The sequence below is a fragment of the Homarus americanus genome, unplaced genomic scaffold (assembly GCF_018991925.1).
Source record: "Homarus americanus isolate GMGI-L3 unplaced genomic scaffold, GMGI_Hamer_2.0 scaffold13284, whole genome shotgun sequence".
In the NCBI taxonomy this organism is placed as follows: Eukaryota; Metazoa; Arthropoda; class Malacostraca; order Decapoda; family Nephropidae; genus Homarus; species Homarus americanus.
The window spans coordinates 227501-432500 of NW_024750842.1; the positions used below are offsets into that span (position 1 = coordinate 227501).

Here is a 205000-nt window from a genome sequence, read left to right on the forward strand (position 1 = left end):
ACCTGTATAATCGTGCTAATTACAGGTGAGAACTCATAAATACCTCTAATAACAGACATTGATCCTAAAATAATAACAACAGGTAATTAAACAATATTATTTATTCTCCGATAAATTCCTTTACCTGAAGATTTTTATTTATTTATTATTTATTTTTTTATTAATTAACTTTCAATAAGAGTTACCTGTAGCGAGTTAATCTCTTTACCTTGTTTAAAATTAATGTTGGTATTGAATTTAACTTAAGGAACATAGTTTCACATGTTAGGAATTTTTTAATGGAGTACAGGTGAGTAGACTTGAGTAGGCTGACAGACAGACAGGCACACACACACACACACACACACACACACACACACACACACACACACACACACACACACACACACACGAAAGACTAATATATTAACTAAAAAATAATAATCTCTCTATTACATTAAAAACCATTGAAATAAACTTACAGATTAAAATAAATTAAGAGAATAAACTACCCAATCACGTCCCAGTATTTTCCCCCCCAGCCAATACCCGGAACAACGTGGGTTTTTTTCGCTGTATATTTCATTTAATAATTATTATTGGTCGTTTAGTATTACTGGTTATTAAGATGTAATTAGGATGAGTTTGGCTTCACTTATAGTTTATCAGGAGTTGTGATCTGTGTTTTTGTGTCTCTCTCTCTCTAGTGTTATTATTATGTTGTTGTTGTTTAAGTTGTTGTTGTTGTTATTAAGTATTATTTTATTATTAAGGTTAAGTATTATTATTATTATTATTATTATTATTATTATTATTATTATTATTATTATTATTATTATTATTATTATTTCATTTACTCAATATATCAACAACGAATTACCGGAGATAAAAGTATAAGTCAAGTTTAATTCATGAAGTCTTCAAATATATTTTACAAAGTTAGTGAATAAAACGATTTACCTCACTGTGAAGGTACTCTGCCTCCTTCACTCGTGCGTTTACAGGGGCTCGTCAGGTCGTGGCAGCGCTGTGTTTGTTTATATTCAACAGAAGTAAATCGCATTGGTAAACACACTATGGAATCAAATTAAAACAATATTAAAACAAATATCTCAATGTAATGATCTGTGGAATGTTTATATAACGAGCCCCTGTAAACGCAGTAGTGAAGGGGACTGTACCTGAGCTTCTGTTGACATAATGTATTGAGGAGTAATTGTCAGATGCTGTACAGGTAGTTAACGGGTATATGTCACTGGATCTTGTTAATGACCTGAGTTGATTGTTGAGTTAAAACATATTTACAGAATAATAAAAGTTGTTATTTTCTTGTCGTCTGTTTTTAATCTTTATTTGAGAGATAGTTACTTTATTTAGGTTAGGTCACGTTAGGTTAGGTTAGGTTAGGTTAGATATACCATAGAGAACTATACAACACAGGTTTATACACATAAAATATACTAAAATACATATATATACAACTATACATATACTCAATAGGTATAAATACATAAAAATAATACACTAAAATACAGGTTATAGATGAAGTTAAAAGCGTTCATATATTACTACCTGCATATGACACCTGGTTAATGATACGGACAGGTGTGTTAATGAGGTAATCCGGGCCATGCGTCAGGTGTTCGATATAACAGATGTTTATGATATTGGCGGCTACAGGTAACTACTAATTATATACCTGTTAATATTCATGAGGTTAATTAGGTGATCTGATTGTTTCTTTATTTCTTTCTTTTTCTTTATTTCTTTCTTCTTTCATTGCCTAAAAGAAATAGTAGTTGTATCTTAACCCCTTGAGTACAATACGTTAACCCCTTGAGTACAATATGTTAACCCCTTGAGTACAATACGTTAACCCCCTTGAGTACGATGCTTTAACCCGTTGAACACGAGGACTTAACCCCTTGATTACGATATGTTAGCTCGTTGAGTACGTTCGCTTAACCCCTTGAGTACGACGATATAACCCGTCGAATGGTACTCAAAGGAGACTCATTAATCTTGCTGGACTTGTATGTAAATCTGACCAGTACCGAAATCTGTACCTGTAATCTGACCCAGTGGAGATTTCTGTACCTGTAATCAGACTAGTGGAGATTTCTGTACCCACACTGTATACCCAAATCTGTACCTGTAACGGATGGAAATTAACTTACTGTACCTGTATTTGTGTTATGTATTTTCTGAATATATTTAAAGCATTTTTTTTAGGATACAATTACCGTCATCACCTGAGTATCACTGTAATTACCTGAGTATCACTGTAATTACCTGAGTATCACTGTAATTACCTGAGTATCACTGTAATTACCTGAGTATCACTGTAATTACCTGAGTATCACTGTAATTACCTGAGTATCACTGAAATCACCTGAGTATCACTGAAATCACTTGAGTATCACTTTAATTACCTGATTATCACTGTAATTACCTGATTATCACTGTAATTACATGAGTATAACTGTAATTACCTAAGTATCACTGTACCTGTAATTTATGGCTCAATCTGTACTTAATTCTGATCTTTGCTGGAGGTATTCTGTATTTTATTATTTATTTTTATTTTCGTTATTCCTAGTTTTATTCTGCTATTTTTCCTTCTCCCTCATTCTTTATTTTGTTAATTGTTGTTATATCTCTCTCTCTCTCTCTCTCTCTCTCTCTCTCTCGTGGGCTGTCGTCACCTCTCACAGACAGGTTGATATATGATCTGTTTGTCTGTCAATCTTTCAAAAAATCTGTCTATATGTTGAACCAGTTGTATATTGACGGTAAACTGGTGTTGTTGTTGTAGTACTCTTATCTTGGCGCCCTATCATACACTAGGGGGTAGGGGGGGAGGATAGGGTGTCAGAGGATAAGGTGGTAGGAATAGGGTAGGAGGATAGGGTAGGAGGATAGGATAGACTGGGATAGACCCCTCGCATATCCCTGAACCACTACCGAACACAAATACTCATTCACCGCGTCGTAGGAGAGGTCTACACACCTGTCGTACACACCTGTTAATTATCTTGTAACACCTGCCCCAACACTAACCCCCCCCCCACCCTTCCCTCCATGACCTTACCGTCACCGTCTGTCTATATAGTTACTGTCTCGTTCTGTCTACAACTACAGTGGTACCTAACTACAATGGTACCTAACTACAGAGGTACAATTGTTTCACGGTATTGGTAATAACTGACAAACACATCAAACCTCTACATGACTCTATTGCTTTTTACAAACATGTGAGAGAGAGAGTGGGTGGGATCAGATGCTAAAGGAACAGTATTTATCATGGCCATTATCGTCCATAACTGACTTAACTTATCACTCCTATACACGACGCTGCGAAAAGATATCTGGGGGTGGGGAGGGGGGTTGTGGAGGGGGTGGGGGGATGAGGAGGGGGGGGTTGTGGAGGGGGTGGGGTGATGAAGAGGGGGGGGGGGAGGGACGATAGCATATTAAACCAGCAAACAAATTATGCCCCAGTGTTGTTGTTGTGACGTGGGATTCGTTCGTACCCTGAATCCGGATTGATAGAGGATTCATACGGGTGAATCTGCCTCCTTGACTGACGAACGTACTGTGTGTGTTACCTGATTGGCTGACTGAAGCTCCAATATAAACACAGACTCTCCAAAGGTAAATTATTCTCGTAATTAGAGATAAATTAAAAACAAAATCACTTAAGATACGATTTAATGGTGGATTCTCAAAGGTAATGGAGTATATTTTGTGCCTCTAAACAGAAGAAATAAATATAATAGGTTTTTATAAATTATTTGAACCATTTTAAAGATTATTGGAAGTTCGAGAAATAAAAGAAAAATCATTATACTGTCGATAGAATTTTATTATTATTATTATTATTATTATTATTAGTAGTAGTAGTAGTAGTAGTAGTAGTGGTAGTAGTGGGATTATTATTATTATTATTATTATTAGTAGTAGTAGTAGTAGTAGGATTATTATTATTATTATTATTATTATTATTATTATTATTATTATTATTATTATTATTATTATTATTATTATTATTATTATTATTAGTAGTAGTAGTAGTAGTAGTAGTAGTAGTAGTAGTAGTAGTAGGATTATTATTATTATATTATTATTACTATTATTAGTATTATTATTATTATTATTATTATTATTATTATTAGTAGTAGTAGTAGTAGTAGTAGTAGTAGTAGTGGGATTATTATTATTATTATTATTATTATTACTATTATTATTATTATTATTATTATTATTATTATTATTATTATTATTATTATTATTATTATTATTATTATTATTATTATTATTATTATTATTATTATTATTATTATTATTATTCCGAACATCACCTGAATCACACCACCACATCATTAAATATCATAACTACTACACCATTGTTAAGGTCACGTGTCTAATGACCTTGTTTCTCTCTCTTCCTCAGGTTGGTGTCGTGCCTAGTACAGGTAACATGCAGGTAACCTCTTGATGTGGCGAGAGAGGAGGGAAGGACAGGTAGATGAAGACAGAAACAGACAGGTGTATGGTTAGACAGGTAGACTGATACAGGAGGATAGACAGATATACAAGTACAGTGGTAATTATGAAGGTGGAGAAGAAAGGTGAAGGTATGTGTGGGAGAGGGAGAGAAGAAAGAGAGGAATACAGAGAAGAGTAACAGCGAGAGAAGGAAGGGGGATAGAGAGGAGACAAAGAGAGAGGGATAGAGAATGAGACTGAGAGAGACAGAGATAAAGGAGAGAGAGAGAGAGAGAGAGAGAGAGAGACGGGGTAGTTACTCAGGTGGCCGCAGCGAGGCGCCACCTGCTGGATAATTGTTGCCACATACCTCAAGTGCCCGACCTGCCTCTCTCTCTCTCTCTCTCTCTCTCTCTCTCTCGTGTGTGTGTGTGTAATTTATTCCTTTTGTTATCAGCCTTCATCAGGCAAGAAGTATGTATACAGATAAGCGGAAGATACACACACACATGTACACATTCACCAACATTCACTCATTCACATATTCATACACACATACACATATATCAACATTCACACATACACATTTATCAACATACACACATACATATACACATTCACCAACATATACACATACAGATTTACTAACATACACACGTATACACAGTTACACATGGACGTACGTAGTGTGTGTACGTGAGTCAGATGCAGGACAGGTGAGCACAGGTGAGATAATTGGCAGGTGAAACGCCATGTTAAACTACCTTAGAATTTACTTGTTTATTGATTGTGTGTTTGTTTGTTTGAGTTGTGTGGGAATGTTGTTGTTGTAGTATATTTTGTTTATTGCTGCTGTTGTTATTATTGTTGTTGTTATTGTTTATACTTATTGTTGTTATTATTGTTGTTATTATTATTGTTATTTTATTATTATTATTATTATTATTATTATTATTATTATTTATCAGTTCATTTTTTTGTACGTTTATAAACCCGTTCATGAAGGGATAAAACACACACACACACACACACACACACACACACACACACACACACAGGATGAACCAATATTAAATCCTGTTAAAGGTAATGAATTATGTGTTACCTGGGCGGTGAATCATCACTCCTCTGGCACCTCACCTGGTATGTCGAGTATTCCTCTCTCTCTCTCTCTCTCTCTCTCTCTCTCTCATAACCAAGTATTTTCTATGCCATTGTGAGGTGTCATCTGCCAGGGTAGACAGTGCCATACCAAAAGGATCTCGTGTCATACCAAAGGGACCTCGTGTCATACCAAAGGGACCTCGTGTCATACCAAATGATCTCGTGTCATGCCAAAGGACCTCGTGTCATACAAGGACCTCGTGTCATACCAAAGGACCTCGTGTCATACCAAAGGCTCGTGTCATACCAAAAGGACCTCGTGTCATACCAAGGGATCTCGTGTCATACCAAAAGGGACCTCGTGTCATACCAAAAGGGACCTCGTGTCATACCAAAGGGACCTCGTGTCACACCAAAGGACCTCGTGTCATACCAAAGGACCTCGTGTCATACCAAAGACTTCGTGTCATACAAAGGACCTCGTGTCATACCAAGGACCTCATATGCATACAAGGACCTCGTGTCATACCAAGGGACCTCGTGTCATACCAAAGGGCCTCGTGTCATACCAAAAGGACCTCGTGTCATACCAAAGGGACCTCGTGTCATACCAAAGGACCTCGTGTCATACCAAAAGGACCTCGTGTCATACCAAAAGGACCTCGTGTCATACCAAAAGGAACCTCGTGTCATACCAAAAGACCTCGTGTCATACCAAGGACCTCGTTATACCAAAGGATCTCGTGTCATACAAGGACCTCGTGTCATACCAAAGGATCTCGTGTCATACCAAGGGACCTCGTGTCATACCAAGGATCTCGTGTCATACCAAGGATCTCGTGTCATACAAGGACCTCGTGTCATACCAAGGACCTCGTGTCATACCAAAGGCGTGTCATACCAAAGGACCTCGTGTCATACCAAAGGACCTCGTGTCATACCCAAAGGACCTCGTGTCATACCAAAGGGACCTCGTGTCATACCAAAGGGACCTCGTAGTCATACAAGGACCTCGTGTCATACCAGGACCTCGTGTCATACCAAAGGACCTCGTGTCATACCAAGGACCTCGTGTCATACCAAGGACTCGTGTCATACCAAGGACCTCGTGTCATACCAAAGGGACCTCGTGTCATACCAAGGGATCTCGTGTCATACCAAGGACCTCGTGTCATACCAAAGGACCTCGTGTCATACAAAGGACCTCGTGTCATACCAAAGGACCTCGTGTCATACCAAAGGACCTCGTGTCATACCAAAGGGACCTCGTGTCATACCAAAGGACCTCGTGTATACCAAAGGACCTCGTGTCATACCAGGGACTCGTGTCATACCAAAGGGACCTCGTGTCATACCAAGGGACCTCGTGTCATACCAAAGGACCTCGTTCATTACCAAAGGACCTCGTGTCATACCAAAGGACTCGTGTCATACCAAGGACCTCGTGTCATACCAAGGACCTCGTGTCATACCAAAGGGCCTCGTGTCATGGTCTGTCATAAGTGGCCTATTGTTTGTACGTGTGCTTGGGTACCGTACCGTCAGTACCACATAGGCTAATGGTACCTCAGTAAGTACCGTAGAGGCTAATGGTACCTCGTATTTCATTTGTACATCAGATCAGTGGCACCTCCATTTGAGTACCACAGCTAGCTTGAGTGCCACATCTAGCTAATGGTACCCTTATTTAGGTACCACACTAGACTTGTATTACCACCGGGTGATACCATACCAACGAGAGTACCAAGGGGGGGAGGAGGAGGAAGAGGAAGAGATATTGAATGAAGAGGAGGTCGGGGCTAGGGGCTGGTCGGGGGCTAGGCCGGGTGGGACTAGGGTTGGCAGCCATTAAGACACTCGTAATGAACTCAGTGTCTTGTGTGATGGATGATGGTGACCCGCCTGCCCGCCCCGTCCGCCTCACGCCGCCCGTCCGCCTCCGCCGCCCCGTCCTTGCGCCCGCCTCGCCCGCCACGCCTCTCACTTACTGTCCCACCCCGTCACACTTACTGCCCCGCCCCTTATTTCCCCTGCCCTTCTTACTGCCCCGCCCTGGCGCTTACTGACCCACCCCGCCTGCCCCGTCCCGCTTACTGCCCCGCCCTTTTATTGCCCCGCCCTCTTACTGCCCTGCCTTTCACCGCCCTGCCACCCTTACTTCCTGCCTCTTACTGCCCCGCCCTCTTACTGCCCTGCCTTGCCCCGCCCTCTTACTGCCCCTCCCCGCTTACTGCCCCGCCCTTTTATTGCCCCGTCGCTTACTGCCCTGCCTTGCCCCCACCCTGCCCCCCTTATTGCCCCGCCACTCTTACTGCCCCGCCCGCTTACTGCCCCGCCCACCACCTTTACTTCCCTCTGTCTATCTTGCCTCGTCACCCTTCTTCATCTTCCCTTTCTCTCTCTGTCATTCTCTTTTATTTCCTTCTCTTTTGTTTCATTCTCTTATATTCTCTCTCTCCCTCTTTTATCACAACTTCCCGTCACTTTTCTATTCATTTACTCTCAATTGTTCGCTGTTCAAGACTACAGTTCCGCCCCCAGTCTCTCTCTCTCTCTCTCTCTCTCTCTCTCTCTCTCTCTCTCTCTCTCTCCTCTCTCCCTCTCCTCTCCCTCTCCCATTCACCCACCATCTGTCCCACACATTCCATGAACCCCTTAACGGACTTTTCCCAGAAGTCTCCCGTCCCATTATCCTCTATCTTTTGTGTACCTCTTTCTCTTCCTCCTTCCTTCTTCCTCTTCCCTCTTCCTTCTTCCTTCTTCCTCTTCTTTGTTCCTCTTTCTTGTTCCTCTTCCTTCTTCCTCTTCCTCTGCTTTCTTTTCTTCTTTCTCTTGTTCCCCTTCCTTCTCGTTCTTCCTCCTCCTCTTCCTCCTCTCTTCTCCCCTCCTCCTCCCTCACCTGGACCCTCATGACAGGTGAACATCCAAGTGAGATAGATAGAGAGGACTAATGGACTGGTTAGGTTAGGGGTGGGTGACAAGACCTAGGTGACAGTGAGGGAAAGTGAGAAGAAGGGGTGAGGAGAGAAAGGGAAGGTGAGGGAAAATAGGGAGTTTATTAACACACACACACACACACACACACACACACACACACACACACGCACGCCCACACACACACACACACATGCACCACACACACACACACGCACACACACACACACACACACACACACACACACACACACACACACACACACACACACACACACACACACACACACACACACACACACACACACACACACACACCACAGGCTCTAAATTGTGTCCATCATTGATTTATCTATCCATCTGTACCGTGGGTCCGTCCGTCTGTGCGTCCGTCCGTCGAGCGACAGACGTATCCTCATCATTGGTGGACACGGGGGGTGGCTGAGAGGTGCATACATAATGTGAGCCGTATATAGTGGGGGGTAATGGATGCTATCAGTCTACCAGGAGTATGATGGAGGTGTGTGTGTGTGTGTGTGTGCGTGCGTGTGTGTGTGTGTGTGTGTGTGTGGTGTGCGTGCGTGTGTGTGTGCGTGTGGTGATGGTTGCTGTCTTTCTCTTCCTCCTCCTCCTCCTCCTTCTCTTCTCCTTCCACCCGCCCACCGCCACCACCCACAGCCGCCCACCTCATGACTAGCGGGTTTCCTTTGGTACAGGACCTCAATACAGACAGAGGAGGTGAGGTGTAAAGTCTCCACCTCACTGACTTACCTCCAGGTGATGTTATTGTCTGCAGGGGGGTGAGGGGGGTATGAGGGAAGGGTAGAGAGAGGGAGGGAGGAAGGAGACGTTTAAGGGAAGGGGAGAATGTGTGATGGCAAGAGAGAGAGAGAGGGGGGGATGAGATGAGGGGCACTTAGAAGAAGCTAATTTAATAAGTTGCTATAAAAGTTCCTCCAACTCATTACCGGGAAATTGTCTCTCAGGTGAACAATGTCGTCACCTGGCTCAATGAAGGTAATTACACCTGGACTGGTAGAGTCTCTGTCGGCAGGTAACTCAACAATTGGGGTTTATAGGTCATCATTTGTCTCTCTCTCTCTCTCTCTCTCTCTCTCTCTCTCTCTCTCTCTCTCTCTCTCTCTCTCTCCTCTTCTCTTTGTCTATCTATCTATCTATCTATCTATCTAATCTATCTACCTATCTATCTCATAAACCTTCTTAATTACACTTGTCACACCTGAACACACCTGTCAGCTCACTCCCCTCCACTTTACCTGTAACCTGCGTTGATTAGATACCTATGTGTGTGTGTGTGTAAGGTCAAGAGTCTTTGAGGAGGAGGTAGGAAGGTCGTCCTCGAAGGGGGTGCTCTCCTTGACTCTCGACTCCTCTGTTAAAATCGAAGTTCCAGATCTGATCTAACAAGTTTTATTGAGACGTGAATTTGCTGGTCCTGTGTTGGTGAACTATAGACAGACAGACAGACAGAAAGAGAGGTGGTGAGGGCGTGCCTGGTGAGGGGTGCCTGGTGAGGGCGTGCCTAGTGAGGGCGTGCCTGGTGAGGGCGTGCCTGGTGAGGGCGTGCCTGTAGTGTTGACATTTTACGATGTTCACTTTTATTGCCGTAAACTCAATAAATAATCCACAATGTTTGTGAATGTTATGTATAGTTCTGTATGTTTGTATTTTCTTGACCTAGATGAATACCTCTCTTTGTTATTTTACGTTATTTTACGTTATTTTCTGTTATTTTCTGTTATTTTACGTTATTTTATGTTATTTCCGTTATTCATGTTATTCCCATGTTAATCCTCGTTATCTCACACCACCTTCGTCCACCCCTACAGGTTCGCGTGTCAGTGCAGGACAAGAATGATTCCCCTCCCTCCTTCGGCGAGTCTCCTCGGTTCACGGTCTCGGAGGACATGCTAGCTGGCCGACAGATAGCCGTCCTTCGTGCCTCGGATCCAGACACTATAGGCACCCTGACCTACTCCCTGGTGGACGGGGATGACAATAAATTCACCCTGGATGCTGCCTCTGGTCACCTCAGCCTACAGGACACGTTAGACAGAGAGACGAAGAGTGAATACCAGCTGACAGTGAGAGCTGACGATGGGGAGCAGCATACTGATACTACCTTGTATATTGAGGTGAGTCTTTGGGCGTGTCTCTCTCTCTCTCTCTCTCTCTCTCTCTCTCTCTCTCACACACACCAGGTAGAGCGAGGTGAGCCACACACACCCTCCATCAGTAATCACTATGTCTTTATATGTATGTGGTCGCGGCCTTTTAAACTCCCCCTCCCCCATAACCTCCCCCTCTCCCCCATTCCTCCCTCTCCCCTCCCCTCCCCTCCCCCACAGCCAGATCACTTACCGCTTTTATACAAACTTTATCCACAAGTATGAAGGTTTAGTTTTTGGGTGTTGGTTAAAGTTAGTTATTTATACAGAGTCAAGGTGTAGCCACAAACTTCAGGTAAATGTGAATTGATTATGAGGCTTACAGGTATACAAGTACAGGTATACAGGTACAGTGTTGTGTAGGCATTTACGGTAGGATTTTATTTAGACAATAAATTATAGAGGCGCCATAATTGGTGCCTCTCTCTCTCTCTCTCTCTCTCTCTCTCTCTCTCTCTCTCTCTCTCTCTAACCTATCGTAATGGTGGGCCGTGATAAGCCTTATGGTACCTCAACGCCAGGGCCAGCGATCAACAGCGCCTGGCGTACCCTTAGTGACAACGTCTTGGCTCTCCTATCACAGATGTGTTTAATTAGATGGACACCTGTATTTCACTACTTACTCGTGTAATTAACCATACACACCTGTAATTAACCATACACACCTGCATTTAACTACTCACACCTGTGATTAGCTACTCACACCTGTAATTAACCACACCTGTAATTTGCTACTCACACCTGTAATTAACCACACACACACACCTGTAATTAACCACACACACACACCTATAATTAACCACACCTGTGATTAGCCACACATACCTGTAATTAACCACACACCTGTAATTAACCACACACATGTAATTAACTACACACCTTGGATTAGCTAAGTACCAGTAATTAACTATACTATACACGCAATTAACCACACACCTGTAATTAACTAAAAAACTAATAATTAACTACACACCTGTAATTTGTCCACTTAAATATAATCATAAACACAATCAATAATTAACCTGTGATTGCTATTTAATTCCTACTTAATTAAGCCACCCATAACACCTGTCCTATGTAAGCTACACTAGTAATTAACCTCACCTGTAATTAATTATCTAGACTAGTAATTAACCTTAACTGTAATTAATTCTCTATATACATCTGTTAATATATAATCACCTGGTACTTATTCATACACTTGTTAATTATTTACCCACACATGTAATTAACCTCCGTTCACCTGTAATTATATAACCACCTGTTTAATTACCCCGCCATACACCTGTAATTATATAGACACAGTTGTTATTGTATCATCCAATCGTAATTAACCGCATACCTGTTATTACCTCTACACCTGTAATTAAGACTTGAAACACACCTGAAGAATTGTAATTTTACATACATACATACATACATACATACATACATACATACATACATACATACATACATACATACATACATACATACATACATACATATCCCCCGGCTAGGATGTTGCTTGGACGGAGGTGCCAGTTATGATAGGATGGCTAGTAAGGATAGGACGGTTAGGTAGAATAGGATGGCTAGTTAAAATAGGATGGCTAGTTAGGATAGGATGTTAGGCCTGGGATGAAGGAGAGGAGGATGGGGGGGAGGGGAGGGGGTGGCTGAGAGGTGGAAGGGGCGGCTAGGATTGGGGGTGGGGAGGGCAGCAGGCTAGGGAGAGAAGGGGTTGTCTAGGCTAGTAGTGCGTGAAGATGGGTGGCGGGGGTGGTGGGGAGGGGCGGCAGGGATCAGTTCACCATATACAAGAGATAGTTTGGTCATTAAGACTTTTGTTGACAAGAAGATAAATGGAGGCAGATGGGAGGATAAGTGGAGGCCCTCACATATAGGTGGGGGTGAGGTGAGGGTGGAAGGGGCGTGGGGTGAAGGGAGGGTAGTGGTGGTGAGTGAGTGATGAGTGAGTGAGGACATTGTAGATTCATCAATAGGACCAACTCACAGCTTCCCGATATGTCCCAGATGCTGACAGTGATCGATGGAGAGAGAGAGAGAGAGAGGAGAGAGAGAGGACAGGTGTGGATTAGGTGTACTGTACTCTACCTTCACACACACACACACACCACACACACACACCTCAAAGTCAGAAAATTATGAAAGGTGTGGACAGAGTTACCTCTCCTTCCCTCCCCCTCCTCCTCACCCCTCACCGCCCCCCCTCGACCCCCCTCACCGCCCCCCCCCTCAGCCCCCTCACCCCCCTTAAGCAGTTAAAGTACCATGCAGATGAATGATCATTATACGACACAACCTACAATTAGACTTTTGTTTCGTTTAGTCTGATAGGAATGGATGATGGAGAATGGATGATGGATGGGAATGGATGATGGATGGGAATGGATGATGGATGGGAATGGATGATGGATGGGAATGGATGATGGATGGGAATGGATGGTGGATGGGGATGGATGGTTGGATGGGAATGGATGATGGATGGGAATGGATGGTGGATGGGAATGGATGATGGATGGGATGGATGATGGATGGGAATGGATGATGGATGGAATGGATGGTGGATGGGGATGGATGGTGGATGGGAATGGATGGTGGATGGGGATGGATGGTTGGATGGAATGGATGGTGGATGGGAATGGATGATGGATGGGAATGGATGATGGATGGGGATGGATGATGGATGGGAATGGATGGTGGATGGGGATGGATGGTTGGATGGCTTTGACCTACTCCGTCGTTGATGATGGAGTTGTTCAGGGTGTATTGATGTAAATTGATGAGTTGAAATGATGGTTGATGACCGTGGGGTGGGGGCGAGGAGGGGCGTGGGGGGGCGTGAGGGCGGGACGTGGGGGGGCGCGTGAGGGAGGGACGTGGGAGGGCTTCATAAGGCTGTCAAGTAATTGGGGATTTTTGTTTTCATTTAGTGAGGTAAATGTCTGGCGATGGCTAGTGTGTCGTATCTACTACTACTACTACTACTACTACTACTACTACTACTACTACTACTACTACTACTACTACTACTACTACTACTACTACTACTACTACTACTACTACTACTACTACTACTACACTTATTGAGGTATATAGATGGAGCTAGAATGATGGTACGGTACACCTGTGAACACCTGATTCATTTACCGATGAGGGGGAGAGAGGGAGGGGGAGAGAGAGGGAGGGTGGGGAAGAGGAGGGAGGAACGGTCATTATTCATCTGTTGGTCGAAATAAATCACTACCGATACAATTACCTGTCATCAAGATTATTATCAGGAACATTATCTACCTGTGGGTGATTAGCATATGTAATTGAGTGGTTATCATGTTACAGTACAGGTGTTATTCTGTAATGACCCGAGCGCATATATCATTGAGAGAGAGAGAGTTGCATTGGTATACCTGACAGGTTAATTTATCGAGTGGTTAGGTCGACGCTATGCAGGTGGGGGCAATTACCATACACCTTTACCTTTTGACAGACAGACAGACAGACAGACAGGGGATTGTTAGTGTGAGGAAATATATATATATACTGTTGTTGTTGTTGGTGCTGATGGGAAACTGTATTGGGTATTTGACAGGTTAATTGGTGATTACCATATTTACCTCCCTCCCTCCCCCTCCTCCTTCCCTCCTCCTTCCCTCCTTCTCTCTCCCTCCTTCCTCACTCCTCCCTCCTTCCCTCTCTCCCCCTCCTCACTCCTTCCCTCACTCCCTCCCTCCTTCCCTCCTCCTTCCCTCTCTCTCCCTCCTTCCCTTCTCCCCTCACTCATCCCTCCTTCCTCCTCCTCCTCCCTCCCTCCTTCCCTCCTCTCTCTCTCCCTCCCTCTCCCTCCTTCTCCCTCCCTCCTTCCTCCCCCACAATGACAGATACCCCCCACACCAACCAATTCCCTCCCTCATCCACCTCCCCAATTATGTCCCCCCCCTCATCCACCCCCCCCTCCACTCCACCAGCCAGCATATCCATTTTCAGACTGGGGCGTTATCCTCTTTGGTTATCGGTATTAGATGTGAGCCAACCAACATTTAGTTACTTGTTCATCATCCTGGTTAATGGTACGTCTCGGGAATACCCCTTCTTACTGCTCCTCCCCCCTCCCCTCCCCCTCCCCAGGTTGTGAGGACATGTGGCGCCGTTCCTGTTGTTACTGTTCCCTCTGTTGTTACTGTTGCTGTTGTTGCTTCGTGGTCATTTGTGCCTTCTGTTGATTGTGTCTTTATTATTGTGTGAGTTATTGTCAGTCACCTTTCGTCTATCTGTCTCTCTCTGTCTCTCCTTTTATCCACCTTCTCCCCTCTCCCCCCCCCTCATTATGCCTCCCGTCACCCCCTCCACCCTCTGTTGCCATATTAACTTCTGTTTGTTTACTGATGTTGACATAATTATTATATATTCTTACCTACTCATTGCCACTCTCTCTTCCTTGCTCAAGTCGTCCTTCCCTACTCGTTGCCACTCTCTCTTCCTTGCTCAGTCGTCCTTCCTACTCGTTGCCACTCTGTCTTCCTTGCTCAAGTCGTCCTTCTCGTTGCCCTCTCTCTTCCTTGCTCAAGTCGTCCTTCTACTCGTTGCCACTCTGTCTTCCTTGCTCAAGTCGTCCTTCCTACTCGTTGCCACTCTCTCTTCCTTGCTCAAGTCGTCCTTCCTACTCGTTGCTACTCTGTCTTCCTTGCTCAAGTCGTCCTTCCCTACTCGTTGCCACTCTCTCTTCCTTGCTCAAGTCGTCCTTCCTACTCGTTGCCCTCTCTCTTCCTTGCTCAAGTCGTCCTTCCTACTCGTTGCCACTCTGTCTTCCCTTGCTCAAGTCGTCCTTCCTACTCGTTGCCCCTCTCTTCCTTGCTCAAGTCGTCCTTACCTACTCGTTGCCACTCTGTCTTCCTTGCTCAAGTCGTCCTTCCTACTCGTTGCCACTCTCTCTTCCTTGCTCAAGTCGTCCTTCCACTCGTTGCTACTCTGTCTTCCTTGCCAGTCGTCCTTCCTACTCGTTCCCTCTCTCCTTGCTCAAGTCGTCCTTCCACTCTTGCCTCTCCTCCTTGCTCAAGTCGTCCTTCTACTCGTTGCCACTCTCTCTTCCTTGCTCAAGTCGTCCTTCCTACTCGTTGCCTCTCTCTTCCTTGCTCAAGTCGTCCTTCTACTGTTGCCCTCTCTCTTCCAGTCGTCCTTCCTCTGTGCCACCTCTCTTCCTTGCTCAAGTCGTCCTTCCTACTCGTTGCCACTCTCTCTTCCTTGCTCAAGTCGTCCTTCCTACTCGTTGCCCTCTGTCTTCCTTGCTCAAGTCGTCCTTCCTACTCGTTGCCCTCTGTCTTCCTTGCTCAAGTCGTCCTTACCTACTCGTTGCCCACTCTGTCTTCCTTGCTCAAGTCGTCCTTCCTCTCGTTGCCACTCTTCTTCCTTGCTCAGTCGTCCTTACCTACTGTTGCCACTCTGTCTTCCTTGCTCAAGTCGTTCTACCTACTCGTTGCCACTCTGTCTTCCTTGCTCAAGTCGTCCTTCCTACTCGTTGCCACTCTCTCTTCCTTGCTCAAGTCGTCCTTACCTACCGTTGCCCTCTCTCTTCCTTGCTCAAGTCGTCCTTCCTACTCGTTGCCACTCTGTCTTCCTTGCTCAAGTCGTCCTTCCTACTCGTTGCCACTCTGTCTTCCTTGCTCAAGTCGTCCTTCCTACTCGTTGCCACTCTGCCACGCTGATGATTGGTCGCTACAAGTTGCCATAGAGAGATAAACAGTGAGACTATTTCTGATTGGGTGAGAATTACCTGAAGAGTTGGTTGCCATTTTAGGTAAATAACAGGTCCTTGAGAGTTGCCATTGCAGGTAAATAGTGAAACCTTTATGAAAAATAATGTTGCCATGATAGCTAAAATACCACTAGTCCTTGTAGAATTTGTTGCCATGTTAAATGAAATCCTTGCGGGTTGGTTGCCACGATAGATAAAAATTGCCCAAAACAATTTATGATCGGCCGGTGCCTCGAGTTGTCCACAGTCCCAGGTAACCAATTAAGGTGTTCTATGATTGGTCACTGGGAGTTGATGTTAATAATGCCAAGGTGTTTGTTCAGTCGTCGAGGTTAGGTTAGGTTTTTTTTGAAGGTGAAGTCCAGGGTGGAGGCGGTGGGTGGAGGTCCTGGGTGGAGGCGGGTTCTTACTGTGTTGGGAGTCGACCTGTACAATCAGACTTACCTGTGCAACAAGACTCACCCTCGCAATAAGATTTACCTGCGCAATAAGACTCACCTGTGCAACCTAACCTAACCTGTGCAATAAGACTCACCTTGCAATAAGACTCACCTGTACAATAAGACCCACCTGTACAATAAGGTTCACCTGTACAATAAGACTCACCTGTACAATAAGACTCACCTGTACAATAAGACTCACCTGTACAATAAGACTTACCTGCAATAAGACTTACCTGTACAATAAGACTCACCTGTACAATAAGACTCACCTGTACAATAAGACTTACCTGTACAATAAGACTTACCTGTACAATAAGACTCACCTGTACAATAAGACTCACCTGTACAATAAGACTCACCTGTACAATAAGACTCACCTGTACAATAGGTTCACCTCAATAAGACTCACCTGTACAATAAGACTCACCTGTACAATAAGGTTCACCTGTACAATAAGACTCCACCTGTACAATAAGACTCACCTGTACAATAAGACTCACCTGTACAATAAGACTCACCTGTACAATAAGACTCACCTGTACAATAAGACTCACCTGTACAATAAGACTCACCTGTACAATATGACTCACCTGTACAATAAGGATTACCCTCTCTATGCTACCTAAATTTAAAAAAAATTATTGTATTATATATTTTTGTTGTATATTTTTAACTAAACTAAGTACTGTACTGTATATCAATGGGGGGGGTGAGTGGTAATGAGACTCTATTGGTTGGTGGGGATTTGAACCATGGGGGTGTGGTGATTAATTATCTTCCTGGGTTAAAGTGTTAGGGTTTGGTTAATCTGTTGGTTGAATCATTTACTAAAGGTGATTTGAATTAATGTTATGTATTCCTTCTGGACGGATACCAACGACAATCCTCCGGTGTTCCACGAGCCAGCTTACTCCTTCGACATCCCGGAGGACGCTGACAGAGGTTCCCAGGTAAGATCACCACCTTCAGCCCCTTCTGCAGGAGGTTTATTTTTAGTTACCTTTACCTGTAGTGAACCTAACTATAGTCTTACCTCTCTCTCCTCTCTCTCTCTCTCTCTCTCTCTCTCTCAGCGCCTCCTGTCTCTCCCATCAGGTCGACCTCAACCCCTTCTAAACGTCTCCCCAACTCTATATTATTTTATTTACAGGAATTTCAAACTCTGATGAGGTCTGATGATTGCATAAATGTTTACTATTATTATGCTCGGTGTAAGGTCAGGTCATTAGTGTTTTATGTGTGGTTCAGCCTTAGCGACGGTCACCATTACTACCACATTGTTGAAGTTGGTGATAAATTTACATAAGTTGGTTGTGTTTGTGATCCTCGTAAGTGATGTCTCTCTCTCCTCTCTCTCTCTCTCTCTCTCTCTCTCTCTCTCTCTCTCTCTCTCTCTCTCTCTCATAACACATGAAGTAGGACGGAGGGAGGAGGAGGAGGTGGTAACGTGTGTGTGTGTGTAGCATATGTGTGTGTGTGTGTGTGTGTGTGTGTGTATGTGTGTGTGTGTGTGTGTGTGTGTGTGTGTGTGTGTGTGTGTGTGTGTGTGTGTCTGTGTGTGGCAGTGTGTGTGTGTGTGTGTGTGTGTGTGTGTGTGTGTGTGTGTGTGTGTGGCAGTGTGTGTGTGTGTGTGTGTGTGGTATGTGTGTGTGTGTGTGTGTGTGTCCCCCCTCCCCCGCCCCCAGAGCCCCGGCGAGATGTGGATCAGTCGTGTGGATACTTTAGTGGGTAAGAAAGAGCAGATGTTTGTGTCAGAGAACTCGTGTTTGTCATTAGTCCCTGTCTCAGCCGCTGGCACACGGTGATGGGTTATCGTCTCTCCCTCTTCCTCCTCCTCCTCCTCCTCCTCCTCCCCTCCTCCTCCTCCTCCTCCTCCTCCTCCTCACCTCAAACCTTTGGAGTGATGGTCCAGGAAAACTGTCTTGGTGATTGACTGTACAGGAAGAGGCATTACAGGTGTGTGTGTTGGCAGGTGTCCAGAGGCCTCACCTGTTGTCCACACGGTGTCCTACATTCATTAACGTCTTGCACATGTGTGTATGTGTCACACCTGGCTGAGTAAGACTTGTTGAGAGAGAGAGAGAGAGGTTCTTTACTCGGGCAGGAAACACATCCAAGACGTATCGGTGCCTAACCTAACCTAACCACCATCACTACCACTACTATTACCACTAACACACATACACACACACACACACACACACACACACACACACACACCACACACACACACACACACACACACACACACACACACACACATACCTATAATCACTTTATTATTATACACTACAATAATTTTTCCTTCATATCCACCATTTGTATAACTCATTATAATTCTACATATGTTAATATAATTTCATCCTGTAAATTATAGTAAAATTACATTGTCAATAATTACTCTGATATAATTTTTCTTCTGATTGTTATATATCACAATTATATTCCCAGACTTATTCTATAATTCTTCACATTTTACTTAATTTCCTCATGTCTGTAATTTAGTGTTCCTGCTCCTGCTATAATCACCATATACCAACCACTGTGTCATTCTGCTTCACATATTGCAACAAGTGTATAATTATTTTGGGGCAACATTATGCAACTTTTCACTTTATATAATGTTGCAATATAATGGGTACTTGTTGCATGGCTGGAATATGCAACATAGTTTTATTCTTGATATATATAACTGCAACATTGGCATTCTTTCTCGTTCCTGTTCACCATCTTATTGCAATATTGGTCAGTGTTTTTGTTTTGCATTGCTTGTCATCTGTTGCAACACCCGGATATATTAACTCTTGCTTGCATGTTTTCTGTTGCAATATTTCCTTATTTTTTTCGCTTACGTTTGTTGTCACTGTATCAATTGCACTGTTGACCTCCTGTTCTCTTTTATATCTTGGTAATTTTATGCAATATTGATTCTTTTGCTTCATATCTTATGCAATATTGATTCTCTTGCTTTATATCTTATGCAACATTGATTCTTTTCCATTTCTGCAATCTATTTCCAACATCATTATTCTATTTCCATCTCTAATCTATTTCCAGCCACATTTATACATTTCCTGAACCTTTTCCCGACTGGCGATAATTTCTGTGATATAACTCGACCGTCTAGGAATTAATTTCTCTGAGGGGATGCATTTAAATTTTCTCCATGCAAGCTTTTTGAAATGTGTTGCAGGGGAGATGTGTTGGGAGGGATGTGTAGGTGTATTTCTGTACTGCAGGTGTGTGTATGAGAGAGAGAGAGAGAGAGAGAGAGGTGGTGTCTGAGTTATGAACGAACAACAACAAAGGGTACATACAGATATATTGAGTGGTTAGTACCGCAGTATAAGGAACGAACGAATCAGTGTACCGTACCATCAGGATGTGTGGGAAGCTTTGACTCTGAGGTACAGTACAGGTCCTAGCCGAGGGGTGATTGATGACCACTAGACTAATTATTGAACCTTCACGCTAATGTTCAACCCTTTATGTTTCTTATTGGTACACACACAGGTATACACACAGGTACACACACAGGTACACACACACACACAGAACTAACCAAATATCATCGCTAACAAGCATCACCTCATTAATTAATCATCTTATTACTACACCTTTACCATACAGGTGTGAGACAGGTAAAGCGAATCACACCACTGAGGGTCGTTGACGCTAATTGAAAAAGCACAATTACTGGCTATTATAATGTAGGGTCAATGGTAACGACGTGTACTGTATGATAACGTGACGATGGTGTGTGTGTGTGTGTGTGTGTGTGTGTGTGTGTGGTCAAGGCCAGGTAATGGTGTTTGGTGGTCCTGTTGGCTGGGGTCTTAAGGGCCATTATAGGATGTTTAGACCTATGGTGGCCCTACATCTCGTCTGGAATGTAAGGGCCATTTTGAGGCATGATGGCCATGGCCCTACATACCTAGACCAGAAGTAGGGTGATATTGGTCCAGACGGGTGTTTTGGTGGCCCTTTAGTGGGTCCCTGAGCCATCGTGAGGGCCCGGCGTGGCGTGGCGTGGCGGGCACATAACTGGCCGCCTCGGTGCCGGCCAGGAATTCATTTCTTCCGTAACCAAGTTTATGACCAATTAGATGCCTCGACGGCCTGACCCGTGCTGCCTGGCGTGGGCGACGGACGGTGGCGTGACGGTGGCCGTGTGTGTTAGTGGTACATCACAGCAGACGTGTGGGCGGCGGCGTGTTTGGTGGTACATCACAGCAGACGTGGGCGGTGGGCGTGTGTGTAGTGGTACATCACAGCAGACGTGTGGGCGGCGGGCGGTGTGGTGGTACATCACAGCAGACGTGGGCGGTGGGCGTGTGTGTTAGTGGTACATCACAGCAGACGTGTGGGCGGTGGGCGTGTTTGTTTGAAGAGTGAGGCTGGCAAGGTGTGCAGGTGAGCAGGGACTGTGAAGCAATTACCACACTACACCAACCCCACGCCCAACAACCCTCACGCCCACCACCTCACGCCCACCAAGCTATGTGGATTAATGTACATTGTATATATTATCTTTTATATCTGTATACTCTATACTGTATATCTCGTCTTGATAGATCACAGTACATTATGATGTATATTCTATCTATCTATCTATCTATCTATCTATCTATCTATCTATCTATCTATCTATCTATCTATATGTACCAATATTAATCATCTCTTAATTATTACTATTTAATTTATTATTTGTATTCATCCATCACCATAATCATCACACCTGTTGTCTTAATTATCCCTCACCTGTGTGTTCTCTCTCCTTCTGCAGGTGGGCCAGGTGTCTGCTTGGGACGCTGACGAAGGCACCAACGGGCAGGTCTCGTACACCGTCATCTCGGACTGGGGGAACGATGTGTTCTCCCTCAACCCCCAGACGGGCGAACCTCAAGGCTGGATTACGAGCAGGTAAGCTAGGCGAGCGGGGGTTACCTGTGTTAGGGACAGAATTTGTGGGATAAGGGATAGTTAAGAGGGAAAGATATTTTGGGTGATATTAGAAGGATGGCCCATTCACTTACCCACCCTCACACCCACCTCTTCCCCACCTCCACCCACTTCCTCAATACACCTAACACACACCACCCCATCCACCTTCCCTAACCACACCCTCCACCCACTAACCCCCCACACCCCTCCACCCACACCCACCCACCCACACTCCCACACACAGCACACGGGGTCCCCAGGACCACACAGGTTTCTTACATACTTCCTGAAAAGGTAGAAGAGTCCTGTACACCTGAGATTAACTTCACCTGGAAGAGAGAGAGAAAGATAAAAAGGTGTTTGCGGTCCTAGGCACAGTGGAGACCAGCCATTGCACTGTATCTCTAGTGGAAGAGGAGGAGACATTAGAGAGACGTTTTGGGAGGAGATATCCGGGTATTGTATCCAACCTAGAGTATATGTCTAGTAGAAGAGGAGACATAGCTTTCTAGTCTTCATTCACTGGAAATACAGACATATCCCTCCCTCTTGAAGTGTACAGTATGTCTGGTAGAATTGACTCATGATCCTTGAAATCTTCCTCTTGTGAAATATCGATCTCCTGGAGGTATCATTGTATAACACGTTCAAACACCTCATCTTAAATGCTGTGTAAATCTTGCAATAAAAAATAATGAAAAAAAAATAATAATATAACTGTTTTCTGTGAGTTATTTATCCATTAGAAAACGACTTGTGGTTACCCTCGTGTTTGTTGAGGGGAGGGGGACTGCTAAAATTAAAACTTCCTCCTGTAAATGTTTGTCTGTTAAAATCTGACTAAAATCACATTCTTAAACCAGCCATCTCCCCGTCCTAGTTAAGAGGTGTGTGTGTGTGTGTGTGTGTTAAGATTGGAGGTGGTGCCAGTAATTTTCTTAGGAACACCACCACGCCGCCTCCCTGTACCGTGTCTTACTGTGTTTTAGGTCGAATCATGTCACCTTTTTTTTTTTTTGTCAAGATATTCTGATGTGTAGTTGTTGATGGTGTATTTATTTGTTGTTGTTGTTTAAGTAGTTGTAGTTGTTCTTGTGGTTTATTGTTCTTTGTAGTGATTTGTGTTATGTAGAGGTGTGTGTGTGTGTGTGTGTGTGTGTGTGTGTGTGTGTGTGTGTGTGTCGGGGAGGGTTGTCGTGCATTGCTCATCTATTCCGGTCGTAGAAGTGTGTCATGAAGGTTGATGTGTGGGGTGGGGGGTGGGGGGGTGAGGGGCTGGGGGTATCATGTGTAAGGAGGGTTGTGGGGAGGAAGATCTTGTGTGTGTGTGTGTGTGTACTACTCATCAGTGCTACACCTGCTTAACGCTTACCACACCTGCTCTACCTGTTCCACACCTGTCACACCACTAACCATACCCCCTCCTCACCACTCCCCCCTCACCCACCCCCACACACACAACAGGCTAGGCCACTCACCTCACCTTACCTACCACCTCATCCCACCTCGACTCACACCTACCACCTCATCCCACCTCGACTCATTCTCCCACCCACCACCACGGTCAAGAGCGAGGCCGCCCACCTAGCGGAGAGTCTCGTGGCACCGTGACCTCGCTTGACCTCATCTTGCTGTTGATTGGTGTTGTTGTTGATTATTCTTGTTTTTATTTTTATTTGTTTATTTAATTTGATTTGATCTTTAATTTTTGTTTTACTTTTTATTTAATTAATTTTGTTTATTCTTTTATTTATTTTTATTTGTTGTTAATTTAATTTTGTTTATTCTTGTCATTATTACTTTTGTTTGTTTGTTTGTTTAGTCTCTTGTATATGTTTCCTCTCTCATTGTAGGTGGTAATAAAAGTAGTTGTTGTGGTAGTATTGACGTTATTATTATTATAGTAACAGTAGGATCATCGTTAACACAGGAGATCACTTCTTAACAGTGTATTGAAGTCTCCCATCAGTGACCTGACCTGACCTGACCTGACCTGACCTAACCTAACGCGGTCGTAGCAGAAGGTATGGCGGCGACAAGGGAACAATTGACACGGGTTCGAATCCAGAGTTACCTGTAGAGTGTCCATAGGTGGTTAGTTTACCTGGGAGAGAGAGAGAGAGAGAGATTAATAATAATAAAAGGACTTTATATGTTAGTCTCTCTCTCTCTCTCTCTCTCTCTCTCTCTCTCACATGACTGAGAGCCTCTTATTGCCATCATAACACTATTTAAGCTCCGCCCTCCGCCCTGACTGACAGCCGCCCGATAAAACTAATGACGCAGTTAAGCTCCGCCCTCTGTAATGACTGTCTGCCCAGTGATAACGCTAATGACGCTGCTAGGCCCCGCCCTCCTTAGGCAGGCTGACATGAGTGACGTCACTAAGCTCCGCCCTGTAGTTGAATGAGTAACATCATTAAGCTCCGCCCCTCCTCTTGATAAAATAGATGACGTCATTAAGCTCCTCCCCTCCTCTTGATAACATATGATAGTCATTAAGTTCCGCCTTCCTTTTGATAGTGTGACGTCATTAAGCTCCGCCCCACTCGCGAGAGGACACCAGTGACGTCAATAAGCTCCGCCCATCTTAACGGATGAACGTAAATGACGTCACAGCTGTTCAAAAATCATCAATAGGTGTGTGTGTGTGTGTGTGTGTGTGTGTGACAGCTTTAACCAGAAACTACCAGACAAATACCCTCCCCCTCACCCTCCCCCACTCCCCCTTCCCCCCTCCCCGTCCCTCCTCCCCCCTCCCGTCCCTCCCCCTCCTCCCCTCTTCCCTCCACTTTAATAGGGCAAGTCGTACCTAGAAGGAGGGTCGTAGTGGTACCTAAGACCGCGGTGGTGGTGGTTGACGCTGCGCACATACCATTGGAGTGAACTGCGCCGCCGACATCATTGGACGGGTCTGCGCAGGGGATGGTGGCTTTGTTGTTGTTGTTCTCTTAATACTCCTCCACCTCCTCCTTGGGCTGCGCTTGAACTATCTATCGGGACAATACCTGCGCTGGTGGTGGTCGGATCTGCGCAGTGTATACACATAAGAAAAAATCCCAAGACTTTCCCTAACCAAAACTAACCAAACCTACCCTAACTCACCCTAACCTAACCTAACCAAACCTAATCTAGCCTAACCTAACCTAGCCTACCCTAACCTAACCTAACCAAACCTAATCTAGCCTAACCTAACTCAATCTAGCCTACCCTAACCTAATCTAGCCTCTACCCTAACCTAATCTAGCCTACCCTAACCTAACCTAACCTAACCTAACCTAATCTAGCTTACCCTAACCTAATCTAGCCTACCCTAACCTAATCTAGCCTACCCTACCCTAACCTACCCTAACCAAACCTAATCTAGCCTAACCTAACCTAATCTAGCCTCACCCTAACCTAATCTAGCCTACCCAACCTAATCTAGCCTACCCAACCCAGCCTACCCTAACCCAACCCAACCTAACCTAACCTAATCTAGCCTTACCCTAACCTACCCTAACCAAACCTAATCTAGCCTAACCCAACCTAATCTAGCCTACTCCTAACCCAATCTAGCCTACCCCAACCCAATCTAGCCTACCCTAACCCAACCTAACCCAATCCAACCTAATCTAGCCTACCCTAACCCATCTAGCCTACCCTAACCCAATCTAGCCTACCCTACCCTAACTCATCCCTAACCAAACCTAATCTAGCCTAACCTAACCTAATCTAGCCTACCCTAACCTAATCTAGCCTACCCTAACCTAATCTAGCCTACCCTAACCCAGCTTACCCCTACCCTAACCTAACCTAACCTAACCTAATCTAGCCTACCCTAACCTAATCTAGCCTACCCTAACCTAATCTAGCCTACCCTAACCTAACCTAACCTAACCTAACCTAATCTAGCCTACCCCTAACCCAATCTAGCTCAACCCTAACCTAATCTAGCTCACCTAAACCTAGCCTCACCCTACCCTAACCTAACCTAACCTAACCTAATTCCACCTACCTAACCTAACCTAACCTACCCTAACCAAAACTCCAACCCAACCAAACCAAATTAGCCAGCATCACTCACCCCCGCGTCGCGTTCTCTAGTAATTACTCACTCATTGACCGTACTGTGACCGTCCACTACCCCACTATTGAGACCGTCCCTACGTATTAAGGGGACGGTCCCTATCCATTATTAGGGGTTGCTCGCTGGCATCTGTGTATCGGCTTCTAAAAATATTCTTGGGGTTATGTTCGATAAAGGGGACGGTGGTCACGTGTTATTGGGACCGTCTCGAGGGGTTATCGGGACGGTTTCTGTTTGTTATTGGGACGGTGTGGTGGTGTTGTTACGGCATCTTGGAAATGGTTCGTAACTGTTGTTAGATTGTGGAGTGAGATCTGTTGATGGTGTAGTGGTGATGGTGTAGTGTGGAGGTAGGTGGTGGTAGTGGTGGTGGTGGTGGTGAGGTGGTGGTGGTGAGGTAGGTGTAGTAGTGAAGCAAGAGGTATGCTATGTGTTAACAGAGGCTCCACTAGAACCTCGGCTGTCTAGTAGGTCCCAGAAGAGGCTATTGAGGTCCACATGAAGGCCACTAATAAGGGCCTTTGTGTCCAGGTGAGGGCCAGCGTGACGGATCCTGGCGCCCCAAGAGTGGTTGTGTGGGGCCCTGGCCAAGGCTGGCTACCCAGCAGAGGACCCAGCAGTACGTTACGGCTTTGGTGAGGGTCTGGTGTATCACCAGAGGGCCCCAACAGGCCCTGGGTGGCCAGATGAGCGGCTCAGCAGACCCTGGATGGCCAACAGTGGGCCCCAGAAAACCCTCTCAGGCCAACAGAGGGCCTAATAGACCCTGGGTGGTCAACAGAGGGCCCCAACGGATCTTGGGTGGCCAAGAGAGGGCCGTGGGTGCCCAGTAGCCCGTCACTCCATCAACATGGGTAGCGGCGACCCTCACGAAATAGGTCTGGAGTAGCCTTTGTTTATACTGTTTCTGGTAGGTGCCACCAGGGCTGCCAGACCCATAGTAACCCCACCAGGAAACACACGGGACATCAACCCTTCCGCCCCCTGTAATTAAGTGTTGTTACGGTGCAGCGATGAGTAGCGGGATCCGCCCTGGGTGTCGACGATGACGCAACAAGTTAGTGGAGATGAGGGGCAGAGTTACCACGCACTCACGAGGGACGCCACACTCTCGCCTCACACACTCACATTCCCTCGTTACTCACAGCTCACAACCTGAGGACCTACTTAAAGATTACCAGTTTTTGGGGGGTCATTGATGAATCTGACCAGCAGAGTGTAGTCCACCTGGTGAACTTCTGCAGCGTCTGAGGGGGACCTGAGGACAGTAGGTCTTGGTACTACTCAGGACACGGGATGAGGGACCTTCTGGGCTGCAATGGACGGCAGTAGAGCCCAGCACCTCCACTTTACCCCTCCCAAATCCACCTGTGAATCCATCATTTGACGACCGCCTTTCGACAGCCAGAGATATGCCTCGTGGACGTGTAGATGTAAGGAGTCAAAAGTCACCCTAACGAGTAGAGGGATTAAGGCTGGTGTTTGAGTGAGCGTTCGTTAGTAAGACAGTCCAGGTGGGTGTTGATAGAGGGGGAGGAGGCGGCTCACATACACCAGGGGAAAGCACCATGTGGCAAGTCATCACCTGGATTGTTACAGATTTATAACACTTGCAGTTTCGCTCACTGGCAACACAGGGTCAGCTCAACACCCCGGCCTGTGTGTGAGGCAGTGAACACGAAGCGGTGTCGTCGAGGTTCGCTGGGGTGTTGAGGCGCCGCGGCCTCTCACTCTCCTGAACACACGCCTCTGAGACTGAACGATGCCGCCGCCGTCATGACCTTGAAGACGTGAACACCAACCTGCCTGCCTGCCTCATGCCGCGCCGACCAGAACAGCTCCTCCTCCTCCTCCTTCCTCCTTCCTCCTCCTCCTCCTCCTCAAGCTTGTCTGGTACTGTTGCTGCCACAACAACATTACCGCCACTACCAGTACCACCACCACTTCTGTCATCTCCACTACCACCAACATTACCACCACTTGTCTTCCCCGCTGCCACCACTGTGACAACACCATCCATATCGCCGTTCGTCCCTACTGCCACCTTACACAATAGTCAATATTACCACCACTAACACCACCACCACTACACGCCCTCCTACACGCCCACACGCCCTCCTGCACTCTTTCCTCTCGCTCACCCTCACCGCCACCTGTCACCTTCCTCCTTCTCCTCCTCATAATTATCATCCCTTTCCTCCCCCCTCCTCCTCCTCCTCCTTTTTTCTTTATCGTCGTGTTTACTTATGTACTTCAACGTGTCTTTATAATCATATTCATAACAACCTCACTGGTACACACACACACACGGGGGGACCATCATGAATGTCCACACAGGTATAAAAAGTATTAAGGGCGACGATGGCGCAGAAGGAGACTCCTGAAGTGTGTTTGTGAGGGACCATACAGGCCTGGCTATGGGGCCCTCTGTCTACACCCATGTTTGGCGGGGGAGAATGAAGAGGAGTGAAGGACACGAAGGAGGAAGGAGGAGGAAGTGGGACACGAAGGAGGAAGGTAAGGGGAGGGGTCATTTACCTATCCATTCCAGAACTGAGAAATTAGTTAAGAAGCTTCAACAAGATGTTTCACTTCATTAAGGAGACCTGGCAGAATGGTGGCAGGCTCTGGTGGTGGTGGCAGGCTCTGGTGGTGGTGGTGGTAGGCTCTGGTGGTGGCAGACCCTGGCGGTGGAAGGCTCTGGTGGTAGTGGTGGCAGACCCTCGGCAGGTGGGTCTTGGTGAACCATCATGGGAGGTGAGAGTGTCTGCCGGTGTGTCCATTTGTCTGCTTCACCCTCCAAGCCTTAACTTCTGGAGGAGGACAACTCACGCCATCCTCCACCTGGTAGCTGTAACCTCTGAGTCCTTCTCTACTGACGGAGGCGGCGGGTGGTGGTGGTGGTAGTAGTGGTGCTGGTAATGGTTGTTGATGGTGATAATGTTGGTTGGTGGTAATGGTGGTAGTGGTAGTTGCGGTTCCTCCTCCTTCACCGTGTTGTGCTCTTCATCGCCGTCAGGGTGTAGGAGGAGGAGGAGAATCAATCATCAGCAGGTGTGTATGTCTGTCTGTCTGTGTGTCATGTCGCCTCTTCTCCAGTTAATGATTGCGGTCGAGAATAGTCCAGGTAGTAATGTTTGTTTGTTTGTTTGTTTGTGTATGGTAAGCACGGCGGGCCCATCCCTCACCTCTCACTCGTCCCTCACCTCTCTCTCTCACCACCACTACATTATCAACTCTCTCTCTCTCTCTCTCTCTCTCTCTCTCTCCTCTCTCATCTCGTGACCCCCCACCACCAGAGTCATCTTAACATGATGACCTCTGATGAACATGATAGCTGAGGCGTGATGCTTCCATATAACCTAACCTATCCCCATTAACAGCCCACAGTCTCGTTATTCGCACATTTGTTGAGGAAGGGGGAGGAGGAAGAATGAGGGTAGATGGGGAATTATATTCCCTAGATCATCCATCTTTTAGGAATTTCTTTTCTTCTGCCGATATGTCGGAGCCCCGGCTGTGTGGCCCGGCTCCGACACCTGCCTCACCGCCACCACACCACCACCACCACCATCATCCACCCCCACCATCTCACCACCATCTCACCACCACCACCACCACCATCATCATCACCATCATCACCACCACCACCATCCCACCACCACCACCACCATCATCACTACCACCATCCACCACCACCACCACCACCATCATCACTACCATCATCTCCACCACCACCACCATCCACCACCATCATCACCACGTCCATCCTCCACCACCACCATCTACCATCACCCATCATCAGCACTACCACCACCACCACCACCACCACCACCACCATCACCACCATCTCCCACCACCACCACCACCACCACCACCATCCTCTCCTCTCCTCCTCACTCCTCCCTCTTCTTTCTCTCTCCTCCTTCCCTCTTCCTCTCTCTACCCCTCCTCCCCCCTCTATCCATCACCATTGTGTGTATATAAATCAGTTGACAGTAGAATAATTCCTACTTATTTACTCTAATACATGTTAGTCTTCGGTGTTGGGGTCATGTAGGTATGTTAGGTTCACTTCAGTTAGGTTAGGTTAGGTTAGGTTAGGGTGTTTAATCATCAGGTGAAATACACTAGGTGGGGTTTGTTACAGGTGTACCCAAAATTTACATTAAAATTTCCTTTCATCTTTCCCCCTTCACACACACACACACACACACACACACACATGACTGTACCTGTGTCATATTTGCATACATAATTTACAGCAAGTTGGTAATTCTCATTGTGTGCTGCTAGTCCACTTGTCAGAGCTATTTTACCCCTCCCTCTACACACCTTTCTTTCTTTCTTTCTTTCTTTTTCTTTCTCTCTTTCATTCTTTCTCCTCTAAACACCTTCCCTCCCTCCCTACCTCCTTCCTGTGAGTCATTAGTAGAAGCCAGGTAATTAATATCGTCCACCCTCTCTCTCTCTCTCTCTCTCTCTCTCTGGGTCATGGATGTTAGTGTGGGTGTTTCCAGTCCAGTGTTTGTTTGGTTCTGTACATAGGTTAGGTTAGGTTAGCTACGAGGTGTGAAATGTGTGTGTGTGGTAGAGGGATCTATCTTCCTGCAGGAGTGAGATGCCCCTTGGGTAGTGCGTCACATTGGTCTTCTGAAGGTGGTGGTGGTGACGGAGGTAGTAGAATGAAGGCATGACACACACACACACAGTTGTCACAGCATCCCTTATATGTGAGTGCCGATAGTCAGCCGTCCCGTTTAATTATGATGACTGGCTCAGTGACGCGTACACGGCACTAAATTGATGTGAGTGACAGCTTACAGCCCTCACGGACCCTGGGGATAAATGAGTGGCTGTTGGCTCTCTTAATATTGACGAATGAGAGGAGGAGGAGGAGAGGAGGAGGAGGAAGGAGAGGAGGAGGAGGAAGGGAGGAGGAAGGGTTGGTGGAGAGGAGAGTGGAGAAGAGAGATGATTGAGAGGAGGAGGAGAGGAGAGGAAAATAAAGAATAGTATGGATAGGTGTGTGTTGGGGGGAGGGTTTTTGCTCAATAATAATAATAATAATAATAATAATAATAATAATAATAATAATAATAATAATAATAATAATAATAATAATGTTATAGAAAATGTTAACAGTAATAATATGTAGTAGTAGTAGTAGTAGTAGTAGTAGTAGTAGTAGTAGTGGCAGTAGAAAAATTTGGCTAATGATCATAATAAGTTGACTCAAACAGGTGTTACCTATCCCACAGGTGCAGCACTACATCCTGGTGGTTCAAGCGCAGGACACGGGGCGCCCTTCACTCTCCTCCACCGTCACCGTCTACTTCAACGTCCAGGACCTCAACGACAACGCCCCCATCTTCGACCCCATGAGTTACTCCGACGAGGTACTGGAGAACATCACCGTTGGCTCCTCTGTACTCTCTGTCTCGGCCACTGATCAAGATTCTGGTAAGTTTGAGAATTGTTTTGTTTACCTGGGTGCTAACATCTCATTGGTCACTTGAGGTGTGACGTTAGGAGTATTAAGATGTTATTGGTTGGATGATGTGTGACGTAGGAAGTGTTAAGACGTTATTGGTTAGTTGAGATGTGACGTAGGGAATGGTCAGATGTTATTGGTTGGTTGATATGTGACGTAGGAAGTGTTAAGACGTTATTGGTTAGTTGAGATGTGACGTAGGGAATGCTCAGATGTTATTGGTTGGTTGATATGTGACGTAGGAAGTGTTAAGACGTTATTGGTTAGTTGAGATGTGACGTAGGGAATGCTCAAATGTTATTGGTTGGTTGATATGTGACATAGGGTGTTTGTTGATATGTTATTGGTTAGTTGAGATGTGACATAGAGAGAGTTGAGACGTCATTGGCTAGTTATGGGATTATTGTTTTTAACTTTACTGGGTAAGTTAATTTAGCATCATTAACATAGAGAATATTATCCCCAGGTGTAGTTGAGTTAATCTTACCTGTGTACGAGTGAACGTATGTAGTTAATGGGACAGGTATGAGTGTAGTTTGCAGGCTGTATTTTTACACACACACACACACACACACACACACACACACACACACACACACACACACACACACACACACACACACACACACACACACACACACAGTAATATGAATTTACCAAAGATACAAAGATTTTAGGGTGAGAGGTCCTATGAGGTGAATGCCCCCCACCCCACTCCTCCTCCTCCACCCCCTCACCTTTACCACCCCCATCCCCCTCCCCCACTCATTGCCAGCGTTAAGAAATATAATGTTGGTGGGGGAGGGGATGATTGCGGAGTGTGGAGGTAAGATGTGTGTGTGTGTGTTGATAAATGACTGGGTGTACTTGTTTCCATCGAAGTGACCTAGAGTGGGAGGTGGGGTGGGGTGGTGGTGGGGTGGGGTAGTGGTGGGGGTGAGGGTGAGTGGTGGGGGTGGGGGTAGTGGTGGGGTGAGGAGTGGTGGGGGTGAGGTAGTGGTGGGGTGGGGTGGTGGTGGGGTGGGGGGTGAGTGGTGGGGTGGGGGTGGTGGTGGGGTGGGGGTGGTGGGTGGGGATGGGGTGGAGGTGGGGGTTGGGGGTGGTGGTGGGGTTGGGGTGGTGGTGGGGTGGGGGGTGGTGGTGGGGGTGGGGATGGTGGTGGGGTGGGGGTGGTGGTGGGGTGGGGTTGGTGGTGGGGTGGGGTTGGTGGTGGGGTGGGGGTGGTGGTGGGGTGGGGTGGTGGTGGGGTGGGGGTGGTGGTGGGGTGGGGGTGGTGGTTGGGGGTGGGGTTGGTGGTGGGGTGGGGTAGTGGTGGGGGTGAGGGGTAGTGGTGGGGTGAGGGTAGTGGTGGAGGTGAGGGGTGGTGGGTGGGGATGAGGGGTGGAGGTGGGGGTGGGGGTAGTGGTGGGGTGTGAGGGGGTAGTGGTGGGGTGGGGGTGGTGGTGGGGTGAGGGGTAGTGGTGGGGGTGGGGTAGTGGTGGGGTGGGAGGGTGGTGGTGGGGTGAGGTAGTGGTGGGGGTGAGGTGGTGGTGGGGTGTGGAGGTAGTGGTGGGGGTGAGAGAGGTGGTGGAGGTGGGGTGGTGGTGGGGGGTGGGGGGTAGTGGTGGGGGGTGAGGGGTAGTGGTGGGGGGAGTGTGGTGGCGTGGAGTGGGTGGTGGGGTGGGGTGGGGGTGGTGGTGGGGGTGGGGTGGTGGTGGGTTGAGGTTGGAGTTGAGGTGGTGGTGGAGTGGAGGTGGTGGTGGGGTGGGGGTGGTGGTGGGTTGGGGGTGAGTGGTTGGAGTGGGGTGGTGGTGGGGTGAGGGTGGTGGGTTGGGGTAGTGGTGGGGTTGGGGGTGGTGGTGGAGGTGGAGGTGTGGTGGTGGGGGTGGGGTGGTGGTGGGGGTGGGGGGTAGTGTGGTGGGGTGGGGGGTTGGAGTGGTGGGGTGGGGGGTTGGTGGTGGGGGTGGGGATGGTGGTGGGTTGGGGTGGTGGGTGGGGTTGGGGTGGTGGTGGGGTTGGGGGGTGGTGGTGGGGTGGGGGTGGTGGTGGGGGTTGGGGTGGTGGTGGGGTTGGGGGTGAGTGGGGTGGAGGTGGAGGGTGGTGGGGTGGGGTTGGGGGTGAGGTGGTTGGGGTGGGGGAGTGGTGGGGGTGAGGGGTAGTGGTGGGGGGTGAGGGAGGTGGTTGGTGAGGGTAGTGGTTGGTGAGGGTGGTGAATGAGGCAGAAGGTTGGTGAGGAGAAGGAGGTGGAAGAGGAGGAGGAAGAAGAGTGGCGTTAAGGAGTTGTTGAGCAGAACAACCCAGCTAGCTAGTCCTCCCTCCTCCTTCCTCCTCTCTTCCTCCTCCCTCTTTCTTCTCCTCCTCCTCCTCCCCCTTCTACTTCTTCCACACATTCTCCTCCACCACACACACACTATCATCAAGCCTCCCATTGTCATCTGTCGTCTGTGTCGTGATGTGTAATTCTTTCTTTCTTTCTTTCTTTCTTTTTCTTTTACGTCTTCAGTGGCAGGTTTCCCGTAATTCTCCCCCCCCCCCCCCCCCCCCCCTCCTCTCTCTCTCTCTCCGCCATGAATTGGTTCTACAGGTACAGGTGTCAGCCAGTACAGGTAGACACAGGTACAGGTGTCAGCCAGTACAGGTAGACACAGGTACAGGTGTCAGCCAGTACAGGTAGACACAGGTACAGGTGTCAGCCAGTACAGGTAGACACAGGTACAGGTGTCAGCCAGTACAGGTAGACACAGGTACAGGTGTCAGCCAGTACAGGTAGACACAGGTACAGGTGTCAGCCAGTACAGGTGAACACAGGTACAGGTGTCAGCCAGTACAGGTAGACACAGGTACAGGTGTCAGCCAGTACAGGTAGAACCAGAGTACAGGTATAAGGGTACTGAAGAGCTGTGCTTAGGATTACAGCGACCCCAGGCTGCTGTAGGTAGGGGGGTGGGGAGGAGAGTGGCAGTGGTGTAGGGTGGGAGGAATATTGGGAGTGTGGGTGGGGAGGAGGTGTGAGAGGGGCGACTAATACCCTTCCCCCTACCAGCCCACCCTCCCCCACCAGCCCCACCTCCCCACCGCCCACCTCCCCCTACCAGCCCACCCTCCCCCTACCAGCCCACCCTCCCCCTACCAGCCACCCTCCCTACCAGCCCACCCTCCCCTACCAGCCCCTCCCCTACCCCTCCCCTGCCCCTCCCCCTACCAGCCCCCCCTCCCCTACCAGCCCCCTCCCCTACCAGCCCCTCTCCCCAGCCCCCTCTCCCCTACCAGCCTCCTCCCCCACTTGTTTATAATTTCCATGTAAGTTGGTATAATCCAATGTGTGTTTATATACTGTAATAATAATAAATGATCTTGTTATACCTTGTTTGTGTCGACTGGTTTATGGTTGTTATGAGTATTAATCAATAAATCAAGGTGTTGTCTGAGGGTAGGGGTACACGGCCCACCTATTATGTTGTTGTTGTTGTTGTTTTTTGTTGTTGTTGTTGTTATCTGTTGTTGTTATTTACTCATATAACAGTTTTCTAAGAGGTTCTAGATTATTAATTAATTTTTGAAGATGAAACATTAATGGTGATTTATGAAGGGGTGATTCTTACCATGGGGATATTAATTACTGGCATAGAAATAAATGACGGATTGTTATCTTAGGAATGTTAATGACTACAGGTGAACTACAGGTGAGGTGTGACGTAATTTGGGTCTTTTTTACAGGTGCGAACGGCCGCCTGGTGTACAGCATCTCAGGCGGGGACGAGAAGGGTCAGTTTAGCATCAGTGAGAATGGCACTATCTTCACCAAGGCGCCCCTAGACCGGGAAGACCAGAGCTTCTACAATCTGGTGGTAAGGGCCTCTGACATGGCCCTACCTGACCACACCCGCCTCTCCTCTACCGTGCAGGTAAGGTGGCCCTCCTTCTGCAGGTGTGCTCCCCCCCCCCCCCTCTCTCTCTCCTATGCCTCCTCCTCCTCCTCCTCCTCCTCTCCCAAGTTTCTCCCCCTACATTCTTTCCCTCCTCAGGTCCTCCTCTCCCACCACCACACCACACCATTACCCCCCCCTCCCACACCACCACACCACACCTCCTCTTCCCTCCCCACACTCACAACCATGTACCTTCCGCCATACTCACAACACCCCCACCCCCCCCTCGTGAGGACTTTCCCCATTGACTCACACCTGTCGCACATTTCTTAAGTCAACAAACGTGGGGAAATGTGACATTCTCTCTCACTTGTGTGTGTGAGAGACGTGTACAGTAGCTCACATTACTCGTCAGCTATCGTCATCATCATCATCATCATCATCGTCATCATCATCATCATCGTCATCATCATCATCATCATCGTCTCTGATTTGTTTCTGTTCACGTAATTCTTGTTTTTATTATATGGTTCACGTGAAGATTAGACACCCTAATTTTATATCACCTGTTGACTTAATAAACGCCCTAATGTCATATAATTCATTAGTGAAGTAATTATGGTACAGGTAGACACGGAATACAGGTATATATGATTACAGGTGCGAAGATTTCAAATTTAGTTGTAGTTTATTAGTTAAGAGACAAAGGTGTTGTGTGTGAGCAGGACCCGGGGGACGGGCAGGAGTCATATGAGCCCCTTGCCTTGACCACAGACTCCTCCTGTACCCGGGGATAGAGAGGAATTTTAGTATTACGCAAGAATTCTATGCGTTTTGGCTAATATAAAAAAACCTATTCTTGTTTCATTTCCCGGAGGACAGACAGACAGACATAGAGAGTCGTTCTTTATCTCCCGCTTAACCGCTATTTATCGTTATTAATGTAATACCGACGACCTCAACATCAACACGTATGCTCGGTTAGTCCACTAGAGCGACACTGACTACAACAAAACACTGTGAAATTCTGATCCTGGGTTAATAGTGTTCCAGTGATGATCAAATGTCCGACGATGAGACCTTATGGTGGGGCCAGGACGGAGTTGCCACCCCGCTCATACCTAAGGCTTCTTTTCCTGGGCTCACAACATGGGCCCGACGTCCTTAACGACCCGGCTCCCCGTGCCCCTGTCGGCAGTGGACGGGGGCCAATTATACCGCGATGTACAAGGGTGCAATGAGTAAAGGAAAAAAATATGAAGTCAGAGTGCATTCTTCCCGTGGGTTTAGTGTAAGTTTCCATTTGTTTTCGAAGGTCGGTCCCTTTATCCGGTTGGTTCGGTTAATGGAGACTTTACGGGTGTCCTTAAAAAACGACCGTTGTGATTATATTTTTAATTATACTCAAATGAATCTTAAAAGTATACGAGTAAAAAAACGACATTAATAAAAAATTCAAACCATCTCGAATACACGATACAAGTACCAGTACTCTTTTCTAATGCATTTGCATGGACTATAAAGTATTATTAAAAACCAGATTAATTTAAATTTTTTCATACCACTACACTTGAACAGACAATTCTACGATTATCATTAAAAAAAGACTTGATTAATTTTTTTTAGAAGCACTCGAATGGACGACCTCTGCACCGCGACGTTGCCTTTCCCGCCAAAAAAAATATTGACCCATTCCCGAGTCACAACTGTTCCAAACATTTTTACACTTGACTTATATGGAAGCACAAGTTAATTATTCAATTTACTGGTGATAAAGATTTAATTAAGAGAAAAGATATATGATTGGACGAATATATCCCAATCCTAGTCTTGACGGAACCCTAAATCCTAATCAAATCAAATCCTTAATGATGGTAGAATAGCTTTGAGGTTTATTAGGATTGGAAGTATAAGCGATGTGTTGTGTTGTATTTCCCAGGAGGATGGAGGGAAGTCCCGGGGAGGCGACGACCATCCTGGGGGAAAAAAATATTACCACTGAGTGTGTGTTGCCTCAGTACGATAATTACCTAGCGCCCCTCAGTCACGTTGCTAGTGATGCTGGCTAGTGCTAGTGCTAGTGTGTCCTTACTAGCAGCGTATGGGTTTAATTTCATGGTCTTGCTAGTAATTGTGTAATGAATATACTAGCATAGGGGTCGTAGTGTAGTTGTGGTTTTAGTAGTGATGGTATTTGTAGTGTTAGTGGTGATGGTAGTTGTAGTGGTGGTAGTGGTAGTTGTAGTGGTGGTAGTGGTAGTAGTTATGGCAGTAATGGTAGTAGTGGTAGTAGTTATGACAGTAATGGTAGTAGTTATGACAGTAATGGTAGTAATGGAAAGGCTACCGGGTTATTTAAGTGTTGCCAAATAATACCATGTTTTACACCGCCTCGTCAACCATGTTTATTATATGACGTAACCCTGTCCACTCCCCACCCCTACCCCAACCCCTCCCCAACCCCAACCCCACCCTACCCCGCCCCACCCCATCCCACAACTCCCAATCCCACCCCAACCCCAACCCCGTCCCAACCTACCCCATCCCCAATCCCCACCCCAACCCCGTCCCGTCCCTGGCCCCTACCCCACCCCACCCCAACCCAACCCCAACTTCAACCCCACCCCACCCCAACCCCACCCTCCCCGTCCCGTCCCCAACCCCCACCCCAACCCCACCAACCCCACCCCACCCCATCCCGCCCCAACCAACCCCAACCCACCCCAACCCCGTCCCAACCCCACCCCACCCCAACCCCAACCCCCACCCCAACCCTGCCCCGTCCCGTCCCCATCCCCAACCCAACCCCGTCCCCAACCCCACACCCCGTCCCAACCCCAACCCCGTCCCCAACCCCCAACCCCAACCCCACCCCTCCCCACCCCGTCCCCAACCCCAACCCCAACCCCACCCCGTCCCCGTCCCAACCCCAGCCCTAACCCCAACCCCATCCCAACCCCCGTCCCCATCCCCTACCCCAACATCCCCAACCCCATCCCCAACCCCACCCCAATCCCGCCCGCCCTACCCTACCCCAATCCCCCCCTCCCTTCCCTACCCTACCTCACCCTATCCCTACCCCACCCTACCCCTACCTAACAGCATCTATAGCCCACTACGATGAACGGGAGAGCATCGAGGTGAACGTGGTCGTCAAACCGACTATTTGAACTACGGCAGGAACGAGAGAGAAGAGAGAGAGAGAGAGAGAACGCCACATAGCCACAGGCATTGAACGAGAGACTGATGCCAAACACGACAACACTGACAGAACGAACGAAGGGTTGTGGAACGCCTGTCGGTGAACTACAACACCAATAACAGTTGTAACGACCGAACGATGTCATTTTGAGCTGTTGACACCTACCCCCCCTCCCCCCTCTCTCTCAACCCCCGTGTGCCTCTCCTCCCTGTGTTTAATGTATGTTAGGTGCCGCCTCTAACACACGGCGTGGGGAGATGATCTGTTGTACATGGGTATAGTTGGTACCCATTACTATAAGTGGGGGTATGGGGGGAGGGAGGGGTGGGGAGGGAGGGAGGAGGGGAGGGTGTAACCAATATCCTCCATTTCCTCCTTCCTCCCTCTATCTTCCTCCTCCCTCACCCCTTCCTATCTCTCTCTCCATCACAACATCATATCACCATGACACCATAACAGCACCTTATCACCATAGCATCTTACCACCACCACCACTATACCAGCACCACACACCACCATACCAGCACCATACCACCGTACCAGCACCATACCACCATACCAGCACCACACCACCATACCAGCACCACCACCATACCATCACCATACCAGCACCACACCACCATACCAGCACCATACCACCATACCATCACCATACCAGCACCACACCACCATACCATCACCATACCAGCACCACACCAGCACCATACCAGCACCATACCAGCACCATACCAGCACCATACCACCATACCATCACCATACCAGCACCATACCACCATACCATCACCATACCAGCACCACACCAGCACCATACCAGCACCATACCAGCACCATACCACCATACCATCACCATACCAGCACCACAGCACTCATACACATCCATACCAGCAACCATCACATTACCATAGTGTTGAAGGGTCGTGTTAACAGAGGACTGGCAAGACTGTACCGACCTCACACTGTTGAGTGATGGCCTGACAGGACTCTCTCTTCCCCACACCACTTACCCCCTCTCACCTCTTATGTCCGCTCGATGGGGGGAAAGGAAGCAGGGGGGGGAGGGAGGAGGGAGGGGAAGGAGGCAGAGGGGAGGGGAAGGAAGCAGAGGGAGGAAGGAGGCAGAGGGGAGGGTGAAGGAGAGGATGATTTCGTTTTCTATAACCCGAGGGAGGAGGAAGGTGGGAGGGGAGGAGGTTAAATCCATTGTTTTGATTTATTGATGCAAATTGGGAGACGAGTTGATGTCGTTTCTACTACACTACTGACTCCAACACTACCACCAACACTACCACCAACACTACCAACACTACCTCCAACACTGCCTCCAACACTACCTCCAACACTGCCTCCAACACTCCAACACTACCTCCAACACTACCTCCGACACTGCTCCAACACTGCCTCCAACACTGCTCCAACACTACCTCCAACACTACCACCAGCATACCCAACAACACTACCTCCAACACTACCACCAGCACTACCTCCAACACAACCTCCAACACTGCCCAACACTACCACCAACCCTACCTCCAACACTACCCCAACACTACCACCAGCACTACTTCCAACAACACCACCTCCAACACTACCACAACACTACTCCAACACACACTCCAACACTACCTCCAACACCACCACACCACCACAGCCTCCACCACCAGGGTCTATAAATTATATGTTTGTCTAACTATAAAAGCAACAAGATGGGGGAGGGGAGGAGGGAGTGTTGAGGACACCTCTCTACCTCCCACCCACACTCTCTCTCTCTCTCTCCACCTTCATTCTCCGTGCTCTCCTCCTCCTCCTCTCCTCCCTGTCTTCACGCCTCGCCCTCCTCCGTTGTTTTCCGTCTCTTTACTTTATTCACCAACGTTTGCTTCTTCTCTGCCCACCATCTCCTTGTTTTGCTTTCTTCCTCTTGTTTATTTACATCTGTCTCTGCTCCTTATGTGTTGGGGGGTGTGGGAGGGGAGGAGGAGGGAGGAGGTAGTAGGGTGGGGTACACCCCCGTTAGTCCACAGGTCTGGGGCCTAAAGAGACTACCCTGTCATTGTTCTACTACCACTACTACTACCACCAAACTACTACTACTACCACCACCACCACCACCACCACCACCACCACACCACTCACCACTCACCACCTCCTACACCTGTGTTTCACCTGGCCTCAACACCTGGCGATTTATGGCGACCTTCACTACAAGTATGGGGAGACGAATCCCTTAATTACCGTCTGGGAACCCAATTTGTATTTGTTGTGCCTTGTCGCTGGAGTGGGGTGGTGTTGGTAGGTTGGGGTTGGGGTGGGCCCGTCTCCTACCCTTCCTTCCCCATTTTTCTTTGGTTGTTCCTCATGATTTATGGGGGTTCTTGGCGAGTATGGGGTAGCGAGGAGTCCCCCTAATTGTTAAGCAGTGACATGACTCCAGTATGTTTGTTATGGTTGTCGCTGACTGACGGACGCCCCTCGCTGCTGGCTATTAAGTTTAAGGTCGCTGGACGCGTTCGCTCTGTTTATCTCGTCAGCTGATCGATGACGTCATGAACCCCTCCTCCCTCTCTCGCTGATTGGATCAAGCCATCTCCTGCGTCACGGACCTTGCACACCGAGAGGATCAAGCGAACTCCTTATATCAATATTTGCAACACTGTGAGGCTCCGCGGACATTATTTTCTTACGAATTCGTAGAAGTTTTTCATTGGGGTGAGAAGTGACTTGTGGACAGGTAGAAAAAAAAAAAAAGGAGAGAGAGAGAGAGAGAGACCTGCAACCCCGACTCTTTTAAAACTGCCTAAATCTGTCCTGCCCAGAGCCTGTTAAACCCCCCGTACAGGTCGTCGGCAGGTTGATGGGGTGGGCGAGGGTCACTGTGGCCATAAGCGCCCAATAATGTACACACACACACGCACACACACACACACACGTCCACACACACACACACACACACACACACACACACACACACACACACTCTCTCTTACCTGTTGGAATATTTTCTGTCTGAATTGTGTGTGTGTGTGTGTGTGTGTGTGTGTGTGTGATTTTTTGTTTACATATTTTCGTGGTTTTGCAGAAGGTAACGTTAGCAGGCATGGGGTTAAGTTGGAAGTTTGGTCGGGGGCTTGTCGGAAGGAAGGGGAGGCCTGGTCGGAGGGGAGGGCCTGGTCGGAGGGGAGGGCCTGGTCGAAGGGAGGGCCTGGTCTGAGGGGAGGGCCTGGTCTGAGGGGAGGGCCTGGTCAGTGGGGTGAATGTTCGAGGCTGGGTTTTATGAGTCAGGTTGCGCGATAAGGATATTGCTTGTGTGTGTGAATGATGGTTAATGTGTGGATAATGATACGGCTGTACGGGAGCCTATGGTAAAGGAACTTAATATGGTTCGGGGACGCCAGGGAGAGGTGGCGTCCTTGTTGGTGTGGCGAGATTAACCTAACCTAACCTAATCTAACCTAACCTAACCTCGCCTCGCCAGTAGAAGAGTGTTACCTGTGTGTGGTGACGTGAGGCCCAGCAGGTGGTGAAGGTGAATTAGTGTGTTATGACTGATGGTTCTAAGAGAAAGTGTTATTGTTTAAGTTACACAGTTGATTATTTGTTGTTTGTGGTTGTTATACGTTTAATTGTTGTTGTTTGTGGTAGTAGTGGTAGTAAGTTACACAAGAAAGTAATTGTTGTTGTTTGTGGTAGAAGGAACTAACTGTTGTGTTGTCTTCCAGGTGACCATCATCCTGCGGGACGTGAACGACATGGCGCCGGAGTTCGTGACGCCCAACGAGACTGTGGTGGAGGAGAACACTCCCGTCAACACGGTGGTGATGGCGGTGAAGGCCGTGGACCGGGACGAGGGCAGGAACTCCTACATAGAGTACTCCCTCGCCCCGGTCCCCGGTAACAGGTTCGCTCTGGGCCCTGTTGACGGTCTCCTCAGGATCGCGGCGCCCCTGGACCGGGAGGACCGGGCCAACTACTCGCTGGTGGTGACGGCCAGGGACCGCGGCAACCCACCCAACGCCCACACCCTCACCATCAGCCTCCGCATCGCCGACGAGAACGACAACTCCCCCATCTTCGACCCCAAACAGTACTCGGCCAGCGTGCCAGAGAACGCCTCCATCGGCCTGTCGGTGCTGCAGGTGTCGGCCACGGACGCCGACGAGGGCCTCAACGGCCGAGTCCGCTACACCATCGTCGCCGGGGACAAGAACCGCGACTTCTCCATCAGGAGACACCGGCGTGATCCGAGTGGCCAAGAACCTAAACTACGAGCGTCGTAACCACTATCTCCTGACGGTGCAGGCGGAAGACTCGGGCGCCGACGTGCGCTACGACTCCGCCACCGTCACCATCTCCATCATGGACATCAACGACAACGCCCTGTGTTCCTCGACTCGCCCTACCTCGTCTACGTCATGGAGAACATGGCTGCCCTGCCCGCCCCCATCGCCACCGTCACCGCCTTCGACGCCGACAACCCTCCCTACAACCGCGTCAACTACCTGGTGAAGGAGGGAGACAAGTCGGTGTTCTCCGTCAACGCCACCTCAGGACAGATCAGCTCTGAGGGCGCTGGACCGTGAGGAACGCAGCCACTACACCCTCACCGTCGTCGCCATGGACACTGGTGAGTACTGAGTTCCTCTCACCAGGGGGCAGCCATCTTCCCTCACCCTGCCTGTGACTGGTGACGTCAGAGGGCAGCTTGTCCTAGTATTAAGTCCAATATTTACATCACTAAGAATCTAATTGGTTCTCCTTAACTACACTAACAAGGCTGATATAACTATTTTGTCTCAGTGCCTGCCACATGGTCACACTGTGGTCCGCGTGTCATCCAGGCGAGACCTATTGTAGAGGCCTGTACATAATATTCACTTAACCTGTACCGCCTGTAGTGTGTGTGTGTGTGTGTGTGTGTGTGTGTGTGTGTGCCACTAGCATCATCACCTACACAACCAACCACCATCCGTAACCACCACCACCACCACCGTCCCTAACCACCCCACCACTACCACCATCCCTAACCACCACCACTACCACCATCCCTAACCACCACCACTACCACCATCCCTAACCACCACCACCACCACCATCCCTAACCACCACCACTACCACACCTTCATCACCTTCCTTCCACACCAACAAGTCATTAATTCCCTCCTCCTCCCTCCCTCCACACTTAATATTGACTGTGGTTCATATAATTTACCTCAGAACAACCAATTAGAAAAGCTTGGAGATTAATACCACTGTTCCCTCATAAAACTGTGCAGTACCTCAGGGTCTCTCTCTCCCAACCATGACCTACCACACATCCACTTTCTTTCTTCTTGTTCTTCTTCTCCGTCTTCCTCCTCTCTTCTCTCTCCTCCAATCTTCGTCTTCTTTACTTTTTATCACCATTACAGCTCCATCTTTTTCAACAGCTTTTCCTTGTTTAACTTCCCGTGTGACAGTAAAGGTTCCCCGCTACTGAGGAAGGCACTGCTGGGGGTGGCGTCCTTGTCGGAGTTATTATTAATGAAGTCTTGTAAAATTCGTCTTACGTCAAGATTAGACCTCCAGTTTATATAACTTTTAAGACTAACCCAACCAGCCAACCTAAGCCAACTCTAACCCAACCCAACTCAGCCAACCCAACCCAACTTAAGCCAGCCCAACCCAACCCAACCAACCAAGCCCAACCCAACCCAAGCCAACCCACAACCCAAGCTAACCCAAGCCAACCTAACCCAATCTAACCTGCCAACCCAACCTAACCTGCCAGCTCAACCCAACCTCTCCAGCCCAACTTAACCGCCAACCCAACCCAACCCAAGTTAACCCAAGCCAATCAACTCCAACCCACCCAAGCCAACCCAACCCAACCCAACCCAGCCCAACCTAACCCAGCACCCAACCCAACCCAACCCAGCCCAACCTTCTCCAACCCAACCTAACCTAACCCAACCCAACTCAGGTATAGTTAGAGTGTTTAATCATCAGGTGAAATAATCTAAGGCTAATCTTCAGGTGATCCCAAAATATACATCCATACGACATTTGTAGTGATCTGTAGTGACCTGACTGATATAAACTTTCCTCTGGTGTGGATTAATGTTGTAGAACACCTGTTATTTGTTCTTGTTCATTTATATAACATTGAGGGGCCACAGACGCGGACGGACAGGTAGGAGAGGTCAGGGGAGGGTGAGGTAGGAGAGGCAGGTAGAGAGGTGGTAGGAGGGTGAGGTAGGGGAGGTCAGGTAGGAGGGTGAGGTAGGAGGAGGCTGTCAGGGAGAGGTCAGGTAGGAGGGTGAGGTAGGGAGAGGTCAGGTAGGAGGGTGAGGTAGGAGAGGTCAGGTAGGAGGGGTGAGGTGGGAGGGTGAGGTAGGAGGGGCTGTAGGGGAGGTGAGGGGTGAGAGGTGAGGTAGGGAGGGAGGAGGTGGGAGGTCAGGTAGGAGGGGTGGGAGGTGGAGAGGCTGTGTAGGAGGGTGAGGGAGGAGAGGTGAGGTAGGAGGGTGAGGTAGGAGAGGTGAGGTAGGGAGAGGTCAGGGGAGGGGTGGGAGGGAGAGGTAGTAGGGAGGGTGAGGTAGGGAGAGGTCAGGTAGGGAGGTGGGGAGGTAGGGAGAGGAGGTAGGGGAGGGTGAGGTAGGGAGAGGTGGGAGGTAGGAGAGGTAGGGAGGGTGAGGGGAGAGGTTGGGTAGGAGGGTGGGAGGTAGGAGAGGTCAGGTAGGGAGGGGTGAGGTAGGAGAGGTTATGTAGGGAGGGGTGAGGTAGGAGAGGTGAGGTAGGAGGGTGAGGTAGGAGGGGTGAGGTAGGAGAGGTGGGGTAGGGAGGTGAGGTAGAGAGAGGTAGGGTGGGGAGGGTGAGGTAGGGAGAGGTCAGGTAGAGGGTGAGGAGGAGGTGAGGTAGGAGAGGTCAGGTAGGGAGGTGAGGTAGGGAGAGGTCAGGGTGGTGAGGGTGAGGTAGGAGAGGTCAGGTAGGAGGGGTGAGGTAGAGAGGTGGGAGGTAGGAGGGTGAGGTGGAGAGGAGGGAGAGGTGAGGTAGGAGAGGCCAGGAGTCCAGCATCTCACCCTAACCACTGCTATGAGGAACACACCAGACTAGCCCCTCCCCCCACCCCCCCCCCCTCACTCCCCCCTCCCCTCACCTCTCCAAAGAACCGGTTCTGAACCACTTCTTCACGCTGTTCGAACGGGTGATTATAGTGATGGGTCTGAACGAATCGGTTTCAGAGCGATATTCGAACCATACGTGAAGCAGTGAACTGCATGTGAAGCAGGAACCATACGTGAAGCAGTGAACTGTACGTGAAGCAGTGAACCATACGTGAAGCAGTGAACCATACGTAAAGCAGTGAACCATACGAAGCAGTGAACCATACGTGAAGCAGTGAACTATACGTAAAGCAGTGAACCATACGTGAAGCAGTGAACCATACATAAAGCAGTGAACCATACGAAGCAGTGAACCATACGTAAAGCAGTGAACCATACGTGAAGCAATGAACCATACGTGCAGTGATATCGTGAAACCATTGAACCCATACGAGTATCAAATGGTTCCAGCTTTTTTTTTCCATAATTTGTGTTTTTTATTATCGTCCTGAGGCAAGATAAGCGGTCGCCTCTAGTTGTCTGTTTGTTTATATGTGTGTGTGTGTGTGTGTGCTTTTACCTGTGTCTTTGTTATCTGTCTGTTTGTTCATATGGCACATACTATCCACCTCCTTTAAAGGGTGCCAAGTGCCAAGGTCGAGTGGCACTGCTCTGTATGTATAGCGCTCTTAAGACACGTTGACCCAAGGGTGAGGTTAGGTTAGGTTAGGTTCACAATGACGTCACACCTCTTCCGACCAATCATAGCCTGGCTGACGTGCTCTCTCTAGCCACACGTGTCTTGGATTCTCAAAGTTTCATAATTTTTTTTTGTTCCTAAATCGAGACAATTATCGTAGTTCTTCATTTACTGATTGGTCGTCCGCCATCTTTGTTTACTGATTGGTCGTCCGCCATCTTTGTTTACTGATTGGTCGTCCGCCATATTTGTTTACTGATTGGTCGTCCGCCATATTTGTTTACTGATTGGTCGTCCGCCATATTTGTTTACTGATTGGTCGTCCGCCATCTTTGTTTACTGATTGGTCGTCCGCCATATTTGTTACTGATTGTCGTCCATCTTTGTTTACTGATTGGTCGTCCGACATCTTGGAGAATGGGGTGGGTGGCAATTCCCTCCCTCCACCCTCTCCCTTCCTCCCCACTACACCTCCTCCCCACTACACCTCCCTCCCCACTACCCCTTCCCCCTAACCCCTTCTCCCCCTCCCCCAACCCCGTTATGGGTGTTGGTGTCCACTTAGTGATTTATGGGGGAGGAAGGGGTGATGAGGAGAAGGGGTGGTGAGAGGGAGTGAGGGGTGGCGTGATGTCCTGGGTAGAGAAGGAGGAGGGGAGGCTGAATTACAGTACTGGGTCTTCATAACCCCTGCCCTCCATCTCTGTTGATATATACCTGCTGAGTCTCCTGTTCCACACCTGCTGGCCCCCCCACCCCACCTGCTGGCCCCCACCCCACACCTGCTGGCCCCCACCCCACACCTGCTAAGTGATGGTGGTGTGGTCCGTGGAGGGGGTGAGAACCTTGACCCTCACCTGTTAATCTTGACCGTGAACCTTACCTGTCAGTGACCCACCTCACCACATCTCACCTGGCATCACGCATGACCTCTCTCCTGACCTCCTCCTCCTGACCCCTACCTCCTCCTGACCTCCCTCCACTCCTTACCCCTCTCCTCCTGACCTCCTCCTCCTGACCTCCAGTGATTCATGACCCTATCTCCAACCATATATGACCTCCAAGAACATCAAGTTGACCTCCTTTTAAATATATTGACCTTCAAGAGTGACCTCAGGTGGTAGTGTGTGTGAACCTGAGACTATGGGAGGCTGGGAGAGAGTCTTCAGCCTTGAGTGCCGGGCGCCTCCCTCCTCCAGGATCTGATAGGATCATGTTGCAGAGAGAGAGAGAGAGAGAGAGAGAGAGAGAGAGAGAAGTGTGAGGTACTGGAGAGTAGAGGGTATCATCCTTCCTCCTTCCTTCCTACTGTGCTCTTCACTCCATCCCTCCTTCCCTTCCTTCCGTCGTCACTCTCCTCCTCCCTCCTTCCCTCCATCCCACCCTCCCAATACAGTTGTATTTCTCGCTTCACTGATGACCACCAGATAGAGCGTCCTCTCCACCCCACCGGAACTTTACCGCAGGATTCTTGTGGCCGAAGGATCCTTGGGGGCGGTCCCTGGGGTCGAGTTGTCCTCCTCCCACAGTACAGGACAGGACAGGTTGTAAGGGTCGTCCAGTAAACGGGATAAAGGAGCTTAATTATCCTGACTATAAAACCTGTTTGGATAATTTTTCATTCATAGTAGTGGTGGTGGTGGTGTGTGGTGAGGAAAGGAGAGAGAAGGAGGAGGAGGAGAGAGAAGGAGGAGGAGGAGAAGGAGGAGGAGGAGGAGGGGGTGAGGGTGAGGGCGTGGCTAGGTACAGTCCATGGAGGAGTAGGTAGGTGGCAAGGTAAGTCCTCTCTCTCTCTCTACCCACCGTCCGTCTGTCTGTCACACCTGTCAACAACTTAACCTAATCCTGTTGACCCTATTGCTTTTGGCTATTGGTCCGGCAAAAATAAATAAAAATAAAATAACATTACAGAATACCTTCATTACACCTTTATCCTTTAAGATAATTCAAACTCTTCAGATTTATTTAATTTTTTTACTTGATGGGAAGATTTATTGGTTTATGTATTTCTTGTAGTTTTAGTCGTCTGGATTATGTATTATATCGGGGTCTATTTTGTAGTTATGGTCACAGGGGCTAAATTTCAGCCCCATGAAAGGACATCTTGTTGATATTTCGTTCCTATCGGGTTAAATTGGTTCTTGCCGACGCCCTACTCAGGTTACTTGATATGTCAATCCGAGGGGAGGGGAGGAGGGGAGGGAGAGGGTGATGGTAGGAGATAGTGGTGGTGGGGGGAGAATAGTTGTGGGTTGATTGGGGAGGAGAGGGAAGAGGAGGAGGAGGGAAGGAGGAGAGGGGAGGGACTACCACTCACAGCTGAAGTTACGAATCGACGAGAAGAGGAAAGAAGATTAGGAAGCCGGACTAGAGTTACCTCCTCCTCCTCCAGTGATCAGGTTACAGCAGTCACCCCGCAGTTCCTCTCCTTGCCAGATCGCTTCACGTTAATTCCTTAGAGCACCTCCGGTCTATTCCCCCCCTCCTCCTTCTCCTCCTCCTTCTCCTCCTTCGTCGTCGTCTTCTGTCCTCCTGGGAACCCTGTGATTATCCAGGCTCTTCCTTCCTTCCTTCCTTCTTTCTTCCTTCCTTCCTTCTTCTTCCTTCCTTCTTCCTTCCTTCTTCCTTCCTTCCTTCCTTCCTTCCTTCTCTCTTCTTCTTCCCCGTCGCTGAGTGACTACCACTATTACTACCACTACTACCATCATTACTACCACCATCACTACTACTACCAGGGAGGGATGGTGGAGTGGTGGCGAGTGATTTCAATGCCGTGTGTGTGGTTATCCCAGGCTTGTCTAGGTGAGGTAGCTGGGATGGTTCTTCTTCCCTACTCCTCCTCCTTTCCTTCCTACCCACCTCCTCTCCTCCTCACCCACCTCCTACCTCCCTCCTCTCCTCCCACCCTCCTCCCTTCCTCCTACCCTCCTCCTCTCCTCCTCACTCCTCCTCCCTCTCCTCCTACTCCTCCTCCTCCTCCCACCCATCTCCTCCTCACCTCCTCCTCTCCTCCTACCCACCTCCTCTCCCCACCCACCTCCTCCCACCCACCTCCTCCTCCTACCCACCTCTCCTCCTCCTCCTCGGCTCCAGCATCTTGAGTGGCATTTTTCTGTTACAACATGTGATTCAAAGTGGCCGTGATGTGCCCCACCTGGAGGATAATTGATCTGTCACTTACCTGGTGAGGCTGTCTGACCCCTGCCCGGCCTCGTGCCCTACCTGCCATGGCCCTATACCCACCATAGTGCCCCCACACCTACCATGGGCCCCCAGACACACACCATGGGCCCCAGACACTAGTAGGATAAGGACTCTGCCAGCTCTGCCCTGCCCCAGGAACAACACAGTGTCAGCAGGCACAGCACAACGGGGTGCAGGTCAGTACAGGTCAGGGGACAGCGTCAGGGGTACAGTGTCAGGCAGCGTCAGCGGGGTACATCACGGTACAGTGTCCGGGCAGCGTACACACAGTCAGGGGTACATGTCAGGGTACAGTGTCAGCGGGGTACAGTGTCAGCGGGGTACAGTGTCAGGGTACAGCGTCAGGGTACAGCGTCAGCGGGACGTCAGAGGGGAATCAGAGGTACAGCGTCAGCGGGTACAGGTCAGCGGGTACAGCGTCAGCGGGTACAGGTCAGCGGGTACAGCCACACCACAGGGTACAGGTCGGGGTACAGCGTCAGGGTACAGCGTCAGCGGGGCAGCGTCAGGACACAAGGGTACAACGTCAGGGGTACAGTGTCGGACAGTGGGGTACAGCGTCAGGGGTACAGTGCAGGGGACAGGCAGCGGGGAGGCAGTGAAATAATTTGGGACTAAAGCCCTCACCACCCTCCCCTTCCTCTCCCCTTCACCATCCCTTCCCCTCACCACACTCCTCTCCCTCATCCCCTTTCCCTTCACTACCTCCTTCCATTCACCACCCTTCCCCTGACTCTCCTGAATACCCCCTGACCACCTCTTTCCTCCTCCTCTCCCCTCACCCCCCTGGTGCCGGATCTCTCGTTCATGTCAAGAACATACTAAGTATTGGGCTCAAGTCACCTGTTGTCTCCTTAAATGTTTAATTAGGTGTGTGTGTGTGTGTGTGTGTGTGTGTGTGTGTGTGTGTGTGTGTGTGTGTGTGTGTGTGTGTGATCACACCCCACCAACACCCCCTCCCACTCCTTCCCACTCACTTCCTTCCCTTAACGACCCACCCCAACTAGTCGTCCCTGTCGTCTTTGATCCCCCTGTGTAGGTCATCGTTCCCAACCACGACCAACCCCACTATTAACCCACCACGACCAACCCACCACATTAACCCACCACGACCAACCCCACTACATTAACCCACCACGACCAACCCCACCACATTAACCCACCACGACCAACCCTACCACATTAACCCACCACGACCAACCCACACATTAGCCCACCACAACCACCATGAACCCACCACGACCAACTCACCACATTAGCCCACCACGACCAACCCCACCACATGAACCCACCACGACCAACTCACCACATTAGCCCACCACGACCAACCCCACCACATGAACCCACGACCAACTCACCACATTAGCCCACCACGACCAACCCCACCACATGAACCCACCACGACCAACCCCACCTAAAAGCGAGGAGTGCCCCCCTCCTTCCTCCTCCCCCACCCTCCGTACTTAAGCAGCGCCATTATGTTCAATTATAAATTCCTTGTTATGCCTGAACAAGACCAGACTGCAACCGCCTGAAAATTAATGTCCACAACAGAATTCCGAGTCACATGTGGTGAGGTGTAAATGACGCCGAGTTGTTGCCACTGAGGGAGGGAGGTAGGGAAGAGGGGGAGGGAGGAAGAGGTGATAGAGGGAAGGAAGGAGGAGAGGTGAAGGGGATTAAGTAAGGGGGAGGGTATTACTGGCAGTGACAGACAGGGAGGGCGGAGGTGGAGGTCAACATGAGGGAGGGAGAGGTAGCAGTGGCAGTGACGGGAGGATTGAGGAATAGGGAGACGTGGGAGAGGGAGGAATGAGGGAGGTTAAATAAAGGGAAGAAGATGGGAGAAGGTGAGGGTTAGGGAGAGGAGGAGGGAGGAGGTTGTCTCACATGGAGGCCCTGAGGACGGTCGTTGGTCTAGTACTGGCGGGGACCCACGCTAGAGCTGACCCAACCTCCTCCTCCTCCTCCTGCTCCCTCCTCCTCCTCCTCCTCCTCCTCCTCCTCCTCCTCCTCCTCCCTGTGCTACTCTCAGAGGCTCAACAATTACAACAAAATAACAAATTTGTATTACACTGAGTTGTTATTTTACCTGCGTCAGTCAGCCCCATACCTGTCTTTACTGACTTGACTGACTGACTGAGGGATTATTTTTAAGTCTATGTAGGTGTGGTGGACAGGTGTGGTGGTAAACAGGTGGTGGACAGGTGAAGGACAAGTGTGGAGGACACAAGTGGTGGTGGACAGGTGTGGTTGAACGGGGTGGAGGACAGGTGTGGTGATGGACAGGTAGGATGGACAAGTGTGGTGATGGACAGGTGTGGTGGATGGACAGGTGTGGTGATGGACAGGTGTAGTCGTTCTGCTGTGAACCTCCAAATAGAATAAGTCAGCCCGCCCATAACACAGTGGGCAGCCCTCTGTATACCTGCATACACTACCACTACCACCACCCACACCCCACGTCACTACCACCTACTCCACCACCCACTACCACCACCCACTACCACCCACGTCACTACCACCTACTCCCCACCCACTACCACCCACTACCACCCACCCCTACCACCCACGTCCACCACCTACTCCCACCCCTACCACCCACACTACCACCACCCACGTCACTACCACCTACTCCACCACACTCCCACCACCTACTCCCCACCACCGCCCCTCCACCCACCACCGCCCACTCCACCCACCACCGCCCACTCCACCCACCACCGCCCACCCACAGGAATGAGATTAATCACTAACTCAACATAACTTTAATTAACTTATTGTACATAACTCTGACGAGTCTTTGGTTAGGTTAGGTTAGGTTAGGTTAGGTTAGGTTAGGTTGGGTTGGTTTGGGGGGAGGATGAAGGTCAAGTGAATGTTTGTTCATATCTTGGTTGTGTCAGCATTTGTCTTCAGAATATTAGACAGACAGACAGCTAATTATCTGTCTATCTGTCTACATTTACCTCCCTCTACCCCCTTTTTGTTTCCTTCCCACCGTCCTTCCTTGTTATCCTCCCTCCTTCCCTCACTCCTTCTCTACATGTGAGAGGTCGTACTGTGACTGGTGGCCTGGGCTGAGTGAGGAGCATTGGAATCTACTAATTATGACGCCTGTTGTGGATCACACGACGCCGCCATTAACCGCCCCCATGTTGACCCGGCCACCACGACGGGCCTATGTTACCCACTACCACCACCACCACAGAGGCGTATGTTACCGCATTACCACGAACACTAATGTTACTGCACTACTACCACCACCACCACAGAGGTCCTATGTTACCGCACTACCACGAGCATAAACACGTATGTTACCGCACTACCACCGCCACTACAGAGGTTCTATGTTACCGCACTACCACGAGCATAAACACGTATGTTACCGCACTACCACGGCCACAAAGGCGCATGTTGCTGCATTACCACAGGCGTTATGTTACCAACCAACCTCGACCGACTATGTTACCCACACTCCCACTTATCCTCAGGTAACGCATGAAGCTCTGAGAACTCACCTTTGTGTAGTAGCTTAATTAAGACAGGTAAATGCGTTCTCCAGGTATGAGTCCAGCAGGGCGGCTCATCACACACACACACACACACACCGCCGCTTCCAGGTGTGTAGAGAGGAGGGGAAGGGGACACAGGAGCAACCAGGTGAAGAAAGTGTTTCATCAAAGGTCCTCCTCCTCCTCCTCCTCCTCCTCCTCTCTTCCTCCCTCCTCCTGGCGGCGCACCATCCTACCAACAGTACACACCGTGACGTTATCCATCTGTGAGGCGGCGTGACAGTGTAGACGACCCCCCACCTCTCCTTCCCTTCCCTACCTTCCTCACCCTCTCCCTCCCTCCATACGAGTCGTCTTGGGTGGGTAAGACCGAGCCTCGTCCGACCGACCGACCGACCGACCGACCGATAACGCCCGTCCTCCCGCCCACCTACTCGGCCTACCGCTTCTCGAAACCCTCCTCTCTCCTCCTCCTTTCTTCCTCCTCCTCCCCTCCTCTTCCTCCTCCTTATTACACGTGTTAGGTCAGGGAAGTCATGTTAGTGGAGGAGGAAGAAAGGATAAATAGGACTCCAGGAGGTGACAGGAGTGCAGGACCACACTAGCCTGCTGGGGAAGGGGGGTAGTGAAACCGAAGTCACAGCCAGAGGGAGAAGGTGGGCAGGATCGAACACCGCCTGACGCTCCCTCGCCTAATGAACCGATTGTGATGCCTTCTCTCTCTCTCTCTCTCTCTCTCTCTTGGTGGTGTTGATGAAGAGAGAGAGGAAGGAGGAGGAGGAAGAAGGAGGAGGACGAAATGAGGAGGAGAAGAAGGAAGAGGAGGAGGAGACGAAGAATGAGAGGAGGAGACGAAGAATGGAGGAGGAGGAGGAGAAGAAGGAAGAGGAGGAGGAGACGAAGAATGAGGAGGAGGGAGGAGAAAAGGAAGAGAAGGAGGAGACGAAGGAGGAGGAGGAGAAGGAAGGAAGATAAATGAGTAATATTCACCTTGTCGAGAGCTGAGCCTTACCTGGCCTTGTACCTTGTTCATCCATACCTCCTCCTACCTCCTCCTCCTCCATCACCTTCTCCTTTAGTTCTCCTCCTTCTTCTACTCCTCCTCCTCCTTCTTCGTCTCCTCCTCCTCTTCTTCTTCCTCTTCTTCATTTTCTTCCTCTTCTTCTTCCTCTTCTATATCTCCTCCTATACTCTTCTTCTTCTCCTCTTTATCTCCTCCTCTTCTTCCTCCCTCCTACTCCACCTTTTCCCCCACTCTCCCCTCCCCCCACTCCCCACCCCCACCTCTCCCTCCCCCCCACCCCCCTCCCCCCCTCCCCCCTCCACCCCACCCCCCACTCTCCCTCCCCTCCCCACCCCCACTCCCCCACCCCCCCTCCCCTCCCCTCCCCCACCCCTCCCCTCACTCCCCCACCCCCCCACTCCCCCCCTCCCCACCCCCACTCCCCCACTCCCCCACCCCCCCTCCCCTCCCCACCCCCTCCACCCCCCAGACCATCTTAACCACTCTTTATTATAACCACTTGTGCATCTGTGATAGTTTATAATGGTTGCAGGTCGTGCGTCTACCGGTCGGGTCTCCTCCATGTAACAATTAGGGATGAATTCCATGATCTGCGGGACTAGCCGGTTAATTGTATATAATCACCGGTTATTGGAGTGAGATGTGTGTGTGTGTGTGTGTGTGTGTGTGTGTTATTGATGATGAAGTCACCCAGGGGCCCGTCTGTTGGTTTAAGCCCTTATCTCTCTCTCTCTCTCTCTCTCTCTCTCTCTCTCTCTCTCTCTCTGTCTAGCCTAACCTAACCCAGGGTGTCAATCTTCAGGTGATCTCTTAAGTTAGTCATCGTCAAGGTGTTGTACCTGAGTCTTTACATACCTGGTGCCTTGATTAACCTCCCACTGTTGCCACCTCGTGAGTTTTATTTTTTTTTTGTATTTTTTAGATGAGGAAATTGAAATTGAGATTCTATATTACTAAAAAAATAATAATAATAATAAAAGTTGTATTCATATTAATATTTCATACTTAATTGTTTGTAAATATAAAGATAATGTTTAGGGTTTATAAATAAGTATTGGTTTATATGAAGAAAGTATATATTTGGTTTAAGATATATGAATATTTTATAAACCCGCTGAATTGGGAGGGGAGGAGAGATCAGGATATGTTTACGTTGTGGTATGTCACTCTCTTGCCCTCTCATAAGACCTCAGTAGCTTAATGGTAGTGGGTTATGTGTCATCGTCCGTGTCAACAACGCCAGACTAAGCAATCACCATCGCCTGACGTTTCTCTCTCCTCCCATACCCCCTCCTCTCCTCACCTCCCTCTCCCCCTCTCCTCTGCCTCAGGTGTAAATGTTAAGTCTTGAGGTCATATCCAGGTATATAATGAGGTCAATGGGGAGCTTTATTACTGTCTTGTTGTACAGGTAAACGAACAGACAGACAGGTAGACGGACTGGCGGACGGACATACAGGTAGATTGACGGATGGATAAATAAATATGTAGACAGATGGATACTCATAGTGGTGTGGTTAAACTAGTGGTTCATGGTGGTGGTGGTGGCCAACACAGGTGTGCTACGGGTGGGGGTAATAACTACAGGTGATGATTACGTTTACGTCTTTTTCGTTACCTGTAATGATGGTCTACCAAACCTAACTAACCCCATCCACACACACACACACACACACACACACACACACACACACACACACACACACACACACACACACACACACACACACACACTCGACGTTTTATTAATTTTACGAACTTGAATCTGTGGGACGATTGTTGGTTACAGGCAGCCTGTGTGGAGAGCAGAAGGAGGGAGGTGGGTGTAAGAGGAACAGAACTACTCCTCCCGTACTCCAAACAACCAGCAGGTGGAACTTGCAGCAACAAACACTCAAACACCTCTCTCTCTCTCTCTCTCTCTCTCTCTCTCCTCCTCCTCCTCCTCCTCCTCCTCCTCCTCCTCCTCCTCCTCCTCCTCCTCCTCCTCCTCCTCCTCCTCCTCCTCCCCTACCATGTGAGTCTTCTTTGCCAACTTAACCATCTCCACCCCCTCTCCTCCTCCACACCCCTCCCCTCACCCCCTCCTCCCCCCTCCCCCCCCCATAGGTAAGACTCTCTCAGCAAAATGATCTCAGTAAGAAGCGTGTAATCTGGTTGTCTTATAAATAGCCTCAAGATACCCACCCCCTCCTCTAGTCACCCCTCCCCTCCTCCCATCCCTCTAGTGACCCCCCTCCTCCCCTCCGACCCCCTCACACACAAATATATAAGACTTCTCACTCGATATACCTTTAATGCTTATTATTCTCAGAGTTTTATTAATTCCTAGTTCACTGAGGTACCTGGCGAGTCTTATAGAGTTACCTGGTGAGTCTTATAGAGGTACCTGGTGAGTCTTATAGAGGTACCTGGCGAGTCTTATAGAGGTACCTGAGGTCTTATAGAGTACCTGAAATCTTATAGAGGTACCTGGCGAGTCTTATAGAGGTACCTGTGAGTCTTATAGAGGTCCTGGTGAGTCTTATAAGGTACTCATGAGTCTTATAGAGGTACCTGGGAGTCTTAAGGACCGGCAGGAGGTACCTGGCGAGTCTTATAGGAGGTACCTGGCGAGTCTTATAGAGGTACCTGACAAGGCATGGCTAGAGGTACCTGCGAGCTATAAGCTGCAGTCTTATAGAGGTACCTGGCGAGTCTTATAGAGGTACCTGGCGAGTCTTATAGAGGTACCTGGCGAGTCTTATAGAGGTACCTGGCGAGTCTTATAGGTACCAGAGTCTTATAACCAGGTATTTTATTAGTCCAGGTGGGCACTCACGATGGGGGAGGGGGGAGGAGGGGAGGAGGGGGGAAGATATTCATAATAATACAAAGAGTAAAAATGGAAGATGTTATTTTCTTTGTTTTTGTTTCTTTCTTGTCCCCACCCTATACCACCTACCTTCCTTCACGCACACACCACACACACACACACACACACACACACGTAGCTGTCTACCTGGTAGCTTTTAATTAATGATCTGTGAACGTGTGGTGTGTGTCCCAACCACTCTCATTCACCACCTGTAAGCCTACCTCGTCTTCCCCCTCCTCTTCCCCTCCTCTTCCCCTACCCCTTCTCTACATCCCCGCCTGGCCTATTTAGAGCGGAAATATGACTAATTGGCACACACAAACACACACACACACACAACACACCCCTCCTCCCCCTCCTCCTACCCCCTCCTCCTACCCCCTTCCTGCCCCCTCCTCCCCCTCCACACCTCACCTCCTCCTCCTCCACCTCCCTTTACCTAATTACTCATTATTGTCAATTACTCAGCCTTATACCTGCTGCTGCTTCTTCTAATGACGTGCCAGGGTAATTAGTCCACCCTCCTCCCCGAACTACGCCATTAGACACACTGCCTATACGTCATTAATTAGTCTCTTAATTTACTACTGTTTGTGTTTACCGAGTTAATGATGCGCTAATGACCAGGTGTCATCCTTACTCTTAATTAGCCATGGTCGCAGGTGACAGATGAAGGTGTGAGTCCAATCCCCCTTCCCCCACCCCCAGTCATTGTACCCTAACCTAACCTAACCGAACACCTTCTTAATTAACCCAACTTAACCTAACCAATATGTGCGCGGTACTTAATACGTGCGCAGTGTTCCCCACCATGCTGCGCCGTTACCCCGCATCCTGGGAGAGACATTGATTTTGATTTTTTATTTTGCCGCTTGCAGCGGCTACTTTATTGTGCACCCCACACTCATCCTGTGAGCGGTAGCGCAAAAGGATTACAGAGTAGGGTTTACAAAGGGTCATAATAATTAACCCCGGTTGTCAGGATATTATGGCACTGAATGTTACACAGTATTTCATTTACATTATTTGTTTAGTTCTATACATAAAGGGTAACTTATTCACAAATGCGTGAGAACAGGCGTGTGAGGCAGTATGTCTGGCCTCACACTTTGTTATTCACATTACGAGACAGTGACGGTGAAGGGTGGCAACGTGTGTGACCATTGGGCGCCTTGTACCATCGTGTTAAGGGGGGTCACGAAGAGGTCACACGAGGGGTGGGGTCCGAAGAGGTCACACGAGGGGGTGGGTCACGAAGAGGTCACACGAGGGGGTGGGTCACGAAGAGGTCACACGAGGGGTGGGGTCATTTCCCCTCACAACAACACGTAAACAAAACTTTACGCTGTTGTATATAACACTCTCTGATGCACGACTCAATGGTGGGGGTGGGGGTGGTGGTGGTGGTGGGGGTGGTGGGTGGTGGTAGTGGTGGTGGTGGTGGTGGGTGGTGGTGGGTGGGGGTGGGGTGGGGTGGGTGGGGGTGGTGGTGGTGGTGGTGGGGTGGGGTGGTGGTGGGGTGGTGGTGGTGGGGTGGGGGTGGGGTGGGGTGGGGGTGGGGGTGGGTGGTGGTAGTGGTGGTGGTGGGTGGGGTGTGGTGGTGGTGTGGGGTGGGGGTGGGGTGGGGTGGGGTGGTGGGTGGTGTGGTGGTGGTGGTGGTGGGGGGGTGGTGGTGGTGGGGGGTGGTGGTGGTGGTGGGGTGGTGGGTGGTGGTGGGTGGGGGTGGGGGGTGGGGGGTGGGTGGTGGTGGGTGGTGGTGGTGGTGGTGGTGGTTGTGGTGGTGGTGGGTAGTGGTGGTGGTGGTCAGCCTTATCTAACCTAACCTGCTAAGAAGAATGGAGAAGGAGGAAATGAAGAAGAAGGAAGATGGTAGAGGAAAGTAGGAGGAGGAAGGAGGGAGGGAAAAGAAGGAAGGGGGTAAGGAAGAAGGGAAGAGGAAAGAATGAATAAGGAAGAAGGAGCAAGAGGGAGGGAAGGAGGAGGGGGAAAGAAGGAAGATGGAAGAGTAGTAGGAGGAGGAGGGCCAGCGTGACAGTCTTGACCAAATAGAAAGTTGTGTGAGGAACGTAATTAATGCAGAGAGAAGCATGTGTTGACTCTCTCTCTCTCTCTCTCTCTCTCTCTCTCTCTCTCTCTCGTGCTGTTGTCGCTAATAATGCTGTTAATCACTTCTTCTTCGAGGTAGAGGTAGAGGTAGAGGAGGTGAGGGGTGTAGAGCATGGAGAGAGGGGAGGGGGGGCGTAGGGGGGGGGTTGGGCGGGGCCGTTGTGAGCTGAGTCCCCCTCCCCCCCTCCCCCAAACATAACAACATCCATGACTGCTAACTACTTGACCCCTCCCCCCCCTCACCCCCCTCTCTGCCACTAACCACTTTCACCACCGCTCCTCCACGCTTCACTAATTTACCTCACCTCTTAACCTACTCCTCCTCCTCATTGGCCAACTTCCGGTAATGATGTAGTTCAGTCGTTAATGAGACCTTGTTGAGAACTTGTTAGATGTTAATAATAAAAATAACAACAATAAAAGAAATGTTTGTTTATTGTGATTTTTCTGGTGTTTGTGTTGTATTAATTATCGTGTATAGGGGAGAGGTGAAGCAGCGTTCGAACCGTTATGTGAGGCTTCGTTGTTCAGCCACGAAGCTTCTCGTTATGTAACCATTTATGACTCGTCTTAACCCACTAAAAAGGCTTCAATTATGGTTGGCTTCAGACTTTTTTATCTCTAAATGAAGCCTCGTTAAGAGATAGGTTAAGTGAGATAATTTAGAGGCGTGATGTGTGAGAGAGAGAGAGAGAGAGAGAGAGAGAGAGAGAGAGAGAGAGAGAGAGAGAGAGAGAGCCACACCCACATCAAATACCTGTGTACCCCCCTACCCCCCCCCCACCCCCGCACCCCATTACTCCCTCAAGTGGCAAATGTTAAGTAAAAGTGAAATTGAGAGAACGTGAGAGAGAGAGAGAGGGAGATCAAATGACTGAGAGAGAAAGAGATTGTAAGAGAGAAAGTGAGTGAGTGAGAGACAGAGTGAGAAAGTGAGCCATTGTGACAGAGAGAGAGAGAGAGAGAGAGAGTGAGAGTGTATCAACGTCATCTCATTATATCACCATTTATACTCATTATACACCATCATTATTCCTTCATTATCATCATCACTATTATCCCTCATCATTACATCATTATCCGAGGGAGAGTTTGGTGACCACAGTGACGTCACAAGTGAAATGATATCAGTGACATCAGGTGTTTGGGGCGAGTTAAGAAATTGGAAGGTTTTTCTGAGCTTTGGAATTGATAGTGAATGTTACTCTCTCTCTCTCTCTCACCATGGTTAAGAAGTCATGAGGTAATCACCATTTTGTTATCAGTATTACGAGGAGTTTTGTGTCACCCCGTCGAGGCTGGTCTTATAGAGGAGCTCTGTGTCGACAGTAGTTTGGGGCCTTTGTCGACAGTCATTATGTGTTTGTCGACAGTACTCAGTATTTATTTGTCGACAGTAGTAATTATATGCTTGTCGACAATAACTATAAGCGTTTGTCGACAGTAGTAATTATGTTTGTCGACAATAACCAATACAAAATAAAATCACCGACAACTAACACCCTCACCTTCTGCTACTTCTTCAGGCACCCCACGACTCACAGGGACGGGCACCATCTCCGTATTGGTGCAGGATGAGAACGACCACGCCCCCAGGTTTGACAAGGACCAATACGAAGCCGCCGTGAGTGAGTCAGTAGATCCCGACACTCAGGTAATCGCTGTGGCCGCTACTGACAGAGACGCAGGTGCTAACGCTAAGATCAGGTAAGTTAATTGGGAGACCTTCTGCAGGATGATGCTCTTGACGCAGGCCAGGGACACGACTACCACAATTCAAGGACACGACTACCACAATTACTCACACGACTACCACATAGTATATACTGACACGATAACCACAATTCAGGGACACGTCTACCACAATTCAAGGACACGACTACCACAATTCAGGGACACGTCTACCACAATTCAGGGACACGACTACCACAATTCAGGGACACGACTACCACAATTCAGGGACACGACTACCACAATTCAGGGACATGACTACCACAATTCAGGGCCCCAATTCTCAAAGACTCACCTGTTAACTATGGCAACAATCTACGAACCTCTTAATTACAGGTAGATGACAACACTATTTGGTCATCTAACTTAAGAGACTTATCAAATAAGACTTACCTTACCTGTACTTATTACTTAAATGATCAAGTCCACTTTACCTGTACTTATTACTTAAATGCTCAAATTTAATAGTTTCTAAGTAAGTTTTAGTTCATATTAAATTATATTATTTACCTGCGAGAACACACCTGTATCCCCTAATGTTAAACACCGCCCTCACCCTCTACAGGTATTCTCTGGTGGAAGGCGCAGCAGGAGTGTTCGTGGTGGAGGAGTGGACTGGCATCATCAGGACAGTAGCCAAGCTGGACCGTGAGAGTGTGGGACAGTACTTGTTGGTACTGGGGGCCCAAGACTCTTCCCTCACAGAACCCCGGTCAGCAACCACACAGGTAAGTCATGTCACTTTCCTCGGTACAGGTTAGTCACATCACCTTCCTCAGCACAGTTTGCAATGTTTATTTTCCTCTCGGTCCCTGGCATGGATGAGGCTGCAAACAATTGGGTTATTTTCCTGTACACTTTACAAGAGTTGCCATTCACAAGTAAACAACGAATTTTTTCCTTAGTGGCCTGGGTAAGTTAGTGTTTACATACACCTCACAGTTTTACTAAGTTTTCTCCACACTTTGCGAGAGTTACTGTACACTTGTAAACATTGTATGTGCCTTTGTACTTTGTAAGAGTTAGTATTTACACACCAAACAGTTTGTTAAGTTTTCTCCACACTTTACGAGAGTTGTAATGAGTAAAAGAGAGGCTGTACAGTTTGTATATTTTTGTTTAAGCTTCGTTTATATATATTGCAAGAGTCAGTCAGTGTACAGTTTCAGTATTTGTATTCACACTTTACGAGACTTATAGCCAGATTTCTCTCAGTTCGGCTAAATTTGTTTCTGAATAATAATTGATTTGTTTATACACATTTACCAGGCGTTTGATTAATGATTATATCATAGATATGTGTGTAAGTATGTGCTGATAACCACATATGAAACATAAACATGGATCACGCGCACTTACAGTGATTTATTTGCATGTATGTATATATGTATGTATGTTACAAGAGAAGTGTTTTTCCTTGACTGTGTTGTAACGTGTCGTGTCGTGTCGTGCAGGTGAGGGTGACGGTGCTGGACGAGAACGACAACGCTCCGACCTTCTCCCAGGGGCAGTACCTCATCCACGTCCCTGACCCTATGGCGCCAGGTGAGGCCCTTACTGTACCCGTGTTACTAACCTTTCTTTACTCCCCTCACCTGTATTTTCTTCCTTTACTTCCTTCCCTCTTTCTCTCACATTTTCTTACTCACTCTTGCTCATCTCTCCTTCATCATTTATCCTTTACTCATTCTTCTTCCTCTAAGTACTCATCCTCGTGGTCCCCGACTCTTCGACTCGCACCTCTCCTTCATTCACTCACCTACTTGACCCTCTTTCTTCCTCACTCTCCCTCTCTACCCCCTCTCCCTCCCTCTCCTCCTTCACCCTCTCTCCCTTGTATGTGGCAGATAATGGTGGCTTGTTATCGTTATGAGTCATGGTCAGCCATTTATTATTTATTCTCGTGTGTTGACTTACATTAGTACTGTACAGTGTTGGGTCTTGAGCGAGTGGCGGTGACTTACTGAGCCTCTTGTGTGTCTCATTCCAGGTAACTTCGTGTTTGGGGGCGAGGCTCTTGACCCTGACGAAGGTGTGAACGGGAGGGTCACCTACTACCTCTCTGGCAACGACGCCGACAAGTTTTATATGAACCAGGAGACGGGAGTGATCAAGGCGTCGACAGCCCTGGCGGGGGAGGGAGAATACCAGCTGGAGGTCCTGGCCACTGACTCAGGCGACACGCCCCTCTCCACCACAGCCAGACTCCAGGTCTACCTCCAACCCGACAACCTCTTTCCTGTCTTCGAGCCTCTAGAGAAGACATTCAGCTTCAGCGAGGCAGCGCGGGGAGACCTTGTCACCACTCTGACGGCCACGTCCCCCAAGGCCGGACCATCAGGCACCGTGCGCTTCAGCATCGCCGGCGGGAACGTGGGTCAGGCGTTCACAGTGGACGACAAGACGGGGGAACTGAGGATCTCTCAGTACGGCCTTGACTATGAGACGGCATCACGGTACGAGGTGTGGGTCGCTGCTGAAGACACTGACGACCCTCCCCTCACCTCCGTCACCCAACTGGTGGTCAACGTCACCGACTACAACGACAACGCCCCCGTGTTCTCTCAGGCCATATACAACGCCAGCATCCTGGAGGCCCAGAACCCACCTCAGCTGGTGGCCACCGTCAGTGCCACCGACAGAGACTCTGACACCAACGCTCAGGTCATCTACCAGCTGAGACGAGACTCACCGGCAGCTGAGGCCTTCACATTGGACGCTGAGACGGGCCAGATCTATACCAAGATCCAGCTGGACCGGGAGGAGGTGGAGGTGTACACGTTGACGGTGGAGGCGGTGGACAAGGGCACGCCGGCACAGACGGGCACAGCCATGGTCGTGGTCACAGTGCAGGACAAGAACGATAACCCGCCGCGCTTCACGCGGCTGTTCAGCGTCAACGTGACAGAGAACGCGGAGGTGGGAACATTTGTTATCCAGGTGACGTCAAGTGATCGAGACATCGGAGAGAACGCCAATGCCACCTACAGCTTCACTGAGAATCCTGGCGGTAAATTCTACATTGACTCCGTGAGTGGTAACGTGACCGTGGCCAGAGCCATCGACCGCGAGCTGAACGACGAGTACCTCCTGAAGGTGTCCGCCGTTGACGGGTCGTGGCGGGCCGAGACTCCCCTCACCATCACCGTCCAGGACGAGAACGACAACGCCCCAGAGTTCGAGCAGAGTTACTACGTCTTCAACTTCCCAGAGCTACAGCGCAGCGTGGCCTTCGTGGGTCAGGTGACAGCAACAGACCGGGACAAACAAGGACCAAACAGTGTTATATCTTATTCCCTCAAGTTTCCATCAGACTTCTTCAGTGTTGACCCAGCAAGTGGAGAGATCTTGTCTAAACAAGCGCTCCAGTACAAGCACACGCTCAAGGGGCCATCACCTGAGAACCAATACCACCTGGCTGTTGTGGCCACCGACAACGGGAAGCCGCCCATGTCCTCTGAGAGCTCGGTGGTGATCAACGTGGTGGACGCCAACAACAACCCGCCCAGGTTCTCGGAAGACAGCTACTTTACCCCCGTCCCTGAGAGCTCCACCATAGGTCAGTCTATCATCCAGTTAAAGGCCATTGATGATCGGGACTTCGGCATCAACGCCGAGATCGAGTACCAGAAGGTGGGCGGTAATGGTACTGACTTCTTCGTGCTGGAGCAGAAGACGGGCTGGATCACCGTCGCCCGTCAGCTGAAGGGAAGAATAGACGCACACTTCGTCCTGTTGGTGCGCGCCCTAGACCGTGGCGTCCCTCCACTGCAGGATGAAGTCCTCGTCACCCTGGCGGTCACTGGTGAGAACAAACACGCGCCAGAGTTCACAGCTCTCAGCTACCAGGTCATAGTGCCCGAGAATGAGCCGCTGGGGTCAGACATCGTCAAGCTCACTGCCAAGGACAACGACAAAGGCCCCAACGGATTTGTTCGGTACTCCATCACGAGTGGTAACGAGGCTGGCAAGTTTGCCATCAACGAAAAAACAGGAGCAGTGACCATCATGCACCCGCTGGACTACGACGCCGTCAAGGTGTACAAACTGAACATCACGGCCCACGACGGTGCGTTTGTTCCTCTACAGTCAACAGCCATATTCACTGTCATCCTCATTGACATTAATGACAACCCTCCCAGGTTCAGTCAGCAGCAGTATGACGCTTACATCGCGGAGAACGCCAACGCTGGTACAACAGTGTTCAGGTTAAATGCGACGGATATTGACTCTCCTCGTAACGCGGCCATCCAGTACACGCTGGTGGGCGGCGACGGGAAGGAGTTCTTCGCTGTTGACCCAGACACGGGCGTGGTCACCTCCAAGACGGTGTTTGACTACGAGAAGAAGAGTCGCTACGTCCTGGACATCAGGGCTGCCAATAACGCTGACTCCTCACAGTGGGGCTCCACAGCGTTGGTGGTACACGTCACAGGACGCAATGAGTTCTTCCCTCGCTTCATCCAGTCTGTCTTCCAGTTCACAGTGTCGGAGTCTGCACAGATCGGCACGTCTGTGGGCGCCATCCAAGCCACTGACGAGGATAAGGGAGAAGACGGCATGGTGTACTACCTCCTGGTCGGCGCCAGCAACGACCGAGGGTTCCTCATCCAGCCCACGACGGGCGTCATCACAGTAGCTCGTAGCCTCGACCGTGAAAGCCAGAACAGAGTCGTCCTCACGGTGATGGCCAAGAACGCCGGCAGCATCCGTGGTAACGACACTGACGAAGCGCAGATAACTATCTCCATCCAAGACGGGAACGACCCTCCCGTGTTCTCTCAGCCGCTGTACGAGACGAGACTCTCTGAGGGCGCTCTGGTGGGCACCCTCGTCCTGACCGTCGCTGCTGTTGACTCAGACGTTCAGCCACAAAACAACCAGTTCACTTACTCCATCATCGGCGGCAACCTGGGCCAGGTGTTCAAGGTGGACCCCCAGAGCGGCGTCATAGAGACAACAGCTCAGCTAGACCGTGAGACCATCCAGGTGTACAACCTGACGGTGGGCGCCATAGACAACGGGTCGCCACCCCAAACCGGGACCACCCTCGTGCGGGTCATACTGGTCGATGTTAACGACAATGGACCTCAGTTTGACCCGCCTGATATCGTAGGGTACGTGCCAGAGAACGAGCCAGCGATGACGTCAGTGATGACCCTGAGTGCCACAGACCCCGACCTGGCACCCAACACCCAGCCCTTCACCTACTACATCGTGGGCGGTGAACATCGCGAGTTCTTCACCGTGGACCAGGCGACGGGGGAGGTCAAGACCACCCGCAGTATCGACCGGGAGACAACACCTGAACTCACCTTCCGTATAGAGGTTGAAGACAGCGGTAAGCCCAAGATGAAGTCCGAGTACCCCGTCTCGATCATCGTCCTGGACAAGAACGACTCACCCTCAACACCAAGGACGGTGACGGTGAAGGTGCAGACGTTCCAGGGAGTGTTCCCGGGAGGCAAGGTGGCGGACGTTCACCCCAACGATGCTGACACCGCTGGCCAGTACTCCTGCCAGATCCTCACCCAAGACGCCGCCATCTTTTCCATCCCTAACGCCTGTAACCTGCACGCCGCCAGAGTCCCGCGGGACCGGACCTACACCCTCAGCGTCTCGGGGAATGACGGCAAACATCCAGACGTCACTTCTAAGGTCACCCTCGAGTTCGAGTCTTTCGACAACGCCACCCTGGATAACAGCCTCACCCTGCGGCTCCTCAACGTCACGGCCGAGCGGTTCCTTCGCCTGTATTACACACCTTTCATAGACACCTTGTTGCCGATGTTCGCGGGCGGACAGGTGCGCATCTACTCCATGCTGGACGTCGACTCTCACACTGACCTGACCCTGACTGTGGCTGGCTCTGGCACTAACTCTTTCCTCCGACCAGCCGAGGTGACTCGTAAACTGGCAGCCGAAGAGCCGAGTCTGACTCAGTCCCTTCAGGGCCTGCAGCTCATAGTTGACTATAACCCCTGCAGTGACACACCTTGTAAGAATGGCGGAGAATGTTCACACGGCATCCATGCTTATGGTGACACGGAGATCACCGACTCCCCGAGCTTCATCTTCACCTCACCTCTCATCCGCCATGACGTGTCGTGCAGGTGTCGCCAGGGCTTTACGGGGCCCAGGTGTGAGCTGCGTCAGGACCCCTGTTCACCCAACCCCTGCCAGTTTGGTGGCACGTGCGCCAGGAAAGGTTTCCACTTCATGTGCACGTGTCCGCCCACCCGCCAGGGGCTGCAGTGTGAGTTTGATAAGACCAACGCCTGTGATGACAACCCGTGCCGTAATGGCGGGTCGTGTCAGACGACGCTGGAGGGAGGGTTCTTCTGCCTGTGTCGCCCCGGCTACCGCGGCAACCAGTGTGAGTTAGCTAGTGAGTCGTGCCGCCCCAACCCTTGCCTCAACGGCGGCACCTGCGTCTCCCTCAAGCCCGGTTATAGCTGCTCCTGCAGGATCAACTTCTACGGAACCCACTGTGAGAAGTCTACCTTCAGCTTCAGTGAGTTGTCGTACATGACCTTCCCAACCCTCGACTCCACCACCAACGACATCTCCATCACCTTCTCCACCAACAAGCCAGATGCGCTCCTCGTGTACAACTACGGCCTACAGACGGGCGGGCGCTCAGACTTCGTGGCCATCGAGCTGAGGGGCGGACAACCTCGCTTTAGTTTCGGCGGGGCGCGGACGGCCATCTCCAGGATCCAGGTGGGGCGTGACGTGGCGGACGGCAAGTGGTACAAGCTGACGGCGACACGTAACGGCCGCGTCATCTCCCTCAGCGTGGCCACCTGCACCCACAACGGCGAGACCTGTGGCGAGTGTCGTCCTGGCGACTCCTCCTGTTACAGCGACGACACAGGTCCTACTGGGTGAGTACACGACCCTAGACAGTTACCTCCAGCACTGACTGTTTTATTTAATGCCCCATAACCAACAGTAATATTCGCTTAATATTAAATCTTCTTGGTGTTTGGTTAATAAAACTAGACTTTCATTATGCGTTAAGAACCATAGTGTGGTGTAGCTCCTGTATGAGTGTTAATGGTGTTGTAGTGTAGCTCCTGTATGAGTGTTGTTCTCCCCGGCAGGACCCTCAACTTCAACAACGAGCCACTGTACCTGGGCGGAGTGATGACGGTGGACCCCCTGCAGGAGCGGCCCGGCCAGGTCCTCGCTGACGACTTCATCGGCTGTATCCAGACCGCCTCCATCAACGGCAGACCTCTCAACCTCTCTGGCCCCATACAGGTAACTGACTGTTGGCACGACAGGTAACTGTTGGCACTACAGGTAACTGTTGGCACTACAGGTAACTGTTGGCACGACAGGTAACTGTTGGCACTACAGGTAACTGTTGGCACGACAGGTAACTGTTGGCACTACAGGTAACTGTTGGCACGACAGGTAACTGTTGGCACTACAGGTAACTGGTTGGCACTAACTGTTGGCGTTGGCAATTACAGGTAACTGTTGGCACGACAGGTAACTGCTGGCACTACAGGTAACTGTTGGCACGACAGTTGGCACCACAGTAACTGCTAAATCGTTGTGCTGGCACGACAGGTAACTGTTGGCACTACAGGTAACTGTTGGTACTACATAACTGTTGGCACGACGGTAACTGTTGGCACTACAGGTAACTGTTGGCACGACAGGTAACTGTTGGCACGACAGGTAACTGTTGGCACTACAGGTAACTGTTGGCACTACAGGTAACTGTTGGCACTACAGATCGCTACATCTCGTTATCTTTCGTAAATTATTACTTACTGTAGAGTACAGTAGGCTGTGTTGTAATGTTTGTGCTGTGCTGTGTGTGCTGTGCTGTGCTGTGCTGTAATGTGCTGTACTGTACTGTACTGCACTGTACTGCACTGCACTGTGCTGTACTGTGCTGTACTGTACTGTGTTGTACTGTGTTGTACTGTGGTGTGCTGTACTGTGCTGTACTGTGTTGTACTGTGTTGTACTGTGCTGTGCTGTACTGTGCTGTGCTGTACTGTACTGTGTTGTACCGTACTGCACTGTGCTGTTCTGTACTGTGCTGTACTGTACTGCACTGCACTGTGCTGTGCTGTACTGTGTTGTACTGCACTGTGCTGTACTGTTCTGTGCTGTACTGTACTGTGCTGTACTGTACTGTGTTGCACTGTGCTGTGCTGTACTGCACTGCACTGTGCTGTACTGTGCTGTACTGCACTGCACTGTGCTGTACTGTACTGTACTGTACTGTACTGCACTACACTCTGCTGTACTGTGTTGTACTGTGCTGTACTGCTTTGTACTGTGCTGTACTGTGCTGTACTGCACTCCACTGCACTGTGCTCTGCTGTACTGTGCTGTACTGCACTGTGCTGTACTGTGCTATACTGTGCTGTACTGTGCTACACTGCACTGTACTGTACTGTGCTGTACTGTGTTGTACTGTACTGTGTTGTACTGTATTGTGTTGTACTGTGTTGTACTGTATTGTGTTGTACTGTGTTGTACTGTGCTGTGCTGTACTGTGCTGTACTGCACTGTGTTGTACTGTGTTGTACTGTGCTGTGCTGTACTGTACTGTGTTGTACTGTGCTGTGCTGTACTGTACTGTGCTGTACTGCACTGTGCTGTACTGTGCTGTACTGTACTGTACTGTGCTGCACTGTACTGTACTGTGCTGTACTGTGCTGTGCTGTACTGTACTGTGCTCTGCTGTACTGTGCTGTACTGTGCTGTGCTGTGCTGTACTGTACTGTGCTGTACTGTACTCTACTGTACTGTGCTGTATTGTACTGTAATGTACTGTATTGCACTGATAGTTAAGGTCAGGTAATAGTTTAGTGGCCAAACTTTTTAGTTTATTTGTGACTTTTATTTATTGAATAATCCCCCCCCCCCAGGCCCGAGGTATATCTGACACGTGTGAGCGGGTGGCTGACGTGTGTGTTGGTAACCCGTGTGGTGAGGGTGCCACCTGCCTGGACCGCTGGTCGACACACATGTGCCGCTGTGCCAACGGACTGGTGGCTCCTGACTGTGAGGCTTCCCTACGCCCCGCCTCCTTCACCCGCGGCGCCTACGTCGAGTTCCTCATCACGGAGCAACACCGGCGACGTCAGCTGTTGCCGCGCCTCTACCAGCAACACTCCAGGTGGTCACGGGAGATCAACGTCCACCACAGCCGCGCCCGACACCCACGCCAGGTTCCTCCGCCTCCTCCCAAGAGCCTCTCCTTCAGTTTCCGGACGCGGATGGAGAACGGCCTCTTGCTGCACTCCGCCACCAACAATGACTACACTCTGGTGGAGATTCGTGGCGGGTTCCTACAGTACACGTCCAAACTGGGTGCCAACCAGCCCATCAACATGACCATCCCTGACGTGACTGTCAACGAGGGAGACTGGCACAACCTGACGCTGTTGGCGGAACAGTCGGCCCTCAGACTCATACTGGACGGGAACATGGTCGGGGACGAGCTGGACCTGCCCTTCATCCATGACTTCCTCGACGCCTACCTCACCTCCCTCACGCTGGGCTCTGCGCCTCGCTTCTCCGGCCAGCTGCCCTACACCCTCACAGGTAGGTCGTCAACCTTACCTTCAGTCATAAGGTGTTTCCCTCGTAGAGAAGAGGGTCAGATCAGATCAGGTCAGGTCATATGAGACTAGATCTCCTCTGGTTATCCCATTATTCATAGAAGTTGGGTCAGGTTATCTATCAATTAAAAGCTTCATAAGCTTACATCAAAGCTTCAGTAGTCATGAGCCTCGTGATGCATCCCTTCTTAAGAGTCAGGGCAGGGCAGGGCAAGTCGTGTCCTCCTCCTCACGACATAGTGACAGTCCAATCCCATAATTAAGAATGATTTAAGTCAAGTCAGTCATTTACCTGTAAAGGCAGGTCATCCATCACCCAGGTAGGTCAAGGTTAATTAACTAAATGGAGACGGGACAATTTGACCGATATTCAACCTCAGGTGTATGTTGTTGTTGTTGTTGTTGTTATCATCGTCGTGTTGTTAGTGAAGGCTGGTGTATTAATGTCAGGTCACAACACTAAGACTTGTATCATAACCTCAACTTAATTAGAGATGAGATGATCCTGTGTGGGGGGGGGGTGGGAGTAGGTAGAGGGGCGCCCCTATCTGACACCCCCACCACCAGGCTCCCCACACCCCCACCAGGCTCCAAATGTGTCACGCTGGCCCACTCAGTTATACACCCCGCCGATGAAATAGATAACTGCAGTCCTTGAGGAGAGTGAAGGAAGAAACGCCAGTTGTATGGGGCCATTAAATGAGATGATCGCGTGTGTTGGGGGTTAATAGCTCCCCCCTCCACCATCCCTACCTTACCCCGACCCCCCCCCCACTTCTACCCTTACTTCCCTACCCCCTTCCACCCCTACATCCCTCCCTCCCCCCCTCTACCCTACCCTACCCTCACCTTCCACCCCTAACACCTCCCTTCACCACCTCCACCCACCCCTGGCCGTTCCTTTAAGTTTAATAGACGTTAGAAAACTTAGCAAATCAGTCAGTCAGTCAGTACCTCACGCCTCATATGACTAACACACACTCACCAATTACCTCACCTTGACTGTATTATGAGGACTAAACATAAATACAAAACAGTGAGTATTAATTAATTACCTAAAAACATGAAGAAAATAAATATCCTAAAAGAACGACTTGATTTATCATATTAGTTGTGTTGATGATCGAGGATAAATAAACACAGGTGAGGTGAAGGAGGAGGGGGGTTAGGGAGGGAGGAGGGGTTGGAGGAGAGGAGAGGGGGAGAGTGTTTACCCATGGGGCCAACCACACAAGAAATACTTCACCATTTGTGGTCATTCTGTTCGCTCGGTGGGTTAGGTGATAATTAACGATAGGGGCAGGGAGGAGAAGGAGCAGGTATAGGAGGGGGCAGGAAGGGGAGAGGAGGAGCAGGTATAGGAGGGGGCAGGAAGAGGAGACGAAGGAGGGAGGGAAGTCATTAATGGGGGTCGTTAATATATTGACAGAAGGTGATATTTACTACTGTGGTTTAGGGAGGAATTAGGTAATTAAGGGCGATGGGGCAGGCGACGTATGTAGCTCCCTTAAGTGTAATTACTCCCTTAAATTTAAATATAATCTCCCTTTAAATGTAACCACCTCATTGGGTTTGATACTAACTGTAAATTATATTAAGTTACAATTACGTTAAGTGACATTTAAAGGAGTCACACACACACACACACACACACACACACACACACACACACACACACACACTACTGTAATTCTGTGGTGTGGTGTGGGGTGGTGGGGTGTAGTGTGGTGGTGTGGTGTGGTGGTGTGGTGTAGTCTGGTGGTGTGGTGTAGTGTGGTGGTGTGGTGTGGTATAAGTTAGTGCTGCCTCAGACCTCACCTTGATGTCTCCTAACCCACCACTACCTTCCTCTCCCCAATCCTCACCCTACCCACACCCCCACGTCAAACCCACATACCCACACATACTTCATATTATAGATCCACATACCCACGTACTATAACAGGGGAAGGAGAGTGAGTGATGGAGGGAGGGAGGGTCGTCCCAATCTGAGGTATGATGGCTGACGAATCATAGACGCTGGTAGAATAAAACCTTCTTCTTCTTCTTCTTCTTCTTCTTCTTTTTTCTTCTTCTTCTTCTTCTTATTCTTCTTCTTCTTCTTCTCCTCAAAGGTCTCGAGGCTAAACTCTTTCCCTCAGTTTGTGATGTGGGCAGTATTGTTGTGGGCGGTGGGCGGTGGTAAGGGATGAGGAACCAAACAGAAGTCCAGGGAAGTTGTGTATACCTCTCTCACACACACACACACACACACACTCCTCACACTCACACACACTCACACACTCACACACACACACACACACACACACACACACACACACACACACACACACACACACTCACACACACTCACACACACTCACACACACACCTCTTGATCCACTGCCTATCGTCTCTATCAACCCTCCATTCACTGCCTGCCTATCGCTCCCATCAAGCTCATCATCTCATACATTATACATCATAACGGAGACAAGACAGGCTACCCTCGCTCTTCCCCCCCCCTCCCCTCCCCTCTCCTCTCCTCCCCCCTCCCCCCTCCCTCCCTCTTGTGGACTGTTGAGGACCCTCGTCTCTTCGCTCGACAAGGAATGACCATTAGGAGATGTGAAAGGGGCGTGGGAGCAGGGGGGATGAGGAGGAGGGATGAGCAAAGGGGGGGGGAGGGAATACAGCCTTCTCTTCTCTTCTCTTGTTCTTTTATTGCTTTTGTTCTTTTTGTTTTTCCTCTTCATCTTCCACCACCTTCTTCTTCTTCTTCTTCTTCTTCTTGGGTGGTGATTTAGTTTGAATTAATATTATACCCAAACTGAATTTGTCTTGGTGTTCAATACTGTGTATCTTTGTGACATAGAATAACATGAGAAAATACTTGAGTTACTCCTCCAGAACGATAGAGAACGACTAGAGAATGGGATATAGAGAAATGTTGAGGTTAACTTTTATAATTTGCAAAAAATATTAAGAAATTTTTAAATATTGATGTTATTTTGATATGTTAATTAATCTGAAATGTTTTATGGATAATATAATGCTTATTAATCCAAGTGAAATCGTTTTGCAGATTTAAATCGCTGTAACTCTTTAGAAAATAAATAAAGACACGAATATATTATATCTCATGAACTTAATTATACTAATCATGTAAATTACTTAGTAAATAATGAACTACAAGATGGAATGAAGAGTAATGAGGCGAGGGGCAAGAGGGTGAGAGAGAAGAGGGCAATGAAGGGAGAGAACTTTTGAGAGAAGTAAGTGGGGAGGGGGAGGAGGGAAGGAGGAGGAGGGAAGAATTGGAGGGAGGGAGGAAAGAGGAGGAGGGAGAGGAGGGGGAGGTGTGAGGTTAGGGAGGGAGGAGAGGAGGGAAGGGGGAAGAGGGGAGGGGAGAGGAAGGGGTGGGGAGGGAAGAAGAGGGGAGGGGAGAGGAAGAACTAAGAACAAGTTACAGAATAAAGCTTCAGGAATACATTAACATGGCGATAGTCTGATCTTCCTCCTCCTCCTCCTCTAAACAACGCCAGCACGAACGATCAGTAACGCCAGTACACGAGCCATTTTTTATTAGCGTTTCATGGTTCGCTTGTACTGTGATTTGCACTGACGACACCTCTCTCTCTCTCTCTCTCTCTCTCTCTCTCTCTCTCTCTCTCTCTCTTAATTATGGTAATCATATTCATCTAACGTCAGCTATAACTTGCAACAAATGTCTTTATCTATACTATTCATTAACCTGCAGAAATGTAGAGTATACAGGTAGTTGCCGCCACCACCCTAACCTGTTCTCGGCAGCAAATGTAGTCTAGAGATGCTGATGTTGTGGTAATGAGGGCGGCCAGGGAAGAACCAGGTTGGAAAAGTATCACGGACAACACTACGGACTTATGCTCTTTTATTATGATGCCTTTGAAAATGTCTCTTTGTTTATTTATGTTCAATGGGTCATTTTAATGATTGTTTACAGGTGAAGTTGAGGAGGTTGGTTGTAAATATTCTTTATAGTTGTGTTTCCGGAAGAGGAGGAGGAGGAGGTAGATGAGGAGAAGGAGGAGGTAGATGAGGAGAAGGAGGTAGAGGAGGGAGTGACTGTGTTAGCGGGTAGGTCTTGTGGCGTCCCCCCGCTGTCATTAACTCTCGTCTTGGCTGTCTTGTGTCATGTCACCAAGATTTATGTGGCTGGTTTATCTGGCTGCTGTTTTTACCTCTCCCTCTCCTCGGTTGATGCATGAGAGCTTGTGTGTGTGTGTGTGTGTGTGTGTGTGTGTGTGTGTGTGTTATGATCCACAGTTCAGTAATTAAGACAGAGTTAAGCTAATCCACTTTCTCTCCGGCAGGGTTCGTGGGGTGTATGTCCACCTTCAGTGTGGACGGGGAGGTGCAGCCACTCAACTCGACGGGGTCGCTGCTGGAGGCTGTCGCTCGCGGGGTGGCGCTCGTCACAGACTGCACAGCGGCAGACCTGGGTACAGCCACCTCCACAGACCCTCTGTCCATCGGCATCACCCTCGTCATCGTCTTCTTCGTACTCCTCCTCGTCGCCATCCTGGTGTCCTTCATCGTCTACCGAGTCAGGCGCCAGCGACGAGAGAGAGGCGGTGTGCACGTCAAGCAGAACGGGTCTGCTCTCCTCGCCAACACCTCCTCTGATTCCGGGAGGTCACCGCAGGACTCCGGCTACGTGGAGAGTGCGGAGATGACGGACGACGTTCTCCGCTCACACCTCTCTCAGGAGCTGGCGACGAAGAAGTACAAGGAGCGTGATCACGAGCGGCCTCAGAGACCTGATATAATCGAGCGGGAGGTGATGAACAAGTCGCCGGGTGTCCCCCTCAGGGTGGACGAGTCACAGCTGCAGGAGCGGGACACCATGGCTGGCCTGGGCCACATACCCGACTCAGAGGCCCCTGAACACTACGACCTGGAGAACGCCTCGTCCATCGCGCCCTCCGACATCGACATAGTGTACCACTATAAGGGTTACAGAGACGGCAATGTGCGGAAGTATAAGACAAACCCTCACGTGCCGGGCTACCACAAGCACAACCACCGCCACTCCCCGCACAACTTCCCCAACACACCGCACCGCGAGAGTCCCCGCAACCTGATGCGGCAGAGTCCTAACCCTGTGGCGCCGCGGGAGTCGCCCTCTGTACTCAAGATGCAGTCTACACCTCTTGCTCGCCTCTCCCCCTCCTCAGAACTGTCGCAGCAGACGCCGCGTATTCTCACATTGCAGGACATTAGCGGCAAACCCCTGCAGACAGCTCTCCTTGCCACCTCACAAGGGCCAGGTGTGAAGGACGTCATGTCCACTAGTGAGAGATCACTCAATTCACCTGTGTCACACCTGTCTCAGTCGTCTGGGTCTATGCACGCATCGTCACAGTCGACGAAGAAGAAGAAACACGACAGCAGCGTGAGTCTGGGCCTCACGCCGGAGGAGATCGAGCGTCTCAACACGAGGCCGCGCAACTCCTCGCTGGTGTCTACGTTAGACGCTGTGTCTTCCTCCAGTGAGGACAACCAACGCAAAGACAAACTGGCAGAACTCATCGAGACCAACACAGAGCTGCTGGAGCCTCCAGACTCCTCCACCGACGAGTCAGGCAATGATTCCTTCACTTGTTCAGAGTTTGAGTACGAGAACAATTACGAGAAGGTTACCCGCGACTTTGGTCCTGGCAACATGATCTTCAGCAAGTTAGCGGAGGTAGACAACGAGAACGAGCACGACAACGAGTCTGCCAAGAATTACGACGGCTTTGATTCTTTTCGAGGCTCGCTCAGCACACTGGTGGCGTCAGACGACGACCTGAGCAACATGAGCTCCTACAAGCCACCCAACGGCTCCACGTTCGGCTGGGACTATCTGCTCAACTGGGGTCCCAATTTCGAGAGCCTAGTGGGCGTGTTCAAGGACATAGCCGAACTACCGGACAACACCACCAACGGGCGGGTGAGCGCTCGGGGCACACCCAAACCCAACGAGGAGTACGTATAGCGGCGATCACAGCTGAGCGAGGAAGATATATAGCAGCCGCCAAAGCCTATAACTTATAAGGAGTTAAGAAGCCCGACACAACCCTCACGAGTCCGCGTACCCCACCATGGTCCCTCTGGCGCCCCTGAAGGAGATGACGTCACTGAAGACGATGTTGTCCCTGATGGAGGCGACGACACCCCTGCAGGCGAGGACGTCCTTCAACGAGAGACTAGACGTGGGGGGCGAGGCGGATTAGGGCTGAAGTGGTAGACGGGGCCCTCCCATCAGTGAGGACACGAGACTCCTGGAGGAGGAGGAGGAGCACCTCGGTACCTCATCAAATGGAGGAGGAGGAGGAGGAGGAAGACCTCGTCACATGGAGGAGGAGGAGGAGGACCACGTCACTGTGCCCATTATATCTCGTGAAGGTGTTACTCAAACTACGCTTCTAGTTGTACACAAAAGTGCGACTCGACACAGTGTCACGAACACTGCCAGCGAGGACGCTCCATATTTTTTAATTAACGAATTTTCTATTTTCTGCCCGGGCCATTTATGAGAGAGACATTGACGGCAGTTGGCATGTGCGAGGACAGTGACCTCTGTTGACGAAGCCAATAAATCAGTCGGAAAACAATCAGTGCAAGTTGAGTGGTCAAATGGTAGTATCACAACACAATGTTCATTTTCATCTTTTTTTTTTCTTCAGTAAGCATCACGTCTCAAGCGGCCAAATGCGTTAACAAGGTGCCTATATGTGACCTACTATCAACCTGATACTCCAGTTCACGTTGCCAAAACTTTGTTGATTGTTCGCGTAATAATAGATGAGAGTTTCTGGTTCCGAGTTGCCAAATGTAGGAGTGCCCTGTGCTCTTTGATTCATAGGAAATATTGTGAATTCTCAGAGGCCAAACTTATGTATTTAAATGTTTCTTGTTTTAAGTTTTTTTTCCTCTATATTACTGCTGCTATGCATTTAAAACAAATTTCGTATAGGTCTTACAATTGTCGTGTAAAAACTCGAAATGGCCAAATCTTTTTATCCCTCAACAAAGCTGAACTAAGGTGCCTTTTAATTGCCATAATCAAAGAATGGGATCCGTGAGAGTCTTCCAGTGCCAGAGTGTTGATGATGATGATGTCAGCGGGGCGGACGATACTATGCACCAGAAATGTTCACTACAACCTTGTCCCAGATGTTTTGTACTCATCATGTAACTATTTATAAAACACTAGTTGTTAAGTCTTGCTGATAATGTATTCCGTTCAAAGTGATGTAGATTACGATTTTTAAAAGGTTTGTACAACTGAAGATGTTAAAGAGATGGATCTGGTTGGTTGACTGAAGCTCCAATAAGAATAATGTTTAAATGTAACATAAAAAAAAAAACACTAAGACTTTACCTTAACTAAATACTTTCACTTAATATCAGTTAAAAGACTAAATTCATGTACAATCTTTTAGAAATTTTACGTGAAATCTGTCGCCCAACATTTATCACGTGAACGCTATTTACTAAATCTAGTCTTGGTGCAAATTTAATGATATATATAAACGATTTTCTTATATTTTAGCTTTACTTAATCATAAAGGTAAGTTCTTACATCTTCAGTTATGTGGACTATCCATCGTTCGTGTGAGCCTTAACTATCTCCTCAACTATTTACTCCAAGTTCACTTTGTTATTATCGCCCGTCATCGCCTGTGTTCGTGTGTGTGTCTGTGACTCTGACTTGGTCTACCTCTCGAGCGGATCCCGGGGGTTTTGCAGTTAATTAAATGGACTTATATATTTTCTTTTTTTTTTCTTTGAGGGATTATCTTACATTATAATGTCCTGATTTGTTAAAAGGTATAATAGAATTAATTTTGGATTGGCTGAATGCTGTTAGTAACATTCTAATTTGATTAAAAAAAATAGATAATTTGTTATGAAAATCAATTGTCTACCTAAATTCCAAAACAATGTTGTTCTTGTGATATAAGCAAGAAAACTTACCCCTAAAGTGATTATTATTATTTGTTTTGTTTTCATTTTTCATGTTAAGAATATGTCGAGTAAATATAACTCAAAGCCTAAAAATACTAGAACTATCTGCAACGGACCCAATTTTGTACTATACTAGGGTTAATACTATGGCTCTTGTACATTATCAACTCCTTGTATATATATTTGACTATTTGTACAGTTGCATTCTTAAGTAAGTCAAAGCCACGTTATGTGTGCCAAATTGTTTGTTGTTGTTTTTGATCAGTATGAATGGAGCGAGAGATACTGCTGTTGTACCCTGCCACCTTGTGATTTATGTATAAAGTGATATTGTAATAAACATTTGTAATGCGAGTCTTATTGTTTTGACTCCTTGTGTAGGTAAAGGAAGGATTAAACTCTACGCTCCCTCCTTTATCTTATCTACGTAGAAAAAGAAGCATTATCAAGTGTTTTGGTCTTCAAGAGAGGTATATTTGCTACAAGTCTCAGCGCGATGTATAAAGAAAACTATCTGCTTACGGGGTATAATTTTAATGTAATATAGTCTTGTAAAATAAATTCAAAAGCTTACATACCCAAGACGCCATTTTCTTGATGATTAAATGAACAAATTACACCAAGTTGATTACAAGTTAATATTATTATTGCGGCTAAATATATTCATTATATATGTAAATAGTAATATAGTAGGATTTGTTACTTGATTTCATTATAATTTTGTAATATTCTTTGTATATTGGAAAAAATAATTTTCCAATGTACGAGAAGAGTTTAGGACGGGTGAGTGTCGGGGCTGCACTGGTCCCGGCGCTCTCTACTATATCCCTGTAATTATTGACAAAATGCAGTCAACTTTGTATTTAAATTACATATGTAACAGTGGTGAATTATCCCCCCATTTTTTTATATAATTAAAGAACATTTTATAGTTACTATTGTGCCAGCAACTACAAACTACATTAAGGACAATTGGAAGTTCCATTCAATAATAATAACTGACAGTGTTGATATCTGTCTAGCAACAACATGGAGAGCCTCGTCACCGAAGAACAAAAAGGTAATTATGATTTATCGTAACAGTAGCTGCCAGTACACTTGGTATTGTTGCATTTGTCAGTAGTTGTTATTTTCCTCTCTTCTGGATTTATTGAAATGGACAGGAAATAAATCACGGGTAATTGTTAAGGTCTGTATAGTGACGTCATCTTGGTAGAATTATATAACAAACTCTTACGAATGAATAGTTTTAATGATAAAGGTACAAGAGACGAACTTAAAACACGTTCAACTTCCACAAATTCTTAAATATTTACGTCTTTATAATAAAAAAAAATAATATTCACGAGACTTTGCTTATTTTGAATGTAAATTGACATTTGTTTTTATTCACTAGAACATGAAAAGTCCATAAAGGAATTTGTTTTGTCAATTACCGTTTGATAAAGACGTTGTGAAGTTTAACTTAAATCTTGTCATAACTTAATATGGGGTACGCTACCTTCCCTTTCCATTAGTTCACAACCTGTTCTGGCTTAAGTCTTGTGTACATACATCTTGGAGGTGTCGTTAGTCTTTGTAACGTTAGATACAACCTGTCATCCGAGACAGCTAACAAGAGCCGTCCAATACTGGGTTCTTTAACATCATCCATGCACAAATGACAAGCTTATCTTATTCTCGGCGTCAGTCAGAGCTTTGTGGTGACTGTCCCAGGCTACTGCACACGGTAAACAACCTATGTATCCAAGTTAATGTAAGGTTTCCCTCCTGGACGTGCACAGGAAGTGGGTACGATGTGCGGTCACACGTCATTCCAAGCAGATGTCATAATCTGGAGTGCCCCGCGACCCTGCTTTCGATAAATTCGATAATATAGGTATATAGTTTTTGTTTTGTTTTACGTAACTGTTGGTGTTGAACGTTTTACCAAATATTGACAGCAGCCAAGATGAAAAAAGAAAACCAATCCTTCAGCGTCAACAGCTGATGGTGGAATGAGCCGAGCTGTGGACCGTGAAATTAATTCCCGAAATGTCCATCTGTTTACAGGCGCCACAATAAAAAGCTGTAAACAATAGTACGCCATTTGCTCCCGTAACTCCCAATACAAAGAAGTCCATTAAAATCTCCGAGAAGTCGTATAATCAAATTATGTGTGTGTGTGTGTGTGTGTCAAGGAATGACTGTTGTCATTATCAGGCAGGGATTGAACAAAGACAGGCACACCCTATGGCAGGCTGTACACGCTCCGTCGAGGCCTGGTCAACATACCTTAGGACAACACGAAGTCACATGACCTGCTCGGGTTCACCAGATTTATGACCACGACCTCAATTTCCGCCAACCACACATTGGGGGAGATAGATGTGAGCTGGCATCCGTTCTCTCCGCGATGCAACTGTGTGGAATGCGCTTACCCACAGCAGCAGTGACAGCAGCCGACAGTGACCAGGGCCTTAGGACAGACATGCCAGCCATCCGTCATATTGTGGTGTAGCCCACAACCCCGAGGACTCGACACCATCAATGTACCAGCGCATCTAACACCCAGAGCACTCGGCTTACCACATAGTACAGCTTAGCACAGTTCTTAATACACCCAGCACACCACATGGTGAAGCTTCGCATACATTTGTCAACACGATCAACATAATACAAGTTACAACCATGGTCAGGACAGCGCAGTACTCGGTCAGTACAGCTTAACACACTCTACGGGTGATCACACAAAACCCAGTGCAACTTAACACACAACACCCAGTACTGTACATCTCAGCGCCTCCTACACAAAGGAAGTGTCAAGCACTGATAATTATCTACAAGAAAACGCGAGGAAAAACATTTCAAGAAGTCTTCTGAAATGTTTGATGTTTTTTTTTCCCATCTTGTGAGAGCAGTTACGCCCCTGGTTAAACCATGATGCGCTAGTAAGCACATCACAGTATTGTATTAATTTTTTCGTTAAATACGTTGTCAAGATTATCAGTGACTGCCATTTTGCTACGCCATGCCAAAAATACCATTACGTTAGTCGTTTCTTCACCACAAAATAAATCTTGGCAAAATTACATTACTTGGCGATATGATTATTTGCGCTAGGCTACGTTATTTCCCCTTGGTGCGGTGCATGTGTACTTCTTATGGATCAAATATCAATTACTCGCTAAAGTAAGCATTACGAGAGCATGCTGGTATATGAAATATTGCTGCATTGCCAATTTTCCTTATGATGAAATTATATATTGGCGAGACGGGCCATTGAAATAATTTCCAAACCAGTTTGTGGCAATCCATCACACCACCATTAATCTGCCGCCCGCCGTGCAACAACAAAAACAAGGTGCGGCTACTGGGTACACGTGAATGTGGTCGGCGAACACCAGTCATTACACGGAGGCCTCTGATACCTTAATTATTATAACTTATTCCCTTAATTTTTGATTATGCAAAACAAACACAACTGTCGTCATTTTGAAAGCGATACTGAAACATTGGGGAAACCAACAGTTAGTTATAAAGTATACATGTAAGGTATTTTGCCAAGCTTAATTTATTATATTAGATTTTCGTGTGGATAGGCTATCAGCTGCACAGATTGACCGGAGAGCTTAATCACGTGACGGTGAAATTATTTCCAATAGTCTCATAACATAGTGATCCAAGGCAGCATTTGGTGAATACTTCTTTTTGAAAGTATTTCAGAATCTTTCAGGGGGAAAAGAAGATAAACAATAAGCAAAAAATAAAACATCGCTAGCACCCTCCCCCCCCCCATGACAGACTATTCACAAAGTCTAAGCCAGAGCCAGTTCCGAACACCACTTGGGCAACAACGGCAGACCTTACCACAAACCTGTTGCGACCAGATTCTCAAAGACATTTAGGATGAATCTTTCTCGTAGCTAAAGATGCGAAAATTCTCCCTACTGGCTGAATTAACCTAAAGAAAATGGCGTCCAGAAATAGCATAAAACAACCGTAACTCGATACGTTCAGTTAGTGGACAAAATTAAAGCACATTAACTAACTTTTGTGGGGGGTCTTCTTGTGCCATGTTAGTGTTTTCTTGAATAATCAGATACGAGCAATGTCCATTGTATGAATCTCTTATAGTCTGGACCCCGACCTATAAAGATAGTGACCCAACACTACGTGGGAGCTGGTCACAACAAAATCTCACCAGGTATATATTTCTGCTGGACAAAATACCAAAATGTCCATAGATAGTTAGATTCTCACTGGACAAAATCTCATGGGTTTCCTATTCCCAAACTAAATGGGTCTCCTATTAGCGAACTGAAGTAAAGGCCACGATGAAAAGTCACATTTTCTTTATCTGTCCATAATATTGCAGTAGTGCTCTTGCTTCTCCTTATGGTAACATGGGTTTAATCCCCGCCCGGGTCGGTTGTGGTGTGGAAGGTGTCATCCAACCGAACGTGGCAAGGTTTTGTCTGGGTAATTTAGTTTCCTCTAGAGACCAGTTAAGTTTTAGTGATAGAGCTGTTCAGTTGTATAAGTTATCAATCAATAAACGAAAGATTAATCATATGAATATAAGTTTGATAGTTAAATATACAACCGGTGTACCTTTAACTCACCGGCCACAGAATTCCAAGATTATTAAAGTTACCCATGAAATATAATTGTATATTGGTTTTCTGTGGATAGATTCTCTGGGTAACTATTATGTTTACTTATTTTGTATGCTAGATTATGATTAGTTCAAATCTTAAGTTCTCTTTCTGGTGCTATGTTCAGAATTCTCATGTAAATATTGTAATTAATTGAGGAAACGTTGCTTAGCTCATAGAGAGAGAGATTTACCTGCGATACAAAAAACTACGCTTCAACCACTGTACCGCCAACACCCACAGTACAGTCCATGTAAAGTTACAGTTACATGATGATAATAATTACTACATAATAATGACTTAGAGTAATAATGATGATAATATTAACAATAAATATAATGGATTTTATTGCTGAATTACAATTACTGTATATATCGGCGAACAGCTTAGTGATTCTTGTCTGTGAGTGCAAGTACTGACCTTCCTCATGAGTGTGTGTGGATCGTTTGTTAGTGTGTGTGTGGATCGTTTGTTAGTGTGTGTGTGGATCGTTTGTTAGTGTGTGTGTGGATCGTTTGTTAGTGCGTGTGTCTATAATTTTCTGTCACCTGTTGTTGTGTTTGTGTACTGACTATTAACACCTGTCACTTGCTAAGGAACAACCAGCCACACCTACATAATTAATCCATTCTATTAACTGTGTACCCAATATTGCAGAGAGGTTAACTGACACCCGCGCGAGGCTTTTAACGACCTGGTGCGATTGGGGAGGAGTAGCACCATCGATCGTTCATAAGTGTGGTTCATGAATGCCTCCAGCGGGACAATGAGAAGCATCCACTACCACCTCGTGTCAGGGGGGCATAGAACCATAGCCTGGCACACCTTGGGGTCGACACCATTACCGGTCTTACCCGCCTGCAGTACACACACGGACACATTACTTCAGGTGAGTTGAGTTTTGTCCTTATTCACAAATTTATTTATTATATTTCTGCATTACAAGAAGGAATATATTAGAACTTACAAATGCACTGTCCTTTTTTTTTTTTGGCTGAAACAATTTACATATCAAACTGTGTAGTGGAAAAGTTAAATGAAGTGATAAGAAGATATCTCACCGTAACTCCTAAAGTAATGCTTGAGCTCATATCACCATTTTTACTAACTTGCAGTGGGTCATAAATGATTGAAAACCATTAAATTTTAACTCTAGAATTTGATGTTTTGCACGATTTTCAAGGAACTAGTCCAGAGTGCTGTTGGTTTGTTTGACTACTGCTGGGCACATTGAGACGTACTGTATCTTGCTATTTGGTAATAATCTGAGAATACCAAAACGAATAATAAACGTTGCATGCCAGATCACCAATTATATTATCAGCCAGTGATTTACGGTACAGGAGGGACACAAACTTCCTTACAAAATAGGGTTCCGATGCATGGTGAATGTATGGATCCAGGAGTTATTTAATTTTATTTTATTTATGTTTTTTTAATTACATGGTATTTTTTATGTTTATGTCGGACCTAAACTGGGGATTGGTTTCTGGGTCAAATATCATTATTATTACACATAATTCTTGTTTTCGTTTCTTAAATATGATGACATTTTGGAGGTCTCTAGGGAGTATGGGTTAGTCTTATGTATTATCGATCCTATTATAGATTAATAGGCACTACTCGTAAGAGGAGGGCGTTGTGTACACTTTGAGTAAGTGCTTCTATACTGCACAAGGGTAGAAGTATATATTATTCACACAGTACCATTGTAACCGTCAACAGCGTACACACACCACACCCCCAGCCACACTACCCACACACACCACTCACTCTCCACACCTACCACACTCCCTACCCTCAATACACACTCACCACACACTCTCAATACACACTCACCACACCCTCAATACACACTCATCACACCCTCAATACACACTCACCACACCCTAAATACACACTCACCAGACCCTTAATACACACTCACCACACTCTCAATCACCTCATCACACCCTCAATACACACTCATCACACACAACACACACTCTCACACATCACACCCTCAATACACCATCACATCAACACACTCACACCCTCAATACACACTCATCACACCCTCAATCTCATCACACCCTCAATACCACTCATCACACCCTCAATACACACTCATCACACCCTCAATACACACTCATCACACCCTCAATACACACTCATCACACCCTCAATACACACTCACCACATTCCTCACACACACACACACACTCTCTCAGCGCCGGTCTTTGTTGACTTTCACTCTGTAACCAGCCTAACCTAGCTTGACCCCACCTACCTTAACCATCCTCACCGAACCTGACCCCACCTACCTTAACCATCCTCACCGAACCTGACCCCACCTACCTTAACCATCCTCACCGAACCTGACCCCACCTACCTTAACCATCCTCACTGAACCTGACCTATCCTGACCCCACCTACCTTAACCAACTTCACCTCACCTAACCTATATTAACATGTAGTAATAACAGATGAGCTTGTTGGTCAGGCCACACCTAGACTGGCCTTTCTCCTTACTGTCTTCATTACATAGTATTGTATGACCTGACCTAACTTAACCTATCCTAACTTGTCACAGCAGCAGATTAGTTAGTGTGGTACAGCAGTTGACAGGTACCGACTACCCTTCTTTCCTCTTGCTGGATTTCTCATCTGTTTAATGCATTCATCACAGCCCAGACAAACATAAACTTAACATGGTGGTCACTACAATCTTATACAATCTCCTTTTATCACTCTTATATATGTTATCATTCCACCATTATGTTGCAGGGCCCTTTGTCCAGCCACACTCAGTAGGCCATCCTGTATTTTGGCCCAACATCTTGATACATAATCCCTCTCACTCTCACTGGATGTTTTCAATCTTCTCATGTTAGCATAAAATATTTCTCTTACATCCTGTTCCTCCAACTTCCACTTCTCTCCACATTTTCTTCAAGTCTCTGCACCTTTTAAAACAACATGTCACACACAAGCCATCTCTCTGCTGCAAGACACATTATTTCCCTGTTGTGTTCTTTACATCCCCATTAAACTTCCTCGTTGATTACCTAACAGGAAAGTAATCAATCTGTGTTTTTGTTCCACCGGACTTATACGTACTCGGCCTAATCACCCTCTTCTTAAATAACATACTGTACTGCATACAACCATGTTCATTCCATCCCTGAATTCAAGTACCTTAGTTCTTTCTCCTTTCAAATTTCCCGAGCTGTGGACTTTTCCACCGTGCACACCTTCACAGCCCTCCTCAGTATGTACCCCGACACACTGATGGTACCTCGACACTGGGATAGAATTAAATTTAGTTCCACCTAAGAAAAATATCATGTAAACATAAACTATATCAGTAGTAGTTTTATTAGATTTATTGTTTTATGTGGATGAAAATATATGAACAAATAAAACACATAGAAAGTATAAAAGATTTATTTTGTTTAGTATAAATAGTTAATATATCTTTATGTATTTAATTTTCTTCTACCTGAATAAATACATTTTACACCAAGGCATAAACATATATCTTTCTCTCTTCTTATTACAGTACAGTATACTTCATCTACACTCCACCAACTACCCTGTAAAATAATCATTTCTTATTTCACCTAAACTTAAGACAACATCCTTAACAAACATCATGTATTCTTGTAATATCTAGCCTTTAGGTACATATTAGACTGGCAGACCACTAACAAGGTCAAGCTGCTGACTCCCTCACTACAATACCAATAACCTGACTCACTCACTACCTGTATGGGTTTAAAGGCTGATATACTGTAATTATTTTCCTCTAGAATGTTATACTCTAATATACAGTACTTGTTTATAAATTAATCATAAATAGCCTTCTGATATGGACCAGTAAAAGTATTTGTGTACAGTAGTCATATTATTTCACATTAATAAGCATGTACGGTACAATATTTTAAATACTTTACTTTTGGACTTGAAACATCCATAGTTCATTTGTGTAGAATCCAAAACAAGTTTGCTGATTTGGGAATCTATCAAATCGAACCAGTATGTACGGTATCGGTAAATCACATGAGAAACTGTTTCCCCGAATTTGATCATCATTTTAAATATTTGTTGTGTTACATACAGTACAGTGTATGGTCAAGTTTATGGTATAAACAGCAACTACATACTGTATGGTACTGTACTGTACCTCTGACAATGATCTAGCAAAAAGGCAGTCTGTTAAACACAAGGAAGACAGGACAAGCTGTTAAGATGAAGACAGATTAACACTCAAGTGTAATAGCTCAGCACTTTTGTGAGAGATTGAGTTCTATATAGTATAACATTAGGTACTAGTACTTGCAAGATTATTATTATTTAATTGTTTTAATTTTATTGTCTTATTATTGATAATTTTATTTAATTCATATAACACATGTACAGTACAGTACAGTACAGTACAATACAGTACAGTACAGTACAGTACAGTACAGTACATAGCATCGACATATTATATACCTTCACTTATATGAGAGTACCGTGTACAGTATTTAGGGTGTGGGGCCCTTTTGTTAGCATCAGTGTAAATGGCACTTAATGTTAAACTGTCCTGCTTCATTCTACTTAATAGTAATTTTTAAAAAAACTTGTATTTTCTTAAAAAATAGTTTTCATTAGAACTGTAGGGATGGTGTTGGGCCACGGTCCAGGTGGGTGTACTATGTCTTCAGTAAGTAAGGAGACAGTTGTACAGTCATTCACTTCCCCGACTGTAAGGATAGGTCGTGGTACTGTACCCTTTACAGCTGGATGGACCGGGATAGTCCTGGCAATAAACCAACAACCCTCAGGCCAGGAGGTGAACACTGTTTACACTCACCACCATATATAAATATTTGATAAATTCTCTATGATAATACAATACTTGTTTAAATTCTAAATGAACAATGTACAATTTTAGACAAATTTCCAACAGTGTGAGATTGTAAATTATAACATTAGTGTTTGTATCTTTAAGAGTAACAGTAACCAAGAATCTATTATGAGCTACATCAACAAAGTCTGGTGAGAGAAACTTGTTTCATCCATGACTCAGTCAGTCACTCATTAGTAGAGCTCTAACACTCATGTAAGGCATCTTCCAAAACACCTCCAAAATTATAACAATACCAGTATGATATTATCACAACACTATACAATACATGACTACAGTACAGTATATCATGTACACAAACTTTTAGCTCCCAGTAAAGAATTGCATAGAAAGTACCAATGTTTGCAGACCCAAAGTAAGGCCATTCAGTTCCTTAAAAATACATTATTATCACAGTACCAAAGGTGCATATGTTTACTGATACAATACACCAAAATCATTTCATCATATTACAAATACTGTGTTTATGATCACTGACTTTGGTCACTTGCTTCTCAAAGTGTTAGAAGAAAAAAAATACCCACCATTCATATCTGACACCTATAATATCTCTCTTCTTTTAACTTAGATACATAATTAGTTAGCTGTGTACAGGTCCATTACAGTACAGGTTGTCTATTAGAAAACAATTAATTCAATGTACCATACCTACCATACACATAAAAGTGAAAAGCAAGGGATGGTCATAATACACACAAGAATCAGTTGCACTCAGCCTACCTCAACGCAGCTCTCACCAAACCTTATGTATAACACGACACACTTCATCTTCGGTCCATATATAGTACTATAGTGTATCAAGCATAAGGAACACATTAATTACAACACCATCATATTATAGTGAAGGTCTTACTGTACTCCATACGAAGGTACAGTATAAACACAAAAGGCTTTCATTTGATTAATTTGTTACCTGTTTGTAGTTACAGTATTTACGATAACCTGCACAGTCTGGGTTTTTTTTTTATTTAACGCTACATTATTTTTCTCATAACTATAATTATTTTTATTAATATGTAATGTTATACAAATGCATGTTCTTGTTCACAATTTAAAGCAGTTGTCTGTTTGTGTTGAGCTAAAGTTATTTTCACGCACTGGTAATGTTTTCTTCCCGATCTCATTTTTCATTTGACCAACTCGGGTGATAATCAATGGGTACAAACACACCCAAGCCAAGAAATCATTCTAACTTTAAATGAAAATACTAATGTGATCAAGATGGCGGATCTAATGAGGCCAAAGTTGTCCGCCTTCAACCGGTAACATTCCTTTCTTCTTCATATTGATTGGTCGTTGATTTGGTTTCTAGTTTTTGTAGACCCTTTGTTTCCTTTACTTCATCAGCTCTTTCCTCTAATCCAACACACTCCTCCATTAAATGTGTATTGTCTTCAAAGAGGAAGTTTGTACGGTGACCCACAGCCCTATAGTATATCATTAATAACCCCCAAACACAAGGATCTTTTGATATAATAGCTCCCCGCACACAGGCTACAGTGTATATAAATAGGTACACACACAAGTAAGGCAAAGGATAACTTGTAAAATTTGATCTGTAATTAAATTCAAAATAAAGTCTACACACTCCCAGAACAAACAGACAGAAAAATATGGTGAGGACAAACCATGAGAGATGCTTCCAAATATCCTTCTGCTTGAGATGACTAAGGGTTACCACATACTGTTTAGAGCGATAAAGACCCCATCGCATTAAAGCTGGGTTGAATTTGTAAGGGTGGCTGGGGGTTTGGTGCTTAGTTGGTGAGGTGGCGTTGGGCTGTGTCTCGTCGTCCTCCGCTTCTATGAAGCTGACTAATTTAGATTTCTCCATGGCCAATTATTGACTGCTACCAGATTTCTGAGGAGTAAAATTATTATATAGTTATTGTACTATACTGTACAGTACTCCAAAAACAAATACGCTTTAGGGATATGGATAACGTGTCACTTATTCTCTAATACTACTGTAGTGTATGCATACATAATCATTTTTGTAGGTGATACTCTGAAGGTTTAGTTAACAAATACCTGTATTTACAGTTATCCAGTCATCTACTACTTTGTTCATAAACTGTTCAAATTTAAATAAAGTATACAGTACTGTATTGTCCTGCTAAATTAATATTACAGTACTGTACCATAATCTTCTAACAGCAACCAACCTATAGTTTCTGGTACAGCTCCTATAGTACAGTCACACCCACCATGGTGTTGTACAGCCCAAGGGCCACCAAGGTGTGAATTTGTTTAATGGGTAGAAGCTGTCATCAACCACACCCTAATTTGAGATGTTTGATCCAGTGTCAAGAATAATTCCAGAAGATCGGACAACTCACCATTACCCCAGAACACGATCAACAAATCACTTAACATCCAGGTTCCTAATTACTGTTAGGCAAACATAGGCAAAAATCGTAAGTTAGTTCTCAGCTAAACTAACCTAACCAAACCTAAGTTAGGTTAGATTTGATTTGGTTAAGTTAGCTGGAAAAATTAACATGCAATCTATAAAAATGTGCAGAGGTATAATGCAAAAGTTCTCCATATTCTTGGCTAATATTCTGAAATACCTGTACCTGTACCTGTACCCGTACCTGGTTAAAAAAAAACTAAATTACCTGCCGGTGACGGTTTACAACCCTAAACCGTATGGCAGTGTTTGTGGAATAATTACCTTATAAGTGAGGACACTCACCATATTAGGTTAGGTTAGGTTCTTTTAATTGTTTTTAATTCCACATTTTTCGTCTTCTTTGAAGCCCTGTCCTTTTGGTGTAGGAGGGTAGGACGGGTTATAACTCAATAATTATACATCTTCCCAAACTTTCGTTATCACCTCTGTATTCAGCACGAGAAACCGCTCTCGTAAAGTTAGGTTTAAAATATTCAATGGTCTGCTGTTTTGTTGAATACCTTTTGCACTATTGGGTTTATTATCATCAAATACAAGGATTAAGTATACTGTATATTGCCAGTGTTACACGACAGGATAAACACTGAGGTAGGGTGTTCCACAGTGTTAGTCTGGGGTATAAATGTTGGTAACAGTGGAGGTGTAGTACAATGAAATTTCAAGACCTATGTACTGTACCTGTATTGTCACTGTACACTACATACCTGCACTATGTATTGCATATTACAGGTAGCTTCAGTATTTGTATACCTGTCAATGGTGGACCGATGTCAGCTTGCATGAGTATCTGATAAATATCTTTCTAATATTTAACTTCTATGGGATATGTAGCCACAAACATCAAAATAATTTCAAGAAACATTTAACCCGCAGTAATTAGGATAAAAAATGCCATTGGTGTAATACTACAATGAATTAGTTAGTGGTTCTGTGTGACATTACCAGTTCTTGAGTCTCCAGGTACTGTAGACAACTCACCTGTGTACTGTCCCTGCCCACTGACCCAATGTGAAGGTGAACAAATTTTTCCCAGTATCTTGCCAGGTTTCTCCAGGACAAGTTTCCTCCTGTAATATTAACACTGGACCTATGCACACTAAGCACGATGGCTGGATTAAATAAGTTACCTGCTGCTGCTTCTTCCTTCCACCGTCAAATAGGCAAATTAGATTATAAATAATCTCCCAGATACCTGATAAGTTTTGCTATTGTCGTTGTAAACAAATAAGTAAGCTCAAACACCACCTGTTGCAACACTGGAATTTTTGCAAGTAACATAACATACTTCAGTACTGTCGACCCTAGTACTGGTAGATAGGTAATAATAAATTAAAATGACAAACAGGTTTATATTGGTTCATCAGTACACAGACTGCAGGTATACAAAGGTAATCCCACAATTAACGAAAAAGAAGTTTATTAATCTAGGATGACCCAAAAAAGACGGGTTTTTTTTTTTTATTTATGGCGAATTTAAGTAATCGGTCAGATAACCACAAATCTGAAAAATTTAGAGAAATGGTTGATTCTGTAATGGTACAAAACGAGTCTACAGTTTGTGAAGTCTGATTCAACACATCACAGAGAACAGACTATATACAGGGCACACTAAACAAAAAATAATAAATAGCTTTTCAGTCTATTAGTCCAGTTAGTACACCTGTCACAACTGTACATTAATACTCGCACACAATTAGCTACCAATTTCATTCTCATTCATCCTCTGACCTTCCCTTTCCCCCTGACAATTCTATATACAGTAAAATTTTGCCTCCTAAATTGAATCTAAATGAATGTGAGATTTTTTTTTACCCGATAACTTGATATGTTAAGAGATGATGTTTGTACCATAGTATTTGTGTCATTGAATATGTTGTTGTGTCTTTTTCAGCATGTCAGTACAGGGTCAGAAGTCAACGGAGGGTCGGGTCTGGTCCACTCAACACCACAGGATCCACCCTAGTGCTGACACCATACTCCACCATAACCAGGGGTAAGTCACCACCATCACCACACACCACTAAATCACCACAATAACCAGATAAGTCAAGATCCCGTCTACCAACTATATGTGTATAATTAATCCAAGTACAATAGTTTATCATCAAGCTTTATTATATTAGTTTGTGCATAGAATAACAAAGCCACGTAGTATTGTTGCTGTCACAGTTAAGTTTAGTTGAATAAAATAGTTGGGTGGGCTGTCATATATTCTGGTCTCGTTAGTGAGTAATGTATAGAGCTGTCTGGCGCAGCTAATAGTATAATTTTATAATTCAGTATCTTTTACATATGGTGTAATTCGTCAAAAAAAATCAGAAATGGGTTTTTATCGAGTTTAGTATAGTATACCTTGAAAGTTCTACCGTTTTCTCTTAACTCTGAGGGGTGACAGAAACATTTGGGTTATATTTCTTTACTTTATCATCTTTATCACTAACCGACGTGTTAGCCTCTTGGGCGATTGGTCAAGTCTCTGTTACACACTGTTGGCAAGAACTGGGCACGCACTGGCTGTATGTGGGTGGGTTATATTTGCTACTTTTAGGCCCAAAATGCATAAAAGTAATATAACTTAGTAAGCACAGCCTAAAGTAACAACTTATAACCCATCCACATAAAGTCTGAAGTCAGAACATGTCCAGTACTTGCCAACAGTGTACTGAAGCTATGTTGAAGGAAAGTGACTTAAGAATACTTCATACGCTAACTTACTTACTCGTTAAGGAAGTACATTAATAAAAGTTACTCGTGAGGACCTTTGTGTTATGTTGTGTTTGTGTACAGTGCCTTTTAACCACACCTTTATTGACCACCGAACAGTGTGTGTCACGGGAGGCTGACTCGAGGGGTAGGTACAACAGCCAGGCTCACCATTGCCTCTCACTGTTCACTCTCACCTGCCGACTTCACACTATTGTGGACAGGTGAACAGATCAACTGAACCAGGGAGTTAGGTCCTCTCGTTCAAGCAGTGGCGATAACGTCCCGTATCGTAAAATATAATGCCAATACGAGCAACCACTATCGCCTGGCCTTGCCCTCCCTCCTCCCTGCAGCGATAGGCGTATAGTAGTTACACCAGACGAACGTTCGCCAGCTTTCTGTTGCGGTAGATAGTGGTAGGCTGTTCACCTTGTGTAGGCTAAAGAATTACCACAGTCAGCAGCAGGTTAGGTTAGGTTAGGCCAGGTTAGGTTAAGTTAGATTGTCAAACACGTCACACGGGGCAGATCGCACGGGTGACAGAGACACGAGACGGAACGGAACGAAGCAGGTATCGAAGCGTTCAACTCTAACGGCATGATGTAAGTGTCCTTGGTAGCATGAAGCATGGACTAATTTATCTAATGAGCTTTTCCTCCCGGCGGTAACACGAGGAGAGAGTCTCTGTGTATTGTTGGTGGAGCCGTTCATTCACCTGTGTTGCTCTTGTGAAGTGGCGAAGTATGTGTTTTGGCGCCATGAATCAACGAACTCTTTCCGAATCGTTGCATTTTCTTTGAACCGAAGCCTTTTTTTGTTTGGTTTATTTCTTGGGTGTATAGATTGAAAGAATGGGGTGGGGTTTTTTTTCTATTCCTTCAAGTTAATGAATGACTCGTTCACAAATTCAATCAACCACTGAACGCATTACTGAAACATTCACTTTAGGTTAGGTTTAAGGTTAGGTTAGGTTAGGTTTAAGGTTAGGTTAGGTCTTAAGATGAAATAAGATGGGGCTAATCATCACAGGATCCAAAACACACCTACACACACACACACACACACACCTACACACACACACACACACACACACCTACACACACACACACACCTACACACACACACACACACACACACACACCTACACACACACACACACACACACACACACACCTACACACACCACACACACACACACCTACACACACACACACACCTACACACACACACACACACACACACACCTACACACACACACACACACCTACACACACACACACACACACACACAGGTATACGCGTTACTTGCACTTAATATCCACTACACAAGACGGTCACTCGCCAGCCTTTTCCTGTCATCGTAAAGCTGTCTTGGTGCTATAGGTCACTGGCCGGGAGTAGGTTCAATAGTGTGCTTTTTGTTTGGTTGTGGCGCGAATGTTTGACCCATGTCGACTGTAAGGTGAGGGTAAGGAGGGAGGGAGAGAGAGTTGACTACACACAGAGAGAGAGATAAACAAAAGACTAGAGACCACAGACGCGTGACACACTACTGACCCCCCACTCCCCAGCCCCCCCCTGCCCTCACTGCACCCCACCCAACCCCATCCCGCCACACAATACCAACCGCTGTCCTTTGGTGTTCCAGTGTGTGTGTGTGTGTGTCGCCCCTCACAATGGCCCCCCTCCCCCCTGTGTCGTAAGTCATGAGTCTCACCTCTAGACAATTGATCTTCGTTTAGTCGTGTGTTTGAACGTTAAGGTGGGCGGCTGGTACGCCATCTTGTCTCCTCACAGCTTATCGCCTCTTATGTTGAGTCTCTGTGGGGTAACATAGTAACATTAGTGCCCGGGGTAACATAGTAACATTAGTGCCCGGGGTAACATAGTAACATTAGTGTCCGGGGTAATAGAGTAACATTAGTGCCCGGGGTAACATAGTAACATTAGTGTCCGGGGTAATAGAGTAACATGCTTTAACTTGTCTCTGTACTCAAGATCCCTAATACCCGGGATTAGTCTTGTCATTCTCCTCTGAATTCTTTCCAGAACTGAACTGCGTAATCCAAGTGAGGTCTCACAAGCGCAAGATGTAGTTTTAGGATGACCTCGCTAGTCTTGTAACTAACACTCCTCTGTATGAACCCAAGTACTTTATTAGCCTTGTTACGAGCAAATACACATTGTTTACTTGGCTTAAGATTCTTACTTATCATTACTCCTAAATATTTCTGGCAGTCGAATTTCTCTATACTATACCAGATGTACAATGATGTTATATGGAGGAGGAAGGAAGCAAGGAGGGAATGAGGGAGGGAAAATGTCCATGAGAGAGGAGAAGGAGGGAAGGAAGAGATGTGAGGGAGGGAGTGTTGACCGGAGTGAAGGAAGGACGAAGGGTATGGGGGCGGGGGTGAGGGTAGAAGGATAGGGAGGTGGTGAGGGGGGAGGAAACTAACGGAGAGGGTGAAGTGAGGCGTGGTGGTGAGAGAGACCAGGGGGGGGTCACGCCTTGGTGAGATGGAGTGTGTGTGGGAACCCTGTTTTACCAGGATCATATAGAGGAAGCACTCTCTCTCTCTCTCTCTCTCTCTCTCTCTCTCAGTGAAATAATGGGAGTTCAAGTAGTGGTGGTGGTGGGGTCAGGGAGACACGTGTGAACCTTGTACTTCCGGCAGGTGAGGACGTGGGTTTAGGTGGGGTGGTTGGAGGTCATCTAAGGTCACGGGGTCAGATGGGTCGGATGGTCAGTGAGTGGAAGGGTCAGTCCAGGTGGAGGTGAGTCACGGTACACCTGGGCGTCATTACCTGGAGGTCATTACCGGGGGTCATTACCTGTGTGTGTGTCAATTCAGTCAGTTTAGATACGTCCTCACATCACCAATTTCGAGGGAAAGTTGACATATGAACCTTTGAGAATCCGAAACCGCTGTAATGACACCTTTAACGCCAGGTGCCACTCAAGACTACTAAATCCAGCGCCAGCACGAGCAATCATCTGTGCCTGGCGTTCCCGTCCACTACACATTGTCACATTTTCAGAAGCAAGACCTGTTGAATGTTCTATAGTACGGAGAGAGAGAGAGAGAGAGAGAGAGAGAGAGAGAGAGAGAGAGAGGAAATACTTTAAAGTGAGCGTTCTTGACTGAGCTGTAAAGTACGTCATAAGTGCATCAAGGTGTTGGGAACAATAGTGTACCGTAATTACAGGTGAGTAAGGTTAATATTTCCCCCCAGGTAGTGATGATGACAGGTGTTTCTTAATGACCCCAAGCAGCCTTTGACTCACCTGTCCTTGCCACCTGTGTCGAAGGGTTCAATAACTACTAAGGTCATTAACCATCCAACAAGAATAGTAATTAAGATCTTCCATTCATTGGTTGTTAGGGAAAGGCCATTAAGCTATTTGGTCATAGGTTGAGGATTTCTACTGGTACCGGAAATAACCTCATGAGTGACAGCCATATTGTGGTATTGCTTATCACTCACCCACCACACCACCACACCTCTACACCTCCTCCACACCACCACCACACCTCCACCACATTTCCACACCTCCCCAAGGAACACGAAACTACTCAACAAAATCTGGCAAAATCCGTCAACTGGCCAGATTTCATGTTCTTCCCGATTTAATGACTGAGTATAAATCATTGTCAGTATTATCTTGTCATTGTTTGATAATCTGGAATGGTGTGTGTGATATTTGTGTAATTATTGTAATGTTATGCTCAACTGGTTCGTCTTTTACATTGTAGTCTAAGATTCACCTGTATGTAAAATATATTCTCAGGTGTTATTATTATTATTATTATTATTATTATTAGTAGTAGTAGTAGTAGTAGTAGTAGTAGTAGTAGTATTGTTGTTATTATTATTATTATTATTATTATTATCATTATTATTACACCTCAGAGGTCAATATGTCACAACAGTAGCGATTTTACAGGTGTTTGTTGACGTTGATAAAACATGACAACCACAGGATATCCGTCTCCATGCGGATTTCCAGTGACGTCATGACCTGCCTTATGATGACCGATGGGACGAACAAACAGTCATCAGTTTCCAGGCAATAACGATGACTATTATTTTATTTGGTTGTTTTTTTTTATAATAAATTAATTAATAAAACTGTTAAATAATGTTAAGATTTAATTGGCTTAACATCTCATAGTGCTTCGATACAGCTTCACCCACCAGCTCATGAACCGAAATGATTTACTCGAAATTGCTCGTTGCTTCGCTCTGTAGGTTGTCGTTTGGGTGATTGGTGAGGCGAGGAAGACATCAGCTCACTGGAATTGACGATAAATTAACGAGGAATACTTTACGAGGAATACTTCGGTTCCCTCCAGTGACTAGGATATTTGGAGGACGTAGTGATGAGGATATATGCTACTCCAGGAGGATAGGTGGACCACAGTCTTGGATATTATTGTCAGGGCAGTAAGATGGTTGTGAGTATAAATAATTGTACTGTGTGTGTGTGTGTGTGTTATCATCTGGAATAATTTGATGTGTGTAAGAAGCTGTTAAGAACTTCCTGGTATAAGTGAAATAAGAAGTAATGGTAGTTTGAGTTAGTAATGACCCTTAGTAACTTGGCTTGGTATATAAGCTGACTAACCAAACAAAACTAACCAACCAAACTAACCTAACCTAACTAGTGTGTAAGGTAGAGAATGTTTTAGTTAGGAAACATGACATTTAAGATACCAAGAACCTCACCCAGTAACATTTCTCAATCAATTAGGTTAACTTACGTAATGTGTGTGACCACTGTTGGACTCCGTGAGGTGGTGTTGTAGAGTCATGACCAAGGCAGTTTAACAAGTGTAATTACAAACGTACCCAATTCGTTGTGACGTAACTACCAGTCACCAGGTAGTTGTGTAACTCGTGTTGTTATTTACGTGTTGTAGCGTTTATCTGTTCTAACCTAACCTTTCCTTCTTCCCTCCTTCTCTTCATCTCTCCTCCCTCCCTCCCTTCTTCCCTTCCTCCCTCCCTCCTCCTGGGTGGGTGAGGGACGTAATTTCAAGAGATATATGTAACTCCTTTACCTGCCTCCCGGATGTGGCTCACGGTCACGCTGTACACCTGCCTCACCCCTTACCTGCCTCACCCCTTACCTGCCTCACCCCTCACCTGCCTCACCCCTCCACTAGCACCACCAACAGCATCACAACAAGCACCATATTTAGTAACAGCACCGGGAACTAGCAGCACTAACACCTCGAAGCACTTATCACGGGCAGGAGATGCTGTATATACCTCCTTGTACTACCATTAACGACAGGAGCAGGAGCTTATAAAACCCATCCTCCTTGCCCCCCTCCCCTTCCTTCTCCCTCCCTCCCTTCTCCCCTCCCCTTCCTTCTCCCCTCCCCCCTTCTCCCCTCCCCCCCCTTCCTTCTCCCCTCCCCCCCTCTTCCAAATCACCCCCAGGATCGTCTTCATCTCACGGGAGTCTTTGAGAAAATGATTAACCGTGATGCCTCGACCCCTCGACCCCTCACTCGACCCGTCTCTTGCTTCATCTTCCCATATACTCACACTTCCTTGTTCATCCATCTGTCTATCCCACATTCTTCACCCATCCACTCACCTATCACACCCTTGTTCATCCACTCAACCAACTACTAAAATCATCCACCTGCAGGACAGACTCTCATCATCTTTTTTCTCTCTCTTCCTTTCTCATTATTTCTCATTCTGTTTCTCTTTCACACAAACTCTCTCTCTCTCTGTCTCTCTCTCTCTCTCTCTCTATCTCTCTCTCTCTCTCTCTGACTTAATGCTACATAATAATAATAATAATAATAATAATAATAATAATAATAATAATAATAATAATAATAATAATAATAATAATAATAATGGTTGCCCCTCGTATAACGAGGATGGTCGGCCCTAGGGCCACCTAGGCGTGAATTTGTTTAAGGCGTAGAAGCTGTCGCCAACACCACAACCACACCCTGAGTTAACGAGCTGCATGACCCAGTGTTTAAGGTGTAGAAGCTGTCACCAACACAACAATCACACCCTTAGTTAACGAGCTGCAGGACCCAGTGTCAAGGAATAGTCCGAGAAGACCGGACAACTCGCTAACTGCACTGGCTATCCATTACCCCGGATCACGATCCCAATTACTGCCTAGGGATCGAACCCGTGCTGACCATTACATAATATTACACTACAGTCGGACTTGGTGGAGTTAATGGTTCAGTGTCACGTCATTGTTTCCTTCACGCGTCACCTGTTACTACACTCACTGTTATTGTCACTCCTTACGTGTGTTGAGTAGCGACAGGTGTGTGTACTTGAGTTACCTGACCTTGATTGCCTACCTGTTCTTACCTTCTAGAGACACAGGTATTACGGCTTCATTTCTTATAGTTTGTTGGGGGTTTTTTTATTATAAGTTGTTAATGTCTAACCCAACCAACCCAACCCAACCTAACCCAAGGAGTAGGTGTAACGTGGGGATGAGAGACCCTTAGGTGAAGACTGGTGTAATTATGACGTGTAGCTTCCTGGCTCCTTGTGTGCGTACAGGTACTCTAACCACTAGGTCCACCATCCTGTCTGTTAGTGCTGGACCTCTCTCTCTCTCGCCTCACCCTAGGGAACGCCGTGTAAGTCGCCTTCAGGAGAGAGAGTTTAGTTATGAGTGAGCGTGTGTGGTTGTGGGGCGTTCTACGAGGGTCCTGTGGGGGTGGTGGTGGGGGGCGTGGAGTGGGTTGAGGGTGGAGTGGGTTGAGGGTGGAGTAAGCGTGGGGTGGAGTGGGTTGAGGGTGGAGTAAGCGTGGGGTGGAGTGGGTTGAGGGTGGAGTAAGCGTGGGGTGGAGTGGGTTGAGGGTGGAGTAAGCGTGGGGTGGAGTGGGTTGAGGATGGAGGAAGCGTGGGCGTGGGGTGGAGTGGGTTGGAGGTTAGGTTAGGTTAGTGTATAAATAACCTTCACTACGGTACAAAGATGGCTGCTTAAACCCTCAGGTAAATACTTTGTTATTGTTTTTGTACGGCTGTTGGGCAGGTGTGAGAGCGTAAATGACTTTCACCTGAGATACATTACTGTGGCCGGGTTCTTTGATGTGTCTTACGATAATATTTTACCTTAATTTATTTTGTTGACTGTTTTTATTTATTGTATTTTCTCTTTATTTGTTTAATTTTCTCTTTAATTGTCTTATTTTCACTTTATTTGTCTTATTTTCACTTTATCTTATTTTCACTTTATCTTATCCTTATTTCATTTTATATAGTTTATTTATTTGTTGACGTATTTACTTGTTTTTCTTGTGTGCTTATACAATAATTTACTAATTTGGTGATGGATGAGTGGAATGGATGGATGATGGATTGTGGATGACAGTGTAAGTAGAGGAGACCGGGATGGATGAGTGAGGTATTTTCATTACTTTTCGTTGACCTGGTTTAAATACTTCCCTACTGGACCTGGTTTAAATACTTTCCCTACTTTCCTTCACCTGGTTAAATACTTCCTACTTTCCTTCACCTGGTTTAAGCCACTTCCCTACTCCTTCACCTGGTTTAAATACTTCCCTACTTTCCTTCACCTGGTTTAAATAATTCCCCACTTTTCGTTGTCTGGTTTAAATACTTCCCTACTTTCCTTCACCTGGTTTAAATACTTTCCCTACTTTCCTTCACCTGGTTAAATTATTCTCATACTCCACCTTGATGGACTGATAATAATAATAATAATTTACTGTGAGAATATCGTCACCTAACCTAAAGTGACATTAACTTTGTGCTCCATAAGATACAAGACGTTACCCCTTCCACACCCCTATCTTCCCCCCCTCGTCACCCCTTCCACACCCCCATCTTCCCCCCTCGTCACACCTTCACCAATCAGTAAGGTAGGTAGATGGTTTTAAGGTGTGACAGTATGATATAAAGTGCGTGGGAAGAGAGTGTGTGTGTGTGTGTGTGTGTAATAATAATAATAATAATAATTAACGGTTTTATTGAAAGAAGCTTGGCAGCCAGAAGGCTGATATACAGTTACATATTTGCAGGGGAATGGGTTACAATTACAAATAATATACAAGTGACATAAATTGACACAAAATAAGACATATAGTAGCAGATGGGGATCAGCTCAGAAATACAGTTCATTTCAACATAGTGACAGTGTAGGGGAGCAGTGTTTACAAGGAGTGAATACACTGATTTATTACATGTGTGTGTGTGTGTGTGTGTGTGTGTGTGTGTGTGTGTGTTTACCTGATGATAATGTCTCGCTGTTGAGTTTATTATTATTAGTAGTAGTAGCAGCAGTAGTAGTAGTAGTAGTAGTAGTAGTAGTAGTAGTAGTAGTAGTAGTAGTAGTAGTAGTAGTAGTAGTAGTAGTAGTAGTAGTAGCGCATTTACCAGTATCCTTGTGTGTGTGTGTCTCTGTAGTCACTTCATAAATGTATTCACCTTAGTGACCTCTTGGAGCTGCTGTGTGGTGGGAGGTCAGAGGTCAAGGTGACAGCTTTGAGGACGGAACGAATTACCTAAAGACAATATATTGTATACTTGACCTTATAGCTACTGTGTTTAGAGGTCAAAGGTCAAGGTGATATATTTAGATAAATTTGACCCTATACTTGGAGCATAAGTTGGGAACGGAGAGAGTGTGTTGGGGGGGGGGTGACTCTTGGGAACGGAGAGAGTGTGTTGGGGGGTGACTCTTGTATCCTGGGACCCTTAAAGTTTATTTACTGTGTTAAGTTATCCGGATGTTCGTGTTCGCCTTTACTGACATAACTGGTGGATGAAAGTTTATCTCACGTTAGGGACGTTTTCTGGAGAGTAACTTAATTGTTATTCTTCTGGATGTAAATAATAATGTCATAGTTTTTATAATTATTACTTTTTTATTGTTTTGTTGTGGCATTTTGTAATGTACCTTATTAATTGTGATTAATTTTGAGTATTGAAACCAAAACACTTGACCTAACCTAACCTAACCTAACCTAACCTAACCTAACCTTAACCTAACTGGTAACCCTTGAAGAGCTTGTGGGTGTTGCCAGGGTGCAGGGATACTCATATACACAACGCCTCTGTGTAGACCTTGTTGGTCTTTGGTAATACTGGTACATATCACGTTCACCACTGGGTAGTTACTGATCTGATGTGACCCCAGTTAAAGGGAGAGTTAAGTTAATAGCACCACACACACACATACAGTATAACAGAACACACAACTTGACCCCCAAAGCTCAGTCACTTAGATGAATCACGGCTGAGTCATGCCACACAAGGGGTGACACACACACACACACACACACCAGGGGACGACCACACCATTACTGTATGTGACATTCTTCATATACATATATATATATATATATGTATGTATGTATGTGTGTGTGTGTGTGTGTGTGTGTGTGTGTGTTAATGTGTGACTCTTAATAGACGTGTGTGTAAGGTGTGGCCAGGTGTAGGCTTGACTCAGGCACATCTTACTACAGGAAATTCTCTAGTGTCATCAACATCATCATCTGTCTGAGTCACCATTGCGTCTCTTCCTGTCAGTTCAATATATCGAACATACGAGACACTGTCTCTCGGACATGGATACACTTCCCACCGTAAGTAACTCACCCTATGGATCACCTGACAAAGACTCACGTGTGACCTGAGGTGCTGCTGGACTGTCTCCTATAGGAGAGACTGCTAGCTGGAGACGCGGCCATGAGAGGAAGATGTCGTCACTAATCTGGGTGTGTGTGGAGGGTAGCTTCTTGAGTAACACGGTCATGTCGCCGGGTTACACACAAGAACACAAGAAAATAAGGAGTCTGCAATAGGCCGGTTGGTCTGTACATGGCAGCTCCTGTCGAGAGTTACTACCACTCTCTATCATTCATGAATCTATCTAGCCTCCTTTTGAAACTTTCCAGAGTTCCAGCACTTACTGCAAAATTGCTAAGCTTGTTCCACTCGTCCACCACCCTACTTGTGAACTAGTTTCTTCCTATCTCCCTCCTAAACCTAAACTTATCCAACTTAAATCCGTTGCTCCGAGTCCTATCCTGCTCGGATATTAAAAGAACTTTATCTATATCCCCTTTATTGATTCCTTTCACCCACTTAAATACTTCTATCATATCTCCCCGCACTCTTCGTCTTTCTAGGGAATGCAAGTTTAGTTTCTTTAACCTATCCTGATATGGAAGGTTTCTAAGTCCCGGAATCATTTTTGTCATTCTTCGCTGCACCGACTAATCGCGTGGTGGTGAGAACTCTGGGTCAATGAGACTGACCTCTCTTGGGTCAGGTGTGGACAGCTTGTCCAGGTGCAGCTTCTTGAGTAACACGGTTATATAGCCGGGTTAACTCAGGTACCTTGTGGCCGTGACCTCTCCTGGGTCAGGTGGGTTACCATGAGGGCCTCTACTGGTCAGGTGGGTTACCATGAGGGCCTCTCCTGGGTCAGGTGGGTTACCATGAGGGCCTCTCCTGGGTCAGGTGGGTCACCATGAGGGCCTCTACTTACTGTTATACGTGTTGTACTTCTCTGAGCTGTGGTCTGATAAACAATCATTACAGAACCATCATCAAGGGGACAGGTATAGGGCCAGTGACCTTGTGGTGAAGGAGAGGCACAAGTCCTGTAGGATGGTGGGATAGGGGAGGCGGAGGTGGGGATAGAGGAAGGTAGATTGGGTTGGGGTCAAGTGATGGATATAAGAGGGGGGGGAGGGGGGGGTACACTGTGTGTTTGTGTACAACTGTAGCCCATAAACAAGCCTTATGTTACAAGGTTGGCAAATTACTCCCCAGTGCATTATATACAGAGGCTTATACATACACCTTAATATACACACATAGGTACACACACACACACACAAGTACACATAGCAGTTATCTCTTGCATACATAACTCACTACCGTGTATAAACTCTCACTGCGTGTATTAGCTGGAGACATAATTGAAGGTCTTTTAAAGTCTAGTAAACAACTCGAGTAAACAATGTGTATCACTTGTTGTTAACTAATGGTAGTTCAAGTACAGAGACCTTCTACAAGTGAGGTGGTTTAGGTTATGTAATGAGGTGATTAGAGTAAACAAGGCGTCTGGCTGTACTCCCTGGGGGGGGGGGGAGTTCAGTAGCTAGGGAAAGACACTGAGAGGTTCCTCTGTTCATGGTGTTTACTCTCTGTTGCTTACACTTAAAAACTAAAAAAACCCGGTGACGCAGTTAACTAGCAGTGACCTTGAACGATGTACCCAATTATGGTTAAGTCATTATGGTGTTGATATTACGGTCGTTATGTATAAACCATCTCAACAACATGTAAACATTGTAAAGACGTAATAATTAATGAGAGAGAGCTATCCCTTCCTGTTGACTTCTGACGACGCTAGGACACATATATAGGTAGATTAGGTTAGGATAGGGTAGGTTAGGTTAGGTTAGGGTTGGGTAGGTTAGATTAGGTAGCAAGTATCCTTTAGCGGGGGTAAGGTAGTTATATAAGTGGAAGAGAACGGGAAGGAAAATACCAGCTTCTAATTGGTGGGTAATACCGTGGAACTCGATCTAACACTGATGTCATTGGTCTTTCAGTGCCACGCAAGACAGATGTGTGTGTGTGTGTGTGTGTGAGTGACTAGGGTGTGTGTGTGTGTGTGTACTCCGCCAGACCATAGTGACAGACCTCCTTGTCCATGCGTTCAAGTCGAAATAAACAAATAGGAAAAATATGTAAATTAAATAATAGTTTTATTAAATCTGAAAAAAATAGAATCGAACGAAAAACAATTTTTGAAAACACATGAATTAAACTATTGTGTGATTTAGAACTTTTGATATGGTTAGGTTAGGTTAGGTTATGAATTAGAACTTTTAAGCTAATAAGTGAAGTCTTAATATAACCTGAAAATATTTTACTGGTTTCTTAGAATATACTTATGCTTTGTTAAAATATCCCCACACATACACCTGAGATGCAATACACCAGCTGTTTATGTCCTAATTAGCTCTCGTGTTTACCTGGTCGAGTTATTAGTGTACCATCATTGGGAGCACACATTAGTAGTTATCTTGATTCTTAAACAATTGTCTTTATTGTTAAATTATATAAAGTATTAAAATTCTTTCATAAACATCCTGCTGACCAACAAATTGTATAACTTGGTTTACGTAAAAGAGAAATACATTATTGCCATCTATATCCGGGTTATACAATATTTACAAAAATAAATCGATTAGGACCCAAAAATTGATCCTAGGGTACGCCGTATGTATAAGTTTTTTCTCTAAATTAAGAGAAATACCTTGGATATATTTTAAAGTCATTGGTGAGTTTATACGTTGAAGTGAGACATAGTTACTGAGTAAATAAAAGGCTACCTGGCAATCTTCTCAGTCAGTGGACGACCCCTTCTCAGGACCCTCGGAGCAGAGCAGTCAGTACAGTGGTGTCAGTGGTAAGAGGAGGTGAAGCATCTTTTAAACTCTGCTGACGTGAGTGGACAGCCCAATCTTCCTCGTCGTATTGGTGGTGGTCTGTCTGTTTCTCTCTCTGTATTTATGTGAACCTGATATACGTGTTCGTTTAGTGAAGTAAAATCGGCGTATCTTAATTAATTACATATACTTTTTACGTGTTGTTATGGAGAGATCTTGTAGAAGTGATGTGTATCCATAAGAAAATAAGAATGGAGGAAACTACAGCAGCCATACTGGGCAGTCCCGTTTACACCCAACCCCTATCGCTCATATATCCACCCAACCTATGTTTGAAGCTATCCAGAGTGTTCGAGTTAATGATGATGTTTGGTAACTTGTTCCATTCATCCACTACTCTGTTTCTAAACCAGTGTTTACCTATCTCGCGCCTAAATCTAAATTTGTCTAATTTAAAACCATTATTACGAGTTCGCTCCTGGTTGGATAGTTTGAGTACCTTTGTAATGTCCCCTTTGTTTAGCCCTGACTTCCACTTATACACCTCTATCAGGTCGCCCCTCGCTCTACGTCTCTCGAGGGAGTGCAAATTAAGATGCTTTAACCTGTCTCTATACTCAAGGTTCCTATTGCCCGGGATTAGTCGTGTCATTCTCCTCTTGAATTCTTTGTAGGGGTTCTATATCCATTCTGTTTTGAGGCGATAATATTTTGTTATCGATGTGACGTAATTTGCAGGATAACAGTGACGTAATTAGTTAATTTTACAACTTGGAGCACATGCCACGTTGTTGTTGTTGTAGTGTAAACAAAGTAGTAATAACGTCTGCCATTCATCCTGTGTTAAGTGTTCCTATAATGACACGATGACATTAACTTTGTACATCTTCAAATATTTGTGTGTGTAGGGGGGTAAATGCGTGTAAATTTGAGTGAGTGCATATAAATTTGAGTGTGCGTGTAAATATGAATGTGAGTGCGTGTAAATTTGAGTGTCAGTGCGTGCGAATTTCAGTATCAGAGTATTGTCCCTTTATCTGAGGGTTGGCGACCACAGTCCTCCACTCTAAATGTTCTCAGGCTGTTTTGACCAATCCTCTAAGATTTTGTATCTCTGGGGACCCATTGTTTAATTTCATTCACCCATCCTAGTCTCTACGTTCCCCTGGCCCTCGTACCCTCAACTTTATCCAATATTATATGTTATTATCCCTTTCATCCCTAATTATATAACCAAAGTATCTAATTTTTCTTTCCCTGTATATTTTAAGTATTTTCCTTAAAGTTTTAGCTGATCTTAGTATTTATTTTCCTGCCAGTGGAATTATTTTAAGCATTTTCCTACACCGCCACCAGCAGACATCTGAGCCCCTTTCTCGTGTCTGCTGGAAGTGGCTTTAATCAATGTATTTAAAGTCTAATAAATACAAAGTAAGAATAATAAAAAGTATCATAATTTGGTATAATCATGAGAACATTATCACACATTTAGTAAGAACAAGTGAACTGGTCTTGGCGTTACTCAACCAACACAAGGAAAGTTTTGATTCAGAAATGGGAACGAGAGAGAGGCCGGGTCTTAAGCTTCGCCCCCGTGTAATGAAAAAAAATAGGAGAAGTTTAGTATTATTTCTTAGGTGAGAAAATGGGAACGATGGAACGGGTCAGTGAAGAAGTGTGTCAGGTAAGGTGGTCGTCGAGAGGTGTGGAAGTGGGAAATACACTGGACGCTCTTTATTAGGGACGAAGGTTCGATCCCCCCCCTGTGGTGATACTCGAGTCACGGGAATGGGTCTCTGAATTAACCTAACTTAATCTACTCTAACCTAACCTTACTTAATCTAACACAACCTACGTAAACCTAACCTAACCCAAGACTCTGACCCACACAAAGAACCTACATCACCTTAACCCATTCCAAGTAAGACTCAAAACACAGGTATGATACAAGTTTAACCTCGAGTTGTAAGCGAGATAACGAGTCTGGATTACGGTACAGTCTCAGCTCAGTTTGGATGACATGTTAGTTCTCGATAGCTGGAGAAAGTGAGCCAGTTCAGGTATTTGTTCTCGTGTCTTCGTCTGCAGTAATGAAGAATGATTGAAATTCCTTGATGTAAGAGCTCGTGTGTGTGTGTGATGATAAGTGGTATTCCTGGAGTAGTAAGTGGGTTTTTAGAACTATTACTGTCATTAGTGTTCTGTTTTAGTATTATTGTTATTGCCTTCTCGGATACTTGTGAAAAATTCGAATTTAGAATGATCGTAACTCGGGATTTAGAATGATCATAACTCGGGATTTAGAATGATCGTAACTCGAGATTTAGAATGATCGTAACTCGAGATTTAGAATGATCGTAACTCGGGATTTAGAATGATCGTAACTCGGGATTTAGAATGATCGTAACTCGGGATTTAGAATGATCATAACTCGGGATTTAGAATGATCGTAACTCGGGATTTAGAATGATCATAACTCGGGATTTAGAATGATCATAACTCGGAATTTAGAATGATCATAACTCGGGATTTAGAATGATCATAACTCGGGATTTAGAATGATCATAACTCGGGATTTAGAATGATCATAACTCGGGATTTAGAATGATCATAACTCGGGATTTAGAATGATCATAACTCGGAATTTAGAATGATCATAACTCGGAATTTAGAATGATCATAACTCGGGATTTAGAATGATCGTAACTCGGGATTTAGAACGATCTTAACTTAACACGAATACAACCCGACGATACAGTAAATTGATACACAAAATAAAATGTCTAACTCTGGTGATTCTCGTGCTGTGTTTTGATGCAATATAGATTTGAACGTGAGGTAGAGTATCGGGTGTTGTGCCCTGGTCGTGGGGGAGAGTCACTTGAAGATGCTGCCCTCGATGAGAAGATGTCAGGACCTCGCCAAGTGACCAGTGAGGCAGAACGGGTGGGTGTTGATTTATCGGGTGTTAGTGAAGAAGTCTTGTTGAATCGGGTGTGTGGGTGGTGGTGGTGGGTGGTGATGTGTGTGTGGTACAATAGTGGTAGCAGGGAGGGATGTGTGGTGTTAGTGGTAGATAAAGATGTGAGGTAATGATGGTTTTGTCAGGTGTAGAGGTACTTGTGTTTGTCTGCGTGTCTCTTGTCAGGTGTCATACAGTGGCAGTGTCATACGAGTTATAATCCTGATGGTGCCAAGTAGAAAAAAACGTGTACAGGTGTCAAATAGAACATGTATAGGTGTCAAGTGTCCTTCGTAGTGTCAAGTGGGAGGACGACCTTGGGCTCAGCATGGAAGGGACTAGAGGTGTGAAGGCCTGTCTTGTCATGGTCTAACCTTCCTCACGACAACAGTTAAGTTAACACCAAGCAGACCAAACACCTGTACTTACCCTGCTGTTAAGTTTATTAAGGCAGTTAAGTCAACACCAAGCAGACCAAACACCTGTACTTACCCTGCTGTTAAGTGTATTAAGGCAGTTAAGTCAACACCAAGCAGACCAAACACCTGTACTTACCCTGCTGTTAAGTGTATTAAGGCAGTTAAGTCAACACCAAGCAGACCAAACACCTGTACTTACCCTGCTGTTAAGTTTATTAAGGCAGTTAAGTCACCACCAAGCAGACCAAACACCTGTACTTACCCTGCTGTTAAGTGTATTAAACCTCCCGTGTGTTTTATGACGCTTGTGTCTCGTTTTTTTATGTGTTAACTTGAAAAAGGTAAGACTGAGGTGGTAATGCTTCTAGTTTCGTCGTTCGTATGTGTGTGGATGACTCGATGTGGATGACTGTCTGTGTAGATAACTGTCGGTGTTGATGACTGATTTTGTGGATGATTGTCGATGAGGATGACTATCTGTAGTGTTTTTCTGTGTGTGTGTGTGACGAGAGAGAGAGAGAGAGAGAGGTGTGGCAGATAAGATGTTATTACCTACATACAAGAGATCAGGGTCACTTTACATCAATTATCATGACTAGAAACCGTAAAGTAACTCGTAACACAGGTAAACAATTTATCATTACTACCTGTTGGTATCATTAATTCGTGGTGGTTGTGGTAGTAGTAATGGTTGTTGTGGTTGTGTGACAATCTTGCAGTAGTTGTTTTAGTGAGGCAGTAAGGTCAATGCGAGTCAATCAAAAGTCAGTGTGAGTCAGTCAAAAGTCAGTGTAAGTCAGGTCAATGTGAGTCAGTCAAATGTCAGCGTGAGTCAGTCAGAGGCGATTTCCACATCGCCATTCAGGGGAAAAACTATGACATTATCAAATACTTCAGGTTCTTTATTGTGTGTAAGTATATATGTATGTAAGTATATATGTATGTATGTATGTATGTAAAGTATGTATACATCACCATTATTATTATAATTAGTAGTATTGTTATTATTGTTGTGACTTATTATTATTATTGTTATCATTCAAATATTACACAAACAATTAACAAAAGTCTAAAATTAAACAATAACACAACAGCTGTGACGATAAACAAAAGAGCAGTAGTATAGAAGTGGTGGTCAGCTTGTGTTACGGTATTCCCTGTGTGTGTGATGTCTTAATACTCACACACACACACACACACACACCAGAAAGAATATATGTGTGTGTGTGTGTGTGTTGTCATTATACTCACACACATGGAGGTTGGAGAGCGAGTTTTTCCCTGGAGGGTGACTACTGGAGGGTCAAGGTTGAGTGTTGATGACATACACGACACTGAACCGATTCTCTTGTCTTGTTTATCATCTGGCACTGGTCCCGTCTAACACTCTCACTAATGGTCAATGTATTCGACTTCTGTGGGGTTGACTTAGTGGGTTTTTTTACGATTTTGACGATTTTTTTTGGTTTGGCGATTTTTATTTAAGTTTGGCGATATTTACTGAAAGTTTGGCGATATTTTCTCCAAATTTCTGGGAGTCGTGACGTCATGTATCTGTTTCTGGGAGTCGTGACGTCATGTATCTGTTCCTGGGAGTCGTGACGTCATGTATCTGTTCCTGGGAGTCGTGACGTCATGTATCTGTTCCTGGGAGTAGTGACGTCATGTATCTCTCTCTCAGGTAGTAGATTATTACCACAGAGGCGTCGGAATCTCTCTCTCTCACACACACCTGTCTGAATCATCGTGTGTGTGTGAGTAACTAATTGGCCAGGAAATCCGACTCTTTTTAAGTTCACCTGTGGTATAAAATTGTGGTTGAAAGTCAATGATTTTCTCTCTCTCTCTCTCTCTCTCTCTCTCTCTCTCTCTCTCTCTCTCTCACGATCCTTAAAATAATAATCAGTGAAACAAAAACTGTGTTCAAGTTTTTATCTCCAGGATGTTGTGAACGTTATGTGATAAGACCTATTATTATCATCGATCGTCTCTTCTCCTGGGAAAAAAATAACTCCCGGTACTATATGTTTTTCCTAGGAGGTTCAGAGGACGTATAACAAGACGCACTATACTCGGTCCTTCCCTCTCCTAGGAATAAAAAGGGGTATTGGAATTTTTTTCTAGGAGGCTCAAGAGTATTTGTGATATGGATTTATTTTAGGTCGTCTTTTCACCTAGTATTAAAAGGCTTAGGTTAGGTTAGGTTAGGGTTAGGTTGGTTTAGGTTAGGTTAAGGTTAGGTTATAGTAACACCTGTGACAGTGCTGAGAGACGCCACAGACTGTCAGCCACCAGACCGTGACATCATTAAGGGATAAATGTTGCTTAAAGTTGGTTTAAATTGGCGGCGTTCATGACCCAACAATGGCGTCGTCGGTCTAATTACAGGTAACGTCTCTCACCTGAACCTTATCAAGGCCAACTGCTGCCGTGTTTATTTGTCCTGTCGTGACGTGAGGGTGTGTGAGGGTGTGTTGAGTGTGTGTGAGGGTGTGTTGAGGGTGTGTATGTGTGATGTAAGTCAAGGGAACGATCGTGTATGAACAGAATACATAATATTCATACATATACATACACACTACTCATCATTCCGCAGAGTATTCACCCCTCCTCCCTCACCCCTCCTCCCTCACCCCCTCCTCCCTCACCCCTCCTCCCTCACCCCCTCCTCCCTCACCCCTCCTCCCTCACCTCCTCACCTCCTCCCTCACCCCCCCTCTCCCTCACCTCCTCCCTCCCTCCCCCACCCTCCTCCCACCCCTCCTCCCCCTCTCCTCACCCCCTCCTCCTCCCCTCCTCCCTCACCTCCTCCTCCCTCCACCCCCCTCCCTCACCCCTCCTCCCTCACCCCTCCTCCCTCCTCCTCCTCACCCCTCCTCCCTCACCTCCTCACTCCTCCCCTCCTCCCTCACCCTCTCCTCTCCTCCTCACCCCTCCTCCTCACCTCACCTCACCCCTCACCTCCTCCTCCCCACCTCCTCCCTCACCCCTCACCCCCTCCTCCCTCACCCCCTCCTCCCTCACCCCTTCCTAGCCCTGACCTGGAAGTAAACGTGTAGTGGGCGTACCAGTCAGGTCAAAGCCTCTTGTGGGCGTGGCTCTCCAACACACAATACCCCTTAACCTAACCTAACCCAAATGACCCCAGGTACTTACCTTAACACCTTTACCTTAATTAACTGCACCAGGTCAGCCAATCACACACAGGACCCCAAGAGACGTTAGATTAAGGTGTGTTTTGAAGATTAATTAACGTAAGAGAGGAAGGTTTTGTAGTAGGGAATGAAGAGTGTGGGTACAGTGGATACAGCTTCTCTTGTTCTGTAGTTTATTGATCAAGAGTGTGGGTACAGTTATCTTGTTTTGCACTAGTGGTGAAAAAGAAGTTGGATACAGTTAGCTAGCCTAAATTTCTCGACCCCGTTACTAAATATTAGATCTTGACAAGGGCATCTGGCCTACTGTTTACCGACCCCGTTTTAAGAAAGTTCACCAGGACTGGAGGCAGAACGAAGGCTGACCTCTCCAGTGTATACCCCACCTTGTTTTTATATCAATGTCTTAATTAATCTCTAAGACAACTTGCGGTGAGGTTAATGAGACACTTTGAAGAGGAGAGACTTAAGTGTACCTTTATACAGTGGACATAGATACATACTACAGGTTGTCAGAAGCTTAATAAGTTTTGAAAGTCCCGACGCTTAGATATGCACCTTGGTATGTCAACTCGGGTAAACTGTCAAGCATATGTAAATTACTCTCTCTCTCTCTCTCTCTCTCTCTCTCTCTCTCTCTCTCTCTCTCTCCCAAACACGTGCACACAAAAGCTGTCATAAATATCACCTCAGTTGTTGCCGGGTTCATAGCACCAGGGGGCGAGTGAGTGAACAAGTCATCACCCACCACAGTCAAGGATACAGCCGCCGTGTCAACAAAAGACTAACAAAATAACAAAGGAGGAATTGATTTTCAGAGGATTTTTTTTGTTCTCCTTTGTGCGTGTTTGTGGGCGTGTTGATGGACGTGTTTACATTTATTTATTTATTATCAAGGACTCAACACACGATAGCTACAGTGTTGTGGTGGTGAGGTTATTCAGTCCACACACACACACACTGTCCCTCAGATCACCACACCCTGGGGCCCCTCACAGCATACCGGGAGAAAGTTTTCCTTCAGTAAATGTTGAGTAAGAGAGTTCAAGTGAGGGAGGGGGTGAGGGGTCGACGGAGGAGGGAAGGAAAGGTGTATGGGGGAGGGGGGGAACCAATGAGATTGACTCACTGACGCTTGAAACTGACTCACTGTGGTTACTTAGACTTTGTGGTTCTGACCCCAGACCCATTGGAATCCTAAAGCCTCATTGGACTCTAAATTCACTCTTGACTTAAGAAAGATTAATTAACTACAGCACACACAGGTAAGAGGGACAGGCAAGCCTCCACTGCGTGATCAAGGTTATCTGGTCTGGCACACACATACACACACACACACACACACACACACACACACACACACACACACGCGGGGGTGGGTGTCTTGGTGTGACGAGAGGGTAACTTCATGTGGGTGGGGTGGAGGTGGTTAAGGGTGGGTCGAGGGTCAGGAAGGACAGTGGGTTTAGTGGTCAAAGAGGCTAGTGAGGGTGAGAAAGGGGTAGGTTGATGGTAGGATGATAACGAGGGTGAAAGAGGATGATACAGGATGTTCTTTAAGGGGTGAGGCTGGAAGGATGATGAGGGGAGGGAGGTAGGGTGGAGAGGAGAGGGTGAATTAAGGGTATGGATGATTGAGGGAGACTAGACAGGGTGAGGGAGGAAGGGGGTGGGGTCGCCAGGAGGGTGATACGTCCCCCCACCACCACTCTCAGTATTACTCCACTAACGTGTAACTCAATCCATACCCTAACCAAACATCCAGTCTTACGTCCGTCTATACAAAAAAAAAAACACTATTTCCAGTTGAGTAATTTAAGCCGTTCATGACTGACTGACTTGACTGACCCGCTTCTGACGGAGGAATATCATGTCGTTCGTGGGCCTCCGTCAGGTGGATCTTACACACACACACACACACACACGGGTTTGTCTTGTTCGTGAGCTATTGTGTGGATCCAAGTCTTGACCCCACCCCGGCATATTTCTTCTTCGGATTATCCACCAGACAGACAGACGCAGACAGAAGGGTATACAGACAGACGCAGACAGAAGGGCATACAGACAGACGCAGACAGACAGACGCAGACAGAAATCAGCTGACGATATTGGTGTCCTCTTTGTTTACCTGTACGTATCTGGCGAGCCAATCATCGCCCGCCTGTGACGTCACTGATAGGCTGAGATGATTGTGATTGGTCAGTTTTTTTATCTCACTTTTCACACGTACTTAAAAGTTTGGCTATTTTTTTTTCATGGATGAGTCGTAATTTTTATTTATTTTTATTTTTTTTTCTGTCCTAGCTGTGTGTGTGTGTGTGTGTGTGTGTGTGTGTGTGTGTGTGTGAGGACAGGGAGGGACACCTTACACTCCCTAAATGGTTCAAGGATGTCGGGATGAATCTTGCCCCCCAGCAGCCACCTTCAGGGACACCCACACTGGCTCTTATCCTCTCACTGTGTTGACGACTTTGTGGATATTACAATAAGGTCGTCAAGCGCTGCCCTTATTTTATTATCCTACCTAACCTAACCCACTTCCCTTCCATCTTGCCCGCCTTCCTATCCTCTCCCTCTTCATTCCTTCTTCCTTCCCTCTTTACCCCTCCCTCTTTCCTTCCTTTCCCCTCCCACCCCCCTCCCTAGAGTTGGCCAAGTTCTTATATAAAGCAGACAGGCAGAGGGGAGAGTTATGCAATGTTTACTCTCCAGAACAGAGCCACACACACTAGAAACTTTCACATTGGCACGGTCAATATATATATATGTACCTCTGTGTCATGGTGTTTGCCTGCCTTCCTGCCTGCTACATCTGCCTGCCACGATGCTCTTTAACTTGTTCATTAGTTGTCTCTTACACCTTGATCTGTAACCTGTACACCTTGACCTGTAACCTGTACACCTTGACCTGTAACCTGTACACCTTGATCTGTAACCTGTACACCTCGACCTGTAACCTGTACACCTTGACCTGTAACCTGTACACCTTGATCTGTAACCTGTACACCTCGACCTGTAACCTACACACCTACACCTGTAACCCACACACATTTAGCTCTGTATTCATTAGTATTTTACCAAGAATAAAAACGCATGTTACAGTGACACGGATAAATAGATTAGCTGGATGATCTTTACTTGGATGTGGATAGTGGAGATGGATGCTGCTTAATCCGTCCTCAACGTGGCTATAGGTATACCCGTTTTGTATCGATGTGGGTGTGGTGGATTCCTAACGTACATCCTGTTGACTGCGTGTCGATACTTTTTTTGGCGTGAGTTATACCAGAGTTACAGCTCGTTAACTATTCACTAACCTCTCATTCTCTCCTCGTTACAGAATGGATAACATGTCATTCGGGACGGACGGGTCTGATCCCCTGGGGGTTAATGGCACCGCCAATGGTTTATCGTCTGACGGGAAGCGGAAGGCGCCTCAAGACCCCGATAAGGTGAGTGTGTCACCTCTGTTTATTGGTCACGGCATTCCTTCCTGTGTGTGTTTCTATAGTGGTGTAGTTTGAGGTGCTGTATATAGTCCTCTGATATGTTTGTGTTCTGTGGTGTTAGGTCAAGACATATATACAGTACAGGTATATTACGGTGTATTTAAGACATTACACTAACAACTGTCTGTATGTGTGTCTGTGTACAGGTGATAGCGGTCTTGGGGTCAGGGGACTACGGGCGAGCCATCTCTCGTCGGATGGTCAACTCTGGCGTGACTGTGTACATTGGCTCCAGGGATCCCAACAGGAGCAAGATTAAGTGAGTATAAGTAATATTACCTCTTGTGTACCTGTGACCCGTCTCTCTCTCTCTCTCTCTCTCTCTCTCTCTCTCTCCCCCAATTTAAGGAAGCACCAACCACTCACCTGATTGACAACAACAGGAGTGAATGTCACCATCACTCCTCGACAGGTAAGCTAGGCAGGTGAGTGTGTGTTTTGTGTCAGGTGAGAGGGAATTTTGTTACCTGTTCTTTATAAACTTCACCTGATTTACTTTCTTTCTTTCTTTCAGCTTGTAATACCAATTTATTCTCTCTCTCTCTCTCTCTCTCTCTCTCTCTCTCTCTCTCTCTCTCTCTCTCTCTCTCTCTACAAGGTGTGTGTTTCAGGTACAGGGACCTTAATTAAAATGAGATAAGGAAAGGTGAGGCTGTAACTTCTATCAGGTGTCTACATTATGTTGTTCAAGCCCACTAACCCACCCTTCAACCCACCCACTCCTCATCCTGCCCACTAACCCACTCTTCACCTCACCCACCCACCCACCTACCCACTGTATACTTCTCCTTTCCCACCGCCTATCACCTGAGATCTGGAATGTGTCTGGGTGGGTTACCAGTGAGGCTTATAGGAGGTTTGTTATTGGTTAGCCCACCGTATCTGCCCACCCCCCTTGCCCACCGTACCTTTGCCCGCCGTCCTCTGAAGCACCATAGATAACGGTTTCCACTGTTAACTGTTTGGAGATAGAAACGTACGTGTGTGTGTGTGTGTGTGTGTGTGTGTACAGCCACCCGCACACGGTTCCTGTTTGGGTCAGTTTAGTATAGCCCTCAGTGTCACCGCCAGGTAGGTCAGGTCAGGTCAGTGTAGTCTGCCAGTTTCTTGTGGTCATTTGTGTTCCTGGGTCAACTCTGTGGGGGATGCTTGAGAAGAGAATGACTGTCTAGAATTTTTAGATATTTGTAATGATTGTCTGTATGTCTGTCGGGAGTGTAATAGCTGTCTCTTCTGTCTGTCTGAGTAATGTAATATGTCACTGTCATTGGATATAGACAGACTTAACAGAGGCCACACGAAATGAGTGGATCAGTGAGTTAGGTCATACGGTAACGTGTGTGTGTGTGTACAGTGTGTGTGTGTGTGTGTGTGTGTGTGTGTGTGTGTGTGTGTGTGTGTTTGTCTTGTTGGATATGTGTGTGTGTGTGCGTACAGTGTGTGTCTGTCTGTCTGTCTGTAAGTAACATGACAGACTGACTCATTGACAGTGACTCGCCGCTTCACAAGTCATTACCCAGGATGTGATGTGAACCTTTTTTTCTTGTCAGTCTGTATCAGTCTTTCTGTTAGGTATTTGACGCTCGTGTAAGTGTTGACCAAATCTTCCTCTGTGTGTAAGGTTTAAGAGTGAGAGTGTGTGTCGTTAACGCTGTGCTGTTGTTAGTTGATGGTGTGTGGTAGGGGGGTGTGGTAGGGGAGGTGTTGTGGGGGGTGTGGTAGGGAGGTGTTGTGGGGGGAACAGTGGGGAGGTGGTGTTGTGGGGAGGTGTTGTGGTGTTGGTGGGGGTGGTATGGTGGGGAGGTGTGTGTGTGGGGGGGGGTGTGGTGGGGAGGTGTTGTGGGGAGGGTGTGGTAGGGGAGGTGTTGTGGGGGGGGGTGTGGGGAGGTGTTGTGGGGGGGTGTGGTGGGAGGTGTTGTGGGGGGGGGTGTGGTAGGGGAAGGTGTTGTGGGGGTGTGGTAGGGGGGTGTTGTGGGGTAGTGTTGTGGGGGGGGTATGGTAGGAGGTGTTGTGGGGTGTGGGGGGAGGGTGTGGGGGTGTGGTGGGGGGTGTTGTGGGGGGGTGTGGTGGGGAAGGTGTTGTGGGGGGGTGTGGTAGGGGAGGTGTTGTGGGGGGTGTGGTGGGGAAGGTGTTGTGGGGGGTGTGGTAGGTGTAAGGAAGGTGTTGTGGGGGTGTGTAGGGGAGGTGTTGTGGGGGGTGTGTGGTAGGGAGGTGTTGTGGGGGGGGTGTTTGTGAAATAGGGGTGGGGGGTGGTGGCATGGCCAGAAGGTGTATCTTTCATCACCAGCAGGAGATGAGCCGCCCATAAAGGCCTCCTCCGTATTGTGTTGGAATAATGGTGGTGGTGGGGATGGTGAAGAATGTGGTGACGCTGGTCTGGAGGACAAGGTGGGGTGTGGGGGGGGCAGGGCTGGAATACCTTTTCTTTAAGGTGGCTCTAAACCGAACTTAGAATAACCCGTGTTAAGAGTTTCGAAAGCCTGTCACGGTATGACTGTCCAGGCAGCCTCCGTCTCACCCACCCACGTCTTCAATGGTCCTCTGATACCGCGTACCTCGCCTCCCTGAATGACCGATTGTCCGCCTTTCCGTGGGTCTCTCTGTCTTCGCTCTAGTTAGACAGATAAAACGATACTGTATTAATAGACTGATTCACTGGAGGTGGGAACAGGTAGACGAATTACCAGGTACACAAACGATCATTCAGACAGGTGATATTCTTTACTTAGGTCACACAGGTAGAAAATACGCCACCCCAAATATTCGATTACTTTTTGAACGATTTCTTTAAGCTGAGGCGGTGTATAAAGTATGTTTGATCTGTAACCCACTGTCATAATCTGTTCAGTCAAGCGGTCCTACAGTGGATTGGCCAATTTGAGTGTGAACTGGTGGAAGCGGCCAATACTCACGGTAATTGACCACCGACCACAAATGTCGTCGCGTTTATTGCATGGTAGGGAGTAGGTGAGGGTTTGGTGGTGGTAAGTGTGTGGTGAGATGGTGGTAGAAGGCGAACTTGGGTGAATTAACCAAAATCCTCAACAAAACTCACGCCATCAACCACACAAAGGCTCTCAACCTCAATCCATCAACCACACAACCTTAATCAATCCATCAACCACACAACCTTAATCCATCAACCACACAACCATAAACAATCCATCAACCACACAACCCGGAAGATAAGGTGAATCGTGGAAACCCGGAACTAATATATATTAAACTTGCCACCCTTCCCTAACCTTCCCTCCCGTGAAGCATTTAAAGCACATCAACTCTGGGAAAACCTGTAGTAGTGGATCCCAGTGACTGACACACACCTGGCACACCTGACACGCTTGACACATATTACACACCTGCCATATCTGACACGCTTGACACATATTACACACATCTGATAAACCTGACTCATATTACACACCTGATATACCTGACTCATATTACACACCTGATATACCTGACATATCTGACACCTGATATACCTGGCACGTCTGATATACCTGACACACCTGACACGCTGGTCTTGGTAGGAACCAGGGGGCCGCTTAACATGATTTGGTCAGATTCCACTCGTATACGGGTCATGACACGCTCTGATTGGTTCGTACACTCAATGACGTCAGTATGAGGTGGGTCTTGTCCACTATGACGTTGATTAGTGTGTCGTGTTAGGTACCTGTGTGACCCAACCTAAACCTAACAGCTTAGTCTTCACCTCGTTCACATAGTCAACTACACTGTACCACCATAACCACAGCCATGCCATACATTTAGATTTAGGCGTGAAATAGGTAAACACTGGTTTGGAAACAAGAGTAGTGGATGAATGGAACAAGTTACCAAATATCATCATTAACTCGAATACGCTGAATAGCTTCAAACATAGGTTGGATGCTTATATGAGCAATAGGGGTTGGGTGTAAACGGGACTGTCCAGTATGGGCCAATAGGCCCGCTGCAGTTTCCTCCATTCTTATGTTCTTATCACAGCCACACCATCACAGCCACACCACCACAACCACACTACAACCACACTATCACCATCATACCACCACAACCACACTATCACCATCATACCATCATACCACAACCACACCACCAGGAACTAGGTGAACCACACACACTATTATGTTAAGAGAATTTCACTACTATAAAACTGACCCAGTCCGTGTACCTCACCTGGCCGTCACTGAGGCAGGTATACAGGTGTGCGGGCCTCATTAGGTTAGATTAAATACTGGAGTAGATTTTTGTTTATCTTTTGTTTCTTTGTTGTTGTTGTGGTTACTTGTTTTTGTGACACACACACACACACACACACACACACACACACACACACACACATGCATACATACTGTACCTGTACTATTACTAGCACAGGTGAGGTGGTCGTGTCTCCCCCCTACACAGGTATCCCCCCACCTGTACCTCACCATGCTACCTTTGGCACCACTTGTATAAAACCAGTCACAGGTATCGCTTAAACCAGGAACTGTGTGTCTGTCTGTCAGCACAAAAAACCTAACCTAACCTACCATTGCATTTCGTTCGATTTAATTTATTCTGTTCTGTGTATCGAGCACCTCAACACCTCTCGTAGTTGTTCAGTAACTGGGGGTAGTATACTGGGTCAAGAGGTAGAGGGTCATTCAGTTCTAAGAGAGGTCAAAGGTCAGGTAGGTCAAGGTCATTGAGAGAAATTACTTCAGAGGTCAAGATCAGGGTAGGATAGGGTCAGGGGTCAAAGCCAGAGAGGCGAAGGTCAAGGTGGTAGCAATATTCTTTGTTTACATCCGTGTTATGTAATGGTTGGTGAGTCAGGTCTGTGGTCCGTCAATACCGAGGTTGTATAATCGAGAACCCTTGACAATACGCTCAATTATACGCCCTCTAGCCTGTTGTTATAGAGGCTAAGAATATGTCAACACGCCTCTACATACCTCTATAATGATGATTGCACCGTCAGGAAGTATTATAGGTGTTGTGGGTAGAGTGTCGTAAGCCGGGGGGAGGGGCATCTTAAGTTGGGTTTGGGGAACTGTCTTGTGCTGTTGCCCAACTTGGTGGCTTTGTTGTTGAGGCGGTCGATTGGATGATGATGATGAACTCGTGGCATAGGTGACAGATGGTGAGAAGTGGCGGTGTGTGGTGACGGATGGTGTGTGTGTGGTGACGGAGGGAAAACTTGAGAGCAGTGAGTGTGAGGAACCGGTGTGAGGGATGACTTGTGAGGGAGGGAGAGAGCAGCTGCGTCAGGAGTGAGGGGGGGAAAGCAACGGTGGTTTCAAGGCAGATATCAACAGTAACTAAAACGAGGCAGCGGCAATTTATCCAGAAGGAGGACACTGGGGAGCAACAGACGGGGTAGCTTCCACCTTCCAACTCATCCACCTCCACCTGTCACGCTCCACCGGGCTAATGAACCTCACCTGGCGAATCATAGTTCATTATACCGTATGACCACTACATAACCCCGTGTGTGTGTGTGTGTGTGTGTGTGTGTGTGTGCGTGTGTGTGTGTGTGTGCGTGCGTGCGTGCGTGTGTGTGTGTGTATGGTCCCCATACGTTCAGTTAGTGATTTCCTATACAGTCACTTACTGTTTACCTGTTCCGTTGATTAAGAAATAGTACAGGTGTAGTTACAGGTACAGGTAAAATACAGGTACGTAGGTGGAGGTATGGATGGGGGTGTGGATGGGGGCATCGATCGACCTTGGAAATTCCTCTGGGCCCACAGTCAACCAGTCGACCTTCCCTACACTCCATCGATCGACACACAACTCTCTGATCCTTTGTCGTATGCTATAAGATTGGAGGTGGTGTGGGGGGGCTTATCTACACACACACACACACACACACACACACACACACACACACACACACACACACACTTATTCTAGACCAATTAGTAGGGCTCAGAAACACTAGTTACCCCTCGGCCCTATGAATATAAGTCCCGTTTTCGGAGATGTCAGATAATTCCTTCTACCTCACTTTGGCATCCGTATGTTTGTCTGTCTCACTCTTATCAGGTGTACGGTCTGTCCATCAGGTGCACGGTCTGCCCATCAGGTGTACGGTCTGCCCATCAGGTGTACGGTCTGTCCATCAGGTGTACGGTCTGTCCATCAGGTGTACGGTCTGTCCATCAGGTGTACGGTCTGTCCATCAGGTGTACGGTCTGCCCATCAGGTGTACGGTCTGTCCATCAGGTGTACGGTCTGTCCATCAGGTGTACGGTCTGTCCATCAGGTGTACGGTCTGCCCATCAGGTGTACGGTCTGTCCATCAGGTGTACGGTCTGTCCATCAGGTGTACGGTCTGTCCATCAGGTGTACGGTCTGTCCATCAGGTGTACGGTCTGTCCATCAGGTGTACGGTCTGCCCATCAGGTGTACGGTCTGTCCATCAGGTGTACGGTCTGTCCATCAGGTGTACGGTCACAAGGTATTGGTTGTTAGATGGTAGTCTAAGGTCAAGGTGGCAGCAGGTAGTGTCAGCAGCGAGCAGGCAGTGTTCTTGATAAACAACCCCGCCCCTTGCATCGATTTGTTCCGTATGACCATTGACCTTTTCTGTCTCTGTCTGTATAGCTAGCGTCGAGAACACCATCCAGAATTCATGTTTCTTTATGGGTAAATGTCAAGCCTCATCATGGGTGAAACGGCAACAAGAACTAGTCCAGAATAACCGGACCCCGTTACTGTTCTTCTGAAGGAGGCGAGGCTGGGGGTGGGGAGGGGGGACTCTGGTGGAGGTTAAGTTTTGCTTCATCATCTGGAGGAGGAAGGGAAGCGGAGCGGTCATTCAGTGTGTGAGGGTAGAGAAGGAGGGAGAGAGAGAGAGAGAAGGAAGATATACTGGAGAATCACGAAAGGAGAAGAGAAGAAGTAGGAAGAAGAGGAGGAGGAAGAAGAGGAGTAGGAGGAAGACGAGGAGGAGGAAGAAGAGGAGGAGGAAGAAGATGGGCTCAAGAAACCGTAAAAGTGAAAGACGGAGGAAATTGCAGTTGTTTGTTTTTGGTTGAGAACACAAGGAGAAAGTTTAGAAGAGGAGAGAAAGGGGAGAAGGGAAAGTAAGGAGAAAGGGGGAGAGTACTGAGAGGCAAGTAGGGAGGTGTGGGGAGAGAGGTTGAGAGGAGGAGGAAAGTGGGGAGAGACAGGAGGGGGAGTTTATGCTGAGTTGGAGGTAGGGAGGGGAGGAGTGGGGAGGGGGTGTTTGTGGGTCAGTTCAAAGGGAAAGAGATGAAGTTAGTGATGTAGCGGAGGGTGGGGTGAGGGGTGATTGGAGGTCGTGGGAGATAGGGGAGGGAAGGAGGGTATAACGTGCTGGAGGGGAGGGAAGGAAGGGGGGGAGGGGAGGGAAGTATGTTGGATTGGTGGGGAGTAAGGGAGGTTAAAACAGGTTGGGGAAAGATGTCAGTGGGAAGGAGAGGGGAGAGGAGGGGGGGGAGGTAAGGAGGTCGTTGCCTGTGCCCCAGTAAGGTGAGTGAGGGAGGGAGGGAGGGGTCTACATACCCAATAGGCGTGCAAGTCACCGTTCACCACGACCACCACCCCGCTATCGTCATCATCATCTCTTCCATCTCCCGTCTTAGCCTCAGTTCAGTCAGTCAGGCATAGCCCTCCCTCGATCAGTCAGTCATTCAGGTTCCTTCAGCTTGTCATGGTAACTGGACTGAAATATTCACCAGTCGGCCCATATGGTCAACACTCAGTCGACCAAAAACCTTAACCTGCATTTTTCACTTGACGGAAATCCCCTCCTTAACCTAACCTAACCTACACCCCCCATCTCCCTCACCCACCTCCCTCACCCACACACCTCACCCACCTCCCTCACCCACACACCTCACCCACCTCCCTCACCCACCTTCATGGAACCGAACCGTATCATTGTCTGTTATACGCTATTGATGATAACTGTAACGGGGATGGTGGTGACGAGACCTATACATGGACAGCGTTACCCCGATCACCACCGTCACCACACATGATCTGGACGCCTGTAACGCCGATTTAAGCACCGTTTGCTATATGTGTAACGTAACACTTAATAACAGGAACCGGATGGTACTGTTTGGTAGTGACTAACGCTGACTGTCTGTTACGAGTGATGTCATTGTCCAATTCACCATTGTTGTTGTCATTGTCATCATCACCACTACTACCACCATCAACCACCATCACCCCCCATACCATCACCCCCAACCACCCCACATATGCCATCACGGCCCCCACACACACAAAGGTAGTCTCAGGAACCTTTCAACGCGTGACAAAGGTCGGTGTCTTGTCATGGTGAGGTGTTGAATGGTTGTCTCCTTGGGTCCCATACACACAGGTGAGGTCAATTAACGCTCACACCTGGTCAATTAACTTGCACACCTGGGTAATTAACTCGTCCTTAACTCATCTCTCGTCCATCATAAAAAAGAGCGATGTGGGTGGTTGTTTGACACAGAGAGAGAGAGAGAGAGAGAGAGAGAGAGAGAGAGAGAGAGAATGACGAAGAACAATTATTATTATCATGATAAGTTAAAGCGTCACCACAATTGAAATAACATGACGGTGTTGTTTGGCTGATGAACAGGTGTTGAAGGCTGAGGAGGTGTTCAACCGTGATACATTTTGTTCAGTTAAGTTCACCCCCGTCCGTCCGTCTTCCGTCAACACGATCACTAGACCAAACTGTAATAGAACTGAGTGAATCATAGTAATTCAGTATTTTATTATGATGTTAGATATTCTCGATGATGATTAACTAAAGATAATGACATAATTAAGAATGTTAATAGTGAGTTTCAGTAATGATAAGGTGTTTCAGCGTCAGTAAAAGGTTAAAGATGGCTTTTTTAAGACATTGTAAGATCTCAAATGTCAGTATGTCTTGTGGTGGCATAAGATGACGGTGAAGTTGGGTAATAAATTGATGCAATACTTGTGAATTTTATATCATCCATAAGAGGTTGAAATTCAGATGGAATCTCTCTCTCTCTCTCTCCCTCTCTCTCTCTCTCTCTCTCTCTCTCTCTCCCAAGGTGTACAAGGAACACCCACCTGACCCCCCCCCCCACCTGTCCTGGGAGGTCAGAGGTGACCACATGTGCTGGTGGTGGATCCTTGGTGCCCCTGACTGACTTAACCCTGACACGTGTGGAGGAGGAAGAAGGGGGTGAGGAGGAGGAGGAGGAGGAGGAGGTGGAAGGTGAAGGAAGAGGGAGAGATGCAGGAAGGAGGACAGGAAGAACGACAGGGAGGAGGAGGAAGACTATTAGAAGGAAATCACACACTGTCACATCTGTCACATCCGTCACATTAAGACAGTATACCACAAGCTGTCCACACATCTCATGCCAAGGTCCCCCCCAGGTGAAGATTGTCACGTACAGGTGTGTGTCTCTCACGGCGGCAGGTAATAATATACAGTTGACCCAGAGCCGCCCGATCTTAAACTGTATTACACTCAAGGCTATACTGTACTACGTTCTGTAATGTGGATATATATGATTCTCTCTGACACACACACACACACACACATATCCTCCGTTTCCCACAACATTTACGCATTCCCACACCTCTCCTTACGCCCTTACGCCAGGGTAATTTTTTCTACGCATTATACTCTCCAGATTACGCCACTATCCTCGCTGTCTCTCTCACCTCACTCTCCTTCTCTGCGCCATTCTCACAGTCTCGCGAATCGTAGAGGTCATCACCAGGGGTCACGACAAGTGTGGTAATAGACAGGTGAGGTCATGACTCACCTGTGCTGCCTCGGCCTTCACCTGGAGACGTATCCTCTTCAAGGTCTTGTTTGAGTAGTTCCCTCTTATTGTTTTCCCCCACCTTAACAACTTCCTCCTCCTCCTCTTCCTTCACCCTTCCACACTCCCCACAATTCTTTCTCCCAACTCTTCCTTCTTCTCTCAATCCTCCTTCTGTCTTCTTCCTCCTCCCTAACACTCCCGTCATCCACCCCCCTCGTCCTCCTCCCACCCCTCGTCCTCCTCCCACCCCCTCGTCCTCCCCCCCCCTCGTCCTCCTCCCACCCCTCGTCCTCCTCCCCTCGTCCTCCTCCCCCTCGTCCACCCCTCGTCCTCCTCCCACCCCCCTCGTCCTCCTCCTCCCTCCCCCACCCCCCCCTCGTCCTCCTCCCACCCCTCGTCCTCCTCCCACCCCTCGTCCTCCCCCCCCTCGTCCCACCCCCCCTCGTCCTCCTCCCCCACCCCCTCGTCCTCCTCCCCCCCTCGTCCTCCTCCCACCCCCTCGTCCTCCTCCCACCCCTCGTCCTCCTCCCACCCCTCGTCCTCCTCCCACCCCCCTCGTCCTCCCTCGTCCTCCTCCACCCCCGTCCTCGTCCCTCCCTCCTCCCACCCCCTCGTCCTCCTCCCCCCCGTCCTCCTCCCACCCCTCGTCCTCCTCCCACCCCCTCCTCCTCCCACCCCTCCCACCCCCTCGTCCTCTCCCACCCCTCATCCTCCTCCCCACCCCCTCGTCCTCCCTCCCACCCCCTCGTCCTCCTCCCACCCCCCGTCCTCCCTCCTCCCACCCCCTCGTCCTCCTCCCACCCCCTCGTCCTCCTCCCACCCCTCGTCCTCCTCCCACCCCCTCGTCCTCCCTCCTCCCCTCCCTCCCCCCCCTCGTCCTCCTCCCACCCCTCGTCCTCCTCCCTCCCCACCCCTCGTCCTCCTCCACCCCCCTCGTCCTCCTCCCACCCCCCTCGTCCTCCTCCCACCCCTCGTCCCTCCCACCCCTCGTCCTCCTCCCACCCCTCGTCCTCCTCCCCACCCCCTCCTCCTCCCACCCCTCGTCCTCCTCCCACCCCTCGTCCTCCTCCCACCCCCCTCGTCCCTCCTCCCACCCCTCGTCCTCCTCCCCCCTCGTCCTCCTCCCACCCCCTCGTCGTCCTCCTCCCACCCCTCGTCCTCCCCCCCCCCCTCTCCCTCCTCCCACCCCCTCGTCCTCCTCTCCCCCCTCGTCCTCCTCCCACCCCCTCGTCCTCCTCCCACCCCCCTCGTCCTCTCTCCTCCCACCCCCTCGTCCTCCTCGTCCTCCTCCCACCCCCTCGTCCTCCTCCCACCCCTCGTCCTCCTCCCCACCCCTCGTCCCTCCTCCCCCCTCGTCCTCCTCCACCCCTCGTCCTCCTCCCACCCCCTCGTCCTCCTCTCCCCCCTCGTCCTCCTCCCACCCCCCTCGTCCTCCTCCCACCCCGTCCTCCTCTCACCCCTCGTCACCCCTCCCACCACCTCCTCCTAACACTCAAACAACCAGGTAGCCGGAAGTCCATCGTTGAGAGTCTCATGGTGTAATTTGGGAAGATAATTGAAAGGGGCATCTCTGGTCCATGGTTCACATCCGGGAGTCAGGGTAACACTCGTCTCTCTCTCTCTCTCTCTCTCTCTCTCTGAGATCTGGACAGGTGTGTGTGTGTTGACATAATCTTCATTCGCCCACTGAGCGTAAGTAGGGGAGGATCCAGGATCCAAGAAGTTGTGGGTGGGGGAACCTGGCGAGCGCAGCGAGCCCATCCAGCAGGGGGGCAATATCATGGGCATTTTAGGCCACTTTGAAGCTGTTAACACTTGATAATAGGAGATATTCTGAAATCAATGGTAAATACTTTTTACTGCACAAAAACACCTGAGTACAATACTTTATTAAAGAAAAAGTATTGGAATTTTCTGGTGAAAAGGGGGGGGGGGTGTCTGTACCCCCTGGATCCGCCCTTGGTAAGACACTTGAAAACTGTTTTACTGCTTGTGTCTTAAATTCTGTATTACGTTGTGTTTCAAACCTAACCTAACCTTGTTTTTCTTCTTTTTAGGAATCTGGTGAGGCAGACGGGGGCGGTGCTGGCGGCGCAGGAGGTGGCTCTAGCGGCAGCCAAGATGGTGGTGGTGGCGGTGGGACGTGATCACTACGACTACCTCCCCATCACTAACCTACGAGGGAAGATCCTTATTGACGTCTCCAACAACACCGAGAGGCGTAGGGGTCCACAGTAAGTACACACACACACACACACACAAAATCATGTTTTATTGATGTAATGTAAATGGATATGCTTTGTTAGTTGAAAATACAAGGTGAGAGAGATAGTTATGGTGTGTGTATTTGCTCTAGTATCTCTGTCGTGTCTTTACAGTTACCGGAGCAATGCAGAGTACCTACAGGGGCTGGTGCCGGAGGCCAAGGTGGTGAAGGGCTTCAACGTGCTCTCTGCTTATGCTCTCGAGAACGGCGGCCTTCAGGGGAGCAAGGAAGTAAGTCCTCGGCCGTGTGTGATGACGTGACTCTACTCTTTATAATACTGTACAATATTTACTTAGTGACAGTAGAGAAGTTTGTCATCATTGTACTGTATTCAGGTTGGCTACTTTTGATAAGACTGGTTTCAATACCTTTGTCATTATACAGTACAGGTATTATATTATGTTTTTATGTATTATAGTAATAAGGTTCATTTATAATAAGACTTAATGTAATATAACTTTCATCATCATAATATTTGCCTGTCATAAAAAGACTTTGAAACATTATTATACGACTGTTCATTGTTGGAAAAGTTATTTGAGCAACCCCCCAAAAAACCAAGCCGAATATATGAAATGTGGACAGATGACTAATGAAGCATTATTTATGACAGGTATTCCTGGCCAGTGACCACATAGATGCCAAGGCCAAGGTATCAGACTTAGTTCGGATGATGGGATTCCACCCTGTAGACTGGGGGAGCCTCCAAGCGTCCCGTGACATAGAGGACGTCCCCTTGCACCTCATGCCGTCCTGGAAGCGTCCCGTTGCTGTCGTGTTTGGAGTCTTCCTCTTCTTGTGGCTGCTGGCTCTCTTCTCGTAAGGCATATTTGTTTATAAAGGAAAACCACTTAAACTATATGAAAGACTTCAGATTAACAATAGTCATTTGAATTTATATATAACTACATTGAAATCTCTTTTAACAGACTATATATAGAGGGGAAAGTTTTTTATATCAAAGGTCCTTTACACGTGAACTCCCCTCCATCTAACGGAACATATGGAGATTGAAAACCATTATACAAAGGTTTCACTGTATAATTAAAACTACGTCGTCAGCAGGGCCGGATTTACCAATAGGCCAAGTAGGCCATTGGCCTAGGGCCCACCGGTATCTGGGGGCCCACTGAAACTAATTTGTTGCGCAGCAGGCCAGCGTATAACCTTGTTTCAAGTGTACACCGAGTATTTCATTATATATATTCACAACCATAAGTAATAATGAATAAGTAATAATGCAGATATAAAATTTTGGTTAACAGATCCTTAATCAGCATGTTCAGGAGTACCTATACTGAGATTTTGAACAAAATCTATTTTTTTGGTCGAAAATGACACAAATTGTAAGTCTTATGCCTTACAGGATTTTCGGCCAAAAAATAAATTTTGTTCAAAATCTCAGTATAGGTACTCCTGAACATGCTGATTAAGGATCTGTTAACCAAAATTTGATATCTGCATTATTACTTATTCAGATGACTTACAATTTTTGTCATTTTCGTTGTATGGCAATATGAAATATGATGATCTCAAAGCCCAACTGGAATTGGTTGTCAGTACCTATTCCAGTGACCTGGAAGCATCTGTTCTAGATGAGTTTTTGCAATTTAAAGACATTTTGTCTTCTGAATCTGACAGGTCAGTGACAAACATCTCCACTTTGCTGAGGTCTTAAGACAACTGCCTTTCCAAACATTAGTATCTTGGTAAGAATTTTCCTTACCATCCCCATTACAAATTGTGAAGGAGAGAGGTCTTTCTCTACTCTATCTAGGGTGAAAAATCACCTGAGGTCTACCATGGGACAAACCAGATTAAACTCACTTTCATTATTATGCATTGAATCTGGCCTCCTACAATCCCTTGACACAAACAGTATCATTGACACATTTTCCATGAAAAAAGTAGGAAGAATTTATTTTGAAATTCACAGTTTGCTGTACTTCATGTGCTTACAAAATTGTTTATGCTTCAAGTTAATTGTATTTCTGTCATTATTCCCATATATAAGATGTACATGATATAGAACTAATTTGATTAAAAGTAATGATGTGTCACATTGTGTTGAAATTCTTATTTCTTACATTATAATATTATGATATTATGTAATATTTGATGACATTTGGCCATTGCAAAATAAGTACAGTAAAATTTATATATATATACATACTGTATATATATATATATATATATATATATATATATATATGTATATATATATATATATATACTGTACATACATACATACATACAGTATATTGATTATTGAAACATGCAAACATTTCTATAAATTTGGGGGGCCACTGATGAGTTTGGCCTGGGGCCCACAAGTAGGTAAATCCGGCCCTGGTCGTCAGTAACACACAAATACTTTCCAGGTTCCAGATCTGTCCCAACATCGCTTCTGGTGAGTGGACTGAAAAATGGAGCCACATTGCCATGAAGAACTTCAACAGAGTTCTTGCCATCACTGCTATCTGGATCCTCTCCTTCTGCTACATCCCAGGTTGTTCTTCCTCTAGTTTATGATTAATATAGTAGTTCTTTTTGGATCATCTTAGTCATTATATCACCCACAACATTTGATGAGAAGTTGAATAATATAGTTTTATAAGTGGAATAACTAATAAAAATTAATGAATATATTGTGACCATTGAAGAATCTAAAAGGACTGTAGTCTTGTACATCATTATTAACATGCGTGTGGTGATGCAGGTCTGATAGCGTCTTACATCCAACTGTGGAGAGGAACCAAGTACAGCAGGTTCCCCAAGTGGCTGGATGACTGGCTCAAGATGAGGAAGCAACTGGGACTCCTGATGCTGGGACTTGCAAGCTTACATGTTAGTTTTCTGTTTCTTGTTTGATTTTGTAATGCAACTCTAGTCATGTATCCAGCATTATTTGTGTTTGTTATTTAAAAAGCACTCTTCCTCTAATACCTTACTGTGGGGTAGATTAAAGAAATGAAAGCCCCAGAAAAAGAAGAACATAATAATATTAATCAGTAACTTTGTCATTCAGATTTATAATTGAATAAGCATATTTATAAATTATTCGGGTATATATAGTTCAGTACTGTATGAATGTAGACAAAGTTTGGGAACCACTGTGAGTAGAAGAACCCCCCCACACCTTCATATCTTTAACTAGCAAACAAAGAAGTCAAAATTAACTCTTTAAACTCTCACCTAGATCCTTCATACTAATTCAATGTCCAGAGTAAATTGAGTTTTCTGGTTTAGTTATGCTATCTCAGCCACATACAGATTGACCTAAGTACTGTACACACCTCCTAACTATTCTCTTAGTATCATGTGTTACCTGTGGACCTCATTAATTAATTGTCATAACCAGTTCACCTTTGTCTCGTCTCTCATACTTCCTCCTTTAACGTGACCAGCCAATCAAAACCCAGATTAAAAGTTAGGGGGGCTACCACTCTTAATTAGATACAGTATGATAGAAATATATTAATTACAGTTCATAATTCTTCTTAAACTGTACCAGGCCTGCATCTCTGTGGCGTACGTGACCCCTCAGACGACATCCTGGGTGTACGAGGATCCCGTTAAGGTTCAAGCACAGGTGATAGTGGATGAGAATACCACCACTACCGACACCATCACTATCTACAACGATGAATTCAACTGGCGAGGAGAGCTTTTCCTCACTATGGGTATGTAAACAACAGCACTTATGAATGTTGAAGGATATATGTTTGAGAATGTATTACGGCATTGAAGAGTGTGCAGTACAGTATTGAGATTTAGAAAGATATATTTGGGGAATTTCAGATAGTTAAGTGATGGATCATATATAGCTGTGTGGTTAAAGAAATCATTATAGATGTTGTTTGTATAGTAATGGCACGGTTAATCTATTAATCTAATCCATCCTAACATAAACCAACTTAATTTAACCTTAGTCACACCGCACCACCCATACTCTCAGTCACACCGCCCATGCTCTCAGTCACACCGCCCATGCTCTCAGTCACACCACCCATGCTCTCAGTCACACCGCCCATGCTGTCAGTCACACCACCCATGCTCTCAGTCACACCACCCGGCTCTCAGTCACACCACCCATGCTCTCAGTCACACCACCCATGTCAGAGTAGTTAGTATATTATGAATGGTTCCCACATAAATATAGTCGAGAGCCTTTGACTGTGATTACTATACAAATTACCAATCTTTATAAGTCGTCTGTTTCCCACCGTAAAGTGAGGCTGATTTACCATCCTTCAACCACCCGTGTAAATATCTCTAAGTAACTATGATTTTAATGTTGAATATTCAGCAACTACCAGACCAAACAAGGTAATAATAATAATAATAATAATAATAATAATAATAATAATAATAATAATAGAATAATAATAATAATAATTAAAAAAGTATATCAACTACATCATGGAAGCAACTTTCATCAGTGTTTCGACAATGTGTACTGGAACAAAACTCCATGGATAGCACACTGTTTAAAAAATATATAACCTGCATTTCCTTCCATTTGAACATTTGTCTTTATATTATAGTTACGTGATATTTTTTCCGTGTGTGTGTGTGTGTGTGTGTCTCGTCGTGCATTTATTTTTTTAATTTCCGCAGGAGCCATTGCCATGTGTCTGACGATTGTACTGGGGATATCGTCTCTACCTTCCGTCACTGCTACATTATCCTGGCGGGAGTTTACCTTCATACAGAGTAAACTTGGCTGGGTAGCGTTGATTTGTGCCGCCGCTCACGACATCTTCCTAGCCTGGCAGTTTATGTTCCTCTACTGGGGATGTTTCAGAACACTCCCTATTGGCCCACAGGTAAGGTTGCAAATTGAGTAGAAATTTATACCGGTATGTGTGAACAATAACAGTACTGTATGTAAGGCGTATTTAATTAGATAAGAATTTACCGTAAGTTTTAACTATAAATATGGACTGGAATAGTTTTCTAATAATCAATCTTATAATACATCTTGCACCAGTAACGTACAGTCGGGCACAAAAGTTCGCTCCCCATCATGAAACCGAGTCGCGGGAATGAGTCTCCAAACTGACTTACCCTGACTGTTTCATCTCATTTGGGGTCGAACTTTTGACCCGACTGTACACATGTTGAAGTAAAATGTAGTTAAGTGAGAAAAATTACATTTTTTTTATTTTATTATTGTCTTGTATTTCAGTATGCCCTGTACCCTCCATTCATCGCTGTCATCATGAAAATACCCTTACTGCTCCCACCTGTTGACAATTACCTGCAGAAAATCAGAAAGGGATATGAACGTGGTAGTCAGTATGAAGTGAGGAAGTCTGAAGTAGCTTAGAGTATGTCTTAAACAGTACAGTACCACCATGCTCATACTTACCTTGGCCTACAGTGATCACTCTACCTTGTAAAGAACTGTGATGTGTGTCTCAGCTTTGTGTAGGTAGGACTTAAGAAGGCAAGGAAAAGTATTTGTAGTTTAAGGACACAATAATTTTAAAAGAGTTTTTAATATGAGCTTCTGTTGGTTGAAAGTAACAGGTACTTAACTACAAACTATGTGAAGAATTATTTTTATCTTGTTTTTAGAGATATTGATGAACCATGACCTATTTTATCTCTTCCGCTTATGATATTCTTCTGTGTTTGACTTAGACCGTTGCCATAGGGCTTTTGTGTTGTATACAGAACGTTTACATATATCAATCAGTTGGAGTACCATCCTTATATCTGAGGGTTGACGACCACAGTCCTCTACTCTAAATGTTCTTGGGCTGTTTTGACCAATCCTCTTAAGATTTTGTATCTCTGGGGACCCATTTTTTTTATTTCATTCACCCATCCCAGTCTCAGTCTTCCCCTGGCCCTCCACCCTAGTCTCTACCTTCCCCTGGCCCTCCACCCCAGTCTCTACCTTCCCCTGGCCCTCCACCCCAGTCTCTACCTTCCCCTGGCCCTCCACCCCAGTCTCTGCCTCCCCCTGGCCCTCCACCCCAGTCTCTACCTCCCCCTGGCCCTCCACCCCAGTCTCTGCCTCCCCCTGGCCCTCCTACCCTCAACTTTGCCCATTAATATTTATTATCTCTTGATCCCTTTCTTTTTTCTGTACATTTCAAGTATTTCTCTTGAAGTTTTTGCTAATTTTAGTATTTCTTCATTTATTATCTTGTCAGTGTAGCTTACTTTTTGGAATTCCCCTTTAACACCACATTTCAAAGGCCTCCAACCTCTGTCTGGTGTCTGCTGAAAGTGTCCACACTTCTGACTCATACATCAGTCCTTGCCATATAAAGCCTTTCAGCAGCCCTTTTTCTCAAATTGAAATTAATACATTAACACCAAAATTGATTACATTTGCTATGTTGTCTTCATAGGATCATACATACAGTATTACAATGTCCCATAGGAAATTATTTTTGTAGATAGAAGTTGTGAAACTGCATTTTAATATTATGATGAATTACAACATCTTTAATGGTGTTAAATTTTACAAGTGGTGTTTGATACAGGTAATGTTTTATAATCTGGACCAGCTTGGGTTTTATCCCCATTTTGTGTTTACGTTATTTAACTTTTCATTGACGAGATCAGTTACATAATATGTTTCTGTATAATCTGTGCTTGGTTAGTTAGCCTGACACAATTATTTGGGGCACAATTTTATTCACTACATGTATTATTAGTTTAACAGAAAATTGCCTATGCAAACAATTTACAAGATTTAGTCCTAAAATTTCATATAAACAGTTATCGTACTTTATAATTTTAATCTGCAAAAGTTTGTCATATTGTAAGCTGTTATATTTACTGTAAACTGAGTCCACATATTGATACAGTATATTTACTTGTTATTAAAGTACTGTACAGTAGATCAGTAGGGTTATGTTTCACGATTTTATAAAAATGGATATTATTACTAGCCTACCTAACACCCACTGATATTCTGATTGCTGTACAGTACCTGTACATTCATATCTAATCTTTTAGAATTTTTAATTTCACTGAAATATGTTTGCTATACAGTACATATCTTTATTTTCAATGTTTGGCCATTTTGCAAGCAGACAAGCATGTTGGTAATTTTGAAAAATAACTTGCAAACAGGCCACAGACCCCATTTATTCGCTGATGGGATACTGAACTATCTCGTTCAGCAGTTTAATCACAGGTCATGATGTGACCACACATCACTGGATCGGCCAATCCCGAGGCACTGGCAGTGTGACCCCCGAGGGTAGGCATATGTGCCTGAGCTGACAAAGACAGTTCTCCCGTCCCATCATTACTATCAGTGCCTGTGGTGTGTTGACTGGACCAACTATGGATGAAAGAAAGAAGTTTTATTTGACGCTGGCTGAAGCAGAGTGGACAAAGTTTGTTGCCGAGGGAGGAATATGAACAAATCACTTAAGTGAACATGACATTTTGAAATGGCTTTACACTTGAAATCAGTTCACCTCATACATGTGTGGAGAAATTCCTCTCCATTACAGATATACCAGTAGGGAAGGAGGTAAGTCTGCATGAAGTTGCCATTACAGACTCCATGGGGCACTAAGAGGACTTTGTTAAGTGTAACTGCTGTAAGTTGTGTCAAAGCAACGGCTGTGTTACAATAATAAGACCAGATATAAGTACAGCTCCACCAACAAGTCTGAGTAATAACAGCAGATAATTTTTTATTGTTTTATGTATTGAAGAAACTTAACTCTAAGTTCTTCACCCTTCAATTAAACACTGTATATTCCTTTTATTTGCCTTTTATCACCGGAAATAAATAACCATATTGAATGAATATTGTGGTCTTTTTGCAAATTAACCTGTAAGAATAGGAGTTATTTTGCAAAATGGCCCAATTTTCTTGAAAGCAGTCTTCATTAAGCAACAAGCACAGTACTACCACATTGGAAACACTGCTTTTTGTCTGATCAGCAGAGTTAAGCAACGTTGGTTCTGCTGGGTGAAATGCTGTAAGCAGTCTACAGTAGACATACGTGAGAGCCAACACCACCATTGACTTCCTGAGCTAATTGAGATATTTGGGAAGAGACGGTTCTAGGAAACAGCTGGATCTAGTCATAATAAACCTTTAGTGTGAACATGTTACTGTACTCTGGTGATATTCACTCTTCAGCAGTCCTGTGATATACTGTGCATCAATGGCCTATTAAAACCTTTTTGTAAAGAACAGCAAGGACTCATCCAGTCACTTCAAACTGGAAAGGCTGTTGTCCTGGGATGTTTCAGCTAATTATTCGAAAAGTCTTCCTTTGTAAAATTTACCATGGAGCATAAAGAGGTTGGAGGCCTTTGAAATGTGGCGAATGTTAAAAATAAGTTACATAGACTGGAAAACAAATGAAAAAGTACTAAGGTTATCAAAGACTTCAGGAGAAATACTTGAAATTTACGAGAAAAGAAAAATGAGATACTTTGGTCATATAATTGGGGATGAGAGGATGATAACAAATATTAATTGGTAAAGTTGAGGTAGGAGGGAAGGCAGAGACTGGGATGAATGAATGAAAGATAAACGGTGTCCCCAAAGAGATGCAAGATCTTGTAGAATTGGTAAAATGAGCCTGAAAACGTTTAGAGAGGAGGCTTGTGGTCGCCAACCCTAGCCAGTGATTGTCGAAAGTGCATAAGAGACGTGACAGACTGCCCAAGCAGCTAACGGGCCGATCAGTGGTGACGATAAAAGTAAAAGATAAGGGGACGGTACAGAACTGGTTGATTGGCAGATTAGGATTTAATTCACCATTTATCAGTTTACTAGCCGTTCAGGCCGTTTGTCACTACTTTTATTAATTACTTAATGAACTTTATTGTCCAGTGTTATTGCAAGAGGAAACCTGTAATTGGTAGTGTCACACTGGATAACACCTTCCTACATGTGTCTCGTGCTGTAACTCGAACACAGGAGACAATAGAGAGATGCTTACTTTACCACTGTACCACCAACACCCATTAACATTGCTGACACGAGTATCGCCACAATAGACCATGTTGTTCATCGTAGTTTCTAGACTAAATAAGTCTTTACTTTTATGTTCATTATTTTGTCACTTGGTCGAGTCATTTATTTGATCAGATTTAATTTGAATTTGTTTATTTTTGTACATACTGATATATTTGTTTGTTAATATATTCTGTAATTAAAACTACTGCATGTATTTCAATATACCCCATAGTAATGAGGTGATGACTGGTGGGATCTATTCCTTGGACCTGTTATACAAAGAAAAGTTAAATTTGTGATTTTGTTAAACCCTAAGAGGCCAAGAGTCGTAACAAACATAGAAAACGGGAAATTTGCATCACAGAAAATGGGAAATATCTACTTTCCGGGAAAGTTGGTTATCATATCTACTTTCCCGAAAAGTAGATTATCTACTTTTCAGGAAAGTAGATTATCGACTTTTCAGGGAAGGAGAATATCGACTTTTTGTGAAAAATTACCTAATTTTCCAAAGTAGATTATCATAGAAAACGGGAAATTTGTATCACAGAAAATGGGAAATATCTACTTTCCGGGAAAGTTGGTTATCATATCTACTTTCCCGAAAAGTAGATTATCTACTTTTCAGGAAAGTAGATTATCGACTTTTCGGGGAAGGAGAATATCGACTTTTTGTGAAAAATTACCTAATTTTCCGAAGTAGATTATCATAGAAAACGGGAAATTTGTATCACAGAAAATGGGAAATATCTACTTTCCGGGAAAGTTGGTTATCATATCTACTTTCCCGAAAAGTAGATTATCTACTTTTCAGGAAAGTAGATTATCGACTTTTCGGGGAAGTAGATTATCGACTTTTTGTGAAAAATTACCTAATTTTCCAAAGTAGATTATCATAGAAAACGGGAAATTTGTATCACAGAAAATGGGAAATATCTACTTTCCGGGAAAGTTGGTTATCATATCTACTTTCCCGAAAAGTAGATTATCTACTTTTCAGGAAAGTAGATTATCGACTTTTCGGGGAAGGAGAATATCGACTTTTTGTGAAAAATTACCTAATTTTCCAAAGTAGATTATCATAGAAAACGGGAAATTTTGTATCACAGAAAATGGGAAATATCTACTTTCCAGGAAAGTTGGTTATCATATCTACTTTCCCGAAAAGTAGATTATCTACTTTTCAGGAAAGTAGATTATCGACTTTTCGGGGAAGTAGATTATCGACTTTTTGTGAAAAATTACCTAATTTTCCAAAGTAGATTATCATAGAAAACGGGAAATTTGTATCACAGAAAATGGGAAATATCTACTTTCCGGGAAAGTTGGTTATCATATCTACTTTCCCGAAAAGTAGATTATCTACTTTTCAGGAAAGTAGATTATCGACTTTTCGGGGAAGTAGATTATCGACTTTTTGTGAAAAATTACCTAATTTTCCAAAGAAAGTCTACTTTCCGAAAGTAATATTTACTTTCAGAAAGTAGATTATCGACTTTTCGGAAAGTAGATTATCGACTTTCTGAAAAATCACTATTTTCCAAAGTAGATTATCATAGAAAACGGGAAATTTTTATCACAGAAAATGGAAATATTCCTTTCCGAAAGTTGGTTATCATATCTACTTTCCGAAAAGTAGATTATCTACTTTTGAGAAAGTAGATTATCGACTTTTCGGGGAAGGAGAATATCGATTTTTGTGAATTACTTACTTTTCGAAAATGTTTTGAACACAGAAAATGGAAATATCTACTTTCCGGAAAGGGTTATCATATCTATTTCCCGAGATTATCTACTTTCAGGAAAGTAGATTATCGACTTTTCGAAGGAGAATATCGACTTTTGTGAAAAAATTACCTAATTTTCCGTAGATTATCATAGAAAACGGAAATTTGATCACAGAAATGGGAAATATCTACTTTCCGGGAAAGTTGTTATCATATCTACTTTTCCTGAAAAGTAGATAACTACTTTTCTGAGTAGATAATCTACTTTTCGGAAAGTAGATATGATAACCAACTTTCCCGGTGAGATATTTCCCATTTTCTGTGATACAAATTTCCTGTTTTATGATAATTCATTTCGGAAAATTAGGAATATTTTCCAAAAGTCGATAATCTACTTCCCGGAAAGTCGATAATCTACTTTCCTGAAGTAGATATCTACTTTTCGGGAAAGTAGATATGATAACCAACTTTCCCGGAAAGTAGATATTTCCCATTTTCGTGATACAAATTTCTGTTTTCTATGATAATCTACTTCGGGAAATTAGGAAATATTTTCCAAAAAGTCGATAATCTACTTCCCGAATAGTCGATAATCTACTTTCCTGAAAAGTAGATAATCTACTCGGGAAAGTAGATATGATAACCAACTTTCCCGGAAAGTAGATATTTCCATTTTCTGTGATACAAATTCCCGTTTCTATGATAATCTACTTCGGGAAATTAGGAAATATTTTCCAAAGTCGATAATCTACTTCCCGAAAGTCGATAATTCTTTCCTGAAAGTAGATAATCTACTTTTCGAAAGTAGATATGATAACCAACTTTCCCGGAAAGTAGATATTTCCCATTTTCTGTGATACAAATTTCTGTTTTCTATGATAATCTACTTCGGAAAATTAGGAAATATTTTCCAAAAAGTCGATAATCTACTTTCCTGAAAAGTAGATCATCTACTTTTCGGGAAAGTAGATATGATAACCAACTTTCCCGGAAAGTAGATATTTCCCATTATCTGTGATACAAATTTCCGTTTTCTATGATAATCTACTGGAAAATTAGAAATATTTTCCAAAAGTCGATAATCTACTTCCTCGAAAAGTCGATAATCTACTTTCCTAAAGTAGATAATTCATTTTCGGAAAGTAGATATGATAACCAACTTTCCGGAAAGTAGATATTTCCCATTTTCTGTGATACAAATTTCCTGTTTTCGATAATCTATTTCGGAAAATTGAAATATTTTCAAAGTCGATAATCTACTCTCGAAAGTCGATAATCTACTTTCCTGAAAGTAGATAATCTACTTTTCGGGAAAGTAGATATGATAACCAACTTTCCCGGAAAGTAGATATTTCCCATTTTCTGTGATACAAATTTCCCGTTTTCTATGATAATCTACTTCGGAAAATTAGGAAATATTTTCCAAAAAGTCGATAATCTACTTTACATACTATACTGGTCAGACTCACCGGTCTATAGTTGTTCTGGAGTGACTTCTCGAAGATAGGACTCACATAAGCCATGCTGATTAAGGATCTGTTGACCAAAATTTGATATCTGCATTATTAGGCTACTTGTTCAAATGGCTGGCTTTTAGAAAATTGTATCAATATTAGTTTGTTGAACAAGTAATTCCAGATATCAAATTTTGATAAATTAGAGTTTATATTGAATAAAATCTATTTTTGGCCGAAAAATGACAAAGTGTCTTTACCCCTTACAGATTTTTGTCAAAAATAGATTTTGTTCAAAATCAGTATAGGTACTCTTGAACATGCTGATAGGATCTGTTAACCAAAATTTGATATCGCATTATTACTTATTCAAATGACTTACAATTTTGTCATTTTCGTTGTATGGCAATATGAAATATGATGATCTCAGCCCAACTGGAATTGGTTGTCAGTACTTATTCCAGTGACCTGGAAGCATCTGTTCTAGATGAGTTTTTGCAATTTAAAGATTTGTCTTCTGAATCTGACAGGTCAGTGACAAACATCTCCACTTTGCTGAGGTCTTAAGACAACTGCCTTTCCAAACATTAGTATCTTGGTAAGAATTTTCCTTACCATCCCCATTACAAATGTGAAGGAGAGAGGTCTTTTCATCATCTAGGTGAAAAATCACCTGAGGTCTACCATGGGACAAACCAGATTAAACTCACTTTCATTATTATGCATTGAATCTGGCCTCCTACAATCTTGACACAAACAGTATCATTGACACATTTTCCATGAAAAAAGTAGAAGAATTTATTTTGAAATTCACAGTTTGTTGTACTTCATGTGCTTACAAAATTGTTTATGCTTCAGTTAATTGTATTTCTGTCATTATTCCCATATATAAGATGTACATGATATAGAACTAATTTGATTAAAGGTAATGATGTGTCACATTGTGTTGAAATTTTATTTTACGTTATATTGTGATATTATAATATTTGATGACATTTGGCCACAAAATATTACAATAATATTAATATATATATATATATATATATATATATATATATATATATATATATATATATATATATATATATATATATATATATATATATATATATATATATATATATATATATATTGGTTATTGAAACATGCAAACATTTCTATAAATTTGGGGGCCCACTGATGAGTTTGGCCTGGGGCCCACAAGAAGGTAAATGCTCCTGGTGGTACCACATCTAGTGTGTGATATGTAACATGTTCTACCACATCTAGTGTGTGGTGCTTAATATGTGCTACCACAGGTAGTGTGTGGTATTTGACAGGTGCTACCACATGTAGTGTGTGGCATTTAACATGTTCTACCACATTTAGTGTGTGGTATTTAACAGGTGCTACCACATGTAGTGTGTGGTATTTAACATGTTCTACCACATTTAGTGTGTGGTATTTAACAGGTGCTACCACATGTAGTGTGTGGCATTTAACATGTTCTACCACATTTAGTGTGTGGTATTTAACAGGTGCTACCACAGGTAGTGTGTATTTAACATGTTCTACCACATTTAGTGTGTGGTATTTAACAGGTGCTACCACATGTAGTGTGTGTATTTAACATGTTCTACCACATTTAGTGTGTGGTATTTAACATGCTACCACATGTAGTGTGTGCATTTAACATGTTCTACCACATTTAGTGTGTGGTATTTAACAGGTGCTACCCACAGGTAGTGGTGCATTTAACATGTTCTACCACATTTAGTGTGGTATTTAACAACAGGTGCTACCACAGGTAGTGTGGCATTTAACATGTTCTACCACATTTATGTGTGTGGTATTTAACAGGTGCTACCACAGGTAGTGTGTACATTTAACATGTTCTACCACATTTAGTGTGTGGTATTTAACAGGTGCTACCACATGTAGTGTGTGGCATTTAACATGTTCTACCACATTTAGTGTGTGGTATTTAACAGGTGCTACCACAGGTAGTGTGTGGCATTTAACATGTTCTACCACATTTAGTGTGTGGTATTTAACAGGTGCTACCACAGGTAGTGTGTGATTAACATGTTCTACCACACCTAGTGTGTGGTATTTAACAGGTGCTACCACAGGTAGTGTGTGGTATTTAACAGGTGGTACCACAGGTAGTGTGTGGTATTTAACAGGTGGTACCACAGGTAGTGTGTGGTATTTAACAGGTGGTACCACAGGTAGTGTGTGGTATTTAACAGGTGGTACCACAGGTAGTGTGGTATTTAACAGGTGGTACCACAGGTAGTGTGTGGTATTTAACAGGTGCTATCGTACCATTTGTTTTTGATCTTTCATAAAAAGTTATGGACAAAATTTTAAATGCCAATTAAAATTCATTGCTTTTAATTTGGTAAACTTGACAGGTACGAATGACACCAACATGCTTTTAACTTGATTTTCCCCCCTATTTTTTAAATTTTTTCTGTTAATATTTTTTAATACGGAATTCAGTGTTGTGACGTGTTGCTATGGATTCTCTGGAAAGTCACTTTATCATTTACGGTCAGCTTATTAAAACTGTCTCGTGAATTAATATAAGTTAGATATGCACTAACTATCTGTATCAATGGGACCCAGCCGTAGTGTTATCCTCTTTTAAACCCATTGAATCGACAACAAACTACCAGCTTGTTTAGTCACAGAGCACTAAGGCTTTAAGTCATTTATGTTCGACAACTGAAAATTCAGAATAAAATGATGAGCCATACTTGAAAAGGACAATAATAGACAGGTCGTAAAATTCAGATCCCATTCTCGTCGTATACTGACGACTCAGAGGTGATAACGCTATCGGTCGCCCTCCACTCACCGTGAAAGACGATAAAAGATTTAGAAGAATTGGTTGGAGAAAATGAGTTCCAGGTTAGGGTCCCCACTCATCTTTCTCAGCCAAGATTCTCTGGATTTAACCCCAGGAAATATAAATCTCCCCCAAAATCCAATTATGATGAGAAGTCTGACGGAGGGGGTGAGTGTGAGACGCCGCCTGGTGACGGGATATATACTTAATCTCACCTTTTATTAAAATTAAATGTACAGTACTTGTTTCTCAACCAATGTGTACGTTCCGTTGTTTAATGTTAGTAAATGGATTAGGTTATTGGATAGTGGTTATATGATTTGTTGTTGAGAATAAATAGTAATTTCTAGTGAGTAGTATATCATACTGTACTGTGTTGGAATGTATGCCTGTGATTCTTGTGTATATTGTTTTATTATGACCAGTACAGTTCCTTCTGAATGCAGTAATAGACATATTCTCAGCTACTATCAATGAAAGAAATGTGATGAATTAACAGGTACAAGATGTTAAATATCTTGTAACTGTTAATTAATAAAAAAACAAAAACAATTTCATTGATAGTAGCTGAGAATGTCTGTTACTGCGGTACGAATGGATGGCGACGTGTGTGTGTGTACGTACCTTGTTGCTGGGCACCCTTCTTGATACTAGAAATCTTGAGGCTCATAATTATGATGACTTCAACTTAACCGAAAGTATCCACAATGCTTTCACACAGAGGCCCATCAAGGAACATTATTTCCAGCTTCGTTAAGAGCAGATTTTTTTTATGAACATAATTATGATAATAAAAACGAGATACAATTATCGTACATGTGGTGGAAGGTCCAGTTAGGAAATACCATGGTTGGCAAAAATATTGCACTGTGGTCACTCAATTAACGAACACAATTGGTTCCACAGTCAATTGTTAACTGAAAATTTCGTTAACTGAATCTATTATTTCAATGGGATATTGGGTAATTGGTTCCAACTCACAGAAAAAGTAGACATACAAAGTACAGTACGTACTGTATACTGGTAATAGAATTAACAAAACATTAAATATAAACTAAATACAGTACTGTACTGTACAATTTACTGTACAATAATAAATAAAAAACAATAGAATACTGTATTTTACCTTACTTTAAGGTGTGTATGTCATATTCCCGGCAGCTTTGTTTACATATCAAACAGCTGATTGTAGAGGCAGTCGATGATGACAGGCCATATTCTTTAAAGTGCATTGGTTCTAATGCCTTCTTCTTGTTTCATAATAATTTCTGCACTGTATATTATCAAAATGTTAACTATATTTCAGAATTACCAATAATTTTAACATAAAAAATGCAAAAATATTCAAGAGACCAACTTTCTTGATATTTACTCCACTGGAAACAAATGTAAACACAGAACTGATTACTGTACAGTATTGGCGGACTAGCCGATCAGCTGATGCACACAACAAAGCGTGTTTCCCGTAAGGCTGTCGTTAATCGAAGTTTTGTTCGTTAATGAAACTGAAAATCCTTATGGGAGCTAATTCGTTACCGAAATTTCGTTAATTGAGCCATTCGTTAATCAAGGGACCACTGCATTTATTGCAAGACCCAATTCCTGCGACCACACCCTTACCGTCTTTTAAGGCGGAATCCTACCTTCTTCTAGTGTGGAATCCTACAGTCTTCTGGGGTGGAATCCTTCTGCCTTATGGGGTAGAATCCTAACGTCTTCTGGGCAGGATCCTACCGCCTTATGGAGCGGAATCCTCCTGTCATCTGGGGCGGAATCCTACCGCGTTATGGGATGAAATCCTATCGTTCTCTAGGGCGGAATCCTACCGTCTTCCTGGGCAGAATCCTACCGTCTTCCGGGGGGAATCCTATTGTCTTCCGGGGGGAATCCCATTGTCTTCTGGGGCGAAATCCTACCGTCTTCTGGGGAGGAATCCTATCTTACTTCTAGGGCGGAATCCTAACGCCTTCTGGGGTGGTATCCTACGGTGGAATCCTACCCTGTTTCGGGGCAGAAACCTATCGTCTTATGGGTGAGATCTTACGTCTGCTGGGGCGGAATCCTACAGACTTCTTGGGCAGAATCCTTTAGTCTTTTGGGGCGGAATTCTACCGTATTCTGGGGCGGAATCCTATAATTTTCTAAGACGGAATCCTACTGTCTTCTGGGACGGAATTCTATCATCTTCTGGGGCAGAATCCTACGTCTTCTGAGGAGGAATCCTACCGTCTTCTAGGGCAGAATCCTACCGTATTCTTGGGCGTAATCCTACTGTCTTCTGGGCGAAATCCTACCGTTTTCTGGGGAGGAATCCTACCGTCTTCTCGGGCAGAATCCTACCGTATCCTGGGGCAGAATCCTATCGTTTTCTGGAGCGGAAACCTATCGTCTTCTGGGGCAGAATCCTATTGTTTTCTAGGGCAGAATCCTACCGCCTCATGTGTGTCAGGTGACCAAGGTGTTAGTCTTGGGTGTGTCAGGTGACCAAGGTGTTAGTCTTGGGTGTCAAGTGACCAAGGTTAGTCAGGCGTTGCAGTGCTTGTGCTAGTCTCTCCATGCATCGCCTCATATATATATACAGAATATATTAAAGATAAATATGGTTAATTAATACACAATTATATGAATTTAGTAGCAGCAATTTATTCTAGATAATAATTTCCAATAAACAATGAGTATAACAAGATAGACTGTCTATCTTAGTATTAATATGACACAATATGGAACTGATATTAACTTTAAATCTGGTGAAGGTAATGAACACCGAGAAAAATAATTTACATAATAAGTTGTTATTCAGAAATCCATTTGCCTAAAACTCAAAATCTATGAAGAACCATTGATGGATTACTCCTGTTGAAGATGTTGAAATACAATTAATAAGACAAAAAACAAAGAACACATACAAACAATAATGCCAGTATAGTTCTCATAGGTCTTCAGTTTATGTCATCTGAGATTAAGGCAAGAAATATTTAACATACCATACTAAATTTTTTATGAATGTCTTAACAAAACCATTCTCTTAGAAATCAAGAAATAATAAACAGTTGTGATACACAGCTGAATATTTCAATAATAATAATAGCCAACCCAACTCATTTATAAATTACATTACATTAGGCAACAAAACACACATTAAAACCTCTTATAAGGGATATATGAAGGTATATCAACAATATTTTATAAAAAAATGTCTTCAAAACTATAAAAATTAAACCAAATCTTAACTAACTAGTGTACCGTACCTGACAAAAGATATACCTCTAACAATAACTCCTGGCCTAAACACGTGTACCGTACCGCACTCTTTTACCAGACTTAAAAATACGCGAAGACGTTTAAAAACATTAGTAGAGAGGCTCTGACGCAGAGGCACCTAACTCATCCCTCACGCTGTTCTCAGATCAAATGTAACTTATGCTTAACTAGTTGGAAAATTAAATTGATACCATAAACCTGAAATATGTTATTGATACAAAACTCTCTCTCTGCCAACAGATAAATACACGTATTGTAATATGCACGTCTGGATGAGAAGTCATATTAATATATCTGATAAGATTCTGCTTATAATACAAAAATGTGTCAATGTATTTTACAAATAAAAAAAAGATTATTATACTAAATGTGCTGTTACCTAATTTTTGCTTGCTCTGATGGCCTGTCTCTGCTGCTTGTTGGCCACAGCCTGTCATAAGAGAGAAATATGTGAGTATCACTCCTTTAAAACTCCTAAATCCATAAAAATCACAAGTAAAGAAAATCTTGGTAATTAATGAAGAGAAATATGCCCACAAAATTTTTTTTCCAAGTTGAACAGAGACCACAAACTTTGGTAAATATATAATGTGCTGATGTCTCAATTTATTTAGGATATGAAGTTGTTATACTACATTACATTTTGATCTGCAGAGATCAGAAAAAGATACAGTAATATCTCCATGAGTCAGAATCCCTTGATCCGGAACTCTCCAATAACTGGAATTGAAATTTTCTCGGGAAATCATTCCCAAAGCCGGAATTTTCCGGGAAATTCCAGCTATGGGAACGTTTTTCCGAGGGGCACATTTTACGGAAAATTTTTCCGTTACCCGAAAAATTCCGGGAACGAGGGATTTTTTTCCAGTTTTGAGAAAGTCGTCTCGTTTCTGGAAATCTCATTCCCAGGCACCAATTGTTCCGGCTAATGGAGATATCACTGAACTTGGAGCAATAAATGCTCCCCCATTCCAAGGTGTGGGCATAAAAATATTAAAGTTTGAAAGTTTTCATATTTAAAACTTGGGAACACTTTAAAAAGTTACCATTCAGGACTCGATACCTAAAACACAATCCTAACAAATACAGGGACCCCCAAGTTCGCAGATTTTTTCTTCTTGGTTCTCGGTTATTCGCGGATAACACCCTGGATGTACCCAAGAATGTCTGTGGGTAGTTTTAAAGTTGCCGGCATTTTTGCGGCTGGGACAGGGAGCCATTCGTTCTAGAGACAGTGATTTCCTTTACCTGTATTGTAAATGTGTGTGTGTGTAGACACACACACAAAACACATAAAATAAATAATAATGGGAAAATACTCTCAGAAATCATCAGAAAATTTATTAAAAATGTGACAGTCTACCCTCAAGTCCGTTCTCCATTACAGTACTTTATTAATAGAGCACGGACTAGAGGGTAGAATGTCACAATTTTATTAAATTTGTTTCCGATTATTTGTGAGAGGATTTATCAATTACTGTATTATTTATTTGTGTCTACACACACACACACACACACACAATACTACAGGTAAAAGAAGTAATTGTCCTAAGGTTAAACACATAAAGGGAATATATATTTCTTTGTACACAAGTAAAAATGTAACCCCCCACCCAGTCCGCAAATGGTATTCGCAGAAATTTTGAGAACCTAACCCCCGCGAATTTTGGGTGCCCCCTCATATCAACACACTTTTATCTATACACAGTAGTGGCGTAATAAACACAAGCCATCTGAAGGTGATATACTCCCCTAACTGTGGTTGGAGAGATGTCAAAGGGCCATAGATAGCTATGCCACACATTATAGAATCTGGGCTGGCTTCTTGGTATACAAACTCTCAATTAAAATTAAAACATATGACTACAGACAACATATACACTGCTATAATCCCCACTGGGCCAGAGAGAAAAATAAACACATATTAACAATAAGTAAACACTGCTCCTGCAACCTACCTGGAAACCAGACTTAATGGGAGCGACAGAACATCGAGAATTACACTGTTCGCACTGTAGGAAGTAGAGGCGGGCATCTTTCTGGAGGATAGTGTCAGGAGATCGACATGTGTGGCAAGTGACATACTCCTTGATGTATCTGTGAGAACAATACATGTTTACACCAGAAAATAAATTTGAAAATAACCTGAGAATTAAATAAACTTAATATAGCAGTCTCTGTATAAAACTCTATAAGCCTGGAGGTGAGTAATAATAAAAAATAATAAATAAAAATATTGTCCATGCAATAAGATGAAAGTATTTGCAAGTGCGTAAAATGGTCAGTATTTCATGGATAACAGAATTCCTTTCAAGAGATAAACTTGTGAGGGTTGACCAATGTATATTGCAATACAGTACAGTACTCAACAGCATAAAGCTTTCAGAACAAAAACAACCTAACTCAAACTCATAGCTCCTTATGATCTTCTAAAACAGAGAAAACTGTTTACAAGACACTAGGTACATTAAGGTTCCTACACACAAGCTGATAAGTTTTTCATCTTACCTCCTAAGCACATTTTCTATTTGTTTTTGCTGGAATCTTCCCTTGATGATCAATTGATTACTACCTGTAATACAAGAGTAATATTATGTAGTGAACTATACTATCCTGAGAGCTAGATAATAAAGTGAATGCTTAATAAAAATATAATAAAATAATCTGTTAACTTTTTCACAACTACAAACAGTGAGGAAGATAGACACAGGGTTTTATATCATCTTGTTATATCAACCAATTCCTCTGTATGATCTTGAAAGCAACCCGTCACATTACAACACCGACAAGAGTTACTGTAGTCCAGCGTTAACATCTAACTGCCACAAGAATGAGTACTATTTCTGGCATGCTATAGAATATAACTGAACACAAAAGCCACCAATCAAAACAAACTACTGTATTCCACACCACTAAGCAATGAGCTCACCATCAATACTTCCTGATGTACCCAACTCGGCCAGAAGAAACTGCAATACGTGTTTGGGCATTCTGTGAAGAAGCCGACATATCTCTGCAAAGTTGGCAAAAGCGGTTTTCTTTGACCCAATCCTGACAACCTGGGGAGAAAATTTCAATCAGAGAAAAGACAAAACTTATCAAACTTGAACCATTTTAGAGTCATTACAGTGAACTATCTTTTAATTTAAGTAGGAAACAAAAAAGACAAAGAAGTGTAAAACAATCAGACAAAATACTAAAGAGGTTGGTGGATCGCGTTAGGTTGACTGTAGAATAAGTAATTCACACCTCACTATAGTCTGACCACCCCTAACCTAACCACAAAACAACGACTCTATTACATACCTGAGGTGGTTTCATGACAAACTTCTTCTTTTCGCCGGTGGCCATCTCGGGGTTCTTTTCACGAAGCTGGTTAAATGCACGTTCCAACAACTCATCGTAGGTGTAATCACGTTCGCTGCCCACCCATCCATCTCCAGACTCTGAGAGATAAAAGAGGTGGTCCTGTATAGTGACAGCACTGTACAAAGAGTTCTCAAAAACTGAAAGACCCAAAGAGGATTGTTAAGGAACTCAGGATCCATGATTTATAAATACGGTAAATCATAGTAAAGTACAACAGGACAAAATACAGTGCTTCCTGATTGATGACATGTTTATAGTTGTGCCCAGATATGAAGTACAGTACCCTGAAGAAGAGAATCACTTGGTGTTCGGATCTCTAAATCAAGGATGCAAACAAACATTGGCAATACCATTTTTCACTACAGCATTTAGGACTCTTCCCCCACCCCTCGTGTATGGATTTCTAAGATATGATAAGTTAATCTAACACTACATATATCAAGACTTAAAAAGTTTTCAAACTAAACCCTAAAAGAACATAAAATAAATGAATTATTCACACTATTAACCTTAACTGTACTTAGGCCTTTTTGAGGAAAGTCGAATAAATTGTAACAATTAGATGGTGATGTTTCCCATTTTCAATTTCAGGAGTTGTTGTGAATTACAGTACATGTGTTTGGGACCTCAGACATAATGACAGTATCAATGTTGGTCCCTATGTTAGACATCAGTGCAAAATCCACCTCTGTGAATAATATACAGTAAACTCTCTGTTATCTGGTACAGTACTTGTGATATTGGCTAGAAATACTGACAAAAATCCTAATTCCCCTTACAATAAATCACTTAGAAAATTGGTAGGGTTCCAAACTTAAGGAGCACCAAGTGAGTAGTCCTCCAGAGCTCCCGGTGTGCTTCCTACGACAGCTTACCCACAGTGTCCCATATTTCCCCCCCTGAATCTCAATAATACTTCACTCCCTCAAACTAAAGGAGAGTGCCAGTGTGTCATGCTGCTACACAAACCTGACATATGGAAGCAGTTGGACAATGGCTCTCTTTTAATGCTGTTTAAGTTTGGAATAATATTTTTTACAGCAATATCTATTGTTTTCTGCATTAGAGCTACAGGCATTATAAAAATTATTCTCTTAAAAAAGCAAATTCCTCGAATGGACAAGACAAGAGAGTGTCTACTGTATATACGACATAAATTATCCCCCACGTTCACACACAAAAGACAAGGAAGAGAATAAATTTCATCAAACCTTAATAGATATCAAAAAATTTTAGTGTTAAAAAAAAAAAGCACATTACAATCCTCTAAGGCCTTGCAGGTTACAAAATGAGCCAAGGATATCTAGTGAGGTCTTAAAAAAAAAAATTATTTACTAGACAGCTGAAGGAAGGCAAGGCAGATTTCATTTATCCTTGTGGTGAACAGGTGAGACGTAGATATCAAGGTGCCGGACACGCTCAACACTTACCCCTTATTTCCTCGCACACAACTGACTCCTCTGAGAGCATGTGTGTAAGATACCACTATTAATTGAAGACATTAAATCATTAGACAATAAAATAATGAATTACTATCTATAAATACAACATGAGACTGCAGAGGACATATTTCAAGCACAGATATAAGTGTATGTCAAGAAGAAATCAAAAGCATCTGGTGAATTTAGATCCAACTCTGCAATACAACAAATAAATAGCAAATAACATTAAAAAAAATCATAGTATGACATGAAGTTGAGCATCTAAACTAGCATATAACTTGGTCATACTTGCTACTAGATGCTAACATGCTATAATAAGGCATATCCTCTGGTAGTAAAAATTTTGTACAAATCCACCTACAGTACTCTTATAAAAAATGGATTTTTGGGGGATTCTTAAATATTCTAGCTGAAAATGTCATAATTTCCATGACATGACAGCCCATGCATAGGCTTCTTAAAACAATTGGTTATCACATACAGTACAGTATATCCCATTTTCAATTGTAGTTCCAATTTTATCATTACCCTCTTCATGAAATTTTTCCTGCAAATAATTATTCACAAATATTATTTACCACATCTTCAGAATATCACAAACTGTTAAATAGTGTGAATACAGAGTACAGTAGTGCTTAAGGGTGTGTTTGCTGCACCTAAACACCATACTTAAAGCTACTACAACCTGACCTCAATTACATACTGAATGTGAAAGTGCAATCCATGGCCTGCTGACCTGTTAGGGGCAGTACAGATGCAGCTTACTGATTACAGAGCTTTCAGTATATAAGGAGGCAGTGTAGCCAACACTACACTTAACAGCCTTCATTTTTCAACTGTAACACTAAGTACCCATCTACAGCTGGTGGAGCCCTGAGCACAAACCCATGACGCTTGGTACAGGAGGCATGTATTGTATCAAGTCATCCAATGCACCCTTATAACAAGGTCAAAATCCTTGGTTCATTTACAGTTTAGAAGTAATGCATTGTTTTCATATATATATATATATATATATATATATATATATATATATATATATATATATATATATATATATATATATATATATATATATATATATATATATATATATATATATATATATATATATATATATATATATATATATATATATATATATATATATATATATATATATATATATATATATATATATATATATCAAGTGATGTTAGGAACTGTCAAACCATCCATCACACAATCAAAACTTTAACGCAAAAAAGTGTCAACAAAGCAAAGGCCAAGATATTATAACACACAAACATCAGCCCGAGGGATCTGTCAGCATAGTTACTAAACTTAATCTTAACTTGGAATAAAAACAGGAATTAGTCAATAACAAAGAAGCAGCATCAAAATTAACTCCTCAGGAGAAAGGTACAAGAGCCAAAGTGTCCTGGTAATTAAGAGAACACTGACGAGGGTACAGTGGTTGGTGTTGGTCTGGTGGATACGTGAGACAGGTGGAAACCATATGAACTAAGCTGTCAACTCCCGGTCTGTGTCCAGGATTGACAGAGTAAATGACCAGGAGTTGACAGCTGTGAAAAAAATTTGTCTGAGTGCAGTGGTACAGAAGAGGAATGTAAACAAAACCAATGAGAATGTAAAATGCAAACAGAATTATAAAACTATTTGTATACTGTATCAGGAAGGTGAAAACAGGGTAGCAGGAGCAAACAGTGGCAGAATGTGTGTGTGCATTATTACGGAGGACGTGTAAAAATAAGTACACACTCTTGTAACAGGATGTCAAGAGAATGAAATACACAGAGAGGGAGTTCTTGAATCTTAACCGCTGTGAAAAGTTGCAGACCCACTCGACCTCAACTGTGGAACACTTACAGTACTTCCACCAACTTATAATATTTTTCTCCCACCTTCAATCTTTGGCATAAATTGGTGCCTCTACACACCTAACCATAACTCTACATTCACTTAAAAATATTTCACATTCAATGATATAAATTTCATGGAGAATAAATGACTTGGAGTCTCCTTAGGATGGGTTAAGTGGAGGAAACACGGTCATATGAACCTCCTCATTCATCCAAAACCTTCACAGCTTCTCATTTCCCACTCCAAGTTGCCACATCACTTTATACTGTACTGTACTCACTTCTCAACTCTCTCTCCCACATACTGGTATTAAAAGCCTCTACTGTTGGGCAGATTCTCCTTCAATCTCTTAAATACATTCTTCACACTTGACGCCACTTCTTGTACAGTCAGTAAAATAAGTATCAACCACTTCAACTGACGCCGGTAACCAAAGATAAACGTTTACAGTTTTCACGAGATGTTTCATTTCGTTACGCACGGCAAGGTGGTCAACACTTTTTTTATTGACTATATTTAACAATACAACCATCATCCTCACTAGACACATTTAACTTTTCCATACTTTATACAACCAAACGAGGCAGGTAGTATTCAAAACGGTCCAATCAACTAGAATTTAGATGTAATGTAGTTAGTTGTAATTATTCACATAGTAATACTGTAATATGAAACAGCAGCTCAAAAAAGATAATAATGCTGGGTGTTAAAATGTGAGCTATCTGGCATGACAGGATGAAACCAACACTATGCAGGTCTGTGTACAGTATAATGGCTAGTACAGTAAGAGCAGCTACAGAATACTTTAATAACAGCAGACGGGCCTCAATCTCAACAAGTAAGTACTGTACCGTTCAGTCATGCAAGCGACCCTATTTTAGCACGAGAAAATGTTCTGAACTACCTGCTATTTGTACGACTAATGAACCCACCTGTATGACCAGTCAAATATATGTAATTAATATCAAGGCCCAATAAGCGATAGTGAATACTGTAACAATTAATTCACACTTTTGAATATTTCCCAGATGGTAAAATGTTTTGGGTTATCAAATATTAAACACAAGGACCTACACAATCCCCTGCAGCATAATACTCTGAACTGTACAGCTCTGGCTACACTAACTAACTGGTCAATAATGTGTCACATATCCATAACCTCACAGTATAAGAACAAATAATAGAAAGTTTCAACAATACCAATAAAATGGAAAAAATACACAAATATCCTACAACTACTAGAAGTGTACATTACACAACTAGCAACATCAATGAGGTAACTGCATATTATCAGGCATACTGTATACATATGGTAAGTGATAAACAAGTTCATAACCTAACAGAGAAGTACCTTTAAGTTATGTGAAAGGAACACCGATCTGTGTTTGCTTATTTAATATGTAATGTGAATTTGCGGTGCAAGAAATTCCACTCACTACAAACAGTTCCAAGCTAGAGCAGTTCAAGTATTGACACAAGTTACTGTACTGCAAATAACAATAATGAAAACAGAGTACAAGTGCTGTTATGTATGACAAACAGGTTATGAAGAATTCAATTTTAACTGGCCCGGGCTTTTAACGAGTCACCCATCAGTTTCACATCTGGAAACACAGTTGTTACACTCAATACTCATTAATATCTTGCCAAGTGCCCTGTACTGAAACCTTTCAAAATTGAGAAGAAAGAAAAAATAAAAATACTGTATATACAAAACAATAAGATTGAATTGAACGCATCCCGTTTTTGCCTGACTGTGTATACTTTATGGGGTAGACTGAAGAGTTTACCAATCAGGAGACCAGTTAATATGATAGAAGTAATGCTCAGGTAAGAATAACAGGCCAGGTAAAACGAGCAGAGGAAGATTTAGCACATTAAAACTCTATTTCCTCTGTACGCTACAAATATCTCTACATACTGTGTTCTTCCATTGATCAAGAGCACAACACAGTATTCTAACGTTGCCTTCTGTTTCAATATACTGTACCATCCCACAATACATTTTCTTCTCAAATCCAATCCAATTCTTCCATTCAGAAACTTGACACTGTACAGTACATGTAAACTTTCTTCTGGTATCTTTATATAATCATTCATACACTATTCTATTCACCAAAAGACAAACAAAAAATATTAATATTTAGTATATTTGAGCAACTGTTTCAATATACTGTATAGTAATTAATTAAGTATATTTGAAATGTGAAAAAAATATAAAATAAATTAAAAAAAAATATGAAAGCCATCAAATTGGCCTTCCACGTCAGTGCAAGATGGGTGACCAAAAGCAGATACTGGAGCTAGAGGCATCCCGACACAGAATTCTATGGAGCTGCTAAAGGTGCATCATCAGGATACACGGGTGTTGGCCAAATTTCTTACTAAAGGACGATAACATGGATCGGTGAATGTTGATCCATTATCAGTGTGAAAAAATGATAAATGGAGGACTCATCATGAAATTCACTTTTATAACTGAGACTGGATTGGGCAAACTGTGTATTACTGTTACTAAATCTGTAGCTGGGACTAATCCAAGGAACTGTTATACCTGCCCGTGAAATGAAAGCCCTTAAAATGAGGGTCGTAGAAACAGGAGTTACCTTGTAAAGAAGAAGCCCAAATGTGAACTTCATGTCACTTCCTGGTTGTAACCCAAGACACCTGGATCAACCCTCAGTGCCTTCTCTTTACCCTCGGCAGCAAGGCCTTATTATACAATACACTAAGCACTGCACTCACGACCTATGATAGTTAGGAGGCCTACAATATTGTTAAACACAAAAGTGATATAGTAATAAAACTGACATAAAGGCAGTGGGCCAAGAGAGTACTGTACTGGGCTTATGAATCATGTTCAAATATATATTATTTTTATGTAGTGAAAACCAATAGTCAGCAAAGTGTGGAGAAAGGAACCCCAGTCCAGTCTTAGTAATAAAAGGGAATTTCAGAATAAAATGTCCATTTATAACTTCATGACTGTACTGGGCATCTCAAAGGTAAGAAGCCAGCAAGATACAGTAGCATGAAATGTTCCAATCAATAAAGTAAAATGCTACCCTTACATATTTCCCAAAGCCACACAGTCAGATTGTCTTGTATCCTCACCTACGTAAGACTAATGAGTCCGCCCATAGCTAGGCCCATCTTAGCAGTAGAAATGTAATGGGGACACCCCTCAGAAAGGATAATGGTACGTCTCTTTCGGGTTGTATATCCCAGATGCTCCACAATTCGGTCTTTTATTCAAAATCAACTAGTTTTTGTTGAAGACACCCTGTACCTTAATAGACGAGCCAGGTGCCAAGACAGAACAGTGCGTGTGGTGGGAACCATCCCCGTGTTTTCGGTTTAAGAAGGAAATATATACGTTGGTGTGAAAGAGGAGTCTCGGTTTTTGACAAGACTGCTGTTATAATGTACAATACTATCTGGTCTTCTACTTAGGTGGCAAATTATGTTTCTCAGATCTCTTCTAACAGTCTGGTCTTAGGGAGAAAGTGTAACTATTCTTTGGATTAGTCCCAGCCACTAATATCTCTGAGTTCCTCGGGTACTAAACCCACACACTTGTTACGCGTAGCAGTAATACACAGGTTGCCGTTTACAGTCGTGAGGTTATAAACAGATAGCAGCCCCACTGGCCTCCACCTTCCCTGCAACTTTCATGCAATATCGTCTGCTGGCAAGGTGATGCCTTATTCTTCTGGAATATACAGGGAGTGACTTGACTTAAAGAGTGAAACAGAAAAAAAAGACCATCACAAAGGTCCAAGCTTCTGATACAGTAAGGGATGTAATCAGTAAAATTTATGGTAAATCTGATACAAAGGATGCCACTGAACCAGAAGAATGCACCTTTGCCATTACATAGGCTGCTGTACATGCTTGTCTGTGGCTTTTAATTAGTTCCTCACCCTCAATATTTACCAGGCCCGGCTCCCGACTTGTATCGGTTTCCAGATCTGAAAGAACATCTTCATGGGACGAGATTGAGGGTTACTTAGGCACTATGACAACTTACAGGTAGCTAGAAGTCCAAGCTTGAGACTTCTCTGAAGGCCATCAGGCACTGTAGGGCCAAGGGTAACCAGCTTAAAGGAAGACTATGTTAAATATTAACATAATCACTGACAAAAACCACAACTTTTTATCATTAGTTTCTCATAAAATTACACACTAACACCTATATTAATTTTTATACAATAAAATCCCTTTTAACTTTAAATTAAAAATTTTTATTTTGGAAATATATCAGTTTGCTTAAGGAATCAGAGTTCAATGCAAGGATCATGCAATGACTTCTAAATAGACTGAAGCATCAACAAGAATTTCATTCATTTTCACCTCAAGTGAGAATGATCTTGGACGAGTTAAAAAGAGAGATTCCTTTAAATGACGTCTGAAGTGAAGACGAAACATTCACCCATTTCTTTTATAACAAGAAAGGCTTCCAGCCTTTCAAATTCTCCCCCAAAAATTAACAAGGGAAGCAGGGACTTGATGCATAGTTTGTTATAAGAATACTGCACTACATACCAAACAATGTGTATGTATGTATTATCTACTGAGCTTTAAAACCCATTGTGTAATATATTTTGTTACCTTTACTACACTGAAAAATTCCTTAACATTAAAGAATAATCCTCAAGGTATAAATCTTACTTTACATTAGGACACTAAATCAATTTCCCAGTCTTCAACCAACTCCAGTGGTGGCTTAATTTGGGTGCAAAACAAAATTCTCATAATATACCATTTGCACCTAAACTTTTCAGCTGCAATGTGATCTGAGCACGAGGGAGAGGAGGAGGAGGGTGGGGACAGTAGCAGCGTATACATCAGTTACATGGAATGACAGAAAAAAAAAAAGAAGTGATTCCCATTGTTCAAGAGAGAAAAGTTATAGAACCTCTTGTGCTGCCTGAATTACTAGGTGGCAGGAGCAAGGAGGGACATGTAGGGGGATCATCTTGGGTTAATGTCTGGTATGTACAGTATCCTTAGCTGGTGTTACTGTTTACTCAAACCCTCAAATTAACACCATCTATGTCTCTTCAGTCATTAATGAACAGTAATAGTAGTATATAACGAGGGGACCAACATGCCGGGTGAAGGTTAGGTTCAGGCTGAAAAAATAAGAGAAATGAGATGTAGAGTCTGAAGGATTAGATATGGAAGCATTTAAGGAACACCGTCAAAAGCCTGCTATAGGAGGTTGGGGGAGGTGGAGGCATCTCTTTATCCTCCCCATTAATATTTCTTGGTGGTTTTATAGCAAGTAAGTCGCCTTGACCATCAGCAACCATTACGACTAATAATTTTCTTCTCTACGACAGTGTCCCCATACTGAAAAGTGCTGCAACACATATAAGGGATACTGAACTGAATATTTAGCATAAAACAAAAAGAACGAACAATTAAAACAGACTTGACAACAGTTTTCAATTCCAGAGTATCCGTGTAGTTCCCCCAATACACAAAATGAGTTACTCCTCCAAATTAATCACTAACTGGTTATACGGTACACTATCATCTTCGTTGTCAATATGTTTGGGTGTATATCAATGCAAGTTATTATGTACAGATTTTTTTTATATGATACACAATTTTCTTTAACCGTACACCTTCAGAATGTAATAACGATAATTTTCTTTAAACTATATGTGGTGTAAATTGTAATCCTTCTTGGTGTTAACTGCAATCTCCTTCAACCCTCAGTATTATCAGTCCAAGTTCATCATCTAATACCTGCCAGGTCCTTCATCTACTGATACATCAATAGTCAATGTCCTGCCAAAATTCAAACGATATTTCTCCATCTATCAGCACCGAAGCTTCTGTTGCTTAATAAATATCTGGTAGTGTGACAATTCGAGCCACAATACCAAACCTCTTCGTACCTAAAGCGCTGGACTATGGTACTGTTCGTTCTCAATAATGTGCGACAACTACCTCCTCCCTCTCCTCTCTTTCATGTTTTTTTTACTCCTTGTTACTCCTAATAAAGAACTCTTCCTCCGTGCATTTTTTCTTTCCTTCATATTCAAACAGCGACACAGTCAGTCAATATGTTCCTATACTGTACCCCCCCCCCCCCACATACAGCACTACCACACAACCAAATGTTCTTGCATGGACACTTTGCCAAATATTCATACTAAGAATCACTGCCCAAAATCCATACTAAGAAACACTGCCAAATATTCACACTATGATACAGTACTGTCAAATTTTCCTGCACAGACACCTGGCAAATGTCCTTTCATTAAAACAGTCAAATATTATCACTATGTTGTATCATACTTCATTCTTTACCTCAGTCTAGTATAAATGCTCCCCATAACATCAGACACAGCTCTCTACACTCCTCGTTATTCTCTCGTAAGTAAGATATGAGTTAATAACAAACACTCTTACTATCCTTTAAATCTTAAATTTAAAGAAATGACACAAAAAGGCACTGCACCAAACTTCCTTAGTAATAATTCTTGCTCCTCAAAGCAAAGAATTAAAAGTACCGTACTCTAAACTAGTCGGTGCGATGAAGAAAATATATCGTGAAACCTCCACATAACGGACGTCTCTCCATATAATCCATTAGATGGGGGGGTCTCACATCTAACGGAACCTCGATATAACGGGACTTTTATCTCTGTATGGTTCGTTACACGGAGGTTTCATATTTAACGGACCCTCGATATAACGGGACTTTCCTCTCCATAAAGTCTGTTATTTAGAGGTTTCACTGTAAAACTTAGAACAGGTTCGTACATTAAACTACTGTATGGGCATCCCCAGGTTACGGAAATTCACTCTTACGGATTTTGTAAATTATGACCAATAAATCCGGGATACGGACAAAAAATTCGCCCTTACAGAAATTGGGTAAATTTTTTAATTACATTTATTTTGTATGGATTTCATGGTGGTTGGTACAATACTGTATAGGGTGAGGCAGGAGCCAGTAGTGCCCCTCCGTCTCCCTCCCAGTAACTCTGATTGCACCCCCTTACCTTACCACCTCACCTAACGTACCACTCAACATAGTTTGTGTTAAATTCAAGTGTTTTGTATATTTATTATCATATTATATCATAAGATAATCAATGTATGTGTTAACAAAATTATTTTCATTCATAAACGTGCTTGTATTACGTCTTTTTGCCAAAAATATTTCCTTGGGAACGCATCTCCAATTACTGTATATAATGAACGTCAATGGGAAAATTGGTTTTGCGTTACTGACAAATTTTCAAGGACAAATACCTTCAGTAACCCGGGGGATGCCTGTACAGTAGATATTGTTACCCTACAGTTCCATCAAAATAATGCCAGAATGCAGCACTGAAGCTTTGAGAAATTGGCGTGCAACCTGGTCTATTACTTGGGTCATCAGTCTACTCAAGAACAAGGTCAACGGCATGTGAAGCAGCAATGATTTGTATGACAAGTATTACTTGAAGCAATGAAATGGTTAGGTGCAGATGAAATGGATTTAGCATTTGTGTTCATTTGCAAACTAAATTAAGCAGGTACCCAAAATTAATCAAATACAGTATAAAAAAATATAGTGTTATGCACAGGTGCCCATCAACTTAGGTTTACTTAAGCATCAAGAGAATATTTTCCAAGCTAAAACTACAAAAAATATCAAGATACTGTACTGTATACAGACAACCAAACTGATGAGTACACAGTTCACCAAAATATTCCTACATGCTCTGAGCTCCTACTAATCTTCAGCATAAATGAGTACAGTACTAGGAAAGGAAGGACTGCAAAATGCAATAATAATCATACTGAAATAACTAGACCAACTCAGGAATCAAAAGATAGGTGAGTCACTGAGTGTTGACAGTAGACACCATTCATGACAAAGTGCCAGATGACCTCCACACCAAAGTAGTTAAAAAAATAGATTAAAAAATAGTTAGAGAAACCACATGCATTACGTCTTAAGAGAAACGCACACGAGACACCGATGAACAATTGGCATCACAGAAGATTTAAGATTTTCACAATGAATCACAAAGACTCGCTGCTCCATAACCCTTACACAAAAATCTTAAGTGCTAATGAAAATGACACTTGGTACAAAGATGCTCTTACTTAGAATACCTTAAACAAAACAAAACTCAAAAGAATAGACCAAATAACTGATACTAACACAACACAATATATATAATTCAATTACATGAGACTGAGTACAAAATAGGAATGGGTGAATACAAACCTGGTGTACTGTAGGTCATGCATCAACAAGCTGTGTCTGGTGCATGACTATTACTACATTAACAGATAATACAAGTGAATATTAATTTGTTGCATGCAGAAAATGTAAGATATTTTAGCCTTTAACATATTTTCAAAAACAAGCTGAAGGATTCCATCTCTTCAACACTCATTCACTCTGACAAGTCCTTCCCATTTTAACACAAGGTGCGTGGGATCACACCTCGGCAACTCATAGTTGGCGAGTAATTAGCATTGAAAATAATAATTTAAATTTTCCAAGCACCATTACAACCACTAATTACCCCCAATAATATCATGGACTGTAGATTAGGAATCAGCATGCTCAAGAGAACTGATACTGAGGTTTTAAGCAAAATCTAATTTTGGCCCAAAATTAGATTTTAAGAATTCTTCGACCAAAATATACTTTTCTCTCGGAATTGGAATTTAAGGGTTTAACTAATTAAGTATAGTAAACCCTCGAAAGTCTGGACAATTTGGAGGGAAAGAGGGTGCGGACTTTTACCTGAGAGGGGGGGGGGGGCTGAGGTTTCTGTACAGTAAGCAGCCACTCGTTAGCCCCCCTGACACCCCAATATCACCCACACCCCACACCACAACCCACACACCCCACAACACCACCCACACACCCCAACATCACACACACATCCTACAACACCACCCACACCACCACCCATACACACCCCACACCACCACCCACACCCTACAACACCACACACACACCCCAACATCACACACACACACACACCCTACAACACCACCCATGCCCCACACACCCCCAACACCACTCACACACCCTCCAACACCACCCACACACATGCTCCCTCCAATACCACCCAAACACGGGAATTAACAGAGCAACACATCCAGAGTGAAGGGTGACGATATGATGTGTTGCTGGTTTAGTGCTTTGCTTTATATTATATTAAGTGTAGGTCTTATTGTATGACATAAATTTGTGTGTGGTTAACTGATGCACAATTCTGTGACTGCATGGTGGCGGGTTAACGATCAGCTGTTGGGGAGCACTTGGCAACACTCATTTCCACCTCATCTCTCTAATCACCCACACCTTTCTCCTTTCTCACTCCGTATTCTAAAATGTTATGTAACATAATGTTGAAAAGATACAACATTGCTCATTCATATTGTACTTACAATCAATTTTGTGGGTAAATATCAGCTGTTCACTAGCATCTGCAATGCTGCAGGCACAGCATTACCAAAGAAACTGATGCCATTACATTTGATTCTGGAGACAAGGATGATCCTTTCGTGTGTAGTGACAGTGATGTAAGTAAATCTTAAGAGGAATTTTGAGTTACAAAGATGAAGAATACGCTGGCTGGTGGGCCACCTTCCTCAGGCCATGTGTCCACCATGAGGCGACCACGTGGGATTGTATTGATTCTGTTCATGGTATTCCCTCAACCCTTGAACGATGGTGGTGTAAATCATTAGTAATGACCATGAGTTGCCATCACTATCCTCAAAGGTTAATACTGTATATCTCTTCTGTTTCACTCCTTCATTTTTATACATTATTAACTATGACTGATTCCTCAGACAGTCACACCTAGTCATCAACTGCAATTTAAGTTTTTGAGGTAAGCTGTGTGAAAACTAACCTCATGAGTATGCTTCCTCATTATTATCCTCTAATAAGAACACCTGTTTAATGAGAAATTGACAACTGTTTCTCAAAAGCAGCTATAAAATTTTTGCAAAACACTTCACCATGTGACCATCAATTTTGTAATCACCGAGTGTATAACGACATACAAGGGACACTATACAACACCTTGGAGTATTAAACAGGGACGTCTGCTAGAGGGAGTACTGTATAACACGTCCAACAAAATCGTCACATCATAAATCCAAAATGGTTTTAAAAGAATCTGTCAAACTAAAGTAAAACTGAGGCCAATGCATGAAAACCACATTAACAGACAATAATAACGGGAACAATTACAACATTGACATACACAGGTACAGATGCATTTGCACGAGTACAAAATAAATTAACATAAATCCAGGTCTGTGTACGTGTGTGTTTGTGTTTTATAGAGCTAATAGCTAACCTGTATAGCAAATTAGTAATCAATCAATCTACTGATATTGTCTCAAATAATTTAATAGTATCATCCTGGAAAACAACTGCTATAGGTAGTGATGAATATCTTGTAGGTAATACAAATCTTTAAGACAATGACATCACTACAAGCCCATCCTTATTAATGCTAATTTGGGTTTTGTCTAAGTAGCCTGCCACTAATTTTTTTGTTAATATCCACCAAGTCAATTTTAATTGGGAAAAAATATTCATTAGGCAGCTATGTTTAATCCCTAAACTCTGATACCCTTCTAATTATACACAAAACCAAATTAATATCCACTACAATACTAAGAGACACTAATGACACACACGCACTCACCTAATTCTCTGTCGTCACTGTCCAATACATTTTCTTCCTTTGCAATAAGTTCAACGAGTTCCTTCTTCTTTTTACTTCTTTTCTTCTTGGCTTTACTGAAGTCCATGTCAAGATCAAAGTCATCCATTTCAACTGGCTGGGCCGTCGCTGGTTCCCGGTCCTCACCCGACACCACTCCACTGTCCTTTGAGTCTGGCAGAGCTTCACTTAATTCATCTAAATTGAAAGGTTTCATCTTCTTCTTCTTGCTCTTCTTCTTTCCAAACATCTCCATATCTACAAGAGGAGAGTCAATGTAACTACCGTAGCTTCAAGAGGGAAGGTGAGAAGGACAGATCTATTTAGTCATTTATATTCTTGAACACACTACACCACAGATATTCATATTACTTTAGAATAACTAACTTGTTTTATTTGAAAATTTGGACTTAGGTTAAAATGCATATGCTGTACCTCTCACTTGACAAATCCTAGCCTTAATTAAGTCTATGGTATTTCAAATTTAACTCCCCAAATATGCTGTAATGCCAAATCTGTTAAGTAGGTATTTAAATTCCCAATGCATTGCTACCATCCATTTCTGGCGTGCTTTCCTTGACTTCTTGCACTTCTCCATTTTCTGGGGTGGGTGCTGACTCTACAGGAGGAGTTCCACTGCCATCAGCCAGAGCTGCATCAAGATTAAACCCAGTCTTCTTCTTTTTCTTTTTCTTTAGACTGGGATCAAAGATCTGAAATTGAATTGCAGAATGTAGTACCTTCCTAATACAGTACAGTACAGTACAGTACACCAGCACAAAGCATGAATCTGGATGACAGAGAATAGTAAACATGGGTTCCAGCAAAGAAACCTGCATCAGTTTTGGGTACCGGTAATATAAAAATAAAATCACTGCTTAATGCTGCTGTAACTGCAAAATTGTTCTCTCCTCCAATATAAGGTAATCTAATAAGTATTTAACAAGCATAAAATCATAAGTGCCTTTGTTTATAATCAGTAAGTTTGACAACTTCCTGAAGTAACAGATAGTTACTGCTACAATATGTAACTTATCATTCATAATAGGAAACAAACTAACCCAAAATACTATAGTACAGTGCAGCTGGATGACAAGATAAATGTTGTTACCCGCTGTCGGCAGAATGTTTTGATTGGACCGCTGCTGATCAACAATTACATGTGATATTCAAATGATGGGGAGGAAGATTATGTGGAAATCAACTACAGTAGCAATAGCAATTTGGTAAAACTATAGTTTAGGTTAGGTTATACTAGACGAGAGTGGTCCGGCCTCAGCAACAACCCGAGGAAGTTTCTCCACATACGGTACAGTACTGTATAGACAATACAGTATACAGTACATGTATCTAGACAGTGCAGATATTGAGAAATAGTAAACTGTAAAGTAACTTGACCAAGTCATAGCTGACAAATGGTTACAGTCAAGCTCAGACCATCTCGGATGATAAAAGTACTGTACAATGAAAAAAAAAGCAGCATAGATTGTAAGGGGGGAATTGATTTGTTCTTATTTATCTTTTCATTCTATCTTATTAATACATTAATTTACGTATGTGGAAGCTGTGATCTTTTTTCTTTTATATATATAATTATATATTTTATATTTAGTTCACAATTAAGATCACTTTACCTGGAGACCTGACAACGACACCCTCACAAAATTTGACGGTTGAGGATGACCTGATCACAAGATGTGAGGTTGATGAGTTTCACAACAATTTAAATAATGAGTTACTTAATGCACAAAGGCAGAGCATACCATACAGAAAACTCAGATCAGACAACAATGACCCCAACTGGATAAATAATTATTTAAATATTATTATTAGCCTAAGGGAGGCTATAGGTAGGAGGATAACTCGTGAAGTCTACCTCCGAGATCATTATAAGGTATTGGCCAGCAGGGTTAAGACCGAGATAAGAAAGGCATAGAGGAATACATGTAATGAACTGAAGGTAGCAAGGGAGACGAAGTCAAACCCCAAGGGATTCTTTCAAATGTATCAAACTAAAACAGGAGACAAGATTGGACCAATACCGGTGAGCTAACTGATAACAGAGAAATGAGCAATAATCTGAACAGGTATTTATCAACAGTTTTCACCGCCGAAAATTTAAACACGATTCCCGAGACACCGACTATATACAGAGATTGTGAAGAAAATAGATTAAGTGAGATAGTAGTGGCTAGTAATGATGTTAGTAAGCAAATAGACAAGCTAAAGCCTAATAAGTCACCTGGTCCCGATGAGATAGTTGCCAGAGTATTAAAGGAATATAAGGAAGAGCTTAGTATGCCCTTAGCAAATTTGTTTAACATGTCCTTAAAAATGGGTGCAGTGCCAGAATCCTGGAGGATAGCAAATGTTATACAAATTTTCAAGAAGGGAGATAGATCACTATCCCCTATATACTGTCCAATCAGTTTAACATCAATTGTAGGCAAATTGCTGGAAGCAATAATTTCAAACCCTGTTCGAAATCACCTGGAAAAGCACAAGTAACAAATGTAAATCACGGTTCATTGATCAAGTTCTACTAACATAAACTCATAAAATTCGTCCGTCATACAGATTGAACCCTCGGCATTCACTCATTCACACTCTTAGTATTTCAGTGAACCAAGAGACATAAAACATATCTCAAAATCATTCATGAACCTCCAGTCAAATACTTGTTTTAAGTGTGCAAGGTGGGCCGAGTTAGTAATGTGTGGGCCGAGTTGGTTATTTAAGATGGGCAAGTGCTTTGAATGGCTTTCTTGAGCTATCCTTACGTTGAATCTACTTAAATACTATTTACTATTAGTCAAAGCATATCTACTCGGGACCTCGGTATGCCCAAGTGGGGATGCGCAGTAGATAGCATAACTAGCTGTGCGTTTTGGGGCGACCAAGAATAGCCTTATATTTTTCTAGTGTCTTTTTTGTGTGTCTTGATTGGTTCTGACCATGAATTCCGTCGGAAATTGTCTGTTTCTTAGTTATCGCCCCCTTCTACCCCCAACAAGATAGGGGAACCTGTTGTGAACCAGGTTTTGGGTGGGGGAGAGAAACAAGTTTTTTCCGACAAAAAATCACATGACCAAGTGAATACAAAACACACTAAAAAAAAAACTCTATTAAAACATATAGACCTAACCTTTTTGGGGATGACCTAACCTAACCTAACCTTGTCCAAGTTACTATTGTTTATTCAAGAGTATTCATCACAGTACCAGCCAGTATTACCACAGCCATTCTCTATATATAAACTCCTCCAGGACAGTATTTCACCTAATATATCCCATCAACTATAAACCATTACTCATTAACACACACACACACACGCGCCAGCTGGACCCTGGCCATCACCTCCCTCAAGTCATCCACCATCACCTTAACTAACAACCATGTGTAATTAATAATAACCCCTTTATACTCACACCTGTCATTATACTCACATCAGCCTGTATACTCACTAGGTCTTCATCAGCCATGGTGTATATCCAAGTTAACTCACTAATATATTAAATTTAGTAGGAGCTAAAGGAGTCCCGTCAGCCTACTGTGGGAGGTGTATAGATGAGGTGGTGTTGGTGGCCGCCCAGTGTGAGGCAGGGCGTGATCCTCCTTAAGTGGTGTTGGTGGCCGCCCAGGGTAACAAAAGACTGTGTGAGGTAGGGTGTGATCCTCCTATAGTGATGCTTATCTCTTTATCGGATCCTTTATAAAGAATTGTAATGTAAATTATAATAAAACATGGAAATTGTCTAAATTATTTCATATAAATAATACCTGTATTTTAGAGTCACTTTGAGTTTATTGTCTTCTCTTTATAGTCGTATTTTTATACTGTTGGAATTATTTATATTACTTCATTTAAATGTTTATCGTTAACATATTATGACAGCGGTACTCAACAAACAATACCACATTTTTTACGTCTCTGGGTAAACTATATCACTGCCATAGTCCTCATAAAATTAATACTATTATAGCAGTTGATGTATTTTGATTTCATAGGGAATGGGAGTGTTTGAGGTACAGCTGTAACATGCGTGGCTCTTACATGCGTCCTGGGTTCAATCCCTGACTCTGGACAGCTGCGAGAAAGGTTTTATCAGCAGTGAGAGCCTCCCAAACATGTCTCTGTTATCTCAGTATATTAATGTGGATTGAGATGGTCAAGTTAAAGAAAAATCCCGTAATGCAAAATAAGTTCCTCCTATTGGACTTGAAATTCTCTTCTAAGGGTGTTTATACTGAACTCCGTCATAATTAGATCGGCCTTTCAGGGTTTTGGACATGTTGTACAGCCCATTATTCACTCATTAGTTCCTAGTATAAGGACTGTTCTCGTTGTTTCAATGCCGTTTTATTGATATTTCAGTATATGACTAACTATCAATTAAATTAATTTTAAAGAAGCATGTTCTACCGGTTTTCGAAAGATGCGTTAATTTTTATAAAGAAAATACGTGATAATAAAGCAAGAAATAGAATCACCTGAAAGTTGAAACTAGAGAAGAAACTATGTGTGTGTGTTTAGTGGTTGGTGGTCATCAACAAATGAGTCCACACTCCGGATACACACCTGTAGTCTCATGTACCAACATAACTTTCAGTGGGACTTCCTGACACCTCTGCCATACATAGCCCGCCTGTCTCCTCACTGTGGAACACAACTAAACATTACTAATCATTTAATAATAACTAAGCAATATGAAATACAAGTAATTGAATGTTTTAAAAATTTTCATATTACACACTGGGCTTACGTATAAATTTACTATTTGTTAACATGTAAATATCTAAATGACAAAATGATCAGACAACCTTCGACCTTATCCCTTCCAAAGTGAAAGTGAGGGATGACCGGATAACAAAGGTACAGTTCAGTTACAAAATGCATTTCTTGTGGCAAAACCCTGGGTGTGTTAATACAAAACTCCACCCAAATTAACTACCCGCAGAAGCACAGGTCAAGGCTAAATGGTCATGATAGGTGAGAGAGATAGGGACCGTGTTTCCTCTTTTTGTCTTGTCGTCGGGAGTCGGAAATGCAACCCGTCCTTAACTGAAATATTACTGTCTGGGCATAAGCAAAGTGAAATATTGTTTGATAAAGAAATTAGCTTAACTCTTATCTACACATGCATGCTTCAGACTCGATCCTTTTCATATCCGTTTATATTCATGAAGTTACAATAACACTCGAGTTACTTTATTAATTTTTTCTTCTTTTACTGATTACCATAATAAATACATAATGAACGCCGACCCTAATCCTGCAACTTGAAGCACATAGCAATGGAACCACACGTGGGGAAGAATAAAGTTAGAATTACATTCACTCGTCAGCGTCAACGCCAAGAATAGATCACATTGAACTGTATACGGTCGTTTCTATGGGCACGGTTGCGTTAGCGTTATGCAATTGCAGTACATGCCAATCGCTCCTTGTAACGATTGAAATCGCAAACACACTGCAAAGTGTAAATGGAATCCTAGCTTAACAGATATGTGCAGAAAATGATAATAGTACAATACCGATTTTTTCAACGTGCAATTATCTTCTTCCTGTGACTGTAAGGGTTCTGTAACGTAACAAGGGGCTTTGTAGGCACTCTGTACTCGGTGCCTACCAAAATGTTCCTTTATATGTAGGCTCAGACTACACAAAGATGTTAGAACTATGTCAAATAATAACAGTATTTCCGTTTTTGTAACTTGGTTAAACGTTGTATCCGATGTCCACGGGTTGGCTCTTCTGTCCCCAGCGACCGAGGGACTATGGGAAGAGGAAACGGGTTGGCTAATTTTGAGTTAAGCTCTAATTAAAGCCTACTTCATTTATTACATTATCTTGAATAAAAAGTGTCATCTATGTTAATATATTTATCAGAATTTACTCTAATTTACTTAAACTTTTAATAACTTAAAATGTATTACTTACTGGAATAACCATATATACGTCAGATGTGAAATTTTCTCGTGAGATGTTTAATATAAAATGCCTCATGGAAACTGGACCATATTGCTTAATTCTCTGCTATATATAGTGGAAGACAGTTATGGTGAGTACAGTACAGTAGTTACACGACTGAACAACGGTGAACTTTGCTCCAACATTGAGGATCACTTAATACTATAAACACAAGGTAAAACAATTATTATTTTAAAAGGTGTTGAAGGTGTTGGTTAATCTAGGTCTGAGAACCGACCTATGGGAACTGTGTATATACGTGTGATTTCTGCAGTAGTGTATAATTGTTACTTTTGTAGCTTTATACTGTTTATTCTCTTAATATAAATAAACTCTTACTTAATAGTTCTTATTAATAAAATCACTACTACCCTAAAAAGACTTCCTACACACACCTAAGACTCCGAACTATTAGGATGAGTCTTGACTATTTTCATCTCTTTGCAGGATGGCGGAAAACAAGAAAATTTTGGGCAACTGCTGCTTCTTCGTCTCCCTCAGGACTGGCTCTCTCCTCATAGCCCTCTTCAGCCTGGTGAGTCAACATGCTAATATGGAAGTTGGTAATACTTTCCTTAGCTGTAGTTTGTAATAATGATTTTTATGCTGTACTGTAGTTAGTAATACCGCTCTTAGCTGTAGTTGATAATAATGTTCACTTCTGGAATGGGCAACATTTTTTTCACCTTTCTTTTGTTTTATATTAAATTTTAAGTTTCTGATTAATTTTACTTGTGTGTTTTCTTTAGTTGAAGTAGATGCCTCCATAGCACATCTAATGTCAGAGTGAAATAATATTAGATATTATTCCTTGAGGCTTCAGGGGTACAGTATTGTAATTTTCTATTGTTCGGCAACACAAGTTAAAAATCTGTCTTCCATTTACAGTTGTTTAGCATGATTGGTGCGGCCTACAGCCTCTACCTTGGACTCATTGGTAAGTTGAGGCTTTATTGTGCGTGTTCGCTTTGTCCTGTAATGTTAAAGATAGAAAAAACGAACCTACCAAACATAACGTAATCTACTTAACCTAATGATCTTAGCTCTGTGGTTAGGTTCGTTATGGGTACTGTGATAACTGCTCCTCTACACAGTACGTTCCTTCTCTACCCACAGATCACGGCCGTAAACATTATTTAACCACCTTTCTCTCCCCAGGTAACCTAGAAGGCTGGCCCGATCTGATCATCGATATTGTCCACCTGGTTTTGGCATCTATCCTCATCCACGGCGTCCGCAGCGTGAGTCAACCGCCTCAGTTTGGAGTCGTAATGCCTCCTAGATATCAAAGAAGGATGTTTACTCTCTAGTAGTGATAAATTAGGAGCCAATCTTGGTATATGGATATTTTATAAGTTCTCAGGCAAATTCAACACTGTTCTAAACTTCTTCTGTCATTACTGCAGGAAAACGTCCAGCTGGTGAACATCTGGGTGTGGGTTACAAGTATCCTAGTGGGTATTACCATCATCCTGGGTATCCTCATCATCATCCTTACCGACTCTCTCATCGGCGCCATCATCCTGCTGGTCGTCTCCGTCCTTCAGATATACTTCGTCTTGGTCGTGCGCTCTTATGCCGTCTCCATTAGTTCTCTGCTTCCCACGCCGGTGTAGCAGTTAAAAGTGAACACTGTCAAAGACTTCAGGCCACCTGGCTTATTGTATCATGAACTTTGTAATTACTACATTGAACCAGGGGTGCTTGAAGACATTCTTGCTGTTTATCCAATGTATATGAACCACTGTCCTGCCTGGCAGTGAACAGCGACATCAACCCACATGAATCTGACCTATACACACTGTTAATGAATATGATCTATTCTTTTATGTATGAACCTCTGTGCTGCGTGACAGTGAGAAGTGATACCACCCTCAGTGTCAAGACCTGACTGAATTACTCAGAATAGGCAAACTGTACTCCAAGCTTTGTCAATAAATTTGTTAAACTAAAAAAAAATTCCTCTGAGATTCCGTGGTGAGCAGAGCTGGTGAATGACGACTGATAGTAGCATTATGTTCGACTTCCATGCGTTTGGATGTATAATAATTCAATTAATTAAGATGTAATGAAACAAACTCCTTTATAATAAAAAAACCCGTTTTATTTCCACAGCTGATGATCTACTAGCAGATACTAGATATTCAAACGGCCATATGTGTAATTGTTAGATTCCTGTATGTATATTTATTTAAATAAATACTGTATAGGAATGAATAAAACCATTGAACTGTACAGTATTAATCGCTGTATCTGGCTTCCCATAAGTGTTATTTCATCCTTCCTCAATGGCTATTCAGGGGAAGATAAATTTATGGGTGCATTATCACAGATTACCCACCCAGCTTATGGTCAATATAGTTCATCTGGTAATTAATCTATGATGTCTGATTAATCATCCCTTTCATTCCCCTGGTTTAATCTCCCGTGTTTTATTTTTCCTTGGTTTAGTGGGGTCACCTTCTCTCCCTCTGGGTTCTTTATTTACTTCATTTGTTAATACCCGTCTGATAATGCTATTCATTCTTTACAAGGGAATTGATCTTATGCAACTCTTGTGTGTACGTGTAGTAGTACTAGTGTGTGTGTGTACGTGTAGTAGTACTAGTGTGTGTGTGTGTATTAATTAACTGGCTCTTATGCAGTTTGTTTTGGTTATGTAAGATAATCATTTTTTATTATGTTGGATCTTTTCGTTTGGTGAATTTAATTTTTTGTTCCACTCACCGAGGCTGCCAGGGGGAGTAGAGCACCACTGTTCCTCCTCAGTCATAGGGGCACGAGGCTGTCTATAGATTTATACACTTGTGGACGATCCTCACAACAACATCCTCCAGCACGAAGTATCAACTACTGACGTTCCCCAGTACACACCAGTACCACACAAGACAAAAATATGAGATACGAGGTGAAGGGAGCAGTGTGGGGATCACCTGCCCTCACACGACAACAAACGAACACTGCCGTAATTGGTCGTTAGGAGTTGTTCAGTAGTTAACGAGGTGGGGTGAAGCTTACCAAGGCAGGGAGGCAGGGCTCGGTGTAGTCTCGGAGGGATGTGATATATTGGTGAATACAAGTCTTACACTAAAGCAGATACACTGTACAGTATGTGAAGTCTGGGTATAGTTAGCATCTGTTCTAGTTTTTGTTAAGGTTAGGTTAGGTTAGGTTAGGTTAGGTTAGGTTAGGTTAGGTTAGGTTAGGTTAGGTTAGATAAACGTAAATATATTCTCGGTGTACTTATGGTGGTATTTTTGATATTTTTACTTAATTCAATTTTTACATGTTAATTTACGAGGAACCTTAGAGAGAAAGAGAGAGAGAGTGTGTGTGTGTGTGTGTGCTCTTGATGCTGCTATGTGGTGGTCGGTCACTTGCCCTGAGTTAGTAATTTCCGAAAGGTTCACAGGTAAATGTTTCCTCTAGTCAAGATACGAGAATATTTATAACTAACACAGAGATAGGAGTAAAAACGGGATATATATAGCAGAGCTATTTTTTTAAACCAACTACAAGGGAATATTTCAAGGCACGGAACTTTGTATATCTAGACCAGGAGGAACTGTTACTGTACCCCGACCTGCAGCGGGATACAGCGCCACGGGTACTGAATAACATTAAAAGTTCAGCACGATGTCATGAACAATTCTCCAGGTGATGCCAGTACAGTACACTAGGATACACATACCAACTGCTGCAAGAAATTGTTTATTCTTCTCCATAATGATGCAAATCTGGTCAGGATCCTTGAGTAAGGTTGGCACATACAAAAACTGACCTTTGGAGATGTCCCGTTTAGTGGGTCATTTGAGGCCCCAAGATTTAGACCACTACAATGCACATAAGGTCTTAGTACACCCTACAAGTGGTGGTGTTCAGGCCATATATACACATTATACTTCCATCTATAATTTCCCGGGCTTATACTAAAGCTTAAATTTAATACTATAGTTAAAAAACAAAATGAGCGTTGCTGCAGCTCAACGAGTGCAGACAATGTGACGGGAGTACAGTGCACTACAGTAGAGTACAATAAAGTTCAGTACAGTACCAAAAGGAGCAAAGTACTAAACCTTATTGACTTTTTTGATGTGAACTGAACAGGTCCATCAATGGACACTAAAACCAACAGCATATCTAGTAACGGACGTCCCATGCATGCACACGAACAACATACACACATCACACGTAACCTTACAAATATATATAACATCTTAGTCATAAACGAGCGTGTGTATCCCCTTTTTAACTTAGCTTACATGCCAGCAACCTTGCCGAGGATAACAGTAGCTAGATGTGACGTGCCTGACAGCCGCCATGACCATTCTCTTCGGGTTTCCTCGTCGCTGGTCAGGGAACGGGGACACTTTTCAGGCTTTTATACATATAAAAAGATTTTTTTTTTTTTGGTATAAGACATCTCTTTCCCCAGTAGTATCGACAGCTTAAGTGCAAACCTCGCCTACTAGACCTGTTCCAAGCCGAGTCCGGACCAGCCTCCTCCCACGGGCCGGGGATAAGAACCAATAAACTCTCAATGATAAGTATTGGCAATTTTCAATAAATTTATATCTTTTCAAAATTTAGTTTGGACCACTAAAATTACATAGGTGGGAGAAAGGGACTAACTACCATATGCGTGTCTTCTCTCGACTGTACTGTACAAACATTTATATCTTAAAGCCAAATTTGGACAAGTGGAATTTCAAAAGACGAGAAGCAACTGGCACCAATAAACTGTCAGGTTAGGCTTGGTTAATTTTGGTTAGGTTAATTTGGTTGTTAGGTTTGGTTAGGTTGATGTAATTAGGTCAGGTTAGGTTCGGGTGGTTAGGTTACGTTACGTTAGGAGACCATCTATAGAATGTCTCCAAACAACGATATGTTTTACTGTGTGACGGCGCGTGACAATGAACACCGTAGAGGTTCTGATTTATGTTATCTATCTATTATGGGAGAACCAGACGATGAAACAAGCAACGAAGAATAAATACGACTTATTCTATTCTAAGACACGTCTACCCATATTCCAACAGCCTCTTAAAGAATAAATGATGCGAACTTTACATTTTCTGTTGGATTAAATTCTTTGCTAGACGCTACACAAGACTAGGATAAATGGTACTAGGCTACTCTGTTCACCACACAGGAGAATAATGGAAACAGTTGAGTCAGTCTAAATTTACACCTAAAGTAGAAAATAACGAGCTGAAAGAATTAAAACTTTCCCGTGTGATTAAAACTGTTATATCCGAGAGATCTTTGAATACCAGACAAAGTGAATGGTTCTAGACGGACCAGATGTATAAATTAATACATTATACAATAAAGGAATGAAACCTGAAGGAAAGTTTGACAAAGACTTATACTGGACAGTGATGCAAAACAAAAGTCTAGCCAAGAGAAGCTATTTACCGTGAATCATCTCTTGAACAAAACCTGGAAAATATGAATCAAACTGAAGTCATAAATCATGTGAGTGTTTAAGACTTGAACTAAAGTCTTTACACATCTAATTATTGTCTTGGTTAGTGATCTTAGTGACCTTTGACCTGGAGGAGAAAGACCAAGAACAGGACAGTGAATCATGCTTGGTACAAAATGGTGATCGATTCTCTTTTTGTTGTGGTGATACTGTCTGTTACAGTCCATGACACACATACGGACGGGGAGACAGACACATGGACGGACACTCCCCATTTCTTCATATTATTGCTCTCACTGAATACATAATTTGGTTAATATTGACGATAAACCAGCCGAAACGTAAATTTTATTAATCTTTTCTTACTATATTTTCATCGCCGAGTAAAACCTCTCTAATTCTTATCTAATCCTGAGAAAAATCAACCAAGTGAAGTCCTAAAATCACTTGAGACCAAGGGAGAGGGAGCAACACACACACACTATTAAGGTCAAGACTGGTCACCAAGAACACATCTAACTCTTAAGTATATAAAATAAATAAATAAAACAAATAAATATATAAATAAATAAAATATTACTGAGTTTAATCCAGATTCATTCATATTCTTTAGGAGTTTCCACGAGATAACAAAAGACTGAAGCATATGAGGACTGACCGGGAAGAAGCTGTATGGTAACTTATTAAGAAGCGTTGGCAAGGGTGAGGGTTCACTTCATATACTGGACATGCAAGTTGAGGATGTGACCAAGTGTGTGTGTGAAGTACTATGTGTTGCATCTCTTTCCTCTCACTTTACACACTTCATCTTTCATTATTCTTCCTTTCTCTAGCCTTCTTTGTTCACTGTTTCACCGCACCTGAGATCAGAAGAGTAATAGATGAAGGCTCCAGGGAAAGGGGGTCAGTTACTCTTTCTTCCTTCCTTTGTCTTTTAGAAAACTGGTCCAAACTCTGGTTAACATGACATAGATGCTGTCTGCTACTGAGATAAAGAAATATCCTCTACCTGTTAAACTCTTATCAAAACACTAACAGTTGCTTGGCAGTTCAAATACACACACACACACAAAACAAATTCTCATGCATGTGTTATGACCGTGAGTACAGTGTGGTAAACAAGTGCTCCTGGGTGCTGTAGTTCACTGTCAACCTGTTTTGTAAAACCAAAATCAGTGAGACTCTGTACATGAACTCTGAATCATTCTAATTTAGCACCATTAACAATACATGATATAGCATTGATAATTGGGAATGTTATCTCACATGAGACATTCAGCGTGACAAAAGCAACCCAGCCATGGTCTCAGATAACCATTTTCTATATCTGAATCGCCTATCATGCTCAGTTATATCCCACTGTGCTAACCTAACCTAACCAGCACAATGGGATATGACTGATCATGATAGATGCTTCTGATATCATAGAAAAATGGATACCTTGAGACCATGGCTGTGCCGCCCTTGTCACTTGTAATGCCTCATATTATCTCGTTCCTTTTCTCCTATATACATGTCCCTCCGCTGAACTGTTTTTAATGGTACATATTGCTGTTGTTGTTAATACTGCAGACAAAACTATTAGTACTATCAAATGAGTATTCCTGCACATCTGCTTTACAAAGACAACAGGAAAGTAATAATCCTATACAAGTTAAAAAAAAAGTACAATACATTACGTACATTCATCTTATAATAAAAAAAAACATTCAAGATTAATTCCATAATTCTCTCATTACAAAGGAATTAGTTGGACACATGAAGAAGTTCTCCTGAACCACCTCAATTAAATTTCCATGTACAGTCTCGTTCAAGATTCTTCAAACACTGCTAGAGACAGGTGGCAACTCAAGGCCGTTTGTTTACTGTAGTACATAGAGTAATATAATAAAAAACAACAAAGCCCAACCATTAATTAAGCAACAGGGAACTAAGTAACCAATCACCGATCACTTTTACATTCATAAATAATTTTGACTATGTACTATAGTAAGCAAACGCCCTTGAGTTGCCACCTGTCTCCAGCAGTGTTCGAAGAATCTTGAACGAGACTGTACATATTTTGCATTACTATATTAAGGAAGACTTACCTAAAATAATTTCTTCCCAGCACGAAACTTTTAATACAATATCATAAAACTTTTAATACAATATCATGAAACTTTTAATACAATATCATGAAACTTTTAATACAACTTGAAACTTTTAATACAATATCATAAAACTTTTAATACACTATCATAAAACTTTTAATACAATATCATAAAACTTTTAATACAACTTGAAACTTATAATACAACCCCTCTCTACTTATCATCCTTCCTACACATTATCTTGAGCATGACAGTCAACAGTTTCCAAGACAGTTCTAACAACCAGTCTATCAGTTACTCTCACAACACTTAAATTAAAGTCTTGGTCGAGGATATACTTAACATAGTTTTTACTTAATGAAATTTAAGTAGTAAAAAAAAATCACATGGCATTTATCATCTAACAGAGAGATCCAATGCAAGGTTAAACAAGGGTCAAATATATATCACACACACACACACACGCACGCAAACCATTAATATTTATACATCAAAAGCATTACCCTTAAAATAGTGTTTTTAATGCTAATGATACCAATAAAACAACCTCAACACAACACAAACAAGTGAAGACAATTTACATAGGCCTTTCAGGTAGGCTTATCACGAGCGTTTAACAAATATACCAACGTTTCACTTTTTTTTTTCTGCTTTAGACAAATATGGACAAAATAATAAAATTAAAAACAATGATACAGTCAACGTAATTAATTTAGTGGAGTTTACATACAGGATGAATATAACAGAGAGAGAGAGAATATGTTTGTGTTTGCGACGGACAGTTGGTATATCGACGCATAACGAAACCTCCACATAACGGACTAACCTTCACATAACGGACTAACCTCCACATAACGGACTAACCTCCACATAACGGACTAACCTCCACATAACGGACTAACCTCCACATAACGGACTAACCTCCACATAACGGACTAACCTCCACATAACGGACTAACCTCTACATAACGGACTAACCTTCACATAACGGACTAACCTCCACATAACGGACTAACCTCCACATAACAGTATACATTAGTACTTGGTATTGAGGTGGAAATTATACATCATATATGGAGAAGAATTGATAGACTAGTGGAAAGATTAAAGATTACAAGTTGAAAGTTGAGTTAATTGTTTAAGAAAGAATAAAAAATATATGTAAATAGATAAAATGATGAACAGTATTAGTATTGAAATGGAAGAGTTTTGCAAATACCGTTATGTGTTTATATATATTTTTTATAATACTCTTTTGGCAATTTGGTCAAGTTATTAAAAAAGGCAAATTACAATAAAATTCTTGACAATAATAATAATAATTACTTTTAGAGGATCACCTAGAGCTTTTAAAAAACAACTGAACCTTATCCTATAATAAATCTCTGACTGAAGTTATTAAAATTTACATTCTATTAACCTTTACAGTCTTCAACCTTTGCCATGCACTGAGGAATACAACAATCTTTCTTTAATACTGTTCAGTCACTCAAAAAAATATCAATACCAAATTGTGTTGAAAAAATCTGGCACAACGAACGAAAGATTTTGACAACCCTACCGAGACAACAGGAGGCACGGTGTTCATTATGGAATTCATCGATCACCCCGGTAGAGATAGTTTTTTGAGTGACTGTACATTCTTCATGCTTAACGTCTATAGATAATACATTGATATGACAGTAAATTTTACAATGCTTTCTTAACATCAATGAAAGTAAGGAGCATCAGACCTAATCATGTTCCAACGCTGTTTACACTCCAATATTTTCATAGACAGAGTCAATGGAATAATCCTTAAAGCCAAAGATGCGTCCAGACTTCACAAGAGATTATCTTTACAGAAATACACAGTTGATAAAAGTAATTACACCTTAGAAGTTGAAGTAAATTCATAATTATCACATAAACCTGAACCTTTTTCATACTGAACTTTTTATCATGCTTGATCTGTCTTGAGTCAATTAAAAATCTACAATGGTTGTGACTTCAAGTTCTGACATACAAAAATTCACACACACAGTCATAGAAAAACTTCATGTTATATTTCTATAGTAATATGAAAGCTATTTATTGTTGGCTAGTAAATGTGTTCCATATATACAACCTCACCTCCTGTTGTACATTACTTCTTTAATATTACCAGGTAAACCACTTTACCTGCACTAGACTGGTGCTGCAGCTAGACTATAGAAGGTTGACTCAGGTGAAAGAATAATTCCTATAAGAAGTAAATCAATGTGTTAAGAGTGACACTGTTCATCGTAGCACCATCTTACACTATGAAAATATAACTTCTACTGTAATGGTCTCTTTCTCAAGTCATGTAATAAAAGATTCCACCATTTTATAATACTGTACTGTACAGAAATACCATATATACGATACTGGTAATTGATTTTCAGTTACAGTTTTTTCTCTGCCAATGAGTCGTCAGTTTCCTATCGGTTTCAAAGTCCACACAGACACATACCAGGTATCAGAACCACCAAGAGAATCTCAAGAACAAGGCTCACAATTACCTGCCAATACATACAGCACTATGAAGCTTATAACAGTGGCAGAGTATTAAATATCCTTATTAAAAAAAAACAATACAGTCATCTTAGTGTCAAAAGACCTATTTACAAGTTTAATTGAATTTTCAACACTACCATCTCCCAGAAACTATGTCAGGGAGTGGCGGCATTGTCTTGAGTGATGTGTACCTCTGCGATCACAGGTTCAGATGGGTATTAATCTTCTAAATCTATTGGAGGCGTTGTTTCTGTGGTTTAACTTGTCCATAGAGTGTACGTGAGTGTATGTCCATTCTGAGGGACTATTACATATGTCTGCAAACAGGTGAGGGCTTGACACTTCCATCATTTGCCAGGTGAGGGCTTGACACTTCCATCATTTGCCAGGTGAGGGCTTGACACTTCCATCATTTGCCAGGTGAGGGCTTGACACTTCCATCATTTGCCAGGTGAGGGCTTGACACTTCCATCATTTTCCAGGTGAGGGCTTGACACTTCCATCATTTTCCAGGTGAGGGCTTGACACTTCCATCATTTGCTAGGTGAGTCTCCTGAAGATGACATGACTGTGTAGAATCAGGAAGTAAGTCACCTCACACCGCTGTCTCCAGGTGATAACATGACTGTGTACCACCAGGAAGAGGTGTATCTCAGAGCACCGTCTCCAGCTCTGCCACCTCTCGCCTACGGTACCGCCATCCACTGCTGCAACAAGATCAAGTTAATCATTTTAGAACAATATTTTATACACCAGTGAACCAAAACCTTCCCCCCCCCCCTTAACGTCAGTACTGATTCTCTAGGAGCCAGGGAGGGCATTACTGTACCTTATAACTCTGTGGCTATTTGTATTGTATAGAAGCAAAATATTAAATAGTTTGGTATAGTTTTTACATAGATCTTGAGACTAACTTTCTATGTAATTGTTAAAGAAGATAAATGTAATAATGTAAGACTCGAGGTAATTTATGTGCCAAAATGGTGGGACACAAACCTGGCAGCCAGAAGGGGGCCTCTGATTGGCTCGTTGGTAGTGACGTGGTTGCGCGTCATATCCCTGGGCTTCATGAAGTCCCCAGGGGCAGACACGGTTGAGGGCTCCCTACAGATAAACATATCATTAAAGGCTGTCGTCAGGGGCTAGTTTTTAACATATAAACATTCCCTGATGAGATGTGAGAAGTGTTGTTATTTAATGTATTCATCAAGACGTCTCCATGTCTAAGATTAATGACAACAGAAGCAAGACGTTTTAAATTATTAGACGTAGTATTGTATGGTAGGGTAGAGTACAGGGAGAAGGAACTGTGGTGTCGGAAAGAACAAATTGAAAGTGTCAGTTCTGGGAGATAGAGGTGTTGGTGGACGAGAAGCTTGTGTGTTCCTCCCGAGTGTTCGTGTAACTTGCAAGGTGTATGCATGTTATATACCTGCATTGTCTATATATATATATATATATATATATATATATATATATATATATATATATATATATATATATATATATATATATATAATATATATATATATATATATTGAATTGTATACCTGCACTCTCTATATACATGCTAAACACAGTTCAGCATGTATATAGATAAAGCAGGTACAGAGTATTAGTACACCAGCAATAACAGTGCATTATTATTATTATTATTATAGTAGTAGTAGTAGTAGTAGAGTTTAGTGAATAAAAGTAGACAGGTAGATAGGAGTTTCACTAGAATCATTACCGCTATTATTACTAATAAGACAAAACATGAGAGGGGGGAGGGGGTATATAGCGAAGAGCAGTAAGGTAAATAAGGCGATACTCTGAAGACCAGGAACTGTAGGCGAGAGATCGATGTAATCCTGAGTCTCTGCCACTGTGTCTCTCCCTCCTTCAGGCTGTAGAGGGATTACCTGGTCCTCCACACTTCCTCCATACACTCTTAACTCCTGAGTCCTCCTCCCTCCACACCCCTCTCTCTCAGCCCTACACTCCCCCCCCCATCAGCCCTCCACCTCCCTCCACCACCTTCCTGACCCTCCACTTCCCTCCCTCTCAGCCCTCCATCACTCATGTTAGGATCACCGTCACCACTTGAGCGAGGGAGAGCACTCAAGTGGCTTCACGCGTCAAAGCTCACACTTGAGGGGAAACTGTCTCCTCCAATTCCTCTCATTTTTTTTTCGGCTGACGAGGATGAAGGGGAGATGCCACCCACACCAGCTGCCACCCACCTGCTGCTGCCACCCACACACCTGCTGCTACCACCCGCTGCTGCCACCCACCTGCCACTGCTGCCTGCTACCCACCCACTGCCACCCACACCTGCTGCCACCACTCCTGCTGCCACCCACACACCTGCTGCCCACCTGCTGCTGCCACCCACACCTGCTACCACCTCCTGCTGCTGCCACCCCCCTCCTGCTGCTGCCACCCACACCAGCTGCCACCCACTCCTGCTGCTGCCACCCACACCAGCAGCTACGGTTCACCAGGCTGCAACACACTATCCATGACATGAACAACATACATGCAACAAGCTACACATTACTTAATTTTTCATCTTCGTTCAGGTGTTGCAAGAGAGGTACTGTACATGTCTCGTCTGCAACAAGATGCAAGGTGAGGCGTGCAACTTATTTCATTTATTTCCCTTCGTGTATAAAGGTTGCAACAGGTGTGCATCAGGCAGGTGCAATACTCAACATATTTTTCTTGTTTGTTGAGTATATTGCATGGACTGGTGCACATGACAGTCACTTGGTACACATGACAATCCCGAGGTGTACATGACAGTCACTTGGTACACATGAGAACCCTGAGGTGCACATGACAGCCTCGAGATACACAGTGAAAAAACCGTCATCATATTCATTCACATCTGAGGAGGAGGGGGAGAGGAGGAGAAGGAGAGAAAACGAGAAGCAACGGGAGGTGTAAAGAAAGACAAGAGGAGAGATGAATAAAAGATGGGGAAGGGGAGAGAGAAGAAAAACAGGGAAGAATACATAAGAAAGATAAAAGAGAGGAATAGAAGGAGGAAGAGGAGGAAGAAGGAGAGAGATGATGAAAGAAGAGGAGTAGTAGATGGAAGAGTGGAAGAAGTAGAAGAGGAAGAAAAAGGAAGAGGATGTGGAAGAAGAAGAAGAAAAAGATCAAGAAGAACGAGACAAAATGATAATTAAAAAAATAAACAACACACCTGGTTCATCACACCTGAGCTATGCAGAGTCACGGTCACCATCACCGTTAATTACCTGAGCTGCTCCCCCACTGTCTCAGGTGTTCATCCCCCCCACCTGGAGAGTCTGTGTCGACACTGTAGTATATTCTGCCTGGTATAGCGGTGGTATATCCTATTGGTATATTGTATTTGGTCTGGATATGACGGTGATATAGCCTGTTGGTATATTCTGCCTGGTATAACGGGGTATATTCTAGTATGCTGGGATTACCTTTGTTAGTTAATTAAAGGTGGACATACACAAAACTACAATACACTAAATGCCATCACTTAACACACAAAGTCGTTAATTTTCTTCCATATAAATCCCTTCAGTAAACAGTAAGACCCTCATATACACTCTCATACCCACAATACTCCACAACACCAAAAAAAAAAATAACAATAAATATTTGTCTATGTTTTTTTAACCTTTAATTCTTACTATTCTCTCAAGATCTGGGAGAACCAAATGTCTCTCTCGAGTCCTTTCATGAGAAGACAATTTGCCGTCGTACTCCAGGGGTGAAACATCCTGCACGAACACGTATTCATGCGCCCTCATCCCTTACCACCCCCCCTCCTCTCCTCTCTCCCTGTACTACATGTTTATTTACGCTCACATGTATAAAACTACACATACATATATATATATACGTACACAGATACATACAGACATACGCCATACACTAATGCACGTGCAGGAATACACAGTCTCGTATACACACACACACACACTAACACGCTTATATCTTGGATTAAACTTACCCAAATTGGCAACGTCATAGTGATTAGGCTGAGACAGACAGACAGACAGAGACTCACTTCCTAGGAGGTCTGAGGCCATGGTTGACGAGCTGTTTCTCCAGATGCTGTATCCGTAGACGGGCCATATCGAGCTCATGTTTCACCTTCCATAGATGGGTGTCGCAGAGCGGGTCCTGACACCGGTGGGTCCTTAGCACATCCTGGGCCTCTAACACCGCCCCTCGGAAGCTCAAAGACTTGCCCATACTCTGCAAGACCACACAAAAATGAGATAGGTTGTTGGGTTAGGTTAGGTTAGATGATCAGATTGAGAATAAATGACAAAATTTTGTAAGATAGGATGAAGAAAAAAAAACATAATTAGATTTAACATGATTAACCACCTTGTAATGTTGACTTAACTACATAATCACATCTTAACAGGATGGCTATAACAGTCATTTGGGTTTTAATTATAAATATTATTATCTTCTGTGCGTCTTACAGAATATAGACCGACCATTAAAAGACTGGTACTGTACTGTGCCCAAAGTCTGAAGACCACAACACGAGCCTAACTACTGACTGGTTGGTAACAGATGACAAAAACAATAAAATAATTGATAAAGACTTTGTTAATAGAGTTATTATTAATGTTCTGGGTGAGTGATGAGTTGTGTGAAGTATCGGAGTTAAACTATGGAGAGAGAGAGAAAAAGAGAGAGAGAACGACATCGATTGAGGGGAAACTCGTGTGTTTTACTCATAATTCCGAATATCTTACACTTATAGCGTGTAAAGACTAGCCAGAGTGTAGAAAAATGTGCCTTAATCATCGCTCATCAATAGGACACACACACACACACACACACATACACACACACACACACACACACACACACACACACACACACACACACACACACACACACACACACACACACACACTGTACAACACGTGATAAAAATAGACGTCAGAATAGAATGAAGCGTCGAGTGGAAGTTAAAAAAAAAGAACTTGAATTAATTATTGGTTTCAGTGATGCCAGAAATTTTATTCCCATGAACGTTGAGGATATGAACAGGAAAAGGTGGTGATAGTGGTGTCAGGTAGTGGTGGTAGTGGTGGTAACGGTGTCAGGTGGTGGTGGTAGTAGTCCGGTAGTGGTGGTAATGGTGTCAGATGGTGGTGGTAGTGGTGGTCAGGTGGACTATTGAGTAGGTAGCCTCTAGAGTACGATAATAGCCCCTAGAGTTATTTAACCTACTGAATAAGATAAATATTCAATACTTTAATTCCATGAGTCCGATAGCAGATCCCTGAGTACGGTGACATTGTACTCACGGAAGGGGGCAAGTGCAAGTCCAAACTAATATCGACACTGAGTACTAAAGCTATCAGAGTAATTAAAACCAGGACTCACGTATATTTTTTTTAATGTTATTCAAAAATTTAGTACACCAACTCATCAAAGGAGGAATTGGTAGGCGAGTTTATGATACATTACACACGTACGACATATTAACTACGCTAGGATGGTCACCCGTTAAAGGAATAGAAAATTAGAAGCTTGAAACGTTTTCTTTCTTTCGCTACCAGGGGAGACTATAACTAATTCGACGCTGGTCTCCCAACTTCAAAAATAAATAAATAAATGGGACTTAGGTGTGAGGAAGAGGAGGTATGAGGAGGTAAACGAGGTAAGAGGAGGAGGTAAAGGAGGTAGGAGGAAGAGGAGGAGGTAGGAGGAAGAGGAGGAGGTAGGAGGAAGAGCAGGAGGCGAGAGCAATTATATCAGGGCGGCGAAGCATGTAGGTAATTTATTTAGACGAGAAGTGCGACACCAGTACATACTTTATGGTGAAGGAAAGGTGGAAGGAAGGAAGGAAGGAAGGAAGGAAGGAAGGAAGGAAGGAAGGAAGGAAGGAAGGAAGGAAGGAAGGAAGGAAGGAAGGAGGAGGAGTAAAATGGTCACGCCCCAGGGAACTCTTACCATTTTCGTCAACTGAAAAAACTTGTACTTTACAGTTATTTTCTATATAAAGTTTTTGTCACGTAAAGAAGCCGAGACGCCTCCCTCTACTGTCTCTCTCTGTCTCTCTTTCTCTGTCTGTCTGTCTCTGTCTGTCCCTTCGTCAGCTAAAGGCCAATATTTCGTCACAGTGAAGTACCTTGATCAGACACACACCTAACCTAACCCCCCATCAGGTAGGATTAAGGTATTTAAATCATCAGGTGTAATAAGCTGGGGTGGTTAATCTTCACGTCATAATATTTTAGTTGAGCTTCAAGTAACATTAAACTATTAGACACGAGTTACAATTTAATCTACATATCCCTACTCGTTAACTCTGGGTAACAGCTTTGGGTGACAGTTCTGGGTGACAGTTCTGGGTAACAGCTTCGGGTGACAGCTTTAGGTGATAGCTTTGGGTGACAGTTTTGGGTTATAGCTTTGGGTGACAGCTTTAGGTGATAGCTTTGGGTGACAGTTTTGGGTTATAGCTTTGGGTGACAGCTTCGGGTGACAGCTTTGGGTAATAACTTTGGGTGACAGCTTCGGGTGACAGCTTTAGGTGATAGCTTTGGGTGACACTTTTGGGTTATAGCTTTGGGTGACAGCTTTAGGTGATAGCTTTGGGAGACAGTTCTGGGTGACAGCTTTGGGTGATAGGCTAAGCGGCTGTCTGTGAGGTAATATTATGTCCAACATAATTGAAGAGTTAGGTTATTCTAGTCACGAGTGTATGTAAAAGTGTTTGTTTTATACCTCTAATTAACACGTACCTGTACAAACGGGTTAAATTATTTGGGGTATTTATGTGCTGGGCCACAGGTCACTGGTCACAGGTCACAGGTATATAGTTACAGGTCACAAGTAAATGGTCACAGGTCTCAGGTATATAGATACAGGTCACAGGTAAATGATCACAAGGTCAATGGGAGAGAAACGTATTACTATTATTATTATTATTATTACAAAAAAGACCCACGACCCATGGATGGAAGGAGGAGAGAAACGGGAAGGGATAGAAATGGGGAGAGAGAGAAATGGGGAGGAAAGGGGGGAAGAGGAGAGAGATGAACGTATTGGCTGGTTACTCTGCCTGAAAAGATTCAATGTTTACCTAGATATAGTAGTAGTAGTAGTAGTAGTAGTAGTAGTAGTAGTAGTAGTAGTAGTAGTAGTAGTAGTAGTAGTAGTAGTAGATCGAGATGAAAGACCGTCACATCAAAAGAAAAAATCCCCGAGGGTGAGTACCAAGCCTCCCCAGACGCCCCCCTCCTACAGACAAGCTGATCAATAACAGCTTCAAACTAACTCACTCTATCACCTGCTGTCAATACCAAGTGCGGTAAATTGACCCCAACAGGTAGTGAGATGGGGGGAGGGAGGGAGTAGAGGGGGGGAAGGAGGAGGGGAGGGGGGGAAGGAGGAGGGGAGGGGGGAGGAAGAGGGGAGGGAGGGAAGAGGAATGGTACCAGTTAGAGAAGGAAAAGGTTATTAATACTACTACCTGACAGCAACAGAGAACCCGAGTGAACCATTGCCTGAAGCTGTCATCACCTAACTGACAGCGACAGCAATCACTACAGCTCTGAAGGGTTTCACTCAGAGGCTGTCAATACCACCTGGGAAACGACAGACAGCCGTATCAATTCTCACTCCTGATAGCTACAGACAGCCATCAAATCACAACGCCTCCTTCACCTGACAGTACTGAAGGCAACACCTCTCCTCGGCTGTCAATAAGACGACAAACAACAAGACAGAAAGTGACAGTAATAAATGTTCTCTAAGTGGCTGTCAATACTAGATGACCTCACTGACAGCAAGAAACAGCAAGCATAAGCATCTTCGAGGGGTCATTCCTAGGCTGTCTACCCCCCCCCAGACAGCTACCTTGCCGACACGCTGGACAGGTAAAGTAGACAGATTTACTTCTACCTCAGACAGGGGAGAGGAAATAGGTGAGAATTACAACAGTCTTTAAGAGGAGATGAGAGAGGAGGAGGAGGAGGAGGGAAGGAGGAGGAGGAGGAGGAGGAGGAGGAGACACGTGACAAAGAAGTGCTGAAAGACACACACACACACACACACACACACACACACACACACACACACACACACACACACACACACACTTAAGTATGCAGGACACCCAGGTTGAGACAAGACTCTTCTCCCCCCCCTCCTTTCCTCCTTCCTCTCCTTATTTTCTCTCCTCCACTCCCCTTCCTCCCTCTCTCTCTCTCCCACTCTCAACCACACTTTAGAAAATTGTTGAAAATCACACAAGTAAAAGCTTGACGAGTCAGAAATTTAATTACCGAGAATCAAGAAAAAGTTACAAACCTGACACATTTGTTTCACTTCTGGTAAAACATAACACAACACAAAAAGCAACATTTTGGGGAGAATATGAGATGAGGGGTGTGTGTGTGTGTGTGTGTGTGTGTGTGTGTGTGTGTGTGTGTGTGTGTGTGTGTGTGTGTGTGTGTGTGTGTGTGTGTGTGTGTGTGTGTGTGTGTGTGTGTGTGTGTGTGTGTGTGTGTGTGTGTGTGTGTGTGTGTGTGTGTGTGTGTGTGTGTGGTGATGATGGAAGCAGTGGTAACTATGGAAGGATGGGAGGGAGGGAGGAGGGGAGAAAGAGGGAGGGAAGAAGGGAGGGAAGGAAGGAAGGAAGGGAAGGGAAGGAAGGAAGGAAGGAAGGAAGGAAGGAAGGGAGGGAGGGAGGGAGAGAGAGGGGGAGGGGGGAGGGGGAGGGGGGAGGAGGACTGCACATGACAGCCTCACTAGAGAATCAAATCCTCTCACGGGGGGACTTTAAACGCCACATCAAAAACAACAACAACAACAACATCTCAATCCACAAATCCGCTTCACTACCACACCCAAAATCCTCCCCCAGAGAACTACAACAGACTACAACCCGCAATATCCACCCATCGTGTTAAGGTAGAGTCTCCGCACACTCCTGACGCCATGATGGAGCAGTTATGAGTCCTGGGAGTGGTTGGTAGAGTCACAGGATAGTTTAGACACCATCTTGATTATTATTGGTTAAGTTTTATGCTCATTTAAGGAACGTTAATTGCACACACACACACACATGTTCGTTCATCTGTAGTTACGATCTCATAGTTACGTTCATCTACTCCACCATACTCCACCGCCAACACTCCACCATACTCCAACACTCCACCATACTCCAACATTCCACCATACTCCACCACCACCATACTCCAACACTCCACCACCACCATACTCCAACACTCCACCATACTCCACCACCACCATGCAACAATGCCGTTTCATGAAGTCATTAACTCACAGCAAATTGCTTTACGCGAGGCCAACATATCTGAACACATTGTGAGGCCACTACTGTTGCGAGGCCACTACTGTTGTGAGGCCACTAGTGTTGCGAGGCCACTACACTACTGTTGGGGCCACTACTGTTGTGAGGCCACTGCTGTTGAGGCCACACTGCTGTTGTGAGGCCACTACTGTTGAGGCCACTACTGTTGAGGCCACTACTGTTGAGGCCACTACTGTTGAGGCCACTACTGTTGTGAGGCCACTACTGTTGTGAGGGTGCACACACACACACACACACACGGAAGAGGAGGTAGGGAAATGAGGAAAATAGGAGAGGAGAACAAATAAACTTTCCTCCGCCATCAAAATACTTGGGAAGGATGGCCGGGCCCCCCTCCTCGTAGGGCCAGGGAAGGGCGGAGACACACGCAACTGTAGAGGTTAGAGAGGGGGGTGAGGGGGAGAGGTGAGGGGAGGTGAGGGGGAGGTGAGGGAAGGTGAGGGGGAAGGTGAGGGGAGAGTGAGGGAGGTGAGGAGAGAGGTGAGGGAGATGAGGAGAATTGCCTCATCTTGAATGGTTTTTAAAGTGTGAATATCTCTTTCTTGAATGCATAGACAGTAACTCACTCACTCCTCCCTCCCTCCCTCCCTCCCTCCCTCCCTCCCTCACCTCCCTCCTCCCTCCCTCTCTCTCTACTCCCCACCCCTTCACTCCCCTATCTCGTGTGACCAGAAAAAACAGGCACACCGATTTTTGAAGCCGGGGGAGAAATTGAGGGAAATTGGGAGAGGGAAGAGGGGGAGAAGAAAGGGACTATCCCATTCTCCCCTCCCTACTCTCACCCTCCTACTCTCTCCCCCTCCTACTCCCTCCCCTCCCTACTCTCACCCCCCTCCTACTCTCTCCCCTCCCTACTCCCTCCCCCCTCCCTACTCTCTCCCCTCTCCCCCTCCCTACTCTCTCCCCTCCTCTCCCTCCCCTCCTACTCTCTCCCCCAAATTCCCCTGACACACTATCCTCAGGGGGAGAACAAGTAATCACCCACAGCAGAATTTAATCAAGGGGAGGGAGAAAGGGGAACAGGGGAGGGAGGGGAGAACGGGGGGAGAAAGGGAGACAGGGGGGAGGGAGAAGAGCAGAGGGGGAGGGGGAGAAGAAGGTTGCTGGCCAATGTCCGGATGACCTGACACCACATAACAACGACCCAAGCCTGGAAAATCCTTAGTTCCTCCAGTACGACAGGTCACGGCGGAGGTCAAAGGTCAAATGATCAGTAAACGGCCATCAGGGAGGGAAGAAGAGAGGGAGGGAGGGAGGGTAAGGGGGGATTAATGTCAGACAGGGTGGATGAGGTGATGAACACAGGCTGATGAAATGAGGGAGAGAGAGAGAGAGAGAGAGAGAGGTGGTAACGAGACGAGATTGGAAGGTCTGACCCCCAGCACAACAACAACAACCTGTGTGTGTGTGTGTGTGTGTGTGTGTGTGTGTGTGTCCTTTTTTTGATCCTTCGAGATGAAACGCTCCCTCTTGTTCTACCTTCCTCCTCCTCTTCCTCCTCCTCTTCCTCCTCTTCCTCCTCCTCCTCCTCCTCTTCCTCTTCCTCCCCCTCTTCCTCCTCCTCTCAATCTCTTTTTAAAGTTGGCATGTCCGTCCTCCTCTGGTCAACAAAGGACTCCCCACCATCCACTATCCTTCAGCATAAGCCGTCCCTCCTAGCCTATCCCTCCCTCTCACAAGAAGACAAAGTCAACCCTGAATTAATTATCGTCCCTAACGCTACCTGGGGGTTAGGTTAGGTTGGGATAGGTTGGGTTAGATCATGTTATGCCGGGACACAGTTGATCCAATGGTAAAACAAAATCAGGTGAGAGTCGTTATCGTAAAGCCTCCGGAAACAGAAGTCCACACGAGAACGACCCTTCACTACTAGTACCACAACGACCCTTCACTACTACACTACTACCACCACCACTACTACTACTACCACCACCAACACTACAACCATCAACACACACACACACACACACACACACACAAAGTCAAATATGATCTGAAATTGAAGGAAATCTATTGAGGTCAACATGAAGTTATCGCCTGGAAATGAAGGGGTGGGGGTGGGACTGACCAAAGAAGGAGTGAGAGAGGAAAAGATGATAAACAGAGGAAGAACATTAAAGGAATAACTGTTACAAGACATCATAATAATATAAGGTGTTCAAGAGGTTAATGGTTTAATTCATTTCTTGGTTCAGTTTAATGCTAAGGTCAATGTCTCTGTTAAAGAAAGGTCAACAGGAGTGGTGGTTTAATGGTTCAAGGTACTACCACTACCACAACACCACCACTACCACAACACCAGCACCCAAGACGCCATAACTCAGTAAAAACAAAACTCCCTTACCCTACCTCCCTCCGCCAGTACACTCACACGTCACCAATTGACCCACCTCTCGTCTGGAACTGCCTCACAACTCTCCAATACACCATCAAAAAATTCTCCCTAATTCCGATTCGATTTTAATTCCCAGTGGCATCTCCTCATCTCCTCCTCCTGATTGATGTTCTCCCAGGATGATCGCTAACATAACAACACTCCCTCGTCTGTACTGGGGGAAAAATAACATGTGGTGGTGGTTGTTGGGTGGACGGAGCAGAGAGGTGTGTCGTGACCAGTACACACAGTTGTCAGCCTGTGTGTGTGTGTGTCTGTCTGTGTGTCTGTCTGTGTGTCTGTCTGCTGCTACATTTTGTCTGGATACAATAGTTGGCCATTTCGTCTGTCTGTGGCCTCAACCGCTGGCCACCCTGTCTTGTGTGTGGCCTCAACAGCTAGCCACCCTATCTACCTGGCCACAACAGTTGGTACTTCCACCTGAAACCAAAACAAATGGCCAGGCTCAGTCGTCTAGGCCCTCCCGTGTTTGGCCACGATATATGGCCAGATATCTAGGGAATCGGGCAGAAAGTCATGATACTCAGCAGGAGACGGTCACTCACCATACTCAGCAGGAGACGGTCACTCACCATACTCAGCAGGAGACGGTCACTCACCATACTCAGCAGGAGACGATCACTCACCATACTCAGCAGGAGACGGTCACTCACCATACTCAGCAGGAGACAGTCACTCACCATACTCAGCAGGAGACAGTCACTCACCATACTCAGCAGGAGACAGTCACTCACCATACTCAGGGGAGACGGTCACTCACCATACTCAGCAGGAGACGGTCACTCACCATACTCAGCAGGAGACGGTCACTCACCATACTCAGCAGGAGACGGCCACTCACCATACTCAGCAGGAGACAGTCACTCACCATACTCAGCAGGAGACAGTCACTCACCATACTCAGCAGGAGACAGTCACTCACCATACTCAGCAGAGAACAGCAGTTGCCCCTCTCAGACCTGGCGACGTACTGACGGAAGTACTTGAAGTAGAGATGCTCCAGCCCCAGCAGGAGGAGCGCCAGCAGGATGCCACACCCCAGCAGGAGGAAGGTGGACATGAACTGCTCCAGCGCCAGAGGTTTACTGGACGACTTGTGTTGCTTGTTGGGTTTACAGGCGCCAGTGAACCAGAACCTGGCGATCCTCTCCAGGTCACCTGCCAGGGAGGAAGAGACGGGTGAGATGTGGCGTGAGGAGGGTGAGAGGTGAGGGAGGAGGGAGGGAGGAGGAGGGAGGAGGGAGGGAGGGAGGGAGAGGGAGTAACTTACAGTGAAAGATAGGAAAGGTAATATTTTTAGGTACACATGGTAGATAAAGGACAGGTAAGTTAGTGGGTAGAGACGGAGTGTGTACAGGGTGACGACTATGGCCTAAGGAGTCACTCATGGATAAGACACTGTGTTCATCCTGTGATTCATATTCGTTAATTACCCGAGTTATTGAAGCTCTCGTTAATCACCTGAGTTATTGAAGCTCTCGTTAATCACCTGAGTTAACAACCTCTCGTTAACCCTGACAACTCACCATTCTCTCGGTATTTCATGATCTGCTCGTTAAACATCTCCAGGTACTTGGATTTCCTGGCGAAGGCGACGCCATAGCCAGTGAGAGTACCAGGACCCCACCGTCAGTAGCTTGCACTCATCGTCCTGACCCACCAGGTACTCCATCACCGTCGCGTCGTACAGGAAGGCGTCCAACTTCTGTGGCACGAGGTGCCCACATATCACGGGTCAGGGGTATATTTATCACGGGTCAGGGGTATATATATCACGGGCCGAAGAGGGTAGATATATCACGGGTCAGGGGTATATATATCACGGGTCAGGGGTATATATATCACGGGCCGAAGAGGGTAGATATATCACGGGTCAGGGGTATATTTATCACGGACCAAAAGGAGGTAGATATATCACAGTCAGTAGTGGAAATATCACATATCAAGAGGAAGAGATGTCACGGGTCGGGGGGTGGAAATATCATGGGCCTGACGGTATGTTTTTCACGGATCAGAGGGTAGATATATTATGGAACAGATGAACCAAACAGAATAGGTCAGGGGGGTACATATATCATGGACCAGGAAGTGAGGATATCATGGGTTCTGGGGGTAGAAATATAACAATGTCTGGGGGTAGGATTTTAACAGTGTCTGGGAGTAGGATTTTAACAGTGTCTGGGAGTAGGATTTTAACAGTGTCTGGGGGTAGGATTTTAACAATGTCTGGGGGTAGGATTTTAACAGTGTCTGGGGGTAGGATTTTAACAGTGTCTGGGGGTAGGATTTTAACAGTGTCTGGGGGTAGGATTTTAACAGTGTCTGGGGGTAGGATTATAACAATGTCTGGGGGTAGAAATATAACAGTGTCTGGGGGTAGAAATATCACGGGCAAGAACCAACAAATGATGTAAATAATAATTACAATACTACAAACAGCCATGACTACCCCTCAAGTGTCCCTCAAAACAATGCTAACCCTCATCTACCTTAAAGACCAGGTTACTTAAGGGCTAAGTTACTCAAGTTAGGGTTAAGGCACATTAATGACCTTGACCTTTGACCTCACTGATCCCAGAATCGATGTTGACCTTCCTCTCCCTAAAGGTGAAGTACCTGTATATCTTCTTAGCTATTGGTCTGTTTCTGCGTCATGTTACGGAAATGAGAAGGTTAACAGACAGACAGACAGACAGAGAGACAGACAGACAGACAGACAGACAGACAGACAGACAGACAGAGAGACAGACAGACAGACAGACAGACAGACAGACACATCATAATAAAGTCTCTATCGGTGAGGAAATTATTAGGTTAAGTTTGATATAATGTGAAAACTCTATAACGGACTATATAGAGATGAAAGTCCGTTATATCGAGGGTCCATTAGATATGAAACCACCCATCTAACACACACACACGGAGCAAGAAATCCGTTATATGGAAATTTAACCGCAATAAACAAATGAACAACAATGAACCACAGGGGGACACAGTGGATCGTAACAGGTGGGTCAGGGTGGGTTGTGGTGTTGTGGTGGGTTGTGGTGGGTTGGGGTGGGAGTGGGTTTTGGTGGGTTGGGGTGGGTTGTGGTGGGTTGGGTTGGGTTTGGGTTGGGAGTGGGTTTTGGTGGGTTGGGGTGGGTTGGGTAAGACGTCTACTGAGATGAAAACGGAAGGCGATGATAGAAGCAGCATCTTTAATTAATTATATTCAAGTTGACTCTTCGGTCCATCAGTTAGTGGGGGTGTGGGTGAGGGGTGTGTGGGTGAGGGGTGTGGGTGAGGGGTGTGGGTGAGGCGTGTGGCTAGCCCAAAGGTCGAGCTATGAAGACCACCCCACCCCATACCCTAGAGAGAGAGAGAGAGAGACAATATCACCCCGCCAGGTTGATCACCAGTGACGGTTCTCCTGGACTCATTACTCCAGCTGCTGTACTATGAGACCAACGCCAGCACGAGCAATCAACATCGCCTGGCGTTCACCTCTACCCTATATGAGAAATTTACGGAAACTAACGCAGCCAGATGAACTTTCCTCTCTGCCTATAGTGACGTTCATTTAAGGTGTACAACAGCCTGGGCATTCCACACATCCAATCATGTTTATAATTTCACCCCCACCTTTTGAAACCTACGCCAGACGAACTTCCGCCAGACTAACCTACGCCTGTCTTCATCCCCCGTCGCTGAGAATCATTAATGAATATTCGATATAATTTGTGTTGCAAAGTAGATGGTTCTCATTATTCATGTAAAGACCAAACTTATCATTTGAGGAATATTTTATGGCCAAGGATGTGAGGCAGCCATATTGGAGAGCCTTGGGTGTGTGTAGGTAGAGGAGGAGGGATGGGAAGAAGAAAGAGGAGGAGGAGAGGATGAGAAGAAGAAAGAGGAGGAGGAGAGGATGAGAAGAAGAAAGAGGAGGAGGAGGGATGAGAAGAAGAGATGGAGATTAGGAAGAGGAAATAATGGAGGAGGAGGAGGTACACACTAGAGTAACCCAGAGACCCGCCACCTGACCTCCCTTGACCCTGACCTCCCGTGACCTCTACTTAATGGGTATCCAAACTAGAGATCCAGGTCGAGGAAAGAGGCCAGTATATACATGTATTATATGTATACATGTATGCATATAAAGCTACACGTGAATTTAAATACATAGAGTGGAAGGCTCGGCTCTCCAGTTTCCATTATCCCAGCGATTTTATTTGAATATTCATATGTAAATTCATACACGTATATACAACGGTACCACAACATCGTCACTGGTCACCCCCAACCTTAACTACAGGGAGGGGGGGAGGGGGAGGGGTGGGGGAGGAGGTGGTGTGAATGTTGTAGTAACGGTGATAGTGTGTGTGTGTGTGTGTGTGTGTGTGTGTGTGTGTGTGTGTGTGTGTGTGTATGTGTGTGTGTGTGTGTGTGTGTGTGGAGGAGGAATGAGGTAGAAAGACCCTATACAACCACACAAGTCCTCTTCACCACTGACGCTCCTACAGTATATAAAGGCCCCCTACGAGAGGTCCTCCTTCACTTCTGACTCAAAACAAACACAAAAAAAAAGACACAGAAACACAAAAGAAACACAAACAAGAACACAATCACTTAAAACACACACAATCAAGCATGAAAATGAACACAAACACGAGCGATACATTACCCCTTCTTAACGGCCTTGATGCCCTCAATAGGACTACTCTGGTTGAACTGTCTCATATACGCGTGCATCACCGGGAAAGACTTCTTCATGAGGACGTCTGTGTTCCCATGGAGGGTCGTCGCGAACTTGAACGGTGGCTTCATCGTCGTCGGGTTCTGGAGCTGTGTGAGGAATGACCACCACGAAGGTAAATGTCAGGTAGGATAGTACAGGTAATCGTATAAAATTGAGTACAAATGAGTGGTTGAGTTATAGAAGTGGATGTATCTTAAGGAATTGAGTAAAAGTATAGAATCTAACGAGTACCTTGAGTCTTCATTGAGTACAAGTGGGTGGTATAGTTATATAAGTAGACACGTGGTAATGAATTGAGTACAAGTATGGGATCTACGAGTACCTTGAGTCTTAAGTGAGTACAAGTGGCTAAAGAACTGAATAAGATTATTTGAGAGCTTGATGATTGTACACAGCTGAAAGACCTGAAGAGGGACATCTCTCTCTCTCTCTCTCTCTCTCTCTCTCTCTCTCTCTCTCTCTCTCAGTAGATGTGCCGAGGTTCAGTAATCCAGTTTAGAAAGGCTCGGTCTCCCTGATCAAGACCGTCTCCCTATATTAAGGCCTTATGGTCTTTATGAGTGGAGAGAGAGAGAGAGAGAGAGAGAGAGAGAGAGAGAGAGAGAGAGAATCTTTATCCCTAACTAGAACCTCCCTCCCCCTCCAGGACTCACCCTCTTGTCCTCAATGCCAGAGAGGTCGTAGAACTCCTCCCGGGTTATCATGAAGGCGGCGAGGTTGGCGGTGTAGATGGCGAGGAAGATGAGGGCGAACATAGCCCACACGTTGCCCATGAACCTGGTGATAGATAGATAGATAGATAGATAGATAGATAGACCTTACAAACACACCTGGTGGGTAAGATTAGGGCGAGTTAGGTGTGGCAGGTGTCAGGGGGGGGGTGAGTGTGGTGTCAGGGAGAGATAAGGCAGGTGTTAACATAGACAGGTAAGGTGAGGTAAGCCACCACTAATCACCCTCCCCCCCCCTGTTGACCTGTGTTATAATTACCCTTAATCTCACTACACTGATGATAAAATTAACCCGATCACCTGAAGATTAAACAACCTAGCTTATTGCACCTCAAGATTAACCAATTTAACGCTAATCTAACCTAACTTAACCTGACCTAACGCTAATCTAACCTTATTTAACCTAAACTAACTAAACTTAACCTAACTTAACCTAATCCAGCTTAACTTAACCTAACCTCAAGATTAAACAACCCGGCTTCTTGTACATTGAAGATTAATCAACGCTAACTTCACCTCATTTAACCTGACTTAACTTAATCTAAACTAACTCAACATAACAAACTAATCTATCTTAACCTAACCTTCAAGTTTTAATTTCCAGATTTACGTTTCAATTTACAGAATAATTTACACATTTACGTTTCAATTTACAGAATAACTTACACATTTACGTTTCAATTTACAGATTCCTACGTTTAGTTCCATCTCTTTGTTGACAGTTTCTGAGGTCATCTCCGCCAACTCCCACAGTGAATCAGGTCCCTTAGTAATATATGGAGACACGATTCACGGGGACAAGGGGATAGTGGTGACCTGGTGATGGTGTGATGGTGTGTGTGTGTGTGTGTGTGTGTGGTGAAGTGGGAAGTGGGGAAATTCATCACAGGTAGAACAAAATTGACAAAGAAACTGAGGCACGAACCTGAACTAAGGCCAAAAGGTATTCAATATCTCTCTCTCTCTCTCTCTCTCTCTCTCTCTCTCTCTCTCTCTCTCTCCAGTACCTGGCAGTGCCCAGCCCCTAGGACAGTCGACATTAACAGCAGCCTGGAACAGTATTGCCCACACCATCCACAGTGTCCTGAAGAGCGAAAACCGGTGGTTGTTGGGCGCCTGCATCTGTAAACACACGAGAGACAACACCTGTAACACATCTTTGGAAACACCTGTAACACATCTTTGGAAACACCTGTAACACATCTTTGGAAACACCTGTAACACATCTTTGGAAACACCTGTATTACACCTTTTTAACACCTGTAGGACTCGTTAGGTTTCGTTCAAAATTTCCCCCCGCCCCCACTCACTTCCCATTCCTCTCACCTAAACGGAAATATCCTCTCCCTTCCCTCTCCTCCCCAAAGGAAATATCCCTCACCCCCCTCCTACACCACCTCCCATCCCCCTCTCCCACCCCTCCAAAAAATGACTATACCTCCAGAATCCTTTGAGGGCCGCTTCACACCTCAATCAAGGACCACTTACAGTACTCTTTCACCCCAACACTACACCAATATTCACGTCTATGGTAAAGTTATTAAAGCTCAAACTAACTCTTCACATGTACGGCCTCTGACCAGATCATAACAAAATTCGAAAAAATATTAGTCAAATTTTTTTCTCTTCATAAATTTGTATTCATATTTTACATCTTAAATAAGTAGTTGATTTATTTGTATGAAGGTTTAATAATATTGTACATACACTTTTCACTTACAAATCTGTCTCACTTAATTACTATACACTATTCACTTAACATATCTTCACTTCTATACAAGGCCCTCCCCCCCTTGACGCTGTACCAGATAAGAAACACGTATGACTTTCTGTACTGCCGGTGAGGTGTGTGTGTGTGTGTGTGAGTGTGGGAGAGTGAGTGAGTGTGTGTGTGTGTGGGAGAGTGTGTGACCAAGGTAGAGTGTAAAGAAGAATCACTTTCACCATATACTCGAGGGAAGAGGCGAAGTAAGAAGAGGAGGAGGAGAAGAGGGAAGAAGAGGAGGCAATGAGTGTAGAGTCAACACGAAGAAGATGACTGAATCAAAACGACGACTAAAAAAAACACGGGTATCAATGTAAACAGGTACTCAATGTAAACAAGTACTCAATGTAAACAAGTACTCAATGTAAACAGGTACTCAATGTAAACAGGTACTCAATGTAAACAGGTACTCAATGTAAACAGGTACTCAATGTAAACAAGTACTCAATGTAAACAAGTACTCAATGTAAACAGGCACTCAATGTAAACAGGTACTCAATGTAAACAGGTACTCAATGTAAACAGGTACTCAATGTAAACAAGTACTCAATGTAAACAAGTACTCAATGTAAACAGGTACTCAATGTAAACAAGTACTCAACCTCACCTTCATATTGTAGCCAGAAGGACTCAACCACTCAAAGAGGAAGATAGAGACGGCTGCTACCTGTATGGCCACCAACGCTACCAGCATCCAGGAAGCCGTGTCGAAGGGCTCTGTGTACAGGTGAGAAGAGACAACCAGGTGAGATTAATTAACCTCTCATTATGAAATACAGGTAAATAAAAATCATACAAACATGAAATAGGTTAATGACGTGGATACATATTAGTAGAAATGGTATTAAATAGGAAACTGTAACTGGTATACCAATTTTTTTTACCTAAAGGAAAGAATTATTAAAAAAAACACAAAATTGGTAATTGACATAAAACAAACATTTGAAATTGTATTAAATTGGTAAGAAAATATGATTAGTACAATTATCCTCCCTATTTTTTTACTTTAAGCTAAGAATTATACAGAAAATAGGTAAATGACTTGAAAACGAACAATAAAAATCGTATTCAATTGTCAACTACCTTCCCTATTTTTTACTCAAAGCCAAGAATGATAAAAATAGGTACAAGTCACCAAGCTTTACAAAACTCTCTCTCTCTCTCTCTCTCTCTCTCTCTCATGAAGACCCAACAACGAGTAGTAGAATATCACTAAGTTAAGTGAAGTGGGTACACAGGTATACGTCTATAACAATAAATGAGAAGAGGGAGAGTTTGCACAGGTGTTGGCTTGGGTTGGGTTGGGTTGGCTTGGCTTTGGTTGGGTTGGGTTGGGTTGGCTTGGCTTGGGTGGCTTGTTGGTTGGCTTTGGTGTGGTGTTGGTTGGCTTGGCTTGGGTTGAAAAAATGAAACTCCCACGAAAAATTAAATACTGTAAGCTGTTGACCGTAATAAATAATTAAATAAATAAATAACCTGTGTTCATTTATACATCAACAACAACAAACTCATTACTAAAACAAATCACACTAATTGTATACTGTAGGAATATATATTAAAATAAAATGAGGGATATTAGTCTAATGATCTGTTAACTGTATCAAAATAATGACATCACACACACACACACACACACACACACACACACACCACAGGTAGACAGTAATTACCAGAGTCACCTCATCACTTCACTGCCACGCTCACCTGTCATCTCATAAAGGAGTGATACGTAACAAGCTAATTATAACCGACCAACACACCTGCGCTTAACATTACGCCAGGTACGATTATACTGTGAGCTGAGAAGGCGGTCAGGTGGGGACTTTTATGCTGGGGATTTTAAGCTGGGGAAGGTATCACGGGGGGTGGGGTTGCTGGGAAGGTATCACTGGGGTTAAGCTAGAAGCAAATCACATAACATGCGCTAAAAATAGAGAATAATGAGAAATATATTGTAAATCAAATGTAAAATAATACACTAAAATATATTGTAAATCATAAATCAAGTCAATATATGTGACCAAACCTTCCTCACAGACTCGTAATAAATCACCCGGACGAAAGATAAAGTCAGAATAATGGGAAAATAAATAAAGACGAGAGATAAACATGATGACCAAAAATAGTTAACTGAGGTGTAAACAAACAATATGGCGAGTATACTGTAGTAGGTTGGAGAGAGAGAGAGAGAGAGAGAGAAGGAGAGAGAGAGAGAGAGAGAGAGAGAGAGAGAGAGAGAGAGAGTAATCAAGGCATCAAGGTGCATTAGAAACTTCCTTTACCTTTCTCAGGTGGACTAATTAATCCCTAATTATTTAATGGGGCGTTTCTTTACCGTCGATCACCAGCTTTTAATTTAATTACTGTAGCAGAGAGACTCATTAAAACTAATTAGGGGCGATTAGGAGGAGTAATTATTAGTGAGTTTTGGGGTGTTGGAGAGGGGGAGATGAGGTGGGGGAGGGGAGATGAGGGGAGAGAGGTGGGGGGAGAGGGGAGGGGGGTGGGGGAGAGGAGGTGGGGAGGGGTGGTGGAGGGGAGAGGGGGAAGAGAGGAGGAGGATGGAGAGAAGGAGGAGAATGGAGAAGGAGGAGGAAGGAGGGTACAAGGAAAGAGGTAGAGAAATGGGAGGGAGGGGGGAGGGAGGCAGAGGGAGATGGACGGAGGGAAGGAGAGGAGGGAGGGAAGGAGAGGAGGGAGGGAAGGGGAGCAGCTAGTCCCCTCACCTCCCTCTCACTTATCAATATACTTCTCTACCTGTCTCCCTCACCACCACCACCACTATCACCCTCCCCACCACCACTATCACCCTCACCAACACCAAGAGGATTATTCGACCATTTTTCACCTCAGTCTCCTCCTGTGGTGTGTGTAAGGCTCAAGGTGACGATCACTTGTGGGAAGGAAGGTCAAGCGAGGTCACGAGTTGAGAGAAGGGAGGTCAAGCGAGGTCACGAGTTGAGAGAAGGGAGGTCAAGCGAGGCCACGAGTTGAGAGAAGGAAGGTCAAGCGAGGTCACGAGTTGAGAGAAGGGAGGTCAAGCGAGGTCATGAGTTGAGAGAAGGGAGGTCAAGCGAGGTCACTTTAGCTTGTTGGTGGCAGTGAGGGCCCACCGTGTACGTTAACTTGTGGTGCCAACTGTTGTGACACCTGACACTAAGCCAATGGTGCCAGCTGCTCCTGACACCCAACAGCGGCTGGCATCCCCTCAAGGTGCTCCTGTGTAGTGCCAGATGGTCGTGGCACTCAGCTTACAGCCTCAGGTGGCCCTCACCCCCTCACCAAACCTGATTGACTCTGGCACTCTCCGTTCACTACACTGGACGCCTGACCAGTCTGCTGCACCTCAACACCGGTTTTGTGGCACCATTTGGCACCATTGTTAACTCGGCACTTGTTTCTGGCACTAAAACACACACACACACACACAATGTTAATAAATACCAAATGAACCATAATGACGTCTTTAGGCTTGTCATTTAAAAATAATTCACTTAGGTTATTAAAGGCTTGCTGCGGCTTCCTTGGGGGGGCACCAGCGATAAAATTTTGTTAGGGGTGGAGACTAGCGAGGCAGGGGGTGGGGGGTGACCAGTTAGTAAATAATACCGCCTAATATTATTGTTGTTGATGGAGAAAAACGCACACAAACACACGCAAATAAACACACATACGTACATGTTTACGTGTACTTAGACCTGCATATATACAGTACATACTTACAGACAAACATTAATCAACAATCTTATAGGTCAGTGGACTTCAATCAATCAATCTCTGTGTGTGTATCTCTCTCTCTCTCTCTCTCTCTCTCTCTCTCTCTCTCTCTCTCTCTCTCTCACCCTAACCTAACCTCACACGCCACACATTATACTCGAGGCTGTGATTGTCTTGACTCAGGTGGCTCTGACCTTCTCCACACCTGCCCGAGAGTTCAATTGGTGTCGACAGCACCTGAGGGCAGCCTGTCCCCCCCTTATATTATACAAGTGTTTAGAGGACCTGAGGGGTAATTGAACAGGTGTATACAGGTACTAATGGTAACTGTATGAGCCATCCCAACGCTAACCTAACCTGACCCCACAGGTAGTATTAGAGGGTTTAATCAACAGGTGAAATAAGCTAAGGTGTCTAATCTTCAGGTGATCCTAAACGACCCAGGTATGGTTAGGTGACCCTAGATATCAATGACCTTCCTCCCCTACAACCCAGGTACACACACATCAGATCTCAATTTGTTTTAGATCTGTCATCACATTTAAAAAAAGGCATTAATGTGTGTGTGTGTGTGTGTGTGTGTGTGTGGGTCAACTAGGTTCATGGATTGTAATAACATCACGAGTACAGGAAAGGAGGAAGAGGGGAAGGACGGAGGGGGGGAGGGGGGAGGGGGAAGGGCGAGGGGGGGAGGAGGAAGGCGGAGGGGAGGTAAGGGGAAGGACGGGTAAAGGGAAGGCGGAGAAAGAGAGAGAACAAATGACTAAATGATGAAGAAGAGAAATGGCTGACGGCTGATAAGTAATGGGTGACAGGTGTGTATAACAAGAGACAGTAATGACGGACAGGTGAGTGACAGGTGAAATATGACGGGAGGAAACATTTAAGAATACACTAACAGGCTATAGGAAAGGGAACTGTACCATCAAATAAACGTTTCCTATGGGTCAATGTTTACAAACGTTGCTCAGTGACGTGTTGACCTTTGACCTTTACCCCACCCCTCTCCACCTCCCTCCACCCTCACCCAACCTTCCTTCTATAATATTTCCTCTATAACTAATACCAGTGTTGAATTATATTAAAAAAAAGTTATATTACCAGATAAATATTACACAAACACGAGAATTCTATCTGACGTGAATAAAACAAACCAAGATATTACACCTTTTTTTCCCCCATTATTTCACGCAAAGGTAATATATGCAAATTCATTCATTACCTATATATTAAACTACATATTAATGCAAATATATATAGAGAAATTATGTAGATGATATATTCCGTATTATAAAATAGTTTGGATAGAGTTATTTATATATTATTTTATATCTGATGTTAATTTATACTTCAATTATTATAAGACGAGATTAGATCAAATTATTATATACATTCTTCATCTATATAAACTTTCAGGTATATATAGAATTATAGATCAATACCTGTTTGCTCTAGTTAATTAACAGGACTTCAGGTGATTATTGGCCCAAGAGACGGAGTGTTGTGGTAATTGAAATGTTTGAGTTCAGTAATATTTCCCTAAGATCTCAGAGGTATTTCATCTCTGTATTAGTGGTTAGGTTAGGTTAGGTTATCACACACACACACACACACACTAAGCCAGACTATTACCACAGACTAGAGACACTCGCCATTAAGCCAGGTAAACCAGCTCTACTCTGCTAATTAGAACCTGCCAGTTGACTCCTACCTGAACCGTTGTGCCTAACCTAACCTAACCTAACCTAACCTAACCACGCCACTTACTCACTCAGTAGACCACTGACTAAACTGACTCAACACTGACTGAAGTGACTCAACACTGACTAAACTGACTCAACACTGACTGAAGTGACTCAACACTGACTCAACACTGACTGAAGTGACTCAACACTGACTCAACACTGACTGAAGTGACTCAACACTGACTAAACTGACTCACGGTTCTCCGATCTTTACTAAACATACATCCATCTGAAGACTTGATTCCCTCGGACTGTCACTGGCAGGGGAAGAAAGAGACTGACTGACTGACATACCTCCACAGGGGCATCATAGGGGGGGGTATAAGACTAACGCAGCATAGTCTTATTACTTATACTTTACAACATTTTCCTTACTTATATACCGAAAAAAAATCATTATTTATTAGACTTTTCAAAATTCTACTTATAATACTTTACAGAATCTACTTATATTACTTTACAGAATCTACTTATAATACTTTACAAAATGTTCACTGTTCATAAAACTTTACAGAATCTACTTATATTACTTTACAGAATCTACTTACAACACTTGACAAACTTTTCTTCACGTACAAGAATTTTATTTCCAAAGTAATTTCCTCCCCAGACGCCGCTCAAACACTCCGCCCTGTGAAACGGTGACGGCGTACCACCAGGCGCTGACGGTACACTACCACCCACCCAACAGTTCAACCTTCCACTCGGCTTAACTCTTGGCCATTTTAAATTCCAGGATTTTGTTTTGTTTCGTCTCCCAGAGCGAACTGAGGCTGAGTCCAAAAGCCTCACAAGATGACACACTTCCTGCAGTAGTGTCCAGGAGGCGAGGCAGCGGTTTAGCAGTCAATATACCTACTCCTTTTTATAAGAATTAAGAGAATATAGAAAAAAAAAACTGAGATTCACTTAAAATATCAATACAATTTGGATATTTTTCCCTCTATCAATAACTCCAAGCTCAACATCCTTTACAAAAAAACTCCGTAAAAAAAAATCCCTACTCTTTTTTACGAGAATTTCATGTCTCCTTTGACCCGAAAACAACAAATATCACATTCCTGGTTTTTTTGTTTACCTCTCAGTAGACCCGGTAGTGTGGGAACCCTGTATAGTCCCCCCACCCCCAGCAGTAGACCCAGTAGTGTGGGAACCCTGTATAGTCCCCCCAGCAGTAGACCCGGTAGTGGGGAACCCGAGATAGTCCCCCCCGAGAGTTGGCGTTTGATCAACACAGGGAAAGGCTCGACCCCGGGACCCTACTATTTAGGAGTTCTGAATTCTCTGTTTAGTGCGATTGATGTGATCTAGTCTGTGAGGGAGAGAGTGAGGGAGAGGAGGTTGTTGTGAGGGAGAGAGTGAGGGAGAGGAGGTTGTTGTGAGGGAGAGAGTGAGGGAGAGGAGGGTTAGGCTTAGGTTAGCAAGAGAATGACAACAACAAGGTGAACTAAATAAACAAATCAATCATCACAAACTTAACACACCTTTAAAACACAAAGACTACATCACAAAGACTCACCAA

The 205000-nt window shown here is 44.3% G+C and overlaps 4 protein-coding genes, 1 long non-coding RNA gene and 1 pseudogene across 11 annotated transcripts; 3 read left to right on the forward strand and 3 right to left on the reverse strand.

Annotated features, from left to right (window-relative positions):
* The first annotated feature begins 9498 nt into the window (after window positions 1–9498).
* On the forward strand, window positions 9499–78586 carry LOC121854222 (cadherin-related tumor suppressor-like). The gene is given in 18 exon segments (XM_042348729.1): window positions 9499–9522; window positions 10356–10663; window positions 17755–17839; window positions 21676–21784; window positions 21787–21812; window positions 31164–31365; window positions 35093–35280; window positions 42163–42668; window positions 42670–42815; window positions 42818–43001; window positions 43003–43067; window positions 60455–60635; window positions 61225–61387; window positions 62114–62204; window positions 62650–67546; window positions 67766–67925; window positions 69560–70238; window positions 74590–78586. Coding segments are annotated over 18 exon segments (9681 nt in total). The 3' UTR covers window positions 76257–78586.
* A 7694-nt stretch (window positions 78587–86280) lies between these two features.
* LOC121854225 lies at window positions 86281–91703 on the reverse strand. 4 transcript variants are annotated; one of them, XR_006086513.1, is made up of 2 exons: window positions 91369–91703; window positions 86281–89621 (listed from the first exon to the last, which is right to left on the reverse strand). It is a non-coding gene; the product is annotated as an uncharacterized LOC121854225 (long non-coding RNA). The 4 variants fall into 4 exon arrangements; XR_006086512.1 differs by having other exon boundaries at window positions 91304–91703; XR_006086510.1 differs by lacking the exon at window positions 91369–91703 and adding an exon at window positions 91155–91297.
* A 365-nt stretch (window positions 91704–92068) lies between these two features.
* Window positions 92069–133289, forward strand: LOC121854226 (metalloreductase STEAP4-like). The gene is made up of 11 exons (XM_042348734.1): window positions 92069–92169; window positions 115199–115310; window positions 115514–115626; window positions 127198–127374; window positions 127519–127636; window positions 128020–128225; window positions 129788–129915; window positions 130126–130253; window positions 130921–131089; window positions 132027–132235; window positions 132598–133289. Exons 1-11 carry the CDS (start codon window positions 92069–92071, stop codon window positions 132736–132738), a joined length of 1602 nt encoding a protein of 533 aa, XP_042204668.1. The 3' UTR covers window positions 132739–133289.
* Window positions 133290–144999: 11710 nt separating this feature from the next.
* On the reverse strand, window positions 145000–166630 carry LOC121854227 (eukaryotic translation initiation factor 2 subunit 2-like). 4 transcript variants are annotated; one of them, XM_042348735.1, is made up of 10 exons: window positions 166476–166630; window positions 163583–163742; window positions 163012–163287; window positions 156235–156282; window positions 150437–150466; window positions 148944–149083; window positions 148567–148696; window positions 148146–148209; window positions 147596–147734; window positions 145000–146067 (listed from the first exon to the last, which is right to left on the reverse strand). In XM_042348735.1, the coding sequence occupies exons 1-10, from the start codon at window positions 166509–166511 to the stop codon at window positions 146017–146019; spliced, it is 1074 nt and encodes a 357-aa protein (XP_042204669.1). In that variant the 5' UTR covers window positions 166512–166630; the 3' UTR covers window positions 145000–146016. The 4 variants fall into 4 exon arrangements, with proteins under 4 accessions (XP_042204669.1, XP_042204670.1, XP_042204671.1 ...); XM_042348736.1 differs by having other exon boundaries at window positions 166494–166609; XM_042348737.1 differs by lacking the exon at window positions 156235–156282.
* A 2475-nt stretch (window positions 166631–169105) lies between these two features.
* LOC121854229 lies at window positions 169106–170697 on the forward strand. Its single transcript, XM_042348739.1, has 5 exons — window positions 169106–169175; window positions 169448–169535; window positions 169889–169937; window positions 170159–170241; window positions 170407–170697. The coding sequence occupies exons 2-5, from the start codon at window positions 169449–169451 to the stop codon at window positions 170614–170616; spliced, it is 429 nt and encodes a 142-aa protein (XP_042204673.1). The 5' UTR covers window positions 169106–169175; window position 169448; the 3' UTR covers window positions 170617–170697.
* A 6590-nt stretch (window positions 170698–177287) lies between these two features.
* The window catches only part of LOC121854223, a 108667-nt pseudogene continuing 80954 nt past the window's right edge, over window positions 177288–205000 (reverse strand).

Coding starts and splice junctions, on each gene's coding strand:
- LOC121854227 (XM_042348735.1), bottom strand. CDS start 166,511: ATGGCTGATGAAGACCTAGTGAGTATACAGGCTGAT. Junction 163,743..166,475: donor TAGTGAGTATACAGGCTGAT/GTGAGTATAATG, acceptor ATTCAATTTCAG/ATCTTTGATCCCAGTCTAAA. Junction 163,288..163,582: donor AAGCACGCCAGAAATGGATG/GTAGCAATGCAT, acceptor CTCCTCTTGTAG/ATATGGAGATGTTTGGAAAG.
- LOC121854229 (XM_042348739.1), top strand. CDS start 169,449: ATGGCGGAAAACAAGAAAATTTTGGGCAACTGCTGCTTCTTCGTCTCC. Junction 169,536..169,888: donor TCATAGCCCTCTTCAGCCTG/GTGAGTCAACAT, acceptor TTCCATTTACAG/TTGTTTAGCATGATTGGTGC. Junction 169,938..170,158: donor CCTCTACCTTGGACTCATTG/GTAAGTTGAGGC, acceptor TTCTCTCCCCAG/GTAACCTAGAAGGCTGGCCC.
- LOC121854226 (XM_042348734.1), top strand. CDS start 92,069: ATGTCAGTACAGGGTCAGAAGTCAACGGAGGGTCGGGTCTGGTCCACT. Junction 115,311..115,513: donor CGCCTCAAGACCCCGATAAG/GTGAGTGTGTCA, acceptor GTCTGTGTACAG/GTGATAGCGGTCTTGGGGTC. Junction 131,090..132,026: donor AGAGCTTTTCCTCACTATGG/GTATGTAAACAA, acceptor TAATTTCCGCAG/GAGCCATTGCCATGTGTCTG.